Here is a 226,940-nt window from a genome sequence, read left to right as displayed (position 1 = left end):
AAATATTGCAGGAATTGGTGAGACAGAGTTCCTTGATCTTTCGAACATCTCACACAGAGGGATGAGTGAAGAGCAATGTGTGTACAACTTTGACTTGTATCAAAGCACGCCAAGCATCTACTGAGCTACTGTAAATATTTTCATTACAGGTTTCCTACACTTCATCTGTAATCTCAGTACCCAAATCTTCCTGCTAGTTGTCCTTAAATGGTTTTGATGATGGGCATTTTAACTTTTGTATAATGTTGTAAAAATGAGACACATGACCTTCAGTACTCTGTGGGTGTTTCTCTGGGAATGTGGACCCATCAGATCAGTCTGAGAACATATGGTTTTCATGTTCCACATTTTAGAGTGTGACATGCAGTACAGGATTTGCATATGCTCGCCATGGTCTGGTCTTGATTTTGAGTTGGTCTCGCCCCTCTTTGGTCATGGTCATGATTGCAATGCTGGTGGAGGGAATAAAGACAAACTTTGGAGGATACAGCCTTGATTTGTCTAACTCTACAAAACTTCGTAGATTTATGCTCCCATCTCTTACAGCAGGTGGTGTGGTGAAGGGTATACCTACCTCATTTTCTGTCCATTTACAGTTTACCTGCCTATTAGCCAAATAGCCATTGGAATATACACTTACCGGCTACTTTATTAGGTACACCTTGCTAGTGCCAGGTTGGACCCCTTTTGCATTCAGAACTGCCCTAATTCTTGGTGTCATAGATTCAACAAGGTGCTGGAAACATTCCTGAGATTTGGGTCCATATTGACATGATAGCATCACACAGTTGCTGCAGATTTGTCAGCTGCACATCCATGATGAGAATCTCCCGTTCCACCACATCCCAAAGGTGCTCTATTGGATTGAGATCTGGTGACTGTGGAGGCCATTGGAGTACAGTGAACTCATTGTCATGTTCAAGAAACCAGTTTGAGATGATCTGAGCTTTGTGACATGGTGCGTTATCCTGCTGGAAGTAGCCATCAGAAGATGGGTACACTGTGGTCATAAAGGGATGGACATGGTCAGCAACAATACTCAGGTAGGCTGTGGTGTTTAAACCATGCTCAGTTGGTACTAAGGGGCCCAAAGTGTGCCAAGAAAATATCCCCCACACCATTACACCACCACCACCAGCCTGAACCGTTGATACAAGGCAGGATGGATCCATGCTTTCATGTTGTTTACACCAAATTCTGACCCTACCATCTGAATGTTGCAGCAGAAATCCAGACTCATCAGACCAGGCAACGTTTTTCCAATCTTCTCTTGTCCAGTTTTGGTGAGACATGGTCAAGACGACCTGCTGAAGTTCAAACTGAGCATCAGAATGGGGAAGAAATGGATTTAAGTGTCTTTGAACGTGCCATGGTTGTTGGTGTCAGACGGGCTGGTCTGAGTATTTCAGACACTGCTGATCTACTGGGATTTTCACACACAACCATCTCTAGGGTTTACAGAGGATGGTCCCAAAAAGAGACAATATCCAGTGATGCCAGAGGTCAGAGGAGAATGGCCAGACTGGTTCAAGATGATAGAAAGGCAACAGTAACTCAAATCCCATGCCTTAAAGCACTGAGTTGCTGCCACATGATTGGCAAATTAGCTATTTGTGTTAATCAGTTGAACAGGTGTACCTAATAAAGTGGCCAGTGAGTGTATCTGAGAGTATATCCAGGCCCAATCCCAAACCGGCCCCTATCCTCTCGCCCTATTCACTCCCCCTCCGTTTGCGCGGTCACGCGGAGCTCCGCCATATTAAGGGCCGTCCCAAACCAATTATCGCTGAGTGCGAGTGGACTGCTCAGCCCTTAGATAGCTGGTGTGCATCAGTGCAGGCTTCTGATGAGCCTAGCAGGAAGCGCAACATCACAATGGAGGAAACAACGTACAAATGTAAGAGTTCCGTCTTTCTACTTTGTAAAATATTTTAGATCAAACACACACATTTGTTTTCCTCACACTGACTTTACAGTCTCAAACAAACTCACAGAATGTTTGGTGTCAAAAGATGAAAACCTACATGTCCATATGCTTAAATGAACTATTTAAAACTGTCTAAAAAATTCCTCATCCCATTCTCATGATTTTTTAAAAATATATAAATATATATATATATAGAAAAAACAAAGCAGTTAATCGATCTACGGATTAAAAATGAGTCTCTTTACTAAAAAAAGGAATGTTGCAAAGCAGGGATGGAGGTAAGATTGTCCAGATTAATTAATAAAGTTCATCTGTGAATGTGTAAACTGTGTCTATAAAATATGAACAAGTTAATTACTTTGATTACACTGCACTGTATCGCTTATCTGACTTATTAAAGTTTTTTTTTTTAATTTAACTCATTTTAATTAATATTTAAATGTTTTTTTTAATAGCCCGTTGCTCTATTTTGCTTTCACAAAGCATCTGTCTGTATCCATGGTTACATCTGCTTCCTTTTTCCGGTAGAGTGGCGAGGGCGTCCCATGGTTTGGCTTCTCTTTCATACACTTCCCCTTAATCAGGAGTGCCCTCCGCAGCTGCGAGTGTAACTTGATTTGGAGTGACACTCGGTAGTGAAGTGGTAGTGGGTAGGGAGTGGTTTGGGATTGGGCCCCACTCTCTCCTCCTCCTGAGTAAAGTTGTCCTGTAATGTGCCACTAGAGAGCAGTGTTGCACCAGTCATGATTTCAGCCACATGTTTCTGAGCGGCCTGCACCTGTTGCTGAGCCTGTGTGCTGACACAAGCAGCAGCGATCTCAGCTGGTATCACTTTAGTATTGATTGATGTCTTTTATTACACATTTTTGTGACAGAGAATGGCATCGACATTTGTTCCAAAGTTTCACACTTTAGATGGGGGGGGGAAATAATTGGGCTCGATCAAGATCAATCGTATGGCTCTCTTGTGTAATGTATAGCAGAGTGGATATTCAAGGACATTCATTTTTCACATCCGAGCCTCTCAGCTGCTGCGTCACTAAGCTGCATACAAATCAGCCGTGCCTGAACAATTGGCAGTGTGTGTACATTCGATTATAAAGCTTTTTACAAAGCGAAATATTGTATAAGAGGCAAATCAGATTCGTTTGACAGCCGGCTGCGAAAACAAGCCACAAAAGGGAAATAAATAAATGTATAACTATTGGGATTATGACAGGAGATGCTCTCGTTCTCATGCGTTAAAAATATATATGAGGAATTAAAATGTTCCTTCACGCTTTATCGATTCTATTATTTATTGTTTTGGAGCAGTTATTTAAATGTCACTTTAACAGTGAAATAAAGGTAATCCATCAAGAACACAGCCGTCATTCATTCATGTATTCATGTGTGAGAGTATATCTGGTGTCAGTGTTAAATATAGTTGGATAAGAGTGTCACTCCTGTATGCAGTGCACTGGTTTCGCTTTGAGTAATTGATGCTTTCAGGGGAAATATTTGCATTTTGGGAAACAGGCAACAATCCATCATTTAAACTGCTTTACTAATCATTACATCTCGGTATAAACAGCTGTATAATGGATACAACACAGAACAGTCTCTGCTCAAGGATACTCACTGAACCCCTTCCAAGATTATTGAGGTCTTCAAGGCCGTTTGAGAAGCAGAATAGACGGCTCAATAACCCTCTGTTGTCTGTCAAAGACGTATCACACTTCCAAGCCTTGCATATGGGTACAGCACCTATCGGGTGACGAATACTTTGAGGGCAGTGTGCATGCAGTGGTCATGAAAAAATAGCCCCACCTTTTGAATTCAGCAAGAAAGGCACATTCCAGGCCTGGGTGAGGATGGATAAGATGTCAAAAACATATGCCTGTTATTGATTTCCCACCTCAAAGTCATTTCAGGAGGGGATACACGTCAGTAGCTTGACCAAAGATGTTATTTTACACTGTTTAAATTTTTATCTAGCCACAAATTTATATTGCATCCTTGTGCGAGCACTGTGTAACACCACAACAGAGGCAATGTTAATGAGTTTTGCAAGTTATTTAACGGCTAAAAGATTTCCTCCTTTCTCCGTCTGAACAGCATCACTTTTTGTTCTAGTTTCTCACTTTCCTTGTGAGAACAGCTCAGTGTGATGCAGCCACATATCCAGTTAACGACAGTCTGTTATATGCATTTAAAGTATATTAAACAATACCGAATAGGAGCCACGTCTGCTGTAATTATATATGGGAAACTGAGTGTGCCTGATAAGCTTCAGTTCTTCAGCAGCTCATCTGGCAAGAGGCCATCGTCTTCTTCAAACCGTATTTGTTTTAGAAAATCTAGTTGGTGGGTTTAAAGGAGGTTTGTGCATTTATCATCTGCTGTGGCCTGTTAACAGAGCGTGTGATTTGCTTCCATGCGTCTGCGAAGTGTCCAAACATGAACATCTGCTTGAATATGATGAAATATCATGTCAGCATTAAGTATGTAACATATCAGTTTAAGTGTAAACTGCTTACTCAGCTGTAGAGCTAAACATTTCCTCTGGCACTACAGTGGCACCTAAAGCAACTTTACAATTGATGTGTGTTTGCTTCCCACCTGAGGGATTTGAGTGATGAAAAACAGCAGAGGAAAGAGACAAAGTACATTTAATGAAGTACTTCTCTTGGGTACAATTAAAAGAACTCGCACCTTACTTTAGATCTCCATATTATTCTACTTTATTCATCTATTTAAGTACAAATTAGAGAGAAATATTGTGGTTTTTACTCCACTTATTTAAGAGATTTAAGTGGAAATGGACAAGTTGTTTTACTTGAACTCATCATTTTGAGGTAAATGTTGATTCCCGCTATAGAATACAGACATTATCAGCGTTTAAGCCTAACTTTCACTATGCAATTCTGTCCACCTAAGGTACAGTCTCTTGATTTATGGCACAAAGGAAGTACGTCAACCAATGCACAACCAAAACAGGATGAGGATAGCACTTTTCCTGGTAGCTATCGGCAGCTATCCCCAGTTACCAATGAGTAGCAATGTAAGTTTTCTGCAGTTACAATCCTCAGTAGCAGAAACAGGGACAGTCAAACAACAGACGTAACAATGGAAACTGTAGTTGTACATACGGTTGTCTTTGTGAAAGCGGCACTATGATTATTTAAGATTTAAACCAGTTGTTTCCAATTTTTTTGGCGTGTTCCCCTTTTCAAGTAGTTTCTTGTCATGTTTCAGATGTTTGAGTTGTCAAAGCCAAAGTATAATTGCTCCTCTAAACTTCTTCTCTTCTCTCTGTTTCATTTAAATAACTGTGTGAGAGAACTCAAATATTTCTCAACAAAAGCAACAGTAACAAAAATAAAATGATTACAACTTAGTGCATACCTCACATGATGGTGCCCCTATGAACCATGAGATGATTCATGGGGAAGAAGAAAAACAAAAAGTCTGCCACACAATGTGTTTTATACGCTCAGTCCGAAAACGAGATATGCACATTACCAGGTATGTAAGAGGATGTTGTGGATCATAGTGAGTACCTCACAAGATGGCACAGCTATCCAAGAAAGTCTGACACAGAGTGACGTCAACTTCACATACAAAGTACATAAAACAAGGTTTTTTTTTGTTGGGGTAAGTAAAATTGGCAAAGAAGTTGTGATGCTGTCACGGATTCAGATCTTATTATTATGAGCTTTCAGTGTTTTCCACAAAATATGAATCTATTTATGGTAGTGTGAACAGCAACAGATGATAACTGATAATCAGCTTTCACTGCCATTTCATGAAGGACAGTGCCCGTAACAGGCTCTCCTCCTGCCGTCTCTGCCCAGTTAGCACAAGACTACTCAACATATTTTGCCAATTGGGCAGAAGCCCCACAGCAGGGATTAACATCCGACACATTGCCGTTAATCTCACACTGACGCTGAAACTCTGTTTATAAATGTTGATTAATGTTAGCTTTGTAATGCTAACAGTTAGCCCTGTCACTGTGTGTGTGCGACTCTGTCCCAGGCACAGAGCTCCAGTCCCACTGCAGTAGCCTCATGATAACCAGAAAGAGAGGGGGGCTGAGTGTATCAACACACTGCACACAGCTCTGCAATAAAATGAGATTCTACAAATTTGTGAAGAGTTGTGGTGGTTGGACAAAATTGCACGGTTGCGCAGAATTTACCAGGGTACCTGAATTTGCGTTAATTGTTGTGATCGCAATATCACAAACTTCTGAAGAGACTGATTAGCCCACTTTTCGCAGCGAGCCCGGTCTCACTCTGAAGTCGTCGAAATCTGGCGCTCGGGCAGTGACTTGTGGTGTCAGAAACCAACGAAAAAAGCTGTCATTTAACGTCCGCTTGATACGCAGCTGCTTGCTGTTATACATTACCTTGTCCAGCGGCATCAGGAGGAAACGTAGCATGACAAGGACAAAAGGGAAGGCGGCGAAAGTCTGACTGGGGTGGGCTGGAGTGGTGGCGGATGGGTCCAAAAAACACGGACTTTCACCCGAAAGAGCGGTGTTCTTGTCCCGGAAGATTATAAAGCCAAACCCTGTTCTTTTTTCCTAAACCCAACCACGTGTTTTTGTCGTTGAAGGAAAAAAACTATCATCGTTTGTGGTGTTGTACTGATGTAGTGCGTTTATGTTGACAGAGACTGTATCAACCAACAGGCAGAACTCGGCACAGCGTCCCAGAGTGTCAACAACCAAGGCACCCAGGGTACCTTTCACATCATATATGGACATAGAAACGTCCATATGCGATGAGGTCGGAGTGAGAATGTGTTGCCACAACAGCTTCAACTCATACAGTCCGTGGTGCGGTGAAGTCGGGCGCAGAATATTTGATGGAGTTAGCAGTTTAGCGTGCTGAGATGCCACCAACATAGTTTAAAGTATGGCTATACTACATGTCTGCATCTGGTAGCATTTTATGCAACTGAATGCTTCGATTCACATGAAGGGTATCGAATGAAATTAATCGAATTAAGCACCCTATTGGTATCGGGATTCCTTTAAAGGCACTTGTATTGGTACTGGTATCATAATTTTTAAATGATACCCAGCCCTACTTGTAATGTAATGTAGTATTTTTACTGTTTTATTGGTACTTTTTCATAAGTAAAGGATCTGAGCTTCATCCATTACTGATGAAAGGGACAAGTCTGAAAGTGTCATGTTATATGACAGAAAGTAAGTTCATCAGAGGCCAGGCTGTGTGGTTTGCCTCACACAGTGTTGTTAAAATACTGCTGTCCATACCAGCTTTCATCAACATCAAGTGTCAACAGCATGATAAGCAGGTTCATCATGTCTCCTTGGCCCGCCACTCCTGATGTAATCTAGAGGGCAGGGACGGGTCTGCTCCTGTGTCTGTGTGATGACAGGATAAGTGAGGATGTCTGAATGTCAGGAGGGAAGGATGAGCACCTGCTGCAGACAGGTATGTGTTGGGGCATAATGAGGTGGCAGTCAAGATATCAGGTTGTTAAATTTTAAGAATTTATTATTACCCGCTGGATATAATCATTCTTAATGGCTTCAGCAGGTATTGTAGTCCCACAAATGGCACACAGGCAGTGCAGTCTTCCCAGAGGTAATTTGTTGGTCACTGGATTCAATATGTTTTGCATTTTTAATCTTGGAGAATTTCTCCAAATGGAAAGCTGTCATCCAGGCAAGTAAGTTTGTGAGTTATATCCACTGCTGCCTTAATCTGAATGATGAAAAGTGAAAATTAGAAACTCTCAGCTGAGAGTTGGTGCAGAAACACTTTGGAAATATTTATCTGACTTGCAGAAATGTTGTAATTCTCGTCTGGAGTCAGTGTTCCAAAGTGTTGCGTTTGCCCTTCAGCGTATTGGGTTTGACGTGACATGCACATTTGCTTGACTTTTTTTTTTTTTTTTTAAAGTATTACAAGTGGAAGAAGTGTGTCAGCTCCTAGCAAACAATGTCTTCCTGCTTGTGCAGTTTGTAGAGAAACTTCAAAGGTGCAGGTGCAGGCCAGATTGAGTTTTTCTGGGAGCTGTCAATACACCAGACAAAGACCTGCAATACACAGAAGATAGGTGTTGTGCAGGAAGCGAGAGAAGAGAAGCGGCGAGGGAAACAACGGTTTGTAAATCCCTCTGAATGGACTGAATCCTGCCGACCTCTGACCTTATGCTAATGTCTCCTTTTTCCTGCTGGGCCTCGCTGCTCACCTGCTGTCCACCACAACAACTTCCAAGGCTCTTTGTAAAAAGACGCCTCCTGTCTGGCGCCTGAGAAACCAAGAGGACTGTTGTTACCGTTTATCAGCTTAGCCAGAATTTACATTTTAATTGAATCCTGATGTTTGGGCCAAACTATACTTGCTGAGTAACTGGAGCTCCTTCACAGAAACAACTTAGAGGCTTCAAGTGTGAGTCGACAGAAGATGACAGGCAGTCAGACCCATTCACATTGACTATGCAGAATTCAACTTCATGTGCCAAGATAGCTCATGCTGCCATCACCTGGAATTTTCTTGGATTGTGTGTGTGTTCGAGTGTGTGTGAATGTCACAAAACTACAGTATTTATATATCAGCTTCTATGTATTTTAATGAGTTTGAATGTGCCAAGATTTTTCATGCTTCGTTTGCCAGGTATATACTTGGAGAATGTGTGTACAGACAGTAGGAAATCAGAGTTGGGCTCAAGGTGGGTGTTTGTGTGTGTGTGTGTGTGTGTGTGCATGTGCGTGCGCGCCTTCTCAGATCACTCACAGATCAGCGCTCTATCATACTAATTAGGACGGACCCATCCACACCTACACTGTCTTTGATGTGGCGTGTTGGCCAACTCTGCTGATGTTGGAGATTCAGTCTAATAAGATATGAGATAAAAAGATATGATTCGTCAGCACCTGTCTTTGTTTGGTTCGACCTTTTACATCTAATTAGAATATTATATCAGACAAGACGGGGGTGCATGCGCCGGGGCCCTAGTTGATTTTGCAGTGCCTGATGGGTTAGTGGTGTGTATTGTGTATACTTGTTGTGTGTTAACAGAGATGTGGAGAGTTTAAACTCATTTTAAGAGATAAAGTTCACTCAAATTTCTCTTTTAATTCAATCTAAATCTAAAAATATCGCCTTTATTAAATTTAAAAGTAAATTGCAGACTGCATGTCTCCAAGTGTTTCAGCAGCTAATGTTCAACACTAAGATGGAGGGCTGCAACTCATGAGTATTTTCCAATTTTGACCAACTGGATCTGGATGAGCCATTTGAATTTGATGACCGCCCATATTTATTTGAACACGGAGTACACTGACGTACACGGATGCAGAGCTCATTGAAATTGAAGAGCGGACGAGGAGAGAGAGTGGGAGCAGCAACAGGCAGAGGAACATGTCTGAATCCAGCTAAAGGTAAAGACAGACGTTCATTTCTCCTTTCCATTATGTTGTCGGATAATTATACTAACAATCCGAGCCTATCTGTGTGAAAAAAAATGCACTTTTAGTGGATGTATTTTGACGTTGTTTGACGCTGTCTGAGTGCCCTATTATTTAATATAGCACGCGCTCACGGGCTGCAGGCAGGTCTGCCCTAGCTTCGTACTGGAGAAATGTCACATATTGAACATCCTATCACTCATTTAGACAAATGTAGATCAGAAAATAGGGCACAGGTTGAAAAAAACATTAGTTCCCCTTTAAGACATTTTGATCATTAAAGACTCCATGCCATTGGTCGGCGTTGACATACCCACCCCTTTTTGACATAATGACTGTGTTGGCCAATGTCGGCTCCTGTTTCTGGGTACGTTATGGCTACGTACCTATCACCTGTATTCTACGCAACTTAAAGTTAATATTTGTGACAGTCTAATAACAAAAAAATTAAATGGGCCTGAAGAAAACGTTTGGGCACCCTGTGTGGTCAGTATTTAATAGCGCCCCCCTTTGGCAACTATCACAGCTTCTAAATGAGTTTTGTATCCAGTTGTTTGGGTTATTTTCACCCATTCTTCCTGCAAAAGGCTTCTAGCTCTGTGAGATTCTTGGGCTGTCTTCATGCACTGCTCTTTAGAGGTCTATCCACAGATTTTTAATGATGTTTAGGTCGGGGGACTGTGAGGGCTTGCTCCTCTTGAGGTAGTCCATTGCGGATTTTAGGGTATGTTTGGATCGTTGTCCTGTTGTAGAGGCCATCCTCTCTTCTTCTTCAGCTTTTTTACAGATGCTGTTATGTTTGCTTCCAGAATTTGCAGGAATTTAACTGAATCCATTTTCCCTCTACCTGTGAAACGTTCCCTGTGCCACTGGCTGCAGCACAAGCCCAAAGCATGATTGATCCTCCTTCTTGTTTACCAGTTGGACAGGTGTCCTTTCATGAACTTCTGCATTGTTTTTTCTCAGACCTTTGCTCATTGTGTCCCAAAAGTTTTGTTTTAACTTCATCAGTCCACAGGACTTGTTTCCAAAAAGCATCAGGCTTGTTCAGATATTCCTTAGAAAACTTGTGATGCTGAATTTTGTGGTGAGGACGCAGGAAAGGTTTTCTTCTGATGACTCCTTCATGAAGGTCATATTAGTACAGATGTCACTACACAGTAGAACAGTGCACCACCACTCGAGAGTCTGATAAATCTTCCTGCAGGTCTTTTGCAGTCAGACGATAGTTTGTATTTGTCTTTCTAGCAATCCTATGAGCAACTCTCTTAGAAGTTTTCCTAGTCTTCCAGACCTCAACTTGATCTCCACAGTTCCTGCTAACTGCCATTTCTTAGTTACATTACCAACAGAGGAAACAGCGACCTGAAAACACTTTGCTATCTTCTTATAGTCTTCTCCTGCTTTGTGGGCATCAGTTATTTTAGTTTTCAGAGTGCTAGGCAGCTGTTTAGAGGAGCTGCTGATTGTTGGGACAAGGTCTCAAGAGTCATTTATAACACTTTGAAATTTGCATTACCTGTCCTTTCCTAACAATGATTGTAAACAAGCCAGAGCCCTCACAAGCTAATCATGGTCTGAGACCCTGTTAAAAGTTGTCTGAGAGCTCAAATGTCTTGGGGTGCCCAAACTTTTGCATGGAGCTGCTTTCCTTTTTTTACTCTAAAATTGTACAAAACAAAAATAATACATTGATCTTGCTTATAAGTCTAAAAGCATGTTTCATCTTTAAGTTCATGCCTCAGTTCATCTTCTACTTAGTTAAAAATTCACAATAAAAGTAATTATGACCAGGGGTGCCCAAACTTTTGCACGCCACTGTATGTCTGACCCTTTAAAAATGATTTAAACTAAACAAGTTTTTGCCAATTAATTTTCTGTAGATGAGGCTATTATCTCTTATTGCAGGTCCAATTACATAAAAAAAGTTTTTGTCTTATCCTTCCTCTCCTCCGTCTTCTGTCTCTTTAAGTCCTCTGGTCTTGCGCGGCCTAATACCAACTGATTTCACAGTCTCGAAACAAGTTAATAGTTGGAATAAAGCTGCTGGAAACTCTGTTTACCCTCTCTCCTTGAAGATTGAATTAAAGCAGAGTCTTCTGTTTGAAAAACATCTGCTCTTCCCATTTTCTCATTAGACGAGCACCAGTGCTATTTCAAAGGCATTGTTCTGTGTTTTTGCCACCCGAACAAAGAGCCAGGTAAAGGACCATACTTACTCTATGTCTCATTCACACCGGTATGGACGGAAGCTCAGCCCATTGCAATGCAATTAAAATGCATTAAAATGCAAATTTCAATTGTTATTATTACACTATTTCCAGACTGTGGCACCTGCAGCTTCCATCCAAGTGCTGCTCATTGTAACGAGATAGTGATTAACTTCTGCATTATTGCACTGATAAAGAGCAACTGAAAAGTCAAGAGCATAAATTGAACGACAGGCTGCCAGCGCCAGTTTCCAAAAGAAGTCATTAGGATTCCGACTAATTACATCTAGCCTGACCTTCCAGTCTTATTGCTTCAACCCGGACAAATAGATGTTCTCCTCTCTGCGTATACCTCGTGCATATGGAAATGAAAATAAAGTTGTGGTAATAGATGGCTGCAGCGACATTGTAACTTAAGCGTCAGTGTGACACTGGAAAGTGTTATCGTTGTAACAGTGAGGCAGATAAGAGTTAATTAACTGATAATGGCGCTCTATTCACTGAGATGAAAGTGGGTGAATAGAAATGAAAGGGTGGGAGTCAAAGAGAAAAATGGACATTCTGTAGATCTCAAAGAGAAGCAGATAATTTTATTCCTCCTGATTAAGTTTCACATTGGGATGGCACGAATGCCAAGAATGCTGAGTAATCTTCATCACAGCTGCCACAACAATGCGCTAAACCAAGGAGTATGAATTTCATCATGTCTATTTCTATACAAATTGCACAACAGGCTTCTTGGAGGAAAACACTACACCTGTCACATCAGAGGCTTTGATCTCTTGATGATGACCTTTTTTATTCACTCCTACTCTTCCTCCAAAAGCCCAGCATGAGACAGCACAGCAAATCAATAGCAGCTGCACCAAGAAACCCAAATATGTACTGTTTTGGGGGAAGTTAACAAGAGGGCAAGGAAAACACAATTCTTCCTTCCTGTATGCGCAGCTTTTGATCAACTTTCCAGCTGGGCAAGTCAGGAGGGGGGTTTATCGGCTCTATCCTCCTCTCTCACAGATGAGAAACAATGTGCTTTATTCCATTACACTGTAAATCCAATCTCATGCTTCACGCTCCGTGGAAGAGTAGCAGAAAGAGGGAATGAGTGAGACGGCATGGGGAAACGTTGACACAATCCCACAGTCCCTAAGGCGACACCAGTCGGTCATCGGGGTACAGTTGAGGGATTCAGAGCAATTAAACAATCAATCAGGGGGCTGATGGGGCCCCATGTAGCTATTATGGTAATACATGTGTCACTGAAGTAAAAAGCGTGCACTTGGCTCGACAAAGTCAGGCTGTTTATTCATTTTGTTGCCTATTCCAACCAAGAAGTCACACTTGGGAAATCAGTGCCCTTCCTGAGGGAAAGCTTTCAGGTGTACAATTAAGAAATAATTATCATTTTGATGCTTAAAATGTAGCCTTGCGCCGATAAAGTCTGCTTTGTTATCACCACAGAGGGCAATAGAGCACATCCTGGTCTTATAAAAGCGAATGAAAACACGTGAACACGATGAGCTTGAGAACGAATGTCTGCGTTTCTGCTGTTGATTCTCCCAGACATCTGATGAACACCTGAATTAATAATGGATCTCGAGGAAATAAATATTTAATCCTTTAAATGTGTTGCAAACAGCTTGTAATATTCACTGATCTATCTCCTGCATGATTCACACAGCGATATAATACCTTAAAAAGCCCAGAAGCAACATGCCTCCACCACTCATGAAGACCAGAGCGGCATTCATCTCCTGGCATCAGTTTACAAAATGTCTCACATATGGGACAGTCTCCGTTAGGTGTTGCGTGCTGAGGAAGCTGATTATGACTAATTGCTGTAGAAGCTGTTATCGGCGGGAAAAAAACCTGCTCAAGATCTAATATTGAATATTGCAACATAAAAGCAAGCTGCAAATATCATCCAACATAATCGACACCACTGACTGATACCTCCCGACTCGCTCCAGGGTTTCAACATATTTTTGAATATTAGAGACTGTGGGCTCGAATGTCTCTTCTCTGGTTAATCATATTTTGTAATTACACTGTTGATATAGTTTGTTAGTTATGATTTAATTATTCAGGAAGCCCTGCTGAAGCCAAGATGTCTGAATCTCAACAACTATTACAATGTCTTCCTGTAAAACAAAGTTTGTGCAGACATGTTCATGGTTACCAGATGATGCGCCCTGATGACTGTGATGATCCCTTGACCTTTATTCTAGCGCTAAATTGAGTGGCTTTGAGTGGAATGCCCAGGCAACAATAGGATGGATAGTTCTGACATCCATGTTCCCAGCAGGACGAACTGTATTCACTTTTGTGTTTCCTTTACTTCTCATCTACTGCAGGGGTGCTCAAAGTTTTGATGACTTTGTGCCAGTGGACCACAAATAATCAAAATATGAATGAAAATGAAAATATGAATATTGCACCGGGACTGCACTTTGGGGGTGGCTGTGGCTCAAGAGGTAGATCAGGTCGTCTACCAATCGGAAGATCAGTGGCTTGACCCCCGGCTTCTCCAGTCCACATGTCGAAGTATCCTTGGGCAAGATACTGAACCCCAAATTGCACCCAGGGGCTGCTCCATTGGTGTGTGAATGCATGTGAATGGTTATTGAGTAGCAGGTGGCACCCTGTATGGTAGCCTCTGTCTGTGGTCAGAAGACTAGAAAGGCGCTATACAAGTACAGTCCATTTACTTTGAGCAACAATGATCTGGCGCTTTCATCAGGTTTATAAATTGCTCAGTACCTTTGTCTGTGACTAAATACCTGTAAAGCTAATTACAGTCAGCCTCAGCTGTTCTTTGTGTTTAGTGATAATTGGCATTCCGACATTAGCAATTAGCTGATAGCATCACTCCCTACTTACTGCTGCCTATGTACAGCCTGAGTGTAAGTCCAATTGGAATGACATATTAATGCTTTTTAAGGTCCAGTGAAGGATTTAGGGAGATGGCAGAAATGAAATATGATACAATAACTATGTTTTCATTCATGTATAATAACACCTGAAACTAAGAATCATTTTGTTTTTGTTCCTTGAAATGAGCCGTTTATACCTACATATGCGGCCAAGCCAGTCTCACTGCGGAGTCATCGAAATCCGGTGCTTGGGCAGTGACTTGCAGCGTTATAAACCAACAAAAAAAAAGGCGTCCTTTAACACCGGCATGATACGCGGCCGGTCACCGTTATAGATTAATAGTGCTCGGTGGTGTCAGGGGGAAACACAGCAGGGCAAAAGTCCAAGTAGGGTGAGTGGATGGGTCCAACAAACTCCAACTTTCAGCTGGGAGAGCAGTGTTCGCCTTCCACAAGATTATAAAGCCAAACCCTGTTCTTTTTCCTAAACCCAACCACGTATGTTAGTTCTTGGAGGAAAAAAAAACCCCCATCAATTCCCGTTGTACTGGTGTAGTGCATTTACTTTGAAAGAGACTGTATGTTAACGGTAAATTTCCTGTGAAACAGAAGTGTATTTTCAAAGATCACAATGCATTAAACAGGCAGAACTTGACACGGCATCCCAGAACGTCAACAACCAACGCACCCAGGGTACCTTTCATGTCGTATGTGCATGTCGAAGGTCCATGACCAAACGTCGATATGTACCGAGGTCGGAGTGAGAATGTGTTGGTTAAGCCTTTCCCAAAGAGTCTGCCATGGTGTTTCTACTGTAGCCCAGAATGGACAAATCAAACACTGGTTCATTTCCATGTCTGTGTGTCAGCCATCATAGTTCTCACACATACTTGGCACATGGGAGACGTTTCAGTTTGTTGCAATCTGCAATCTCACCACTAGATGGCAATAAAACCTACATATAAGACATATAAACACTTATAGGACTCTGCACAAAGATATAATTCTCACAAACAGGGTTTTACAACTCTAGAAAGTTATCACAGCGGCAATTATTTCCTTCATGATGATCCTGAGGCAAACTAGAAATACTGTGTTACCTCTCCCAAGTAGTTTATAAAGACTGTGTGCTTTTGCATAGGCTATATGATTGGCCAATGTAATGCCTTGCTGGATGACTTCAGTTGAGTTATGGCACTGGTTTAACCTGGTTAAATTATTTTTCTCCACTGGCACACCCACTGCAGGGCTAAAGTCAATCTAAATGCAGCCTCACAGAGCCACTAGCATGATTGAAAACTTGTTAGTTTTTGAGCAACAGGCGATCAACATCCTCAATCTGACCAAATTCCTGGTTCAACGGGAAAAAAAAAATAAACAGCAATACCTTTGAGTCTGTCACCAATTACCAGAATTGATTAGTTGGGTGACTTCATTAGTAAGCAGTGCATATTGCCTCGGCTCTACAGAGCAGAGGCACCTTGTGATGATGCTTCCTCAATTTAGTGCAAAAACATGCAGTCTAGTCAATACCATTAAACCATTACAAACTGTCGGTAGTCTCGTTTTCCTTTGAATTCTTGCTTTTAGAGGCACTTTACTTCACATGAGCTGTCTCCATATAGTTTGTCTAGCGTACCCTGACTGAAGTGTTCAGACTTTTGCTTTCATCTCGTCCAAAGGCATGCCTCAAAGATGGGAAAAGGTGAAAGTGACTCCGGGAGGTGGGGAGAAAAAGGCTTGTTCAAAGCTGAAGCAAAACAGTTTCTTCCTTTTTGCCGAGTGGCCTAAATTTCCTGAAAACAAGCATGTGCTTCCATCTTATAATGCCATTTTGACGATTTCTGTTCGACTGTGCGCAGACAGCTAGACTCTCATGAGCTCACTCTCTCATATCAGTGTGCAAAGCAGCTCTTAAGACAACTTCAGAGAGAAGTGTGTCTAAATATACTCCCAGGTAAATCGGCGCCACAGTGTAGAGTTATGTTTTCTTTGATAAATGGTAAAATAAATATCAGACTCTACCTCCTCCACACAGCCTGGTCCGGCATTGACTTCTGACCTCCAGCTGGAGAGCTGCCAGTAATTGAAATTAATTAACTTGTCCAAACTGAGGCAAAAACAATTACCCAAGCACCCCCTTGCTTGTCAACAAAGTTCGTTTCTCATGAGAAGAATGGGCAGAGTGTTGCAGTCCTTTGCAGTTGGCCCCTACAGAAGACGTGCAGGGATGATGGATGTCTGTGTTTCCAATGGTGCCTTCTTTCTAATGAGTTCCTGAGCCAGATTGCAGGCTCATTATAAAAAACAGGATCTGCATTACTGAGAATAATAAGAAACGATAATATCCCGGTAATGAGAATGATTATTATCAGTTAATGCAAGTTTTGGTTGCTGTTGTCATCCTCACTGCTTATTTTCCTTCCTTTAATGGGGCAGTTTATGAAAGTCAGTGTTATGTAAGGGATATAAAATCAGCTCTCTAAAACAGGCCTACAAAGGCAGTGATGTGCTACATTTACCAAGCATACATATTTTAATGTAAGTTAAACATTTCTTCCAAAGCTGTTCAGTTTCCTCCGTCTGTGTACATCCTTTAGACTAGCAAACTGTGAAAGCCCCTCAGATTTTTTGACATTTTTCCTTTTCCCTCTGCAGACCTAAGAAGCACACATAAATCAAGGTTTCCAAAACTCTGGAGATAGAAACGCAGCGTAGCGAGAAGACCAATCTTGATTTCCTGTGCACACCTGCTTAGAGTGCATCACGGTTCACGCGTATATGAACTCCCTCTACGTCTGTCGGTCTGCGGGCGTCGCTCTGTTTTGTGTTTGCACGTGAGAGCAAGACAGACCGAGACAAAGGATTTCATGCACATTTCATTAATCCAGTGTTTGTGTAAGTAAAGCTGGAGTGTGTGTGTCTGCGCCCTCAGTTACTGAGGACACACTTGTGCACTGAGAGAACAGACAGCGCCATGCGGCGAGAGGCCAGTGAAGTCACCCTGAAACACATGATGGTGTTGAAAGAAACAAATTGCTTCTGCTGAGTTAGAAATTGGGGGATTTATTCCTGTTTCCTGAGACAGTTTGGCCAGTGCTGGTGAACAATCACTTCGGTCCCCCGCGGCCGCGAGGAGCAGCGTGCAGTTTATTTGTCTGCTTAATCTGGATGTAAACCTCCACTGACTATGAAGAAGGAAAGTAGCTGTGACTGCAAGTTGATTTTCTGCAGATAAGGTTGTATTTTTAGCTGATAGCATTGCCATAGTAATACAGGATCCTTTCTTACAAATAACACACACAAAGTATTGTGGTTCATGTGATTTGACTGGACAATTTCAAGGTTTATAAATGAAATATGAATTCTTTAATTGAGTGGTACTCCCCTTTTAACTCCGGGTCTGCCTTCAGAAGATTACAATGCACAGGAGATGGTGGTAGTTTTCCCCACTGTGGCTCCTCTGGATTATACGCGCCTTGAGTACTTACATAAGTGGCTTTATTTTTCTATCCATTTAGCCATGGGTAACTTTTGCCTACTTTATCTTCACTTAAATTGCTTTTGGCTTCTCAAAATTACTGACTGGGAATAAAATATCTTCTTAACACAGAAGAAAATCAGCAGACTGCACTCTTTACTGTGAATGGCGAACACCATGCCCAGCAGTCACATACATAATTGTCCTCTACAGCCTCACCCTCTCCATTTTGACATTAATTAATCTGAAGCAATCTCCAAACTGCCCATGGGGCCAAGACCTCACGCCTCCAAACCTTCTATTCCCATGATTGAATTTCACAGAGTTCATCTCTCCAGCCCTTAACTTTGCCACTTCGCTAATGGTGATCGGAAAAAAAAGAAGACACTAAAAATGAAGAAGAGTAGAGGAAGAAGAAGGAAAAAAAACTCTCACCATCAGCCATATTCTTTTTGCTATCCATCATGGGCCATAGAGGGGAGGACAAAGACAAATACAGCCAGCCAGGATCTGGGCAGAAAGCGAGAAAGATGACCCCCCTGGACTCTGGTGCTGCATTTCATTATCTCATGCAGTCCATTCATTCACTACCTTTGGATGGACTGGGCCCCAAAAACACTCGATCACACCTCTACACTGCTCTGTAGCTGGCTTGATGTGAACTGTGACCCACCAGAATAAGATGAAGATGCAGTAAACTTCCATAATGATGTTATAAGTGAGAACAGGGAGTATAAACTTAGCTCGGTGAAGCACTCTATTTTACAACACACTCTGACCTTATTTTAAATTTAAAAACAAGATAAAGAGTCTGCGGCTATGCTAAGCAGCTCTGTGAGGCTGCACTTAGGCACAGTGGTGCTTTGAGCTGAAAACTACAATGCATGCTCACAATGACAATGGTAAGATATTTAGCAGGAGTAATGCTTATGTCCATCATCTTAAGGGGGATTTTTACTTGTGTGGCAGACCCTACGCCACAGCCTACGCCGTTGTGAACATTTATACTTGTGTGGTGGTGTGTCTGTGCCACTCTGCAGTTACACCTCCAAAACACTAGTTGGCATCAGGGTTTCTGTGAAGTGCTGTTTTATTATTATTATTATTATTATTTTCCCAGCAAATACAACATGCTAATGTTTTTAGCACAAGCCTATGGCATTTTACATTGTATAAATTAGCCGAGCAGCTAGCAGACTTTTCCTTTACTCATATGAAGCCAGGGACAACAGCAACATTTAACAAAGGTAACGTTACAAAATCTGGCTCTATTACAACTCACAAGGTTCACCGACAAAACAACTGTCTTATACTAAACACGTTTTCCAAACACATACAACATGCTAACATTATTAGCACAAGTTTATGGCATTTTACATTGTATAAATTAGCCTAGCGACAAGCGGAGATTTCCTCTGCTCATATGAAACCAGGATAAATCACACACACAACTTAAAATGCTATTTTTGTGGAGGCTTTATTGTCTTCACAATTCATTGTTTCTTATCTGTGAAATTAAAGTAAATAAAAGCTTTGTTTCCACTGAGGGAAATGGTTTCAGCTTACAAAAATAGACAGGAGGTTTGTGCCGCTGCGACGCGTAGTGCACATCAGGCTACGGTGTAGGTTACAGCATAGGCTCTATGTCGATGCAGAGCCTACAGTGTAGGTATGGCTTCAATTCAGTGCAGGAGTATAAAGTCCACCTTAGCTAAGCGTGTTAGCATGCTAACATCTGCTAGCTGGCATTTAACGTAAAATACATGCTGATGGGATGTTGTTAGTGTTCCAAAGTACTGGACAAATAAAAGTTAAAAGTTATGATGATGGTCCTGGATAAAACAGCAAAGGGATCAACAAAGTTCTTTTAAATAACCCTGAGAGGAATGAAAATGTGTGCACCAAACGTCATGGCAACTGATCCTCTAGTTGCTGAGATATTTTACTGAAAAACAAAAGTGTTCATCTGCTGGTGGCACCAGGGGAAAGTCTGGAGAGTCATTATGAGTCAACATCTGGGAACCATAAATATGTGTACTAAATTTTATGCCAATCCAGCCAGCAAATGTTGTGAGGCAGCTGTGGCTCGAGAGATAGAGTGGGTCGTCTGTTAAACAAAAGACTGTCGATACAATCCGTGGCTCCTCCAGTCTGCATATCAAATTATCATGGGCTTGGGATACTGAACCCCAAATATCATGTAAAAGTTTAACTGAAAAGCAGGTGGTATGTGTAGTAAAGATCCTATTTTCCTTTATTTTGACACCTCTTTCCTCACTTACCTCACTTCCTTTCCTCAGCACTGATTGGTTCCTTTCACTCCTTATTAACCTGTTTGAGTTCACTTGCTCACCCCTATTTAAACCCTGTACACCCTTTCACTCGGTCTTACTTCTTCGTCACATGGGGTGGCAGCGCTGGTAAGCAGTTTCCTTCTCATTAGTTTATCCTGTACGTTATTAGGTAACCTTCTGTGGCTACCAGTGCATGTGCGTGTCTGAATGGGCATTCGACCATTGAGTGGTCGATGACTAGAAAGGCGCTATACGAGTGCAATTCCATTTATCATTTACTACTGAGGTATTTCAGAGCACAGGTGAAACTTTGATGTGCCGGTGGCACTCAAAAAAAGTCAGGAGATCACCAGAGTCCTTAGGATTCACCCTTTGGGGACCATTAATATTCATCTACCTCAAATTTCATTTTAATCAAATGAATAGTTGTTAAGATATTTGAGTCTGGACCAAAGGGGTCCATGCTGCTAGCATGGCAACAAAAAAAAGTGAAGGGTCAAAGTATCAATAAGTGTTATCTCAGATCTGATAAACTTCAGCCTGTTAATAATCCTGCTGAGTCTGTCACCTCCAGAACTGCTGTCCCCGCTGTCGCAGGCATACTTCCTCTGACACTGTGACAGTTACGGCATCATTGCCCAATCTTTCCTCCCGTGGAGCGTGGCAGTGAAAGTAGACTTTGTGGAGTCCTGGCACTACAAGGCCCTGGATGCCGCTGCTGCAGGGGCACAGTAAGGCTGAGTAAGCCTGAGAAATCGCATGGCTTTGGCCCTGCTGCAGCGTGGGATGGCTCATTGAGTCTGCAGGTATGGAGCTCAGGGTGAGGAATGACTGCAGTCTCTCACAGCTGGCCGGCTTTTCTCTTTTCCTCTCACCCTTGCTATCTTTTCATCGTTGCCCTCCCTTTTCCCCCTGCCCGTCCCCCCACAAGCTGCTTTGCTCCTGGGAAATGACCCCCCTCACCTGTGCCCTGAGTCACTCAACAGTACAGTCATTCCTGCACAATCATGGGAAAACAGAGTGTGCCCGTATCTCAACCCCCACATGTGAAAATGTTGCATTTATGTGTCAGTGAGCGTGTGTGTTTTGCGTGTCCCAGTGGCTGGCTGGTTGGCTGCCTGTGTTTGCAAGGTGTGAGCTGACCTGAGGCTGGAAAATGACAGAGAAACGGCATGACAGATGGCCTGTTTGAGAGAGGGATTTGGGGGCTCCGGCTACAGTCAACCGAGGTTTGGCACCAAAGCAAGAGGGCTTGGCCTTCTGTTAGCATCTCCCCTCCTTCCATTGCTCCATACAGACACACATAACATGCAAACAAGCCTTTACACATTCACAAGAAGCAAAAACACGGCACTAAATAGACATGCCAGGGATTATTATCAAATTAGTCGGGGCTTTTTTGCCTCTCTGGCACAGCTTTTATTCCTCTCCAGATAAAAGTTGGCCTTCAGTTCCTTTCACAATGACATTACTTTGAAAATATTATTTGGTCACTGCACTTAGGAGACTACAAAGAATATAAAATCCCATTCCTTCAAAAAGCTGCGAGATGAAATACTATTGAGACACACACACGGCAGCACACACCCAGTACACCCTACTGAGATCTTATACAACCAGGTGAAATATAGGAAGCTCCTTCTGAAACTGAAATTTTTTGTGGTTGCCTGGCAACTTGACTTGGTTTGTTTGACATCAAAACAGGAATGCTGAGCAACAATGGTGGTCACACACCCACACTTATGCACACACACACACACCAGAGGAGACTTTAATGCCAGTGTTGCTTTGATTCATTCAGTCTCAGGCCTCCCATCATGAACTAATGTACTCAGAACCATCCATCACGGGGTCTGATGGCTCATTCAGAGACATTGCATTTTATTTTTACTGATGAAACTTGCTTGCTCGGTGCAGCTCAGGCAGCCGAAGCCTCTCTCCGTCTGAAGCTTAGCTGGGGCTCTGTGGGTTACCGCTTTTAAAACAGCTATTGTGCAGGAGAGCAAACCGTGCAGAGTAAAAGAGAGTCTGCAGTTCCTGAAGCGAGGAGAAAGAAGTTCTGGAGGTCACGGCACTTTCTGGGGATGAAACTCTATGTGATGATTTCCAAACTAACATTTGAGAACTTGGTTTGTTTTGTCAACAGCTTGTCACGGCCTTTGGCGTGCTGTACCTTCATCCAATCTGTTCTGATATTTTAAGAAAGCTCCCTTTGCGCGGCAAGAGAAAAGAAAAGGTTACCCACGCATTTCCCAGAGTTGCACGGTGGCCACTTGAAATGTAAATCTCAGCTTTACCTCCCCCCTCCCCTCGTGGGTAGCTACATTTTTATGAAAATTACCTGATTTGAATATAGATGTGGGTATACAGGAGCCAGGGCATTCACGGAGGCACGTTCCTGTTGAACGAAGAGGCGTACAAACAAGTCTGTTGTTGACTTTGCTACGTGTCTGTCAAAAAGACAGACACACTTGCTGTCAGAGCCCTAAAGCTGTGTATGACGCTCTTTGGGCTTTTGGAGCTTGATAGAGGCTGCCTTCATTCACCGAAGGATAAATAGGTAATTGAACTGAGGATGTCATTATTAAAATGCACAAAGGCACAGAAACACAGCACTGTCGCTCTCTAGCTTGCTCCCCTCTCCTCACACACACACCCACACACACATCTGACATGATGTACAGTATATTTACTTTTCATTGGCCTCATGTGGGGTGGCCACATGGGGCCACTGAAAATCTTGGGGTATAAAATCAAACCCAAACGCCATAAGTGAATTTCAGGAATTCGCTTATGCTGTTGTAGTATATAAGGGTAGCACATTGGTGCAGTGGTTTACACTGTCTCCTCACAGCAAAAGGGCTCCTTGTTCAAACCTGGTGTGGAGGGTTCAAACCTGAGGATGGGAGAGCCCCTCTGCAGCCCCGTGTCAGCATGGGTTTTCTCCAGGTGCTCAGGCTTCCTCCCACAGTCCAAAGACATGCAGACGATTGTAATGACTGAATCTAAAGATGCATTCACACTGGCGCTATTTGGTCCGCTTTAAACGAACCCTGATCCACTTCCATGGATAGTTTGGTTTGTTTGGAGTGGTGAGAACGCTCATTCGAACTCTGGTGCGGACCAAATAAGTGGGCCCTGGTCCACTTGAAAACAGGGGGTCTCAGTTCACTTGCAAGTGAACCCTGGTGCAGTTTGCTTACAGTGGGAAATGCAAACGGACTATCCAATGAACCAACGAGAGGAAGTGAACCAAAGAGAGGAAGTGATGTAGAGCTGGCTGAAGGGGATGGATTTCTGTTTTCGGTCCTGGCAAATCCATGAACTGGGTTTTCTTCTTCCTCATGCTTTTTGTCTTCACAGTCAGTAGTTGTTTTGGGCAATACCGCCCCCAAACGAGCAGCTGTTGTAATGTTGTCCGGGTGGTTTGGTCCACTTTAAAAAGTGCAGTGTGAAAGTGAACCGAACCAAATGAAGGTGTGAAATTTTACGGCATTCCCTGCCCAATTGAACCGAGTCCCCTGGACTATCCTGGTGTGAATGCACCCTAAATTGTCCATAGTGAGTGTGAATAGTTGTCTGTCTCTGTGTGTCAGCCCTGTGATAGTCTGGCGACCTGTCCACCTGCCTCTCGCCCAATGTCAGCCTATCCTAGCTCTGTAACCGTTCGCTTATGGAAAATGGATGAATGAATGTTGTAGTGCACAGACTAGTTGAAAACTGAGTCAGCATGGAGAGTTAAGAAACTGCATTCAATGTTAGGAAGTTCAAAATAAATGTAATGGTAATCAGTTACAGTTACTGAGAAAAACATGTAATTAAATACAGTTACTCATCAAATGTTGGTGATTACAAAGGGGTTACATTGTGTTTTATTCGTTTTTGGTAAAATGTATATATGTAGAATAAAACATTCATTCTGTTGGTTTAAAACTTGTTAGAAAAGTCATCAAAAGTTATATTACTTTGATGAAGCAATTAAAATAGTTACATTATTCATTCCATTTTTAACAGTGTAACAAAAATCTGTAACCAATTACATTACAACGCCTGTCTCAATTAGAGGCCTGGTCTGGTTGCCAAGCAGTTCATTTTTTTTATAGACGTTCTTCGGATGTGTAAAAGCAGGTAGTTGGCTACCTCAAATTATGTGTCCATTCCTCGATTACCCTGTAAGTTATTCATATTCCTTTAGTCCATAAGGGTCCTCAGATCAAAAGAATCAAAAGAGTTTTAATAAAAATCAACAAGATAAAGTGTTGCGTCGGTATGTCAGGTGCCGTAACTCTCTCTGTCTCTGATGCGCTGTCTGTCGGAGCTGGAACACATGAATGATTCATAACTGATATGTTATCTGAAGCCTATTTTTTTATACAAGTAATATTCATACTGGTTTAAATAAACAATTTGATTGTGTTTCCCATCTTTGCTGAGCAACAGTTTTGTGTGAAAGGAATTAAAGGCCTGTCTCATATAAAGGTGTGTTGATTTCAGCGATTTAAGCAAATAATAGCCCGGGCTATTAATTGAAGTTCTACGGTAATGTCAGTACAGGTAAGATTTGGAGGTCTACAACAATCCTGTTTCAATGGGTTGTGTATTTATACATATTAGCCAGTTATTTGTTCTTCAAATAAGCTGAAAGTCCTTTTCCATACAAAGACAAATATACAGTTCTAATTTGACGGTCTACATTGAATGTAAGGAAACAAACATCTACTGAAAACAAGCCCTCTCAAGTTTAGGGGAGACTTGTGTGTAGTTACCTATAGAAGCTATTATTATTATTATTATTATTAAGATATCTTGAGGTGAGAGTTCAAGGGACCATGTTGAAATTTGCCATGCTGTTCTTCCCTCACCAAAATTTAGCTTAACTTTGGAGCATTATTTAGAAACCCTCCCAACAAGCTATGTCAACATGTTTGGTACCAAAAGATGACTTAGGGTGCTTTCACACCTGCCGGTTGGTTCGGTTCAGTTGAACTCAAGTTTGTTTGCCCCCTAAGTGCAGTTCGTTTAGGCAGGTGTGAACATCGCAATTGCACTCGGGTGCGCACCAAAACAACCAGACCGAGACCTTCTTGAAGAGGTGGTCTCTGTCTGGTTTCAAACGAACTCTGGTGCAGTTAATTTGTGGTGAGAACGTGTTCCAACCAACTGCAGTCACATGACACATTGTTTGGGTTAAACATGAGCATGTTACAGTCCTGGAGGATTATTAATGTGCACCTCCTCCTGTACTGCCTTAATATGCACATTCAGCACATCAAATGCATCAAAACATTGTTTTCTAGTTGGAGCCGTGCCTCGTTTTCAAACTGTATGGTTTGACTAAAATGAACAATGACTGCAATATAGTCCACGATGAGCAGCGCTAAAATCAACCTGCGTAGTTGTCCCTCCATTGTGACATTAGAAAGTGTCACATTTATCTTGCAAGTGTACTCTTCTTCAACGTTTTGTTTACTTCCTGGATTTTTCCCACATGGAAATTCTGACCAATCAAGAGCAGCTGTCTCGCACAAGGCATTTGATCTGGTCCACTTGTAAATGCTGCTGCGAGAACACGAACCAACTCTAGGCAATTATGCAACTTTGATACAAAATTAGTCCCTGATATGGACCAAAGCAAGACAACTCCAGGTCTGAAGGCACCCTTACTGTAGGTTGTCTAGTTTCGCCTGACACCTGTACCTTTGTGCTAGTTTAACATTAGCATGCTACAGCCTCTTAAAAACAGTAACAGCCTCTAGTTATCTTCACCGAAGGGCCAGCAGTTGTATTATAGGGGCCATGGTCCCCCCCTGGCCTCCCCTGTGGTCGCCACTGCTGAAAAGATCAATTTGCAATTGTGGAAGACAGACTCTCTACACTGCTCATTTTCTCTGTTAAAACTGTTTTGGCTGTGCAGAGCAATTACAAAAATCACTTAATCCACAATATTGAGCAGCTGAGTCTCAGTGCTTACAGATATGCATGATGGGGTTCAAGCCCCACTTCCAAGAAGCATCCTTTCTGCTCAAGTGTCCTTGAAACTGAATCCTTCCCAGCTCTGTCACAGAGATCAGAGTCTTGAGGATCTGCAGGTGAAAAGGCTATGAAATGAAAGTTTTTAAGATGTGTATAACAAGGGTTATGAAGTGTAGCTTCAGATTCACAAATTCACATGCAAATGCCTTTTCTCAGGCTGATGTTAACCTCTGTGTGTGAGAATTCAACTGCTGGAATCAATAGTTCACCACATTGAGGTAAAGATGTCAAAATAGCTCAAACTATCCCGAGCTCAGCCGTCCCACTTGTAGCTGCCGCGGTCAGTGGGTTGTACTCCTCTCCTCCACCTGCAGGACAGCTGTGCGCCGCTGCCACGTTTCTCCTCGCTGCTGGAGTGGACGCGCGAAGTGGGGGCGCACTCCTCAGCCATCAAAACCCTTTGCTCGTGAGATGCGCAGCTGTGACTGAGAGCAGCATCGGACACATCGCCCACCACCTCCACTCAGCTTGGCTTCTCGTGCACAAGCTCCGACTGTTTCCAGCTTAAAGGACAGTTTTGTTTTTGTTTTTCCGGCCCGGCGCATTTGCGTTTTTTGGCACCCGCGTCCAGCCCCCAAGAGCGGAGGCACATTGTCTGTGGCGCAGCGCGACAGTGCGGTGTCCGATTACAAACCGTGCGCCGAGGAGCCACCGGCACAGAGCGCTTCTCTGTGGGGCAGAAATAGCACACAGGGCTCCGGAGGGACGAGAGAGAGCGCAGAGGAATCTCTGCAGAGAGAGACGGAATTTTTACAGAGGTCGATTTCTGGCAGGAGACGCGAGGAACGGAGGATATATCATCTTCAGCTCATCTTTATCTTTTGTTTCTCCGCTAACACTGACTCTTCTCACCGGGACAAGACACGCAGCTTCGCTCCCTATAGATGAACGGGAGTTGGGCACCTCACTTGGTAAGGCAAGCTTATTTTATTGCAGATTGTGCAGCTGCTTTTATTATAAAGATATGCCACACGCTTCTGCAGACATTCCCTTTCTAGGTGCAATGTATTAGTTTTCTCCATGAGTTTTTCTCCTTTACATATATACATACATATCCTTTATTTTTCAGTCATATTACAAGTTAAAAAATAAGTTAAAACATATTTCAGACAGTGAATAATTGCCAGAATCGCGCATGAACCCTACAACAGTCCAGAAATCCAAAACCCCACAATATCCAGACTCAGTTTTAGAAGTTTTGCCTGCTGCTTTACCACGTCTGACCACTTGGTGGTGCTGGCAGAGTGCAGCCATCACCAGGTCCCCCATCACCTTCTTTTTATATTCCACAAATTCCTGTCCTCTTTTGAATATCTTATGACAATTGATCAGGGTCTGGTAACCAAAAGTCTCAGTAGCGCAAATATTATGCATTCACTGCAGCGAGTGCACAGAGTACAAGCGTGGAAAATCTGACTGGTCATGACTATAAAAGACAAAATAGTCTCGACTGTGCTGAAAATGTCAGTGCCTTTATAGCCCAGATGCAAATTAGGAGATTTTTCACGCTCATTTCTTTATTGTTTTTATTTCTCTGAATATAATAACAGCGTTGTGTCATCTGTGGCTGCGGATCAGTTGTCTCTGCTTTTATGTGTGACCTTTAAAATGTGTTTGCTTGCTGTGTTTAGTTTAGTCTGAATTCTAATTGCTTTTGTCGAAATGATGACACTGTTCTGAGGAGACAAACACATTGTCTGTCCTTCAGGAGATTTGCTGATTGTGTGATTTCATACCCCATATTTCACATTTAATGAAAGTGACAAGATGTGTCAAGTTCCCTTTCTTCTGCACATCTCTTTGTTGAGCTTTTCAGACCTTCCAGTCATACAACTGAAACATCAGGCTTCCCACACAATAGCAGAGCCAGTGCGGAGTCCTTGAAGGTTTCTAAGGTTTTGTAAAACTCACAAGAAAAAGTTATTTCACAAGTAGCAGAGGAGCAGTCCCTGAACTTTCCCTTATATTCCAAATGAAACTAACCGTTATCCTGAACAAAAGCCTTCCTGCCACAGCAGCCGATGTATTTGTCTGTGGGCAGGTCGGAGAAGATTAGACAATGTGAGCACACAATAGTGAAATCTTTGTTTGTGCTGCAGGTGAGAAGCGTGATTGGTGTTGTGAAGGAGATAAAATATGTGCTTCATGTGCTCCTCAGTTACCCCGCGGCTCTGTCCTTGGCTCTTACCGGCCCTGCAGTAGGTTTGGATGAATGGTAATCTCCAGCCCTGATCGTGCTGATTGGTGTACGATTAACTGGGCATAATTGGTAACAAAGTCACTAATTCGCCATTGTTTTTGCAAGCCTGAGGCGAGCACCTTTTTAGGGAACATGCAAATTCTCACTCAGATGTTGTGTCCAGAGTGTAAAGCACCCAGAGCACTCTGTTATGTTTCACTGGAATTCACACGGGTCGGTGGTTGTTGTGGTTGTGCAAGCTTTGTGGACTTGAAAGCTGCAGTTCTGATAAACACAGTCAGCTTCCTCTGATCTTATGGCCTTGGACCCATGAGGATGCTGCGGCTCATCCGCGCTGTCACACTGTTCTTACCCATGGAAAAAAAGGGACCTTTATCCAGATGGTAGAATTACTTTGGACTCGCAGCGTCCAGGCCTTTATTAGACGTCGGATGCCAAACTCCCCCAGGAAAGGAGAGGGAAAGAGATGAGAAAGAAATACAAAACTACAGAGAAAGAGAGGGGTGAAAATGCTGAACCAAGGAGTCATGTGACTTTATGCCTTTTGGCAAAAGTTGCCCGTTTATATTGCAGCTGAAGTGCTAGAGAAACACTGCATGGAGAAAAAGCAACATTAGATTTGGAACGATTGGTCGATTCCAGTCAATTTTAGAGCTGAAAAAACTCCAAGCGTCGTCTGTTTGCAGCTTCTCCAATATGAGGATTAGTTACTTCCCTCAGTTTTATATCTTTAGAAACTGAATTTTGAAGGCTTCATTTTGGGCTCTTTGACGCTAAGACATTTTGCAGACTGTGTAATTGAGAAACTGAACTTAATGGCAATTATTTTATGTCATTATTTTAGAGAGAATTAGGACAATATTTCTGACCAAATACCTCAACATCAATATTGCGACAGTACTAAAGGGTTGATTTTTGGTATAATGAGATTTTTTGATAGAAAGAAAAATCATCAGTAATGTAAGTATAATGACTAAGTGGGTAACGGCAAATTCAAGACCAGCTACAACAGTCTGGTCAGCTCAGAAAATTACATCACTTTACTGTAATGCTGCCAACCAGGAACAGACAACACTTCTGAGACGATATCTACTCTCATATCACGATATTGATATAATATGGATACACTGCTGAGCCCTATGTGACATGAGACTAGATTTCGTCTTAGATTTTGGATATTGTAATATTAGTGTTGTGTTTTCTTAATTTTAAAGGCTGCATTACAGTAAAGTGATGTAATTTTCTGAACTTGCCGGACTTTTGTAGTATTTGTCTTTACCTCCTTAGTCATTACATCCATATTACTGATGATTATTTATCAAAAATCTCATTGCATCCCCACAATATCACGGCAATATCGAGGTATTCGGTCAAAAAATATTGTGGTATTTGATATTCTCATATATCGTCCAGTCCTAATATCACGATACTGATATAATATTGATTTATTTTCCACTCTCAGAACACCAATTTACTGGTTCCAGCTTTGCAGATGTGAAAATTTGCTGGTTTCCTTAAACTTTTATTGTAATAAATTTTATATCTTTGGGTTTTGGACTGTTGGCTGCATAAAACGAGAACATTAAATATGTCAACATGGGCCTTTGGAAACTGTGATGTGCATTTTCTGACACTTTACAGACTTTACAGATTAATCAGTTAATTGAAAGAATAACTGGCAGATTAATTGATAATGGAGATAATTGTCAGTTGCAGCCCTAAACAACATTAACACACACTCCCACCCCATGGAGTCATCACAGAGAGATGAGCAACAGATGCAGGGGAGCCTGTGAAGTAATGTAAACCAGCCTCACATTCCAGCGCCCGGTGAAAAGCAGCATATGATTAGCGTGATTGATATTTGCACTGTGTTGGAAATTTGCCCGAGCGCTGACACAGAACACCAGCACTAACACAGCAATTAGTCCCAGCCAGGAGGATTCCATGATGAAAATGACCCCGGTGGCCTCAGCGGGCTGTGTGGTCGCCATGGATACCAATTGAATGACAAGCCCCATTGTCGTCAACCTTTGTGATTCGGCGTCACCTCAGGGGTCGAGCCCTGTTGGGAGTGAAAGTGAAAGGCATTATCATGCATGTGTAAACCAAACAGCCATTACCCTCTGGCCCCTGGGTGCTCTTTAAGGCCCTTTGGTTACTTATTTATCCGACACCGGCAAGATGGGGCTTTGGGATAGATTGTCCCTGTGCACACAGACTCACAATCAAGATCTGACTTTATTGGCTGTGAATTGCATGGAAGCCCCGGTTGTGCAGATTCTCCTCAGTGGATGATTTATTGCTCTAATGCAAGTAAACTTGGAGACTCAAACAATAGCTGAAGTGGTTTGCTCTTCTCTCCTGCTGTGCTTTGTCCTCTCCCCACCACAAGCTATTTATACATCACAACCACTTTGCCATTATCGCATCCCTCCCTTGTTCTCGCTGCCACTTCTGATTTCAAGACTGTAGCTCCGGAGAATCATCCCACATGTGAGGCGACACTGATTCAAAATATTTGTGCTCAATTTTCAGTGGGATCTTGAGCTTATTTGTGCAGCAGCCGCATACTCAGATACATTTCTGACCTATCCCTGCAGAACAGAGAAAGTTGCCGGGGTGCAAGCAAACAATTCAAGCACTCTCAGTTATTTAGTGAGATGGTGTGATGTTGCCATGGCGACTCCAAGGTCTCCTGCAGGGGGATTTTAGTGCCCCGTCCGTCACAACAGAGCTGAAAATGTTTGCAAAAATGAAAGTTTATCATCCGCGGCACTTGTGTTCTCCAAAGGCCAAAGTGTCACGACAGTTGCCATAGAGATCGTGAGGAAGCTATCAAGTGGGACGCACAGCACAGCCCCGCATCTGTTGTTTATCCTCAACAAAAGTCTGTATGTCACAGAGATAAAGCGGACTCGCATCTCTTTTTCTGTCAAGGTCAGCTCTGAAAGGTTTTGTCGCTCGAGTGGTGGCATTATTTCAAGATGCACATTGTGAGGAATATTATGCGAGGAATATTATACTGTGACGCTACACAGCTGGAGTCAAGTGAGTTAAAGTGGAAACGCACGTGCAGAATGAGGACAGATTTGTGGGAAGAGCTGGAAATGTAGTGATAAAAAGTGGACTGTACAGACACACACACACTCGCACACGCACACACACACACACACACGCAGCAGTTCTCTGATGGGACAGATTCTTGTAAAACAGGCAGGGGAAGCTGTGATAATTTCACACTGCATGCTAAACAGCAGAAACAGCACAGAGGCAGGTGTAGGAAATAATTTGAGTGCACAGTGCGTCGGGGAAGCAAAGGCAAGGGGGATATGTGATCCTGGATGCACCATTATTTCTGCCACTCAGATCCAAGAATGAATGTGGTTTGAGTAAAACATCCAGTTTCATGTCCACACGTCAAAGGGAATTAGCACCACCAAAGCAGCCTTCACTCTCCGGCACTGTTACACTACATTAGCTCTGTCCCTCGCTCCGCTACAACCTCAAAACCCCACTCAAATAGCAGAGGAATCTGTCTTTTAACCACCACTACAGGAAGAAGAGGGAGACTCTATTTGGGTCACGATTAAATAATCCCCAAAGCCTCTTTTTCACTGGGGATCAAGCCAAGAGGATGTTTGAAAGGTTAAACAGAGATGGATCCAAACTTCTGTGACAACAGGAGAAGCGATTATTGTAAACTTATTTAAGTTTGGAGTTTGTTGTACCACCGAGTCGAGCCGGGGAGTATCAGAGGGGAGGGGGAGATGTGAGGAGAGGGAGAGAGGTGTAATGAGTCAGGGGGGAAAGGAGGTGAAAAGAAGGATTTTAAAATGAGAGATCGAGGAAGAGAGAGTGAAGAGGCTTTGCTGGTCTTTGTTTATTGACTGAATGAGCGCCACAGGGCCATTTGAAGGGTGAAATGAGTCATGAGTTGTCACCAAACACACGCAGAGAGAAACACACACTTTTTCCTCCCCTCTCTGGGCTGTCACCCAGCTGTATTTCTCTGGAAGATGAATGACTTTGAAGCATGAATGAGAGGATCATTTGATAGCCGCGCTCCGCTCGTATATTTCTCTTTTATAGGAGCTTCTTCCTCTTTCAGGCTGCAGCTTGTACCTCTGAGGTGAGAGCAAAACTGGACTGCCTCCTGCGAGACTTTGACACTCACCACTATGTATAGTCACAGCTAAATTAGCAGCCTGCACCTATCCAAAGCAGGTGCCCGGGTCTACGCTTTCTGCATGTTTGTTTGTGATTTGCGATGTTGTGTTTGCTGTATGTTTTTTAATTTCAGCAGGCGGTAATGTAGCTGTGAGTCTTTCGTGGGTTTGAGTTTTTTTTGCCCCTCATGGGACACGCATCGCGGCTTCTTATCTTTATAGAGCATATCATTATACGATAAGAAGCTCTTTTGATGTGATGTGTTTAGAACTATCAGAGCTTCATCTATCGCACCGCTGCAAACAGCCAGAGAAGCTCTAATTTGATCAATGAGAGGGTATAAATGCAGAAAATCCTTTAATCTTCAGCAAATGAAAACATTTATCTCTACTTTGAAATCATTACGAAGGGCTAATCAGAGCACTATCCTCGAAAAAAAGAGAGGAGAGAAATATTCAAGTTGCAAGAGGATGCTTCCCTCAGCAGATGAATGAGAAAACGAAATTACAGAGCGTGCTGCATTCTTTTTATCCGACCTTATATGAAAGTTTGCGATAACATCTAAGAGATAACTGCTTGTAGTTCGGCCACGCAGGAAAAATGGGAGCGGAAGAGAGATACAGAGGGAGATTAGAGGAGAGATATAAGGAGAGGGAGGGAGATAGAGGTGAAAAGATAAGAACTTAAATTTCCCAGACAAAGAGGGGCGGCGCCTGAGTTTTTGAATGGAACAAGAAAAGGCAAAAGAAAAAAGGAAGAGGAATTATGTGGAGATAGAACGGGCGATAGGGGGATTGACGCGCGGGCAGGCCGGCTGAGCAGGTTTGAGGGAGACTGTTAAATATACAAGGAGGAGTTTCTCTCGAGAGGCAGTGGTCCAGTTGGTCCCCGGATGCATCCGTCTGCTGGATTCATCTGTCAGTGCCAGAGGTCCTTAGAGAGGGACGGACAGACGGACAGACAGGCGGGACAGAACAAGGAGGAGGAAAGTAGGCACAGGCAGGAAGAGAGAAGGAGGACAGGGGGGGAGAATTGACAGGAAAGAGAAAAACAAGATGAAGAGAAAATGAAGGCGCACCTTCCACCGGGGATGTCTCCCTCACTTTTCTGTTTGCCTTACTCACTAAAATCTCTCTCCAAGCAGCGTCCTCTTACTGTCAGCACACTGAGATTCAAATGTTGTTGCCAACAAAGTCTAAAATTGTCTTACCTTGGAGTCACAGCAGATATTTGTGGCTGTTTTTTACCCTCGGCTTCACCTCTCAGGCTACAAACAGTGGTGGAAAGTAACTGATTACATTTCAGTTTTGAAAGACTTGAACCTTTAAATGTTATTTTATACTTATTTACACTACCCCACTATATTTTATGAAAGGTAGTTTACTAGTTACATTTCAGGTTCAGATTTTACATTTAAAAAACGATGTCACAAGCTTAAGAAATACTAATACCTCACAAAATCAGCACAGCACGACTCGACTTGCTCTGTTTTGGTTCTCCATTTGCAAAGTTATGGACCTGGTTCTGATGTTCTGGTTGCTGATGAAAGCATTCAGCAATTGTCGCATTGAAGATGACGCCATTGTTGTTTGATGTCGCTATGACGATCAGCTGACAATCTTGCCTCCACTGAGGGGACACTATCCTAAGTAAGGAAACAGAGAAAGGACCTGGTACCCTAAGTGAGCTGAGTTGAGTTGGGCTGAACCATGCAGTGAAAAAGAAGCACACATTTTTCAGATGGTTTCATTTAGATAATTGGTGGAGACACAAAGAGCTGGAATTATTCACTGTTTCAGTAAAAAGCAAAGGTTAGAGAACAATCCAAACACTAGATATAACTTTGTGTCACAGAACTTTAATTGTCTTTTCTTCTTTTCCGTACCATTAGTCATCTCATAACTTCTCAGATTTATTTTGTGAGTTTTGTGGGCACCTGACTCCAAGGTTGGACAACCACTGGACTAAAATACCAAACTGTTTATAAAGCAGTTAAAACTAACTTCAGTATATCGGTCACAGGAGTCACGGTATATTTTGATATAATACTTATAGTGGCACAGTGATACAGTGGTTAGCACTGTTGCCTCACAGCAAGAGGGTTCTTTGTTCGAACCTGGGGATTCGAACCCAAGGTGGGAGTTTGCATGTTCTCCCCGTGTCAGCGTGGGTTTTCTCCAGGTACTCCGGCTTCCTCCCACAGTCCAAAGACATGCAGGTTAATTGGTGATTCTAAATTGCCCGTAGGTGTGAATGTGAGTGTGAATGGTTGTCTGTCTCTATGTGTCAGCCCTGTGATAGTCTGGTGACCTGTCCAGGGTGTACCCTGCCTGTCGCCCATTGTCAGCTGGGATAGGCTAGAGCCCCCCACGACCCCCAACAGGATAAGTGGTTACGGAAAATGAATGAATGAAAGACTTCTGTATTTTTAGTTAAAGGGATAGTGCACCCAAAAATGAAAATTCAGCCATTATCTACTCGCCCTCATGCTGAGGAGCACTCAGGTGAAGTTTTAGAGTCCTCACATCCCTTATGGAAATCAGTGGGGGGAGCGGCTAGCACACCTAATGGCAGACAGCGCCCCAGACTAACGTCCAAGAACACAAAATTGAATCCACAAAGTATCTCCATACTGCTCGTCTGTAGTGATCCAAGTGTGCTGCAGCCACGACATAAAAAGTTGTTTCAAAAAACGTCATTTGAACTCTGTTTTTAGCCTCACTGTAGCCTGTAGCTCTGACTGCTTCTCTGTGCTCCGTGCTCATGTGTGCACGCCTGCGCGAGACCAGCGAAAGCATGAGCTTTGCTCACCCGTGTTTACATCACGTGACACGTGCACCGCAGGGAGAGACAACAGTAACCACAGTAGCTAAAAGATAATTTGCACTACGGTCTTTTAGCAAAGGACAGCCCAACATGTCTGAAGACTTTGAAATTGAGGAGGAACAGCATTTCTTTGTTGAGCCGTATTTGTTTGAGCCCGAGTATACGGACGTGGAACTCAGGCTACTGGACGAAGCAGCCGCCGCAGCTCATGAGCCTAACCCTCAGCCAGCCGCAGAATACCGGAGTTGAGCACTAGAAACCTGGTGGTGTAGTTGTTTCAAATGCAAAGCAGTGCCAACGGATGAGGAAAGTCTTTGCTGCTCAGACTGGGAATTGGTGATGCCTGCACTTGAGAATCTGGACATCAGTACTGACAAGACTGCTGCTCTTCAGAGACCGTGCATCACCGATCACCCTGAGCGCGCACACGTGAACGCGGAGCACAGAGAAGCAGTCAGAGCTACAGGCTACAATGAGGCTAAAAACAGAGTTCACATGACGTTTTTCGAAACAACTTTTTATGTTGCGGCTTCAGCACACTTGGATCACTACGGATGAGCAGTATGGAGATACTTTGTGGTTTCAATTTTGTGTTTTTGGACGTTAGTCTGGGGCGCTGTCAGCCATCAGGTGTGCTAGCCGCTCCCCCCGCCGATCTCCGCAAGGGATGTGAGGACTCTAAAACTTCACCAGGGCGTTCCTCAGCATGAGGGCGAGTAGATAATGGCTGAATTTTCATTTTTGGGTGCACTATCCCTTTAAAGGGGCTCTGTGTTAAATTAAGAGCATATGATGTATCTGCACTCAGCTCTCAACATGGAGGTGTCCGAGCCAGTGGCTAGCAGCTAACGGTGCTAACTCCATGAACAGCTCTAAACAACAGAAACAGTGCTGACAGAGCAAATGGTGTTAACGGGGGGGGGAAGCAGAGGGTGGTTGGTATACTTCTGTGCTGGCGCCATGCCGATATCAGTGTTAACCACTGTATGAGCTTAATGCAAAGAAGCCATGATGAGCTATCTAGTGAGATACACATGCGCTAACATGAATGTGTGGCCGGACCGTTAACCGCCAACAAACCACAGAAATGTTTGCATTGCATCACACACAGATGGAGCGTGACTTCTGTCTCTGCTCAGTACGACACTACTCCACTGTATCTTTACATAGCAAATAGTGGTTTGCTGCTGTATAAATGCTTTGAATGTCACACACAAAACCTTTAAATCGGTATTTGAATGCCGGACGATGAAGTATTTTTTAATTGCTATAGTGGTGCTTTTAAGTAAATGAAGGATCTGAGAGCTTCCTCTAACACTGCATTGCCCACCCTTATTGCAGGAGGTTGATGGGGTGTTATACTTGCACCTTCTCTGCATGTTTTTTGTGTTTCTTTTTCACAGGTAATATTCTCCTTAAAACTTAAGAATTGAACATCAATCACAAAGAGCCAAGTGTCACGCCTCTAAAAAGGAACCTAAATGTGATTTTAAGTAGGTGCCGCATTAATAATGCAGCGATTTACATAGTAATTCATCGAAGGACTTTCAGACTGTGTGTCTGAAACCAAAGCTTCGCCCTTGAGAGAGAAGCCAAGGAAAAAAAGCGAGGCACAAGTAAGAAAACACAAGACGCGTGGTCTCTCTCTTTCTCTTTACACACACCTCCTGTGTTGTTCTCCAGAAAACACTGCACACACTCCAGACAGGAGACTCTCATGAGTCATGCCTCTGCCGTGTGTGTGTATAGGCAACGATGTGAATGTGTAGTCTACCCCGTTTGGTAGACACAATGCTGCCTCAGTTCTGACGGTGAAACCACACAGAGGATGTGTGGCCTGATCTAAACCACCAGCAGTGAATAACAAACCACTTATTATTCCTCCTGAATAACATCTCATTCTTCTTTGAATAAACCATCAGGATGAATGAGCCCTCAGTTAGAAACCTGCCTGGCTGCCTGCCAGTGCCAAACACCTTATTTTGTTGATTGTACCCTTACAGTACGCTAAGCTGACTTGACTTTGACTTTTTTTAAAGCTCCTTGCACAAGAGGAAGTGGTCGTATGGAGTTGAATACTATTGTAAACGATTTCAAGGGATATTTTGTAATGGAACATTAAGTCTGTTAAAAGTCTAGCCAGGTGCTGGGCCTCGATGATAAGGATATCAGTTGCTGTAAAAGACAATGGAGTAATTCTAGAGGTATTGCCAGGAGTGTCCTTTATTCCATACACAGTGTTGGTTGGCTAATACAGTGGTCTGATTATGCTGTTCATGAAACAAGAGAATGTTTCTATTCTCCTGCTCTGGCTCTATTGTGTTCTCCTGAAAAGCGAGTTACGTTCAAGTGCAGCGCCGACTCTCTGCCTGCGCTTCTTCCTGCCCTGTTGGGACTGAAGTGGATTGTTTAAAGATTCTCTGGGATGTGTTTTTTTCCCCCTCGCTCCTCTGTCTGGCACAGAAAACTCAAATACAAATAAACACCAAAGCGCTTAAAAACACACAGTGTACACACACACACACACACACGTTAGGGTGGTGTACTGTGTGCTGTTGTGTTGCCTTAACAAAAGAGAAGAGTTTGCAGCATGGAATGTAGACTGGGAAACATGATATCAATAAATAAATCCCTGAAAATAAGCAAGCTAGAGCGAGTCAAAAATATCCCTGCGCACAAATATGACTGTGTTAATAGTGGTGCTGTTTGTTTCACATGCTCTCAGGTGCATGTGTCAGGCCTCCGGAGGTCAGCAGGGTGACTCAGAGCGACCGAGAGGAAAGGATCCAGTTTCACTTTCTCAGAGACGTGGCTGCCCTCGTTGTTTGACCTCAGCATGACCAGAGCTGACCCCGAGCTTCTCTGCTGCCGGCCTTTCAAAGAGAGCTACAGGTGTGCAAGAGCGGTGCATTCAAACACTCCGTCAGCAGGAGACAATCCCCTTATTTCCCTCAATTAGGTCGAGCCGAGTTCAGCTCAGTCGAATCAGTATAAATGAAGGATGAGATCTGTTTTGTTGCAGTTGTTTTTCACTCGAGCTGTTGCAGAACTCTTTAGACAGGCGCAGCGAGGGAGGAACTCCTACGCAGAGGATAAATTTCCCCTGGACTTGCCCTACCACAACACTTTGTTTCAGTGCTCTTGTTGTCATTAAAAATAGACCTCTGCCCTTCCGAAGCAAGGGCCCCGTAGCATCCTGATCTATTTTGTGCTCCATGCTGTTCCCCAAAGGCTTTCTGGGTAGGAAAGTACTCCCTTCTCTGCAGCATTTTAAGGGCAAAAGGGGATTCTTTCCTGCAGGGTCGACGTCTTTTTATTGACTTTCGAAAAAGCACACAAAAAGGAGTTGTATCTCACACTGCGAGAAGGAAACTGTTGCTAGAGACCATCAGGCAGCTGATGCTCGGGAGGTAATTGTGCGAGTAAAGATTTTTGCTCCTTTTTTAATGCTTCTGTTGGTGTTACAAAAAATTGTAGCAGGAGATCTACAAACCATTCTGAGTAGTTTACTGTAGAGAAATGGGGATGTTTTTTATTATCTCCTTCCCTCAACCCCATCGCAGCTTCCACCCACCTCCTCAATCTGCGCTGAATACCATAACATTACTACAATACTTAATTCATCCCCAGAGGGACGTAATCTTCTCGCCGGCCCTCCCTCTGATATGAGAAGGTCAGAGTGCATCTGCAAGGGATGCACTAACTTACTCAAGGTCACTAAAAAAAAACCTCGTGTTCAGTTTAATGGTTCAGTGTTGTTCCTTAATAGGCATGAAACAACAGCGGTTTCGCCTTCCTGGAGCCGTTTCAGTCCCACACGCAGTGGCAGGTCTCCGAGCTGCACACAATGCGACTCGTCATTGTCCTCAGCGGAGCTCCACACCCACGCTGCCTCCCCTCCTCCTCCCTCTGGGCCCCAAATATCACAATTAACACTTTCTCTGCCTCTTCTTAGCCTTAAAAAGTTATTTTTTTTTCTAGTAATTGCAAATGTGCACACATGTGTGATTTCTCACCCTCTCAGATATCCAGAGTTCATCAATTCAAGCTGAAGCAATTATAGTAATTGGCCGTTTTCAGTCACTCTGTTTCATCTTTGGTTCTCACTCTTTAGTGCTTCTTAGTCATCTTTATCCTCTCTCGCAGCGTGAGTCGATGACATTCAGACCTCTCCCTGAACTGCTCAGTTGAAATTATGCTCTTCAGGAGCTGCAAAAGATGGTTAGGTGTTGGCGAAATGATTTGAAAAACAGAAAAAGAGGAAAGAATATTTCTAGCACAAAGGATCTTGGTCAAATCATCGTATTTAGCTGCAGAGCATTATTACCATGAAGGAGGCAAGGGATGTTAATTGCAGCGTGCAGTCGCATGATTTACTGCTATTGTTGTTTAGCAGTGGTAGCAGAACCCACCTAGAAGAAACAATTACACAAATCACACTGTTATTTCAGCGTCAGTGGCTGGACTGTAATTTCGCCGCACGTCTGGCTCCACACATTCTGCCACTCAAAATTACCTGTTTCTCCCTGTTACTCTCTCTCGTTTTCGGGTTTCTAACACACCGCTTTCACACAGTCTCCGCATACGGAGGAATGCAACATGACGGGTTGATTAATGCAGATCATCCGGCTGAATCATTCCCTTGAGAACAGAGCGCTTTCACATGTATTAGATACATATTTCTACAATGCTGCATTCTACAATTTCTACATATTTCTGCGACGAAACGCTCACACAGGAAAGCATATATTTTAGAGATTAATATGCAGTGATGGCGGGATAATAACAGATGGACTGAGTCAAAGATGGACGTCCATGGCGAGTTGGGAGGTTAAGAAGTAACAAAGATGGAGCTGAGTACACCTGGAGGCCACATGTGGATCGCCCCGCCCACCCCACACCAGCGCCCCAGCTTGGAAAACTCCATTGTCATCATTACAGCAAAGGGTGGAGGGGATCATTAAGTCATTATTTATGTGCTTTCTGCTGTTTTATCACCTCCAGACACAGTCTCACTATGCAGACACCCACACTCACAGCCCCAGAAGAATAACATAATTGTATGAGGCGGCCAGGGGGTCCCGTCTAATAGAAAAAGTTCAGGCATTAACAGTCTGAGCCAGCTGCAGAGATGACTAACCTCACTTTTTTTTCCCCTGTTAGGCTTGTTTACACCTAGTGTTGTTTATGTTTATTTACGCTCCCACAATGAACCTCAACTTCCAGATTTTCTCCGGTTTGAGGCATGAGGTAGCAGAGGGGAAGTTTTTACAAGCAATTTCCTCTTTACAATAGCAGTAGTTTGCTTGATGAGCCCAGATTTAAAAAAAAAAAAAGCTTCGCAAACAGAGCACTTTAAACTCTCTCACACAATTCTGGCTTCTTTCCCTGCAGCATTTTCCAGCCCTGTAAAAAGCGGCGAGGTTGTTAAGGGTAGTTTTTTGTGTGAACTGGTTTATTTCAGTCTGCCTTTCGTTGTCAGGGGGCGAGTTTGAATCAATTTTCACCCGTTCTGTCATCATTTCACACCGTGATGGACGATTACAGTCGCACAATTGCAGTTTACATAAAACAAAACTGTGAAAAAAAGGCCGAGCGTATTGGGTGAAAACAGAGGCATATGGGGTAGAGGTGGGCTAAAACAAATAGAAGACATGGGGAATTGGAACAGAATTAGATGTTAAACAGACCTGCACTGTGCTGCACCTGGAGCTGTGGCTCCTGTGAAAGGCCATGTAGAGTCAGCGCTCTGAACACCGCAGTCCCCGGTGTTTCCTCTCCCTTTACTTTAAAAGGCAGGGGGAGGGGGGGCTGTTGCTTTTCCAGCTGTGCCTGACCACCTCAGCCCGACTCTGTTCCCCTGTTGTTTTCATGTCCTGATTCAATTACCTCTGTGGGACCACTCTCCTGACACATGACATACGCACACCGGCCTGGAGATGTGAGGAATTGCAGTTTTATGGCTGCGGGCGGATTGTGAGACAATGGACCCCCGGGCACAGCACACAGACTTTGTATTGGTGTGCATTTTTGTTGTTGTTTTGTGTTTGGTTGTTGTCATTTAGTGTCTTTCTTGGTCATTTTGTTTCTCATTATAGTTGATTTGTGTCTCTTTGAAGTCATTTTGTATCCCTTTGAGGTTTATTTGTTTCTTTTTTTTTTTTTTTTGGTCATTTTGTGTCCCATCGTAGTCATTCTGTGTCTCTTCAGTTCCTTTGCAACCCTTTGTTGTCACTTTATGACTCTCTGGAGTCATTTTTTTTTCCTTTGATGTATATTTGTGGGTTTTTTGGTCATTTTGTGACTCTTTAGTTCCTTTGCAACCATTTGTTGTCACATTATGGCTCTTGGGGGTCTTTTTTTTTCTTTGATGTATATTTGTGGGTTTTTTGGTGATTTTGTGTCTCTTTAGTTGCTTTGCAACCCTTTGTTGTCATTTTGTGACTCTTTGAGGTAATTTTGTTTCTCTTTGAGGTATATTTGTGTCTTTATTTGGTCATTTTGTGTCTATTTGTAGTTCCTTTGCATGTCTGTGTCGTCCTTTTGTGTCTCTTTAGGTCAATTTGTGTCTCTTCGTAGTCATTCTGTGTCTCTTCAGTTCCTTTGCAACCCTTTGTTGTCACTTTATGACTCTCTGGAGTCATTTTTTTTCCTTTGATGTATATTTGTGGGTTTTTTGGTCATTTTGTGACTCTTTAGTTCCTTTGCAACCATTTGTTGTCACTTTATGACTCTTGGGGGTCTTTTTTTTCTTTGATGTATATTTGTGGGGTTTTTTTGGTCATTTTGTGACTCTTTAGTTGCTTTGCAACCCTTTGTTGTCATTTTGTGACTCTTTGAGGTAATTTTGTTTCTCTTTGAGGTATATTTGTGTCTTTATTTGGTCATTTTGTGTCTATTTGTAGTTCCTTTGCATGTCTGTGTCGTCCTTTTGTGTCTCTTTAGGTCAATTTGTGTCTCTTCGTAGTCATTCTGTGTCTCTTTAGTTCCTTTGCAACCCTTCGTTGTTGCTTTATGACTCTTTGGAGTCATTCTGCCTCTTTGTATTTCTTACACACCTCTTTGTAGTCATTTTATGTCTCTTTCCAGTTCCTTTGCATGTCTTTGTCGTCCTTTTGTGTCTCTTTAGGTCAATTTGTGTCTCTTCGTAGTCATTTTGTGTCTCTTCAGTTCCTTTGCAACCCTTTGTTGTCACTTTATGACTCTCTGGAGTCATTTTTTTTCCTTTGATGTATATTTGTGGGTTTTTTGGTCATTTTGTGACTCTTTAGTTCCTTTGCAACCATTTGTTGTCACTTTATGACTCTTGGGGGTCTTTTTTTTTCTTTGATGTATATTTGTGGGGTTTTTTTTGGTGATTTTGTGTCTCTTTAGTTGCTTTGCAACCCTTTGTTGTCATTTTGTGACTCTTTGAGGTAATTTTGTTTCTCTTTGAGGTATATTTGTGTCTTTATTTGGTCATTTTGTGTCTATTTGTAGTTCCTTTGCATGTCTGTGTCGTCCTTTTGTGTCTCTTTAGGTCAATTTGTGTCTCTTCGTAGTCATTCTGTGTCTCTTTAGTTCCTTTGCAACCCTTCGTTGTTGCTTTATGACTCTTTGGAGTCATTCTGCCTCTTTGTATTTCTTACACACCTCTTTGTAGTCATTTTATGTCTCTTTCCAGTTCCTTTGCATGTCTTTGTTGTCATTTTGTGTCTCTTTAGTTCCTTTGCAACCATTTGTTGTCGTTTTGTGACTCTCTGAAGTCATTCTGCCTCTTTGTAGTTCTTATACACCTCTTTGTAGTCATTTTGTGTCTCTTGGAGGTGTATTTGGATCCTTTTTGGTCATTTTGTGTCTCTTTGTAGTTACTTTGCAACCCTTTGTTGTCATTTTGTGGCTCTTTCAAGTCATTTTATGACTCTTTGAAGTCATTTTGTTTCTCTTTGAGGTAAAGTTGTGTCTCTATTGGTTGTTTTGTGTCTCTTTGTAGTCATTCTGTGTCTCTTCAGCTGTGTTTTTGTAGTTCCTATGTCTTTGTGGTCATTCTGTGTCTCTTTAGTTCCTTTGCAACCCTATGTTGTTGCTTTATGAATCTTTGGAGTTTCTTTGAGGCATATTTGTGGGGTTTTTTGGTCATTTTATGTCTCTCTTTGTAGTTCTTCTGCATGTCTTTGTTGTTGTTTTGTGTCTTTTTGAGGTATATTTTATCTTTTTTGATTGTTTTGTGTCATTTTGCAGGTCAAGGCAAGGGGACCCCTGACACTTTGGGTCCCTGTGCCTGGTAGGCTTGTTCAGTAATTCAGCCGTGTTTATGGCATGCGTTATTCATGAAGATCTCGGCCAATCTTCATAGCAAAGCCGTACTTTCCAGCCTCCTTCCTCTGAAGTGCCTCTGAACTCCTCAGCTCTTTTCTGTCTTTCCATTTTCTATTAATCCTCTCCATTCTCCTCCTCACTCACCGCTCCTTTTGTTCCCGCCTAACATCTTTAACACCCCTCTCCTCTTCCCTCCAACCTCCTCTATCCAAGCCCATCCCTTAATTTCATCTCATCCAACCTCTTACTCTTCATCCTCTACTGCATCTCCTCCATCCTTTGTTCCTCCATTCCTCTCATTATTACCAGCCTCCTTCCAGTAATCTACCTCAAGTGACCCTAAACGGCTTTCCCGCCACCTTCCTCTCCAGTCTTTTGCACCTCTCTTCACGTTTTGAAGAGCAGGTCAGTGGGAGTCTGAAAGCCATTACTCCACAGTGTTGTGGTCCCAGACAGCTGAGCAGCCGCCTGGTGCCTTTAAGAATTCACCAGCAGAAACACATTTTCTTGCATGGATGTTGTTTTTCCATGGATACATGTGTGTGTATATATGTGTATTTTCACTTGAACAAAACTAATGTACGCAGCAAATATATGCAGGCATCCAGACAAACCCACTGGAGTGTTCAGCCGCAGCACGAATCGCAGCGCAGTCATAAGGCGTCGTCACGCACATACACTCTTGAATTTGTTCTGGCTCTGTCCACCGACTGCACGCAGCGGAACAATGCAAGTCGGTGTGACCATGTGATAATGCACTTTAGAATTTCTGACAGTTACTGCGGGCACAGGACGGAAAGTGAGAAGAGCTCAACTTTTTTTTATCAGCTTGTCTGCTTGTATTTCACTACAAGAATAACTTTATTTAAACTTTTTCCTACTGGGAATATGGCAGAGATTAAAGTATTATAGGAGGGTAATCACACAGAGCAGCATATCTGTGTTTAATACTTCTAAATTGCTGCTAATCTGCAACTTATGTTGACACTGGAAGAGGGATTTCTCTTAAATTCAGATGCATTTAGAAAAAGAAAAACAGGAATTAGGCCGACAAGTTGTAAAAAGCTTAATTATTATGGCTCTAGTTGTAAAGTTGTCGCCATATAATCAAATGAGCTCAAAAATAAATGTGTGTGCCACTTTGTCTAAGATGAACAGAGGAATAATATAGTCAAATCCAAATGATCCCAAAACCCTACTGAGAGATCCTCACACTCAAGCTATTATCCTTCAGTGGAGGTGCATGTAAATGTCTCTGTGTACCTACACAGAGAAGGGTGTTATGGGTAACCGTGGGTTGCAGAGGAGATGATGTGCAGTGTGGACCTGTGTGTCAGACAGGCTGATTAGTTGGTCCAACATTCTCTTGACTTTTTGGCTTACACTGATTAAACTGCTGATTATTTCTCAATAATTTGTCCATGAAATGTTAGAAAATGGTGAAAAATGCTCATTAGGATTTTTAGGATCCAAAGGTGACGCCTTCAAATTCCTCATTTTATCTGTCAGTCTAAAAGATATTATTCAGCGGAAAAAAAGCAACAAATCATCACACTGAAATGGACAGCTTGGATTTTTAAAAAGTGGGATTGTTTGAGGTTCTTATCCATAGTCTGTAGATGGCGGTTGGCACATCCCTAGTTTGGAGAAGCAGACAGGAGTACTGCAACGTACTCCTATGAACGGGGGCAGCAGTGAAACGTATTTTAGCCACCTAAAAAGAGGACGACCAGCCACCAGACTCCACTGACAAAAAAAAGAAGCAATTGTCGTACGTCTTAGAATAAATATGACCTCATGCTGTGTCAATCATGTCTGCACACTGAGTCTGAAACTTTCCTCTGTCATTAAAATTTTTGGAACAGGTTCAATTTTCTGCGTTTGTTGCATTTGTCAGAAGCCTTTAAAGACGTTTGACCAAGAATCAGTGAAGAAATTGTGGTGGTGGGACACAGCCCCCCAATAAGCTGCAACAAGATAGAGGAACTGGGGTGCACACAATCATTTCATAACTCGGATAGCTACGTTCAACAGGTCAGGTCATAATATTCAGGTGGATGATGATGAAGAGGAGGACGTGGACCGCACACAGAATGTGGAGGTCAGCTCCGCCACTTCATGCGGCTGCGGCGCCAAATAAAAGACAGGGAGGGAGCAGCGACAGCCAGATAGGTGACTCCAGTGGAGAGAGGCAAAGGAGGAAGGTTGTTTTTTCACTTTGTCACGTATTGTGAATTTTAATAAAACCCATTGAAATCAGTGTGCAAGGTTTCTGTGCGCAACGTTTTTTTTTTTTTTTTGGATGATGGATTACAAAAACGTGTCAACAGCAGCTCCTGTATTCTGCAAAGTAAAATGTTTCTGTCCAAGGAGTCTGGTGGCTTTGAAGAGAGCACAGATAAACATACTGGCTGTAGTTCCTTGTCAGAAAGGGCTGTCTGATGGCAAGGTAAAGCTGTGAAAATAATCTAACTATAGTGTTCACTCAAACTGATATTGATTTCTTCTAGGTAGGCCTTTTTTCAGGGTACCTAAAATATGTTTTTGCTGCTGCCCCCATCCACAGCAGTGCATCGCTCTGCTTTTGTGGCGGTACTCCTGTCTGCTTCTCCAACCCGGTCTTACTCCGAAGTCGTCGAAATCTGGCACTTGGGCAGTGACTTGCGGCATCAGACACTGATGTAAAAAGCTGTCCTTTAATGTCATGTTATAGTGTGAGGGCACTTGGTGTCAGGGGGAAACACAGCGGGACAAGAACGAAAGTTTAGGTGGTGAAAGTCCGAGTAGGGTGGGTGGGAGAGTTGTTGGATGGGTCCAACAAACACTAGTCTCTATATACAGACTCTACATTCAGTGAATGTAGAGTCTGTAGGCAAACCCCGGAGATCTTGCCTCCAGAAGAAGAGCGGAAGAGCCCTGGTTTCCGGTTGTAGGTTGTTTGTAGTCCGCGTGATATTGACCAATCACGTTTGAGCCGGCTGCAGTTGTTGCCAGGTTAAACGGTCCGTGCGGTGACCTAACAAGGTGGAACATAATTGGCGTCACTGCAAATTCTGAATCCATCGCAATGGATCAGCATATTTACTTATATATAAACGGAAGTCAGAAACGGAAATTGGCCTCCTCCACCCAAATCAAACCGGAATGCCAAAAAATCGGGGGTCTGCCCCCAGAGGCTGTATCGCTGTCTGCCAAAAGACACCGAATACAGACGATGGGTTCCGAGAATGAACAAACACCAACCCACTGGCGTTAGTTGTTAGAGGAAAAAAAACAAATTTGCAGTCTTGTACTGACATAGTGATGTTATTTTGAAAGAAACTGTATGTAAATGGTAGCCTGGAAATCCAGACCCAAATCTAGGAAGATTTAGGGTCTGGCCATGAGTAATGAAAATGGCCCAACTTGAAGGGCGGCACCAAGCATGCATTTGAAAATATCACTGCACGCAATTGGATAACACTACAACCAATCAGAACAATACATGGGGTGACATATACGCTTAGCTACCAGCGGAGCTAACTGGTAGATTAGACTCTTGCCGTATCTGGTCGGCAAAACAGCAAAAACGTCCTTCTTGCAAAGGAAAGACTCGAGTGCCGTCTTCTGTTCCTCTTTTAGAGAAAAAGCCAAGTCTGACTCGTTCATTGTAGCGGCCAAAGCCGTTTCAAACAACTGGTGTTCATCCGTAGCCATCTTGCAATGTTTACTGACTGATTCCGGACTTCGTCGTCACAGCACTGTCATCTGTTTAGCTCACCTCTGGCCCGCCTTTATCAGATACACCAATGTGATTGGGCTGGGCATGGGTAATGAGCATCATCACTGATTGCCAGAGTGACTCGCTGGGAAAATTCAAATTGTGCTCTCGCGAGAACTCTGGATTTCCAGGGTATGTAAATGGTAAATTTCCTGTGAAAACAGAAGTGTATTTTAGAAGAAGACAATGCATGTAACAGGCATGTCGTATCTGGACACGGAAAGTCCATGACCAAACATCAATATGTGACGAGGTTGGAGTGAGAATGTGCTGGCCGACTGTATTTGCCTATAGGTAATACAGTGACTATGGTAGTACCACATGCAGCCCCACTTCAAAATATCCACTCTATCTCTTTAAGAAGCTGGAATCACTTCAAAATGTTTAACATTTTGAAGTGATTAATCACCTATCAAAATAGTTGCCGACACTACACACACATACCATGGCTTATACCACGTCCACAAATTGAGGAAGAGACATGTAAACACAAATAAATAGGAAGAGGTAAGCAGCTGTTCACACTGTTAAGACACAATACAAAAATAAATATGAGGAGGCGCAGATACAAAATCGCACTCAGAGAGGAACATGCAAGTAAACTGATACAAGTGGGTCACGCACACTCGTACTAAGAGGTATTTCAGCAGTAACAGATACATTTGGGTCAGGTAGACAGCTTTGCACACACATGCTTTAAGGTGGTGAAGAAACCTCACACACAAACACACACACACGGGCAGGAACATCTGTTTTTGGCCTACAATCAAGCCCAGATGGACCCCAGGGCTGGTGGAGGAGACCACACATTACATGCGCCCAGTATTCTCTGCGAGTGACTCCTGGGGATTTAGAGCGGCGGTGTGGTGGAGTGGTATTAACCGGGACCATAACCTGTAATTGTTATGATAATGACACAGGAAGGTATTTCCAAATTAACACATGCAATCGTTTCTGGGAAATTTAGATCAGTCGACCAAAATCGGATGAGTTTGGCGTCTTGTGTGGCTGTTAGGTGTTGTACGCTGCTTGATTATGCATTGTGAGGACAAGTATTTTTTGTATCTTCGCAGCAACACCAGGCCGAACCTAAACATAGAAAGTGAATTAATATATTGGAGTTAAAAGTGGCGATGTTCAGCTTTGATGTTGAGCCATCAAAGGCGTCATGAGACTGGGTTCAGAGGGGCAGCGTTGCACTGTACTGTATATTTAGCCGTGAGCTTAAATTAGACCTGTCACAGCTATAGACACATGCCATATGGGCCTGTGTGTCTCTTCATCTCAGGGAGGTTGATGTAGCTGTTGCTGCTGATTAGATGGTATTGTTTTTGCTCCCGGGTGGCATTTTGGGTGGGGTTGTGGCAGCATGTATGTATTAAAAGAAAGAAGAAGGATGGTGTATGTGTGTCTTTGTGTACTAATGTGTGTGTTCCTGTCAGCTTGCCCTTGCGCGAGCCTTCATTTCAGTGAAGAGAGGGCACAAAGCACCTGGCCCATACCTGCCTAATCAAGTTAGCAGAGCAGCCTGCAGCACTGAAGGCTCGGAGAGTTAATACTGGCCCAAATAGAGACTATAGAGTCTCACTTTTATCCCGGAAACCTTGGAGTTTCCCCCACAAAACTCATTAAACACCAACATGAAGCCTGAAACTGCTCGGCGCATTTACACACACACCTGCTCTCCAACTGTATACCTGCTGACACACGCATTCTTACAACAATTATAGACCATCCACCCCTCCTCTTCCTCGCGAGACGGTGGGCTGAGTTTTTGATAATTCTATCTTTGTAGTTCTACCCAGACGAAAAAATGTTAAAGATACACTGCTTCTGTGATATGTGGCAATTTACAGCTTTATAAGTGCGTTTGATATGTGATTTGTCCCGACAGATAGCATTTGTGAGCACACACTCACACAGGCTTTTTTTTTTTATTGGACTCGCAGACAGACAGACAGGATGTGTTTTCTCACTCTTTGTAGCTTCTAATCCCTGTCGCTCTCAGTTTTTCTGAGGGAAGTGATGACACATTTTCAAAGTGATTTCTATTTGTTACACGGCTCATTTGGGTCAATTAGAGGGAACTTGTTTTGTGTTGCCAGTGTTTCAGGGGCAACAGTGGCACCGTACCCCAAAGACTGCAATTAGCTGTCTGACTGTGACGTCCTCAAATATTCACAAATGTTTGTCATGTGAAGTCTTAAAAGGCTGCGTTGTCGCTACAAGGCAGGTTTGACATGAGCTGAGAAGAGCATTGTTGTTTTGAAAACTGGCTGTGTTTGTGTTAGTGTCTGTGTCAGTGTGTGTATGTAAGCTGTTGTACAATAGTGCAGAAGCCCTTGATAATATCAGTGACAGTTACAGGTCGGCTTTACATGGTGACATGTTTGAATTCTACAAAAGTAAACACCATTATCATGAATGTTTTTAAAGGTCCAGTGTAGGATTTAAGGACATCTGTTGGCAGAAATGGTACATGTCATTCATAACTATGTTTTCATTAGTCATCTCCTATCAACACATTCTCACTCCGACTAGTCACATATTGATGTTTGGTCATGGACTTTCCGTGTCCATGACCGACATGCAAGGTACCCTGGGTGTGTTGGTTGCTGACGTTCTGGGACACCATGTCAAATTCGGCCTGTTACATGCATTGTCTTCTTTCAAAATACACTTAAGTTTTTACAGGAAATTTAACATTAAGATACAGTTTCTTTCAAAATAAGGGCACTACGTCGGTACAACACTGCAAATTGACATTTTTTTTTCTTCAATAGCTAACACACATGGTTAGGTTTAGGAATACTAAACTGGACACAAACACCGCTCTCAGGTGAAAGTCCATGTTTGTTTGACCCATCTATCACCCCTCCTTCCCACCACAGTCGGACTTTCGCCACCTTATCTTTCGTCCTTATCCTGCCGCATTTCCCCCTGACACTGCCATGTGGCATTAAACTACAACTTCAACCAGCCGCCTATCATGCCGATGTTAAAGGACGCCTTTTTTCGTTGGTTTCCGACACCGCAAGTCACTGCTCAAGTGCCGGATTTCGACGACTTCAGAGTGAGATCGTTGTTTCAGAAGCCCAGAACAGAAGAACCAAACACTGGCGTTAGACAGGGCCATTTGAGTTTTTGCATTGGCCACCGAAGTTCTCCTGTGCTCTTGGCACACGAAAGATAAGACGTGTCAGTTCTGCTTCCTCACCACTAGATGCCACTAAATCCTATCTGGATCTTTAGCAAATATGCTAAAAATTAGGATGGCGAACATGGTAAATGTTATTTATTTATTTATTTTTTTATCTTTGCTGTAAGGCGACCTTGAGTGGCTTGAAAGGCGCCCTAACAAATAAAATGTATTATTATTATTCCATGTTGTCATTGTGGCCATGTTAGCATGCTGACGTTAGCATTTAGCTCAAAGCACCCTAAGTACAGCCTCACAGAGCAGCTAGCCTGGCTGTAGGCTCTTATGGTTGAAATATATTGTAGCATCTCTTAACGATGAGGCTACGAGGCATGGCTTTTAATTTCTTTACGTTAAGGCTCAATCCCAATTCTCATTTTTACCCCTACCCCTTCATCTAGCCCTTGCCGCTCAAAACGGAGTGCCAAGGGCTAGGGGTGAAGATGTTCCACTAAGAAATGGGACAGCACTCGATTACCGCTGCGTCATCAAACGTTGTCGCTAGCTGGCTGCTACGTCAGCAGAGGTGACAAGTGTTTATCACAAACGTTGCAATGTCCATTGCTTGGGTTTTAGTGTTATTTCTGCGGCTGTCCACAAGTCGCAGAAATCAAAGGAGGAGAAGATATCTTCGACGCATACAAGTGCTGATGGACCAGTTTTGGTATGTATGGATTGGCTGTAAATAGACGTTTTGTTGTATTTAATGTTAACCGAGCTAATCAACGCTAACGTTAGCTAACGAGCTTACCTAAACATGTGTAAACATTCGTGTATACATTTATAGCTTGCTTTGGCTGCTCGTTGAGCCATTTTGCCGGTGTTCGCACTTAATAGTGGGAAAATTCCATGTACCCCATGGTTGCTAGTGTGGTCTGGGAAAATCTTCGTTTTAAGGGCTATTTGGCCCTAGCCCTTGGCACTCGCCCTCGATCCACAGGAGAATTGGGATACCACTTCCCCTCACGTGAAAGCGCAAAACTAAGGGGTAGGGCTAAGGGGTGGAATTGGGATTGAGCCTAACACAGGCTATTGTGGGTGGGTTGTAGCCAGCGCCTAAACAACAAACCTGTCTGCTTAACAAGGTGTTCTCTGCAATAGCGCCAACTTCAACACCTCCCGCTCCTCGGCTACACGCACACACACACACACACACACACACACACACACACACACACACACAAACTAGCAGGAGTAACAACAACCCTCCCTCCTCAAGCCTCTGTGAATCACAGGTGGTATCTCACACAGATCACTGTCATAGGTGCTAGTATTGACTGAGGCTTTGCAGCATGCATGCCACGTTACTATGTGAGGAGTGAGTTTTGCCATGTGATAATACAGTTGGTTGAAAATGTAAGCTATGTTAACTGGCACTGAATTATTTAACTGGATCATTCAAGATTCAAGGTTCAGTTCATTGTCATTCAAACATATTAAAAACATGAAGGAACCAAATTCGTTACCCAGGTCCCTCAGCATACAGAATAAATAACATTTTAAGATAGACCCTATAGTGAATAACTGCAGGATTAGTTCTACTCGCTGTCACTTTCTCATCTTTCTCCTGTAGTTGTAACTACACAATGAAACATCCAATAAATAAAATATATTAAAAAAAATATATCCAAGGTCGCTCTGCTGCTTTGCATTGGTTCTGGTACAAAGAGCTATTCATCTGAATCCTCTGAAACAGACTGTGCTCATGTTTTATATACAGTTCTGTGTAGTTAGCTGCACATAGAGTACAGAAAAGACCCCCTTTGTGAAAATAGCCCTGTGGTCACTACAGCAGCTTCAGTTGATTATAATGGATGTAATCTGCTGCGGGCATGCTGCCACAAAGCCTACATGTCAAGCAGCGTCCATCCCTCATGTATTTTGACTGTCTGTGTATTGATTAGCCTTATAGCCCTATACTTTAGCTGCTACTGGTTGCTAATTGTGTACTCAGAAACTACTCCCTACAAGTGCTTTATATAATCACACATTTATTTTCTCACCAGTGTACCTTCCAATAAGTTTCAACACAATGTTCTAATAAATACAGACATATAAATCTTAATCAGAGCACAATCAAAAAAACCTGTGCTTACTAGTGTGAACTTAAAAACCATGGCCTGCCTCAGCCAGTAATATAAGCCACTTAGTGGCGTGGCAGGATGATTCGTTAAAACACAAGCCAAACATATGGCTCCAACAGTCTGGTTTTTTACTCTAGATGCCAAAAGTCTGTTGTTAATACGATGTATCGATAGCTTCCATTTGCTGAGCCTGGATCTAATGTCACCTTCCAAAATGACTTTCTGGCAAAGTAAAATGCTAAGCTAACATGCCACCCCCTCTAGTTTCACAGTAAAGGCCTGCCGTTACATGTCAAGCACATTCATGAAGCAACAACCAAAACTATATTTAATGTTGACCTGTCATGTGTGCCTGTCACCTGATCTGCTTTCACGTGGTCAGACAAGACAATCGCCAAAAAGCAACTTGTGTGTGTGTTGTTACGTGTGCACAGCTGTGACCTAAACTTTGCCTGCTTTACATTCCCCCGCCCCGCCGTCCATCTAATGCGGCATGTTGATGATTTAGCAGTACACCAGCGGAGTGGATTAGCGTTGCAGTTCACGCTTTCTGTCTGAAGTTTCATGCTTTTAAAGGAGGGCAGAGTGTCATTGATCAGAGAAAGAGACAGTGTGGAAACATTATAGTGAGACCTGATTAGTAAGGGTGTAGCGTGACGCGCCGGGGGATCAGCATCAATAATGTCACCCGCAGAAAATCTGCCTCAGCCTCAGTTTTCTATTTCCCTCAGAAGTTTGATGTCTCCCCTCCTGTCCTTGTCTACAAAGTGTGGCAGCTTCTCAAATGCATCACCCCCCACCTCCACGCTGCGAAGATACTGTGTCACATAATAGGCACGTTATGGATCCATATGTAAACGCTGCGAAGGGGAATTTATATCTTGCAGTTTAACGCTGATGTTCGTAGTTCACCTTTAGTTTGGTTAACATATGCTGCCATTTTCTATATCACCACAAGCGCTTCCTTATATGAGGCCAATACCCTCATTTAACCACCGTGTCTTTCTTGGCACTCTGTCAAAGTGTGCTCTAATTCACTGCTTCTCTTGACCTTCCAATTGGCATTTACAGAGGAAATCTACCTGCACAAAAGGCTTTGTCACTGTGGTTAATGAGCACATTGTGAAGGACAACCTGATCATTAAGCCTTTGGACCTAAGCATGTAGATAATGGCACCCACTGATGTGGGTGAGATAATGGTGGGGGCCATATGTGACGTGGTCTTAGCACTTTTTGCCGTACAGTAGCACGGTTTGTTTGGCCGCCAGCTATCAGCTTTATATAAACAGAGCGTGAGTGGTGAATATTCATGCTGCACTGTGGAAGAAGGCATTAAGGTTAATAAGTTATTTTGAACAAAAGGAATAAATGAAGAAGAAGAGAAGTGAGCTGAAAACATAAGGCAGCTTGTGTTGCACTCTGCAGAGGTTATGATGAATAAAATGTGTTGTCTGATTGACGCTTTGCGGACTATCATTAGGGAGCATCGGAGCAGACTGAAGTTATCGTCCTCAAGTGAAAAACCCATTACACAGACATCATGATGCAGCTCCGTAATGATGGACATCTCCCAAATCTATTAATATTTCTGATTGTTACCACTGCTCTTCCTCGCTTTCGCGGTTTTACCCCTCGGAGAGTGTGTTGCGAGACGTGCACGTTGTTGTGCTTCTTCAAAAACAGCCTGGCCTCTCTCTCATGGGGAAAATACACTGGATCACGCAGAAGGAAATGCAATTACCGCCTCCCAGCAGACTCTTAATCACTGAGCCCTGATGTTAAAAGTTAGCCTCTTTTAATGTGTTGAATTTCAAAGACACAGCACAAATCATTTGATTTACACACTCCCATCTTCACAGCATGTAAATAAGCTTATTAGGCAGCCATTTTTAATGTGGGCATCTCATGACCTCAAGAGGAGCTACTGACTTTATTCAAATAGAGTTTCTAAAGATAGACCAGTGGAACGAATATATTTACAGTGAATGTGTTTGTTTTAAAAGCTGAAAAATTGTGTCAGTGTAGAAAATCTGGACAGCAGCTTGGTTGTGTGTGTGTGTGTGCAGCCTGTTCTCATTTTAAGGTCTTAAAATACAGCAGCTTGGTTGGTGGCCTTCGGAGACTTATTCTGACACACAAGGCACCCGTTAGCGTCTCAAAGAGATGTTCCAGGATTTAAGTAACACTAATAAACTCATCTGTGGCAATGACATAGTACATTAGACGTCAGAGACTCAAACCCTCAAAACACACCTTTTCAAAACTGCCTACAACCTCTAAAATCAGTGTACTTCGCCCTTTCCACATTATTTCCCTTTCTACCTCCCTATGGATTACATAAATCCAATGTATTATTGTTATTATTATTATTATTATTATACTGTAAAGGACCAGAATAAGAAAGAAAACGGAAAGCAGGTAGAGGTGGGCAAAATGGGGATTTTATTTACTCAGACTATTGACAAAATTTACGATCGGTAACAACACCAAGCCAAAGTGACAAAAAATAACTATATAACTATTTAAACTAACTAAACTGCTCTGGAGCCTAATCATGAAAATAAACAGAACTAAGCTTACATAAAGCAACATTTTGGGCACATCTCAAACCAAGATACACCTGCTTTCATCCCTAACTCTTTGATTATATATCCTATGCTGGCCAGTCCATAGTTAATTGCAGGGGAGAGAAGACATTGCTCAAAACAGTATGGCATAGATGAAGTGGCTCCTGAGAACACCCCTCTGGCTGTAGCAAGTGGCACAGTCCACTTATCCAGCCCTGTCTACTAGGCTGGTGTGATGCAGCAGCTCAGTCTGCCAGGTTGCCAGGAGGACGGATGGCAACAGGACACTGACAGGGAAGCTGTTAGCACTGTCAGGCGTCCACACCTTTACCATCAAAAGAGCCATTTTTGAGCAAAAGTGATCATAAAAAATCAGTTTAAAGCCACAGAACATATTTGAACCCTATAATGAAAGTAACACAGTCTGAAGTCTAAATTAGCCAATTAACGGGACTAATAGGTCGTAATGAGCATTTATAATATGTTTTATGATAAGGTGGCGACTCTTCAGTGGGCTATTTGTGATTATTTGGAACTTTAACTCCGCAGCAAATGACGCTGTCCACTATAAAATTTCTCTTCTCCTCCAAGACCTTTACTTTTTTTGGATTCAGAACCCATAGCTAGTCTAGCTAGGGAGATTTAAGACTAGCTGCTGCTCTTGAAGTTTGGCAAAATTTGAAGGAAAAGGTGCTAGGCCATGAGTTTTGAAGCACGATTTGGTTGATGAAATGTTTAAACTTTTTTTAAAAAAAATTTGGTGCATAGGTGCAGAATGAGAATCAAAATGTTAAAAAAAGTTATACATTTCCATTCCCATATTCCATTTCTTTGTCAAAACCACAGGGAGCCACTAAAGAAGCACCAAAGAGCTGCTTGTGGCTCCAGAGCCGCAGGTTGCCTCCCCCTGACCTAACTCAGTTTATCTTGATTGTGTGCTTCCAGTCTAGAAAAATAAAGTGGGCCTTAAACGTATCTGTGTGTTTTGTATCTTGATGTTAAACAGAAGAAAAACAATATCACCTCCAATATGCACAGTTGATGTCATGGCTGGTGGTTGCAGCAACACACAGGCTACATGTAAAGGGCAAGAACATCCAAATATGGGACGGAGGGGTTGTGTATTGGTCAAACAAACACAGGACTTCCACCCAGGAGACTAAAATGTAAAACTTTGAGTTTCTTTAATACGTAGTTTATGTCGCGTGACATAGTCATGAACTTAGTTAAGTTATGGAATTAACTTTATTTTAACCTTAACAGTGATCTTGTTTCCAAACCTAGGCAAGTAGTTTTGTTGCCTAGACCTGAAGTAGTTTTGGTCGTAACTAGTTAAGTAGTTTCCTGTAAAAATGGAAGTTTATTTTGAAAAGACACCATGCACGTAACAAGTGTTTCCTGCTGTAGAGTGACTGTAGAGTCACTAAAGGACAGCTACTTAACAGAGACAGCAAACTAGCTGGACGACATGGTCAAAGTATGACGCTGATTGTATTACACTGTGTGGACCTTGAACTAATGACTAAGGACAAATCTGGACCCTAGTTGGGAACCACTGTCCTAGAGCGTCACGGTTTGAAGCATAGGGCCACTGCAGTGTGTGTGTTTGTGTGAGTATATTAGACTTGCACCTGGACAAACGCATAACTTCCTCCAACACAGCACTTAGAACTAGTTAACTTTAGGGTTTAATGGTGACGCAACATATTCCAGAGTGCACAGCTGCTCGCAATAAGTCATATCTTTTACTATGCATAAAGTATGTGCAGTGCATTTAGTGTATATGCAGAATCAATACGCTTCAAGTCCAGTGCCTCCTAATTGTACCACTGACTAATAAAGTCTTCTTCTGGACTCCAACTGGGAATCAAATGCCCAATTAAAGCTTTTACCCTTAGGCCCTGCTCTAGTAGAAGTGAGCAGAAAAGAGGAGGTAGAAGAAGAATCACTAAAGTAGTACGGCCTGTAGTTGAAGGTTTTTTGCCGTTACATGGCCTTAATAGATCCAGAGACACGAGTTGCCTGGGGCTAAGGTGTGAGGGCTGGCTCTAAAAGTGGCTTCAAGTCTCCGGCATCTATATTTTCGAGGAGGCTTACTGTCAGAGCGGACGAGTCCATTCAGCTCTGGGTGAAACACAATCCTTCACTAGCATGCAGGGAAAGAAAGAGAGGCGTACAGACAGAGGGAGGAAGATAGAGGCGAGACAGAGTACGACAGACCTACATCTGTTTGCTTGGTCTAGCAGAGACACGATCACATCGGATGCCTGCAGGCTCTGTCTCCGACTCTGCTCCTGTGTTGTTCACCCCTGAGAGACACGATCGGGGGAGATGGCGACTCGGGCAGGCACACACATGCACAAACACAAACACACACAAAGACCACTTCTGCTGCGCCCTTTCTGGTGTTAAAACAGCTGCCGTTAACCAAACTCATCCCTCTGTCTCATTAATGCTATAACTTTCCGCTATTGTGCCCGTCACTGGTGTTAATGGGACAAATTGCCAAGGCCGGGCATTCAACAGACACACACAGACACGCACACATGCACACGCACGGGTAATTAATTGGTTCCAGTGGAGCCAAGAGCTAATTTACTATCCCTCCTGCCACATTTCTTCAGATACAGTAAGACGACTCATCTCAAGGCAGCTTCCTTATGGCTCCCTCCCCATCTGTAGGTCCTTTATGTCTGCTGAAGTATATGTGGGTATGATTTTTTTTTTTTTTTTTTTCAGCCGAAGAGGTGGTTGTTGTTGTTTTTCAGGCATATAATTACCGAGCTGTAGGAGCTGGCAGCCTGTTAGGCTTGTTATCCTGGATGTGTTGATTGCAAGAAACATGTGGAAAGATTGATTATAGTTCACTTCTCCCTGCCTCCCTTCGGGTTTGACCGATTGGGACTTCTGACAGTGACGAACCAGATATACAGAACGAAGATTATGCAATGTAGTACACCAGTTCTGTTGGATGTAGCCAGGCTGAAACAGTAAACAAGCCATTTTGTAAAGTAAAAGAATAAAAGAGATTTAACAGCGCTCCATAAAAAGTAGTTTGCATTACGCTCATGGGCAAGAGATACTTTATGTTGTAGCTGACCTAATTTCTCCATAAAGTTTATTCCTGAAGTGTTTTACACTTTAAAGGGTAAAAATAGACGAGATGGATGAAAAACACTAAATGAGCACGTTTTGCTGCTGTGGAAGTCCAAAGCTTCAGAAAGCAGACGGTTATTGATGGATTAAAGTTAAACACAAATCAAGAACGATGTTATGTACAAACATAAAGATTTTCAACTGACTGTGAGCCAAAATCTTATCTGTCATATTAGCGAGTTTTAACTATAACAATCCATCATCCTTCAGCATATCTTACAGTCCGCATGTAAACCTTTAAACCAGCAGATTTTTTGTGCACTTGGGAGCTGTCAACACAACACACCACCTCTTAAGTTGAAATGCTGAATTCGTTAGCAAACAGTTGCTTATTTATGTAACCGGTGGACTCTAGTGATGTCTGCGTTGTGTAGATATAAAGAGGTCCAGACTGTGGGTATGGCGAGCTCTGTTCAACTCCAGCCCCTACACAAATCAAACAACACAAGATTACCTTAGCATAAAATGAACTATATAAACAGCTTAAGAGCACTGAAACACTGAAATTACCATCAGAGCAATGTGGCATACCTCTCCCACAGAGCACAACAGCAAAAGGGGAGAGGCAAGGTGGGAGACACCCCTTTATAGGTCGGGCACCCCAAAAGGTCAACGTAGGGGTACAGAAACTGGTTAACAAATGTTCCACATATTGAGTACAGAGGCCTAAGCGTGTCAGGTAATAACATCTGAAATGTACGTTTGATTTTGTTACACATATTACTGCTGTATAACTAACCCTATTTCATTTACATATTATCATTCATTTAGTCGTGCCTCTGGCCACATGGCAAATATTCACTGTAGCTCTGTTTTTTGTCTCTAACAGCCTAGTGACCAGGAGAATATGTTGGCATTCTGCATGTGTAACATCTGTATGTTTCATGTGTAACATTTTTGACATGTCCATATAGCCTAAGCCTAAACTTAAAGCCACTAAGGGGCTGCATAGACAGGCTACTAATTGATGTGCTCGCCTGACCTAATCGGCCGCTGCTGATGAGGTGAAAACAAGGAGTCCATTTCTTCTTCATCTTTGATGCATAATTTATTTATCACCGTTGTAGTCTTCAATGAAAAACATGCAAACATCCATGAATCTGTGTCCATAAACCATTCAAAGGTACAATTTTTCACCTTTACCTTTGCACTGGACTTAACGTAGCCCGGCGTTGCAATCAAAAAACTATGCATGCTCCTCCGTCTAGCAACATCTGTCCCTCAATGAATGGTTCCTACCTATATTGACAGACACCCCTGGCAATACAGTCACCCCTACAGGACAAATTACCATCCCACATGTAAATGTAACACTGAGAATTGCTCCTATATTGTCTAAAGTGACGTAGTTCAGATCACATGTATATGGGCTGACTTTGTCATCTGGACATGGAGCGGATTATGGATGGTGTGAATCCCAGGTCAGACAAGCTGCAGATCACTGTTTGAAACCAACAAACAACAATACTGGTTGGTTTATAGCAAGAAGAAACAGCATTTCCAGCTGTGATCGTGGGTGGCAGCGCCATTAGCATTCTCCTACACTGCCTGTTGGGTTGCTACCAACTGCTGAGAAAATATCTGGGAGCAGTTGCACAAAACACCTTTAGTTTTCTCCTTAAGTATGACACTTCAGGCTTAATTTCGTCTTAGATAAGGGACTTACACAGTTGCACAGAGTCCCTTTGTTAAGAGAAATCTCATTTACTGTGTTGAAAGAGATTTAACAAGGGTAAAAGTTTCCATGGAGGTTGTTTGTTTTCTTGGACTCAGGCTTGTGATGTCTGTTACCGTCTCACAAAGTTGGTTTATAGATAGTGAAAAAATGGCTGAAGAAAAGAAGACAAGAAAGCCACTGTGGTCAGGGAGGAAAAGATTATACTTCTGGAGGAATACAATCATAGACATCACAGACCACAAAGTAAATTCGATTTTTTACCAGACGACAGAAGCAATGAAAATGAATTCAGTCAAATTTATCACCCTAAACTTGGTCATGTTGCACTGAAAATTAAGTCAAAGGTACCTTCATTTTTATTTTTACCTTGCTTTGGTTGCTAAGGTCTTTCTTGCAAAGGTCTAGGGATTCCTTAAGTATAGGACCAAGACAAGGAGAAAACCATAAATACTTAAGTGAACATTTTAAGTAAACCTTAAGGAGAAAACTTAAGGGTGTTGTGTGCAACCAATTTTAGTATGAGAAAAACTTAACTAGGACTATAAGGAAAATCTTAACTGGCAGTGTTTCGTGTAACTGGCCCTTGACTCTTCAACCACATGCTTCACCATGTTCAGCTAGTTGCTAACTTTGTCTGCCATTTTGAGCCAGGGCAAATAGCTTACATTGGTTTTTAGAGTGAAAAGATGCTATGAAGCTCAGTAGGTTTGTCACCATGAGCAACCTCTTTAATATTACACATAGTTATTGGATCCATTTTTAATATAAAAGTATTGACTGTTGCTGCTTTAAAGTTACAGGTCTGTACGACAGGAGACGAAAAAAGTACAATAAAAGCTTACCTCTGAAATGTAGCAGCACAGAGAGCAGTCCCAGAGTACAGGACTTTTAAACCCTCCTCCTCTGCTGTAGAGGATCCAACAGTACATACAGTTGAAAGCTTTGTACAGTACAGCTTCAGTCGGCTTTACAGCAAGTATAACCAAAGAGACTGGAGCTCCCCTGCAGTGGAATCCTATCTGTAAGAGATTTCATCCATCATTCCCCCAGTCATATCCTGTCACAGCTAAAGCTGATATGATTGATTACGATATTAGTAATTGGATGATTCAAAACTGCAGTATCTGTGCAGAACAAAAAAAAAAGTCTCTCACTGATTTCACATTCTCAGCTGAATGAGAGGAATTTACCCTTGGATGAGTGTAATTTTCTTTTCATTTGGAGTCTGGTTAGCATCAAGGTAGCATTTCATTCATCTGTGAAGCGCGTCTGTGCCCTTTTGAAAGGATAGATCAACGAGCTGGTCCTGTACTTAGTCGTCACCCTTGATATTGGCAGAGCAGTGGTGCGACCACTTTGCCTCCTCACCTCAGAGGTGCACAGAGGGCAGATGTGTTTGTGTGGATGGCAAGTCAGTTTTAGACGTGCGTCCGTGCACAGCTCAAGACTGTGATCGTGTAATTTTGCACCCAGCGAGACAGTCAGCTACCCGTTAGCCAAGCATGTAATTAAAGCTTTAAAAATGTCACCGTTCCCTCAGTGGTGGGCTTTATAGCTGCAGTCCCCAGTGAGTGTATATGTGTCGCTATGAGCGCATGAGTTTAATGTTTTTATTTCCTGCATGTGTGGCGAGCTATTTTGTTGTGAGTCTTGAAGTGCTGTGTCCATTCTTGCACCGCCGCCTTGATCAGGCATCAGATGACACCGCTCCACTCGTGTGGATCGACCCTGCTAATACACCACACGGAGTACAAAGGCTTTGATGTGCAAGAAATCTTTTATGTCAATGCATTACCCAGGCAGTTAAATGTTGAGAAAATGACAGCAAATTCTTCAAACATCCACACGGGGACTGTTTTGATCATCTCCAGGGTGAAAGAGAACCTGATCTTATGCTTGCAAATCAGTTCAGGGTTTTGGGGTCTGTGTTAATTTTCAGCGCTAGTTGTTAAGTCAAAGTCGTCGATGACATTGGCATTGAAGAAATACCCCGAAATCTTGTTTAAGTGAGCTGCTAGCAGCCTAACTCTTGCTTTGCTGTCAGAGAGGTAACTTTGTAGTACCTGGCTGAGGTTGTCATGGAAATATCAACTCTCAGCGAGATGTAGTTTTGGGACAGGGGTGACAAACTCTGGGTTTTCTTCTCTGAGATTTAAACCACTCCAGAACTGCAAGGTTGTTGTGAGAATTTGCTCCCTGTGAACAGCTCTTTCTTGTCACTGAAGCAGCTCAGACAGTAGCCTGAGGGTCTGGGCTGTGTGTCAGAGCTGCTGTCTCAACAGCCGATCGTAGCCTGGGTTGGCCACAGGATTTTTTCAGGAGTTGACACGGTGTTATGTAGACATCTCTCAGCAGCAGCAGCAGCCTGGCCGTAGAGGTAGAGAGAGGGTTTGTGGAGTAATGTTAATTGGCAGTGAAAGGCAGAGTGCGTGCTGTCCACAGATCCTGATAAAGCTGATAGTTTCATTCCTGTGTCTCTGCTGCATTTGGCCTTGTTTCATTTCTGTGAGAAAGCTTTGAAGGAGAGTTTGACATTTTGGAAAGTAGGCTATACTTATTTGCTCATTTGTACAGTAGGGTGGGAACTGAAGAAGATGTTCACGGTACGATAACTTTCTCAGAAAATTAAATGGTTTCATGGCATCACAATATGTGCTATTGTAGGGCTGGGCCTCCACAAAAATAGCATTTTAAGTCTTGTGTGTGATTTATCCTGGCTTCATATGAGCAGAGGAAATCTCTGCTACTCGCAAGGCTAATTTATACAATGTAAAATGCCAAAGGCTTGTGCTAATAATGTTAGCATGTTACATTTGTTTGGAAAACGTGTTTTGTATAAGACTGTTGTTTTGTCGGTGAACCTTGTGAGTTGTAATGGAGCTGAATTTTGTGACATTACTTTTGTTAAATGTTGCTGTTGTCCCTGGCTTCATATGAGTAAAGGAAAAGTCCACTAGCCACTAGGCTAATTTATACAATGTAAAATGCCATAGGCTTGTGCTAATAACATTAGCATGTTGTATTTGTGGGGAAGATGTGTCCAGATAAAGACAAGTGTTTGTCTGTGAATGCTGTGAGTTATAGTGAAGCTGATTTGTGTACTTGTGTTTGAAATTGTTATTAAGCCATGTTTAATGTGTATTTTGAATCAACTTAGCTTTACAGTACTTCACAAAACCCCACCGCCAACTAGTGTTTTGGAGGTATAACTGTTGTGCAGCCAAATATTTTCACACAGGGGAATAAAATCCTTGTCTTTGCATTTTATTTTGGTCACAGTGTGCTTTTATAAAACTGCTTGTTACATCTCAAATGTTGCTTTGACTTGCAACTAGATACATGTTGCCCATTTCGTAGAAAATACAGCTCTGAAGGAGAGTTTGACATTTTGGAAAGTAGGCTATACTTGGTCATTTGTACAGTAGTAGTAGTTGCACAGAGATATATATCATGTATTATTCAGCCTGTAAATACTGGAATATGATTTTTTTTTTTTTCATATCGCCCAGCCCTACACTATTACACAATTATTATTATAGGCTATTATCAGTTACAATGACCCTTAAAGGTTCAGTGTGTAGGTTTAGTGGCATCTAGTGGTGAGATTGCAGAACTGAAACTATCCTGTATGCCAAGCGTGTAGGAAAACTGCAGTGGCCAACTTAAAATTGCAAATGGCCCTCTCCAGAGCCAGTGTTTGATTTGTCAGCTCTGGGCTACTGTAGAAACAAGATGGCGGACTCTGTGGGAGAGGACCCGCTCCATATGTAGATATAAATGGCTCATTCTAAGTTATTGAAAACACAATAGTTCTTAGTTTCAGGTGATTATACACTATTAAAAACATAGTTATGAATATCACTACTCATACTATTTCTACCTATGAATCCCCCCTAAATCATACACACTGGACCTTTAAAGAAATGAAAACACAAGGGTTTTTTTTGGTTGACTAAATGCTTGTAATTCAAATTCGAGCCCATTTTTTAAAATGGAACTATGTGTAAAAAGTCTGACAGGCAGCCGAGGAATAAAGGAGACGCACACGCAGTTGAGATTCTCCATCTGCCTATCGTAGATAAGTAGGCACGTGCACAGATAGAGCCCGGGTGGTGCTCAAACACCTGCCCTTTGCCCTCTGACTAGATAAATGCATTTTTTGCTGTTTCTTTTAAGCATTTTACATTTTAGTTTTTAAGTTTGGCCCTTAGCATCAATTCTGAAGTGGAAGCATTCTGTGTGTGGGATAACTGCATTTGAGTCGAGCCCCTGTGTCTCTCGTTTTAACATCCCTTGTCAGAGCAGCACAGTTAATGAACACAAATCAAGCGCCCTGCAGAGCAGCATCACGTATTCCTGTGACCTGCCTTCATGGACAGCCAGGTAACGATAGTGGTTGCCCAGAGCTTTGGCACTGTTTGTCACTGTTGTGAAATTAATCATCTATAAAAACATCTCAATACAGCCCAGCTAATATATGGTTGAGCTCATTGAGCTCAGCAACATGTAAGCTAGTCTGACAGAAAAACACACCATCTCCCTGCAACTCTCTGGCCGATATGGGTTCTACAGCTGCTCACGGCGAGAACAAACAGGCGATAAACTGCTTTACCACTTCCACGTGTCTTTATAACCCAAAACTCCACTTGAAATATTGATTACATCTTACAAGAGCACAGAGGAGCACGAAGCCGCAGCTGCTGCACACGTATGTTCTCTGGGATTGATTAAAGTTTATTGAGAAGATACTGATAAGAACTAGTATGTGACTGTTTATAAAGGAAAGTGAGGAGAGGAGAGCAGAACGCACTTAAAGCCTGATTGTTGTCGTTGAACACAGGCCTACTTGTAGTTTGTAGGGTAGACTGGGTTGTTGATTCTTTTATCTATTCAGAGAACAGTTATTTTTAATTTTGTGTAAATATGTGTTGATTGTGATGGTTTTTTATTTTATAGGACATTAAAGTGTGCACAGTGCAGCATTGTTGTCTTTGTTGTTGCCTGTTATAAATAAATGATGAATGCAGAAAATGTATGTGTAGCAGCTGCTAGGTATATATAGTATGGATCTTATAGACCTTGAGACACCCCACACAGACATTTCCCCTGATCATTCCTGTGCACAAATGTGCTGTATGTACTTCCGCCTCAAGAGCTCCTCTGGTGCCGCCACATACGTAGAAACCTCCTGGCAGGGAGTTTTTGAACAAAATATATTTCTGCATGTCCGCATTTGAAAGAATTTTTGTGGAAGGGATGCCCCCTTTTTTCCACTAAACAGTGAGAAAATCCCTGAAGGGAGGAGGTCAGGGATTGGGTCAAAAACACAGGACTTTCACCTAGGAGACCGCTGTTTGTGTCTCATGTGACACTAAAAGTTAGCAAGTTATTGTACCTTATTTTACCTACCTAGTTATTTTCACTAGAGCTGCCCCCGATAGTTTACGAGAAAGGTCATTAGTCGGCAAGATTTCATTGGTCGCTTAGTCGCAGACAAAAACAAAACAAACAAACTCTATTAGGAGCTGCGCCTTGTCAAAATAAATTAAAACCTATATGACTGGACCATGTGGGAATTTAATGTGAAAGGACAGACACAGGAAGAGGCCACGCTCAGCAGTCAGACAGGAGTCACATTACAAACCAATCATAGCCGACAGATATCTTTCCCTTCTTCTGTAAATATTCAGTCTGATAAATACGGAAAGTTGATCATGTTAGTGCAGGGGCTACTCAGAGCTTTACGTCTGTCCCACGGACGATAGGCCTACACACTTATTAACAGCACCTGGAAGAAAATCTACACAGGCTAGTTAATAACATGTCGGGCAGGAAATCCAAAGTGTGGGATCATTTTGAGAAGGTGAAGGACGAACCCAAGGTGATACGTAAACTCATCTTCATTGGTTGACTACAAACATGACGTATCATCTAAAACATGGAAGTAGCTACACGCCCATTAGCCCACAGCGTCATTAACAGGCGGCTCGCTCAGTGTGTGACGTGCACTTGTAGATAAAATATAGGCCTATATTAATGAAGGTTCATTAGTACGGTTTTGTATTTCTCTGTAATGTAGCACAGTGTTAACAATGTTACTGATACTATTCTTTCTCACACCTTCAACTCAAACCATTGTGTTGCCCCGCCCAAAATATATAGTTTAATAATTAAATTAGTATTGTAAACATGCGGGTGACTTGTCGACTAATGGCCCTAAGTGACGACTTTTGATGGAGTAGGAAAATTCTTAGTTTGGGGCAGCCCTAAACTCTACCGTAGGCTACAGCCTGCTGCAGGGCAACTGAGCTCAGCATGAATATATCAACACCAATTAACAAGTTGCATCCTGTTTGTTTCATTATTTCAAAAACCGAAGTGTCAAAAGCAACATATCACTGTTTTAAAGGGTGCTATCTGTCAGATTATTTCCTTCCCAGAGCAGTTGCCAGGCAACCAGCGGAGACACCATGAATTTACTGGTCCTGACCAAGAAAAAGTCCTGCATATAACACTCTGCAAAACAGCAATTTGTTGTCTTTACACTTTGCTTTTTGCACTAATGAGACAACCAAAATGTGATGTGTTGATTGGTGAGTGTTAGAGGTGCTGGTAAGCAGATTTTATTAACAGTGGCCAGAGGCAGGGCAGCTGTTTCCACATTTCCAGTCATGTGCTAAGCTAAGTTAGCAGGCTGCTAATGATAGCTTCACAGAGTGGACCATTCCTTTCATGAAGTAGGCGAATGAGCACATTTCCCAAGCTTTTCCTCTGAGAAGAACGAGGTACTGTTCCTAAAAGAAATGAATACATATTAAAAGATTACTCAGTGGTTCTATTTTCATAGCACCCTCGTCAGAAGTCGCAAAGAAACCAACCAACCTCAGAGATGATTAATTCTCTGTGATTATGAAGTCGGCTGTGTGGGCTACACGTCCTGACTCTGCCTTACCTTGACCTACATCTTTAAAGTGAACAGTTTTAAAAGCCTTGCTCTGTATTACAAAGGGCAATCCTTCCAGGAGTTCTGTAATGGTTTAAAGTCACAGGTCATGTTGAACTAAAGAACATCCAGCGATCACGGAGGCAGCGAGATGCGGGCCACGTCACACTGCTAACCTAGAGTACAGTGGCGCGTGAGAGCTTTCACACGGATGTTTCTCTCTTTTCAAGCATGATGTCACTTTTCCTGCCACATATTGCATGTTGTCGAAGCCTCTCCCCGTGTGGAGATGTGTTGTGTAGAAACACTCACGCAGACCACATTCAGGCACGTGGTAATGCATCAGTATGAGTGCTAGAGGGTACGCCAGCTGAGTAAAAATAACAGCAGGATTTGGGAAGCTCTGGAGAGTTAGGGTGGGACTCGGATGAAATTGCTGGGTGTGTTTTTCAGCAAGACAGTGGAGAGTCAGTGCATGTGTGTGTCTGTGGCTCAGTGTGTGTGTGAGTGATGTACGTCCCAGATTTAACTGGACCAAAGCTATGGTTGTGGTCCGGCGAGTCATCAGGGCTGGTTAAAAAAAAAAGGTTTCACCCCTCAGTACAGTATGCACAGACTTTGGTGTTTTTAAGATTCATTGTGTTTTTCAGCATGTACAAAAAATGAAAAATCCGAGAGGATGTGGTGTGTAGACCCATTACTCAGGAGCAGAGGAGGGTGACATTTTCTTAAATTGACCCCAAGACTACTTACTGTAAAAAGTTCCAGCAGAAGTTTTTGTGGAACAACAAACCGGACTCAGTCGAGTACCTGCGCTGTTTCAGTCCAACACCCGAGAAGTTCTCTGCTGCTCCCCCTCAGCGCCTGTGTTTCATCAGCTGTAAAACTTCCCTCCATATGCTGAGTGCAGAAAACACACAGCTCTGCTCTCCAAATCTTCCGTGGCGATTGCAAATCTGACAACAGATTGGAATCTCTGAGTGTTCCTCCGGCAAGGGGAAACTGATCCAGTATTTGTTTGATTTAATGTTTACTCCAATATAGAGATGTTTGTGGAACATACTGGACTCAGAGTCAGATTATATGCAGGCAAAATATAGCATTATGCTACAGAAATATGCATCATGGAAGGGATTTTTCAGAGACCGAGAAAGCTTTGTTGGTGACAAAGTTCTGTTGCTGGGCTTTAAAGTTCTGAAATGCTCTCACTTTATGTGCAAGAAGTATCAACTACAATGATTCTCCTGCCTTTGTGCCTATTCTTTCCATTTATTCTTTCCATTTTTCAAAAGAAGATGAAACTTTTTTTTGGGACATATCTGTGGAAACTCAGCTTCCACCCTCTTGGTGAGATTTTTTCCCGAGGCAGCGGCCGCTAGGAGACGTGCTGTCATCTTCTGCTCCGTGGTGCACTACTGACTGGAACACGTCATAGCTCTGTATAGCTTACAAACGTTGGTAGAGGTGCGAGCTACAAGGCAGGATTCATTGTCATTCAATCCATACACAACATTGAGTATACAGGGGAGGTGTGTTTCTTCAGTGATTCGCTTTACACAGTGAGAACAAATACAAAAAAAGACATAAAAATTTAGAAAGAGAAGCCTTTTTGCTCTTTTCAATGCTCTCACATCGTGCATGTAATTCACACTGCCTGTCCTTTTACAAAATTCATCATTTTAGAGGATCTGTTGTGCTGTTAAATTTGTATTCCACTCAGTAAATGGAAGCTAGTAAAGCTCAGTTTAGACCAAAGATTCGCAAGCTGAAACATGCAACTACTTGCAATGCGCTGTTCTGCAACATGGCTGAATATAATTTGTAGCTTCTGAAAACATGAATGAGGATAGTAATAGTGAGATACTGGCTCCAGTTACATTTCTAGCAGTGATGAAACGGTGAAAAAGAGAAACTGTGTTCATAATAAATACGCCACAATGATGTAAGTAAGCAGTGCCAATTAATCAGTCAGTGAGAATGTGTGTGAGGGGGTGTAAGCACGTACAGTGAGCAGCAGCAACCCAGCGTCGGACACCAGCACACTGTGAGGATGGAAATAGACAGCTCTGCGGGGACGGAGCACCTTCCACAACAAGCAAACACATCATCTGCGGTCATTTTGACTTGACCAGCAGACTTCACTAGAAGACAATTGGCTGTTGAAACAGATGACATGCTTTACGTTCTAAAACCAGCCGCCGGCGATTTGACCAGCTGAGTTGCAGGTGACATCATCAGCCGGCTTGAGTTGAGCTCAGCCAGTTCATACTGCTGCAACTTTTCTCTGCAACGTTCTGCAACTGTTTTGTCTAGTTGTGAATGCTTGGTCCAAACTGGGCGTAAGACTTTAAAAGGGAGGGAAATATGTTTTCTTACTTCCTTTGTTTCTCATATTTCTTCAGGTTTGTCTCAGCGCAAATCTTTGGTTTGAACTGGGCTTAAGCTATGCTAATTATCCTCCACATAGAAAGTCAAAGCGAGTGACTTTTTGTCAAAGGAATACTTCACTCAGCCTGTGTTGAGATGGATTTGCGAGGAAAACACCCTCACGGTGAAAGAAGAATCCAAAAACAGAAAGTTCTCAAGACATTTAAATAAATGGGAGCCACGTTAAACAACAGAAAAACTATATCAAAACATCTCTTTACAAACTCTCACATGACTCATGCAGTATAATCCAGGTCTCATTTATCCAGTCGTATGCTCAGTACATCCCAAACACACATATTTTTTCTAGAACTATACCATTAAAAACACTTCCGCATAAACAGTCTCACACATGGACGAGGAGCGCACCTTAGCAAGCATGTGCGTTAAACTCGGCGAGTACCCATACGCGCTACTCGTATGCAGAAGTGTTTCAAATATAGTTTTAATGTTGTTAAACGTGGACTTGTTTTACTTCAATTCATAAAGAATTTTCTGTTTTTGGATTCTTCCTTCATCATGGAGGCTTGCAAGAAATACAAAGTTTTCTTCAAGATTACAACTCAACATGGGGGGAATAATTTAGATACAAATGATTATTTTGTGGGTAAAGCATCCCTTTAACCACAGCGGCCCGGCCCACCTGCCTGTGTGAAGTGATATTACTAACCAATAGGGGCGGGGAAAATATCGATACAGCACAGTATCGTGATATTTTTCTGTGGTAATCTGGTATCGTCACACAGTGCCAAGTATATTTTTAATTTTCTAAATTACTAATATTACAAATACAAATTAAACCTAGTCTACTAGAATAATATAATCGATTGTTTTTTAGCCCACTAGCTACATTTTGCTGCTGTAAAAAAAAAATGGCTGAAGTGAGATGAACAGAATGAAAACTTTATCTTATTAGATAAAACAGATGTTAACAAAGTTTTCCTTTGGGCACATAATTTACAGTTAAAAAATGTAATAAATTAAAGTATATTTTATCGCAATACTCAGCATTTTGCAACATATTTAAAATCGCAATGATATTGTATTGTGACTAAAGTATTGTGATAATATCGTATCGTGTATTCTCTGGTGATTCCCACCCCAATCAGTCTGGACATTCACGCCCCTTGAGAGAGAATGTAGCTCTAATAATGTCGTTAAAAGTGCTTTATCATGAGGAAAACAAGAAAATGCACGAGCAGATAGGCACGAAGTAAAATCTAAAACAACAGTAAAGTAGTATATGTAATATATTGCACATGATATATAAAATAAGATGCTCACACACGGAAGCCGAATGACTTATTCGCTTCAAATGCAGAGAGCTGTCAGTGTGGAGTGAGGAAGGTGGAGTGTGAAATGCATTCTGGGCTGGAGAGAAAACTGGAGGAGCTTTTTACTCAGGAGTGTGTGTGTGTGAGAGAGAGAGAAAGAGAGTGTCTGCATGCATGACAGAGAGACAGACAGTGAATCTGAGAATGTGAAAGACTCAGGAAGACAAACAGCACATGTGCACATTTGATTTGCGCATCAAAAGCCATACTGTGAACCGCAGATAAGCTTTAGAAACAAACAAGCCATCTGATCCTTTTCAATCTCACTCTTGGAGAGACACAAACATTTCGGCTTCGCGCGGAATTAACCTGCCCCCCGATCCGGGGGTCGTGAAGCAGAAAGGACCCTGCTGTGCAGCGATGAGCCTTTGATGGCGATAGCATCGCTCTGTCATTCTCTCTGTCATCCTTGGGTGAGCCTGTGAGACACCCGGTGGACTGAGGGGGACCGAAAGCATAAATAGTGAAGGAAAAGGTCAATGGCAGGTAGACACAGACAGGGGGGAGGGGACGGGTGACGGTGGAGGAAATCCAAAAGATGGCAGTGAAAGAAAATCCTCATGACAGCCTGAGGAGAAGAAAAGTCAGTCAGTCGGCCACTGGGCCTGTCAGTCACGTTGTGTTTTATGCAGCAGTCATTCACTCATTCAGCTGCCTCATCAGTCTCTCTGTCAGTCAGTCACCTAGTTCGTTATTTTGTCACATCGTCTGTCACTCAGTTCACCAGCCTGACAGTAAGTCGACGGTCATCTTGTTTGTCGGTCAGTGATTCAGTCGCTCATTTGGCCACACGCTCAGCCAGTTTGCGAGTCGCGGTTCGACTTCATAGCCATCATTTCCATCTTTTATCTATCAGCAACTTAGTTCAATCATGACCAAATCGCTCGGTCTCAGCTGTCCTTTTTCAGGCCGACAGACAGCAAAGCAAAGAGCAAACATCTCTGTCATTTCTGTGTGTGCTTTGGTCTAAAACACAAGACGCCAAAATCACAGATACCAATTGGCAGACAGAGACTCAGAACAACAAACAAAAACTGGCAATAACCCGCCTGATAGACAGAGTGATAAACAGGCAAACATCCAGTCAATCGCATCCAAACACACACACACACACACACACACACACACACACATAAGCGCTCTGAGTGACAAACATACAGCTTTATGAAGCAGCCCTGTAGTGTCTTTGTGTGCTGTGGTCTAAAGCAAAGTCTGGGTGGATTTTACTGCTGTGTGTCCTGTCTGGCCGGAGAGAAGCGAGCATCTATCAGCACTGTGTTGTGACCCCACACTCACACTCCCCTGACTGTGTTTGGACAGATGGATCATCACTGCACCACTCACTTTTGACAAACGTGTTGTATATGAGCCTGCCTGTGTGTGTGAATGTGTGTGTGCATGTATGTGTCAGCATGACGGATACAAAGCCAGGGTTTATGCAGGAGCGTATTCATTATGTATAGTGTAATTCAACCATCATGAAGTTCCCCCTCAGACAAAATCAATACTGGTGTTAATATGATCCTCTCTCCACTCGTTACTGCAGGAAGACTTCAATTGATTAGTTAGCTGACACCTCAGTTCCCACAGATGCAGAGGCGTGTGTGTGTGTGTGTGTGTGTGTGCACGTGTAACAGTGTCTATAGGCAGCTGAGTGTGTCATTATATAACTTTCCAAAACTATGAAGCAAACAGCTATTGACTGTCTGAGCTAATCCATTACTCAGCTCGATTCATTTTACTGCAAGTAGACTTTGCATCTGCATTATTATTATTCAGGTTTTTGGGAGTTTGACTTATAATATGCTGCCTGTGCTTGTAGGTTGACACTAGACCACCAAATTGGAACAAGCCGCACAGTATTTTAAGTGGATTATGTTTAAAAGTGTATGGTTATTTTCAACAATAATAGTAAGATGATTATTTGTGTGTTCAAATTTGAGGACAAACATGTAATTTTCCGTCTGATTAACTTGTTATCAGTTCTTTTTTTGATTGCTTAAATTTATGTAATCCTGTTTGAAAGGTCAGACAGTCTCATTTCTGCATGTGTGGTGTTACACAATGAGCATGTTGATGAACACGTCTGAGTCGGACAGATCATTAGAGAAGCGTTGGGATTCATTCTGAGCATTAAGACCGACTCAATGCATCACTGGATCATTTGAGGAGGCAACTGAGAGGGAAAAGAAACAAGGAGAAATGTGTGGAGATTGTAGATTTACTCATAAATAAGTTATGGTCATCATCAATTTAAAGAGATGAAAGATTTTCAGTCTGTGGTTTGAAATCTGAAGTCGGAAAAAGTGCTGTTTTATATCTGAAAATTGAGATTCAGCCGTTTTAAGCTGTCAGTGGAAGTATGCATTACAGTAAATATTTTGTTGGAAATTAAAAAATGATGTTCTTCATGTTGTTTTCTAGGTCTTATATTTGTAGTAATGTATAAAGTCAGGGATTTATTGCATTTAAAGGAAGCAGAAACAACCTCAGATAACACCCTCATGAAGTCAAGGTAGCCAAAAAGTATGTGGGTAATAAAACATGTCGATGATGGACTTGACATTGGTCTGTACTCACTCCCAGGTGGTCAAATGGCAGATGCTTTGTCACGCCCCTCTGCATCTGACAGTGATGCACAAGGCACACTGTAGCATCTGACCTAGCCATGCCAGGCTTTCAGCTAACTTAAGTGTAAACTCATCTGCACGCTCAGAGCAAATGATGTAGTGTAAACAGTGAGAAAATCCTTGAAGGGAGGAGATCAGGAGGGATGGGTGGGTCAGAAACACAGGACTTTCACCCAGGAGACCTGGGAGAATGGTTGTGTCTTGTGTAACACTAAAAGTTAGCGAGTTATTGTACCTTATTTTACCTACCTAGTTATTTTCACTAGGGCTGCCCCCAATAGTTGACCAAACGTTAGTTGACCACAAAGGTTATTAATCGGCAAGATTTCATTGGTCGCGTAGTCCCAGAAAAAACAAACAAACATGAAACTCTATTAGGAGCTGCGCCTTGTCAAAATAAATCAAAACCTATATGACTGGACCATGTGGGAATTTAATGTGAAAGGACAGACACAGGAAGAGGCCACGCTCAGCAGTCAGACAGGAGTCACGTTACAAACCAATCACAGCTGACAGATATCTTTCCCTTCTTCTATCAGTATTCAATCTGATAAAAACGTAAAGTTGATCATGTTAGTGCAGGGCTACCCAGAGCTTTACATCTGTCCCACAGACGATAGGTCTACACTTTTAGAAGATCAGCTCTGCACTCAGGATTTCAGGTTCATAGGCTATACGATGCTTGTTAAGGTTACTTAGCAACCTCCGACACAACCTGCCGCAGCGCTCTTGAAAGCTGGCACAAAAAAGGCACAAGAGTAGAGCCCAAGTGCCTGACCTCACGTTTTCCAGGCGGTTAAAGACGCAGCATGTGTATGGTCCCTAATTTCCAGGGCTGGTACCTGCGGTTCTTCCACAGGCTAGTTAATAACATGTCGGGCAGGAAATCCAAAGTGTGGGATCATTTTGAGAAGGTGAAGGATGAACCCAAGGTGATATGTAAACTCATCTTCATTGGTCGACTACAAACATGACGTATCATCTGAAACATGGAAGTAGCTACATGCCCATTAGCCCACAGCGTCATTAACAGGCGGCTCGCTCAGTGTGTGACGTGCACTTGTAGATAAAATATAGGCCTATATTAATGAAGGTTCATTAGTACGGTTTTGTATTTCTCTGTAATGTAGCACAGTGTTAACAATGTTACTGATACTATTCTTTCTCACACCTTCAACTCAAACCATTGTGTTGCCCCACCCAAAATATATCATTCAAAGTTCTTAGTGGGGGGCAGCCCTAGTAGTCATGTGACGCACTGTGGGAGTGAGAACACGTTGGGTCTGCCTCACTGCCTGTGGCTTCTCACAGTTTAAAAAAGAACATTAGAGCTGACACTGACACGCGGGCAGGAATACTGTGTTGTCCTGTGTATTATCTGTTCTCTCTGCGTTTCAAATCACAACACCGTTTACACCATGTCTCATTTTTTTGTGTGGCCAGGGCTCCCTGTGCTAAGTGCACCGAATGCACTGGTGTGCTATCCATCATCAGGTCCCAGGGTGATTTCAGTGTGCATGTGAGTGTGCTGTGAATGTGTGCTTTTGTGTGTCCATATTTGCAGAGGTGTGAAAGAGAGACAGGAAAGAGGTAGGAGTGGGAGCAGGAGGAAGAGGAGGAGGAGGAGGAGGTGGAGGAGGCTTGTACTAATGCCCTGGAGATGATTTAGAGTTTAGACCACCGAACAGCACAGAAAGCTCCTCCAGTTTTCTCCCACAGGACCAGACGGTGGCTTGTGGTGAGTTAAAGAGAAAATATGATCCACCAGAGATCACTTCAGGGGGATGAAACAACAGTTCAAATGGTTTGGTTTAAAATCAAGTCACGGCTGTTTGTCTGTGCTCTGTTACTTAAAAGGCATGATGCAAATGCATGTGTGGGCATAAATCAGGTTATCTGCGGGTCTTTAAAGTGACGCGTTTTTTGAATTTGGGGCTTATAAATATTTACAGTGTCTTAGATTTTAGAGCACTTAATTGTTTCTCCATGTAAAGACAGGTTTTCATTAGTCCATGCAAATACAGAGATGGAAGATATTTAAGATTCATTAAATCCAGATGGAAAAAGGGAGGCAAAAACTATAAAGGCTCACTCTGATATTAAATATGCAAATATTTAATTTCTGTGTATATATTCTGTGGTTGAATTAAAGGTACCCTGTTGAGTTTTTGACCACTTATAGCACTATGGAGCAATTTCTTTATGATTGGGTTTCCTCTTGGTGTCATCATAGACTGTATAAAGTAATGGACATAGTCATGGTGACGTCACCCATTGGTTTGTAGACTCCCATTTTGAAGCCTTGAGTTGGGAATTTTGGCCATCGCCATGTTGAATTTTTGGAGCCAGAGGTGACCACATTGGGACAAGGGGTTAGAGGTAGCTCTAAGCTGCTTGCTTGGTTTGCTCGGTGTATTTACAGCTATGGTTAACTGTAATAATGCTAATGCTGATTTTTGGGTCTTATAGGGGGTCTTACAGAACAACCATACACTGAAAGGTAACAAAAACATTGAGCTTAGCTTCCATTAGGTAAAAATACTCTGAATTAGCAACAGCTATGCCTGTACTCACTCAAAGCGGCACTGCCCTTAATTTTGTGTAGGTTTAAGCTTTAATAAGATTTAAATCGGTGAGTTATTAAAAATTCACCCCCCTGGGCAGTTGTCATAAATGTTGAAATTAGCTATAGAGACCAAAACCATTTTTGGTACCAGGCTGTAAACATGTTTGTTTCTGCTGTAAAGTTTGGGATATTTTAACGTTGGGGTCTGTGGAGATTTACTCTGTTTTTGAGTCAGACTCAAATGGCCATTTGAGGAACTGCAGTTTTTGGCACTTTAACGTTGGCTTCATTTTTCAGCCCTGGAGGTTGCCGCTTGGGTATGTCACATGAAAGGCACATACACTGGCAATGCAGTTGGTGATGGTAATGGGCTAAGAAGTGTATCAATGTGACAATGAAGACAACATGCCAGCAACATCTGATAGAAATTCTGCATAATTTAAAACAGGGGTTCTCACAGTTTTGATCACTGAGTGCCAATTTGGGGAGCCAGCATATGATTTAGTAGCCCAGTAAGATTATCCTGACATGAGCTCAACATTCTCTTTGGCTTTCTATATCAGTCTGGACTGGGTGCCGCCCTAAACACTTTCAGTGGACAGGAGTACTCACCTTGACAAAGTCCTTCAGCCAATCAGTGTAACAAAACACCAGGGAACCTCTTCATCACAAATTGAGCCAGTTGATGATTAGCAAATCCAGCTGGAAGAACGGTGAAAAATGTCTTTTCCTCTGAGTAACTCCTTGAGTACATACTCTTGTTCTTGTTTAATTAGACTCTTTTTTCTGCAATAACATCACTCATTGCTGTGTTTACTGTTCTTCAAGCTGCGGTCTGCATTTTACATCATCAGCTACAATGCAGTCTCTGATTGACTGCTTACATTGTCAACTACGATGCAGATCCCTGATTGGCCCTGATTGGGTTTTAATTTCCAAGTCCAGACAGATGGATAGAGCGAAACAGAATGTTGAGCTGTTGTCATCAGAGTGGTCTTACCAGGCTAAGGTTTTACGGCTAGCGTAATCGCTAACTTTATCTAACAGCACTACCATTGAAGAACATAATTCCTACGACACTCGTTAGGTGCCACAAGCTGCATGCGGCCATAGCTTTATACAAGTTGCCATCCCTAAAGCCAAGCTAGGACCAAAGATTTGCGACAAGACGAGTTGAAACTTGCTACTAGTTTACACCAATATGACCAGACGAGAGGGGTTATGGTCTCCATAGCAATGACTCTCTGTACTCTCTGTACTGTGTTGCATGCAACACCATCAGCTGGCTTGAGTCGAGCTGGTCGGGGTAGTTCGCACCGCTGCTACTTTTCTCTGCAACGCTTAACCTGCCAGATGCTTCTTTTGTTTAGGGGCACAGTTTGATGCAGTCGCCTTGTAGTGTATTAAATATATGCTATCGAATGGACCGGGAAGAATTAAAATATAATGTGCATATTTCATGTCATGTTCAGAAGCCGCCATCAGCCCGCCGGCTGCACTTCGAGCAACAGTGATTTAAAGTATACAAAAATTTGCTTTGCAAGTGTTTTATACTGAGGGAAATACATTAAACACATTTGTTTGACCCTAAGGATGCACACAATGTGCTTTGGTGGTGCTTTTGTTTTTTCAACTTGAGATCTCCACAGGGCACCTTTAATATTAACTACTATACAACTGAAAGGTTTCAAAACACCCTGTGAGACAGTGAAACAAGAGGCAGATAAAGAAACGGATAATGAGAAGAAATGGTTGCACACTGGACTGTTGTTGAAACAGCATTACAGATTGTGCATATATGAGACGGTGGAGGATTGTTTTCTGAGCATGCACGTGTGTGTGTGTGTGTGTGTGTGTGTGTGTGTGTGTGTGTACTTATGTGTGCAGACATGACAAGAGGTCGTGTGCAGGGCTGTTGCAGAGGGAGCGAGGTCAACAAGAGCACAGAGTGCAGTGGCTCCTGCTCCTGTCAGCCAGCCCTCTGCATATCTGTGTGTATATGGGTGTGTGTGTGTGTGTTGGGGACAGACACATATGGATAATACCGGAGCCCTTTCTGACACGCACGCAACTGTAAAAACATCAATAATCTCATTTCCTCTGTCAGGTTCCCCTCCGCACCCAGCAGATTATGAAATATTTTCCCTAAGTGAATGCAGATGTAAAAGTTTATAAGACTGAATTAAAAATGACAAGAGGAATGTCCTCACTAGAGACTACCAGGAGAAAATGACTTGCTCATTTTCAGCTACAACAGGTAAAATGGCTTTTTGGTGAGAGGGAAAAAAAGCTAAAGTCTGTCAAGAAAACTAGCAGACAAAGAAAAGTGACATGTAAAACGACAGGTTGACTAAAGGAAAGCTGCAAAGGAGCACAGAAGCTGACGCCTGAACCGTCAAGACGAAAGGGAAAAAGAACAGAGGGAGGCAACTGGCACTGGCTGTCACTTGCTTTCCCCACTGTGGATGACAGGTGTTTTACATTACTCTGTGGGTGAAGGCAAACCACACACCCCTGCTGTCTGTGCATTTATACACCGGACTTTGAATGAATTCCATACAGGCCCCAAGGTCAGGGAGCCTATTCATGCACACTGAAAGCAGAGTAAACTTTCCATTCAAGGAGAAAATGAAATAAAACCACCACACTCAAAGCATTAGCGTTTTTCATTTGAAAGCAGGAGTGGAGAAGTGCCTTCTGTTCTACCCCAGAGCCACTCAAAGCTTTCCAGCACTAAGGGGGATTCATACTTCAGAGAGAGGTGGAGAGAGGTTTGTCTGAGGAGAGCAAATGTTCACCAATTTTTTCTTTCTTAGCTCACTTCGGTTTTGTCTTCTGTTTTTTGCAGCTTGCAGATTTTTCCATACCTCGCTGCCTTCGCACAACAAACACAGCATTAATAAGTTTTGCTTATTTGCAACCCACCATTCACACTAAATCAACTCTGTCATGGAGGCAGGATTGTTGTGTTCTTTCTCCGCAAAGCACCATTTTTTTCCCACTGACTGGACAACAGATGAAAAGCCTATTTCACATGCAATAAAATAATAAGAATGCTCCACAGGTTCGGCTGCACAGCACATTTTCTGTTGTGAAAACTTAAGCAACTGCTCGCCATTACCAGCACTTCACAGCTGAGATCCCCGGTATCTTTACTCACTCCGCCACACATGCTGCTCAAAGTGTGGTGTACAGTCGGGGAGGCTTATTCTTTTGTTGCACACAGCATGAATCATTGTTGGTAATAGCATCACATAAATGATTAAAAAGTAATGATGTAGATGGTCTAGACCGCTCATCAATTCACCCCCACAAAGAAAAGAAATCATGAACAATTGAGTTGTGAAAACGGCTTTGTTGTTCTTGCAGTGAATGACTTTTCTGGGAAGCATGAATCTGCAGTAAGCATTATATAATAATCATCCAGCTATTGGAGGGCTTAGTTGTGAATAAAAACATATCAGATTTACAGCAGCTATAGGATTTAATTGACCCACAAGGAGTGCTGAGCAGTGCAGCTCCGTACATTTATCAGTCACGTATTCGCACAAATAAATAGAATCCTAATAATGAAAAACACATGCGTTCAGTCACACACACAGGGCACATTAAACCAGTGCTGCCCTCCATTATCACATGCAATAGTAAAGCTCCCGTCTCCTAGAAATGAAGTGTATGTACAATTAGTTTGAATTAGCGAATACGTTTTGAGGGGAGCGTAATGCAGAGGGAATTACATTTTTTTCTATTAACATAATGAGGAAATGTTGCTAATTAATGTATTTGGCAAGTTGCAGAAATGTTGATGACTGAACGTATGATCAAAATGTTCATGAACAACTTGTTTCAGTTGTTTTCTGCCAAAATAGACAATACTTCAATATACTGTCCACTCATAAAGACAACAGCATTGTTTAAACACATTAACGTTAAATCAAAATAATGATCTTTCCCTAACAACCAAAATGCTTCTGTTGCCTAAACCAAAGGCCCTTTTTACACACAGATTGCACTATAGGCCCAGTGTGTGATTTTATCATGGATGTATAAGGTAACCTGGATACAGTGCTGGAGGTGGGAGCTCGTATATTGCTGTGAAAGTTACTCAGTGGTGCATGAAGCCAAAAATGTCCAACTGCCGCTTATGAAATTACCTGGATGATCGGCACTGCTTCCGCATCATTGGACCTACGGAGCAAGTGCACTAGAGACTACTCCGGCTACTTCTAGTTTAGCATACCCCTACAGGTGGGAAGATATTTTGTGGTTTCAATTATGTGTTTTTGGACGTTTGAATCTGGGGCACCGTAAGCCTCCATTAGGTGGAGTTGTGTTGCTACCTCCTCTCCCTGTGGATCTCCGCAAGTGATTTGAGGACTCTAAAACTTCACCTGAGCCTCCCTCGGCATATGGGTGAGTAGATAATGGCTGAAATTTCATTTTTGGGTGCACTATCCCTTTAAAGACGGAGCGTCACTTGTGGATCAACATTTCATCCACCACATATCCAGCCACAAGCTTCATCACTTCTTTATAGCTGCAGCTGCCCACGAGTCAAATCCGGTTTAGGTTGTTTAGCCAATGTAGTGCCACAGCCGACCTGTGCTGCTGAGGAAGGCTCAGCTTTGGTGGGGTGTATTTCCCGGAGCTTCATGTTGCTGTGCTGTTGGTCGTAGTAGGTTTGAGGACTTGTTTTTCGCAGTGGAAAGAGTTTTAGTCCGACTACCTGCAGCAACAGTGTTCTCGTCATCTGTCCTCCCGACAGAATCAAAGTTATGGGAATATTTCCAGCCACTAAGGGAGGCTAAGAGTTTCCACCTTCCAAATTAGCTTGCTGCTTCGTGGCGTGCCTGCGCAGCACAATGATTACTAAAATGAGCTGCTGATGTGACTGTTGTACTTCAAGTCAGTGGTGATGTGATAACAAAAGTAGTGTTGTTAGAGTTCCTGCAAAGCCAATGTGGTACTTCAATGTAGTGTGTTGATACCTGAAAGAAATGTCTCTGAACGTAGCCGTATCCAGACAGCGATCACGTTGCCACAACAACGTAAACGTAAATTATAGGAGACAGTGGAAGCAAAGACATGCAGCAAGGGCTCATAATTTCAGATATAAGCGGACACACAGACACACACATAAGGTGTTTGCGATAATTCAATGCAGAGCTATGTCTGATTCATGCGCCGGGTGTCAGAGGTGAGAGGTGTGAGGTCTTGCAGGGCACACAGCCTGATGTTGCTTCGCCAAACTCCCAACACTTTCCTCCCTAAATCTGTCACACTGTCTCTTCTTTGCACCTCTCCGCCTTGCTCCCTTTTTGTAAGGATTTATTTTTGTTGCTTTTTATCTCCCGAGGTGAATCCTGGGTGATTATAGCAAGGTGTTGTACTGTATCAAGCGTTTCAGTGCTTTGATTAAAACCAGTGTGACATAACTCTTTGTTTAAACCCAAATCTGTCTCCTTCTCTTCCTCTCAGGTGTGTCTCTCCAATGCTCTTGGCCCCTGAGGCCTGAGGAGAAGTGAGCCAAGCGCAGGCCCCCATGGGACGCCCTGTTACCCAGCATGCACTGCTGCTGCTGCAGTGCATGCTGGTCCTACGGCCCGGAAGCGTGGCCAGTAGGAGAGGGCCGGTGCTGCTGCCTGAATCGCCCTGTCACAAGACGGAGCACCCGCTCATCCCACACTCAGGTAGGAAACACACAAACATGCACACATACACACACACAGGGTGACATCATCGATTCGATTCATTAGGTTTTTCATTTCCCTCCATAATTACGTGAACTTTCCTGTGTGCAGTATGTAATTACTTTATATGCTTTCTCTCTATATCCGACTCTCCTTCCCTTCCTTCCTTCCTTCCTTCCTTCACTCTAACCTTCATCACATTGTTTCCTCCATCGACATCGCCTTCCCTGCATTCACTTTTCACAAGGTTAGATTTGTGGACCATATACAGACAGTTACTGGACCATTTCATAAGGACATTTTACTGTTGCTAGGAGACATAAACACTCTTGGACACATGCTGTCAGCTCTTAGTTGTCAGCGAATTGATGACCAAAGAAAGAAAAAGTACTGAAGTAGAGAACCTTGACATTTTTATTGATATCTGGTTAGCAATTAGCCGATGCTCTGATAGTTTATGTCACTTCCCTCTGCCAACAGCTGCAAACAAGATAATGACTGAAACGCTGTGATTGCATTTTGCTGTTTAAAATGAAAATTAAGTGTTATTAGTTGATTTTGTGGGCAGTAAAAAGATAATCTGGGGTAAGTGTCATTGTGTAGAAAGGACTGACCTCAGACTTGATGATTGAAAAAAACACACACACACACACACACACACGCTCATAATCTTCTTCTGTTGTATTTGACACATTGTTGATGTAGGCTTCATCGCAACATACTGGTCTGGCAAGCTTTTGAAGTCATTGGCTGAATCCAAATGTCCATACCTCACCGCACTTGCAAACTAGCGGACTTAGCAGGCGCGTTCCCGAGACGTCTGGGAGTGCTTAGCGCTGTCCAAATCCACAATTCATGCAGGCCACAAGGGGCCTACAGCAGACTTTCTGCAGACTTCCAGAGATTCCGCTTGGGGTGCAGACTTCAACAGACTTAACTGATTTAATTGCCCACAATTCACTGCAATATGGACGTGACCAACGTAGCCAAGCGCAAAAACAAAACTTTTGTATCTGTAAAAGAGTTACTATAGCTTTATAAACTCTACTTGATTCATGTAGGCCAGAAATAATATTCAACAACATCATGATACAGAAATATGTAGAAATATAGGCTTTAGAGAATTTTTAATGAAAATGCATTGTATAATTGCAGCCTAACCTATAGGTTGTGCAGTGTAATGCCAAATATATTGGCAAGAAAACTGGCTGGAAAAACAACAAAAGAAGATCCTCTGATGTATCTGATACAGCGGTCCCACCACAGGGTCCAGATTTCTACTTAGTCATTAGTTCAAGGTCCACAAAGTTTAATATATTCAGCATCGTATTTGCATTTGACCATGTCTTCGAGCTAGTTTGCTGTCTCGGTCAAGTAGCTGTCCATAAGTCACTCACTGTGCAGCGAGAGACAGCAATTTAAAATAAAAGTTTGTGCCGGAAATTCACTGTAATTCAAAATAAAGTGTTGAGTCACTTTCGGTCCATTTAGAACGGACTCGCCGCCCACTTTTGGACTGTGACCCACCAGTTGGGAACCACTGATCGACTTGGCCTGCCCGATTTATTTAATCATAGTCGGGTCCTTAATTGCAAACATCTCTGTATTTAAAACTCTGCAGTCTATATGTTATACAGAAAAGTATTTTGTTCACTCACAAAACAACCCTATACATGGGCTTTATACCTTGTTATTTGCAGGGACAGATGAGCAGACAGAATGGGACAGCAGTGATCACCATGTACATGATTGTAATCATCGCTCGAGAGTTTCCATGGCAATGAGTAAAACAGTCTTGCGGGCTGTCTATCAGCGGCTTGCAGTCACTGCCCTCGCAGACTTTACTTGATGACTGCGAACTTGTCATAGTACGTACGACCATGGACATTTGGATTCAGCCAAAAATATCCATTTAAAAAAATATATCTGCGCGTGTGCATATGTTGAAATGTTAACGGGCAGAGCAGTACTGTGCATTTAGAGTTTAGACAGTCAAGTCTCTTTTAAGCCTCACCAAAACCAAAAACACAAAAGCAAAAATGTAAGGAATGGATGAAACAGAGTGCTGTCTGCTCTAATGTGAAATGCTATCATTAGCATGTCTGGCTAACAACTATCTACAGAACCTATTCTTACCACCATTGTCTGGAACATGGCACTTAGCCTCAGTCTTTTAGTAGGATATCATGGTGGCATTGTGTTGGCAGTGGCTCCGGCTTCCTCCCACAGTCCAAAGACATGCAGATTAGGTTAGTTGGTGACTTGAAACTGGCGTGAATGTGAGTGTGAATGGTTGTCTGGCGACCTGTCCAGGGTGTACCCTACCTCATGCCCACATCAGCTGGGCTCCAGCCCCCCCCCCCCGCAACCCTTAAGAGGATAAGTGGTTACAGACAGTGAATCATGTCATAGTCATCAAGTGCCTTTTTAAACCCTTTTCAAAATTCCACAAAAATAAAAACACAAATTAGATATGAGTCAGCTAAAAACATTAAAAAGTCAGCTGGAGACTGTTTTCAAACACAACATCAGCTCAGTTAACCAGCTGATACTTCCATTTCCCCCGTCCCTTCCCTGGAGACACAAAGCAGACACAACCCTCCTCGTATGCCTTTACTACACGGCTCTGCAGTTTTTAGATACAGCACAGTCTGCATCACATTTCATTGCCCTTACCCTTTATCTTACATTGCTATTGAACAACTAAAGTGTAATGAAATGATGTGAAACTTAGTCGAAAGAAAGTATCAATAGCGATCAATGCAGTTCTGTCTACCCTGTGCGAAGCAGCAAAATGTCATTGAGCTGTTTTCGGTCCAGCAGAGTCCCAGTCAGATAATCACATAAGTTTCTGTCTAGAGCGAAATGAACTAGAAGACCAAGGTCACTGCGTGTGTCCGAAGATTCAGATGCATGCAAAGACTCATATTCAGTAACACCGCCCGGCACAGTCACAAGTACGACCGTCTGTCTTCACAGTCTTTGTCACTTCATTGTTAGCTGAGGTGGCACTCTTCCCTCTGCGCCAATTGAGTGCAATGATGATGACTAACTGCCTGGCTAACGTAATACGTTCCTGCCTTGTGCTTTCTGCATGAGGGGGATCACACACCAGCCAGTGGGTCAGCTCTGGTCAACGCGTTTGTGTTCTCTAATGTACCAGAATGGCCCATTAAGCTCCGGTGGCTTAATGCTTCGGTTGAAATATGGGAGCATTAATAGGAAGGGTCGACGTTTCAGTTAGTAATCAGACATGGTTCACTAACACAAAGCCTACAGTACAGGAGAAAAGAAAAGGAGAAGAGGGGAGCTCAGAGGCTTCACTGTCTGTGGGTCAGCGTCGAAATGATTGGCTGTAATGATACAGTGGTTTCCTGCGGGAAGATAAAAGACTGCAGCTTCATTGGAGACATATTGTATAATAGAAGATTTTGAATGGTACAGGAGAGCGCGGCTGGTTGTCACATTCATTGGATCTTGTCGCTAGAGGGTTGTTGGTCCTGAAATTTTCAGAATTGGGGTCAGAGGTCACCTAAGGGGATTTCAGGAGTAAGACAGTTAACATTGAGGTGGGAGGACTTTTGTTTTTTCATGTCAGAGTGTAAATATCCAGCTCTTTTCTTCAGAATGGATTTATATATTACTACCATTAAATATCATGAAGGGAAAACTATGCTTCAGCTTTTCAGTTTCTTAGCTAGACGACAACATGTGGTTGTCACTAGCTTGGTAGCCTTCAAAGAATCACAGTTGGGGATGCTGTCACGTTCTCTTCAGGGCAGGTTGTCACATGTATTTTCCCTTTTATTGTTATGTAAGGGTAAAAAATGCATTGTAGCAATCCATCAATCTGGATCGACACATCGATACAATGATCAACGATCCAGTATCATCGATGCAAAGTGAAAACATCGATCTATATCTATCTTTAGGATAGGCTTTTATTTTGAAAGTCTGCTAAGAGAAAGACAACGAGGATAATGTTATTTACTCAGGTATTAATCAGCAGTGTGGAAATATTTTAGATTTCAGAGAATAAAGGGGTCACAGACGAAGCACATGTCGTACATAAACAATGCTGTTACGAGATAAGACCCGACGTAACGTTACCTGCCTGGACGAGCATCTCACTCCGCTAACTTCTCACTACAGCAACATTAGCTGCTCTGTTTCAATAATGTCAGGCTGAAATTCAAACAAGCTGTTCTGTCAGGAGATGCAGTGACTTAAACCAACACTGAGTAAGAAAAACTCTAAATAATACATTTAATTCGTCAAGGTTTGAATGGAGGAAAGTCTGCTAGCCACTATGCTAATTTATGCAGTATATAAACATGCTAAAGCTAATAATGGGTCACTAGCAAAAAACAATTGTTTTGTCTATGAACCTTGACAGGTATTACTGAGCTGAATTTCATACCTTCGTTAAATGATGTTATTAATCCATTTTTTATGGCTGTTGTGAGAGGTTTGCTTTCAGGGCTTTAAGCCAGATAAACCGGAAGTTTTCGGAAAAGATGACGGTTTGGGTGAAAGTCCAAAAGGTTAACTTTTCCTAGGTGCCATTTTATGTGTTAGTGGAGTAAGTATAAAGTAAACTTCACTGCACTTAAGTGGTTACAGTTATTTACATTATTTATGTGTTGTGTATCTTATATGGCCAATAGCAAAAAAAAGAGGTGGCAGCTTCTTCTGTAATCGATTGTTGTAAATGGGCAGATGATATTATCTTGTTAATCGCAGGCCCGTGAATCGCATTGTATCGAAATTGTGTCACGACAGACTTTGTAATATTGGCAAATATTGTATCGTTGTCCAAAGAATCGATATGATATTGTATCATGATGAAGCAAGTGATTTACGCCCCTACTTATTGGAATGTTTTGTCCTGTTTATGTTCTCTTAGTATATGAGATGTGTTAGGTTGTTGCATGTCAATTAAAAATTTCAATAGAATTTTTGGATTTTTTGGATTTACTTTTAAGATTGCCTTCAGTTTTGTTTAGTTTTAATTTTGCCCATTAAATTAATATCAGGACAACAAACCCCACGATGGGGAAGGGTGCCACAAGTGCAAAAGACTATTTTTAACAGAATAAGCAAGAAGAGTAAGGATACAGTTTTAAGGGATTCAGATGAATCTAAAAAGTTTGACGACTAACCCTGTTCTCCTCTAATAGGTAAAAAGTTGTTTTATCCAACTGACTTCTTTTTCGGGTTACATGGGAAACCAGAGGCAGTCAGCTCAGTCCCAAACATCTGCTTTCAAACTGATAAAAGGTGGAATTATTTATCATGAAATGAAATTGCATCGAGGCACAAACATGTAGATTATGCATGTGGATTTCACTGGCTTGTTAAGGGTGTTGACCCCTCAAAGTTTCCTAGCTCACAGCTTGTTGACCTGTCTAGACATCAGCGTCATTGCAGAGCTTCGCAGAGTTTTTTTTCTTGCTGTCATCTGGGGACAGAAAGCACAGAAAGTTTCCCTTTTTATCATTATGCTTTGTTTACTTACTTCCCAATCTAATTTATTCTCACCTTGTGTAGAAATCAGCACCTTTGCAGAGCAGCTGCTATTTCCCATGCTCTCATGAAGATGTACATTTATCTTTGCCTTCACAGGTATATTTATGCTCAGTTTATTAATAACTTTCCTTTCATGACCTGATGATAATAGTCTTTGTGCGGTTGGAAAACATCTCATTGTTCCCAGTCATACAGTACACAAAGCTTTTTTGGACACTGCCAAATTACAGCTCTTGCTTTTTTGCAATAAACGCAAAAAAGCTATGAGTCATTACAGAATATGCTGACACATACACATATGCACGCATATGTACACACATGAGCAGTGTGTGAGGGAAGAGAAACCTCTTGTTAAACCTATTATCATTCTCTTTTGTGTGTCATTGTGCTGCATGTAATGTAGTGTAATCCCTGGTTGTTGAGAATGTGCGGAGCGCGGCTGCCATGGCTCCTCTTCAGCCGAGCTGGGAGGACTACAAACACATTAAACATACCCCTGTGGATCACAACAGCACAACGCTCCCACTCGGCTCTGGCAAACCTTATCCATTTGGACACACATACATACATTAAGAGATTTGACTTGAGTGTTAAAGCTATAGGACATAAATGCACGGTGGATTAAAGAAATGTTTTTCATTTTGATGTATACAGTTGTTTGCTTTCTTGCTGTCAGTTTGATGAGTGATTAATACTGCTTTTGTGTCTGTCTGCTAAATATGAAACTATAATCAGCAGCCGGTTAGCTTAGCTCAGCACAGAGACTGGTAAAGGGGCAAAACAACTAGCTTGGCTCTGTTAGCAAAACCTCACTGCCTGCACCTCTGCGACTCCCAGATTATTACATTAAAACCAAATCTGTCTTTATACAAGGTTTGGGCAATATATATTTTTTCACACTGTCATACCTTTCAGACATTTTCCCAGGGTGTATGATATATGACGGTATTTATGTTTGAAAAAAAATAACATACAAGTTCAGCCACTGGCATTAGAAGCTATTGTAGCACATATGTCATTTTCTAGCCTACAATACTGTGTTTCTAATATGCAATCAGCCTCCTTAGACAAGTCTTGCTAAGTTTAAATACTTATGGCATATAGAATGACGAATAGAAATGATGTGTTGAATAAAATCATAGCTGCTTTTGTAGTTAGAAGTCGTCATCTCAAGATACAGTTATGTGGTCATACTCCCACACAGACTCATTCCCGAGGCATTTTTCTTTTTAAACCAGTCCTGTAACGTTATCCCCACGACTCGCAGTCATCATCTTTCTTCTAAGCTTCTAAGCTCAGCTGCCTGTTTCACTGGTAGAGACTGACCTCTGGTGGTGGGTGCTGTGCATTACATCAATTTAATACAGCATCTCCGTATCAGTTTAACAGAAAGAGGGGTTTCTATAGTTTTGACATAATTGAAAATGACACCTTCGGGATTCCTTAATACCCCGGTATACCTGAACACCTTGATACTGCCCAAGCCTACTTTATTTGTTGATTTTCATACAGATGAGCAAAAGCGATGTGAAATTAGAGAGCTAGTTTTCATGGTAGGCTAAGATATCTGACTGCTGTTCAAAGCTACATATGTAGCCTAGAGACATGAGAGTGATATCTGTAGGGACAGGGGCCATCTATGGCTCAGGAGGTAGAGTGGGTCATCCAACAATCGTAAGATAGGTGGTTCGATCCCTGGCCCCCCTAGTCTGCCTGTTGAAGTGTCCTTGGTCAAGATACTGAACTACTGCTTCTACACTACAACACTGTGTGAGTGCATGTGATTGTTGAAAAACTGTGTAACAGATGGCACCTTGCCATGTGTGTGTGAATAGGAGAATGGGTGAGTAGTAGAAGTAGTGTTAAAGCACTTTGAGTGGTCTAAAGCAGCGGTTCCCAGCTGGTGGGTCATGGTCCAAAAGTGGGTCATGGGTCCATTCTGAATGGACCGCAAGAGAGTCGGGAATGTGTCAAGTTTGTCAAAAGCACACTGCATTTCGAAGTACCGTGAATTTCCAGTACATTGCTTTTGTTTTGAAGTGCCATTTCCTGCTGACAGAGACAGCTTGACAAAGACAGCAAATTAGCTTGATGACATGGCCAAAGGAAAGTATGACGCTGCATATATTAAACTGTGTGGACCTTGAATTAATGACTAAGGGAACTTGACAAAGACAGCAAACTAGCTTGATGACATGGCCAAAGGAAAGTATGACGCTGCATATATTAAACTGTGTGGACCTTGAATTAATGACTAAGGGAAATCTGGACCCTGTGGCTGGACCAGTTGGGAACCACTGCTCTAAAGACTATAAAGGCAGTATATAAGTGCAAGCTCATCTATTTACTGTCTTCTCATCTCGGCCTAACTCCCAACAAAAAGGCAAACTATTCCTTTAAAGAGGAACACCCATTTTCAAAATTAACACGTGTTATGTCTATGGCCTTAGACAGTCAAAAATATTACTAAACATGAACAACTTTTCTCTAAATCTAAAAGTAGAGTGCTTAAACTCAAATTGTGATGTAATCAAAGCATAGAGTCTTGAATTGCTCCATAGGCAATGAGTCGGGGAAAGATGATGTAGGTGACACTGAGTGCAGCCAGGGCAATGTTCTGAATATATGGGTACATTTTCTGTTTCAGAACTGACAACATTACAGCAGAATAAAGCTCATTTGGGTATTAACAAAAAGAAAAAAACTTTTTTTGGGATTACAAAATCAGTCTCCTATTTATCATCTATGGAGCAGCTCCAGACTTTATACTTTATCATCACAAGTTCGGGACTTACTTCTCTGGTTTATGACTGAGAGAGAGTAGTTTATGTTCACAGATATTCATTGAACTTTCTTTGGCCGTGGAAATAACATAATGAAATTCTTAATTTGTATGGTGTTCCCCTTTAAAGGAACAGTTATTTATCAGGCAACTATGTACAAAAAATTCTGGTTCCAGACCCTCAAGTGTGAGCCTAGTATTTCAGGATTTTGGACTATTAGTGAGAACAAACAAGCAGTTTGGCAACATCACCTTGGGCTCTCCTGGACATTGAGACGTTCATTTTTCACAATTTCAGCTATTTCAGAGGTTAGGCAATTAGCACCAGAAAGAAATAAGCAATTGATTAATTAGCTGCAGTTAGATTAATCTGTTCTGGCATGAGATAGAAACACGGTCTCTTTGTAGTCAAGGTTGGGGTGACAGTAGGTGAAGGGAGAGAAAAAACAAGATTGACATATTGCTTTCCTTCGGTAGCTCGTGACCTGCTCGACTCCATTGTGGGTGTCCAGCTCACTGACACAGCTCATATAGTCTCAGTTCGCCTGGTAGAAAAAAAAGTGAAACAATACAGAGCCCAGAGAGCGGTTGTGACCCGTCATGAGAAGCCAAGGTCAAGGTTTGTCTGAGTGTGTTCCAGTGACAGCATTTCTTTCTCTCTGTGTGTGATTGTGGCCTGACTGTGGAAGGGCGTGCCTCACATGGGTTTGACCCCACTGAGGATGGTGGTTTTCTGACTTGGCACAACACTTGGCTGACAGAGCTGCTACTGTGGTGCGAGGATGCTATAGTCTGAAGACTCTGCTTTGTGTGGCGGTTTGAGAAATGTAGGGTTTGAGAAAGAAAAGTGCACTGTACAGTTCAGCAGCTATATTCAAAATGTTGACACAAAAGGTACACTTTCGCGAAAATGGGTCTGAATATAGCCTCAGCAAAGATCCAATGTAAATGTGTTTTATATATAGAATTATTTTAGGAGGGGCGCTGAAGAATTTTCTTGGTGAAAAGTATATTTTGGCGAAGGACTCCTCTTGTAGTGTCAAACCCCCTGAGATGTACTGTATTAATAAAGTGTTGTATTTAACAAGTGTTCCTGGGTGTAGGCTTGAAGGCTTTTAAAGGTTATAAACTGTGGTGTAAACAATGCCTTCACAGGTCAAGCTGAGGGCCACGTCTCTGAGGAGCAGAACCAGCGGACTTGTTTTACAGCCACAGACCGAGCTCAGCTTTTATCATCCCTGAACGCCGAACACATCGTTAGAGAGAGAGGAGTGAAAGTAGGAAAATAAACAAATGGCCTCATAGCATTCATAAACGCAACAGGCTACAACTAGTATCAGGGATCGTTTAATTGGTCATTCGGGGGTGATTCTCCTGAATTGAAAGCCCTCCAAGGTCTTTGGGGCTCAAATCGCAAAACATTAAGTCCGATCTATTCGTGTCCAAGGTCAGTTGTGTTCTAGCCATGTTTTATTTCAGTGGATGACAGGCTGCCAATGGCGTGAGAAGGGCCTGTCCATATTTTTGTATGTCTTTCATTTACCCGCAGCAATAAAAGTCCTGCATGTCATTTCCCTACATATATATTTTCATCTTTTCTTTGTTTTTGTTTTCCCAATTGGCCTAAAGAGATTTGGTCATCTTGTTAAAAGGTTGACTCTTCTTCTGCACACCCTTAGAACCAAACGACTCCTAAATACACATTAGATTTAAATATTTTATTGCTCACTTATTTGTGGCTTCACGGTGGTTTGTTTTGCATGATTCACTCGCCGCCCCGGGGCCACAGCACAGCCACGGTAATTTGAGTTGCAGGACTTTAGCTGCAAAATGTGCTTGTTTTTCTTGCTCAGAATAACATAATAAGGAGAAAACCTTGGAGCAAAGAGCCGCGCGTGAAGGGCTCAGCCGACCTTGCCTTTAGCTTTTCAGGATTTTTTCAAACCGAGCAGGTGTTTGTTTTTTCGACCGCTCGGCCAGATCGTTTCCTTGCGTCAACTCGACCGAATAGTTGCCATTCCTCCGCCGCCCATTACCACGGGGCTGCGTTTAGAGTGAATTGGCTCTTCATTTATGTGAGCGCCTGCTGCCACACTCTATTTACACCACTCACAGACAAACCATTCACGTCGCAGGATTGGTTCCACATGTTGCCGTTGTTGCCGGGCCTGGCGGTACTGTAGAACGCTAACTTTGAGCACTGGCACACTGAAGACTTTGCCTCTGATGCTGAGTGTAAATATTTATATATCCTGTCATTTTGTCTTTGTGTCAACCGCTCTGTGTCAGAGCGGGGAATAACAAACGGGATGTGAGTGATGGGCTGTTCTATTTTGAGGAGGAGGGAGACAGAGGTTAAGGGGATAAGATGGGACCGAGAAACGGGGGGAGGGGTGTGTAAGTGTGTGCGTGTTTGCTGGTTTCATGTTGGCTCCGAGCCCTGGCTGCGCTCTGAATTTTCATCCCAATCCGTGTGCGTGTGTGTGTGTGTGTGTGTGTGTAACGCGTGTGTGTGATTACGCCTTCGTCTCATCGGCAGCCAATCCCCTGATTCAGACAGCTGCTGTACAAGCATGGCTGTGATGTGATTACATTATCACATGCATTTAAAGTGCAGCTGATATGAACATATGTAACATGCAAAGCAGGCCTGAAAGGGAGGAAGTGAGACCGGGAGTGGGATTTTTTATTTTTTATTTTATTTTTTTTTTTTGCTGGGGGTCGTCCTACTGTTTCCTTTCTACTGGATTAAAGCTGATTTTACGGGATCATGAAACCTCCCAGGGTGCCACTAAAATTAGCTATTACAACCAATCCAAAAACAAATACATATTACAAGTTAGATCTGAGTTCACATCAGTGTGATAACTCTCCGCGTTGATGCTAACCCAGTATCCTGCAGTGTTCTTTTTGAAGATCTTTCCAAGTGTGCCACAGTTTCGTATCCCTGTAGTAAACCCAAACTGTGATCTGCGAAACCCCCGCGAGTTTGACTTTGCGAAGCTCCGTATATTTAGCTCCGCAGCCTTGGGAGGGCCCATCCACGCTGGTTATGAATGTTTATGAATGGTTCTTGGCCCCGGTCACAAAAGGCCGTAAATCCTTTGAGTGCTGTTATGTTCAGTTAGAACCTTTTGCCCCTTTTCCGCACTCCAACAAATATCCTCTCTTCCCTGTTTCTGCCTCACACACACGCACACACCCAGGCACACGCACTCTCACATACTCCATCACCCCGTTAGCGAGCCTCCCCTGGTGAGTCAGGGAGATTTATGGGGAGAAGCTGGGTTCGTCAAGCGGCGTCTTCCCCAGGGGGAGTGTCACTGCTACATTTGTATGCCAGGGATACTCTCAATGGCGTGAAAAACAAGCCCAGTGGAGCCAAAGCATTGCCACATCCAAAACTTTGCGTCTCCCTCCAGAATAAGCAGAGCAGCAGCCATTAACCAATATGAAATCTTTGGGGTGAAGTTGGTGGTGATCTTCCAGATATTTATTTCCCTGTTGCTAATGAAAATGTATTAGCGCTGTGAAACCCGGAGTCAGACACTGGCTGCTTTTTTTCCTCTTGCAGCTCTCTTGTACTCGTCACTGGAGACTTGAAAGAGAACAAGGGAACACGTCTTTGCATACAGTGGCGCTGTCTCGCTGCAGATGATATTATTTTGTTAGGAGAGTTGGAGTTTAGTCCCACTGCGTGAGCTGTAGGAGGCAGATGTTCTTTGGAAGCTCCCAGTTTTCTTGTTCTGTTTGTCTTCGAAACACCGAGAAATCCCACGTTTGTCACCAAAACCAGAAAGCACTTGCTTTTGATGCAGCCAAGGGAGCGCGTGCTTTCATTTGAAATGCTGTCTGACAGGTGTGCCTGAAGAAGCAGATAATGCGTTTCAGGGAGGATATTCAAGCTGTCCTCTCCCTCTGTTCCGGTCCTGATGGAAAGCTCCCTGGTAAATTAAAAAAGTCCCTTTGAAATTTTTAGTCTGAAATAGCTCACAAATGTAATGATGAATGATTTTAAATCACTGCAGCAACCACTGCTAAAAACTCTGCAGGAGTTCTGGCACCGCACTCCAAAATACTAATTTCTAGCTATCTGGAGAAAATGTGCCGTATATGGTGATGATCAGTAGTACTGGGATTAGTTGTTATGACTGCAGATGGAGCATGTGATGAGCGATGGGGAAAACATGTCAACTAAACCTATCGGGTAACTGGACAGGAGACAGGCCGTCCTCATCCTTCTGCAACCACCCGGGGCCTGTGATTCAATTGGTCAAGGGTTAATGTGTTGGGCGCCATGCGAACAGGCGTGTTGTGGATAAGATGTCAGTGTCTGTCTGGGATGTCTCTTTCTGTCTCTTCATGTGTGTGTGTGTATCCATCATACCAAGGTCAATTTCCATAAAAGTCAGACTCTCATCGGTCTTCATCGTTCATCCACAGTATTCGTTTACATGAATCAATCAGCAGTAGTGATGGTTTGCAGAAATCAAAGGACTGCCTACTGAGTCACAAGAAGCTAGATTTCACTATTTAGTACACATTCACTCATGAATGGAGGCCTCAGATTTCACTTTCGTTTGGGGGAGGCTGAGAAGCAGTAATGGAAGAGTACTTTGATCCGTGGAGAGTGATTTTTTTTTTTGAATGAGTGACCTTAGAAACGACAACGACAGCTCAAAGCATTTTGTTTGTTATCCACCCTTGCCTTCATTTCCAACAGTATTAGGGCCCATATTTGCATCATGGCCAGTGAGAGCCTGCCTGACAATTTTGTGGAGGAATTGTGATTCATAACACGGACATATATTGATCTATACGTATTTCTTATGCAGAGGGAAATGAACCTTAAAAACACAATACTGTGAATGAGTCAAGTCAGGTCAGGTTTACCCCAGATTGTCAAGAGAACTTTAAAATCTGTATATAGCCCAGTCCAGACCAAAGATTCACGACGAGATGAGTTGAAACAGACAACTACTTGCAATGTGCCACTCCTCAACGTTCTAAAAACCTGCCAGCTCACACCAATGCAACTAGATGAGATGGTGTATCATCTCTATGCAACGACTCTTTGTTCTTCCATTCTGATTTCCAGCTTTTCAGGCTTATTTTGTGGCTGAATAAAATTTGAAGCTTCTTAAAATATGAATGAGGATAGTGATAGTGAGATGCAGTTGTACTTTTAGTGATGAAATGGTGAAAAACAGAAACAAAATGAGCATCAGCACACTGTGAGGATGGAAACAGAGGGCTCGGTGTGGACTAAGCACCTACAGCGGTAAGCAAACACGCTGTCTGCGGCCATTTTGACTTGACCAGCGAACTTCACTACAAGCCAACTGGCTGTGGAAACAGGTGACAAGCTCTACGTTCTAAAACCAGCCGCTGGCGATCTGACTAGCTGACTTCTAGGTGACATCATCAGCGGGCTTGAGTCAAGCTCAGACCGGCCAGTTCACACTGCTGTGACTTTTCTCTACAATGTTAAAAAATGGTTTCATCTCGTCATGAATCTTTGGTCTGAACTGGGCTTAAGACTGTAAGACTGGTTGTTTCTCATATCTTTGTACTGATTTTACACCAGTATTATGTACGATTAAAAATGACAAATTGAAGCTGTCAGAATGAAGAACCAAAAACTGCAGTTCTTTAAATGACCACCTGAGGCTGGCTCCAGAAGCGAGTCTATCCCCATAGACACCTGTGTTAAAGTGCCCAACTTTACAGCAGAAATAAACACATTTACAGCCTGGTATAAAAACAGTTTTGATCTCTACAGCTAATTTTCCCCTTCACAACAGCTGTACAAGGGGTGAATTTCTATAACTCGCCCAATTTACATTTTATCAAGGCTCAAAGTTGTGCATAGTCAAGGGCAGAGTGACAGACTCTCTGCGGATAGTGTCCTTGGGTTCTCAGTCAGAATCACCCATCGCTCCACGACAGTGCCAGCCTTTCACCCTAATATGGTCACTTCACGGGGTCCACAAACCAGTGGGTGATGTCATAGTGGCTACATCCATTATTTTTACAGTCTATGGATTTGACATAAAAGGCCCGCAATCATTAAGGACATGAACTAAACCTTTTCTATTAACTCCTTTCCATATCCATCAACCCCTGCCACTCCAAGTCATTCCCACTGGTTGCAAATAAAAATGGATAAGAGAATTGAATCAATAAAATATAAAAGGAGAAAAAACAGCAAAACAAAAAGACACAACATTCATCAAACACAAGTGAGGAGAAAAACAAAGAAAAAAAGAGTGGGGGTGGAGGTGGGGGGGGCATCTAGTTGTCACCCGGACAGATGGTAGCCTCGTTCAGATACTCAATACAGGACTTCCAGGTCTTGTCAAACGAGTTACCGGTGAAGTGAAAATCTAATCTTCTCAAGTTTGATGTGATTTGGGCTCTCCTTAAGCCAACTATTGTGTGAGGAGGGAAGCGTGTGCTTTGAGTTAAATAAAATAAAGCATCTAGCTAATAGAGTTGTAAAGGCCAGAACACGCCGTTTTATCAATGGGAAGTTCAGTCCTGCAGGTGGTAGGACTCCAGATAGGGCTGTGATAGGTTTAGGGTGAAGGTTAATGCCAAACATTGTCCCAAATGTGTTAAATATTTAACACCAGAAATCTGATGAGAACACGAGAGCATGGTTATCGGGCGACATATCACACACACATACACACACATATCACTGGTATCTGGGAATATTTTGGCCAATCGAGCATTTATAGAAGTGTATCCTGACAGAACCTTACACTGTAATAAACAATGCGTATAGCGCATAGTGAAGAGTGGACTTAATTAAAGATATGGTCCAGCCGGTTGTCAGGTATTGGCACACCAATTATGTTTTCTTATGATATTGATCTTCACTGGTGGAGGATGTCTTTAGATCCTTTACTTGACTAAAAGTACCAGTATCTCAATGGAAATTAATTCCTATGTATGGGCATTAAAAGTTAATGAACTTAAAGTTTTTGAAAGTAAAGTACTCATTATGCTGAAAAATGGCCCTTAAGTGCAGTATTATTAGATTCTAGTCAGGAACACTTTAGCCAAAGAAACTTTATTTCCATTTGCAGTATTATATTTTGCAGTATGGCTCTGTTCTGGGGCCTCTCTGCCGGAGAGAACACACCTCTCTGCCCTTCCAAGCGCCCGCATGGAAAGCCTTAAGGCAGAGACTGAGCATACCTCTCTGCCCTTTCACGTGCAAATGAGGAAAGCCTGAGGCGGAAAGAGCAAACCTCCCTGCCCTTCCATGTGCCTACATGGAAAGCATAAGGCAGGAAGAGCAGCAGCAAAGACCCCTGGGAACAGAACTGAGCAGCATCAATGACAAACAGAAATGACATTGATAAGTCAGACACAGCATGAAAAGGAGGAGCTGGGGTGGAGGCAGGTTGCAGAGCGGCTTGCAAAGGAAGCAGCAACAGTAGGCAGAGGCCAGAGCAGTTTAAATACGGCGCCCTGAATGAGATTCGCTAATTGGTTGCATAGAAAGGAATCATGTGATCTATCAGTTGACACCCTTCCATCAGTCAGCTGCTCCATCAGTTGATTGGGCTGTTTGAGATCAGTTGATGTAGCTGGGATGTGAGCTGAGCCTGACATCATGTCCTGCCTGAACTAACGCTATCAATTATTGTTACTGATGATGATGCAGCTCTTTAAACGTGCTGGTTGACGTGGAGCTAATCTTAACTACTCCGTGTACCGTGTATCTGGTCTGATGTGTTTTGTCAGGAGGTTTCTGGTTCAGTGAAACTTCCCCAACTTGACATAACGTTATGTTTAACTGTGATAAAAGTTCATGATGTCATTGACTCACTGTAGGTAAGTACACAGACACCCCACGTAGCCTATTATTTTTAACGAGCCCCACCTCTTCACTAAGTTATTGCAGGCTTTATAGTCGTGTGACAACAACTGTTTGCACCTCACACTAATGCAGCTTTACTGCCCTCAACTAGGGGCCGAAATCTCTATGCATTTTTGTGCGTGTAAACTCATTGTGATGCAAAACACAAGTGTGACTGCTGTAGTATTTACATCACAAATGCCACACAACATCACTGAAGGTATGAGGAAAGGTAAAAATCAGAACAAAGGCAGCAGGGGAAAGAGTTGCTGCTATTACAAATTTGCCCTTTAAGGACCTGACTCTTTGAGTGTGTCGAGAAAAGTTACAGCAGCACTTTGAACGCAGCTCATTCATCAACACAGCTGTCGTCTGCAGTCATAAACTCAATGCTCTGATTGGCTCACACTTTTTGTGTCCTGTGGTGTCGTTGGCAGAGATGGAGCCGTGGATCTTCAGGTTCAAGGCGGAGGGCACGGTGGATTACTCACAGCTGACCTTCGACCCCGGCCAGAACGAGCTGATTGTCGGTGCAAGGTAACTCATGTTAGAGTTTGTTTTTTTTTTTGGCTCTTTCTCTTTTTCTTTTGTCTCCTCGTCTTTCCTTCCTGTTTCTTTCTTTTGTTGCCTGTCCTTTTGTTGCCGTGTCTTTCATTCCCCTTCTTTTCAGTGTTTGTTGGTGCATTGCATGAGTAATGATCAGTTTCTCTATAGATGTCTTCAAAAGCCAGAGAAAAAAATGGCTTTGGAGATTGTTTCCAAGTCCATTGTCTTTGTCAGGCCTAGCCAAGTATATGTGTGTATGTATGTGTGTGTGTGCTTGCAGTTTCTCTGTGTTTCAGACTGAATCTGAAGGGATTGCATTGGTGACAAATAATTCTGCTTTTACCAGCATCTTTTTGTGTATGTTCATGCATATATGCGCGTGAATATTAAAGCGCAAACTGTGTGTTCTTCAGTGTGTGTGTGTGTGTGTGTGTGTAATGGGTGTATTTATTCACGCTGTGTAAGTCTGAGGCTGATTCCAGATGAAGTGCGCGCTGCACTTCTCTTAATGGCTTAGTTGTCAATAGAAAGAAACACTCACTGCAATGTGAACAAGAGATAACAGAGGAGCCAGCAGGAAGGTGAGCAGCACAACAAACAGAATCAAAGTGAGCCCAGGGAATTTACTAATGCACTCCAGGAACTTAGATGGAAATGGCTAATCAGGGATTGGTGTGTATGTGTGGATGGATGAAGAGCAAAGGTCGAAAAGGCGAGTGGAGTCTCGTTTAAACTGCGGGCACAATTGTGATAACATAACAAACACACAATGTTTTTTGCTGACAATCTTTCATTTTTAGCTGCACACTTCCACCAACACACAGCAGTGTGTTTAGTTCAATTCTCGGTTCCAACTTGATGACTGTCGAGTGTCTCGCTGAGAAAGGCGTTGCGTGGCTGGATGGATGGCTGCAGGCTCAGTTAGAAGTATGAGTGATAATGGAAGGAAAGAGGGATCGATGCAAATATCAATAGAGTAAAACAGGGGGCCGAGGCCACACTGAGACCTGTCTGATAGCCACTCTTCAGGAGATTGATAGATCTCAGTGAAAGTGTTTGTGTGTGTGTGTGTGTGTGATCATGCTTGAAGATTTCAGTTTCAGAATTAGATATCTACTTTCCTGAAAAAAACAATGCTTGCCCTTTAAAAATGATTGCTCATATGAAAGAGAAAACTCATTATGGGATATTGTTAAAGCTATTTCAAGAACTCTGCCTGCAAAATTGTTTTTAAACAATGCATAAAAAGAAAATCATTCAGGTCGATATCTAAAAAGACTTTTTACTGTGAATTGAACGAAATTTACCAAACGTTTAAAACGATTTTCTTTTGCCAGCATGAACTGACAATAATCTTGGATCATGATTGGCCCATGGCACAAAAACTACAAAATATGAATAATACAAAAGTCTCAAAGGGGGAAAAAAATCACAATAAATAATGCTTTTAGTCCTAATTGTCAGCTTTCATGTGATTGCACTGTGGTAATGATGTATAATGGTTTTAGTAGACAGCCCGAGACATCGTTAGTCAATATAAAGAATATTCCTCTTGAGAGGGCATTCATTAGAACCTAATGTTTCTTGAAAAGTTGTAAATGCCAATGAAACAGTTTTGTTTGTGCTGTGCAAATTTGAAAGGCTTCTGGCAAAACAGGATAGGCACTTATTAGAGTGAAGTTTCACCGCCAGGCTTTGATTTTCTTTCAGTCTCTTCCTGCTCTCTCCCTGTTTCTTATATACACATATACTCCAGAGATAGGAGCACTCTGTAGAACTTTTTAGCACTGCTTTATCCAGTTTTTCTTGCTTCCTAATTACGGGTTGAAGACCATCCAACCATCCACAGACTTCAGTCCCTAGCACCCTGGCTAAACTCTGATAACTCCTCATGCCACCAGTGAAAAGGTTCATCTTAACTTATAAGTGGTTGAACTTCAGAAGCTTCAAATGCAGCAGTTTTGAACAGAAACTGATTTTACAAATCAAAGTCTGTTTGTCTCGGGGAGTACGACTGCATATGTCAAAGTTGTCAAGTTGTATCGTGTCAGCCCAGTCGCCAGAATGAAATGTTGGCATTGTACATTTTCTGCATACCACAGATACATTCCTTTTGTACACTGATACATATTTGTGATGGGCAAAGCAGTTCTTTAGATGTTACTGAATCACTAGAATCAGTTCATTAAAAAGATTCGTTCAAAAGATTTGTTCACCGAATCGTTCAGTGCTTGGCGGGAGGAGCCCTGCATCTGCCCTGCAGTGGTGAGTCTCATCACTGGCCAGCCTAATGTTTTAAGTTTGTTTATCTGGAAACTAAGTCTGTTAAAACAATGGGGAGGTGTGTGATTTTGTTCATGTGGCTTGACTCCTGGCTACATTAGCTGTTAGCGTGGAGAAAGCGGTCCCTATGAAAGTGTATCGCTGAGAAGAAATGATTTGAATCACTCAGGGATCGGGATTACGTTGTTCACCGAGTGATTCGTTCACCAAGTGATTCATTCACCTAGTGATTCGTTCACCGAGTGATTCATCATGCGGTAGGCAGTCCCTCCCTGCACCCTGGCTGCCTCGCGACTTGCGAGTGATTCATCGTTCGCATGGACCAAATCGGCAGTTCCACTCCCGGCCTGCATGCTCGCTGCTGAGCTCAACTGAACTGAGAAATGAACGAATCAGTTCCAGAAGTGATTCAGTTCAGTACTTTCACTCAACAGATTCATTCTTTTGAGCGATTCGTTTGCAAAAGACACAACACTAATATGTATCATATCAACATTTCTTAAAAGTGACATAGTTTACATAGCATATTAGCTTATCAGTAGGATGAAGGGATGGTGGATGGTGTGACACATAGGTGAGATGGCTGCCAAGCAGCAGCAGACCACTGATCAAGACCAATAAACGGTTATTTTTTAACCTCGCTTCGGTGCATTTCTAGACGTGTTTGTGGCGACAAAATGGAGAATTTTTAAGAATATTTCAAGACATTTCAAGCTGTGTTGACAGTACATCAGGATATTACGGCATTGTTTGTGGTGACAAAATCAAGAATTTTTTTAACAACATGTCGGGGCATTTTTGGCCATATTTGTGTCAACAAAACGACATATTTTTTTTAATAACACGTTGGGGCATTCCAAGCTGTGTTTGTGGAAACAAAACTGGGTATTCTAAGCCAAAACATGATCTTTTTCTCAAGCTAACCAACTGGGTTTTGTGCCTAATCCAAGCAAGTATTAACCACAGGGTCGTCACAGCATTAAATTGAAAATTTAACCAAGCTACAGCATATGAAATGTACAACTTTAGCAAATTCATGGTTTGCAGAAAAGTGTAATGCCAACATTTCTTCTGGAGATTGGGTTGATTGTGGGTAATGTCGGTGCCAGGTTTTGACAAGGCAGAAAAATGAGTGGAATTTAAAAAGAGGATATCTGTGGTTCTGCAGCATCAGTTAGATCATATTCGAAAACTGTCCATCATGAGTTTTGACAATGTTATAGAAGTGCAGTGCTAAATCAGAGGAAAAAACCCTCTTTTAAGTGTGTCGACATCCTCTGAACCGTTTTCACACCCGACTTGCTGTTAAAGCAGTTTAAGTCTGTATGGTCCCCTTTTGGAGGTCTAAATCCCTTTGTACCGGTGGCACCATGGTTAGGGGAGTGAAGATGAAAGAACCAGAGAGAGAACTCAGATAAAAACTGTACAGAGCTTCGGCCTTGGAGCAGGGATGCTGTAACATCCACACATCTCAGGTTTATTTGAAGAAAATGTCTCCATCAGCTCACATACTTCCTCTTTTTTTTCCCCACAGAAATCACCTCTTCAGGCTCAATCTGGAAGACCTGACACTGATCCAGGTGAGTGCTAATTCTCTCCTGCTCTGTCTTTCTGATTCTCCATCGGTCTGACTCACCCACTTTTCTGAGTGAATATGTGCTCACTCTGACTCTGTCTGCTCTTACAGTCACGCTGGCATTGGCATCCAGAGCGCTGCCTGCCTTCCAACAAACGCCGTGCTATAGTCATAGTGTGCTGCCAGCTCCCACAACTTAAAGCTGTTACAGTAAAATGGTTTAGCATTTCAGATGTCACAACAACTTCCCATCCGGTGGAGTGACAGTGGGTTCGGTCGACAGCGCTGTGGGTTGATACACAGTGAGAAGGAAAGAGTGATGATATAAAGTGTAGACAGCATAAATACCCTGCGTGTTAAAATCCAATTTGAAACTGTATATGATACATATACTCTGCAACTGTGCTTTTCCACATTTTCTAGGGTATTAACATCTTGTGCAATTTCTTTAATACGATTCTACCATTTTGGTGCTCCTCTCGAGGTACAGAATCAAGTGATCTGAAAAACAGAAATTAAAGAATGCTAACTCCAGGGCTAGAACTCTGCCTATGGTGACATGTTGTAAAATTTGCACAAAACATGCATAAATAGAAGTTTGCTCAAGGTAGCAATTATTATTTCTTTCCAGTCCTCCTTTCATTCCCCTTCTCCCACATGTTGTCATTCTAATTTCTTTCTGCATCCTTTCATTTTTCTTTCTTTTATTACACTTGTGTGAGCCTACAATCCCCCCTGTGGAGCTAAGCATTTTGTGACCCACTGAGTTGCCATACAAACATTGACATATCGAGGGGTTTATTTCTAGGTGGTAGCAGCAAGGCTTCTTTGATGGTTTGACAACTCTTGATGTTTGCCATTTACACCCTGGAAAACCACGGGAGAGGATGAGGAGAGGAGAGAAAGAGAAACAGTGGAGCAAGAATGGCTGGATGGAACAAAGGAGAGACTGAGGGGGAGAACTGTTGATATAAATCCGCCTGGAAAGGGAAAATGAGAAAAACGGTCAGACGAAAATGAGAGGCAAGTCTGAATTTGTCGGATAGGAAGGAGTGGAGGGCAACACGTACAAAGGAATCTGGGAGCAGTGAGACAGCACACAGACAGAGGGAAGAAACCCCCCATGGAGAAAGACGAGGATTCATGCAGAGCCGGTCTTTTGTGGCCGCTCACTGGGACGCAGATGCTTTTTAAAAGATGCTCTGTGCCATCCGCACACCCAATCATCCCTCCTTCTTTATTTCATCCTGCACTAGGCTGGCGCTGCAGAATCAGCAAGGAGATTCCACCGACCCAATCAACCCCTCATCTCCAAGACATCTTCTCTTAAGAGAGTTGGATCTGGCAATCCCTGCCAAGGCCTGGCGCCAATTTAAGATGACCTGTGCACTAGTGCCTGCTTTGCATTTGATTGGACCAGGGCTCTAGAGTCAAGGGGAAGGCTAAGTTCAGCTGCTGAAGTGCTAGCCCTCTATTCACCTCCCTCTGAAATCTTTTTCTCTCCTTCCTTCGTATTCATCCTGGCATGAAACAGGAGATTAATTGCACAGAGATTTGGCTGTCTCTGTGGCTGGGTTTACATATATTTGTCATTCTTATTGTTGTTGGATATGAAAGACTTGAACGAATTTCCCCTTTGGTACTGTTGCTCCACTCACATTACATGCATTGCTGATTGATCAAATGGATTTACAAGGGAATGTGGGGCTGAGAGTGTCAGAGCGAACAAAGAAAGTTTGAGCACAAACAGTCGTTAGCAGCTCAGCGCGTTTTATTTCGGTTGCACCGCTGTTCAAAAGAGTTGCATGAGGTTCTTTTTTTTTTTTCTTCCTTTCCTGCAGAACGAAAACAAGCTAAAAGCTACACCTACGCTTGTCTTTGTGATTTCACCCCATCCCCATGCATCAGCCATGTCAGATAATGCCCAGTGGCAGTGATTTGTTCTTGCATGGCTGGCAGCGCTAAGAGTCAGGCTGTGCACGGTTTGACAGAGCACAAGGCTTAGAGCTGGCGTAATACAAACAGCCTATAATACGCTAAAGAGGTGGATATAATTACCATATGATCGATGACGGGCTGATCTCATCTTGTATGTGCATGCATGAAACATTTATGAAAACAACAGACAAGGTCTTTTGCTGCATGAAGGCAGAATTAATCCCACCCCACTTCCCCTGCCCTTGGTTCCAGTATGATGAGTTGTTTCCAAACATTGTGCAAGGCAGAGAATAAACTCTGAATACTTGGTAGCATTACCACTGTGTTATGAAGGGTTTAGAGAATAGTGGCACTTAGGGTGGCAGCTAAACACTGCTGGTCTGACGCACTCTATAGCACATATCGAGTTGAGACTCACAGATCGATAGAGTCTGATTCCAGCAACCATAATCTTCTCAGTAAATGCCCTCCCAGCTTGGAGGTAATAAAAAATAGAAAAGAGCCCAAGAACATCAGAAGTTGGAGAGAGAAGGGACCTCTTTTCTGAGAACTTCTACACTTTCATTGCCCATTTCGAAGCCATTCCTCGTATTTGTTCTTCAGTGAGTTCTGGGAGAAGAGAGGGTTCAGTTACTTATGTTGTTTTGTCTTTTGAGCTTCGGGCAATGTCCAGAAAATCAGGTCCCTTTCCCTTTTACACATGTAGCACACAACAGGAGATTGTCTGTATCAGAGATGTTGTAACCTATTGGAAATACTCTGTTTGGTTCAGGCGAGGGGTGGCATCTGGGTAGAGCGTTCAGGAGGCAGAACATGAAGCAGATAACACAGCAGTTACATAGCAGGTCTGTAATTTGGTCTTAAACAACAGAGTCTGTTGCAGAGTCTTGAATTTGTGTAACGATATCGCCTTCGGCCCTTAAGGACAGATGTTCCAGAATCTCATTATCTCTCTAGTTAGACATTTTTTGTTGCTGTCTACGTGTGTGTGACCCCTCTTCTTCATCCTCGGATCTTAAGTGCAATATATCGTTACTTGAAGACATTTCACCTCTCAACCAAGAGGCGTCTTCAGTTTTAACGAATGTCTTGAATGTCTTCAAGAACTCAAGCAAGTCCAGTTGCCGATGATATAGCACTAGGATTACCATGACCTGGCTGACTGAGAGTCTTCACCATCACATCTTCATCTTCGGATAATTATTTTCTTCTGGTTTTCTGCGCGCTGTGTGATAGAAAGGTCATCAACTCAAACACGCCATGAATTCCCCGGACAATTACCTGCTCTATTCACACATAGGCTTAATCGTACATGAAACAGACTTTGTACAAGGAAGCTGGCAAGTTAAAGTTAATTTGATGTCCAATCCAACTGATTCAGACATTTGAATTCTCACGTACAGCTCCTCTGAATAATGCATAGATCATTTTAGTTTTGCAGTACATGTGAGAAAGGTTTGTCTGAAGAACTGTCTACATGACAGGTAGACACTTCCAGAACTACAAAGAGAAGATCTTCCACATGACTGTACATGAACTCGGTGGCATGTAGTCGAACTGAATAGCAATCAGGGGTTGAAGTGGGAATGAGGCGTTGAAACATGACTCAGCCCTCCCTTTGGCCTTGATTGGAGTTAATATCTGGTACTTACAGTTTTTTTTCTGCAGTGTCTCAACAGCCTAAAGAGGCCTTCCTCCCCCTGTCAACCTCTACCCTCATCCTCACTGATCTGGAAAAACACTGTCAAGAACAAAAGGTGGATACTTTTCTCCTTGCTCCACTTTCAAACTTGTGCAGCTCCAGTGAAAAAATAAAAAAAGGAAGACAAGGACTTAACTCTGCAGCATGCACAAATAACGAGACTTTGAGAGCCACCACAGCCAAAGAATTATCTATAAAAGCAGCACCCACAAAGCGCAATATCCTTCCTCCATCTACAGGTGAATCCCACTTCTTATCTCACATCTGTTTGGTATGGTCCTCCTCGCCCCTCTATCTGTCATTCAGCTCCCCGCTTTCGTCTGCTGCCAACTTTAAGCAGGCGAATCAACGCTGGCATCGCCATTATCCACCTTCTATGGCCCACTGCAGCGAGGGGACAAACACTGATGAATTGGCCCTTTTGCATTTGCATTGTGTTCAATTTCCCATTGTGCTGCCAGGGCTGATGAATGGCCAAACCAGCTCCATGTACCACTCAGCCTTGTGTTTCTGTCTGCCTGTGAGCTCCCCAAATAGTGACCTTTGTCGTCTTGAATACCCTAACGCAGTGATCCCCCCTGCCCGTTAGCTCCAATTTTACCCTTGCACACCTGGTCTAATTGCAGTCTATATACTTTTCACGCTGGTCCTGATAACCTGAAGTGTCTAATTTGCAGGCGCAATAAGAGCTTGTTGAATTCACAAGGTGTTAATGTAAGAAGAAATAAAAAAAATCCCTGTAAGAATCCAATTCTGGTGCGCTGTTTCCATGCTAAATCGAAACAGGATGCAGACACTGAGACCGAGTTTCAACAGAAACACTGTGGCATAGCATTAGTCAATAAGCACTGGAGTGAGGAGGATCAGTGGCATTGTTCACCATTCGATACAGCACCAGAGGAGGAGAAAAATAGTGGATATTCACTGCAGCCTCTCCCCCACGAAAACACTATCCATAACAGCTCCCCTTGGCAACAGTCACTGTATGGTGGTGAGATGTATATTGTGCCTCCATTTTTCTTCACTTCCTCTCGTATTGTCGTGTCATTAGGAAGGAAAGGGGGCTCCAAAGAAAACAAAAGGCTCTCTCCAGTCACACATGTTGTATTTCATGGGCCTGCCTCTTGCAATTACACTTCGTCAGACAGACAATTAGCCCTGCTAATCAGCAGCTTACAGAAACTGTCCTCCATAGCTCTGGAAGCATTGCTAATTCAATTACTAGAGCCCACTAACTCGGCCATTTACATGCATAGAGTGAAACGCATCAGTGGGATTGGAGATACAAATACCAGCGCGCTCAGTGATATCATGGAGCTTCATGCCATGTTTAAGCAAGTAGTAAGAGGCGTTGCAGGGGGTCACTACAACTGACTTATCTTTTTATGGCATTATGATGATTTGTGTAGTGACTCAGACCGACACACTCGCTGAGACATGACATCAAGACCAATTTCATGTGTAAATCTTTCAGCAGCTTACATCAGCAGACATCAGTCTGAATAGTAAATATTGTGCCAGCACATCAAAAGGCAGTATCAGCTATTCATAAGACAGATTAGATTTCCCCGGCAGGATTTGTCCAGCTCTCACTCTCAACCCGCCGTCCCCTTGTAATGAGACACACAGCCCGTCGTTTCATAGAGCTAGACAGCTGTCAGCAGTGAGTGTGTTCTCTGGACCCTCTTTATGCAAAATATATTCAGTATCATGTCTGGAAACAGTGCTGTTTTGGAATTCTGCTCCTCATTCCCTCCTCCGTCTCACTGACTACTTCGCTCTGCCCACACTGTCTCCCTTGTTCTGGCTGACTCCTAAGTTGGACTCTGTTTTCTCTTTGTTGCTTTCTCTATCTGTTTGTCCGTATTTTCCCTTTTTCTGTCCGCTCCTCTGTCTCTGTCTATCTCCCTCCCTGCCCACTTGCCCAATCTCTCCCTTGGTATCTGTCCTGAACCCACCTCAGAGTGACAATAGCCCCTTAGTGTGAGGACTGACGAGAGGCCCGAGCACAATGGTTCATCTCTGAGGATTGCACCCATTACAGGGGACAGTAGAGAGGGCGGACACGTGGAACATAGCATCTTAGGAATTTTTTTTTCAGCTTCCCTGAAGCAACAAATGACTGCCACCAACTGTGCCAAATCCCCCCTGACTCCCTCGCAGAGTCAGTTCACACCTAAAGGTCTGGTTCCTGAATTGGGCCACTGTGAGGAAGATATGTTGTTCCAGTTTTCCAACTGGTCTGGTTTGCATTTACAAAAGCAACAGAATGCAGGACTACTCACTTGAAGTTTTGTATTTAACTGATGATGCGCTTGTCTTGAGTCAATGACAATTAAAAGCAGTGGGCTGATCCACTGCTAAAGGTCCCTTGTTACAACGATCAGCTAAAATATTTAAACCCCTGACTGGTGAAGTGAAAAACATTGATCATTTTGTTACAATACAGTGCTCTTCTGAGGAACCTTGGCCTCATGTAGATGCCACTTGACATGCTACATCCACCCAAACGACATTACAGATCAAGTACACTCCCTGGCCATCCCTGGTGGTAGTGCGCCCTCTCCTAGGCAGGACAATACACAATGCCACACTACAAAAACTGCTCAAGAATGGCACGGGGGACGTGACTAAGAGCTCAGGGCATCAACCTAGCCTCCAAATTCCCCAGATCCCAATCCAATTGAACATCCAGTGGGCATGCCGGAACCTTACCTCACACTCAAATGATCTGTTGACAACGCCTTGGTGCCAGACAACACAGGACAACTCCAGAGGTCCTGTCTCCATGCCTCGATGGGTCAGCGGCCCCACTGCAGATTGGACTTGGCTCTGGCCTGTTGAGGCCCAGACAAAGGACCTCTGGGGTACCAGTTTGTCCCACAGATGCTCGGTCAGATTGGGATCTGGGGAATTTGAAACCTAGGTCAATGCTTTGAGCTCTTAATCACGTTCCTTGGACCATTTCTGAGCAGTTTTTTGGTGTGGCATGGTACATTGTCTTGCTGGGGGAGCTTCTGTCATCGTGGGTGCTGCTGCAATAAGTGGGGGTACTTGGTCTGTAACAATGTTTACAGTGGATGGAGTGCGTAAAGGGGCACCCACATGAATGCCAGGAGCAAAGGTTTTCCTGCAGACCATTGCATTGTAAGGAAACCATCAATTTTATTCACTTCACCTGTCAGTGGTTTTTAATGTTTTGGATGATCGGTGTATGTTGCTGCAAGTGTTTTTCCATCACACAGTAGGGCAGGTAAAAGAAATCCACCTGTTTGCAGATGTGCACTAAGAGCCTGCTGTCTGCAGCTCTTCATCTACCTTCTCACTGTGGCGGTTTCTTCTTGTACTTTTCCTAATGCTAATGCTAATTCAGTGATAAACACATATCATTGCCTATAAATTCTTCATAATTAAAGCTGTAAAGCAGTAAAATAAGGAAATGTTGGGTTTTCGTTAGCAGTAACTTAACACAGCTCCTCAACAGCTCAAAGCTAATATGAAACACTAAAATGAAGCAGATATCTAAAAGTACAAACAGTACGCAAGAGGAAAAACTAAAATTGAAACCACAGAGATTCAGTTAGAAGCTACAAAAGTCCTGAGAGCTGAACATAGAGACTTAAAAAAACTTCTTTCTCTCTGTTCTTCTGCACAGACAGACGTAAGATGAGTCTCGCAACACATGCTTGTCTTAGGGGTAGAAGGAGACTCGTCAGGGATCGGTGACGTGTCCCCATTACCAGCTTTGAGACAGTCAAGCGCGCTTTTGCCTGATTCCTGAGATGGCCCATCTCGGGAGGCATGGTTTGACTCGGCATTGCCAAAAGTGTCAATGGAAGAGCCCTACTATGATATAAATACTCCAGGGTTCAGTTTAAATGGACAAGGCTCTTGTGAACACGCGGTTAATTTCTGCATCTTAGTAACACTTTATTTATTTTCATTTTTACTTTGTTCAGCGCGTCTGAGCAATGAAGGGCTACTGTCCACATTTCTGTTGTGCTCACTCTCACTTAAGACAATCTGGACAAACTTTTGGCAGATAATCTGATTATCCATGTACTTTTTGCCCCGTTGGACTCAGTTGTTTCCAAATCTTTCCCATTTACAAACTTTGGCGAGTACAGTGTTATCATACCCAATGAAAATGATGAAAATAAATAGTTGTAATAAACCATAATTATCCTTTAACAGCTGTGTATCTCTTCTCTTTCTACATTTCCAATGGTTGTTTTTCTCTAGAGATGATTACAGTGCCATGATGGATATTTATTTTCCTTTCAGGCCAATTTCGCCACCACGCTCAGCTCCCTAAATCTAATCCGGGTCCTCTCTTATTCTCTCATCTTCTTTGTTTCGACTCTGAGTCTCTATTGAGGTCCCTTCTAGGTGACAAAGGCACAGAAAATGGTCTTTGTAACGCAGCTTCCTCTGATAAAGCCAAGAATTATTATTTAATGACAGCGCATTCCAGACATATTTCGGTTCAAGACGCATTCATCTTAGGAGCACAGTGGCTGAACAAAAGCATGTTAATGAGCTTTTAATGTTTCTTAATGACACCGACACTTGCCTTTGCATGGCTGTGATTCTGTTCTTGACTCTGGACCATTTGAGGCAGGGCAGTCAGATAGGGTGGCTTTAGTGGTCAATGATGCCAGCACATCCCCCACTTACAGGCTTACAGACATCAGTGGTCGTAAAGTTGATGTCTTAAAGATGTAATAAGAATATATACTACTCTGAAAATCTGCTTTGAAGTATTTCAGATGACGATAAATCACATAATCGCCTCCTAATGAAAAAAGCAGCCGCTTTCCTTCCATTAACGTGATCTCAAGTTGTAATTTTGCATCGTATTATGATTGATTTTTACCCTGAACGTGAGTGAGTAAGGTTTCGGGCCATTAACAGGTTTCCCCCCCACCCCCACCCCCTGCGATTAGTGAAAGCACTTTTCAGCGCCTACATTCAATTCAGCTGGGACACGCTGTGGTGCTGTGTGTGCAGGCTGCGCTGCTTGTGCTGATGTGTGTGGTTTGTGGCTGCGCGGCCCCAGAATAGCCCGCTTTGCCCTGGAATGTGAACTGTCACACACATACACACAAGGAAGAGCGAGAGAGAAGCCGGCTCACATTAATACTCCATATCTTATCCTCCCTGAATGGTACCCCACACCCTGAGCTCTATCCTCTTCTCTAAGCTCCCTCCTGTTACTGCCTATGTGTGCATTTTATGTGTGTACATACGGGTGTTTGTACGCCTCCCAAAGGCCAGTGCGGCGGGAAGCAAAGGCCTTGTCATAAAACACACAGAGGAAACTCCTAGAGCCTTCTCAAAGAGGAAATGAATGAAGTTCTCCTAAGTGCTGTGGGGGGCTCAGCTTTCTTTCCCCTCTTGTCCTGGCATAAAACAGCCCTGATACCAAGGTGAAATCTAATATTCTCTTTCAGTTAGCGATATTTACTGTACTCCCACAGAGAGTGAATTCCTGTCCCTCTGGCCAATAGCCAGGTTATTACTGCAGAAAACCTGTGTCTCTGTGGCCAGAAAAAAAGTTGAATACTTCTAGAGACTTTTCTTGACTTGGCGTTAAGCGTATTATTGCACCAGCCAATTTTTCTGTTAAGTATTCCTCCCTCTGCCAGTCACATGAAGCTGGTGGCAGTGACGGCTAATTCTGCCTGTCACAAGCGTGAGTGTCTTAGCAGCCCAGTGCTGTCCTGGGGCCAACACTCATTTCATGAATAGAGAACTTTTATCAATGAGAAAGCCCCCCCAGAGGTCATGCTGAAATTAAACGGTAGAAATTGGAGCACGCTGGTGTCTTCACCCTCGGAGGAGACAAGTCGAGGTTTTATCTCCTCGTTCCTCTCCGTCTTGTAGTAAAATGTAAAAGGCGTCCCTCTGTTTCTCCCTCACATGTAAATCACGTTGACATCCTACTCTGGGGACCCGCGTGTTATGTCTTACGATGCCTCCTTTTCCCTCTCACATAAATCAAATCGGGCATTCGGCTCTGAGCAAACTTGTCACTCGTTTCTTGAGGTCTCTGCTTGGTATGCACCTTAATTGGATTCTGTGTTCTGTATTTAACATGGTTTATGAACTTGAAAAAAAAAATGTGGATGTGTGAGTGTCTTTATGTGGGATTGAGAGCGCTGTGAAGATGTAATGTCAAATTCATTTACTGTTTGCTTCTGTTCTAATCCATTCCTCCCACTCAAGTCAAAGAATACTCAGCACCCAGAAATCAGTGCATCAGCCAGTATATCTAACTTATCATAGTATGGTTTGTGACTGTGTTTCATGTCTTCCCTGGCATTTTTATTGCCCCTGCTATCTCACACAAACTCACCAGACATCAAATTGACTTCAAAAAGGTAGACTTTTTTGCCACAGTTGAGAGCCAGACATTGTTTTGTTTGGGCTCCCTGAGTGCTTTTCAAAGTGGTTCATGGTGACATAGCGCCAAATGTTTTTGATGTTTGCTTCTTCTTGATGGTTTATTGGAAGCCTTGTGCTGCTTTTCTCTCCCTCCACAGGAGGCTGAGTGGCACTGCGATGAGTTTACCAAGGGAGCCTGCTTCAGCCGTGGAAAGTCTGAGGTGAGTTTAAGTGATGTCTGAGTCTTTCAAATGTCACACTGTTTTATTGCTTTATCAGACACTTGTCACCGTGTTGAGAAAAACAAGTTTCAGAGTTGATATGATAAAAACAAAACATCCTGTCATCCATAAAAGGAGCACTTCATGATAATTTGCAGTTCACTCAACATATTCGTTTCAATAAAGTCAGTTAAAGGAGTATGTAGTATTTCATTAAGCCTGGGGATGTATGAGTGACAAAAACCCGACATCCTACACTTCCCATAATGCAACTCAGTAAAGTCACTTTATTCGACTCACTGTCTGGAAATACGTATTTTAAAATCCAGACCCTGATTGTAATGCAAGAGTCTATAGCCCTGCTAGTGGCTCTGTACATATGAGCTAAATGCTAATGGCAACATGCTAAACATGCTAATTTTTAATAACTGTAAATGATAATGAACTTTATTAATATAGTGATTTTCAAAAACAAGTTAACAAAGTGATTTACTGTTAGAAAACAAAATACAAAGTGCAATAACAAGATTGGAGTATGTTTAACGTAGCTAAAGTTCAGTGTAGCTTTAGGTATAATGTTTATTGCTGCTTTACATCTACCTTGGAAGCCAGAGTTTGTAGCTGGGAATGATGTCACACCCAAGTTGATTGCATTTCAGTACAGCAGGTTGGAAAACCAAAATGTTGTTAGCAATACCAGTTTAAGCTAGGCTAGCAACTGTTAGCAATACAGGTTGATAATAACGCATCATGCTGCATTTTGCAACATGTTAAAAAATAGAAGTTGGACGAGACACGCATAAGACAGAAGCATAGCAAACAATATTTTACTACAGCTTTCACTGCTGTTGTTGCGTGGAGAAGCCATTTTGGATTTTAAGGGTGAGGTTCCTCCGACTCTCTGAGATGGAAATCTGGCTTCAGAGGGCGTTCCAGTTGACATTGCTGACTTGGAAATGGAAAATTCTGACTTACCAGTAAGCTACAAATGTAATGCACCACATGTTCACCATCTCAGTTTAGCGTGTAGCAGGCTAATATTTGCAAAGTAGCACGAAATACAAAGTACAGCTGAGGATAGATAGATAGATAGATAGATAGATAGATAGATAGATAATTTTATTGTCCACCTTGGTAGAAGTTTGTCTTTGGCTTCTCTTGAAAATAGGTACAGACAGACACACAACACAATACAGCATTAAAAACATACAATTTAACAATATATACAGAAGAGGATGATGGGAATGTCATTAGTTTTGCAGGTATTTGATCATAAACCAAGTTGGACAAGTTAAAATTTTTGAGAGAGTCAGGGGAATGACGAACCCACCCATTGACATTAGCAGTCCTCGAGCCATGCCGCTAACATGGCTAAAAGTTTTATGTTCAAGCCCAACCCAAGAAATCTCAGAACCCATGGACTATCGGTCTGATGATGATAAAGCCTCTAGGGGCAATGGCCAATATTTTGGGGGTTCTGAATGGCAAGCGGATATCAAGGCCAAGACTTCCTCTTTTATGCATCGGCCTTTTCAGCTAATCTCTACAAACAGTTATCTGCATATGAAAGCAGATACATTTTAAAACAGCTAATATAAAGTGATATTGTCGTTAGAGGATATAGTTGATAGGTTCTGAGACTGCATTTCGGCCAATGCATTCCACTTCTTACACTCCACATCGACTGGTTACCTGTCACTCAAGCATGATTGGTCAATTCTACCTGGACTACAAATGAACTAACACTTCTGATTCCAAAATCTTGTACTGTTGCCTATAAATTCTGCATGCACAGGCAGATATGTGTATAGAGAGATTAAATCTGTGGTAACCTTGTTGACATCACAAGGGTTTTTCTTCAGACTCTGACCCTGGGTTTTTTTCTCAGACTTCTCAGAGTAAGAGTTCCCTTTTTGTAGTAGAATAATATAAACAACTACTAACTAGAAAGCAAAATTGTAAAGCCTCAGCCTTCAAAACAGCTTATGACTGCTCAACATTTTTCCTGTGGTTTTGGTTATCTGCAAAAATAACACACAAGTGAACGCTGTCTACCAGTGGAACTGACGGCCCCAGATGTTGAACTTTCCCACCAGTCAATCAGTGCCGCATAACGGCGGGAAAAAAAAAAGTTATCTTAAAGACACAAAACGCAGATCTGCCTTCATTTTTACAGGCTGTGTTGAATCGGCTCCAAAGAGCACATCAAATGGCGCGCTAAAATAAAAAAAGTCAAGTTATGATGAAACATATTGAAGCCTGAAAGCAACATGGAGCGTTTTATTCGGCGTTAACATATAGACTCACTGGGAATCCCTGCTTTGTACGTGGGACTGTCCTCAAAAAGGATATAAATCAACATGTTGTGAAGTTGAAAGCTTCCCCAACCACAGCTTATTTAAAGGCCTTTCATAAAGGGAGTTCCTATTGTTTTGTTTTTTTTGTAGTTTCTTTTGGTGCAGGAGCATATGTTTTTGTATGTGGTTAGCTGGCATACTCCTGTCTAAACAGCTGGTTTAGAGCTGAACTTCACTTGAAGGTGAACTGCCCAGCCCTGATCCCTGCCTGTGTGTGCACCGCTGTGTATTTATCCTCCTGTGAAAGGTGGTTAGGGACCCATAATAGGCATGCACGGGCTGGCCAGCACAAGATAGCTGTTGTGAATTACAGACCAAAGCTACCTCAGTCCTTGAGAGTCGATGCTGTCTCCCAGAGTCGAACTGTTTTGCTCACTGTTCCCTTCTGAGGATCAGCTCCTGTGATGTACACTAAGAATAGCATTAAAAGACTTCATTCTCCTGCAGTTGACAGGGCTTTCGATGGTTTATTACCTAGCTCAGCGCGCAGCAATATACCATCGCTTAAGCTATTACACAGATACCGTGCCTGCGCTTTGAGTGAATTTACAAGTGATTGTATTTTTTTTTTTCCCATTGCACGCGTCCTCTCTTCTCTTGTGTATTTGATTTATTTCAACCAGGAGAAGAAAGGAGAGTTAAATTGACTTGACAGGACTTGATTGCTGCCTCTGTTTTGTTTTATAATGCGAGAGCCAAGCATAACAGCCTCTGTATTACAGTACAGACGTGGAACATTTGTCAGGAAGTTTTCGTAAACAAGTCAAGACTGTTAAGCCGGGCAAATATTAAATATGCCGTTATTTACCGTAGACACAAGCTGCAGAGAGGAATTGAATTATGCAGACCCCTCACTACCAACCCCCCTACTCCTGTACCCATGTGCACACATATACAGTACACAACGAGCTGTACAATCAGTACAGATATATAGGCGTACATAACAAGTTTTACTACACACTCACTGTTTCGAACAGGCACACGCATGAACACATACACACATACTTAGGCTGTGCTTAGCACCAGGAAACGAGTTGTTTTATGAGTCAACCTTCATCTTGATAGGGGGGAATAAAAGTCCTTCCCCTCCGTCCTCTCTCCATCTCTCCTACAGTGCCCTCCACTCCTAAATCAGACCCTAGAGAGGGGGAGGAGGGGGAGATGGTGTCGCCCTGGGCACCTCGAGTGGCTCAGACCCTAGCAGATTTACAGGGTTTTAAATTTCTACGAGGGTCCCAACCCAGCCGTGGCCCCTTTCAGATGGAGGGGACGCTATAAGTTTATTGCCTTGTCCTAGGACAAAAACAAATGCCACTCTCTGACATGAATACTGACTGCTGTTGTTTCATTTGCTATGAGTTTTGTTGATGGAAATCCCCAGTAAAGCGGCGTGAAAGCCTTACGGCAGTGTTGAGAGTTCATGAGCGGCAATCAATCATTCAATCAATCATTCACCACATCTGTCCCACTTTATTCACCACGTGCTTTTAACCAAGTGCTGAGCGGTTTGCTTCAAACCCGGGCCAAAACCTCAAAGGAGGAGCAAGCCAAGAAAAGAGTGGTGAACGTGTACTTCACCATAATTTAGAGAAAAGTGGTTTGGATAGATTAATGTAGAGAGCAGCCGAAAAAAGAAACGTGCTTTAATGAAGCATATGAGAGGCTACACTTTCATTTCACTTTTTGACCACACAACAAAGCTGAGGCAATTTTCTAAACCAATCCTGAGTGGTCCTCTCCCACGCCCGCTGCATTTATCTGCTCCCCACCTCATCCAGATCCCTCTCCAAATCTGGTCCCTGTTGAATTAAGATGTGACGTGACTAAGCCGTGCAGGCATTAGCCTTGATTTGACTCTGTCAAGCTTGGCCACGTTTCAGAGTAGCCCTCCCGTGGATGCAGGTGTTTGTCTCATTTATTGGCATAAAGTGTAATTTGTCCCTCTGCCTAAATGCTGCTGCTTGTCAATGGATAGATAATGTCGTCGCTGCTAACTGTTTGCTGGTGTGTTTCCTCAGGAGGAGTGCCAGAACTACATCAGGGTGCTGCTGGTGAACGGGAACAGGCTGTTCACCTGTGGAACCAACGCCTTCACACCCATCTGCACCAACCGAACGGTACAAACAACAGCACAGTTTTTCTTTGTTTCTACCATGCTACTTTTGTTTGACTAGGTTCTCACAAATGCTAATTGTCTTTATTTCTTCAAGTGAAGTCATTATGCATATTAATGTTGAGGACAGCTATAAACCAAATGCAGTGCTTGAGCTAGTACTGCAGCTAGCAACCTCATCCGCTAGCTGTTTGCTGTTATTACAGTGTTATCTCATATAAAACACACTGACTTTAGGTTTAACTGTTGTTTTACTCTTAATTCATGTCACAAAGGCTATACTTCCCAGAATTTGGCATTTTCTGTCTTTGCACTAGGCTACATTGTGCTCATCCCTTTTTATTATCTGACATTTTCCAAGCCAGCACTCTGAACAGGATGGCTAATTAAACATTTAAGTAAGAATATATAATTTTAAAATTAAAAAACAACACATTCGTCCTCTTATAAATGGAAAGGCAAATTAATGAGTAATAAAAGGCAGCCTCTCTCTGTTCAATACCCTTACAGCTTGTACTGAAACAGCCTCAGCCTAGTCATCTCTATGCTCCCCAGACCTATACGGCACATAATGGTAACATGGCAAAGGCTCCTATGTTCCCCAGCTTTAGAGTACATAATGTGAACCTGAGAAAGATTTTCTTCAGCTCTGTATTCACTTAATATGACATGGGCTAGGATAAGTTAAGAGATATAATCATGACTCTGGGAGTCTTGAACTTTCACTGGACTCTGCTTTAATGGTACGTGCTCTACAGTGAGAGCTACCAGGGCCCCAGTAGTTAGCCTGCTCTTTTTGTATGAAGAACAACTCCCAAATGTACATCAAACTTGAGTTTATTTTATTCATTCATTCATCTTCTAACCGCTTCATCCTCTTGAGGGTCGCGGGGGGGGCTGGAGCCTATCCCAGCTGACATCGGGTGAGAGGAAGGGTACACCCTGGACAGGTCGCCAGACTGTCGCAGGGCTGACACATAGAGACAGACAACCATTCACACTCACATTCACACCTACGGACAATTTAGAGTTATCACCCGGGATCGAACCGGCAACCCTCTTGCTGTGAGGCAAGAGTGCTAACCACCACACCACCGTGCCGCCCCGTTTATTTTATTTTATAGTTTTAAGTTTATTTTACTTTATTAATCCCCCTGAGCAGAAATTCAATGTTTTCACTCTTGCTTGTCAACTACACACAGGTCCGAAAGACACACACATGCACAAACAGGACCTATACATGCACAAAGTGGAGTGATCTCAGAGTGAGGGGGCTGCCCTTGGTGAGGCACCCCGAGTGGTTGGGGGGTTCGGTGCCTTGCTCAAGGGCACCTCGGCAGTGCCCAGGAGGTGAACTGGCTCCTCTCCAGCCACCAGTCCACGCTCCATATTTTGGTCCAGACGGGGACTCAAACAGGCGACCCTCCGGTTCCCAACCCAAGTCCCTATGGACTGAGCTACTGCCGCCCCAGAAGATTAGATTCTCCCTTAAAGGCTCTCTTAAAACCTTTAACAAGACATGGAGACCCTCTCTGGATTGCACAACTAACTTGACAGTTCTGCCTGACTTTGAGGACAGCAAAGCTCCTGCTCTTTCCTTATCCCCTTTTCTTTTTATTTGCTTTTTGTTGTGTTTTTTGTTTTGTTTATTGTGCTTTTCCAGTTCATGGTGCGTCATGGGCTGTGGGAACTACTAGTTGAGTTGTTGGGTTAGGTTCTCATGGGGGATAACTCACAGACCCTTAGCACGGGTATATTATGATTTGTATGCTTTTAAACATCTGCAAAAATGTAATAAAGAGATTTGGGAAACAGTTATATTAAAACAAGTTTTTTAAAAAAGAAATAAAACAAAATAAAATAAACTAAGATAAAATGAAGTAAAATAAAAATAATATCATCCAATTAATTAACCAATTAAAAAAGGAAAGTGCAATAAAGAGATTTGGGAAACAAAAATATTAAAATAAAATTTTAAAAAAGAAATAAAACAAAATAAACTAAGATAAAATAAAATAAAGTAACATAAAATAAAATAAGATAAAATGAAATAAATAATATCATCCAATTAATTAACCAATTAAAAAAAGGAAATGACAATAAAGAGATTTGGGAAACAAATATATTAAAACAAATTTTTTTTTAAAAAAGAAATAAAGTAAAATAAAATAAAATCATCCAATTAATTAACTAATTAAATAAAGGAAACTGCAATAAAGAGATTTGGGAAACAAATATATTAAAAAAAAAATTAAAAAAAGATGAAATGACATAAAATAAAATAGAATAAATAATAGCATCCAATTAATCACCCAAATAAAAGGGGGTAAAAAAAAAGGAGAAATAATCATGAAACATTTTAGAGTTAGGAAATCATATTGCCATTTCCAATTAGGAAAGAAGTTAAGGGTCACTTAAGTTTATTACAAAACTAAAACATGAGGAGGGTTAGTGTGTGTCAACAGAATATTAAACTTGAGAACATAGACCCCTCCCCTTTGGTGTTGTATAGCTAATTTTGCAAACCTTGGCTCGATATTCTTGAAGAACAGATGTTACTGAGTCATTTCACTGACTTGAATACTCTCCTCTATGCCTAATGTGTAATTCACCAGCAGGCTAATCCATAATTGTCACTGCTGTTTTTGGTCATATAGGCACATTGTTAAGGTGAGTGTACTACTTGGTAGACAGGTAGGTTACTGAGAAGGAAGTGGGTACACTCTCCTACATATTCCAATGGTTTTATTGGTGGATGGGTGGGTATACTGTAAACTGCCAGAAAACAGGCAGGTATAACATGTATTCCTGCGTATGCCCTCCATGATACCACTGCATATAGGCTGTCTCACATTTGTTTCTCAGTACATATTGAGAATCTATATAAGAACGCATATTATCTCAGGAACACATCTCGATAAGTCATTATCCTCCAATAACTGTGATATTTCAAGCTGGGTGAGCCTGATAACTTTGCAAATATGAATTGAAGTGTTATTGATCAAACTGACAATGTCAGTGGGAAAGGCCAAGGTTGATCAACACATTTAATCAAGACGTGATGGAGCTGTGATCTTGATATCACAGGATTTATTGTGTTAGCTTGCGTGCGGCTGCTCTCGCCTCCTCTGTTGTGCAGCCAGGGATGTAGACTAATTATAAGATGAATCTTATTAAGCTTGGTTATTTAAGAAGTTGTGTTTCCTCAAACTTGTTAAACGTCGTAATCAAAATAGTGCCTTAAGCTCATTACTCCTGATAATCATGGCATTGGCCTACAAGTAAATATATCCTCGTCTCATCTGTGCTGCCTTGCCCTTCTTCCTGAGTCACTGGAGTTAGTTAGCTCTTATTCTTCGTCTCAGATCATGTTGCCTTTTCTTCTTCTATATTTAATTCCAGTGTGGTGCAATGTTTTTACTCCTCTTTCTTTCATGCGTTAACAAATTCCATCTAGCTCTTAATCCCATGTTTTAAGGGGATGTTTAGTCAGACCTCAGTTTTGAGTTTCATCAGGCTTCTGCAAGAGTGAGGGCAACACAAGATTTTCTTTGTGTATTAACCACCACTTGGTAACTTGCTACCCTTTCATTTTTATTACAACAGCGTATGGCGCTAATAGCCGTGTTTCTCGGGAACTGAAGTGTCTTTTTCACGTACTGTCGCTAATGACAAGTGCCCACTGAAGTTAAGTATAGAGCAACGTTTAAAATGTCAGACTGTTGTGCTTACCTTAGAACATATCAGATATCTGCGTCGCCTTCTGTGGGATTTCAGAGGAGGAGGCGGCAGGAGTTTACTATTATGATGACATTTGTTTTGGTCCAAAAGCACTGCACCCAAAGGTCACAGGCTCATAATGACTGTTTACCGCTGTGAAAATACATATAGTTGAAATGTCATGACATTATTATAGCAGTATTTCATCAGGCGCTGTCAAATTTACCCACTGAACATCCGTTAATGTGAAACACTGGTCGGGCACAGCAACAGCAACGGAATCACACTCAGACAGATTTACTATCAGCCATGATGGATGAACAGAGGAGCAGCAGAATATTCTATTAGTTTAATAAGTGCTCTGAGGTTATAGATTAAACAGCTGTTAATTTCTCTGACTTCTAGCCGTGCTGCCGCTGCTGATGACGGTGATGATGGGGATAATGAGAACAGCAGCCAGGAGGATGTCTTTAAAAAAGTCATCCAAAAAAAAAAGCACATTTCAATCATTTTTACGTCTTACTGAATTTATGCAGTAAGATTTGCAGATATAATATTTTGTCAATTAAAATTAAAAATAAATTTCTTTTTTCTTATTTCTACTTACATAGAAACCAAAAAGTGCAGTCTACAAACACAAGTTAGGAATAAAATACTACTGTATGTTATCTGTCAGGAAATTTGTAATGTGTTTACATAATAATTCAAAATAAGGACAAAATTAAAATGTTATTTTCATAAAAAGATTCCAGGTGCCACTTAAAAATATTAACCATATATTTCGTATCTGGTAAACTCCATATGCATTCCTTTATTAGTGTGTAAAATTACTGTGACTCGGGATAGTCTGCTAATAGACACAATGTCTTGGTATACACAGGAAAGACTGCTATTACAGGGTGTCTCCAGGTCCTTAAACAGTCTTAATTGTCTTAATTAAAGGCCTCGAATATTGTTAAATTGTCTTCAATTGAGATTCAGTAGGTCTTAAATATTTTCAGTCACATTACTGCAAAATTTCCTCCAGCCTGACAGACCCAATGACATCAAACATAAACTCACCGAATTGTTGTCATTTTCCCTTACTGTTCATTTTGAACTGACATCAGTGTGTTTACATGAAAAGAGTACTTACACAAGTGTTCGACACACACATATATATATATATAATGTGTATTTCCATTGCAAGTCTTGTCTTAAATGTCATATAAGGTGGTATAAAAAGGTCTTAAAAAGTCTTAAATTTCTGTCTGTTATATCTGTAGACACCCTCTATGATTATACTGTAGCAACTCACTGGGAACTATGACAGCATGATTGGTCCATGTACAGGAAAGGAAAAGAGTCTGTGGTACCATTTCATGAACAAAAAATGTCTGTTATGCTTGAGTGAATTAAATCCGGCGGCACCGTGGCGCAGTGATTTGCAGTGTCGCCTCACAGCAAGAAGGTTCCTGGTTTGAAGCCAGGGTAGAGGAACCCTTCTGTGTGGAGTTTGCATGTTCTCCCTGTGTCAGCGTGGGTTTTCTCAGGGTACTCCAGCTTCCTCCCACAGTCCAAAGACATGCAGGTTAATTGGTGACTCTAAATTGTCCGTAGGTGTGAATGTGAGTGTGAATGGTTGTCTGTCTCTATGTGTCAGCCCTGTGATAGTCTGGTGACCTGTCCAGGGTGTACCCTGCCTCTCACGCAATGTCAGCTGGGATAGGCTCCAGCTCCCTGCGACCCCCAACAGGATAAGCGGTCACAGAAAATGAATGAAAGAAATTAAATCCCAATTGATTAATTTTGAGGCAGAGGGGTGTGGGGAGGTCCGCACATTTTCTGGAGTTTCCCTTTCACATATGTAGCACATATCAGGAGATAGACATGGCAGACGTGTACTTTACCTACAGGAAGTACTCTGCCTGATTTAGGCGAGGGTTTCAGGGGGCAGGATGTTATGCAAATAAAATGCCGCAGGTGTGTTTCTAAGATTTTCACCAGAAACAAAACAGCTTTTATTTTAAGAGAAATCACAGGAAGGCCTTCTCCCATTAGCGCTAGCTGCATAGCAGAGCGTTCAGGCCCAGTCAAAACAATGCAGTTTAGCTGGCTTATGTAGTGAATGTATTTGTTTAAAATGTGTAAAATATAGCGGCTGTGGATGAGAATTGACTGCTGAATGACAAAAACGTCATATTTAAGTTTGAATTCTGCTTCAACAGTTTGTGATAATTTGCTATTAAACCTTTTCAGAGAGGATTTCATTCACTATTTTTGTTCTCAATTTTCATCGTTTTGGTGTCAGTGACTTTCCTTTGGTGCTGGCTAAATCCTTTTTAGGGGAACCAAAAAAATTATCTTTGCAGGAAAAAGCTGAGAGTTAGATTAGGATATGAATACTGTAATGTCTGTATGCTAGATATGGAATTATAGCCAGCAGCCAGTTAACTTAGCTTAACGTAAAGACTGGAAACAGGGGAAACAGCTAGCGTGGATCTGTCCAAAGATAAGAAAACCCACCTACCAGCACCTCTAAAGCTCACTGATAAACACATTATATCCTGGAGTCAGGTCATCACTATGAGGTTGCCAGGCAACCAGCAACCCCAACTTACCATTTTGACACTTTTGTTTTTGTATGGATTTGAGAAACAAGACTGGTGAGCTTTAGAAGTGCCGGTAGGTGCATTTACTTACCTTACTTACTTTACCTTTGGACAGAGTCAGGCTAACTGTTTCCCCTTGTTTCCTGTCTTTGTGCTGAACTAAGCTAATTAGGCGATTGTTGCACTGACAAGAGACAGTGATTGTGGATCTTGTGAAAAAAAACATTGATGATAGTGATGCTCTTTTAACTTGTGCTTAATATGAGCATGCTGAAAGACGACAGCTGCTCGGATGTGTCATTTTACAGCCATCCGCAGTGGAATATCAGTGAACACACTGGTGCAGCAGGTCCGATGAAAAAGCTTGTGGCTAGATTTCCTGTCATAGTCAGGAGTTAAAAATTCACCCAACAGCCACAATGCCGTCTCAGTAGCACCACACATAGCACCCAACTGGCTCTCGCAGCAGTCTGTCTGCGCTGTGAGTTGTCTCTTTCTAAAAAGTCTCTATTAGAGGCATTCAGAGTCACTCCAGTGTCCCACTCGCACAGCTGCTGGGTGCACTATAGAGGCGACTTTCACCACACTTCCTCGAAATGCAACGGATGCGCTGCAGTCTATCTGTTTATCAATCCTCTTTTTGTTTCTCTAAATGACCCAATTGACCTAAAAACAGCTATTCCGGCCCGCAGAATAAATCCTGTCAATACCAGGCTTTCATCTGAGGCGGGCAGAGCTCAGACAGGGCTGCTCTGTTTTGTTGTGGTTTGGGTGGAGCAGAGGTGGCAGGAGTTAACAGGACCCTTGATCCAAATCGACCGGCTCCAGGAAATTGGCGAAAGAAGTGGCCGGTTCCCCCCAACACATGTGCTGAATGGAGTCTCACCTCCTGAGTGGAGGAGCTGTCCACAAATTATTCAGTCATCTTTCGAGACTTGTCACTGGAGGGCCTCTGCACCCACGGAGGAGCCCTGATTGATAGTAAAGTAATTGCACATGGAATAACTTTAATTATCATTTGTGGATTTCAGAACCTGAGATTAGTGCAATCTTTTTTGCTCTGCGTCATGCATGTGCCCTCACAACTGAGATGAACTCGGATGGAAGCATGAACCATGAGCTAATCCTCGTATACCGTATTTACTTTTGCGCCATAAAATATAATTACATCTCGGATTTAAAAAATGCGTAACTCCTTTTTGGTATTCAAGGCTGAGTCACTGAGCTATGGCTAGAAAACCAGCGCAGTGTGTCAGGGCTAAGCCAGGGTCATGCTGTAAAGTATTTTTAAAAAGCGGAGAGTTGGATTTGGCCTCATATTCAAAGGCAGAACGCATAGAAGACTGCATCTCACATCAAGCCTCTTTTGAACCCGGAGAGAGGCTTCTTAAAGATGTGGTATAATAATGTTATAAGCAGACAAACAGCTGCTTGTTCTGTAGACACATCAGAAACTAAACCAAGAAAACACTGCAGCCAACAGTAAGTTGATTTAAGAAGCCTGTTTTAGTCATTTTATTGCTTTCTTGACAGCCAGCTTCTTAACACTGGACTTAAGGCAGCTGCTCTGTTTGTGTGTTTTCGGCTGCTAATGATTCTAAATGTGTTCTCTGATTATGTTTGCTGCTCCTGAAGGTTTTGCTCATATATATTGTTGTGTGTGTTTGACTGTAGATGTAAACCAAACAAAACATAATGAGATGGAGTATTTTTTTCTTTTTTTTTTTTTTTTTTTAGTCTGCAGCATTTACATATTGGCAGGAACAAACAAAACATAACCAGACCTCTTCGGTTTGCATGTTAATGTTGCCCTTTGATACGCTGTCCTATATTTTTAATGCAGGTTTTTTTTTATAACAACGATCCATTATTTAACAAAAAAAAAAAAAAAAAAGGAAAATGCATCTTATCGGTTCTGTTTTTTAATTCAAGGGATGCTCCTGCAAATAATCAAAATCAGACGAGGCAGTGCTCACAGCCAAAGCTTATTTTTCCTCTTCTACTTTTGCTCCTGTCTCATCCTCTTCTTTTTGTTCCACAGCTGACAAATTTGACAGAGATCCATGATCAGATCAGTGGGATGGCTCGGTGTCCCTACAACCCCCTCCACAACTCCACCGCCCTCATCACCTCCAGCGGGGAGCTTTACGCTGCCACGGCCATGGACTTCTCCGGGCGAGACCCCGCTATCTACCGCAGCCTGGGCGGCCTGCCACCACTGCGCACTGCCCAGTACAACTCCAAGTGGCTGAACGGTACGGGGCTGCCAAAGTTTGTGGTCCAGATAATCAGTAGATAGAGATGTTACTGTTCAGGCTGTTCTCATTCACTGCTTGTATACTTATGCTGTGCACTGCAGGCTGTCAGTCATATGACGGGAGCCAGACACGGGCACAAATACATCAAATAGTATCTCGTCACAAATTACAAGTCCTCGCTTATCAAATCACATTTAAGGTAATCAGTAGCCTCAATGTGGGTCTGACCTTAACTCGTCGACATCGAAAAGATGAGCTCTGCTAATTTGCCACATCGTAGATCTGAAATGGCAAATCAGGATGTCTTGGAAATGGCAGGCTGCTAATTTCAAGGGTTTCGTGCTGGGTGGTTTCTGTCAGTCAAAGCAACCACTGACTGACTGAGTCAACAGCCAGCTCAAATGCAACTAGAGGAACGGAACACGGTGATCCAGTAGTTCTTTCAGATGAAAATAAGACCAGGCATTTAGCAGATGCTTTTTTCATAAGCAATAAATATGAGTGCAGTGGAGAAAGTACAAATTTTAAGATCTCCAACTTTTCAAGCACACTATCCAACAAGTGCAAAAGACACGAAACAGTAGTCCAGAGGAACACAAATTAAATACGTTGGTTCACAATGTTCGCATGGCTGCGCCCGACAGGACATGCCAACGTGATTCACTTGCAAGTTGTTGTACAGTTTTTCTTCTACAGTTTAAGACTGGAGATTAAAAAAAATCTTATCTGAGGATAAAATGACGTATAAAATAATTTATTTGAATAATCTAAATAATCAACAATCTATTCAAAGTATTTTAAATACACAAATGAAACCTCTTAAAGTATTTTTGTTACAAATTACATCTTATTTTTTCTGTCCAGTAAAAATATTAATAACAAAATACTCAAAAGTAATTAAATACATAGTTTGAATACATTTAATTAAAACACTGCCCATCACTGACGGTAGCAAAGGAGGAAATCAGGTAATGTAGCACAGTCCCTTTTACAGTTAGCAAACAGTATGATGTTTTTTGGTGGGCGGGGCTTAGCTGAAGGCAAAACAATTCTCCACAGACATTAGCTAAAGCTAGCTAGCAAGTTCTGTTGGCTTGTTTTAGACAATGGAGGAAGATGATATGAGGGGTTGATTCAGAAAAAGTGTCGGAGCGCACTAACTGGACCGTTTGTAAATTCCGAGCGCTGTCTGAATGTTGTAATAATCGTTTGGTTATACAGAGCACCGTACTCTCAGAGTGGCAGAGTGCCGAGCAGAGTGAATATGTGATGAACTTAACCGTTCATTAATACATATAGAAATATTATGCTCCGTTTCTTCGACCAACAGGGCTCTCATTTTATTGTAGAGCGCCAGACTGACTTTATGAACGCACCATGTCACGTCACTCACTCTCTAGGACTGCAAGTGTTACTTGAATAAGTAAACACTGACCAACAGGACCAGACTGGCCGACCTGTATGCTCTCACTCAGTGGATGGATGATGTCACAGGAAGCTTTGTGGTTGATTACTGTGCCAATCTTACAAAGGAAGATGACACTTGAACGGTTTCCTCCAGTTTGTTTTGCTATCGAAGCTAACGTTAGCTAATGCGCTAAAAAGTTAGCGTTATGAGAAGTCCAATATTCCTCTTAATACCTCTTCAGTTTCTGATGAGGTGGACATGATAATCCTTAATACACATAAGGTTATTCATCCCTACAACAGTAACCTAACCTGAAATGAAGTGTGCGCTGCACATGTGAGCATTTTTGATGATCGCCTCCGTCCAGTCCTTTGGTCTTATCACATTTAACCACAGTTTGTTTTTGTTGACAGACAGTGGCAGCTGGTATGTGATAAAATTTAAGTTTTGAGCAATGACTTCTTCTGTTCATTTTGAGACTCCTATGTAGCCTACAGCCCTGTGGTGGAGAGTTGTGTTTTGCCTCCAGCTAACAAACTGACGTCATTGTGAAGTCGGCCCTAAAAGGTTCTATAAGAGTTGAAGTCCATGTAGGGAGGTGGTGGGGTGGATGGATGGGTCAAACAAACGCAGAACTTCGACTCAACTCAACCCCGTCACAACTATCGAACATCAGCTTTGCAGCTTGTAGAGATTCAGTGTTCAGTCCTTTAGCATTGCAGATGCTTATCTAACATTTAAGTAGGAATCTGTCTCTCTTGGTCGAAGGGTTGTACTCCTCCTCGAATCACCACTGTGTGTTCAAAGTCGTTTAGAGAATGCTGAAAAAGAAGATGCTCTCCCTGTAATTATTCTGTTGCATTTTATCAGTAAAACAATTATTTCCAAAGTTACTAAGCAACTAGAAAATCTTTATGTCTATCTCACCCTTTCTTTGAGGAGTGTGAAATTGTGAAATCATCAGAAATCAATATCTTTTTTCCCTGAAAGCTCAAACACACTTCAAGCACAATGCTCCTCAGTGCCGACTGGAGAACTTCAGACGGCTTAAAGTGTCCAGCCTACAGAGGAGCAGGTCAATCAGTATCTTGTCAGCAAGTGACTTTTATCTGATTCACATTTAAGCTAAATTGAAAAAATAAATTAAAAGCCACCACATACATTGCTTTGGAGCAACCTTCTGGGAAAAAGTTTAATAACTAATTTTATGGCGAATTGATTTTTTTTTCCCTCTGTCTCCCCCTGCACTGCCCTCCAAAGGTGCAGAGGAGAAGAGGGTTGAAATGAAGAGGAAAGGGGGGGACACTTTCATTTAAAGGTGAATTAAATCACTGTCAGCGAGAATAAAGTGTGCGGTTTAGATCCAATAATGTCATACATAAAGACGAACGCTCTAGCTGTGACAGTGTCGTGGAGGTCGCATGTTCCAGATAGGGAGAGAGCTATTATGCTACACCTGTTTTGGTCATTTCTCATCCTAACCTTTAGGTTTGGGGAGTGAAAAATGAGTTTTCTTATTACAACACAGCACCATTAATAACATGGCCTGTAGTTATTAATCCTGATCACCTGCTGTTGTGTGGGCCTCACGCTCACACACACACACACACACGGTGAGTCAATCAGTCATAACACATACCCATTCGCTCTCCCACTCCCTCTTACTCCCACAGCCTTAAATATTGTTCTTGCGGCATTTCTTCTTCCTCTCTCTGCACTTCATCTTTCTCTTTGCTTTCTTCATTTTTTTCTTTTTTATATCTTCTTACTCCCACTCATTTTCCTCGTCTCTTGCCACCTCTCCTTCAACAGAACCAAACTTCGTCTCCTCCTACGATATTGGCAACTTCACCTACTTCTTCTTCCGGGAAAACGCAGTGGAGCATGACTGTGGCCGGACGGTATTTTCCCGTGCAGGGCGTGTATGTAAGAATGACATTGGCGGACGCTTCCTCCTGGAGGACACGTGGACTACCTTCATGAAGGCCAGGCTTAACTGCTCCCGACCGGGAGAAATCCCCTTCAACTACAATGAGCTGCAGGGAACGTTTTACCTGCCGGAGCTGGAGCTGCTCTACGGCATTTTCACTACCAATGTGTGAGTAACATGAGATTTTACTAGAAGTGTTGACTCGTTTCACCTGACGTTGACTGGAGTGAGACATGAGTTACAAATTCAATGACTTTAGTCCAGGGGTAGGCAACCTGCGGCTCTGTAGCTCCTCTTCACACTGTGGCTTAAAAGATTATATGGAAATGAATAACGTTTTCTTTTAACATTTGATTTTCATTTGTCATTGTGTAGGCCTAATGGGATTCTTACATTCGCCAATTGCAAAAATGTGTAGCTTATACGCTAAATGAAAAAAAAGCTTAAACATTTTGTGTTTCATACGCCTATGGTCTAGTGTGTTTTCCTCTAAATTTTGAATCTTACCAGCAATGGCTGGTTCTAAAGTCTCACTAGCCAAGCTAGTTATAGATTCCAAATCCAAAGAAGGAAAAAAATGGAGAATCTCATAATGCTTGAATGGATTTGTTTGCTTTTACCATAAATGCTGCAAAGTTAAAGAATCAAATCACCATAAACAGCCCACTGCAGAGTAGCCGCCTTGTGGTAGAACACATCACTGAATGGTTATTTAGAACTATTAATAATGTTGATAGACTAATTTAGACTTAATAGGTGGTGTTACCTTCATTATAAGGCTCAAATATTTTTTTCCGCTACAGACGTTTTACTTGACGAAATGACAAAATCAAAAACAACTTGCAACTTGGCTTGGACTTAAACAACAATGACTCGTGACATCACTTGAGGGTTTTGACTTTTAAAATTATACCTTCCTCAAAGCACGAAGATGAAAATGTATGTCATTTAAAAAAAGTGCCACCAACAATTAATTTCCTGAATTAACTAACATTAGCACTATTCATTCCCAGCAAGTTGACACTTTATTCTCCAGATTCACTTTGTTTGAACCAATCCAAGTGCATCTGATCAAGTTGCAGGAGAGAATTATGAAGAACTAATGTTGCGTTACTTAGCAGCAGTTGGAAAAAATTATATCAAATATAATTTTGTTAGCATAGAAAAACTAAAGTATGAGTGGTCAACAAAAAAAACTCATTGCAGTATGCAAAACTTGTGAAACAACAATTACAGATGGACACACAACAACTTCAAGAAAACTTGTTTTAACATAAATGCAAAGTTTGATTTTTGTAAATTTAGTTTACTAATCCTCTGTTGTTAAAATGCCATTACATTTGGCGAAGCATATGACTTGTTCAGGACTTGAAACTCAGTTCAGGACTTAGGACTTGACTTTGGACACGAGTGCAAAGACTTGAGACTTACTTTTGACTTGCAGAACAATGACCTGGTCCCGCCTCTAGATTTTACAAAAAGCAGTGACGCCAAATACCTTACTCTCTTTATATTGTACTGATAAAAAGTACGACAGTCTTCCAATAGCATTTACATCCGCAACTGACCGTTAGCTAAACCACTGTTCTCGCACAACACATTAAGGGACAGACAGACAGAGATAGATCAAAGCAGCTTCTCATTTCCAGCCAACAACTGTCTAGTTTACTGAAATGACAACTGAACCCAGCAGATTTTATCAATGACCACTAATACTTTCATCTCTTCATACTCTACTGACAAAAAGTTTGACATTTATCCTGACCGTTAGCTAAACCGCTGTTCTAGCACAACACTTTAATTAATGTCAGACAGAGATAACATTAGATCAAAGCAGCTTCTTATTTCCAGCAAGCAATCGTCTATTTTAATGAAATGCCAGCTGAACCCAGCAGATTTTATCAATGACCACAATTGTCTTTTCATACTACTGACAAACAGTATGACATTGCTCCAATAGCATTTACAACCACAACTAACTGTTAGCTAAACCGCTGTTTAGCTAACGGTCATTGCTGTTCTTGCACAAAACATTAGTTAATTTCAGAGAGATAAATCAAAGCAGCTTCTCATTTCCAGTCAGCAACGTGTCTATTTTAGACAGATATTATCAGCTGTGGCTAGCTAGCAAATAAAGCTAACATTAGCTCCATTCCCAGCCAATGTTTTAGCACCCTGTAAAATTTGCATTTACAAAATTTGTTTGTCAACAAATTGCTTTTCTTCTCCACCCTGAGTGATTTCAACAAATTGTTTTGTATTCCCTGATTCCTTGTTATGTTCTATTTCGTTTCGTAATTTGCATACAATTTCTTTGAACTAAATCCAGCCTTTGTAAATAATCAGATTAATTCAATTATCAAGTCGCTGGATTCAAACTTTTAAAAGTTTAAGTCTTTCAAAGTTATTTTCCCACAATCACTACAGTTCCGCTGGTATGTTTGACAGTCTGTATAATTTGCATTGTGAAGGATGAACCAAAGTGAGATCCAGCTCACAGCATGTTGATACTAGATGAAAAATGCCAACTTATATCATCAGATTTTTCTTTCATTCTTTGTTGTTTTTAACGCACCCACAGAATGGCTTCATGTATAATTCACAGTGTTTTTGGCGTCACATTGTCATCTGTGTAAACAAACAGACTTTGACTGCATCTGCATTAACTTGGCTTGTGACCTTTTTTGTAGCACACACACTGAGCATATAAAATTGAGTGATATATGACAGCAATGTTTACATGGCCAAGTGCATCTAAAATTGAATTTCCAGTAGAATTCTCCTCCCATAAATACTCAAACCAGCTACAAACAGGACCAATCATTCCAGCACCATCTGACATTTAAATCCCATGAAAGAAGCTTATCATCACTTATTAAAGTGTACACTGTATCATGCACATGGTGGATGTTAGAGACGGGATGCATTCATGGATGAAAGCTATTATTTCACAAACACCCTTTCCTGTTTTTGTCTCTCCATCTTTTTTTAAAAACTTTGTCATACTCACAAACACACACATGTGCATGCACGCACGCACACGCACTCACACACCATTATTAAAAGCTGAGTAATCTATTCTTTATGGTCAATGCCTTCACATTGCTGAAAAAGAAGTCTTTTGAAGGGTATTGGAAACATTTCCCCCTGCAGGCACAGAGTTTAATGAACAGCCGCATTGGATTATAATTCACATCGCCCAAGTCTCTCAGTTTAAGTTGAGAGTTAATACTCTCATTCTTTACTTTCTCTTCGAGGGAGGAGACTGGTACTTGTTGAAACTGACAGCTTAAAAAGTCAAAGCTGTATTTCAGGCCCAAGATCTGTACAGTTAATCAGACAAGCTGAACAGCTTAATTGTGTCCTGTTGCTGGATTTATAATCCAATAATGACGATCACTTACGCCAGCATCTGCGTCTTTCTGTCCAGTATTTGATTTGTATTGTTGGCTGAAAGAAATACACTCAGAGGTCAGCTTTTCAAATACCAACAAAGTCTAAAGTTGTCTACTTGTGCTATGGTGTCCTTTTCCAAATTTCTTCCATCCAATACTTTGCTCTGTTTCTCCCTCTGTCATCCATCATCCCCTCGGTTCTCTCATCTCCCTTTGTTGGGTCTCTCTTTTTCTTTTTTCTGTTCCTGACATTCAGAAACAGCATTGCTGCGTCTGCGGTGTGTGCCTTCAATCTCAGTGCCATATCACAGGTTTTCAATGGGCCCTTCAAGTTCCAGGAGAACTCGCGGTCAGCGTGGCTACCCTACCCAAACCCCAACCCAGACTTTCAGGTAATATAACTGTACAAAAGAGCGCTGGTCTTTTTGTTTTTTTATTGAAAAGCAGAGAATCACCACAAACACTAAAGCAAGACAAATAGTGTCCAACCATGCTAGCTACTCTGTGAGGTGGTGAGTTATGCTAACATGCTGAAAATGTTTACCAGGTCTAATGTTTACCATGTTCACTGTCTTAGGTTAGGAATATAGCATGATAACATTTGCTAATTAGCACGATCACAAAGTACAACTAAGGCCGATGGGAGTGTCCTAACAAAGTGCTGGACAAACGAATTTAGTTACTCCAGTTGATCCTGTAGGGGGCATGAATATCTAACAAATTTCATGGCAGTCAGTCCCATACAGTAGTTGTCCTTTCATATTTTACAATCCAGTAAAAAACAAAAATGGCAATCTACAGTAAGCACCAGAGGAAAAGTCAGGGAATCACTAAAGTTCGTTGGTTTTGTCCTCTGGGGACCATGATTGACTTTGCTAAGAGATATTTCAGTCTGGACCATGATTTTGGACTGGCCAAAATGATTGAATGTGTAATGCCACATGCTGTAAACTAAAAGGGAGCAGCATTTTCACCTCCGAGCCAACTGCTAACTAACACCAGGGCAAGACTACACAGAACTCAACCAAACTGCTGACACACTGCGAGTTGAGAGAGTTACTGCCTCAAGCGAGGGAGTTCAAGTATCTTGTGGTCTTGTTCACGAGTAAGGGTAAAATAGAGCACGAGATAAATAGGCGGTATGGTGCGGCATCTGCAGTGATGCGGGCGCTGTGCCGGACTAACGTCATGAAGAAGGAGCTCAGCCGGAAGGTGACGCTTTTGATTTGCTGGTCTATCTAAGTCCCAACCCTCACCTATGGTCATGAGCTCTGGATAGTGACCTAAAGAATGAGATGACTGATAGAAGTGGCCAAAAAGAGTTTCCTCTGTGGGGTGGCTGGGCTCAGCCTCAGAGATAGGATAAGGAGCTCGGACATCCGGAGGGACCTCGGAGTAGAGCCGTTACTCTTTCGCTTCAAAAGTTAAAGTGGTTTAGGCATCTGGTGAGGATGCCCCCTGGGCACCTCCTGTTAGAGGTGTTCTTGGCAAGTCCCACTGGTAGGAGGCCCCGGGGTAGACCCAAAACATACTGGAGGGATCACATATCTCATTAGGACTGGGAACGCCTTGGGGTCCCCCAGGAGGAACTGGAAAGCTTTGCTGGGGGTGGGACATCTGGGGTGCTTTGCTTGGCCTGCTGCCCCTGCAACCCAGCTGCGGATAAGTGGATGAAAATGGATGGATGGATGGATGGATGCTGACACTCTGAGAGCCAGTCAAAATAACACAGCTTTTTCAGAATCTTTCATGTGGCATTGGCTTATTTTTTCTTTATAGCTTGCTTAGCTCATTTTTTAGTAAGACCATCAGTGTTGTCATTAGTTTTCACTGAAAACTTGCTAAATAACTAACATTAGATGTTACCAGTCCAAAAGATATGTTGCAAGTTCAGCATCAAACTTCATTTCTTTACTCAGCAAGAGCTTTTTTCAGCAGCAGAACGCCACCCCAAAATTTTCTCTTGTTTTGATTCTTTTTCTATTAATTCTTTACTATCGAACATGGTTCCTTGCTGGGAGTGGTTGGGATAGCGAAAAAAGGTTGCAAGGAGCTTCAGCAATGTTTGTGTTCGATGTGCCACTAACCCAAGACCCCAAGAACAGCGGCAAGCTTTGAAGCCAATTTTTCATCATGGCCAAATGTAGAATTTCAACTTCCTGGACCATCATGTGACGCCATGGGGCCCAGACAGACTGTTTCCCATAGACTAATACTGTGAAAGAGAGGTCTGTAAATCAATGGATACATTTTTTGAGAGTCACAACCCCACAAAATGACTCTTTACTGTCATGATTTGATCCAGTCAGTCGACTAAATCATTTTTGTCCTTACAGAAGTTAGCGAAGGGTAAAACCAAAAGTCTTTGCTGCCATGAGTCTATAGTGCGTGTGCACTGTGCATTTCATACCATGGCAATCAAGCTTTTTTGGCTTCATGTGCTACTGAGCACCTTTCATAGTAATGAACGGGGCTCTGCCTCCAATGCTGTCTCCAGTTTTCTTTATATATCCATGCTCTAACTGGGGACTGTAGCTCTACTTCTTCAGCCCCTCATGTTGGACTGAATGCAAATGGACTCTACATTATTACCTCTCAACATTCAAGTGGTATTACAAGACAGGACATGCCTGGGCTAGCTGGTTAGCATGCTCATTTCAGCTGATATCTCTGCACATAAAGCACAATTGTCTTTGACATCTCATCAACACTGTTTTCTCTTTTATTCTGTCGATAATGTTGGTTCAGTTTTTTAGGGTTCAAACCAAAATTCTGTCCATATCTCACACATTGCACCTGTAATGATCACTTGTCAATGCTTGAGGTGATTTAGACCCAACACACTGCCAAACAAAATGTGTGGCTGGGTGTGTGCCTAAGGAAATTTATGCATACAGTATATGTGTTCACCCTGATGAGCCTGTCTCAGAGTCCCGGCAAGCTCTTCACTCTCATTAATTTCCTCCCTCTTTCAATCATCCCTCTCTCTCTACTCATGAACAGACATATTACGACCGCTCGTTATAAAATCCAGTGATTTTTACAGTGGCACAATCATTCCTTTAAGATGTTTATAGCCTCACTCTGTGAACTGTAGTCCCTTTCTAATAAACTGTCCTTGTTTTGCACAAGTGGCACTTTATGTTTATACTCCATCCTTAAACTCAGAGGAGCAAACCAAGCAGTGCTGGGGCTCCTTGTCCCTATTTTAGGTGCCGCTCTCTATACTGATGACACAGAGAGAATGTTTTATTAGCCGAAGTGGCTCTCAGTTGTAACGGGCTTGGCAGATAGTGAGGGAGCTAATCCACGCACTGCTCCATAAGGGATTGAATTCCCTCTGAGTTTTGGCTGCCAATGGGGGACACGCGCCTCACTTCCACACGTGTTTCCCATCACGGGCCCTCGATCATGTTTCCGTCAAGCCAGCAGCTGCATGAGCATTCTGGATGGCTGCTATCGAGAAGTAACACACGCATTATCTATAATGACATGCCCATGCAGAAAAAAGTGGATGAAATGTTCATGCAGAAAAAGTGCTAGCTGTGACAGTTTGCCAGAAGAAGCACATACACATGAATCTGTAACTTAGAAAGCGTCTCACTGCCATCATACGTTCATATATCTACATGTCTGAAATTCACTTACCTTCAAGAAAACCAATTTCCTCTATCTGGCCAGTGCTGACCAGAGATTTATCCTGCTCAGCATACTGTAGGTACATCACAAGCGTTTCTGTATACCATAGGCTGTTATGAGGCTGTGGTCCTCAAGGATAAACCGGGATCAGTTCTTCCCTTCCACCTGCATCCCTCCACTTAAGCTCAGGCACAATCGCTGCTCCTCACCGCTGGACCGATGCACACTTTATCTAGGTTTCAGTGACATCTTCATCAAGCATTTGTCAATGTTGGAGGATTAGATTTACGAGCGCAGGATTTATGGCCTGCCTGTTTTTTTTTCACTCAGCCCTTTGTGCACATGCACCTACACACATGCAACATACACCTACGGGAGACAAGAACCTATAAAAGCCATGTACATATCTACTGTACACAAATACGCCCACTAAAATACGGGGTTGTTGATTGCCGCCATATAGGGATAATTATCACTGTGAACTCATCACTCAGCACACTCACTGGTCATTGATTGAGAGCTTAATTCCCCGTCTGTCTGCAGAGAAAATCCCCCCATTTATTTGAACCTCACGGATTGATCCTGCTGGGTTTATTCAGGCTATGAGTCATGTTCGTCGGGCGTTGGGAGCTAATACCGCCTCTGTGTTGTATAGGTTTTCTGTCACACTGTAATTGCTTACTGTACAAACGCAGTCATTGTTATGCTCCACATGTAGGAAATATGTTAAGTTTGAGCCTGAGCGAAATGCTGCTGGAGAGTTTTTTTATTTTAGATATTTCAAGTGCAGCAAACAAGAGTTGTTGGTTTTCTTTGCTTTCCTTTGAACGTTATGTATGACCATATGGAGTTGCCTGATATCGGACAGAATTGTCAATTCATCACACTCCGTTTCCATCTTCAGTCTGATATTGCTTTCACTTTTACCGATTTTCTGTTAGGAAGGATGATTTTGATTTTCCTGAACCAGTCAATGGAGACCAACGAATCATCCTGACTCTAATGCCATTTTAAGGGGCAGGTGATGTGCAGTGATGTGGGCGCTATGCCGGACCATCGTGGGGAAGAGGGAGCTGAGCCGGAAGGCGAAGCTTTCGATTTACTGGTCCTTCTACATCCCAACCCTCACCTATAGTCATGAGCTATGGGTAGTGACCGAACGAATGAGATCACGGATCCAGGAGGCCAAAATGAGCTTCCTCCACAGGATGGCTAGGCTCAGCCTTAGAGATAGGGTGAGGAGGTCGGACATCCAGAGGGAGCTCGGAGTAGAGCTGCTGCTGCTTCACGTCGAGTCACTTGAGGTAGTTCAGGCATCTGATTAGGATACCCCCAAGGTGCCTATTGTTAGAGGTGTTCTTGGCACGTCCCACTGGTAGGAGGCCCTGGGGCAGACCCAGAACACACTGGAGGGGTTTTATATCTCATCTGGCCAGGGAACGCCTTGGGGTCCCCCAGGAGGAGCCGGAAGGTGTTGCTGGTTAGAGGGACATCTGGGGTGCTTTGCTTGGTCCACTCAGTGATTATCAGAAAGCTGTGACTTTGATTACAATGCTAAATATATAAACATAAGTTGAAATGTGAGCTATATTTATGGCTTTACCTTGCTGTCAGACAGCCCTTTCCAACGGGGAACAGAAGCTTTTATCTTTGCGCTCTTCAAAGCCACCGAATCCATTGTTTCATTTGTTTGTTATTGTTGACTTTGTGAACTGAACTAATGTGGAGTCCACAGTAGCATGTGAGTTTATATGTAGCAGCTACATCATGCAGAAATTTACCTCATGTCACATGGGAAAATCTTTTCAGAAGGACTTGGGTGGCATCTTGGGTGACAGCTAAAACATACATATACTTACACCAAAATTTGGAATTTGGGTTAGAAAACATCAGGAACTCTACGGAAAAGCTACAGAAAGATATAAAAACAAAAGAAATGGAGCTGCCCTTTAAGGCCACACTGATGCATGCCATGCCAACATACTTGTTTTGCCAGGTTTTTAAGAGTTGGGCAGAGTGAGTGGAGTAAAACAAACTAAGAAGTTGGGCAATATAAAGAAGACATGTTGATAGCAGCATCTGTCTTGTCTATAGTGCTTGCCATTGTTGTTATTGCTCCTCACTTCTTGCACATCGCTTGAGGACGCTTGACAACAGCTTGAAAACAGTGATAGTCCCACCCCTGGTGCTAATTGGCTGATCGTTAGTCCCCCCGCAGCGCTCATTGGTGGTTTTTGATTTTTAACCAAGAAACCACTGCTTCATGGACTGATGCCAGACAATCAGTACGCTTGGTGGGGTGGATGGATTCCAATGTCTGGACCCAGGCAACATTTGGAGCCCAAACTGATAAAACATTATAATCAGATCTGACCGTGAGGCTGGAATTTTAAATGACCGGGGACGCATTTTAAACACAAGCCCATTTGGTGAAACCTGCTGTGATACTACCATATTTCTCAGAGGCACTTATCATCCTGGCAGAGCAGAGTGCCCTGATGATGAGCGGGACAGCTGAGTGTTGGATGGGCCCTCAGCCAAATGATGGTTCTGTCCCTCACCTTGACTGTACCAGGGAAATCACCACATCCATCTCTCCGTACATTCACAGATGTCATAGACCCTCACTGGTCAGCGCCTAACTTTGTCTCATGGTGGCAAAAATACAATCATGCAGACACTGAGACACTTTGGGATTCACTCACATGCAAGGACAGACCACAGAAGGAAACCTGAGACATATGTTATTTTACAGCCCTCACCACACACATACAGTACACACATGCTACAAGTTTTTGCCTGAAGCTGGAGGTACATTCGAGGCACATAAGCACATACACAGTGTTGCATTTTCCTGTCCTTCAGGGCTTTAATTTCCCATCTCCTGATGTGGCGAGGGTACTGATCCGTTGCCCATCCCGGGGAAGCCCACCATGATTCTCATCTGTCAGCCCAGGGAAGGCCAGGGATTGATCTGTATAAAGCGTCCACACTGTTGCTACTGTAGCTAGTCAGCAGGAACTAATCGCCACCCAAGGTCCAGTCTCAGCTTAGTATGCCGAGGCGGTGCATGGTTAGCCTGGAGCAAATCCGTGCAGTGCATCTGCGATACTATGTTCAAAACAAAAACAGTACCGGTTATTTGGGTTAGTGTAATTGTCAAGCATTGCTTATTTTTGTGTCCTCTGCTCTGTGCATTGGAGTAAGCCTATTCTTTGTGGATGGGGCCTCAATCCACAATCCTGACCCCAGTCAGGGACCTCTTTTACTGAGAAGGACATGCATGGTTAGCTTTACTCATCCAGCTCTGCCTCAGCTGGCCTGGCTTTGTGCCTCACTTGTCCCGTTGTGCTTGGTGGAAAAAAGGCTCCACATTCCCACCCTGAGCAGCATGAATATTGTCACTGTTCTGTGATTACAAGAATCCAATGGGTTTCTAAATGGTTTCTTTACTCTAGGAAGTACAAGGTACATTAAATACACACTCAAACTCAAAGTTCCAGTGTGAAGGACTTAGGGGGATATATTGGCAGAAATGAAATATAATGTAATAAGTATGTTTTCTAAAGTGTATAATCACCTGAAAATAAGAGTCATTGTGTTCTTGTTACCTTAGAATGAGCCATTTATATCTACATAGGGAGCGGGTCCTCGTCCACTGAGATCGCCATGTTGTACCCCCATGTTTCTACAGTAGCTTGGGACAGACAAACTAAACACTGGCTCTAGATAGGGTCATTCATGTTGTCGCATTTTTGCATCCGCCACTGTAGTAAGTAACCTCTTAGTGATGAGTTGTTTCGGAAAAACGTTTTTTGTTTGTTTGTTTGTTTGTTTTTTACGTCTAACTAATCAGTATTTTTACTGGTTTAAATCAGCAGTTTTATTTCTTTTGGAGAGAAATTCGGTTTGTGGTAAAAACCTCCTAATCGTCCGGATCAGGAAAAAGGTGAGCACACATCAGCAGGTGCCGGGCTAGCTGCCCATCTGTGACGTGCTGTAAGAGAAACACTGATTTGTAACATGAAACCGCTTCATTCGGTGTTTTTACAGGTTTTAATCACATGGGGTCTCATTTATAAAACAATGTGTAGGATCCATACTAAAAATATACGCACAGACAAAAGCCAAAAATGGCGTGCGCCACAAAAATGTTGGACTGTTTCTACATTCTGGTTTCCACCTCACTATCTGCGTCACCAGTTTCTCGTACCCAAAATGTTCCAAAGCATGGGTCAAAGTTTCTTCCATCAAGTCTCTTTTTATAGATCACAACTTTTGCGTGGGAAGTGGCGCATGCCTCTTTCAGGCCTTGTTTTGTGGGTACGCAGTGTTTAGAAATGAGACCCCTGGAAGAGATCTTTGCAGATAATTCGACTCCCAGTAGAAACCTCCTGAGCAATGAATACTGAAGGAATTCTAGCCAGGAGGAGTTTCAGCTAGTTGCAGTCTGTAATTCTCACCACTAGATGCCACTAATCCCCCACAACAAATAACACACTAGACCTTTAATCCCTCACATCTTATCTTGAGAAATGAAAACACCTGGAGGTACATGGCTGTCAGTGGACAGCTTCGAAAACATATGCTGTATATTTTTATTTTTTAATATGCTATCAGTGCTACAGCTGGTCGTGATAATAGAGCCTGCCTCTTATAGCAGTATGTATAATGCTGGTTGAAAAGCAGTTTTTCTAAATACCAAAGATTAATTATATTTTTGTTTCCCAGGAAAAAAGAAATTAACATATTCTTGATAAAAAAAAAGTTCCACAAAAATATGAACTATACTTCTGACTCTAATATTTCCCTCTTTTAACTCCCATTTGGAGACACTTCACTTTATTGAACTCCTTTCAATAAATGAAGTCTGGGAAATATCTTACATATGAGATATTTCACATTATCACCGAGTGCTGCGGCACTGCTTTGGTAGGAAAACTACTGGGGCAGGATGAGAAATTAGAGTCAACAATACCTGATAAAACCAAATTAATATGTGATGATGCAATCTACCCATTTATATGAGATACCTCTGTTATTGCAGCTGAGCTGTTTTCCAGGCAGGTCCTAATATTTTGGCTGCAAGTCATCTTGATACTTTGTCATTTGTTTGAAAGGTATAGCAGTATTTAGAGAATGCATTTTTTCCTTTAATATTATGAATAGCAACATCGAAGCTCTGAAGATGAAAACATTCTTCGCTTATTTTTTGGGATAAAGAAAAATGAGCAGTCAGAGACATTACTAATAGTACCAACAAAACTCACCAGCAATATATATGCATATGAGGAAAAATCTAATAAAAGAGCTAAGTACTTGCTCAGTCAAACATTCATTCAGTCGTCTTCCATCAGCCGCGGTGTATTGACTACAAAGCCTTAAGGTTGTGAGGATAGCGAACCATCACAACGAGGCGGCAATCGACTTTAAAGGCTTGTTCATTTAATCATTCAGTCCCTCTCTTTTCTCATCTCTGGTGGTACTTCTGGACAAAAATCTTAAGCATATTAACGTAGCTTTTCATCCCCAAAGAGCTCGGAGCTTTTATTAATGTAGTCAGTCAATCTTTTCCCTTTCTGTCCTCCCCACCTCCACAGTGCGGCACTATCGACTCTGGCTCCTACGTGAACCTGACTGAGAGAAACCTGCAGGATGCTCAGAAGTTTCTGCTGATGCACGAGGTGGTCCAACCCGTGGTTCCCGTGCCCTACTTCATGGAGGACAATGTGCGCTTCACTCATGTGGCGGTGGATGTGGTGCAGGGGAAAGACATGCTGTTCCACATCATTTACTTGGCGACTGGTAGGTTCTTGGCACTTTGTGTTTGCATTTTTCACAGATTTAACATGGGATGTCACATACTTCTGAGCACCAATCAGGATTTAGCAATACTGTATTCAAAATGCAAAGACAGTGGAGGGGTCGTTTGCTTTTGTTGCCAGCACTGTCAGTCAAATCTGATGAGATCACACCCACACAGTGTTTGAGCAGCAAATTATCATAGATTAGCATTTTTGGAGTGTTACACTCTTAATAAATATCATCTAACATATCTTTCCAAACTTAAGCTTTGAGAAGTATTTCACTGCTGGAAAGATGGTCTTTTATTAAAACTGGGCGTTTGGTTTTGCTCAAGAGGTAGAAAACCTGCAACTACAGGATTATCGTGCACCACACTGGACTAACAAGTGCTCCTCCTGGTGGGTGATGCAACGTGAGCTTGGCCGTTTTTCCAAAGGAAACAATATGTCAGCCAGCTGCTAACAAATGACCTTGAATTACAGTTAAACGCTAAGCAAAAATATGTAGATTGTCTTTAGAATTAGACAGCACCGTTTTTTTTTTTTTTTACTTTTACAGGGTCAAGTTGTGTTACATAACACATACCAGTGTGCATCTCTCCTCTCTCACACTCTCTGCACAGCTCCTCCCCACTCACTCACTCACTCACTCACTCACTCACTCACAAGTTCTCCATCAACACTCAGAGAGACACAGAGCTGCTCCTCTGTTTCATCTGTCTGTTCATTAGTCTACAGTAAGACATCGGTCTATATGTTGCATGTGCTACGCTAAATCAGTCTGTGATGAATGAAGTTACCACAGTAGGAGACATACAATACTGTCTGCGTTTTCCACTCCCACTTTTGGCCACGCAGAGTCAAGCCTTGCCACGCCGATTTGCGTTTCCAATGTGCAGTTAAGACGCGCCGTGCCACTCCAAGCTGTGCCAGAGATGGACCTTCTCTGGAGTAGGTCCAAAAGCCGGGCTGCCTGCCCGCAAGCGGGTAGCGGTGACGTCTCGCCGACTGCAGCCAGACAACCCTTAAAGGGATAGTGCACCCAAAAATGAAAATTCAGCTATTATCTACTCACCCTAATGCCAAGGGAGGCTCAGGTGAAGTTTTAGAGTCCTCACAACACTTGCGGAGATTCAAGGGGGGAGTGGGTAGCAGCACAACTCCACCTAATGCAGGCTGACGGCACAGTTAGAGGCCGTTAGAGCTACAGGCAACAATGAGGCTAAAAACAGAGTTCAGATGACGTTTTTCCAAACAACTTTTTATGTCGGGGCTTCAGGACACTTGGATCACTACAGACAAGCAGTATGGAGATATTTTGTGGTTTCAATTATGTGTTTATGGACATTTTAATCTGGGGCACCGTCAGCCTGCATTAGGTGGAGTTGTGTTGGTACCCCCTCTCCCCTGAGATCTCTGCAAGGGATGTGAGGACTCTAAAACTTCACCTGAGCCTCCCTCGGTATATGGGTGAGTAGATAATGGCTGAATTTTCATTTTTGGGTGCACTATCCCTTTAACGTGCCCCTTCTCCTCCACAAACAAGCTATGTGTGTTGAGTGACTCTATTCACCTATGTCTTCAGGAGACCAGAGAGAAAGACGTTTTTAAAAGTTTGCACCTTGCAACTGAACATGTAGCCCATTACATAGAAATTACCGATATGAATTTTTGTCCATATCACCCAGCCCTACGAAATAGGCAACGCAGTAACAGAATCTTTGTTCATATTTGATCAGCACTGCCTAGTTTTACTGTTTGATATTGTTTTTTTCAGCTTCCATTTTTACAATACAGGAAAATATAAAGTGCCTCCTTTTTGTTCACAAATTCTTGTATTACAGCCAAACAGATGGACAGAGATATTACTCTGTGGACATAGAAAAGAATACCTAGAAATAGGCAACATGGTATCAGATGCCAGGATTAAATTTGATTAGTATTGCCTAGTTTTGAGTTTGGTCTGCCTTTGAAAGAGAAAGACAGCGACAGAGGCGGCTCTCTCTTGATCTGATTCAAACTCTTTTTGTCGATGGTGCAGACGTACAAAAATGTGGAAGAGCAATCTATAGTTCAAGCAACAACCTTAAGCTGGTGAAAATTTGAGTTGAGAGATGAGCAGGGAGATCTGGGTGCTGGTAACATGGAGGGACATTTACCGCAGTCCATTTACACGTAATACCCTACATTGTAATGATACAGAGCTGGTTGAAAATTCACAAAGTGTCACTTTAATTATTGTTTATATTGTCATGAATATTCATTGTTTTTGATAAATACTTAACAAGTTTTTAGTGGCTTTAAACCTTTTGAAGTGCAGTCTCTGCACCTAAATAAAGGGCCTATAAGAGGAACAATGAAACTATAGATGTATCTTCTGACGAGGCATCAAAGCTTCGTCTTCCAACCCAAGTTTGATCATTCTCTCCCTCCATATGTCCTCCATATGCACTGACAGAACACACTCCACACATCACTCCCATGCAGTCCCTCACCAGGAGATCGTAGACACCATGCAACAGCCCACAGTCATGTGTCAAAAGCAAACAGACGGGTAATTAATAACACCCGTACAGCTCTGATTTAACCCTTACAGTTATCCCTGTCTGAACTGCATGGCACCACCTGCTTATCAGTTGACTGTTTGATCACACTGGTGTGACAATATGCGATCTGAGACTTGGCAAAGTGCTGAAAACAGTATCAGCGAGACACCACGGGCGTTTGGTGTCTGTTCTGTATTATGATACAACATAATATGGATTATGAACCGATGCACTGAACAGAATTGAACGTAGTGACCCACTTCACTGTGCTAATGTACCATAGCCCCACTGGGAAATGTCAACACGATCTTCCTGTTGTTAGTCTGTGTTATTTTAGGATATCACACATGCAAGCACACACTGTCTTTTTCACACACACACACACACACACACACACACACACACAAAACCTGTTCCAGTTCACTGGCTCTATGCTTGGCATCTCCCTCAAAAACTCCCCTCTCATTGTTTGCATGGGGCTGTGATCAATGTAGCGTTGGACCAGAGCTGCCCACACTGCAAGTTCCCCAGACACTAACCAGACGCTAATGAAAACATCTGAAACCCTGCCAAGGCCATTGGGTAGCACACATACTGTACCTAATCACATGCTATTATTAACGCTTAAACGCACCATGCTGACTGGGGCTGTTGTGGAAAACCTGATGGCTCCAACTGGGAGTCCAATGACGTCAAGGTGTAGGGTTCTTTTATTCAAACATGTGGCTTGCAGCAAATTTTCCCCTTCCTTGTTATTCAGCCCTCATTAGCAATTTCAGCCCTGCAGCAGCATTTTCCCTCCTGCAGTTAACGTGAACAGAATTCAGTTTAATGCAAAAAAAATTCCTGGAAGTTCTTGTTTCACCAAAGTACAAGTGCAGTTGTGGGGCGGAGAGTTAGTGAAGATTTGTGCCTTGAGAGAAAAAACAAATTACTTAATACATTTCATTGAAAACATAATTAAATTAGTAATTATTCCAACACATGTAGGATTAGAAAAGGAGATATTATAGGATAAGATGAGCCTGTATTGTGTTGCAGCAGCACAAAGACAGAGAACTGCGACTAAAAACAGAAACAATTATAGAATAAACATAATAATGTAATGTAATATTGAACTTACGTGTTGGCGTAATGTGATACCAATGACTACATGGTTAAACAAGCATACAGACTACACTTTGGAGGTTAGCATCAACAACTGTCTTAACGTTAGCCTCGGTTAGCACACATCTTTGCAGAGGTCTCGTCCTCACAGTGAAGCTTCAGGGCTCACACACCCTCAAACTGTGAGCAACACCAGGTGATTCTTGAATAAGCTGGACAGTTGCTAACATTAGCAAACTAGCTAAGAACCCCAACGTGTAATTAAGACAACTTTGGAGTCACCAGGAGCCTCTTGTGGCGATGGCTAGTAGTTTTTGGGCCATGCTAGCACTTTCCGGACGGGTCTGAATGCACAGAGACCCAAACTGATACCAGCCCCCTATCAAATTAGGAGACAAGTGGATCCCCAAATTGTCAACGTACTGACCTTGAAATAGTAATCACATTACTGTTACACCTTTTTTAGTAGTGTTTTACTGCCTTACACTACTTAAACTTGACAATATTTAAAGGGATAGTCCACCCCAAAATTAAAAATACATGTTTTCACTCCTACCTGTGGTGCTGTTTAACAGTCTTAACTGTTTTGCTGTGGGTTGCAGAGTGCTGGAGATATATAATGATGAGATGTCGGCCTCATCAGACTCACAAAAACACCAGTTCCTTATTTTGGAGAGAATTCACTTGGAAATAAACATGAGCTACTTCTTGACCCCAGAGATGATCTGAAAATATAAGAGACCAGTGTAGGAGGAACTGTGGAGAAAATCATGCAAACTATTTACATATTTCCTACTCGTGTACAGTATTAAAAACATATTGGAAGTGTTTACATTGATTGAAGAGATTTTTTTTTTTTTTTTTTTTTAAAAACCCTCCGTATTTAAAAGCAGAGCATGTTATTTTGGGTAAACCTCAACTACTCTTAGTCAAGATGAAAAATACCTATTCGGAATCTTGAGAATCACAGCACTGAAACGGATAACCAAAGGGTGGAAAAAACTAACCCCACAGATTTAATAAAATGGGAAAGTATTATTCAATAGGTAAAATTCATGGCTTATGTGTTTGAGAAAACGTGGCTTATGGAAGATGGGAGACTGTAACTGCACTGCCATCAGTGTGTAAAATGTGTACAGTGTGTGAGCTATTAGAACTTATTAGTTATTATCTTCGACCAGTAGTTAGCCCACATCTCTTCAACTGTTAGTTTTTTTCTCCCTGTTTTTCTCCATCATTATTATACTGTGAATGTATTGGTTGTTTTTTATCTTTTATATTTTTCTTTATTTTCCCTTTAACTCTGACCGAACATTTTCTTTGTAATGAGTTGTAAACTAAATAGCAAATATGCTGTATATATGAAATGGCTTGAAAAAATAAAGTATAAAAACAGAACTGCATTCCTCCAACTGTACCACTGTGCAGAAGGAAATGTACATCTACTCATGAGCGAGAGGCTCGTACCTGTGAGCTTGAGATGTTCGTTCAATGTATTCTTGTAGAACACTTTGTACAATATCTACGTAAATGCACCCAAAACGGGTCATATGAAATCATATGAAGTAGCGCCCTGCGAATGACGTTACATCCTTAAAGGAAATTTACGTAATTAACATAAAGTTATGAAGGTCAGGTTTAGGCAAGTAAAGTTACTATGGTTAGGTTAAGTAACAACATAAACATGGTGAGAACCTAACTAATAATGACTGAAACTTACTTACAGTTCACACGGTCTCCTGGGGAAAGTTACGGGAAAAGTCTTGTGTTTTGTGACCCATCCACCGCCCCAACCTGCCTCCTAATTAGTCTGCTCGGGACTGCTTCCGTCTTCACTCTTGTCATATTGGTCACATGATTGCAGTCTTTCAAAATATGTGGGTTCAACACGAATTACTGGCTAATCATTAAGTGGGATGTTAGCGAATTTTGGTGCCAAGTTCAGCCTGAAACATTGGAGGCGGTATAGCTCAGTGGTGCCAGGTGAGCAACCAGTAGATGCACACTTCCTTTTGCGTGGTGATCCGGTTGGTGAGTGTAGGTCAGTCGAAAGAAAGTAGTTCCTATGTGAAGCTGCTCACAACAAGGTCTATGGATCACCTTGGGTGATCCAAGACATAGCTGTTGAGTTTTAAATCTATTTTTTTGGCGCTTTGAGCACCACAAGCTGAGTGCCATCTAGTTATATTCTGGAGAAGGCAGACACCCCCACGGCTGATATCTCCAACACTTGACACCTCACACCAAAACAATATAGATTGATTAATAGCACTACAGGTAAGAGGAAAAATATGTACCTTGGATTTTAGGGTGAACTTACCCTTTACAGCAACTTTTACAATCCTTACTTTGAAACTATGTATTAGCAATTCACCCTTCTTCCCTCGGCATCACTGTGCACCTAATTACTTTTTCTTCACCCAGGGGATTGCATGTATAATAGATGATGTTTGTTTTAGCTCTCCCAAAAGAAAAGTGCCTGCAACTTCATCTCACAGGGCCTACCTTACATAAAATAAAGGTCGGGACAATGACATGGGTTTCCACTCTCTTCTCTCTCAGAACTACAAAGCAGTTCCTTCCCTTGGAATATCCCCTCAAAGAAAAGTAGGCCAAAAATCATGTATTCAGGTGCCATACAAGACCAATTCCCGGGTTGCATCGACAGCACTGCATGTTGATGGCGCAACCAAGCTTGGCACACCAGCCGCCACCAGTCTTTTTGACAGTGTTATTTCAGAGCCTCTCTGTTAGGATTTGATGGTTGTGTAGTTCACACTGAGTTCACGTTGGCTCGTGTGCAGTTTTCTTCCAAGATATATATATTTGTTGTTCTTCCCTCATCAAACTCTGCTAGTCTTACCCTGCCTCTCCTTTCTTTCCACTACTTCACCTTCTCTCGTGCAGATAAACAGCCGCCTTCCTCTTTGTGACCAAATCCTTTCTTTCCCCGCTCTCTTTCTCTTCCAGATTACGGTACTATCAGAAAAGTGCTCTCCCCTCTCAATCAGTCCACGGGGAGCTGCCTATTGGAGGAGATCGAGCTGTTCCCGCCCAGGAAGAGGCAGCCGATCCGAAGCCTGCTGATCCTGCACAGCCGCAGCGAGCTTTATGTGGGTGTACGAGACCAGGTCATCAAGATCCCGCTTAAGAGATGCAGCTACCACAAGAGCAGAGAGTGAGTACAGGCACAAGCGGGCGTTGGTAATCTCAGTGGAAACTGTCAAAAGCAAATATGTACACATAGAAGTTTTGAAGCTCTCTCTTTCATAAGATCCTCTTTATCTTGGAGGGCCAGGCCTGTGTGTTGGTCAGGGCCCTATGCTGAGATTTAAAACCCTTTAAATCAGCTTTTGTCTGAGCCACTGGAGGTGCCCAGGGCTGCCCTCTGTCTGTCTCACTGTCTTCCTCTCATCATCGAACCGTGCGTTTTCCTGCCTCACGCGCATGGCTCTATTGCAGCCCTGTGTGCACGCGCGCGCGTGTGTGTTTAGCAGATATATTGAGTTTCTGTCCGTCTAGAAGACGCTCCATCAAGGCATAAATATTGGCAAAGAAAAACCAGAGACAGAGACCGGGGTGTGAAGACTCACCACAAGATTGGGATCCCATCCCTCATCGCACGCAGCAAAAAGGAATCACACCTGCATTCCTTATCTGTCGCACAATGAGCTGTTATTGGAACGCACAGAGGAGTTAAGGCTTCGTATTACAGCTGTGGCTCTGTGATATATGCTGCAGCCATTACGGCACTTCATCACCTCTTTTGCGGTTTTGCTTTTTTTTTTTTGTTATTTTGTTTTTAAGAGCGTGGGAGAGTCGGAACAAACAAAACAGATAAAAGAAATAAAAATCATGAACACAGACTGGCAGCTACAGTACAGGGGGAGTTACTGGGTTCATCACTGACATTTCTTTGAGGTGTACTTGACTGAAATATTAGAAGGCTGCCTCTCTGTTTGGATGTGTGTGTGCTGCGTGGTTCACTGATGGGTGGTGTACAATCAGCAAGACCCTTAAGGCCCTCTGAAAGACAGGTATTATCTTGTTCCCTATCCCTTTCATTTGCTGCTGCCGTCACCCCTGGTATCCTTGTCCGTACACATGCAGCCTGTCACTCTCTGCGTTTTTTGTTAGCCACCCAGACGCTACGTCAGCCACCCTCTGTGTGTGTGCGCGAGCGAGCACAAGCATTTGCCTTTCTGCATTTTCACACAGACGGATGCATATGATCTCGTGCCCTTGCACTGGTTTGTGTGTCTGCGCTTCATTGTTATGAAACCCACGGACAACTTTGGTTACATATCACCAGGGGCATGTCAGGCTCCGTTGACGCTTGTGGCATGGAGATATGTCATTGTGCTGTCACCGCAGACTTGTATTTGCATGAAAAGAGTAACATCAGGCTTTTTATTGCACTCAATAAAGTACCTGAAGCAGATACGGCAAAGACAGATCCTGCTATCTTTGCCACAGTATCCTCACAGTGAATATTTGTTGGGCTGATAAGCTGTTTGAGTCAGAATGCGTGTGTGTGTGTGTACGCGGACATGAAACTATAATCCCGGTGCTTGGCTGGAGATTACCTGAGAAATCAGTCAGCACATTGTGTTAAGATGTAATTTTAGGATGCTGATGCAATGTAAGCATTGTAGAGCATCGCAATACTCTTATTAACATTTTCCCCCTGCGTTGCTTATCTCTCCCCTCTTCTCTGTCACTTGAAAAGCGTCTCCTCTTCCTCTCCTCTATGTTAATTTTCTTTGCACTTCTACACCTCTACACAATCTCTTCCCTGCTGTTTCCCCAGCTCTCCTTTGCCACTTCTTTCTTCCCATCTTATCGCTTCCATTTCATATTTTTCCATCCATCATTTCTCGCACCACCTTATCTCCCAGCTTCCCCCATGATCTGCCTTCTTTGTCTCAACCTGATGTTAGATTTCATGTCCTGTCACAAAGCAGAGTGCTCTGTGCTCGCATGTGACTGGTTATTAAAAGCCCATTAAAGTGAACTTTATTGTCCTTCCAGAGCCTGTGTGGGAGCGAGGGACCCGTACTGTGGCTGGGACCTGTTATTGAAGAAATGTACCACGCTGGAGGAGAGTGTCAGGATGAGCCAATGGGAGCAGAGCATCTCAAAATGTCCCGTGAGTATCAAAGCACCGCTGCTTCATTTGTTCGTACGTCACTGCTGCAGTTGACTCGCTTGTTACTTTCTTCCTTTGCTGCCTTTACTTTAGAAGTTTTTTTGAAAACACAATTATCCTTACCCGCCCTCCGTGGTCGCTCTCCTCTCCACATGAATTTAATACTAACATTCATAGTTGCTCCTCTCCTTTGAGCGCCACAGCCTGTTCTGTATTCTCTCCATACACTCACAACTTACAAGCAACATCCCCTAAAACCAGCTGGAGAAACATACATCTTCGCCAAAGAAAAGCATCTTGGGACTGAGCAACTTGACTTGAAGGGAGCGACGTGTACCGCGGGAATGATCCAGAGCGCTGCCTCAATCACTCACCTCTGACTGCTTGTTCATTAGAAAAACAGCTCTTCCATTTATTTTAACGTGAACCAAATTTGGGAGCAGTATTAGGGGGGCGGTAAGCCTATCAATTCCAGCAAAGCTCTGCCTCTCTTTTTTTTTTTTTTTTTTTAAGCATTTCACAGACATCATTTTCAAGCCAGTCACAGCGGAGAGTGCTGTGTGCTTCCGTGCCCTTTTATGTGGCTTCATGTTCAGAGGAATATTTGGCAGTCAAGCCACTGAGCACCCAGTGGCATCTGTCAGCAGAGCTGTGGCAGAAACTTGGCTAACAGTGCATTCTCATATGCATTCAGATATACAGTACACATGGACACACAATCATGCATGCATATGCATATGCAGGCACACACGTTAGAATTTCGCCAGTCACCACCGGCTGCAACTCAACATTTTTTCTCATGCTGGAGGCTAAAGCTAATCAGAGTCTTTCTGGAGGCATTACTACATCAAACATAGTCATACTTTCATTTAAGCCATCTCAACCTGAATCTAGTTACCTTATGACGGCCATAAACAAAACTACTTTTCACTGTCGCTGTGTCAGAATAAAATCATGAAAGTTTTATCTGAGTTGATGCATGCTCCTGTAATCTCTATTCCTTGGCATAAAGTGGTGATAAAACTCTGTCTGAGCTGCCTTAAATCAGCCTTTTTCTCTCGTCTTGATGTTACCGCGAAATCAAACATGTTTAATTTTTAATTTATTATCTTGTTTCATGAACATACTACTGTTCCCTCCAGCACCAAACTACAGCAAACTAGGTGGATATTAAACATGGAGGGGACTCGGTGAAGGCAAGAACATGTACAAGTCTGCGATCTCTTGGATTCTGGAAAAGCAGGAAATCCTCATTTATGAAACAGTTTGCCTCTCATTCCCACAGTCTCCTCCGACTAAAATAGCACAGCTACATACCCTACAGAGCTGCTAGTGAGTGAAGGTAACAATATCCAAATGTAAAGTTTGTCTGCATATACAGTTTATCTTTATGGGTTATATTGGTGCCAAATTGACAATACAAGGAATTGTTAATATGCAGTGTTGGGCACTACAAATGGCGCTGTTACTAACTTAACTGCATCTCTCAGTAGCGTGGTGGTGACGTCACTACTTTCTTCGTCAAATAGCTTTTCAGTAAATAAAAGAAAGGATAATAAAACTGAGGATAAGTAATGTGATTGGCGCCAGCGCCACTGAGGCATTTAGACGAGGGGAAGCACTTCCACATCACACATGAATCCTTTAGTTTCTTCTGCTTGCTGCTTCGCTATTGAAGTAATCCTGGCAAGACCCACCCTACTCTGCCTCTGACTGGCTACACTGCACTTGTTGATGCATCTGTCACGTGTCTTGCCCATAGACTGTATTTGTTTAGTGGATTTGCAGTAGACACCAGCGAAACAGACACAACAAGGGCAAAGAAAAGAGCTGAGAGACAGATAACAGTGTTAAGAAGGAAGGGAGGAGAGAAAGATTTTTTTCAGGACATGTTCCTGTTCTGATGCCCCCCCCCCCCCCAAAAAGAAATGATTTATTTAGCTCTGTTATTATTATTGTTTATATTACTGTCTTTTATTTATTATAGTTTTATTCACTGAAAAAATATCACAAAGTCATCAAAAAGAAAAGAAGAAAGTTCTAATTTAAGTCTGTTATTGTATAATAAACAGTTCAACTGAACATTTCTTTGCCTGCCTATTTGTTTGACTGACAGTTTTTCTTATCACTGAGATAACACTGATTTGACAAAGTGGAAAAAAAAATAAAAGTAGCTTTGCAAGTAGAAAGCTACTTTTGCCATTTTCTTGTAGCTTAGCTTGCTACATTTTTCGAGTAGCTTGCCCAACACTGTTAATATGTGATAAAAAGGGAGTTTGGCGGTATATTGTCTCACATTGTCTCATATTGATCTCACAAGATCTCACTTGCAAATAGTGAAAATCCCAAGTCTTTGCAAAATCTTTGTCTGACTAAAAACTCACATTGTTTTTACATGTTAGAAGGTCTCAGATTTTAGTCTTTAAAAAGTTTTTCTTTAACTCTTCTAGTGTATGGTAGGTGTTAGCTGTTCTGCTGCTTATAGTACAAATTTTAAAGGAATAGCATTTTGGGAAAATGCTTATTCATTCTGTTGCCAAAATTTAGACGAGATCGATGCCACTCTCATGTCTGTATGGTAAATATGAAGCTGGAGCTAGGAGACAGTTAGCTTAGCTTAGCTACGGCCAATTTAGAGTCACCACTTAACCTGCATGTCTTTGGACTGTGGGAGGAAGCTGGAGTGCCCAGAGAAAACCCACGCTGACACAGGGAGAACATGCACACTCGATCGAACCAGGAACCCTCTTGCTGTGAGGCAACGGTGCTAACCACTGCATCTCTGTGCCACCTGGCCGGGAAGTCACTGCTCATAAAAAATTTCCCATAAAACTCTTAATTTTTCCTCTTGTACGGAGTAAAGAAACAATATATTCAGCTTCAGAGGTGCTTGTGGGTGTTTCACACTGCTGTCCAGTCGTGCTAAGCTAAGCTAACTGTCTCAAAGGTATCACTTTAAGGATTAAATCAAAGATAATGTCCATGTTTTCAGCAGCAGTGAAGCCACAAACTTTAGTTTTGATGTATTTTCATTTAGCCACATACCACTGCCCACACCAGTAATGGAATATGTATTTACTCACTTAACCTTGGTCTAACCAGGTCCAATCCATTTAGAGCGAGCATGAATTAACTCTGGCAGTAATAACTTTGTATGCCGACAGAGAAATATGGCTTTACAATAGATCGTGTGAAGCCAGGCCAGAAGGGGAGAATTGTCGGCTCGCAGCGACTCAATGCCAAACCGTGAAAACTGAAAAACACGAAGCAGTCTTTGTATCACAGTTTCTCTTTCACTCCCTATGAGTCCATTAACAGTTTTGGAAATGGCTAAACTGGCTGAATGTCTGCTCCCTTGCTTTCTTCTGCAAAGCGGCAGCGTGGAGCTGGAGGCCAGTTCAGGTTCTGCACGCTCAGTGGTGTTGTGTAGGCAGAGGCAGGAGTTATACTTTACCAACTTATTCACAAACGCCATCTGGCACCACAGCTTCACGTCTATATGAAAACAAGCAGAAATTAGTCTCCTTGTAGTTTTAGGGAAGGTGCGAGTCTGTATGTTTCCACTCACAGAAAATGGAAATTTGTGCTCAGTAAATGTTTTTGTGAGGAGCCCACTTTGCCGAAAACTAATTTTAATCAACCCCCACTCCAAAAACATGATGTTACAGTATTCTTTAGAATAAAAAAGGAGACAGCTGTTGTAATTTCAGCTTGTGAAAGAGAAATTACTTTTACTCTTACAAGCCACATTAAACATGAGTGCTTTTCATCATCCTTCAGACTTGATCTATCATCCTGTGTCTGGTGTCCTTTCATTTCTGTGTTCCTATTTTTATGAAACAAATTACCAATGTACTTTTCTCAGCAGGAAAAAGAATTCTTTATGTGTTTTTGTATATTTTTGTTCAGCTTTTAGGGGCAAATACGGAGCATAGAATAGATGTCGTATACATGTGCTATATGATTTATAGCCCCAGCTGTAAATGATTGGTGAAAGAGATGCGATATTGTCTGCCTCTTTCTAGTTGTTTGCTTTCTAGGCAGCGCGTTGATGCAAATGTTGTCTGTCTTAGCCAAGCATCCCCCATTTAGGCACGCGGCAGAGTTCAATTACCACAAAGAGCGCGGGGCAGATGTTATTTCTGCTTCTGCCAAAGCAGCTGATGATCACGCTCCCTTTTCTCCGTGTATGAAAGAGTTCTTTGCATTTTTAAATCACCCTGAAATGTAGCAGCGACATGGCTCATATCATCTGCAGCGCTGGATCTCACACCGGTGCGTTTTTGCATTTAGCTCGTGTGCTCAGGACATCACTCGTAATTCATAGCTCCTGTAATATCTGAGCCTTCCTGTTTCATTCTGTTTTGCTTTAGATGTCTATTTATGCTGCCACTTTTATTTCCTCATATTTCTGTCCTTTGAATGTGTCCATTCACGGCTTTGCCTTTCTGAATCTCTCTCTTTTGCTGTTTTGGAATCTCATCATATCCAGAGACAATTTCCATATATCTTCCTCGTGTTTACAGCACATTTTTGTCCGTATAACTGCACAATTTTGGGTGTGCTGTATGTGATGTAATGCCGTTATTTTTGCATCTATCTGAGGAAAATTGATTTCTGTTTGCATCCACCGTAGCCGTGGGCTGTGTCTCCCGGAGCAATACATCCCTGAGAGCATCAGTGTAATGCAATGACCAGTTTCTCAGAAAGGCCATTAACTCTCAAATGTTTTATTTTTGGCCCTTTTCATCACTAACAGATCCGTAATGTGACTGTTGATGGAGGCTTTGGCGCCTGGTCAGGCTGGTCCATGTGTAGTCATAACGACGGAGGCAGCGCCGGGTCCTGCCTGTGTCGCACACGCGCCTGTGATAGCCCCGCCCCTCAGTGTGGTGGCCAGCATTGCTACGGTATCAGCGTGGAGGTTGCCAACTGCTCCAGGTACACTCTTTGTTGATACACCGGCTCACGTCTGTAAATCTTTGATCTCTTTGTCTCCAGTCGATGAATATGTATGCACCTATCTCCATAACAGAGAGGGTGACAAAGAGGTAAGGGGATAAGTGTAAAAAATATTATTAATTAATTTCCTGTATCCTCACACCTCCTCAGTAATCCATACACAAAAAATTGTTTCCTTTTCAGTTTGGGTTAAAAGGTGTTGATTGGCTGTTGTTATTTTCACCCTCTCAGCTTTCTTATAACTGATTTTATTAACACTCTCAGAGTTCAGATTAACTGAGATGGTGCAGCTGTGCATAAAACATATCCTTACATGGAAGATAAGTGTTAGTTGATGATGAGGCGAAGCAACACAGGATTATTTTCAGGCTTAATTAATTTATCTGTTGTTTTTTCTGACAATAAATTAATCTTTTTAGTCTAATTAATGTCTGAAAGTAGTTGCCAGAGCCCAAATTAAAAACTTTAAGTAGTTTTATATGACTAGCAGGAACAAAGGTATTAAATTTATAATGAAACAAAACAGAAATATGCAGTTTGTTGTCATATAAGCAGAACACAGAAATGCTTTGTGTATTTATGTCTAACAAAGACATTTAATCAACTCCTGAGAACAATGAGGGATAATAGTTAAAATCCTTTTGCCACCATCATCTCTACATCATCACCCAAAGTAGCTCAGGCTGATGTATCCCTATGTGTCTCCATAGAAACGGAGCGTGGACTCCCTGGACTTCCTGGTCTCCGTGCAGCACCAGCTGTGGCATCGGCTTCCAGGTCCGTCAACGCTCCTGCAGCAACCCGACCCCTCGCCATGGCGGACGAGTGTGTGTGGGCCAAAACCGTGAGGAGAGGTAAAACACACACCCACCTGGAGCGCTTATGTGTTCATACATTCATTTACAATCTGCTGATTAAAGCGAATACACGCTGTAAGTTTGTGTTTGCATTTTTCTGTGTTTGAAAAAGAAAAAAAGCTTTTCATATCCTTAATTTGCAACCTGCATTTTTTATTTATTTTATTTATTTATTTATTTTAAATTCCGAACAGCAGGTTGCAAATTATGGAACAAAATGACTTTCACTGTGACTTTTTCGGTTCTTTTTTTTTTTCCTTCACTTCTGTCCAACTTTGTGACAGCCAATTAAGGAATGAGTGGGATAGGCCTGCGCTTGGGTAATTATCTGGCTTTCACACACAGGCCGAGTCCACGTTTTGAAGCTTTGGAGGCTTTGCCGTTGAATAATCGCCTTTTTAAAGATGTGTTTGTGTGGTTTCTAAGCAACCTTCAAGGCTTGGGAAAAAATAAATCAGTTTTTTTTTTCAAGGAGAAAGTATGTGAAGAAGCACAAAGAGACATGCAAAGCAACCCAGGTAGAACAGGTCAAGAGATGCGTATTCTTGCAGTTAAAGTTCTCTCAATTTATTCTGGTTATCTCAAACTTCAGTTCAGTGTTTGCTGAATCAAGAAACCACTGTGGAAAGCTTTGACAGCTTCCACGGTGTTTGAAAATTAGTTGACCGTGGCTATATTACAGTATTTCAATTCCATCTTAATAGAGAGTGGTGTTTCTTAATGAAGTGAGGCATTCTTCCTCTGTGTCCGTCGTCTCCGCGTCGCCAAGCGAAGCATCCTGCTGATGTTTTTCATCCAGTTCCTGCCGCTCGCCAGTGGTGGAGGCAGAAAAAGTGCAAATAAATACAGTTCAGAGGGTACAGGGGAGGAAAAGGGAGAAATAAATTGTTACCAATCGTTACCACAGCAACGGAAACAGCATTGCGACGGACGAGTAATTGGATACGGCCTTCAAAGATGAACCTTATATTACATCCTTTTTTTCGCTTCTTTCTCTGCACTTTTTCATTTCCTCTATCCCTCCTCTAACCTTCCACTTTCCTTTTTCTTACTCACTCAAGCCCCTGGTGGAGCAGTCCTTTTCTCAAGGACTGCTCCACCAGGGGCTCTGAGAAAAAATATATGGAGTAACCGGCACAGCCCTGTTACTCACGAACCATGCCAAAAAAAAAAACAACAACAAAAAAACGCTGGCTGGCACTAAAGACCACGGGAGGCCAGAAGCAGGTTTTGCCACCCCCTCTTTTTTTTTTTTTTTTTTCTCCGAGCTTTACTCTCCTTTGTTTCATCTCCCCTTCCTGCTCTCGGTACTTGCTCTGTTCAGCTATTTAAAACACCTTAGGCCAGTTAGGGGCCAGCTGTGAGGGCTGAAAAAGGATCTGTGTAAGGGAGAGAGGAGAGGAGTCTTTGTGTGCTGTAGTGTGTGTGTGAGAGAGACACACACATAGAGAGTGAGACAGATGGACAGTACGGCAGAGCGACAGAAAAAGAAAATGTGTTAACAGATGAATTATGCTGTGTCAGTTTGAGTCCGCCGCAGGGAGAAAAGGAGCGGCATGCTAGAAAAATGTTTTTGTGTGTGTTCAATGTGAGCATATCCAGGTGTGTCAGGCATGTATTTCACTATTGCTTCCAAAAAAAAATTGGGAAAAATTCTCAGTGGATATTAAACGTGCACAATGATGTCCAAAAACTTCCACCGCATCTGTTGTTTATAGTCGCCCATGTGTGAAATAGGTCTTCTGTACAGACTTCAATCCGCATGGCATGAAAAGGACTGGCACTTTATCAGCTTTGGCGAACTGAACGATTCTTTTAATGCTGCGAGAGACTTTTATTTTATGGGGCACAGGCTTCCTTCAGAGGTGTTAGGCGTCTGCAATAAGCTTCGCTGCTCGCTTTGTTCTTCCCATGTTGCCTCGAGTTCCCCGTTCGGATTAGTGCGCAAGACTTCTGTTCAAACATGCATGCATACAGTGTGAGCTCATATGTACACATGTTTCTAAAGACTAAAAGGATACTAAGCTAACCCTCCCTCACCTCTCCTTTCTACCAGCAGCCTTCCCATAAGTTTGGACCTGATTGTTTGCAGCAGGGAGAGCTTTTAAAGATAAAGCAAATGTTCTGAAACCAGCCGTGCACGACGTCGCTATGGGCTTAAATCTGGCTGGTTAATGCCTGCATTTATGAACCTTCTGTTGGTATTTCCCTCAGCGCGCTGACATCGTCCATACTGCTTACTCAGCCTATAGCGGGTAATTAGGAGCGTTTTAGTCTGATCAGCTCTGTGTGTTTTTAGAGTGAGGAGAAAAGGATACGATGGACCAAAGCTATGACTCGTCTGGGGTGATTAAAGTGTGTATGATGATGATTCTGAGGCTCTAAATCTGCTTCGCATTGATCACAGCGGTTTCTTATTGTGCTGTGGTGCAGCAGGAGTATTTCGGGTCTGTATACGAGCCTGTGTGCATACAATATGTGTGTGTGTGCAAGATTGTAATCCACACTTCTTCTGACTTCTCCACACTCCTCTTTCCCCACTGTATCATCCCACTACAAGCGTGCAGATTAGTAGAAGTGGAAAGAGAACACAGTGCTCCAAGGATTTTTACATCCAGGGTATACAGAATGTAGCTTTTGATTTGCCATGAACAATAGCAGAGTATTTGGGAATAGTACAATGGAAATACCCAGCCTGAGCCTCTGGAGGAAGAGTGTAAAGTTAAAGCTATTTTAGCACAAGAAGACTCCATTTTCCTTAAAAGGCACCCATGTGCCAAAAACACAACAAAATAGCAGTAAAAGTGATTTTATAGTATGCGTAAAAGTTATAAAATACATTATATGGCTCTAATAAGGCTGGCAATCGTCTGTCGTTATTGTATAATGAGGACTGAGTAATTAAGTATTTTAGACATCGCAGTAATCCTGTCTTGTAAAACGATGTAATTAGAGATGATGCATGCGTCTTTGTGGCTTTTTTAATAGGCTGTATCAATGAATTATGCAAAATGCATATGCATGTCCATTAAGATTTGAGATGGAATTTTCTTAGATGTGCTTTTATGCAACGCTGGCCATTACGCCATGAACAGAAATACACCACAGAGCCGTCTCTGGTGGCATGATTCAATCAGATGTTCTGGTTCACAGTGCACCGTGTTCTCTGCGCGCCACGGCCACATCAAAGACACATGTTGGGTTTGTTCAAGTCTTTTCTTTTTTAAGTGAAGTTTACATGCCTTCGCAGACATCCTTGTCTTGTGGTATGAACTCTTTGTAGCTATTTCAATTCGGTGGCAAGGTTTCAAGAGTGCGGTGACATCTCCAGTGCCCTTCACATATAATTTTAGTGCACTGACTGATAAAGTAGCTGTTCCATTTTCCACAAACCACTCGAAAGATGCTGTCATACATGATCCAGTCATATGTTCCCAGCGTAAGCTGAGCTCTATTGTCAAAGCTTGCAGACTGCCTCATAAGTCTTCTGTTATTTAAAACAAGAGTACACAATCCAGTAAATACTTAGAGGGACAGTTCGTCCTCTTACCTGCAGTGCCATTCAATCAAGACTGTTCTGGAGTGAGTCGCTGAGTGTTGGAGATATCAGCCGTAGAATATAAGGAATATAATGGAACTAGATGGCACTCGGCTTGTGGTGCTCAAAACGCCTCAACAGCAATGTCTCTTTACAGAAATCATGACCTGGTTACCCAAGATAATCCACAGACCTTGTTTTGAGCAGTTTCATGTAGGAACTATTTTCTTTCTGCTGAACTACACCCACCAATTGTATCACTGTGCAGAAGGAAGAGTGCATCTACTGCTAGCTCACCTAGCACCACTGAACTAGCTAAGCTGCAGGTCAGCTGAGGAGGACACCATTATGCGGGATAAAAATCCTTCCTCAGGCCAGTTAAGTTACATCTTTACTCACACAGGTTACATTTCCATTAAAGACAACAACAGACCTTTAGAGTGATTCCCAACTGGTGGGGTGCGACACCTTAGGGGGGCACCAAAGAGCCATGGGGGGTTGCGAAGCCCTCTTGATTTTAAGGGGTGTAATAATTTTAATGTGTTATGTGTCAAAATTTAATTCATCTATGTGTCAAAAACAAATACATTTAAGGGTTATTTTAAATGCTTATTCATTTATATGAAAATAAATAATTAAATACTAGTCCATACCCATTGGTAGCTTTGTCACCTTCTACCTATGCCAATCCTCAATGCCTACATGCAGTTTCACATAGATTGACCACGTCAGTGAGTAGAAAAACGTGGGACAGCCAGAATGACTGACTGACAGAATGACACACTGACAGTTTCCGTGATTATGTACAGCATACCATACCATGACTTAGTCATACCAAAATTAGAAAAAACAAAAAACATTGGGCCACAGGGGGAGCCACAGCGATCGGTCGCATTTCAGCCATTTTTAAGCATTTTTCTGTTGTTATAGCGCCACCCAGTTGCCAATTAGAGTTAAATTTCTCCAGTCACCTTGAGGCGTCCTGTTCTACATATCTACCAAGTTTAGTAAAAATCGATAATCGATAAGTAATTAGCTCTCTAGCGCCCCATTTTGTTTGATGGGGTCAATAATGGAGGGGTCCCCTCAGATTATGTGTGGTCATATGCCTACAAAGTTGCGTGGTGATGGGTGAAACCCTTGAGATGTTATACACCTTTATGTGATGAGCCACGCCCTCCGCAATATTCATTGCCTTATAGAAGCTCAGTTTTAGTAAGTTTTCCAACTTTTGCCAAGAGGGAACTTTAGATATTGGTCCCTAGATTATGTTCACTGAGTTTCATGCAGATCGGTCAAACTTCCTAGGAAGAGATCGATTTTAAGTGTTTTTCAAAACATTCAAAATGGCAGAAAATGTGTATTACCGGAAGTTACGGGTTCTTGGGGCAAATTTGTTCCTCATGAGGAGAGGCATCTCTGTGCAAAGTTTCATGTCTTTATGACATACGGGGCTTGAGATATGTCCATTCAAAATTTGCAATTTCACTTGGTTGCTATAGCGCCCCCCTTTGGCCAATTGATGTAATATTACTTAATTCGCATCCTCCCATGACCCTCTACCACTGTGCCAAGAGTAAACAGCTGATGGTGAGATGGCGAAGCCTCAGAGTGAAGCTATGGCACCTGTCAAAAATACAAAGAGGGTGCACCAAGAGAGTTATCTTGAGTTTGACTTCATAGTGGCAATTGACAAAAATAGAGCCGACTACATCTTTTGCAGTGAGAAAGTCAACAATGGTAAAAATGTGGGTCCCTCAAGAAAAAGGTTGGGAACCACTGCTTTAGAGTGTAAAGTGAAATAAGTTTACTGTGAGTCCTCAAAGATTTTACACACAAAAACCGAGCAGGTCGCAGGAGCAGACTGAACTGTCTCAATATTACTTTCACCTTTATGCTGTTCACATTCCCCTCCTGTTGCAGGCCTTGTTGGCAGTGCCCTCCTATTGCTACGCCCTCTGATCTCTACTCCCAACTCCTGCCACAATTGTTTCTTATCCTCTGAACATCATGACATGACCTGAGTGCAGATGGCAAACACACACACCAACTTGAGCACGGGCTGCAAATGCATACACCACATCAAAGGCAACAAAAAATCTATGTCTAATAATGATTATATGTTTATTCACTCTGGTGCAATTTATTGAAAGATTTAATTGAGTAAAAAATGAGTAAATATTTCCCACATTTACATCTCACTCCGGAGCACGAGTTTCTCGTCTGTGAGTACATGCACTCTTCTGTCTGTGCCGTGATACGGTCGGCGTGTGTAATTTGCCAGGAAAGATAAAGTTCCCACATGAAACAGCTCCCAACAAGGTCTGTGGATTATCTTGTGTAACCGGGTCATGATGTCTGGAAAAGAGAAAGAGAGAAATTGCTGGTGGAGTTTTTAAAATGTGGGTTTTTTTGGCGTTTTGAGCACCACAACTGAGTGCCATCAAGCTCTATTATATTCACGAGAGGGCAGACATCCATGGCTGGTATCTCCAACACTCGGCAACCTTCACCAAAACAAACTGATAAATAACACAACAGGTAAGAAGCAAAATTATGTGTTTTTGATTTTGGGGTGAACTATCCCTTTAAGAATTACCTTTTCACATAATATCACCGTATTGAAAGAGATCCTGAATTATGTTATTGAACGCAGCTCTGTGCTGACCTCCTGCCATCTCTGCTCTCCCTCCACAGATACTGCAATGAACACCTGCCTTGCCCACCTCACGTGTACTGGTCGGCCTGGTCGGCATGGGAACGCTGCACCGTGCCCTGTGGCGGAGGCATCCAGTCACGACGCAGAACCTGTGAGAACGGCAACGACTGTCCCGGGTGTGGTCAGGTATGTCAAACAAAACAAAAGCTCTCACATCCGTCTATCCGTCTCCCTCTGTCTGTCTGTCTGCTTATTGTTCAGGAAGTCAGCCTAAGCCATTTGATGCGATGAACAGTCAGCGGTGATGAAATTGGAACATCTAACACGACCAAATCCCCTGGCTATATTTATATACAGTGGCAGCAGCCATCAGATTTATTACCAAGACATATTTAATACCACACACACACACAGTAATCACTCCTCATATGAATAGGCTTATTTTCTGCCACAAAGCTTTCTCCAAAGCACGGATGATGCAAGGAAGTGTTGAAATATGAGCGTCCTCCTTGTTGACAGAATTATGTGATGCTCGTGTTATTTCTGGTGCTATTTTCACACGCACACAGACACACACACACACACACACACACACACAAACACATTCCCTCATCCACAGTCCTGGTAAAAATAAGCGAGAATGAACATGATAGCTGTAGCTTCTCATGTCCCTCTTGGAAATGGATTAAAGAATGTGGGTCAGGGTCTTGTGGATGCATGGGGATCCTTGAAGTGTGTTTGTTTGTGTGCTGCTTTTTTTTGCCATTTTAATAGAAAAAAATATGAGTTTTGGGTGGATTATGAATAAGCTGATCCTTAAACCTAAGTTATTTTAATGAGTGGTTTAGATTTAGGGTTGAGAATTAAGATTAAAACCAGGATTAGACACGTCTTTGCTGCTGTGTGCATTCATGTACAGTAAATATGTGCGTTTACACAGTCTGTATACGTTGAATAAATGATTGGACACAGGCGTTAACTGTGTAGAATTAAAAGGATGTTAGATGAAATTTGTGTAAGAAAAACACTGCTGAAAAAGCATTCAACGACCCAAATCACATTTAGCTAAAAGAGCACATCCCACAGGTTGTGTAATGGCCCGTTGTGAGGCTAAATAACACACCGCCAGCACTATGAAACATCCCACACACAGGCCCTGCAACCTCAAGAGCATATATAGTATCTGATAATTGCCCATGACACATTAGTAGCTGCAGAACACCCCAAATGAAAAGACTGACCTCCCATTAAGTCGCAATTTAGCAGGCGCACCGTATCATCCACGGCTCACACACACACACATGCACACGTGTTCCCATCAGATGGCAGCTGTTTTATTTCTGTCATTGTGCAGCAACCATTATCCTCACCGAGACATCTCAGGAATGCAACAACATTCCTGGAGGAGCTCAGTTCAGAAAAGGAAAGCGATGACGAGCACGAGGGAATCTCAGCACCTCGTCACTGCTGTCTCCAGAAGGGGAAAGCCTGACTGTCTGTAGTTGTGTGTGTTTTTGATGTTTGAGCTCGGGCTCCCTGAGCAGTAGATGTTAGAGATGGTTTTTATTGGTGTCAGGGGAGGGGGCAGTTTCACAGTGATTACAGCACAAAACAAAGAAGCTGCATTTACTTACGTTCACTTTTTTTGTTTTGTTTTGTTCCCTTGTCGACGCCTTGTCTTCGGCCATCGCAACATGGACTTAATTGGGGCCATCTCAGCCACCAGAGTTGTAATTACATGCAGATTTCAGAGACTCTCTTCTCCAGGGAGGACTTTATTTGGACAGCTTGGCTAACTTGTAATATAGCGGCATATTTATTCAGATCAAAGAAACATTTGCTTCCTTCCATTTACAACTCTGATAAGGTGCTTAATGGCACAGCTGTCAATGTTTAACAATTGCTTCAGTGCACTTAGAGCCCTTAAGAAGTGAAGCTCAAGTGTTCAAAACAGGAAACAGTGTTTGATAAAGCGTGCACCTCTCCAGTAAAGTTAGTTGTATGCATTTGTATGCAGCACTTGAAGATCAAGGAAGGTGGGAATACGTTCTTCTAATACCATCAAGGACCACCCCCGCCCTTCAAAAAAAAAAAAAAAAAACGTGAAAAGTGTGATGGAGTTCGTTTTTTATGTGCCATCTGTCTGTGCTCTCTTCCCCCGGACAGATCCATGTTTAATTAAACAGAAGGAGACCACGCACACATAATCACACACACAGGTTGCAGCTTCTGTCATCACAGCTACTTTTTTAGACCAGACACCCTGCTGAGACCTGAAAAGCTGAATGCTGTGTATGTCTTTGACGTCGGAGCGCGTATCTACTTGTGCGCATTCCTGTTTACCTGTCAGGATTGATATCACGGCGGCCACCTGTGATCGGCTCCCGGCGTTTGCAGGGGTGTGATGCAGAGAATTTGCAAGAAATACTAACTTTTTGAACTTATTTTTGAGAAGTATCAACGATGGACTGAAGGTGGTGATAACAGTCTGGTCAACACTCCCAGCATGCTGAGCAAAACATCTATTCAGTTGTTACTTTTTTTGTGATTTTCTATTGATCCCTGAAGCAAAATCTATGCTTATACCCCTCCGCAGGGAGCTCACAGCACAGAGCCACATACAGAATGGCTAAAGTGAAGCTAGCAGAGATTCAGGTCAAGGACACTTTCATTTAAATAAAAGTGTCTCTACTTACTATGCAACCCTGATACCCTAAAACAAAATGTGGCCACACGCAAGATTAAAAGAACAACCTCTCTGGGTGCTTATTTCTCTGAAACCTGCCCTGTTTGCCCTGCGTGTCATTGACTGAAGCCTCAGCAGTCTTATCATCATGGAAGTATTTAGTCCTGAGGGGCTCGGAGCCTCATTTTGCTGACGCAAAAGGCCACATGATTGCAACTTCATCAGTCTGAGCCCTGGTCCGTGCAGCGCTGCTCCGTCTCTCTCGTTTCACTGTATCTGCATTACAGGTTTGAATCCCCAGAGGAGCCAGCAAAATCTGGGCTGGAAATAAACAAGCAAGGCCCCGGTGGCCCGGCAGTAAAGTACTGTATGGAGAGTACAGTGCTCAACCCGTCATCTACTAAAAAATCTGTTAAAAAGGAGGATGTTTGTGCAGTCTGGCAGTCTTTAATAAGATGGAAGAAAGTTTTTTTACCACACCATTAAGCAGTGTGTCATTACCACAAGATTTTTAATATTAAAGGCGAGAATATTAATATGAAAATTTGAGTCGGTAATTGTAGTGTTGCTAAAAGGAAATAATTACATGAACGTTCTGATGATGATCACACACCACGCTGAAACTCACATGCTGTTAATTAAAAGACTGACTGGGGAGCTGATTAGGAAGGAGTTGTTGCTCCTGAGCATAAAAGAGGGAAAAGGAAAGGAAGATGTCCATTTACTTTTAATAATAAAAGGAAAGGAAGATGTCCATTTACTTTTATTATTAATGGTGCTACAGTCGGCTCAGTTATCAGCCATGATGACTTCTTGTTTGACCTCTAGAAGCGAAAATGAACAAAGGAAAACTTCCACAGACTTACCCAACCCACATAATGCATCACAGCAAACAGTTTCAGTGCTTTTGCCAAGAAATCTGTTCAGCAGATCCTGTGGAGTTGGTTATATGTTGGAAAAAATGGTCATCAAACAGCATTAAAATGCAGCTTATAAGCTACAAAACTTAAACTTTTTGATAAAATTCCACAGCAATTTGTCTTTTCTGAGCTGTTATCAAATGCTCCAGTAATAAACCTAAGCTTTGGACCAACCAGGGACTGCATAATACAGAGCAGTCCGCCTACGTAGGCTGCAAATTGGTTTTCCTAGGATGGCAAAGGCATGACCCTCCCTACTGTCCCTCTGATTGACCAGTGCTCATGCCTTCGTTGGTTGGGTTGGTTGGCAACTTTTAGACAAGAGGAGTGAGATTGGTTAGGGTTTACGGAGCCAAAATACTCACAGTTTGGCATCAAAAATAGAAATTGGCATTGAGAAAAGGAAATAAAGGCAGTGAGAAGAGTTCAACTGAAAAGTGAAACACAGACAGTGAAATCTTTTATTTTGATATTTGTTGCATTCTAATGTTTTTCATTGAAGATCTAATGATTTTTTTCTTCATGTCACTCTTCTCTCAGTGTCAGGGTTACTCTTTTTGTAATTTTTAGACAGTAACCTTCTGTTACTGTGTTGGCATGGAGAGGAGGGTGCAAGGAAAGCTTGATTGACATATAATCTGAATACTCACAGTAGAGGAGAGTGCATCTCTTCTGGGCCATATGGACGTAGTTAGCATGATGTCACACATTGGTTTATAGACTCCCATTCTGAAGCCTTCAGTTTGGCATTTCGGCAGTCGCCATTTTGGGGTTTTTTGGAGCCAGAAGTGATCAAATGTGGACAAGAGGGTGGAGCCGTGGAGGAGCAAGGGGTGGATCTGACTCACAGACTGTAGCGATGCTTGTTATTCAAGCGGCCCCATCCTTAAGTACGCATAATTTTAAGCCCTGATAAAATGTAAAAGGGAGAGTTGCATAAAAATTCACCCCCGTACAGTTGTCATGATTGTTTGAATTAGTTACAGAGACCAAAACTGTGTTTTGTAGCAGGCTGTAAACATGTTTATTTCTACTGTAAAGTTGAGCATTTTAGCGTGGGGGTCTATGGGGATTGACTCACATCTAGAGCCAGCCTCTAGTGGCCACTCGAGGAACTATAATTTTTGGCAATCTTTGCGAGTTGGCTTCATTTTTCAGCCCCGGAGGTTGCCTCCTGTTCTTGACCTCCAAGACTGATATTAAGAAAAAATTGTCATTGACAAACACATAAGAATGCAAAAAGAATGTTAAAATAAACTAATTTTCATTGGCTTTTATTTTTCACTAGAACCTTTTCAGTGCTATTTTTTGCTTTTCCAATGTCAACATTTATCTTCAATGCCTAAAATTGCTGTCACGGTTCTAGCTCCATAGGTTTAAATGTCCAGGTAAGCCAACTGGAGGCAGAGTAGGGCGGGTCATGCCTTCGCAATTTTAGGAAGAAGAAATTCGCACGCAGGGTGGGGGGTGAGCTGTCACCCCTCTCATCTCATGCTGGCATGATAACAATGTTTGCCGGCCGAAAAACTGCGTTAACATTACCATTTAAAATTGTAAAAATGTTGATTTACTATTATATACAAATACAGTATATGGGTTATTTTTGTGTGACAAATTTAAGAGGTACTAAGTATGGTTTATTTAGAAAAGTCTTAGGTATCGGTTTATCTATATAAAGAAGCTGTCTGTTTCATTTCACTCAATGACCTATGGAGAAGAGGTGGGATTTAATAACTTCCTCCCACTCCTTTTTGAATGTGTAAATCAAAGTAACTATACGGTGACAACTGCTTTTCATTTCTTGCTCTCTTATTTTTAATGTTTAAGTTTATCCTTAACGTCACATTTTCCCCATGGCATCGAAAATAGCAATCAAATATTGATATTTTCGAAGGTAGGCTATTGTATCGAAGTCCAGTATCATGACAACACTATTATCATGTTTCTGAATTATGACACATTTCCTCAAGACATGTCATGGAGTTTGACTTCAATTAAAAGCTGCAGTAGCAAGTAAACCTTTTTTTTTTTTTTTTTGCATTTTTTAGGATTATTTAACATATGTAGAGACTGAAAAACATAGAGTAAAAGGGAAAAAGAATAAACATAATACATATATCAAACATGAACAAACTAAATCGTAGCAATATCAGGAAATAAGCGACAATAATATGATGAAAATGAAAATGAAAATATGATGAAAATGAAAATGAAAATAATATGATGAAAATGAAAATTTTTTTAAAAAGCAAATAAATTATAGCATAGCAAGCAATCCTGCTGTGTTTACTGTATCTAACCAGCTCCTCCACACAGCGCTCTCTCATCCAGACTGTGGAGGTCGGACAGAAGCGATATGTTAACGTCATTTTTTTCCCAAAGCCAATGTCAGACAACACTGCATAACTTTAAGCTTCACACAGACTACCTTCATCTGTCTGAGGGCCAGACTGATGACTGCGACCAACTGAAACATCTCTCCTTCCACTGTTGGTGTCAATACGTTACATTGAGCTCTGCCTTTACAGTGATTTAAAGGGACATTGTGTAACATTTTCAGTTGTTTATTGGCAAAAATTGATGTCTGCATTCATAAATATGTCATCACTGGTGTACTATTACCTCCACCAATAATCTGACTTATTCTCGTAAAAGGAGAATTTCGGATTTGTTTGTACATTGTGCGGGTAAGTCGTCTGTGGGGTTCCATTACGTTTCGCCATCTTGAGAATACACCCGCCAGCAAGGAACATACAGCACCGCCTTCGGCGTTTTCGTTGAGAGCCAGGCCAGCACTGCGTGACTGAGGAGCCGAAGGAGAGGAGCAAGAGGCGCTTCGCTACTACCCTGGCAAATCTGAAACAAAGTCCCACTCTTTGAGCATAATGCAGGATCGTGCATATGCAGCATCATGGGAGACGGAATCCTTGTCGCCAAGAAAGCGCAAAAGGGAATAGAAAAGGCAGCGTGACCGGCGAATTAAAAAACGAAGGCCCACATCGGGGTAGCCTTTCCCAGGTAGAGAGAGCTGCTGAGGGAGAATGGTAATGCAATCACAGGCCAGCGCCGCTGTTGGCTGTTAGCCGCTGTTAGCGGCCAGTCGCTAATAGCCTCATCCCTCTCCTCGCATCACTGCGCCGCTGTTAGCTGTTAGCTGCTGTTAGCCGCTGTTAGCGGCCAGTTGCTAACAGCCTCATCCCTCTCCTCGCATCATTGCGCCGCTGTTAGCCGCTGTTAGCGCTGGCCTGTGATTGTATTACCTTTCTCCTTCAGCAGCTCTCTCCACCTGGGAAAGGCAACCTCAGTGCTGACCCTTGTTTTTTTAATTCGCCGGTCACGCTGCCTTTTTGATTCCCTTTTGCACTTTCTTGGCAACGAGGATTCCGTCTCCCGTGATGCTGCATAATACATGATTCTGCATTATGCTCAAAGAGTGGGACTTTGTTATGCGGCAGTAGTGCCGCTGGCCACTAACAGCTGTTAGCGGCGCAGTAATGCAAGGAGAGGGATGAGGTGTGTGAGGTTGAGCCACTTGTCAGTTGTCAAAGGACAAGATGTGATTGGTTTGTTTCAATTTACATCCGCCCCAACAGTCCTACGTTGTAAACACAGCCAGCATGGTGAGGAGGGGGTTTGTCAACTCGCGTCGCGTGTGTCTGTGTAGGAGCCTGAATGAATACTCCATGTAGTATCGGATGACATGGTTTCATCAGTGTTATCATAGCTTTTTGGTACACAGCGGCTACAGTTGTTGCAATACATGTTTGAAACAGTGAGGCGCTAGAGTGCGCCATCTGTTTGAATGCAATATATGATTTCAACGTTAGATGGGAGAAATTCCTACACACTGTGGCTTTAAGAATGCAACACATAGATCAGCTGCTGGATTCGTCACATTCACATCATTCTTAATTTCATAGTAAGAGGTGAAAGACGACCTGCTCCAGAGGTCTTCAAGAAGACGTCGTTGACTGTGGTATTTCCTACTTTATACACTAAAGTACATCAAATATCTCTCACATCCAAGGATCAAACAGCACCATTATTCTCGTCTGAGCTGCACATCTTGACTCTGCCTCTCAGAGTTAAATAAGTCAAATATGGGCCGTGCAGACCTGACGATGCACAGAGCCGCTTAATGACACCAAGAGCTGTTCTATTTACCTGCCAGTCGTGCCGCCAGACTGCGAAATGAAAGTTAAGTACCCGGTGTTTGTGTAGGCAGACTGACGTGTGAACACACTTGTGTATTTTCATATTGTTCAGTGTTTGTGTGTGTGTGCGTGCATGTGTGCACTGGTGTGTAGCCGGGAGACCTGCTCCTGGCCGACAGCAGGCTTCATTATGGAGTCAGACTGGTGGGGGGAAACGGAGACGGAGAGGGAGAGAAGTCAGAGTTTGACAAAGTGTGTTTTGGTCGGCGCTGCTAATTGAACTGATGTGTCATGGAGACTTGAGGAACATTAGGGCGTCTGTCTCCGTGGACTCGACCACAATAGATAAAGACGTAGGCCCTGGAGAGGATTAGTCACTTTCATATCTCACATCTGGATCGTTCACTTAAACGTTAGGGCACAAGTGTGTATATGTCGGCATCCTTATGTACGGCAGCACACATGCTTTCCTCTCCCTCCCACTTTCTCTTTCAGTCATACACACTTGCAGCTCTCCCAGTCCAATAAGAACCATAATGAGTGTAATGATGGTAGGAGGCTGGAGAGGCACGGCTCCTTATTATTCACCTGCCACAACTGGCCGGACACCACAGAGAGCTTTTGTACCTCCACACACAGACACGCTCCCCCCCCCCCCCCCCCCCCCACACACACACACACACACACACACACATGCATAGGAGTAAAGATATACAGTATATTTCACCCTCCACTCCACATTCATACATTCTTCAATAAAAATATGGAGAGGCTGAGGGCTTATACTTCCCCAGCACTCAGACACTATTCTGACACACACTCTTCCTTTTCTGCCCTTCTTCCTCCTCAGCTTGTATCCCCTCAGCCTGTAACACCTAAAAAAATAAGCAGAAAGGTCTGCGGATGGAGACAGAATGAGATAGGAGCCGCCTGAATCCACAACTCTCCATGCATAAACTTATAAACACGCACGCGCTTCACACACACATACACACACAGATGAGTGCCAAAGTGCCAGTGGAGTCAAACTTTCCCTCTGTAGTCAACCTGACACATTTGCACACACACACACACATACACACACACACACAGCCGGACCACCACTTCCATACTGACCGAGCAAGCTGCGTGTTTGTACGAGGCAGTAAAGATGCTATCAGCCGTCCTCCCACCCAGCTCTCCTGAGCTCCAGCCAGAAACACATTACAGTGCTGCCTGTCTCTGAGCAGCTGCCTGTTAAAGGTGTTGCACAGCATAAAATCGCTGCTCTCCATTTGCCCATAATGCATATCGCTGCTTCGCCAGGGGGCGGGCACGGATATGAGTCGAAATCAGCGGACTAATTGAATCCAATTTTGTGTTCCACATGCCACTTGTCACATTCGACTGCTTTCCACCATGTTTTCACTTTCGGTTAATTTCTCTGAAAATTGAGATGTGAGTGTGGCTGAGCGAAGAGTTCAGCAAACGCTTCCTGGTTTGTTGTTTTCTGGTAGTTTTATTACTTTGTTTTATTAGCTGGCCATATCGACTGGAAAGAATGAGGTGAAACGTTTTAAATAGCTCATTTTCATCAGCTTCTGCTTCTTTGGTTTAATTCAAATACAGTACAGCTCCCTCGCTTTGTTCACCGGCACATTTACATGGCCAACATGTAATATATGCCTAACATGACCTATTCACTGCTCTGGCTCACTGAATGTCATTTGAATGGAGTTATGTTTTTTTGCTTGTGGGTGTGTGTGTGTGTTTGGTTTATGAGTTTTTATGGGCAGAGCTATATTGATGTTTATTTCACATCCTCAGGTCCATTTTTAATGCATTATTCACAACATGTTATAAAAATTGCCACTCGTAAAGCGGGGGGACTGTTTTTGTTTTTGTTATTATGCCAGATTTTGTATTCACATGCCTACCCACTATAACAAGGCTCCTTTATTGCAAGAAAAGACAATAAGCTGTCCACTGTCCTTCAACAGTTGTTATTGGGTGCTGTCATCCACAGCAGGGGTCTCCAACCTTTTTTCATATCGTAGGCCCCCAGGTGGTTCAGGGATGATATACAGGGGGACTGCCACCATATCTTCACGGCATTATGTCATACTCATAGCACCCAGCAGAATGTGAATGATTTTAAAAGTTGCAAAGTCTATAAAATAACGCTTCCGAAATCATGTATAAATAGGCAGTGTGTCTGCTCTGAGATGCTGGGGGCATGTCCGCTGAATGTGCCAAAGCCACGCCCACTTGCGGGAAAGCTCCAGCCTCTTTTGGTTGTAGCGCCATCTAGCTGCTTTATTGGAATTGCACAGTCGGACGTGTTTGAGCCGCCAGAGCCAGAATCTAATTCGGAGCCAGAGGACACTGACCTGTCTGAAAATCAACTGAGTTCTTCTCAGTTCACAACGGAATGGTCATTTTTTAATTATTTTTTTCAAACAACAACAAAACTCAACAGCTCTTATATGATGTAGGGGCGGGGCTTATGCTGAGGGTTGCTCCACTGCATTATTGAAGAGGCTTATAGCCCCGCTCAAAGATATCCTGGACACAGAAATGATGAATGACAGTCTAACGCTCCTGCTCCATATTTCAGTACTATATAGTTTCCGGGTCCATGTCATTGGTCCGACATCCCATTAGTCCGACGGTCCGCGGTGCTGAACAGCTCCCGGCGGGTGTATTTCTGCCTTGATGGTGCGCCGCGACCAGCTCGCGGTCAGCTGGGAAAGGCTTGAGGTGAAGCAGGCTCACGGCTTATGTGTTTGTCACTTTCTTTTTCATTTTAACCCACACCATGATCTTTTCCTGACCCTAACCAAGTGGTTTTTGTGCCTAAACCTAACCAGACCTTAACCACAGGGCATCATGATGATTTCGGAACGGACTTCGGAACAATGGGTTTATTATGGTCGGAACAATGGGCTGTCGGACCAATGGGCAGTTCCCATAGTTTCCGGCCTTCACGTTTTCAACAAGTGTTTTCTAACATGTATAATGCATTTAGATCTAAAATTTTCAAAATAAAAGTCAACAAACTGGACATTCATCAGTATTTTCATCACACAGACAGTCTTAAACAAATGCCTATCACTTCTACATACTTAATTATGTATGGGTGACATGAAGGACCGCTCCACTTCACATTATGTTGTTTCTGTGCAGCCCAGTCACCAGAATAAAATGCTGGTATTCTAGTATCTGCAAATCACAGATAAGTTACATTTATGCATTTTATACGTATCATATCAGCAATTCTAAAGTGGCCTCGTTCGGATTACTAATAATTGTATATAAGCTGAGATTGTCATCAAGAGGAGGAGGGGATGGTGGGTGACATGAGACCTCGGCAAGATGTCAGCAGCAGCCACTCACCGAGACAAACAACAAACAATAAAACCTGGTAATTTTAACAAAAGATGGGGACATTTCTGGCTTTGTTTGTAGTAACCAAATTGGGGCCTGCATTCTGAATTGCATACTCTGTCTTTTTACTTCTAATAGGGTCTGCAGCTGCTCTTACAAAGTACGTACTGTACTACTTCGTTATAACATAACCTAAAATTTGCCCCTCTTGCTCATATGTCCGTTACCTTAGAGATGAAATTGTTGAGTCGTACATATTCACAAGAGTAAATTCACAAATGCATTTTTCCCTCACATTGTTATTTTCAAAGTTGGTCATCTGATTATTTTGTTAACTTAAACAATAGATATACCTATTATTTGACTGGTCATCACTCACTTGAACGCGCTGTCATCAGTCATTGCGGCTTCTGTCAAGTTGTCAATAAGCTGTCAAGCTGTCATCTGTTCGGCTCAATCAATGTGACAAATCTTATGCTGTGCAGAGGGCTGTGGGTCAGAATAGCCAGAAAAGCACACTGGCTTGGACACTGCAAAGTGTTACCAGATGCAGAAGAACTTAACATGCTGGTATTTCTGGCATACTGCGTCTGACATATGTACTGGGACACACTAAATCTTTTTCTGGCATACTAAATAGTATGGTAGGATGGGTATTGGGACGCATAGAGTTTCTGTTCCTGGATCTAACGAAGTGGTTTTCGTGCCTAAACCTGACCACAGCACTTGTGTCAACGTAAAATTGAAAATTAAAACGTAAAGAAATGCAAACATATCAGCTACATATGAAACACACAAATGCCGTGGATGTCTGGAGATTGATATGGTGTGAGTTTTGAGCCCCTCAACCAGAGTGTTGCTTCATGTTAGAGGCCTTAAGAAGTAAAAGTATCCACCATTTTACAACAAAAAAAGGCAACAGACAAAAAATAAATCAATGAATCAACTGGGATGCCCTGTTTCCTTTTTTAAATTATTTCTGTAAAGTTAAAGTGTATAGATTTTGATACAAAGGTTGTCTTCTCTTCAGCGCCTTTTGTATTTGTTCAGTCAGTGGGACGTCTTTGTTACATAAACACTGACCACCAACTGCATATACTTTAGCTGTAGTTGATGTGGATGCCTTCGGAGACCTTGAATGAGGTTTAGCTTTAAAACCAGTAATTATCTCCTTAGCCCTCTGCATCGACACTAATCCTCAGAGAGTGCAGGAAGAAACGCTTACCAGACAAGCCTCATTAAATATTTACTGTGTTTGGCCACCATCAACAACTCACACAACAAACACCCACAGATCGTTTGCATTTCCCCCCCATTCATGCCATGTGTTGCTTTTTTTTTTTTTTTGTATGCGTGTCGCTGTAGGCGTCGGCGAGACGCTGAGGTGGACTCTTTCTTTTTTCTTCTTTTTTGTTATTGGCTGATAATCACAGATTGTGGGCTGGTCCGTGATGCGTGATAATGTTAAATATTAATGTCTGGAGATGATTACTGCGCTAGATGGAGAGAGGCAGGAAGTGTGGTGGAGGTGACACCCTCATTCATCACAGGGCCCTAACAGAATCTAAATCCTCCCTGTGTTTTTAACCTTGGTACCCCGGGGAAGGGAGGCAGGGGGAGCGGGGGAGAGGAGGAGACAGAAACGAGGGCGGATGGGGAGAGACAGAGAGGGATGAAGCAGAGGCACAGAGGGAGAAAAGAAACAAGGCAAGGGAGAAAGAGAGCTGACACAAAGCGGGTTATGAACAGTGTGTGAAGAAGAGGGTGAAAGGAATATAAAGATAGATAGATGGATGGAAAGTGAGACCAAGAGAGAGCATAAAAGCAGAGGCAAGATGGTGAAAAATAGACTTGCGTACTGTATAATGTATAGTGCTCCTCTCCTCAGCTGACCTGTCAGCCGATCCCATGTGACAGGCTGACGGATGTGCAGAAAAGAACTCTTATCTTATTTTGTCAAGGTCTGGCAGTCACTCAAGGCCTATTCAGCATAAATAAACAAGCGGTGAGGAAAATGGCAGCCGTCTCACCTCCTCTTCTGCAGTGTCATTTTCTCCAGACGTATCGCTACCTCCACCTCCTTATTTATTTAGCCGGGCACAAAAGGGGTCTGGACTGCCTATTACCCACCTATTATTTCCCTGAGTCGTATCATCAAAAATAGCAACACAGAAGAAGAAGACTTTTTCCAGCCACTAGTCTAAATAAAAGTTTGCTGAGAGACGCAGCGGCAAAATATATACTCATGGCACTTCTGAATGAGACTCGCATATCATACTGTTGGAGCGTCAGTGCTGTGTTTTTCATTTTTATGGCGCAGCTCTTGAAGCCAGATGCAGAGGGGGAGAAAGAGTTGCCATTATTGCCTTCTTTCTGCTCTTTCTCTATCAACTTCTCCACCCTCCTTCCCTTCTCTCCTCCATCCCTTCCCCTTGGTTATGAATTAAACTTGACGAATGACCTTTTCTGCCTGGCGTGTTTGCCTCTTGCCATGTTCAGCAAGTGGTCCAAAGGGAATGTATCCTCAGTGTGTGCAGGCAGAATGACAGGTATGTTGGGGGCAGGCAAACAGGACTTGGTTAGTGTGTATGGAGTATTTTTTGGGGGGGAGGCGCCGGATGGATGAGAGGCGCTGGATCTGGCGGCACATGGTACAGTTAACCAGCCAGAACTAGAATCAAGAGGCTTTCAAGGATGAATGATGATGAAAGCTTTGAAAAGGTTGTTTATTTCCTCATAAAATAAGCTGTTTAATTTCATATTAGTCACTGCCTAGAATTTCAAAAGCCATTGTCCTGTTCATTATTATGCTCGGGAAATACACCACATATTTCTGTCTGAGCTTGTCATGTTTAATTATTGCTTTAATGATATTTGATTATCTCTTCCTACGCTGGACGTGGTGAATTCACCTGCCTGGAAACGTGCTTATCATGAAATAACACTCTATGGTAAAGGTCCAGTGTGTAGGATTTAGGGGGATATATTGGCAGGCATGGAATAGAATATAATAACAGTGTTTTCTTCGGCGTATAATCACCTGAAAATAAAGATTGATGTGTTTTCATTACCTTAGAATGAGCTGTTTATATCTACATAGGGAGCTGGTCCTTATCCACGGGGATCTACATGTTGCACCACCATTTTTCTACAGTAGCCGAGAAGGGGTAAACCAAACAAGGGTTCTAGATAGAGCCATCACATTTTTGTGTTTTTGCGTTGGCCACGTTGAAGAAAGACTATGACTCGGGATCAATCTGCAGCCTTGCGGGATTCAGACACAGCATACAGCTTCAAATCCCGCAATGAGACAGCCCCGTAGAGCAGTTCATCGAATATCCTTATACTCCTCCTCAGATAACCTTCATACATAACTTTCCATGTGTGTGGGAGTGTGTGTGTGGGTGCGATTTCCTGCAGTTTCCTAGAACTTGTGCTTATTTTCATCCTAATACTTGTTCCTGCCACGGAATACAATGTCACAGTGTTTGTTTAAGGTCACTCTGTTTTAGGTCACTCTGTTTTAGGTCACTCTGTTTAAGGTCACTCTGTTCTTGTCACTCTCATCTTGTCACTCTGTTCCATTCAAGGTTACTCAATTTTAGCTTTGCTTCTAACTTGTCCTTAAGGATCAAATATTTCTAGGCCTTTTTGCCACCACAGCCACTGTAGTTAGCAGCCCCTCGTGACAAGTAGTGTCAGAAAAGCAGACGGCTTCATTCTGTGTTTTTACTGGTTTAAATCACCTGGTTCATTTATTTCTGAGAGGAAGAGACCTCTGCACATAATGTCTGGATCTTACGTTATCAAATAAAAAAGCGGAGCACATATTTGCAGGCCTGTCTCTGACGAGGCAAACTGTAGGAGAAACCCTGATTTGTAACGTCAAACTGCTTTGTTCAAGGTTTTTACCGTTTGAATCATCTCGTCCATTAGTTTTAGGGAGGAGGAGACCTCCCAGTAAAAACCTCTTGAACAATGAACACTAAAGAAAATCAGACCGGTTTCAGCTGGTTGCAATTCACAATCCTCACCACTAGATGCCACTAAATCCCCCTAAATCTTACACACTTGACCTTTAAATGCAACTGAATATTTCCCGCCTCTAATTGCAGGAGTACCAGTCATGCAACACCCTGCCATGTCCTGACCTGAAGAAGACCACACCCTGGACCCCCTGGACGCCAGTCAACATCTCCGACAACGGCGGCCACTACGAGCAGCGCTTCCGCTACACTTGCAAAGCTCGCATCCCAGACCCCAGCCTGCTGGAGGTGGGCAGGCAGAGGATCGAGATGCGCTACTGCTCCAGTGACGGATCCACCGGCTGCTCCACTGACGGTGAGTGCAAGAGTGGAGGAGACAGATGGTCCCTTTCCAGCTATCTCAGCCTCTGGATGTTTCTGTTATCTCACTCCAACTGGCTTTCTGCGTCTCTGCAGGCCAGTTATTGGCCTCCTCGCCTCAAGCCATTCCTTCTGTCTCTGTGTGTGTCTGTTGTTCATTAGATCTTTCTTTCTTCCCTTTTCAAACTTTTGCCCTCTCTGTCCTGCAAAAAGTTGAAGGCGCGCTATCTTAATCAGCGCTCGTGTTTACGGTCCCTTGACTTTATCAAAAGGATCAAAGCGTCAGACATGTTAATGAACTTCCAATCCACAAAGCCGATCAGCAGTTTACAACTAATTTTAGCTCTGGCGCGCTATCTTTCACACTCATACACAAACACACACACATGCATGCACAAAGTTCAATTATAGTCTTGCAAAGAAGCACAAACACACACTCCTCATCCATCATCCGCGCTATTCCCTTCTGCCTGAGTCAGTGCACCACACAGTCTCATTCAGACACACCCCTGGTGAATTAAATGCTGTAAACGTTTGTACAAACAGGCTGCTAATTGACAAGTTGTTTACGTTGTCAAGTGGAGGGATCCATATTAGAGGGAAGGCAGGCGGGGTGGCACCACACCACAGCAAAGAGGCTTCGGATACAGATGCAGCAGTTAAAGTTTGTTTATGACTCTTGGCCTCAGAGGGAAAAGGCTTTAGAGTTAGCGCCGGGCTACGATACCGCGGCCTCTCATCACTTTGACTTCATCTGTGTCTCTGGGTGGTCTGATGCTACACCGCTCACATGCCACACGCAGCCGTAATCACAGAGGATAGCCCTAATGTACGATATCAGTGGGATTTTCTTTCTTTTGATCTCTTTTTTCTTCCTCATTTTTGATTATTAATCTCTGTCTTTCCTCCAGTGCTGTCACTGTAACAACTTGTTCTCTTCACACTTTGAAGCCAGCGCTTAAATGTTCCTGAAGGGTTTTAAATGAGTGCTGGCAGGAACAGAGAAAACCTGACTGCAGCCTTAAAGCCTTAAGAGGAGTGACAGCCACACATCCAAGACATGAGCGAACAAAGACTTGAGCTTTAATTGTTTCTGATTAGCAGAAGGAAGTAACAGACACAATGTGTTTCATTAGAGGTTGTCACCAGAAGCCTTACATCAGATTAGCTTTAGTGTTAATTACACCAATTGAAAAGCGAAGGCTGAACGTTCAGCAGTCACTTTTGGCAGTGAGTCAGTCCGTGTTGTAGGATGTAAGCAGCCTATAGGCTACAGCAGGCAGATGGTGATGTAGGAGCTGAGCAGGACGAGCGTCAAATCCCTTCAACAACCGGTGTACAAACACGGGTGTTGTTTTCGCCAGTCTGCCATCAGGAAATATGGGAGATACTGTTAACTCAGCTTATTGAGGTGCAACTGATGTTCCAGCAGAGCTGCAAGTTACATTTACACCCTTTTTTTGGGGGGGTGGTTATAATTTCTCTCTTAATAGATACAGACTTCATTATACACTCAGTGCCAAAACGAATCAGCGGCAGTGATTAGCACCGATGCTCCTGCACTTCATATTCCACCTATATTGGCATTTAACTAGATAAGTAATTAACATCACTGCAGATTCAATTGCTGGCCTGCCGTGCCTCAAAGCATGGCCTCGTGAATAAACTGTGATTTCATGTGAAATTCAGAATATATTCACTTTTTTTTAAATGTTCAGTTAAACCAATTTCTCCTCAAGTTCAAAACTGGTTCATTCAAAGATTCTTTTCATTAAAAGTGCAACCGTACGGACGTGCATTGAATTCACAAAAGAAAATAAAGCAGACAACTTATCTCGTAATTGGTAGAATCTCATAACTAGTATTTACAAGAACACGATCTTGAAAAGCTTAAGTTTTAGTGTGTAGGATTTAGTGGCATCTGGCAGTGAGGTTTGCAGATTGCAACCAGCTGAAACTTCTCCCATGTGCCAGGCCTGAACTCCCAGTTAGGATTCCTTCAGTGTTCATTGTGCAGGTGGTTTTTCCCTGGAGCAGACGTTTCTTCCTCTGTAAAACGGACAACAGATTAGGGGATTAAAAGTGGTAAAAATGCTGGATAAGGCAGTTTCATGTTACAAATCAGTGTTACTCTGATGCTGTTCGGTCTGCTAGCTCAGCAGCTGCGAATGAGAGCTCACCTTTTTTCTCTGATAACATAAAACCGAGACGTTCAAGAGGTTTTAACCAGGGGCTGAATTGTCCACAGAGGTCTCTTCCTCTCCGAAACAAACAGACCTGGTGATTTGAACTGGTAGAAACACTGAATAAAGCAGTTGCATGTTAAAATCAGTGTTTTTCCAATGCTTTTTGGCTCATCGCAGAGAGGCTGCTAACTACGGTGGCTGATGCAAATACATGAATGGCTCCATCTTGAGCCTGTGTTGTTTGTCCATACTGGGCTACTGTAGAAACATGGCGGCCTCCGTAGATGTGTTCCCGCTCCCTATGCAGTCCTAGGTCCTGTTTATACGACAGCAATTTCAACCAAAAACAGTAAACTTTAGTTGCGTTTTGTTTACACAACAGCGGCGTTTTGTGGGGAGTGCAATTTTTTGGAAACAGCACCATCTCCGTTGTCTTGTAAACGCTTCTCCAGCGATGTATAGATTTAATGTAGCAACTCCCCCTCGTCATCCGTAGACGAACGTTCATGCAGTTGCCATTTTATTTGTTTATACATCACCGCTCTGTAGAAGGAAGTACATGTGCGCAGGCTCGTGTTGATTCATTACAAAGTCATACCGCCAACTACTGGCCTGGCATGTATACTGCAGCGTTTTTGGTCATTTTTGCGGATCCGTGTGCACGGCGATTGTTTTCAAAACGGAACGTTTTTCAAAACGAAAATGAGAAACGATTACGTTTTGAGTGGATACTTTTCATGTAAACATGGCCATAAATGGCTCATTCTAAGGTAACGAAATCACAATTCTTATTTTCAGGTGATTATACACCAAAGAAAACATACTTATTATATTACAGTATATTCCACCTCTGCCAATATTTCCCCCTAAATCCTACATGTTGTAACTTTCAGGTCAGTTGTTGCTAATCGAGGCTATAGTATTAGACAGTGGGTTATGATGGCGCTATTGCATTTAATCTGCTTTTATTTCCTTCGTAGTAGAAAATCCACACACTGCTTTGCTTAGCATCACAATTTAGAAAGCTGCAAGGCTGATGTGTTTATTAATTTTTTGTAAATAATCTTGTAAATAGACTTTATTGTGTAAGGAGCCTGAGGTTTCCAGGTTTGTTATCTTCTTCTTTGGTTTGTGGGGTATGTGACATATGGTGCACAAGTTATTGTCAGTTATTGAGAAACACACCCACACCTGTGCACACCTGAGAAATGGGTGGAGCAGTTACTATTTAAGATCGGTGTAGTAAATAATGGTGTTGAATGAAACGTTAGCGTTCCTAATAAACTGTAAAGCTGAGCAAGAGCAGTGTGCAGGTTTTTCTGTTCAAAGACTCATATGATATTTTCCAACACACCTGCATCTGACTCAGGTGCATGTGTGAATATCTCTCTCCCGACAAGTTTTCTTCGCAGTAGACACTGAAGTATTGAAGTTAGTTAATGTGGACAGCATTAATATTAGTATGTCCATACTACGCGGGCATCACTCTCTCCTTATAGAGACGAGTACAGGAAGCGTCATGGATATAAATTCATACATTTCCATTTTTTCAAAGATATTTTCTCATAATTCTTTTGTGAATGAAATGTGCTTCTGTTAACATTTAAGGGGAAAAACTGCAGTGAAGAAAATGAAACAGTTTCATCTTCCTAAAAAAAACAGTTTCAGTCTAGTTGCAGCATACAGCATGAGTGTAAACAAGATCTACTGAGGTGTACGTGACTTCTGTGTGCTGCTCTCCTCTCTCGTCCCACGCTGATTGTTCATCTAAAGACTTCAAAATGATTCACTTCTCGGAGGAGTTCTAGGTCATAACTGTCGAAAAAGAGGATGGACTCCAGTGCTCCACTTCTTCATTTCAACCATTATCAAACTTGTCATCCATCTGGGGAGCACTGGTGTGTGTGTGTTTGTGGGTGTGCGTATGTGTGTGTGGGCTAACATGCGTTTTTGCAAGTTTTGTGGGTGTGTAGACATGTGCATCTGTTTGTGTTTGTGTGTGTGTGTACATGACATCTTTCCAATTTGTCCTCCTCCCACCATCCACCTCTCATAGACACTTGGGATGCCTGAGCCCCGGGAACAACAGTTGACTTTACTTAAAGCGAGAGGCCATCGCAGGATAATTAATGCCACAGTGGTGGTGTGTATTGATGTCCACAACCGGGGCAAAGGACGCCGAGATCCCTCTGAGATGATGAGAACGCAAAAGGAATGGTGTGTCACCCGATAAAGATTTACTATTTGCATCAGCCGGCTAAGCTTCGATTAGCGCTCCACACAAAATCTAGGCCTCTCCTGCGAGAAGAGTCGTAAAACAGGTTGACATGAACAGTGTAGGACAAGTTGCTCAATTACTCATTACATAATGGTCCCTGGAAAAGAATTACTTCACTAAATACTCAGAAGTAAAGGTTCATGAATAACAATACTCATCAGTTTACTTTCATTAGACCCACACATCACATTTAACACATGTAAGGAACAACACACAGCCAACAGTTAGAGATATTTACTGACCATTAACAGCTTAGCGTAGCCTCTGTGCCTGACCACATCAGCACTCCACTGAAGTCTTGTCCTCAACTATAGGCTAACAAACAAGAGTGTAGGCAATAAGACACAGAACATAAAAAGATAACTTACAGAGAGGCACACACTGTATCTCTGGCTCTAAAAACATCTTGCAGCAGCAGTCTGTCCTTTAAAAGCACAAAGCAGAAACTGATAAGCTATCAACTCTTCATTTAAGGAGCAGTGTGTAAGGATACAGTTACACATGAGCTAACACAGGTGAGTGGCCATGGCCTGCTGAGGCAACAACGTGGGCAGTGCGGATTGTGACACAGGGAAAGCGAGCTTGCTAATAAATACTGCGAAATATGATGTTATTACTGAAATTTCCATTTTCTTACATTCCATGCCTGTCTCCTGACTCACTGCCAGCCAGGCAGCATTTCTCACTTGGTATTTTTCTTTGTCAGTATCACACAATATCAGCTGGTTAGACACGGCAGCAATCAGTGTTTCCACCACACATATTTCATTCAGGAGGGATTCGTTCTGAGAGAAAAGAATATGTATTTACATGAGCACATAAGGATGGGAAATGTGAAAAGTCTTTGGCAATTAGACCCCATCGTGATGTCATTTATTCCAGGAGGATGGTAAAGACGTAGTAGATTAGGGATCGAGAGAGATTAGAGATTGTGCCAAAGTCTGATTGGCTAACCGAGAGTATGTAAAGAATTAGTAACGAGCCACTTCAAAATAGTTGTGTCTCGTTGTTTCATGGTGTGACAACACTGCGGTTAAGTTCTGGTTAGATTTAGGCACAAAAAGCACTTGGTAAAGGTTTGGGAAAGATCGTGGTTTTGGCTGAAATGATCACTTGAGCATGGAACATGGAATCTCGTGGGTGTTTTCGCAAATCAGGGGTTGCCATCTGGACACAACCGGTGGTTCGGGGCAGCTCAACTTCTTGTCTTCATGTTACTGAATGTTCAAACCAGAAGCTTCCAAAGAGGCAAAATCTGTCGCCGACGCCCAAGAAGCACGACTGTCAAAAATATTTGTGGCAGCTTTGGTCGCTCTAGTCGCTCATCACGTGAATCATTGAACGTTCGATCGTGCTTGTCAATTTAAAGGAGCTGCAAAGCGGACTACTGGCTTGAAAGCAGCGTAGTTGCTGCTTGCTGTTGTCCAGTCAAAAAGCTCATAGTTGGCCTACAGAAAGTTATGTTTGGTCAATGAAAACAAAACGTTTGCCATCCCATTCAAACCAAGCAAGGAAGACTTGCATGCTATGTCGCAACAGTAGCCTGCAATTCTCTCCTCTATTACCAACATTACACACTTTAAAACTCACCAGACCAAGCAACTACCTCCGCGACGTGGTTCCAAGCCTCATTCTTCTTATTTTGGTCTCTGTAACCGAACAGCGACACATTATAAAGGACTGAGTGGGCGCCAACGCAAGTAATAACCTTCTCGATATCCATTGTCGGAACAAGTGTGCTGTAGGAAAGTTACATGGCTTGTTCTCTGGGACCTGCTTCATCGAAGCACGTCAGCATTCCGATTAGTTGTTGTCGAACCGCGTCAGAGCTCATTACCATAAAGTTAAACAAGTTTTAACTCCCCTCCGGACAGCGCCGGTTGGTTTGGACGCCCAAGACGCACAGCTGACAACTGATAATTGATAATGAATGACTTCCACCGTTTTGGAAGCTCTGGTCGCTGTTGGTTTGAACGTACAGTTAGACTGAATGCAGATTGGACTCCTCAGTGACTCAGTATCGCCTCTTGAGGTGGAAGTGGTATTACAAGTCAGGACGAGCCGGGGCTAGCTGGTTAGTATGTTTATGTCAGTAGATACCTCTGCAACACACAGACATCTTTGATGTAACATCAAAACTGTTGTGTCTTCACATTCTGTTGATAATGTTAGTTCACTTTTTTAAATTTTTAACAGAGATTCTGGTCCTATCTGACACATTGCACCTTTAAACTCTCAGTAAGACAGCAAACAAGTCAAAAATAATGAACTGGGATTTGTAACTTCAATGCATGTACTGAATTTTAACTTCTAATCCCTTGGATACCATCAGGGTAAAATGTGTTTTGTAACTGCCAACTCTGCATATAGATGTGCGTGTATACAAACAGAAATCAGTAGCAGAGACTTTAAATCTCCCTGCAGCCAACTCCATCCCTCTTTTTGTTTTCTCATTTGAGACAGACGCATGAACTTTGAAAGACCATTTTCCTGTCTGGCTGTCCCACTGATGTTACTCCCCCGCTACTCAATAAAAATCCCACTCTGCCATGTTGTCTGAGATCGCCTTGTCTCCCCCTGCTCAGGCAGAATGTCACCATGTTTGTGGCTTGGAGCATCAGAGCTATCAGATATACCTGACATTTGACGATTTGGATTGTATTCGGACAGGCGGCGCATCTTATTGACGAACGCCTGGAAGTCTCATCTGTGACGCACAGATATGGAGAATTAATCCCCATTGATGGAGAGAATAAATCAGTGGTGGAGATACGACTTTCCCGACCTCTCCCCAGTATCTCTATTTCTTTGACTCTCAGTGTCTCCCACATTAAGATCTCTATCTGTCTTTATTATGAGAGATAAATTATGAACATTGGATTTTAAAAAGCATTGACAATACGCTTTTATACAACATACTGACTTGTTTCATGCCAGTGATCATAGCTTAATGATAGCAATGAGTTAATTAAGATCCGTAGTGATTTAAAGACCGCCCTTGTCATGTACGCCCAGTGATTAGTCTTGTAGCGTTTGTAGCCATTTTTCCTTTTTATCACATTTCACATGCCTGAATGAGAAACCAAACATTTGGATATTTGCATAATTGCCTGTATAGACGTGTATTTTTAAACGCCCATGACGCAAAATCCTACAGGTAATTTATAAAACATGGCTTTCTTTTTTCATACTCATTATGTGGCTTTTTCTCTGTACTCTGTGATACAGCATGGCTTCATGTTATATAAATTGTTTTTGCATATTCTCGATCTTGCACACTGCCATGATCACATTATGCATTTCTCCATAGATTGGTCAAAGAGACCACTGCAGAATTAATGTGAAGACTCTGTCCTACTCGCTTTGCTCTTGTTCCTTTTACAGAGGTGTGGACTCAGTTACCTGAGCTGGACTCAAATCAGACTCGAGGCACAAATATGATAAGTTTAGGGTGCTTTCAGACCTGGAGTTGTCTTGCTTTGGTCCGAATCAGGGACTAATTTTCTTACAACTTTGTATAATTACCTAGAGTTGGTTTGTGTTCTCACGGCAGCATTTACAAGTGGACCAGATAAAATGACTGTGTGAGAAAGCTGCTCTTGATTGGTCAGAATTTCCATGCGGGAAAAATCCAGGAAGTAAACAAATCGTTAAAGAAGAGTACACTTGCAAGATAAATGTGACACTTTCTAATGTCACAATGGAGGCACAACTACGCAGGTTGATTTTAGCGCTGCTCATCGTGGACTATATTGCTGTCATTGTTCATTTTAGTCAAACCATACAGTTTGAAAACGAGGCGCGGCTCCAACTAGAAAACAATGTTTTGATGCATTGGATGTGCTGAATGTGCATATTAAGGCAGTACAGGAGGAGGTGCACATTAATAATCCTCCAGGACTGTAACATGCTCATGTTTAACCCAAACAATGTGTCATGTGACTGCAGTTGGTTCAGATCGAAGTCGGAACACGTTCTCACCACAAACGAACCGCACCAGAGTTCATTAGTAACCAGACTGAAACCACCTCTTCAAGAAGGTCTCGGTTGTTTTGGTGCACACCCGAGTGCGTTAGCTGTGTTCACACCCACCCAAACTAACCGCACTTAGGAAGCAAACGAACTTGAGTTCGATTGAACCGAACCAAACAGAGACTTCACTTGAGCCTTTTGACTTGAAAATTTCAGACTTGGAACTCAGAATTTAGGATGTGACTCTGGACTTGTCAGTCTTGAGTTGAGACTTGACTCCGTCTTGTCTTGGGACTTGAGTGCCAAGACTTCAGATTTACTTGTGACTTGAAAACAATGACTTGGTCCCAACTTTGGTTTTTGGTTTTTCGATGGACAAAAATGAACTCCATCCTCCCAAACTTTTCAGTGTCAGTCTTGCTGCAGCCCCCTGCACACCCTTTGAGCATGTTGAGAAATCCAAAGCTTGACAGGCCTGCTGTGAGCACTTACACTTGCTAAGCTATGACTGGACACTCACTGTTCTGGGGAATAGTTTTGCGAACAGACAATTAGTAACCGGTCTGCTGTAGTCTGCACACAGCTGGAATTAACACTCCCACTGCTGCCAGGATTGAAACCAGCTACCTGTCTATCATTAGTCAGCCTCAAACTAAAAAACTTCCCAGTTATTAGTCACTCTGTCTGCAGCCATAGGCCAGCCCGCGCACAAACCGACAATTTAAATGATGATTCGTGTGAAGCCATATGTCTATGAAACAGATCTGCCTGTCTGATTTAATCAATATCTCTACATAATGAGTTAAAGTTCAGACCCGCTACTTTTATGATGCCGCACTAGTAATAGCAAGCTTTAAAGGGCTTTGCAATCAGGCAATCATTCTCTTTTTCTCCCCATTTGCATCTCACAAAGACAGAAGCAGACACACTGAGGGAAAAGAAAGCACTGGAAAGATGAAAGACATTGCTGTAGAAGGCTGTGAGTTTGTAATTTTGCCGGCTTGTGTCGGTGAGTGATGGCTTCATTTTTTTTTCCCAGGGAGAAACGGTGGCGTGTCAGCAGCTTGATGTGTTTCACTTCAGCTGATCTGGTATCAAGGCCAGGGCCTTCTCATGGGCGACAGATTAGTTTCTCCCGCACGGATGTCATGAGCAGACACTGAGTAGACACAGGACAGTGCTGAGGGACGCCTCTGACGGATGACAACCATTCCAGTATCCTTATTGTCTTTCTGTTTCTGTCCCGCTCTCTCTCCCGACAGTCAGCACTCTCTGTTTTTTACTGTGGACGTCTCGGTGTTTATCAAGAAAGAAACAGTTGAGCTAATAAGTGAACTCACGGCTGAGTGAAGTTATACAACACCCGCCTGGTCCCTGAGGTGTGTTTCAGTAAGGAGAGATTGATTATGAATAACAATATTTATGGAGATTGAGCGGGGCTTTGGTGATTAGACATGAAGTCAGAAGATAGGACACGATTCCCCCAGAGTCTAGACGCTGGGGTTGGTGGAGGTGGAGTAAAGCCAGTAGGCGGAAAATGGAAGCTTTCAGTTGAATCTTGCAAAAAGGGAGATGATGACAGGTTGCGTAATAGTAAGTCTGAAAGAAAGAATCCCAGACTTTTAATGATAAAAAGAGAAAATATCCGCCTTGTCAAACCTCTGCCAAAGCTTTATTAATACAGGGTTCCTCCGCAGTATGGAAAAGTATTCAATTTTAGTATTTTCCAGGTTTGGAAAGTATGGAACAAAGAGTGTGGGAAATTATTTGTGTTTGCAGAGTATATCCCTGATTCCGGTTACTTAAGTATAAAATTCTGAATTTCTAAAAATGAACTGATCACACATCAGAGTGTTTTTCATGCTGTTTGGAACAGGAAGCCAGGGAAGCCTAAAGGTTTACGGCTGTGTGAGAGAACGCGTTCGGAGCGAGCTTGATGTCATCGGATGCAATGCAAGAAGTAGGGAGTGCAATTGAGTGCTTACTCCTACGCAGAGCTGCCTGTAGGCTTGTACGTCACAGCCAGACAGTTGGACTACATACAGACAGCTGTCATTCTAGCTTGTTTACAACAATTCGCTATTTGTCGAACCAGCATGCTGTCCTTGTGTAGGACATAGTGCTAGCAGGAGTGGATGAGAGACTGCCAGCAGAGTAGAATGAACTATCTATATCCATAATATCTGTCATCTATAATGCTAAGGAATTAAACCAAAATGTTTAAAAGAACCAATAACGTCGGAGCTTTTTAATACTACAGTCTTTGATAATTAGAACTGGAGCTTGTTTAATACCCGGTTTCAGTACCCATACATGTCATATTCTCTGAAAAAGTTGGCTACTGTAGTTTTAAGCGAAAATAATTCAATGCAGGTACTGGTAGTGCTGGTTAGTTTATTTCCTCTTTCGGCAGAGATGATCTTGTCTGGATTTGGTGTTAACAGATTTGTATGAGCTGCGGTACCTAGCCTCAACCTTCTGGCAATTATATAGCAACATAATGGCCTATGTAGTCAGAATGTAACATACATATTAACAGTTGGATTTTAAAATCTTTTATTAACATAATAAACATCGAGCTATGTGTATTCAGATGTTATATCTTAAAAAGTTTGCAATTCTCAAATGGAAAATGTGTAGGAACCTTGTTAATGAGTGAGGGTGTGGCTTTATTTAAAAAAACAATGAATACACGATAAAACAGGTCACGATACGATACAGCAAGATGAGACAAGACAAGACAAGATACGATACAACAACACAAGATATGACAAGACAAGGTATGATATGATACAATATGACAAGATAAGATAAGACAAGGTATGACATGATACAGTATGACAAGACGCGATATGACAAGACAAGATAAGACAAGATATGATATTATACAACAAGACAAGACAAGACAAGGTATGATACAATACAAGAAAAGATGAGACAAGACAAGATATGATACAATACGATATGACAAGACAAGACCAGATTAGACAAGACAAGGTATGATACAATACAACAAGACAAGATGAGACAAGATATGATATGATATGACAAGACAAGATGAGACAAGACAAGATGAGACAAGACACAATATGATACGATACGAAACAAGACAAGACAAGGTATGATATGATACAATATGACAAGACAAGACGCGATACGACAAGACAAGATGAGACAAGACAAGAGATGATTCGATACAAGACAAGATGAGACAAGATATAATACGATACAAGACAAGATGAGACAAGACAAGAGATGATTCGATACAAGACAAGATGAGACAAGACAAGACACAATACGACAAGACAAGATAAGATACAATATGACAAGACAGGATGGCACAAGATATGATACGATGCGATACAACAAGACAAGATAAGACGAGACAAGATATGACATGGTACAACAAGACAAGACAAGACCAGATTAGACAAGACAAGGTATGATACGATGCGATACGATACAAGACAAGATGAGAAAAGACAAGATATGATATGATACAATATGACAAGACAAGATGAGACAAGACACAATACTATACAAAACAAGACAAGACAAGGTATGATATGATACAATATGACAAGACAAGACACGATATGACAAGAAAAGATGAGACAAGACAATATACAATACAATGTGACAATACGGCAAGAGAGGACAAGACAACACAGAACTTTACTAATCCTGAGGGAAATTGCTGCTCTCACACAGTAACCACATGTGCTGTTACACTTAGATTATATTGCAAATAATGAAACACACTGGTTCAATTAGTTCAGTCTCTCTCTTCTTCTCTCCTTCTGTCTGTCTGTCTTGCCCAGTCCCTCGTCCCCACCTGGTCACTCAGTCGTTATGATGTTGAATGGTTTAATTGTGTTATTGCTGCATCTCTTGTGACACAGTAGCTCAAACTAAGCTGTTGATGACAGGGTCTTTCCCTATATGTCTCCCTCTCTCTGGTATGCTTCAGTAAAGTACGTAACCCATGCCCTCTCCCAGATTACTGTCAGATGGAGTTCACAACCTTATCGCAATTATCCTCGACACCAAATTTGCAGGTTACCATTGGAGTGCCAATGACACACAGCCTGTTTCACATTTGCCCCCAGTGTGGCCCTCGCTGAGTGGCACAGATTTTGATAACATAGAGTTAACAAATTAGCAAACCAGCGTAGGCGCTGAAAAAAAAAACACAACTGCATGTCAGAAAGAATTGACTTTGTTGGCAGGAGGCCCCTCCTTGCTCAACATGCCTGCATGAAATTATGGCTCTGAGCTCTTAAATCATCATAACAGCAGGTTCTGGCAGATAAACAACACCCAAGAAAAGTTTTCGAGTCTCACACATTCCAACTCAGTCACGATGAGCTTGTCTTCACCTGTCTTCTCTGACATTGGTTCACTTTCCGCTTTGTTGCTTTTTTTGCACCAATCAGACTGGATGCTGCCTCAAAGTGGAGAGCAGAGCTGCGGTACTTAAAATGACCAGGGAGAAGGAGAGGGCTGTTTCTTTGATGGGAGCAAGTTTCCTTTGGTAGAAAAAAAAAAATCAATCCTGTGTGTGCAGTTTGTTGGCAATGTCGGTTGTTAAAGTTGCCTCATTCTTTTGAAAGCACCTACAATTACGACATGCACTTGAAGCCCACCACCACAGCAGGCAGTACCAGCTGGTATTATGTGTTCGCTGTGATTGTAGTAGCAGGAGGGATAAATGAAGAGAAACTGGTCTTGAATTTCCCCTCTTGATTTTTGTGCTGTGTTCAGTTAAACAAGAACAGTTCAACAAGAGCTGATACAAACTGAGGAATTTTTCTCAGCAAAATAAAAACAAAAAAAAAACAGTTGTAAATGGATTTTACACTCCAACAATTTGTTAAAACATACCACAAAGCTTTAGGTTTCAACCAGTTGCTGGTGTCAGTCGACCACAATCTAACCATCAGCCTGTGGTAACTTGAAACCTGCATGTGGAAGGTGATCCATCACAGGAAACATTTAGCGGCCTTCATTTTCTTGTCAAAGTTGTGTTTTTGTTGCAATTTGGAGCAGTGGGGACCATTTTAACACCCACCTTGATGGTGCATTCAAGGGCAAATTTTTAGTCAGAAGCTGAAAATTATGCCACGTGAAGCTGAGTTACACAGGCAGAAAATCAGACTCACCAGAGAAACAGTAACAATGGACGATGTGAGAACAATAACACGAGACTGTTTGTTTGTTGCACTGAGAGGTTGCTGTTTGGCAGCTGCCTGAAACTTTGGATGTCAGGTGTTGGCAGTGATGGAAACAGTACGTGATTTGAAGTTAATGTTCTAGAAACACAACCAAACTGGAGTTTAACCTACATGGTGGTGCAGTGGTTAGGGCTGTCACCTCACAGCAAGAATCCCACTCCCCACCCCCACAATACTTTAGTTTATAATATACACTCACTGGTCACTTTATTAGGTACACCTTGCTAGTACCAGGTTGGAACTGCCTCACAACTGCCTTAATTCTTGGTGTCATAGATTCAACAAGGTGCTGGAAACATTCCTCAGAGATTTTGGTCCATATTGACATGATGACATCACACAGTTGCTGCAGATTTGTCGGCTGCACATCCATGATGTGAATCTCCTGTTCCACCACATCCCAAAGGTGCTCTATTGGATTGAGATGTGGTGACTGTGGAGGCCATTGGAGTACAGTGAACTCATTGTCATGTTCAAGAAACCAGTTTGAGATGATGTGAGCTTTGTGACATGGTGCGTTATCCTGCTGGAAGTAGCCATCAGAAGATGGGTACACTGTGGTCATAAAGGGATGGACACGGTCAGCAACAATACTCAGGTAGGCTGTGGTGTTTAAACCATGCTCAGTTGGTACTAAGGGGCCCAAAGTGTGCCAAGAAAACACCCCCCACACCATTACACCACCACCAGCAGCCTGAACCGTTGATACAAGACAGAATGGATCCATGCTTTCATGCTGTTTACACCAAATTCTGACCCTACCATCTGAATGTGGCAGCAGAAATCCAGACTCATCAGACCAGGCAACGTTTTTCCAATCTTCTATTGTCCAGTTTTGGTGAGCCTGTGTGAACTGTAGCCTCAGTTTCCTGTTGTTAGCTGACAGGAGTGGCACCTGGTGTGGTCTTCTGCTGCTGTAGCCCATCTGCTTCAAGGTTGGACGTGTTGTTGGTTCAGAGATGGTCTTCTGCAGACCTTGAGTAAAAGTCCTTAGTTACACTCCACCACTGCTCACGCTAGTTGCAGGTGTAATAATGTGCTTTGAGTCCTTGTGTCCTTTTAAGCCTCAAACATTACAGATGGCTGAATAAAACCCTGTAGTTCCAATAAATCTCTGCAATTAAACCTGCAAGTGGGGGATGATGTTTAAACGAAGGACGCCACAGACTGAAGGTGCATATTTGGCCTTTAATCCTCCTTTTTAAAAACATGTCACATTCACAAGCCTCGCCTTAATTCATGATATATCCTATAACATTCATAAATTCCCTGTGCTCATATCACGTTAGCATGCATATCCTTGTTCTCGGCTATTTGTGCATCTGTGTTTCTGTACGTGATCTCTCTACAGGGTTGGGGTTTTAATTGCACCCCTTACAAACTATTAATTAGCTCTCCCGTGAGGATTTCCCCTTGGAGGGTTTCTGGGTCGACCGTCGCTTGGCAGACCTCAGGACAGTTAAAGGAGCACTGTTGTCTTGTTCCACTGCAAGCGACCAGAAACCAGGGCATGGCGTATGCAAAAACAGACATACATTTTTTTAGATATAAATATGGAGGGAGACATTGTTGAGCTGATCGGGAGAGTAAAGGAGGAGGAGGAGGAGAGAGGAAGAGTAATTGGGAGTAAATGTGCAGTTTTGAATCTAGGACAGGCTGGAAGAAACACTTCTCCACTTTTTCTCTCCCAGTGTGGTCCAGTGCTACTCTGACGTCGATAAAAAACTTTGTTCACACTTGACAGTGCATCTCTCCTCACTGCTGAAGGTTAGCGATTTTTCCACCTCTCCGTCTCTCACATCTGTCTGTCTCAAAGTGGAGCAGTCTCTCCGGTTTGCAGATGTCATCTCGTCTCCATCTCTGCCTCTGTCTCTCTTTTTCTTACTTCCTTTCTTCCCACTTCTTTCGCTGTTTGAGCGCCTTTACAGTTGCCTATAGTGTACATTAGATTGCACGGCGTTGCGTGTCTGTGTGGCCCCACGGAGTCGTCTTTTCCCCCCACACATGCACATGTCTGTATTCCCCCACTCGCACACACACAAGTTCATAAGTTTGTTTACAGTGTGTTTTGCCTTTGAGCAGGGTGTGAGGTTGAGTAAGGGGAGGGTGGGGGGAACTTTTTTCATGTCCTAGTTTCCTTGCAGCGGGGACTATTGGATGTTGCGCCGTGTCCTTCTTAGTTTTGGCTCGGCCCAGCTCGTCAGGAGAGTGAGGATTAATTCTCTCTGGCTGTGTGTGGTCCTTGGGTGGATCGATAGATCCAGTCGCTGCCTATTTGAGAGGGAGGGCACCACGCTGTTTGTTTTGGCGACGGGAGGGCAGTCCCTGTGAAGCATTAACAATACGCACAGCACACAAGAGCAGTCTCGGGCCAAAGCTGAAACAAGCAGCAGTGTTTGCATTTGTACATACCTGCATTGTGCACAGAAGTGTGTGCGCGCATGTGTAAGAGGGATGATTATAAAGCACTCCATTGCCGTCAGCAGAGCAGCAGTCCAGTCTCTTGGGCTACAGAGGGCTTGATAAAGACTACGGGTCACAGTGGCAGTGGGGGGACTGTCCGTGCCACTGCCTGCTCAGAATCGATAAAGAGCGGGAGCCTCGACGGGCCTGTCAACGCTCACGCCAGCTTGATGCCGGGGTGAGCCGGCCTGTGCACTGCCAAGGTCGGCGGTAGTTATGAAGAGGTCGAGGATTTGGGCTAGGTAAACACAGTGTCCTCTCCCTGAGAATACAAAGCAGCAGCGCCACGCTAACTGTCAGTGAAAAGAGCACGCTGACAAAACAACGAGGCCAGGTTGGAGGACAGCGAGAGGGGGGAGCGAGACAGAAAGCGAGAGAAGGTTAATGGGAGAGATAGACAGAGAGGAAGAGCAGGATAAAGAGAGGCTGAGAGCATAATAGATGAGATAGTGATATAACAAAAAGCTAAATCAAGAGATTGAAACCAGAATAAGGCAAGAAACGAAAGGTTGCTGTGGCATGGTCGAGTGGTTAAGACTCAGGATCCAGATGTGATTCGGCTGTCTGCTTCAGCAACACATAAAAGCTCTCCCCTTTTTCTTCTAAAGGCGAAGAGATAGAGACTGAAAGAGCAGAATGAGACGGAGTGCAGAATGACGCAAAGCAAAAGCAGCACAGACACAGAATGAAGACTTCCGCTGCTATCTGAAAAAGCAGATAATAGTGCAGTTTGTTGAATGAGTGAATCATCAGAGAAGTGCCTGGACAGTGACTGTAATTTCATTGGAGGTGATTATCATTCACTCAAACAGATGAGTTCACTCTTTTCATTCAAGAAGGCCAGAAGCTTTCTCTCTCCCCGCACTCATTCTGCTCATTTCCACGGCGCTGATTAATGCATGCAGTAATTATAGTTTAATAGAAACGATGGTTTCATATTTCATTAGGAATCCTCTATTCGACTCATTCCAGATGAGTGTACACAGATTAGTCAGCTGATGTTGTTTGATGAGGGGGAGCGTTCGCGTGTTGACAGGACACACTCAGTTCTCACTGAATCCATCTTTGGAGAATGACAAGAGGCCTGTGAAGAATTAGATGATGAATTACATCTGTGCGAATGACACCACCACTGTGGTATCTATCTGTCTGTCTACGGGCTGGATTTATCTCATGTATCTTCTGCTCCACTCAAATAAATCAGTATTTTACTTATTTTAGTTACTTGGAAAAAATACCAGTACAAAGACAAGGCCATCCCTGCTTTCTGACTCACATAGTTTTTGTTTTTACTTTGAGTACATACTGCAGTTTTTTATACTTATCAGGTCCTACTGGGACCTGATAAGTATAAAAACCTTAACATTGTCAACGATAAAAAAGTCCCAATGTCCTCAAACAAGTCTCAGTGTCAACAAGTACTTCCTAATTAACGGTGTCTTAGCTTGTTTCTGTTGCTAAAATTGGTCAGATTGTTGCCTTATCAACTTACAAACATTATAATACATAAATAACCAAGTTAAACCATAAGATGTGATCAGATTTTAGACCTTTAGACCTTTTGTGTTGGGATCGGCTGCAGACTGACTTGGCAGAGATAGTCTCGCCACCAGACAATCAGAGATCTCCGCCTTCTGATAGTCTGGGGACACTCCTTTCTAAAGTGTGTTTAACACACCGGTGAAAACGGCCGGCAACAAAGCAACGCCTATTGCATTTTTGAAAAGGACACGCCTTCTCGGAAATGTGTGCTCCCCCTTTTCTCGTCCGCAAGGAAACAAACACACAGAGAGCTTGAAAATGGATGCCGAGAGATTTAACTCCGTTTTATCAAACGTTTGCTCATCCGTGAAGAAAATATTTTTCCAGCGGATGTCTTAGTTACAACATGATTGAGCTAACTGGAGTAGTGTCATGTCGTATCCGACAACGGGAGGCTTTTAACAGATGACGTCCTGATGTTAGCTTTGCTGCTGCTGTTAGCTGTCCCTGTCAGCTGCAGCCACTGCTGCTTTCTAGACATCGTGATTTCCCAAAACTGAATAAATACTACACATAGCAACACAAAACTGCTTTGCTAGCTCAATCATGTTGTAACTAAGATATCCGCTGGAAATTTTTTTTTTTTTCACGGACCGTTTTGTAAACGTATTTAAAAGTATTTGTAAACAACAAGGCGATTCCCTCTATAGTCCGGCCGGACGGATGAGTCATGGCCTTGTGAAAGATTATGTTTGTTTCTTTTAATTGGCGAAAATGTGTCGCTGCAAACGCGAAAAAAAACATCCACTAACTTTGACGGCGTTTTCTGCGAGCACGGCTGAGCCATTTTGTACCGCTACACGTGTTTCTAGTGGGACTATGTTTACAAGCACAAGAGTTCAGCGAGCCACCGAAGGACCGCCCTGCAGATTTACTATTGGTTCTGCAACGTAGGGAGTTTTTTTAAACTCTGAAATTGTATCCGCCCATCTAAACACAAAATCAGGGAGAAAGTCATCAGTCTTTAGTTAAGCAAAGCGTCTAAAGACTGACTTGTGAGTCTAGGCATAGATGGCTGCCATCTTCTTCTTACGTGGATTAATGTATTGTGCTCTCACTACCACAAGGTGGCACAAAAAAGTGTCCACGAACGAGGACAACAGGTCTAAGTTAAGCAGAATGATGTATAAGGTCAAGTAAACCCAAAAAGTGATGTCCTCATATGGGGACACAGGGTCTCAGGAGGGTATATCTGTACAGTCAGTGGCGCAAATTTTGAAGTAAAAAGAAAAAGTATGCGATTTCAGCAGATCTAAATGTTATCACGTATCATTACCTTGGAGATAAAACTTAACGCCATTTGAAAACTTTGCCAGAGGTAAACCCAGAGCACTCTGCTGTTGTTACTTTGCAATGGGTGTCATTTTAACCTTTAAGTTATAACTGCACACACCGTAGATTGCTCATGATTGATGGACTGATTATAGTCATTGTGGCCTCTGTCAGCTGTCAATGAGTCGTCACCTTTTCAACTCAGTGGATGTGATTTATCTTCTGCTGCACAGAAAACTGTGGGTCAGAAAAGCCAGAAAAGCATGCTGACTTGCGTACTACAAAATGCAGTGGAATATCCTGGTATATTTGGCATACTGCATTTGACATGCTGTGTACTGGGACATATTAAATCTTTTTCTGGAACACTAAATAGTGTCAGAGTTTGGGTTGTGAAACTGTTCCTAGTCATGCTAACAGATCTGTAAGGCTATAATTAAGCACAGTGGTGCTCTGAGCTAAATGCTGGGATCAGAATGTTAAAGTACTCCCAGGGACAATGCTAACATGCTGTCCTTGTTTAACATGTTATCATGGCAACATTTGCTAATTAGCACTAAACACAAACTGAGGTTGGTGGGAATGTAGTTTTACAGATATCAGACAAATTGAAAGTTTGATGTGATGGTAGCACTGGATGAAAAGTTCAGGTTTGAATCACCAGAGTTCATCCTGAGGGAGACTTCTGTGTCCGTACCAAATTTCATGGCAATATGTCCAATGACTGTCGAGACATTTTACTGAAAACCCCAGATGTGAACCTCATGATCGCACTAGAGGAAACATCATTAGGCTTTATCCTCCTGGGATCGTGAATTTCGTCCAGATTTCAAACTATACATCCATTACTTTCTGAGATATTTCAGTTTGGATCACAGTGGATGGGCTGTTCGATTGCTGGAGCCATGCAGCCATGGCTCATAAAGAAGATATTGAATATATTAATTTTCCCTATTGTTTCCATCTGCCTAAGACATCAGTGTAATTTCAAATGTTATTTAGTAAACAGGCAGAGCTGCAGACTCACAGTGCCTACGAGCCTCTACACTGTATACACATAGTGTTTCACCAGTTGATTTTTAATTAAATCTGCTGATTCGCTTTACAGCACAAAATAACTGAGCAGCACATAACATGCAGTGGGCTCTGCTCTTTTAGCACAAATGAAGTTAAAGCTTTTAGAGTTGCAAAAAGCTTCAGAGTAACTGTTATCAAGAAATGCTATTGACTCCCTGCCCTCTTCTTGCTCTTCAAAACGAATGTACACAATGATGCCAGGAAGGGAGGACAAGTATCATCCGCTGTCTTGAAAAGAACAGCAGGGATTTTTTTTTTAGTAAATGTTGCCTCGCTGCTGAGAAAAGCTAACAATAGCACAGGCGTGACAAACAGTAGAAGCTGTTTTGACAATGGTCTCATTTTTTTATGTCGTCAGGAGAGGTGCTTCGTCTCGGGAGGATCTCAGGCCACACAGTGAACGGTGGCTGGTCGGCTTGGAGCTCCTGGTCCCAGTGCAGCAGAGACTGCAGCCGGGGAATCCGCAGCCGGAAGAGGACCTGCAGTAACCCAGAGCCCCGGTACGGAGGTCAGACCTGCCTGGGGCCAGCACAGGAGTATCAGGAGTGTAACATCACCCCTTGTCCAGGTAAGAAATGCACACATCTACTCATGCTACATGCCAGTTTTAGCTGCAAAGACCTGAACTGTACCCAAACACAGGACTCACAGAGATAAGACCATTCACAAGAGCAGAAGTCAATTACATAGCCAGCTCTCCTTTTTACTCACACACAGATAAATGCACACGTCTCCACACCACACTGCAGCTATGTTTTGCCTTGATTAATGGATAAAGAATTACAGTGACAAAATGACTTCAAATCATCAGGAACCACAAAAGAAATCAGTTGCAGATAAGAGGTGTGACGAAGACCCCAATTTACACCAGGAATCAAAGAGACAATCCCTGTGGCACTCCAGTATGTAATTACATTGCTGGGTAATTATGCTGCCAGCAATGGGAGGCCTTATTCTGTTGTGAAAAGCCCTGAGACAATGCATTTTCAACACTCCGCTAGCGGAAGACTGAGAGAGGAAGCTTTCTAATTAAAAGAATACTCTGTCTGACAAGGGAAGTAAGCTGTCTAAATGGAAATCCAGTGCTTAGTTTGGCATAAAGCGCACCTGGTATCCAGCACAGACGCCAAGCAGACAAGCAGGAATGTTGTCTCAGATGATTATTAATCAAGCCCCCTGGAGTAGGGCTTAGGTATCTCGCTAAAAGCCTGGATCTGCACGCCATCTCCAGCAGCCGCGATCTGTCTTCATAACTGCTGAAACCAAGCAAAAGAGGCAAGAGTGTGCACGGCCATCGATACTATTTTTTACAGCCTGTTAATTCATTCAGCGAAAGTGCACGCCGTTTGGCTCCCAACAGCTTGAGCGCAGACGCTAACAGGGTAAGCTGTTATCAGCTGCAAGCTCAGATGAAGACTTTGGATCTAAGAGCATCAGATTTGCTTTGTTCAGGAAGGCTCTGCCTGTGTGGTTGCCACTTATGTTCCCCTTGAGTAAAATGTCGAGTGAATGTACTTTGATTTTCCAGCCCTGCATCACTGTGCTAATACATATAGCACACCTATTCTGGGCTGTTGACTGTAATAATACCAAAGCTACAGTATGTTGATGAAGAGCGCTGCACTCCTGTCCCCCAAAGGAACCGACTTAACCCAGCCTGAGTAGTAATGAATACTAATGCATACTCAATTAGCACCCCTCTGAAAGTGAGATATTATTTTGAGGCAGGCAGACTGTGCTGGTAGACCAATTGTAATCCTCCTATGGCTAATCCAGTGCTTTTTGAATGCGTTGGTGTGCCATGGAGGAGCGGGAGAGAGAAGGTGTTATGCCTACCATCCATCTGGTTTGGAAACAAATGAATCCGTGTTTTTCTTGCGTCTGCGCCCGAGATGAGATGATCCGTCATCGAGGGCCAGGAATCGACTTATGTGTCGCTTTGTGATAGAGAAATTACACCGAGATGACAAAAAGCATCGGCAACTTCAATTACCTGCACTGTGCTGCCAGCCATCATCGGGTCTTTAAAAGCAATTCTCAAGTGGTTCCGAAAAGGTAATATCTCTCTGCCACAATGAAGTAAGGTTTTACCCAGATGATTGGCAAAGTATATTTCCCTCTGTTGTGATTCACGGACAAAGATTGGCCCCATTTTTATTGCTCTTATTCCTCCCCTCATTTAATTTTTTTTCCCACATCTCCTTCTCTCCTCCTTTTCATCTATTTATGTCTTCTTTGTGTGCCGATGCTGTCATGAATTTTCACGTGTTTGCCACTTGGCACCACATGAAGGGAGGAACAACAAGCGCAGATTGTGATGCTTCATTTATCTTTATTAATCAGAGGAGAGATTGTTGGGTTCGGGGGGGTCAGGCGTTTGCTGTAACAGCTGGATGAAGCACACTTTCTGTCACTTCTAAACACACACACACACATATCTCCAAATGGCTTCATATTTCTGCGTCACGCATCGCTGTTTGAAATGGCTTGGAATGACTTCCAATCACTTGATGTTCAGAGGAAATTGTCTTTGCAAATGACCTGGAACCTAAATCCTAGAAAACACGAAAACACACATTTTGGGGGAATATTCTCCTAGAAAACAAGAAACTCTGAAATTTACTGACTGTTTCCTGCTGAACTACATCAATTACACAAGTAGAAAATGTTCATGCAAATATAATCATCGGGTTTTAAGCGTCAACATAAACAATATGACACTGATGTCCTCGGTTTAGTGGACGGCAGCTGGTCGTGTTGGTCTTCATGGTCCAAGTGCTCCGTGACGTGTGGAGGGGGACACTACATGAGGACGCGCACCTGCAGCAACCCCCCGCCTGCTTACGGAGGGGACATCTGCCTGGGTCTGCACACTGAGGAGGCTCTGTGCAACACACAATCCTGTCCAGGTACACACACACACACACACACACACACACACACACACCAGCACACCTCAGTGATAAGCAGCTTAGGGCTCTGACTCGGCCACCAATCCATCACAGGTTCATTGCTTATTTTTTTAGTCTCTCTCGGCCCCTCAGAGGACACTCATGCATGACTAATATACAGCTGAGGGCGCACACATATATGGACACACATTAGACAAGCTGTGAGACACGTACTGTCATTGCCATATCCAGAGAGCTGGTCCAGCTGGTCGGGGTGGTCCCACTGTGACTCCAACGGGGCCCAGATGCGTGTGCGTCACTGTGATGTCCTATTTCCCACTGGAAACCAGTGCACAGGAAACAACAGCGAGACCAGGCCATGCTCCCCTGACTCCAATTTTATACCAGGTGATCACACACACACACACACAGCCGCTTTAGCTACTTCTCTGCAGGAATGTCTTGGGCACTCATGCATGACTTAACAGCACACACACTCACTCTGCACCACCCACCACCATATGCCCACAGCGGTAATTCAGTTCATTTCCAAGAATCCTGTGATAATGAAAGACGTTAGCGATCCCTCTGAGGGACTCGTCTCAGGTCGGAGGTCAGGTTCAGCGACAGGGCAGCACTTTTGGGGGCAGTTGGGATTAGTGTCTTGCTCAAGGACTCCAGAGTGCGGCAGGTGATTACACGGGGGCGTGAACCCGGGTGCTACACTTAAGGGCAGTCTCCCTACTCATTCCGACAACCCTGCTGCTATATTAGTTTCATTACGATCCTAGAAGTCTTGTCAGGCCATGCAAAAAGCACTTACAACAGCAGTTTTACTTTTTTTAATGCTGGAAGGAAAGGCGGAAATGGCTCCTGTGTGCTGTTTTCTGTACCTGGTCATTCAAGCATTTTTATTTTTTATTTACTATTTTCTGGCATTTATGGGTGTGATAATTTACCTCTTAATAATGGAACCTTTCTCCCAATGAGCGTCATTGCAGCGCTAAGTGGACAGTGAGTCCTGCAGCTTTTCTGTTGTTTGTTAACAATGCAAGTGCAACTAGGGATTGGTATTTTAAGGAACTTCCATATTTGAGGTTAAATTATTACTCGCAAAAAAAAAATTGAGTAGAAGAGTAAATGGTAAACGGACTGCACTTGTACAGCGCCTTTCTAGTCTTCCAACCACTCAAAGTCCTTTTACACTACATGTCACATTCACACATTCGCACACTGGTGGCTGAGGCTACCATACATGGTGCCACCTACTACTCAGTAAGCATTCACACACTCTCACACACCGATGGAACAGCCATTGGGAGCAATCTGGGGTTCAGTATCTTGCCTGAGGATATTTAGACATGTAGACTGGAGGAGCTAGGGATCAACACGCTCTACCTCTGAGCCACAGCCGGACAACGAATCGAATAGATGTAAATTGGCCAACAACAGAAAACAAGTGCAATTTGAAATTAATTTATCTAACAGGAAGACTTTTAAACCATAAATTCAAAGTTAGCATATGAAAAATTGGCAAACTTTATTTCACTGCTGTTAAGGTAACACAGGTTTGACGCAGTGCTTAACACCTCGTTTCCACTTACATATATGTGTACAGACGAGGCATCCGCAAGCCCATTCATTCCTATGGGAATCTCCGTGATATCTGATGTGCCTGCGAAACTCCTCCCCTCCGTAATATTTTGATCTGGAATTTACCACGAGTACATTCAAATAATGAACTTTTTCAGAGGATTTTGGAGAGACTGTATGACAGTGTGCTAGCTTAGCTAACAGGCTGCTAACAGGCTATTTTCTTCATTTCAGTTGCCTGTTGAGTGTCAAGTGAGTTTGTCTGATTAAAGAGAACTTGTTTATGTAATTTTAACACATTGCGAATCTGAGTAATGTTATTCTGCTAAGATATGGTTATACATTATATACAGTCAGACTGTCATTTTGACTTGTTCAGCCGCTCATATGTCTTTTTAATTAGGTATTTTCCAAAACATCCTACGTACCTGGCAGGCTAACATCTTCACTTATTTGTTGCCATGCAATATTGTTCCTGATTTTGTCCCTGTAATGTTCCAAGCGTATAAGCATAACTACTGGATGGCAAAAAACGGACAAAAGTAGCCTTCCTCCCATGGCACATTGGACTCTAAAGGCATCATCCATATATCTATCTACGGACACCAGTCGCATACCTGAGTGGAAACGAGGCGTAAGGGGCTGTCCTTTAGCTGCTATCCTCGCAATTAGCTCAACGTCTGCTTGGTTAGCTCGAGCTAACACACAGCAATGGCTAACATCCAACTCAAACTGTCCCAACAAACTCACAGCGACACCGGAACAGCTCGGCTCTGTCACGTAAATAACCGTTAGCCTAGCTGTGTGATGCTAACAGTTAGCCCTGTCACTGTGTGTGCACAGCTGGATTCTCATCAACTCATCCCCAGTGTGGAGCTCACACTCCTGCAGCAGTAGTCTCATGATAAACACAGAGTGAGTGACAGCAAGACACACAGCTCTACAATGAAATAAGATTTTACCCATTTTAGATAATAATAAAATATATAAAGGTCTTGTTCACATGTGGGAGGTTGGACGAAGATTACTCTAATGCTGACGTCCAAACAAGCACTCCAGTACTCATGCCCATCCCTTGCGATAACTGCAAGATACTTTTTTTATAGAACTTGTAAGACATGATAAGATGAGATCATCTTAATCGATTCCACCCACCAAATTTGACTCTTCATTGACCCCTGTCTGCTCCCCTTATTTTGCTTTTCAAGCTGTCCATTATTACTATAGACGTTAAATCAGCAGTATCTCATAAGATCCACATGTATTGTGTTTTTCAAAATGAACATTGGCTTCTTATTTGATGGTGATAAAGAATATAAAATGCAAACAGAGACGCGAATGATCCTCTGCATGTAAAGCACACCTCTTTGACCTGTGGTGCACATGAAAGCCGTCTTTTTGATGGAACTATTTGATCTCTTTTTAAGATATAATAAATCTCCCACGGGAAGGATGAAATAAAAAATAAAAAAGACTTACGGAGTCCCAAAAAAAAAAACATTTAAAGACCCTCCCTTGCCCTGCGCTCCCAAAAAAGTAAGATTACCTTTTGTTTAGTAAAAATAAAAAACTAAATCAAAAGCTCTTTTAATGTTAAGAATTGCTCTACTACAGCATGTGGCGTGTCTGGTTACAGCCGCTAAGCTGCCTTAAGACAATCACTATTTGGGGGCGGAGTTTTGCAAACAGTCAGTTGAACTATTGTTTAAATGAAAGTCCAGAAACTCCTTCTTAACCCTTAATGCACATACACACACACACACACACACACATATCTGACACACACCATAAGTATCGACGTCTGCTTAGACAGGCGTCTCCCTATTGACAGCTGGTGTTGTGAGACACACAGAGCATTGATCTGTGCTACACAAGGATCATTAAAACTCCTCCCTTTAACAAAGGACGCTTAAGTTATTAACACAGGATGACTGCAATTACCGCCATAAAATGTTTGTGTATGTTTAGAAAATGTTATATTCATGGGTTTTCTTAAACCTCGGGAATCATTCATTATTAGATAAGAACAAACATTTGATTGAAACATAAATTTGTAACCTTTCCGTATTAATTAACAGGGGTATAATAGTCATGAAAACCCTTCACAGGTCTTTGTAGAATTACCCATTTGCCTTTATACCTTATCATCCATCCCCTTTAATGGGAAAGGTAGTCCATTAAGGTTCATTAGATACGTCTTGTACTTCATTTCCTTTAATGAGAGCTGATACTTTTCATAAACCACTCCAGGTGCCACAGCCACGATTAGCTTGTGGAGTTTTTACGATAATCTGTTCCATATTGAGTGCAGCTTTCATCTCCACACTCACCTTCAAGGGTACAATTTGTCATGCTAACAGGGGCGTATGTGTATATGGTTTTTTGGCCCTAATACTGCTGCCTTTTGCTGTTTCTTTTCCTTTGTCAGAAGTCTCTATTGCACGCTCCAGCCAGGAGGAGAGGCGCTGTGGAGGTAATTTGTGTGTGTGCGTGTGTGTGTGTGTGTGTGAGGAGAGAGAGGGGAGGGTAACACCTGGCGTTGCATATGTGCAGTGTCTTTGGCTTTAAGGTAGCTTTCCAGTCCTGTTTAAGGTGTAAAGATCCAGCTCTAAACGCACCCAAAATAAATTTTAAAGGAGGAAGTCAAAGATGCACTTGATGATGTTTGTGAGGTTCAATTCTAGTTCATCATTTCCTCCCAAAAAGAACAACACCATCCTCAGGGCAGCACAGAACTTAACATCTCCATTGATGCTGCTGCCTGATGTATATATTTCTGTATATATTGCTGCCGATGGTGTAATTTACCTCCTCTATACAGTAAAAACAGTGGGTCTGAGAAACACAGCAAATAACTAAAACTGTTGTTTAATTTCCAGAGTTACAGTTTGAGTTTGAGCGAATCAATAACACAGGCACCCTGCGCCCACAGCAATAGGCTACATGAGGAGAAGTGAGGCTTCGGGGACCTTTTGTGCCCTGAGTTTTGCCTCTCTCACAGGCTACAGGCTGCTCTTACTATCACTATTTAGCTTGTTGGAGGCTGCATGCAGTCTGAGAAGGAGTTCAGCGCGCGCAGACGGCGCTCAGGGCAACAAAAAAACAAACAGTTGTTCTCTCCTATATATTTTTTTCAACATAAATAAAAGCCAGTTGAGGAGAGCGTTCTGACCTGTGTTTCATAAACTTATATTTAAGTTGATTTAAGTCTCTATCCATGAAACATGATGCTCAGTAGGGACATGGTATTAATAATACAGACTATATGCAGCACATCCAGGGCTCCAGACTAACTTTTAAACTGCCAGCACTGGCGTTACCAACTTTCTCAAATGGTTGCACCAGCACATGACTTGATTGCACCCTTTTCTTTGGCACAGCCTGGTGTTAAAGGTCCAGTGTGAAGGATTTAGGGGGGCAGCAATGGAGTGTCATATAACAAGTATGTTTCTTTAGTGTATAATCACAGGAAAATAAGAATCATTGGATTTTTGTTACCTTACAATGGTCCGTCCCACTGGTAGGAGGCCCTGGGGCAGACCCAGAACACGCTGGAGGGATTACATATCTCATCTGGCCTGGGAACACCTTGGGGTCCCCCAGGAGGAGCTGGAAAGCGTCGCTGGGGAGAGGGATGTCTGGGGTGCTTTGCTTGGCCTCCTGTCCCCGCAACCTGATCCCGGATAAGCGGATCAAAATGGATGGATGGACAATGAGCCGTTTATGTAAAGAGGGAGAGTGGGTCCACCATGTTGCACTGCCTTGTTACAGTAGCCCAGAACGGACAAACCAAACGCTGACTCTAGATAGAGCTATTCGCTTTTTGCTTCAGCCACCGTAGTTATTAGGCCCTGCAGGTTGAGTAGCATCAGAAAAACACTGATTTTTTTTTAACACACAACCGCTTTTGTCAGTGTTTTTATTGTTTTTTACTGATGTATTTGTTTGGAGAGGAAGACATCTGATAATCTCGTTCCTAAATAATGAACACGAAAGGAATTCTAACAGGGAGAAGTCGCCTTTAAATGCAACTAAATCCCCCCAAATCTTACTGCTCCTTCAATCAGTGACCTTGCATACGAATGAGTAGTTGTCTTCATTTAGAGTATTGATGTAAAGACGGTCTCAGTGTTTGGGGCCATGCATCAGTCCCTGCAAGTTTTATGTTTCTTACTGCCATTGTGCATCTTTAAAGTTTCAAGCTTAAATTCTGTGGACCCACTAAAAAGGTTAGAGATGCCTGCAGTGGAGTGGCCACACTGTTTGCAGCTGTGGTTCCCAACTGGTGCAGCCACAGGGTCCAGATTTCTCCTTAGTCATTAGTTCAAGGTCCACACAGTTCACTATACTCAGCATCATACTTGCGTTTAGCCATGTCGTCGGGCTAGTTTGCTGTCTATTTTAAGTATCTGTCTGTCAGTCAATCACTCTACAACAGGAAATGGCAATTTAAAATGAAAGCTATGGGCCAGAAATTCACTGTACCTCAAAATAAAGTGCATCTTTTACGAATTTGACATGTTTGAGTCACTTGCAGCCCATTCAGAATGGACCCGTGACCCACCACTTGGGAACCACTGGCCTACAATACCGAACAGCATAGCTTTCCCCACGTCCAGCAACCATGGATCAGACAATGGTTCTTTTTCTTCTTCACTGGCTCAATTGGTTTCTTTCTGCCTGCACTTTTATCGTCAGTAACATCTGAGTCAGAATCTCTTGTTGTCCCTCCATTCTTGCCAGCCTCCTCCTCCTCTCTTTCTCCTTGTTTTTAAAATATCAGATATGGATTGCCTCATTTTTTAAACACGATGAGCTACCCTGATTGTTTTGTGAGGTTCAATGCCACTACGTACACACACAGTACACGCTGTGAGTAGGGCACCAAGTGCCAGCAGGAGCACTAATAATAATGATCATCATGCACTCAAATGAACGGGACAAATAGTCATTTATGCAACAGTTTTGGTTGCAGTCTGGAGCCCTAAGCAAATCAGTTATTATATTAGACTGCTATTAAATGATAGCAGTTTAAAAAAATCTAGCATTTATTTTTATGTATTTATTATCTATTTTAGTTTTTTTTTATTTTTGGCTGAATTATCATCATTATTATTATTATTATTATGAACAGGATGTGCATACACATCTTTAATCTGTGATGTATAGGAGGCCCCATCAGCACAGTAAGAATAAAAAAATAAGAGAGAGAAAAAGACAAAGACAAAAATTGTCTTCTTTTTATTGCCGAACACTGCATCATTAACATATGAATTGCAGCTTCAATTACCACTTTCACTTGTGTGAATTGACAGAGAATTATCTCCATTCTCCTCCCCCATCCCCTCCCCTTCTTCTTCCAGACTTCAACCTCTTCCACATGATCGCCGTGGGGCTCAGCAGCTCCATCCTCGGCTGTCTGGTTACCCTGCTGGTTTACTCGTACTGCCAGCGCTACCAGCAGCAGTCTCACGATGCCACCGTCATCCACCCCATCTCAGCCGCGCCGCTCAACACCAGCATCACCAACCACATCAACAAACTGGACAAATACGACTCAGTGGAAGCCATCAAGGTCTGTGGACAAGTTTGCTCTGGGGTTCACTGTGGGTCACGCTTGACTGATGTCCAGATGTGTCGAGGCAAAGCAGCAGTTTGTAACATTTCCTTACTGTTTGACTTAATCAACCGATGTCACAGTCCCAGGCAGTGAGAAACGGCCTGCCGCTTCCTCCAGTGTCAGTTGTGATTAAATACGTTTCTTACTGCATGACTCTCTCTGTCACACCACCTCCTGTCGTGCACTGACACTCTCTAGTCGTGTAACAGATAGGCAGCTGTGCGTACATCTTCTCTCCGTGTGCTCCTCTGCTGTGTGTCTCAGTGTGTGACTTTGTTCTGTGTCAGTGGTCATACACTGCTTTCTCATAACATACTAACGCAATTACTTATCGGTGCGTGGGTAGGTAATCAGAGGAGATGCTCTGCATCTGCACATCTCCCTGCGTAGACAGGTCCTTTGTGTCATTACTGCATCCTAAATTGCAGACAGTCGGATGCAGCAGAGCCAGTGACAGAGATCCAGCTACTCTCATGGTACAAACAGCCTCTTATCCACTGATACATCAAGCCTTTAGTGCCAGACTGAGCTGGTGATTGGTGCTTGTCCGCAGCTACTCCATGCCCCAGCTGGGCTTTTTTTTTCAAGTATTCCCAGTGCTCTGTATTAAAGAGCATTTCAATCACTTTAACAGCTTGTTCATTTTTTACCCTACAAAGGAGCCTCAGAAGTAATGAATCTGGTATCGTGATTTTATACCAATAGAAGAATTTGCCTTTGAATATTCTTACAAATTGCATTTGTAAGATAGTCTGGCACTAGCTGGCCATTTAAAGGCTCTGCCACTTTTGGGTTCTCCTGCTGATAAGAAGCTATTGGATACATTACATGGTATAAATCATAGTTGGAGAGAAGTTAAGCTACTCTCCTCACTGCAGCTATTGTTGCTACACCTGTCTTTTTTTTATTTTCAGCTGACATCGAAAAAAATTAGGCTTTCTCTTACTGGCTGTTACTACTGTAGCCTAGCTTACTAAACTAGTGTTAGCTTCATGTGTCGTTTGTTTCTCCATTTACAGCTGACTTCTTTTAAAATAAGTCCTCAGTATGCACTTAATTCAGGGGCGTAAACATAGACAGTGCAGGCAGTGCGATTGCACTTGGGCCCCTGGGGTGGAAGGGCCCAAAGAGAGAGCAGGCCCTTGCAAGAGATTCAGATTACCACCTTGGAAATATACCTGTGTTCAAAGATAAAAACTTAAATAAACTCTAAATGTTCTATATAAGCTATAAAATCTATAAATATACTATAAAAGCTATTAAATTAACTGATTAATTTCTTACTTTCTTTGATATTGTTGTCAATACATGCACCATAGCCTGCACTGGGGCCCGTTGTAACTTCCTTACGCTTCTGACTTAATTGCTATATTCTGTACATGTAAGATGTTTTACTGAAGGCCTAAAGCTGAAGCTACATGTCCCAGGCATGTCCTGTTCACTCCTATGAAAGTTGCTCAGTAGCACATTAGGCCAAAAACATTCAACTACCGCATTTAAATTACTAGGGCTGCCCCAGACAAACAATTTTCCTAGTCAACCAATAGTCGTCATTTAGGGCCATTAGTCGACTAGTCGCCCGCATGTTTACAATATTAATATAATTATTAAATGATATATTTTGGGCGGGGCAACACAATGGTTTGAGTTGAAGGTGTGAGAAAGAATAGTATCAGTAACATTGTTAACACTGTGCTACATTACAGAGAAATACAAAACCGTACTAATGAACCTTCATTAATATAGGCCTATATTTTATCTACAAGTGCACGTCACACACTGAGCGAGCCGCCTGTTAATGACGCTGTGGGCTAATGGGCGTGTAGCTACTTCCATGTTTCAGATGATACGTCATGTTTGTAGTCGACCAATGAAGATGAGTTTACATATCACCTTGGGTTCGTCCTTCACCTTCTCAAAATGATCCCACACTTTGGATTTCCTGCCCGACATGTTATTAACTAGCCTGTGGAATAACCGCAGGTACCAGTTCCTGTGCCTGTCCTTTCAAATTAAATTCCTAAAAGATCCAGTCATATAAGTTTTGATTTACTTTGACAAGGTGCAGCTCCTAATAGAGTTTCACAATTTTTGTTTGTTTTGGGGGTTTTTCTGCGACTAAGCGACCAGTAAAATCTTGCCGACTATTGATGTCTCTGGTCGACCAATGTTTGGTCAACTATTAGGGGGCAGCCCTAAAAATGATCCAATGATCCGCATTGCTTCCACATCATTGGGCCCACAGAGCAGGCGCACAAGATACTTTCACTCATTGAGCCAGCTACTATTGGTTTAGCACTCCACTAACTTGGATGTGGATAAAATTATTCAATCATGTGGCTCTTCTAGACTTTCAAACTAGACCGAATGGATCAAATTCTGATTGTGAAATGAGCGCACGTTCAGTCATCAAAGTTTCACACTGAAACTAAGCTTGTTATTGGAACTTGATTTTACTGTAATGCTGATGAATCAGCTTTTGATTTTAGGTGGGTTTTCTTTTCGTTTGTGTTTGACACCCTGTCAGAGGAAGTCTTTAATATCAACATACAAACTAAGTGAATACCTGACTCTCTGTTTGCAAAAACTACTTCTTTGATATGAAAGTGTTTTGTTAAAACTGCCACAGAGTGAGAAGAGAAGGCTCGGGGCGAACGTCTCCAAATGTAATTTCATTGCGGAATAAAGGTGTGAGGAGCGTTCATCTGTCATGCAATTAGAGTCAGGAGCATGGAGCGTAATTCAGTTAGTCCTATTGCAAATAGAGGCAGATATGAATATAGACAGACCATGTGAAAATACAAAAGGAGCTGCATGACAAATGAACAGTCTAATTTTCCGAAAGCACATTCTGCCTCCAACCCTCACTCAGTGAGCCTAAACCGTCTGGATGATGCAGTGAATTTTCAGCCACTGAGTGTGCAAAAACCATAATGTGCCTCTTTTGAGCGTTTATAGGGAGGAATGATGAACACCTGATGCCATATTTGAGAGTTTTTGGCTCAAATCCTGATGTTGATGAGTCATTATTATTATGCACAGTGTATCACAGACACCCCTCATACTGGTTTCTTGGCCAACTGGAGTATTTCCAGCAGTCTGGTTTATGATCTCAAAGCTAAGTAGCTGCAGTTTTATGTTTCTCATATTTCCAGGCTTCCTGTTAAACAGAATATGGCCTTAGGGTTTCTTTGAGGATGACTCTTGCCCATTCCTCTCCTCCCTGCAGCCAGATGTGTCGGTACTCTTGCCCTTGGACGACCCCGCCATGCACCAGCCTCTCTCTGCTAACATGGGGGTGTCCATGCGTGGCCTGGAGATTTTCTACTAACCTCTGACCTCTACAACATCTCGCCTCTTGATCCCCCCCAACAACTCTTTGACCCCAACCACTACTACTTCCTCTTCCCCACCGTGCCCTGCCCTTCCACTTCCTGTGGCACTTCCTGTGTGTGGCAGGTTGGAGTACAGACTCTCTTTCTCTGCTCAGAACCCTTCATCCCTCCATTTCGACCTCCCCCCATTCCCTTCTCCCTCCCGGCTTGTGAGAAGGCAGTGTATCCCTCCCTTATTTTTCTCTCTCAACAAGTGCCTCCATCTGCATGTTTTTTTCAGTGTTTGTCTTCCTTGTTTTGTCCTTGATGGTTTTGATTTGATGGGTTGAGAAAGAAAATCCATTGTGATGCTGTTTTATTACGCTCCTCTGTTACCTCTCTATCACTAATGCCACTTCTTAGTTTAAGCACATTTTGTTTACCGCACCGAAAACTCAAATGTAATCATTCTTCAGCCAATTAAAGAGGTTTAAGGCAAGAAGACAAAGTAGATGATGCTAACAAACGTCGAAACACAGCTGTTTAAAAGCAGCCATGGGGCCACCTGCAGAGACACATAACCGTCTCCGGGGCTGCGGGAGTGTTGATTACATTCCCTTTGTGTGCAAATCACATAATGGGGAAGAAGCGAAATGTATGAGTTTTTCGTCCAGCACACTCGTTCCCTATCAGTGTCGAGTCGGAAACATCCATCAACGGCAAACGCAGCATCATCAAGTGTTCAATTACACTGCCCCAAGGGACTCCCAGCACACACTCTCTACAACAGAATGCATATGAACACATCCATTTGCCAAATTGCTGATGTTGTATTGAGCACCACATCAGAAGCTCATTCCATGTTTACTATGTCACGCAGGGACAGAGAAGATGCCCCTATGGCTCTTCCTTATTGTTTAACAGAAAAGAGACTTTCCCTTGATCGATTTTTATGGCTCAGATTGTCCTAGAGGACCAACAATCGGAGGGCCATAAAAACCACTGATGCTGAGTATTAGAGATGACAGAGGTGGACATACGGACGCGCATCAAAATAATTTAGCCCTGTGGTGGCTTATCATTTTTCCAGCCTGTTTGCAAATGCTTTGACCTTGCTCTGTGAAATGTATGTTTCATTCACTGAGCGGCCTCCCATTGATTTGTGTTGCTCCTTTTTTTTTCTTTTTTCTTTTTTACTTTTTGGGGCTGGATGGATTTGCTTTTACCTCGCCATCTGGGCTGAATAATCACTTGATCCATGTGTCGCAGACAAGTCCGTGCTGACTCCTCTCTCTTTCTCCTCTCCATTTTTTTTTAAATCTACAGGCCTTCAACAAAAACAATCTGATTCTGGAGGAAAGAAATAAGTACTTCAACCCACAGCTTGCCGGGAAGACCTATACCAATGCATACTTCACCGACCTCAACACCTACGATGACTATTAAGCCTTGATTCGGCAGTTCAGACACCATACCATAAGCGGGGATGCCAACCCTATCATCCATTTGACTGTATTCTTTTCTTTGTGCTTTGTATTGAGATTCGTGACACCATGCGTGGGATAGTCCCACTCTCAGACTCTATGGCAGCTGGTATGTAATGAAAACACAGATACACAGTGTTGCCAACAGAGGGAAATGCCCACTTTCTCTCAGGTGCCTTGGGGTACACTTGGAAAGTTCATCTTTGGGGGCAAAACTTGCCTTGACTCTCACTGAGAAATGGACAACTGGATTTCCCAATGTGGATTAAAAAAAAGAAAAAAAAAGGGAAAAATAAAAACTCAAGAGACTGTGGGAGATGTGATCCCCTTCTAACTTTCCTGTGACGCCTCTAAAACAGACCTGCATTTGTAATGATGGGAAATAACCACAAAACCGCTTTGCATGACTTCATCTGACGTGTTTTCTCTGTTTCGTTTTTGCATGGTTGGTCGCATTCCAGGGTGTGGGGAATCGCAAGCAGTGTTTTTTTTTTCTTTCTTTCTTTCTTTTTGGCTGGTCTTAAGTTCAGGACTGGTTTTGGAAGTCATAAAAACAAAGACCGTGGTGATGCCTGGTGGCTTTTACCATTTCCTGCTGCAGCAATCTCCAGATGGATCAATATCCACCCCCATTCCTAGAATCAGGATGTAGATATTTGAAGCCGGTGGTCAGGTTTGTCCACTTTTTTTTCTGTTACAGGCTCCCGCAGCTAGCAGTGATTGAAATTTCAGTGGTTTTTTTTTTTTTTTTTTTGCTTCATTTTTTTTATGATTTTTTGCTTTTAAAGTTACATATGTTTTGTACAGGATGTTAAGTTCGAAGCCTATGTCTGTAGTTTTTCTAAATACATTTATTCAATGTCTCAAGTGTTTAAAGAATAAAACGTTTCCTTTTGAAAAGAAAAAAAAGTTTATGTGCATTCTGACAAGTAATCAGGATTATCCATATCCGCCTGCATCAAGTTCAGTCTTTGTCACCGTACTTTTTATATTTTTTGTAAAAAAAAATAATGTTTTTGAATTTTGATAGTGTTCGCTATTCCTTTGGCTTCTGAGTTAAATATGTAATTTGTGAGAGCAGGATGTTAATGGGATTAACTGTACAGATGGAGCGTGGCAGATACTACTCTCTTGAACCCCAACTGGAACGCTACCCATAAACTGTAAGATGAAATCCATTCATCAGATTGAGATATTTCTGTTCAGAGTGTATAACCAAATATTAGGTTATTCAATGGTTCAGTTGCAACTAACTCTTTTTACATGTTTGCTTGTGTTCCTGTGCATAAATTAAAAACTGCTTCGTACACAACAGACTTGTCAGAGTGTGAGTTATACACATTCATTTTTTATAATATCTCTTTTAGCCCAGTCGCCAGACGAAAATGTTGGCATTGTATGTTTCTGCAAACAACATATATGTTACATATGTTACATTGTTTCTAAAGTGACATAGTGAGTATATACTGGAGCTGACCTTGTCCTCAGCAAGTGGAGGGGATGGTGGATGGACACCTAGGCAGGACATTCTCAAACTGCAAACCACTGTTCAAGACCAACAACAGAACCAGTTGGTTTTTAACAGGTAATTGCTGTTCTTCAGCAGCTTTTTAGGCTTCAAACTTGGGTGTGTTTTTTTTTTCGCAACTTGCCATGTTTCAGTCAGGACCACTTTAGTCATTTGCAGTATTATGTGTGGTGGTATGGCTTTGTTCTGGGGCTTCTCTGCCTTTCCAAGGCCTACACAGAGATAGCACACCTCTCTGCCCTTCCACATGCAAACAAGGAAAGCCTGAGGCAGAGAGAGCAAACCCCCCTGCCCTTCCACATGCCTACATGGAAAGCCTTGAAGGATAACTTCGGTATTTTTCAACCTGGGCCCTATTTCCCCATGTGTATGTGTGCGTATGATTCATAGGTACAACTCGTTCTAAAATTGGTTCAGTATTGAGGGAGGCAGATGTAGCCAGCAGCCGCGAAATGAGCTAAAATGGTAACGGGGGCAAATGCGTCCCGTATAAGTTTGCACATTAAAAGTGCTTTTTTTCGCCACTGACCAGTTCAGATCGCCAGTGCTATCTCTGTAAATAGCATTGATTGAAAAAAAAAAAACATGGCAGCACACCGGTAAGGTAAGACAACACGTTGACATGTCCTTTTCTATATGTTCTCTGACATTTATCCTAATGATATGAGGCAGTCTTTGTGGAGAAAAAGTTTGTTTAGTGGACTAACTTTGCACTTGAAGGTATGCCCGTTCACTTACGTTTTAACAGGTCTGACCCTACTATGCGCCCTGGCTGTATGTAGGCTAACGGCTAACATGCTAACTATTATTTTTATGTCACTAGTCACTTGAAACAAATTTAGGACGATAGGAGACAGGTTGAAATAAACCGAAATTTCCCTTTAAGGCAAAGAGAGTACACCTCTCCACCCTTCCATGTGCCTACATAGAAAGCCTAAAGTAGGGAGAGCAGCAGTAAAGACACCCCCCGCCCCCCCCAACCCCCCCCCCCACCAGCTGCCCCAACTTTTGACAATGGGAATGCAAAAATACCTGATTTAACAATCAAACTGAACTGATATGAATAAATGAGGCTCAGGGGGTTTTGTTGCCTAAATCTAACCACATGTTAACCACAGCCGTGTTGAAATATAAAGTTTCAACATATCTGCTACATATTAACATAAGAATGTAATGTATCTGTGGTTTGCTGAAACATACAATGCCAACATCTATTCTGACAATTGGGTTGTCACAGTAATTAAGCTTTGGGGGTGGACTCTAGCTCACCTGACAGAGTGTGCACCCTGTACAGGCTGCGCCCTTTGCAGCAGCCCTGGCTCAACCCCCCCCCCTACCACTATTCTGTCATTAAAGGCAAAATCACCCAAAAAATAATCTTCAAAAAAGATTTTATATCTTTGATCACATAAAATGTTGCTTTCTCTGCAGCTCTTCTGAACAACCTGAACACGACTTCAACTAAAGAGAAAGCAGCGATATAAAGCCCTCAGTGTGTGGGACTCTTCTGCCCTGTGTGGTTTGCTCCGACAACTTTGGAGACTTTGATGTTCCTCAAGCAAAACACTGTAAAACCACAGCACCATGAGCACGCATCTGCACTTCATAAATCACTCAAAAGTAGAGTAGAAGACTCCCTCCACCTGATTTTTAAAGGAGTCTTCAGCACGGCCACACAGTGACAAATGGCATCGGCAGCAGTGGAAGGATACCTGAAGGATACAAATCGCACAAGGTAGCGGGGTAAAGGTGGAGGGGGCGCTGTCTGAAGTCCAAAGTCTAATCTGTATGATGGGGTGTAACACCACACACCGCGCTGTTCTCCATCAACCTTCAACCTGACGTCCCATCTGTGTGCTGAGGGTAATGGAGGGGGTGTTATTAATCACCCCGCTGTTTGGTCGGTTGGAGGTGATGGGAGTCGGGGGGGTTGCTGATCCAGCCCGATGTACGGCCCAGCGCTGTCTGGCTCCAGAGAATCAATCTCTCTACCTTGAGTTCACTCGTACTACCTAAGAAAGCAGCAACAGGCACACAGATGATTGTATACGCACATATAGAGGACAGTGGGTTCATGTGCAATTGTGTGTGTGTGTGTGTGTGTGTGTGTGTGTGTGTGTGTAAGTGTGTGTTAAGGATTGAAAAAGTGATGTGAGCAGCTGCAAAAGTGTCCACATTTCTCTCTCAATATAAGTTCTCCTCAAAACACTGACCTCACCAAACCTCGACTGATGAATCATCACACATAATGTATACTTCCTGCACACACACACATCTGCCGGCAGCGGAGTGCTACTGAAGCTTCCTTCAGCACTTTGCCAGCAATGTGAGCTATGCAGCTTGTAGTCAGTCAGACACATGTGACATTCCACTCTGACAGCAGGGGCGAGGACAATTAATGACTTTCCCAAAGTGGCATTTAGGGATGGCTAAAGGTCAGAGCTAAAGGTCAGAAGAGCAGGGCTTGTGCTTGTGTCAGAGAAACTGACTTCGTGAGTGCTTGCATGTGTATGAAGAAGTCAAAGTGTCATGAGATGGACTTCCATCTGCATATTGTTAATGTGTGTGTATGTAGAGAGTTTCACTGAAATGGTGACAGCAGTGTAGGTCAGATTAGTGTGAAATATCCCAGCAACTATTGGATGGATTGTCAGAGAATTGTGTGCAGACATTCACATTCCCTAGAGCAGTGGTTCCCAAGTGGTCCAGCTACGGGGTCCAGATTTCTCCTTAGCCATTAGTTCAAGGTCCACACAATTTAATATGTTCAGTGTCATACTTGCATTTGACCATATCGTTGAGCTAGTTTGCTGTCTCTGCCAAGAAGCTGTCCATTTGTCAATTATTTTCCGCAGAAAATGGCACTTCAAAATAAAAGCTATGCACCAGAAATTCACTGCACTTCAAAATAAAGTGTGTTTTTTACGAACTTCACACGTTTGCGAGTCACTTGCGGTCCATTCAGAATAGACCCTCAACTCACTTCTGGACCATGACCCACCAGTTGGGAACCACTCCTCCCTTTTCCTTTAGCACCACCAACTGGTCAAGTTTTCTCCTATCCAGCAAAATATTTCAATATTTAATAGATGGATTAGCATAAAATTTGGTGACGACATTCATGGTTCCCAGATGATGTATCCTACTGACTGTGGCAACCCTCTAACTTTTTATCTAGCGGCACCATTGGGTCAAAGTTCCACTTGTCCAATACATTCCTCCAGACTAAATGTCTGCTGTACTTTTTGTTTATAATTAGCAAATGTTAGCATGCTAACACGCTAACTAAGACGGTGGTTAAGCTAAACATAAGCATGTTAGCTTTGTGATTGTGAGCATCGTAGCATGCTGGTGTTTCCTATTGAACCTTTCACTACTACTACTAGCTTTTTCACTGCATTGATATTTCCTTCAGTCTCATGATATTTTGTGAATAAAGCAGGTGCAAAATTAATGAATAAAATATGAATCTGCAGTTAAAGGATTGTGTGAAAGCACCATCAAATGGACACTAGTTTAGGTTTTCACCTGTTGATCAGATAAAGTTTTACTTTTGGAAAGTACAACAATGTCAGTTAAGATATGGTCAAATTTACCAATAGTTGTATGCATAGGTCTAAATTCTAGAGGGCACGCAGGAGATACGTCCCCCTCAATATTTCGAACATGTGTATTTCTCTCCCCCAAATCATTACGGTACTAGAGGACTTCTATTCTGACAAAATTAAAAACATTTCTACCATAAATTGATGCAGAAATGGTGCAAATTGGTGCATAAAAATGAACCCAAATCCTCTGTTTTATGTATCCTCCCACAGTTATATGTATATAAATGTACATGAATACGTTATCAATATTCAGTGTTGGGCAGTAGCGTCACTGCATATAGCGACGTTACGAATTTCACATCTCTCAGTAGCGTGGTGGTAATGAGTAGCCCAGTAGCGTCCACAAAAGTTAAAAGCTCTTTTTCCCAGGAAAAGCTCTGAAATACAAAAAACACGTTTATTATTTATTATGGTTTTATTCACTGAAAAATATATTTTGGAATTCTGTTTTTGACTTAGTGACAGAGCCAGATCACCTACTGAAAGAGGCCAAGACAGAGAAATGCAGACTGATGATGTCATGTTATTGGAGGACATGTTCAAATGTCACAAAGTCATCAAAAAAAAAAAAAGAAGAAAGTTTTAAATTAAGTATGTTATTTTATAATAAACAGTTCAACTGAACATTTCTTTGCCTGCCTATTTGGCTGAAATTTTCTCTTATCACTAAGATAATGTTAAGTAAAAAATAAAAATAAAAGTAGCTTTCCAAGTAACAAGCTATTTTTGCCATTTTCTCGTAGCTTAGCTTGCTGTATTCTTCTGAAGATAGCTTCAGTGTAGAGTAACCGGTAGCTTAGCTCAATACATTTACCAAGTAGCTTGCCCAACACTGTTCATAATCAAGTATTACTGGAGATACTCCTGATGTGTATAAATACAACTTCTCCTTGTCCTTATTTTGAAAAGTACAAATATCATCTCTTCTATGTGACAATACCGACCAACAAACATCCCATCTAGAGTATGAAACTCCGCTGACTGATACCCTTATGGTGTAATTTGAATATAAAATGCATTTACTATAAATAGCTTTTTTCAAATATGAGCAAGACGTCTCTGTGCATGTAACCATTCTGCTCATGAGGCATCCAGGAGCCCTGTTAATTAGCAGCCTGTATACAGAGGCCACTGAGTGGCAAACAAGGTGAGTGAGGGAGATTGTTCCTGTCAGGCTGGTAACAGAGCGTGAACATCCCATTAAACACCTCTTTTTCCTCTCGAGACCAGATTCTCTCTCATTCACATGGATCACTGTGCTTTAGCCCGGCCTCTCAGCACCTCCCCGAGCAGATCCCCCACCCCGTCGGCACTGTAATATCAGTCGGATTAAGTACACAAATGCCCCAAAAATTAAGTCCCCAGACTAGCAGTGGCAAATGCAGCTGCTGTTGTTATTCAGTGCCAGCGGTTATTGCAGCCAAACTATTCTGTCATTCATTGCGGGGAGAACTAGAAGAAGTTATAGCTGAGCCTGGAACGAGACCCCATGCAGGCAGCGGCGCGGTGCACTCTGAAAAATGCTTTCAGGGTGGAAAACCCAGTGATGAATGTATGCTGTTGCGTTATGTTTGTATGAGCTTTGAGAAGTGATTGAAGTAGATGTTGACTAAATAACCCCGGGGATGACTGAGGACTACTGAACAATTTATGAGCTGTCATGAATTGTTGTGTTTTTTTGGGGGGGGTTTTTTGCAGTAGGAAAATAACAGTGATTACCGATCCCTGTCATGCAGTGGAATCCTTGAGCGGCGGGGGATACAGTTAGCACACGGTCATCTGTCCACACACACAGAGACACTCTTTGCAGCATAGCACCGCAGAGGTGTAACACATCTTATACTTGCTCTGTTTCTGTTTCCACCTGAGGCCAAGGTGAAGCCCTGTGGATTTGCTGCTTTATTTGTTGTTAGGCTGTAAATAGAGCGACTCACGCGGAAGATTCTTTTACTATGCCCCAATGCATTAGAGCATCCCTTGAGTATATTTTCTCCCATACTTGTATGTTTTGAAGTAAACATTCCTTAATGTAGCTTCAGTACAGATTTACATTACTACGTATTCAAAGCACACAGATGAGAGAGATTTTCTCAAAGCAGCTCTGATCTCCGTAACGCTCTCGCTGCCATGCTTAAAGATAAATATTTTTCATTTCAGTGGCATCTTCTAGGAAAATGTGTTTTCGCCGCTCGTATCAGGAATTCTATACTCATCACATTAGCATCTGTTGTGTGTGTAACTTTCCGAGTCTCCACAGAGCACAGCGGTCGTAGTTTCCGCCACAAATGACGTCTCTTTCTTCATCCCAGACAAAAGGAAGCACAACTTCCAGCAGTGCTCACTCAGACAGATATGTGTGGGTAGATAGGAAGCTGGCTCGTCGCTGCCAGTTCCGTCATGCCAGACTGAGGGATGAATGTCACCGCAGGCACTAATGCCAGTTGAGAGATGCCACCATAGATTCCACCCCAAGACATCTGGAATCCCAGGTGCCCGTCCCGCCGATCCAGGTCTCAGCTGCAGGAAGCCAAGAGCCCCTCGTGGATGCCAAGAGCCTCGCAACACCGGCCAAGCCACACTGAAGCTTATCAGCTCCACCACAACCCTTTATGGGCCTATTCACCTCAATCAAAGCTGTTATTTAGGTAACGAGCCAAGATGGCGGATATCGCTGCGCTCCAATTACCCACTATGTCTCCTCCATCTTTCCCTGCCAGCTTCCCCACAAGCCCTGATTCTCCTCAGCGTGCCCAGCTGCTCTGGCGCTGCACCGCTTCCTCAGTATCTGTGCAGAGGGAGACCTTTCAGAACAGAAGGGCTCTGTCAGCACTGGATTCACTCACAGGGGCTATTGATGACTGCCGTGGTGTTCAGTACAGCAGGTCTTATCAATAAGGGAGGGAGGTGTTTCTCAAAGTGCAAAGTCAGTGGCAAATACATGTGTCAACTCAGAGCTGTAATCACATTGTTTTAACCAACGAGTTGATTAAAATGATGTTGAATGAAGTAAAAGTAGTAATATTACATTACGAAAATACTTCAGCTATTATGAGGAGCAGCCACTGTGAGTGTTATTGTATCACTGGATCACTGTTATTGATGTATTAATATATAAGCAGTACTCAGTGGTCTGGTTCATTATGGCCTGCGGGGCCTGCCCACCATTTTCTATTTCACAATAAAAACCAATTGATTCAAACTGGGATTTTTTCATACTTTTAGTGTAAATAAGGTGCTGGAGTGCATAAAAAAAGCATCAAAATAGCTTGTTTATTTTTTTAAATAGTGCCAAGGGAGGATCCCCTGGACTCTCTGACATTTCTGGGCTGATTATTTATATACTAATTATTAATGTTTGTTTATTAACCGGCCCCTGGCCTCCTATCATTTGCAAAAGTGGCCTCTGCGGAAAGCAAATTAGGTATCCCTGGTCTAACTGGTTTAGGTGGAACCTCTAACTACAGTATTTCATATAAAGTTGTGTTCCTTCTTCTATAGTGATGCAATATATTTTATAAACTAATCATACGTATAAAACGTCAATTAAAAGCCTATTACCATTTAAACGCCCAGTCCTTTTTACTAGCCTGGTGTGGCTATGCATTTTGAGAAATAAAGGTCAGTCCCAAGTTATTTGGATGTATAAAACCAGGTTGCTGGCTACAATTCACACAGGCTCACCAAAACTGGACAATAGAAGATTGGAAAAACATTGCCTGGTCTGATGAGTCTGGATTTCTGCTGCCACATTCAGATGGTAGGGTCAGAATTTGGTGTAAACAACATGAAAGCATGGATCCATCCTGCCTTGAATCAACGGTTCAGGCTGGTGGTGGTGGTGTAATGGTGTGGGGGATATTTTCTTGGCACACTTTGGGCCCCTTAGTACCAACTGAGCATGGTTTAAACACCACAGCCTACCTGAGTATTGTTGCTGACCGTGTCCATCCCTTTATGACCACAGTGTACCAGGGGCGATTGCTCTGAGACAACAAGGGAGGCTGAACTTCCCCTAAAATTTCATAGAAGAAATGGTCAAATATGCACTATTGAATTTACATTAAAATAAGAATTTACATTGCATTAAACGTGCGCTAGGATGTGTTTAACATCTTGACTACAATGTTCAAACGTCAGCTGTTTATCACCAGTTTTCAAACACGACCACCCTGTCATACATTCTCGTGTCAGCATGGTGGACGCGGAGCCTCCAAGCATTCCTTTGAGACAGCGCTGAGCAGGTTTTTTTCATGCAGCAAAGCAAGATGGTCATTGAATAAATGCGACAAAATCGTCACTTCCAGGGAGGCTCAGCTTCCCTGGGACCTAATGGAGCGGTAGGCGGGAGAGGACGCTCAGTGTATGCATGATGATTGGAGGAATTGTCTAAAAGGCTGAACCCCTTTGTGATTGACAGCGGTTTGGAAATACACACCGGCATCGTCACATTTCGAGCTCAGCCCCATGTGGATATTTGCAAGTGGAGTCTTCTGACAGAGTGCAGTCCGGAGTTCCTTATTTCCATAAGACATATAGCTCATTTTCACCGTTTTAGACACAGTTCAGGTGTTTAAACCCATCTGAAAATGTTTGACGTGTGTTTTGCTATGGTTCTGTGGCATGAGTGTGGTTGAAAAACAGCTTCAATTAAATGTTCCTTTTATAAGTTACTGCCTCGCTACAATATAAATTTTATGGTGTAAACTTAAAGTGAGCTTCCCCTGTTGAAAGACCAGCAGCTTCTACTGCAGTGTACCCATCTTCTGATGGCTACTTCCAGCAGGATTACGCACCATGTCACAAAGCTCACATCATCTCAAACTGGTTTCTTGAACATGACAATGACTTCACTGTACTCCAGTGGCCTCCACAGTCACCAGATCTCAATCCAATAGAGCACCTTTGGGATGTGGTGGAACTGGAGATTCAACTGTGTGATGCTATCATGTCAATATGGACCGAGATCTCTGAGGAATGTTTCCAGCACCTTGTTGAATCTATGACACCAGGAGTTAAGGCAGTTCTGAAGGCAAAAGGGTCCAACCTGGTGCTAGCAAGGTGTACCTAATAAAGTGGCTGATGAGTAAGTGCTCCATAAATATAGCTTAAAACTCACAACTTGACTTAACTGCACCTTGCTATGTTTTCCTGTTTCTCATCTTATTTTACTAGATTTTCTTTGATATGTATGTGTAGGTATTTATTTTCGTATTCTGAGCATCTCTGACACATTTTTTTTAATCTTGGCAAATAGAATCAAGTTTAATCTCACTAAGCGCACCTTTGATCATGTGGGCTTACAACAGTGTTTTTCATCTTGAGATGACTACATGGAAGTAATTAGAGATTTAATCCAAACAAAGCAATCCATTTTGTTTTCTTGTCTTCAATAACAGAAACAACAAAAGGATGTGTCTTTAAACTGACGTGTTGTTCACACAACTTTTTAGATTAACTCTCCCTGCAGGCACTTTAGCTCAGAGCTGGGTCGTTTGAGGGGTTTTTTCATCAGAATGAAATGTCAGAAAAACAGTGAAATACTTCAGGTATCACCACTCAACAGATGATTATTTACTATTTATTCATGTCTTGGTTCATCATATAAGCAAGCAGCATAATGTAACCACGACTCAGCCGTCACTTACACACTGAAAAGTAAGAAGCCACTGAAAGTGTTGTGGTTATCTTTACTATCAAAAAGACCATATCCATTGGGAAGCTTCATGTAAACCAGATCTCCCTCATTTAACTGAATAGTTAATGCATTGGAGAAGTAAATATGACCTTCGTTATCGTTGTATTCCCAGTTCCACATTACTCTCTGGTTATTGTGGTAAAGTTGAAGACCGTAATATTCCCCATTGCGGTTACCAAACGCAGTGAATCTGAAGTAGTAGACTCCTCTGACTGGTGCAACGAACATGCCTGAAAAATAAAATAAGTCAAAAGAGGTATGTATTATATAAAGCATTGTGCCAGTTAGGAAAGTGTGCTTAAATCTGTTTATTACTTGAACTGCACCTGATGAAGGATTATAAGCATCACCGAAGTTGGTAAAGATTTTGCTGTACTTTAGATGGGTGTCTGTGTTGAACGGTCCCACCGCGCTGTTCAAGCCAACAGAGAAAGCAATCTTTCCTGTAAGAAGAATGGTATTTTATGAATGGGTACATTATTAAATATTATCACTTTTCAATTTTATGCTCAGTTAAACCCTGTATGATGTGCTTCTTCTTATTCACAGAGTCACTATTGAAATTATCTGACAGATAAAAAGGCCTTAAGGTTAGAAGAGGCTGTGTTTCACCCAGAGGTTTTTAGTTCAAATTCTATGACTTTCAATCAAGAAATCTGTAAATATACACTCACTGGCCAGTTTTAGGTACACCTGTTGAACTGCTCATAAACGCAAATATCTAATCAACAAATCACATGGCAGCAACTCAATGCATTTGGGCATGTAGACATGGTCAGCACAACCTGCTGAAGTTCAAACTGAGCATCAGAATGGGGAAGAAAGGGGATTTAATGACTTTGAGCGTGGCATGGTTGCTGATTGACTGGGATTTTCACACACAACCATCTCTAGGGTTTACAGAGGATGGTCCCAAAAAGAGACAATATCCAGTGAGCAGCAGTTCTCTGGGTGAAAATGCCTTGTTGATGCCAGAGGTCAGAGGAGAATGGCCAGACTGGTTCAAGATGATAGAAAGGTAACAGTAACTCAAATAACCACTGGTTACAACCAAGGTCTGCAGAAGACCATCCCTGAACCAAGAACACGTCCAACCTTGAAGCAGATGGGCTACAGCAGCAGCAGACCACACCAGGTGCCACTCCTGTCAGCTGACAACAGGAAACTGAGGCTACAGTTCACACAGGCTCACCAAAACTGGACAATAGAAGATTGGGAAAACGTTGCCTGGTCTGATGAGTCTGGATTTCTGCTGCCACATTCAGATGGTAGAGCCTCCACAGTCACCAGATCTCAATCCAACAGAGCACCTATGGGATGTGGTGGAACGTTGGAACATCATGGATGTGCAGCCAACAAATCTGCAGCAACTGTGTGATGCTATCATGTCAATATGGACCAAAATCTCTGAGGAATGTTTCCAGCACCTTGTTGAATCTGTGACACCAAGAATTAAGGCAGTTCTGAAGGCAAAAGGGGTCCAACCTGGTAGTAGCAAGGTGTACCTAATAAAGTGGCTGGTGAGTGTATTTCCGTCAGACAACTCATTTAAGATGGATTATTATGTGAATGCCAACTTTGTATAAAAATGAATATATACACAAATCTCTAGTGCTAGAACAACTTCAGTCCTGAAGTAATTTAGACCTACAGGTGGATGCTGGAGTGGAGGTGGAGTGTTTGAGAGGCTGTATGGATAGCGGCAGTGTCGGCAGCTGTAGCAGCGAATGTTAGGAGCAGCACAGCCCAGCTCTCAGGTGAACAGTGCAGACTTTGATGTGTAAAATCGGTGCAGCTCTTTAAGTACATCAACGTTTTTAGAGGGTGAATTGGATTTATGTTGCAACGAGGAGGGTAAATCATGTCACAGCACAAGTGGTCTGAAGATGTCTGCCTGAATTAGCTGCTTCAGTGGCTGCACCTCAGTATATTGTAATTCTACAGGTATTTGCAGTCACAATGCAAAAATGACAAACCGAGGTGTCATAAAAAATGCCAGTATATACAGTGAAATTGCTCGATTTGCTTGGAAGATATCATTTTTGTGTGCACTGACAGCGCTGGTTTATACTGTAGCTTTATTAACTTTATTGTACTGATACTGTTGTACTGAAAAGGAAACAAAATTGAGAGCAAAGTTAATTTCTATGTTTACATACACAAAAAAATTCAATTAAAAGCCTGGGCAATTATTTGCTTAAATCACTGATATCCTCCAGCTAACAAACTGACATCATTGTGATGTCGGCCCTAAATGGGTCTACACTCACAGCTTGGATTCATAATTATGTAAATCCCTTTTGATTCTTTTGATCTGAGGACGCTTATGGACTAAAGGAATATGAACAACTTACAGGATAATCGAGGAATGGACACATAATTTGAGGTAGCCAACAACCCGGTTTTATACATCTGAAGAACTTCTGTTAAAGAAAAGGAGCTGCTTGGCAACCAGACCAGGCCTCTAATTGAGACAGGTGTTTAATTGTCAATATATGGAGCTAAACTGGGCTACTAAAAGGGACAAGGAATTTAATCTGGACTAGGCTTTTAAAGCGACACTTACCTTTCTGGAAATTTTACGCTTTTCTTTGTTTAGGTTAAAATGCTATTAATAAGCTGATGGCACACTAAAAGGTAAGTGAATTCCACCAGAGATAAAACTCATAATTATACCATTCTCACATGGTTCTAAGAAAACTGCGACAGATGAGCAGAGTTTCTGCTGGACAGGTATTTCTAGTTTGCCTCTAATGTAACATAGGCTGTAACATTATATATGACAACACAGCATCCAGTTGCTAATGGCTAATGTTAGCCTACTGTAGCGTAGCCTCTGAAACATTAACGTTACCTTCCTTGTGCGTTTCCACTTACTAAAAATGTTAGCGCTACTATCTAACATTAGCGTTTCCGCTATATTGTAAAACTCATCAGTCATCACTGACCCGCATAAGTTTCAAAACTCCGGGGTTGTGTTTGACTGTGCAGGACAGGTAACGTTATGTTTAGTTTGCTTCTAATAATGACAACACAGCATCCAGTTGCTAATGGATAACGTT

General features: G+C 42.5%; 2 protein-coding genes across 3 annotated transcripts in view; one reads left to right on the top strand and one right to left on the bottom strand.

The window, feature by feature from the left end:
* The first annotated feature begins 26,892 nt into the window (after nucleotides 1-26,892).
* sema5a (sema domain, seven thrombospondin repeats (type 1 and type 1-like), transmembrane domain (TM) and short cytoplasmic domain, (semaphorin) 5A) lies at nucleotides 26,893-213,346 on the top strand. 2 transcript variants are annotated; one of them, XR_004502365.2, is made up of 23 exons: nucleotides 26,893-27,161; nucleotides 81,568-81,779; nucleotides 98,401-98,500; nucleotides 102,327-102,372; nucleotides 112,554-112,616; nucleotides 116,992-117,090; nucleotides 125,439-125,652; nucleotides 128,876-129,161; nucleotides 132,645-132,780; nucleotides 141,628-141,832; nucleotides 148,455-148,662; nucleotides 150,516-150,633; nucleotides 155,393-155,574; nucleotides 156,306-156,449; nucleotides 162,688-162,835; nucleotides 177,891-178,116; nucleotides 198,504-198,713; nucleotides 200,884-201,054; nucleotides 201,289-201,444; nucleotides 205,058-205,102; nucleotides 207,993-208,204; nucleotides 211,479-211,708; nucleotides 212,890-213,346. XR_004502365.2 is itself a non-coding variant. In XM_033639177.2 (22 exons), exons 2-22 carry the CDS (start codon nucleotides 81,632-81,634, stop codon nucleotides 213,007-213,009), a joined length of 3,237 nt encoding a protein of 1,078 aa, XP_033495068.1. In that variant the 5' UTR covers nucleotides 26,893-27,161; nucleotides 81,568-81,631; the 3' UTR covers nucleotides 213,010-213,346. The 2 variants fall into 2 exon arrangements, 1 of the variants encoding a protein (XP_033495068.1); XM_033639177.2 differs by lacking the exon at nucleotides 211,479-211,708.
* A 10,401-nt stretch (nucleotides 213,347-223,747) lies between these two features.
* The window catches only part of LOC117264937 (uncharacterized), an 8,124-nt gene continuing 4,931 nt past the window's right edge, over nucleotides 223,748-226,940 (bottom strand). The window contains exons 4-5 of the mRNA XM_033639268.2: nucleotides 224,205-224,321; nucleotides 223,748-224,108 (exon numbers count right to left, since the gene is read on the bottom strand). Of these exons, the coding sequence (XP_033495159.2) occupies nucleotides 223,825-224,108; nucleotides 224,205-224,321 (401 nt within the window). The 3' untranslated portion in view covers nucleotides 223,748-223,824. The remainder of the gene's footprint in view (nucleotides 224,109-224,204; nucleotides 224,322-226,940) is intronic.

Source organism: Epinephelus lanceolatus, chromosome 20, assembly GCF_041903045.1.
Source record: "Epinephelus lanceolatus isolate andai-2023 chromosome 20, ASM4190304v1, whole genome shotgun sequence".
Taxonomy (NCBI): domain Eukaryota; kingdom Metazoa; phylum Chordata; class Actinopteri; order Perciformes; family Serranidae; genus Epinephelus; species Epinephelus lanceolatus.
Note: the sequence above shows the minus strand (reverse complement) of the source record. Positions and strands in the feature narration are given on the sequence as shown.

Coding starts and splice junctions, on each gene's coding strand:
- sema5a (XM_033639177.2), top strand. CDS start 81,632: ATGGGACGCCCTGTTACCCAGCATGCACTGCTGCTGCTGCAGTGCATG. Junction 112,617..116,991: donor TCAGCCGTGGAAAGTCTGAG/GTGAGTTTAAGT, acceptor GTGTTTCCTCAG/GAGGAGTGCCAGAACTACAT. Junction 162,836..177,890: donor ACTGTCCCGGGTGTGGTCAG/GTATGTCAAACA, acceptor CTCTAATTGCAG/GAGTACCAGTCATGCAACAC.